The sequence below is a fragment of the Python bivittatus genome, unplaced genomic scaffold, assembly GCF_059951505.1.
Source record: "Python bivittatus isolate LINGU-HERP-01145 unplaced genomic scaffold, Pbiv_v1 ctg000020_np1212, whole genome shotgun sequence".
Classification (NCBI taxonomy): domain Eukaryota; kingdom Metazoa; phylum Chordata; class Lepidosauria; order Squamata; family Pythonidae; genus Python; species Python bivittatus.
This window is the reverse complement of record NW_028277030.1, coordinates 115,507,363-115,795,720: the sequence shown is the minus strand read 5'-3', so window position 1 is coordinate 115,795,720 and position 288,358 is coordinate 115,507,363. Positions and strand designations below refer to the sequence as shown.

The window sequence follows — 288,358 nt, the reverse complement described above, 5'->3', positions numbered from 1 at the left end:
GCCCATAAATATTTTCCTCTGGCTTTTAGCTTCAGATTCTGGGTAACTTAATGTTGTTCACTTTTTAGATTACATCTTCTTTATTGTATTTTTATACAGCCTTTAGATAAATATTATCTTTCAAGGAGCTCACATGTATAAAAAGAGATAGGCAGGGGGAAAAAAACTCCTATAAAGCTTACAGCATAAAAAGATAAGCCATACCAGGAAAGAGAAAAACAGAAAAAGAGGTTCAATTTTTTTTTTAAGTCTCGAAGGTAAGTCTTTGATGGTTAAAAATGTAGTAATATAAATGCAAAATGACAAAAAAGGGGAAAAAAACACAGTTCAACATCAAAAAGTTAAAGCAGCTTTTAATTTATATTGGGATAATATAGGCAGCAACCCACAGAAATCCAGCAGAGCAAGGCTTTCATCTGCTAATGGGAGACAAGCAGAGAAGAGTAGAAGAGGGAAAATTGGAGTCCCCCTCATAGTCACTGAAACTATCTTTTTTCCATGTTGCACCTGACATGCCTTAGATGTTAGTAAGATAAAGAAAAACATTCATACACTGAATGGAGCCATAATATATAGTTTGTTTAGTTCTGGCTTAGTGTGATATGTGAGCACAATTATTATGATTTGTAAACCCTCATTTATAGCTTACGTTTTACATGTCAGCCATGCCACTGTGATCAATTCAGCAAAACATGGTTAAAATAAATCCTAAAATGGTACAATGTGTGCAGCCAGCTTTGTTGTAGTCCAAAGACAATACTTTGGCTGGGACCATCAATAAAAAGAACTGGCTGTGCATACACACATACGCACATACTATAGAGCCTGGTTCCTCAACCTTGGCAACTTTAAGATGGGTGGACTTCAACTCCCAGAATTCCCCAGCCAGCAAGCAAGGCTGGCTGGGGAATTCTGGGAGTTGAAGTCCACCCGTCTTAAAGTTACCAAGGTTGAGGAACCCTGCTATAGAAAATCGGGGGGATGACCTTGAGGGAAATAGGCAAGAACTGTTATATGAGCAAGGAGGGCTGAAACACTCCTTAAGCTCTGGGAAACAAGATAGTATTCAGAAGAGACTCGGGTGGGCTCCTCCCTGATTCACTGGAATACAAGATGGAGGGGAGATAAAGCACAATCAGGCTTGCAAGATTCTGTTATTGTAAGCTATCTCAATAAAATATAGCTCTAGTCTTCCAATGGAGTCTGTTTTCTGATCTGGTCTTCCCTGAAGGGCTGACACAAATGCACAAATGTGGGGTTCAGTCTGCCTGAGCTTTGCCAAGGATGCACTTGGTTTAATGCACCTTGAAAAGATGTGCTCTGCTACCACTGATGTGCTTTGCATGGCCCTATTATTTATAGCCTCTAGGAATGGAATCCAACGACAAGCAGATTCTCTGTGAAGATTTTCCCCACTTGATGGCAAATCCTCTATGGATTTCCATAATGCAACTGGGTAGTCCCCTGAGGTTTCCTTTGCGCCCTAGAAAGTAAAACCAACATCTACCATTGCTTAAACCTGCTCTTATAATGCATAATATTGTTTTTACCACAATAAAAGCTGCATTCAAATCCATATACAGAAATCAGGAAAACTCCAAAAGCTGACCCTCTCCTCACCCCTTCCGCTAAATTCCCTCAAATGAAATCAGGCTCCATAAGGCATCCTTCAAGATGGCTGTCTGCTAGAGGAAAGCCTTCCTCATATTCAGCTGGTTGATGTCTGCAAAATGTTGCAGGGTGAGAAGGTGGGAGTGCTCCTATGCCTGAACTACAGCCTGCAGTCCTGATGCTCCTGAACCACAGCATCCTGATATTTTATGAACCCTTTTCACATCCAAAATCATTGCTTATTTTGCCAGCCTTTCTTTCCTAATGAAGTGTTCGTTTTTCTTCGTGGACTATTGTGAGTCAATTATGAGACATCAACACCAGGCATATATCTGATAACAGAAGATGCCATAGCATCATTATTAAAGAAATCCCAGCACAACTTAGCTAATTATAGTCTGACTGGTCTCAATTTGTTTTCTGCCATCTGGGAATACTGGTTGTTCTCTTTGTACTAATTTATTAGTTCAGGATTTCCTAAACATTAGACGATCCAGGAAGCAGCTGCTCCCATCTCATTTATTTGTTTGCAGATATCTGTTTAATGGTACTTCTGCACCATAAATAGATCCAAACAGCTGAGCTTGGTTCAGATGCTGTGCCTTGGCTTGGTTCAGGAACAGAGCAGAAAGGAAGCCCAGGAAATCATGTGGCTGCTCTAAAGTTTGCCAGGACATCATGGTAAATCTTAGTCACTCAGTCTGGAATTCAAATCCAGTAGGACTGCAGTTCTCAAATATAGAACAAGCCTTGTCCTTCCATATTTCTGTAAATCAAGGCAAGATGGATTACATCAATGTATATTTTCTGTGCCTGTGTTGTAGCCAGCATGATTGGCATCAAAGCATCCAAATGCCACCATTTGTGGACATCGTCTCTATAATTATTCGTCTGAAAGCCTGGTGAGCTGTTCCAAAATGGTAAACAGCTTGCAATTAGATTAGTTGTATTGGCAAAGGAGAGATTCCTGTGCAAGTGGGGCAGATATAAAAAAGGGAAGGGATTCCTGTTCCCTTTTTAGATCTTCAGAGAAATAATTTCAGCAATACTTACTGAAATTCCTTTTCTGTGTAACTGATAAAATGTGCAGGAATGGTTTCATGCTTCTGGTTACCCAGTTCCTCTACCTGGGACAGTTTGAAGCAAAGGTACAAGTCCTAGGGACCCCACATGCAAATATGCGACCTAGACTTGAAAAGTGTCTGGAAACTGCAGTGGGTATAACATCTGATTGGGACTGGGGAATTCTGGGAGTTGAAGTCCACACATCTTAAAGTTGCTGAGATTGAGAAACACTGAGTTATTTGGATCAACAAGAGAGGCCCTTCTGAAGGCCAGATGTTCAGCTATCTTGTAAGTAGGAGAGTGCCTCTCCTGCACAGCTCCCAAGCTATGGAATGCATTGTCCAAGGAGATGTGTTTGTCCCCCACTCTCCCAGCATTTAGAAAAAAGGCAAAGATGCATCTCTTGTGCCAGGTTTTTAATTGAACTGAATGACCTGGACCTATATAATGAACTATATTTTATATTTTTCTTTACTGTTGTAAGCTGCCTTGAATGCTTCTAAGACTACAAAAGTATAGGGTGGATTTTAGACTAAATAAAAACATGTATATGCTTTTTTAAAAAATGATTTTAGGTATTTTCAGTGTTTGTTCTAATCCATTCGGAGGACATAGAACAGCCTACATCTATCTTAATCCAATAAATGAAATGGACCTAATATATTTTTCTTTGTTTTTTTAAAAATAAAAGTGGGAATTTCTTATCTGAGTGCTCACTTCCAACCGTAAGGATGTATGAGCTAGGTGACTTTTTAAAGTGTAATTAAAGACCCTTCAAGTAGAATGAAGTTTTTAAGTTGCTCTCCTGAGACTGCCATTAGGAAAATGCATCCAATCTTGAAAAGGGCTTGGAGAGCTAGTGAATATTTTTCAGAACAAATAGGCCAGGTTTCTTCCATCAATGTTATTTCTGAGATGTTGTAAATGATAAGGCTTTTTAAAAGAACCATGTTTTCTTACTAGGATTGCTGTCATAATTAGATCTTCATTTTAAACAACCTGACATTATTTTTACCATTTACCTTCTCAAGTTGAAAAAGCAGTTTCTCATTGTAAATGTAACATAACATATTTGGAGAGAGAGTAATGTTGGATTTAATACTTTTGAGGATTCTTACATTCACAATATCTCTTAGGAAGGTGTTCAGCATTTTGTGATTAATATTCCATCTTACAATAATCTATAGCATTTCCTGATAATTTATAAAACTCTGTTCACTGTTTTTATAGAACTTTGTAAAAGTTCTGATGATCTACTTCAAGGCAACTTGAAGACTGGGGAGTTATTGAATCAAGAGCCAGAGTTGAAAGGCTAAAATGGGCAATGAGGAGAACTGCTCAAAGGCCTACAGCAGTGTTTTTCAACCTTGGCAACTTTAAGACTTCAGCTCCCAGAATTCCCCAGCCAGATATTTGCACATCTGATGTACAGAAAAAGGACAGAATCATAGAGTTGGAAGGGATCTTATTTTCCTCAGAAAGGAAAAAAAGAAACACTGTTAAGGCTATTTTATTCTATAATTTTTGTGCATTTTGTATCTTGAAATAGTGGGGAAATGTTGCTGATTTTTAGCAATTGTGGTGAAAGGGAACTCTGAAAAAAGGGTTAAAGAGCCAAATACTTGATTGCAGCTTTCTTCATCCTGAATATCCACCACTTTTGCAAACCAATTCTCAGAATTCTCAACAATGGCCAGGCTGGTTGAGGAATTCTGGGAGTTTAAATCCGCTCAGCCAGAAATTGGGAAGCCTGTTTTATTGGATATACAAATCTATCAGGTAGCTTGCAAGATTAGGCCTTGTTTCTGAAGCGGTGCAAAAGCAGAGCTGTGTTATGCCTCAGTCCATTCCTTGAGTCTGTGGCTGAGATCAGGAACACTCAGTTTAAAGAAGTTCATTCCAGTCCATCAGTGTTTCAGACTAAAAACCAACTGTCTTTTTGTTGGGAGCATAAATTAAGTCAAAAAAGATGGGCCAGCATACTTGGGTATGATAGAAACGGAACTGTGGCTCAGGGTTAGATTGTATGCTTTGATTAATTGCTGCCAATCAAAATACTGGCCAATAAGCCAATGTGCAGCTTCATGAATCCAAGAAGCATTAACTCTTAGGTCCTACACATAGGGCTCTTCTGCACAGCCACATTAAAGTGATTTCTTTCCTTCCTTGAGATGGAGGAAAGTATTTTGATATAAAAAGCAAACAGCCTACCTTTAACCATGCCTCAGTAATGAGCTGGTAATGTGGCTGCCTTCACACAATTTAATAAATGATAGTTTCAGCTGACCGGAAGACAGAGGGAACTTCATGTGTACACTCACTAATTTACCCTGAATCGGGGTTTGCTTTTGGAATACTCCCTTCTCTTCTTGGGAATGAGGGTGGAAATCACATACTTTGTTTTTCAGTTTTATCCCAAAACAATTACATGATTTCCAGCTCCGCCACCAAAAGAAGAAAAGTGATGTGATGAAAGTAAGAAGTACTTCCTCGCTAGACCAAGAATCAACTCCACAGAAAGGCAAAGACTCCTCTTATTGAGAGTGGCTATAATAACAGAAGCTTGCAAGAAGCCTGAAGCAGGCTTTTCCAGTCTAGAACACTGAAAGAACTTAGCACTGAGAAAGTCAACCTTGCAGAAGACCATCTTCCATGAGATCAGCATTCCCATACGTGAATAGAAAGAAACCAAGAAGAAGGAATAGGCTGTGTCTCTGGCAGCCATAGCAAAGCTGGTATTAGAGGCACTGTCCCTTCTAGCCAGAGGAGGAGGTCCTGCTGTGGGCCAGCTGGAGCTCAGCAGATTGCTGATCTCTGGAGCCTCTTCCTCCACATGCACTAAAATGTTTTCATGGGAGGTTTTTTTCCCCCATTTTTCTGGGGAAACGCTATTTTCAAGCTGGAACACCATGAACCAGCTTTACCCTGTCTCAGCACCAGACAGACAATGAGTGGAGGCCTACTGTGAGGATGTATTCTCAGTGAAGGGTAACAAGCATTTTTGAGCTGGGGCAAGGAGGCTGTGTGGATGAGCCAGGGTGAGTGGGCAACCATATAAATTGGATAGATAAATAAATAAAAATAAGGCTTTTTAAAAAAAGAATATTATTGTTCAACTACTTTTCATTATCATGTTTTAGTACAGTAAGAAAAATCCTCTGTAATAACACGTTAACAAACTAAGTAACAAATATTTCAACTTCTCGTGCAACTATCAGGAAAAAATATTTATATGACTCTTTGTAGCAACCATTTATCTCCTGTTACAGAAATTCTGGAAATAATTTCTGTAGAGTTTCTGTAGAATTCTGGAACTCCAAGTGGGAAAGAGTTTCCTCTCATTTTTCTCTTGTTAGCTCCCATTCACTGCCTCGCTAAATGGTTGGTCAGGACATCTAGTCCATCTTTCTAACAGTAAAGATTTTAAGTAACCTTGAAAAGAAGTGAGCACCAATAAAGGGTTTGTCCTGGGAAAGAAGAGACCAATGTTATGCCTAGTTTCCAGCAGTTACTAGGTCTGAAAAGCACAAACTCTGCACCAATGGATTTCCTCCCACCCCTTAAGTTCTATAGACAGGCTAGGAGAGGGTGTTTCAGAGGAAGGTGCATCAGGAAATCCAGTGAAGACTGGAACCTCCAAAACAAGGAATGGTGGCAGGCAGGCAGGCAGGCAAGCCTAGCGATTATCAAGTAGATCATTAGCTTACTATGAAGCTAATGAGATAATTCAATATGTCAGTTGTTTCTGTACCATTATAACAGGCGGGCAATCAGTGCTGTGCAGGATGTATGTGGTCCACAAGAGCTGCTGCCGGGGGCTCTGCTCCCACCATCACTCTTCCCTCCTGCCCCACTGCCTACCACCTGCAGGTCATCCTGTAGAGGAGAAGAGCTATTTAGGGATGGGAATGGTGATGCTACAGCCCTTTGCTTGAAAGTTTAAGCTCTGTGAACTAGCACTACCTGGGTTAAAGAGGTCCTCAGAGTGAGGCACTTTGACCAAGATGATGGCTAAATGCAGCAATCTCAGAGGCTTTAAATTGCTGGAAATGGGAAATTACATTTCTTCTTCCATTACCAACCATGCCTCTAAGACTGCTTGCTGAGGAAGTGGACCTGAGCTATCAAAGCTCCTGGGGTAATGCATTTGTTAATGTTTGAAAGTGCTTCGGGACTCTTGATTGTTTAGATTTGGAAAGATTGCCCATCTCTGTCTTACAGATCACAGGTGAGTGCTCACATGGGTGAGTGATTTCCTATTAGAAAACAATGATAGCCACAGAACAGGGTGCCACTAAGACAGAACCACAGTCTGGAATGATCCAAATTCAGGACGACCATCTCTCCCTCCCTCCCTTCCTTTTAGGAAAACTATACTCCAAAAAGAATTTTGGATATATTAAGCTTGGACTATCATGAAAAAGGTGATTATGTACCGTATTCCTAGAAGAATGCTTGTATCCCAGACTCTAAAAGTTGGCTTAATGAATCTGTTAGCTCTCAGTGTTTGAATTAGCTTTGTATAAAAGGAGAGGCAAGACCAATTCCATATGGTTTAGGTTTAATTCATTAGTTAAAAATATGATGAAATATGATGAAAAGTATTTAATTTCAACAGCTTAAGAATGCTTCTGTTTTTCTTAACGTTTTTATAGAGATAGATATAACTAGGGTTTTTTAAAAGTTTCCTTTGCTTTTTATTTTTTAAAGTTATTTTTTATCCTTTTTTTCTAGGATTTTTTTCTTTCCCTTTTTCTCCTCTCCCTCTTTTTCCCCCCCTAAAATAGTTTAGTATAAGGTTTTTTTCTTTTCTTTTCTTTTTTTCTCCAGATGATTTATGGTATATCAGATTAGGGTTTTTTCTTTAAATAGTCTTTTATACAATAGCAACATTTTACATAGTTATAATCAACCATATACCATATAGATATATATCATTACTCATGTTTTTAGTAGTGTTAATCATAATGTTTTTAAAGCTTAATATAACACCATAACAATTTAAAAGTCAGACTGGTTTCCTTCCTGCCCCCCCCCCGCCCCCACAAGAATCTTTTGAAGAAATGACAATGTGGGACAAGTTGGCGCCTTGTCAACAACTTGTCCCACATTCTCCCAATAACAGACAATATGACCAAAAGTCACTAGTTCCACTCTTGATCATTGGGGGGGCAGGGGGAGGAGAGGAGAAGTTGTGATCCAGCTGGAAACCCAGAAAATGAAGAGGAAGGGGGAATTGGGGTGGCGGGAGGTGCTAAAAGCAAGTATACAGAGCCTCAGAGGGCCTGATGCCCAAGGTTACTTCAGTTCTGGCATATCGCTGAACAGGAGAAAAAAATGACCTAGTAGCTTTCCTAACACTAATTCCTTTGTTCTGTAAAACACCTCATTTAGTGTTGGCTCTAAACCAGTGTTTCTCAACCTCAATGTCTTTAAGATGTGTGGCCTTTAACTCCCAGAATTCCCCCAGCCAATGCTGGCAGAGAGATTTCTGAGAGTTGAAGTCCACACAACTTTAATTTGCTGAGGTTGAGAAACGCTGCTCTGAATGAAAAGAGCAATCAAAATAGGAATTGCATTGATGAAGTGGTTAAGATATATTTGGTGTTTTATGTCCCCCTTACAGAGCAGCTTAAATTCTCTTTTAAGTTCAACTTCTGCCTGATAGATATTTCATGCAGATAAATGAAGAGGCTTTTTTTCTTTTACTGATAAAGGTGATGAAATTGTTAAGTTTGGAAGAAAGTCCCTTCCAAAACCAAAGTCCACTTACATCTTACATAAAGTACAACTGGCCCAAAGCTGGTGCTTATGAATTCTGTTCCTGTATTTTATTGACTAGTGTAGGCGTTTGTGTAGTAGCATCCCCCTGATAGCAGTGGAGTTATAGCCCAGGAGAACTGTAAATATTAAATACAACTTGAAGATTTATTTCTAGTGAGCAGGGAAATCCCACTGCATCAGCTCATGCTGATAAGTTTCTTTATTGGCAATTTGTAAACGTTGAACAGGAAGGTCAGAATGCCAACAAAGTCTCTGAGTAATTGAAAAGTAAAGACTGCCTTGGTTCCTTCTACTAAGGTCATCACAAACTGTATATTTAATTTATAACTATTAATATGATGTTAGTTTCATAATGGAAAGGAGAGTTAGGCAGTCATTAAAGCAATGCTATTCCCAGTGTGTAAGTGCTGGCAATCTAAGGGTGAGAGAGATTCTTTCAATTAAGACTACTTGTGTGAGAGTAAGCTTCTTTTGAAGTTCTCTCTGATAAGGCTTCCATGCCATTACTTGACTTGCTACCCCCAACATAAATTGTACCCAGTTGGCTCAGTGGTTGACCCCAGTATTCTGGTCAAGGCCATGAGGCCAAAACACAGTTTGCAGCAAGCAGCTTGCTTTTATAGAAAAAGTGCCATTTGATGGCCAATAGCTAGCTTGCTTGCTTGCTTATTTAAGGATATTGATTACAGCTGGCTGTCCATCGTGGAGTATTGACTCTTATATAAGGAAAGAAAAGCACTGACATTATGAGTATAACATTTATAGGAAAGTATTTGTGCAACTGGTGCTTGTTTGCAAGAAGGAAAAAAAAGCTTTATTTGTGAAATAACAAGGTGATGGGAAGGCCTGGGTTGCTTAAGTCGGTCTAGAGCTGAGAGCTTGTAGTTTGCTTTCCACCATTACTGAGGGGGAGCAAGTCAGATAAGGACCTGAACTTTACAAAGAGTCCAAGTCAGAAGAGAAAGAAAACTGAATTGAGAGAGGAAGAAAGTGATGAAGGTCCTGGGGATATCATCTAACCCAGTGTTTCTCAACCTTGGCAACTTTAAGATGTATGGACTTCAATTCCCAGAATTCCCCAGCCAGCATTATTTACAGCTATTATGTTATCACAGGTCAGCTTCTTTGTTTCACCAGTTATATCCCTATGTGGAAAGGTCAGTCTTAGGTCCCTTTTATGTCCATGTTATTTGCTTGTTATTCTCTGTTGCTACCAACATTTTGCTGAGCAAAAGGGGGAACATTGTAGAGGGTGCTAGAGGCTCTAGAGCCATGGCTGGCTGGGGAATTCTGGGAGTTGAAATCCATACATCTTAAAGTTGCCAAGGTTGAAAAAGGCTGGTCTAACCATTAGGAGATGTGTTACATCACATGGAGGCATACAAAGTAAGACATTTAGACAAGGAAAGGGGATTCAAGTGCAGAGCCCCTCTGTTGGCTGTCACTCCATCTATAGCCCCTACTGGTCATTAGGTTTATATTTGCACAGAGCTGCTGAATGCAAAGTTGGATTTCACCAGCTGGCCTCCTTATGCTGCAGAAACAAGCAAGTATGCAAGGTTTGAAGAGGCAGAAAACAGGGGTGCCTCTAGAGCCCTCTACAACGTTCCCCCTTTTGCTCACCACAATGGTGGTACCAACAGAGAATAACAAGCAAATAACATGGTCATAAAAGGGACCTAAGATTGACCTTTCCACATAAGGATATAACTGGTGAAACAAAGCAGCTGACCTGTGATAACAAAATAGCTGTAAATAAAAAATAAAACTAGTAAAACAAATAATAAATTTAATTTAATTTAATTTGATTTAATTTAATTTAATTTTAAAAATAATAAAATAAAATATAAAAGAATCCTATTAACTTCTTATCAGCTTCTTTGATAATCTTGTTCCAGCAGGAAACTTATTAAGCAGCCCAGACACTAAACTGTACTATGATATGACCTATTAACTTATTATTCACTTCATTAATTATTGTCTTCCATAATAACTTTAGCTTTTTACTCCTTTTAGTTCCTCCGCTAGCCTCTATAATATCAAAATCCAGTGGCTGCTGTATTAAACTATATTTCTTGGTCATTCTCTCCTTTGTCTTTTCCACTTTTTGGTAGTCACTCTAATCCTGTGGAAAGATGCTACAGCATCATTTCCAAATACCAGTTGGCCAACGCAGCGCAATGCTCTGTAGTTAATGGCTCAGTGGTAAACGTGTGTACAAAGTTGTAGATCCAGCCCAAACTTTCCAGTTAGAGTGCATGACCGTTATCCTGTTAAGGGCTGCATACCTTGGGGATATTCTGCTCCAAGTGGTAAAGTACTAGTGAAGGAGGAGCAGCCAAAGGTGGGTGAGGATAGCTGCCCATTTTTCTATGTCCTTTACTTCTACCTATTTTTCATTCTCCTCCTGTTGTTATTCCATCCAGTTTTCTTTCTTTTTTCTGCCATTCCATGTTATTTTATTTGCTCTCTTTCCCTTGTTTCTCTTGCTCCAAGGGATATTAGAACAGTTTTTTAAATTAGTTACAAAGGCTGCATGAAATTTATATAGAGAATTACATGTGGCCATAGCTGGTCCATTCTTGAGTTAAAATATCTTGCATTAAAGGGCTAATATATTCTGAAAGTCTGGAGAGTAATGAAAGGGAGGGTAGATAGTAAGGTGTACATAGTTCAATTATCTCATTCAATATAAAGAAGGCTTGTATGTTCACAGGTGTAAAATGCCTCCACGTTCACTTCTACAAAAATAGACCAGCACACTTTTTGCACTTTTTCTCCATCCTTTCTTCTTCTTTCTTCTTTGCTCTTTTTACTCAGTTAGTTTGTGTTAGTTTTTTAAGTTCTTTGTAAAACTTTTAATAAAATTTATTTTAAAAATTGACCAGCATATAGGCACATTTTACGCATACATAATTAACAAAACAACCTTTAAACTTAAAAAAAAATAGGAGACAACCCCAGGCGAACTAAAAATAGAAATTAAAAAAGAAAAGAAAAAAAGAAGAGAAAAAACTACCTTATAGTTTATACTTATCAATAGTCACTGGTTTACTAATGAATACACTATTATAATATGAACAGTACAAAATATTGTATAAAATATCCCACAATCTCTGCCATAGTAGCACATATTGCTGCATCTTTTGATTAGTAGAAAATATTCCCTTTTCAAAACAGATAGATGACACATTTCTGACCACCATTCCTTAACATCTGGAATAATAACACATTCCCAATTTCTCAATGTGATTCTTTTAGTCACCCTCCATGCTTGATTCAACCATAATTCCTGATAAAATTCCAAAGCTTTGGTATATAGTTCAACATTATATTAACAACTTTAACATTTAAAGATTTTCCCATAGATCTGTTTATATACATTAATGCACTATCTGAAAAATATACCAAATTATCACATAACCATATCACATGGCTCAGTGAACCCTCACATTCTTTACACATCCAACAAAGAAAATCTGATGTCCATCCTTTCAAATTTGTTCTCTGGGGAGTCCAATACACCTTAAATACAATTTTCTGATGAATCAACTTTAATCTCAGATCTGTTGATACAATTTTAACATTTTTAAGAACATGAATCCATTGATGGGGCTTTACCAGAGATTCTAGTTCTTTAGCCAATGTTTGCAATATCCCAGAAGTGTCCATTTTAAAAATATGCTTGAGCTTTTGATAGAGATATGTTATAGGTTTTAATTCTGTCATGGATTCCATCAAAGAAGAGAGCAACTCAGGTGCCTCTGAGATGGCCAAAGTGTCTGGTCCATATTGATCTGTTAGAACATGCTTAAGTTGAAGATAAAATAATTCCTACTACTTGAAGGAACCAGATTGAAAAAGGCTATTTTATCGAATTATACTGGGCTTGAGGGCAAGCAGGAAAAATTATGACTAGTGGCACTCAGAAGGATTGTACAGTGAAACAGGAAAATTTGGCAAGTGGACTGATTAAAGATAGCTTAAAGAAAAATAAATTATTGGAGAGGACAGGCATTTTTAGGCAGGAGATTTAAAACAATAGAACACCAGGTCTTTGAAAAAGTTCTTCTGTCTCTGTACTTGCCTAAAATATGAGTTAGCCCTATAAATGTGTCCACTCAAAAAATGTAAACAAGACTAATTTAGTTTTATAATTCAACTTTTGCCCTAATTAGTGGCAGACTGCTATATCTATGTTGTCATTCCCAAACTCATTAGACTATTGAAAACAGAAGCCTCAGAAAAGATTAAAAGTAAATGGGTCACATAGCTGTCAGATGAGTATTTCTCTTATTTTCAGCACCTAAGATACTTTAATCTATTTTGGGAAATGTTTATTCCCAAAGGGATTAGAGCACTACTTGAGGGGGGAATGTAGAACCTAATGAAGAAACATTTCTAATTAGTAAAGTTTAAATCTGATAGGAAGCAGACCAACTTAAAAACAGTAAAAGTGATGTCTTCATCATAACTTTTGATGACTTTGATGACTTCATGGATACATTCATGTAATTTTCATGATAACCACATGGAAATGGTTTGCCACTGCCACCTTCTGTTTCCCCACTCCACCCCACCCCATCCCACTTTACATTCAGGCACTTCTGGTGGCCTCCCACCCTAGTACAAACCAGGTCTGACCCTGCTTAGCTATTTGAGGTCAGCCAAGATCAGCTACAAATGTTATTCTGAAATCTAGCAGGATTCTAGACATGTGTATTCAGAAAAACCCTAGACCAGGATGTCAGATTTGGGCATGAAACCTAGATAAACACTCAGTTGATTAACTTGGCCCAGTTGTTGTTTATCAGCCTTCAGTTTTGTTTTTAAGATAAAATTAGGGAGAAGGAATGTCATTGGGGATTGTGAGGTTCTCAGGATTGAATAGACAAAACCACCACACCCAAGAATCTTCTTGTAAAATAATTAAAAATTTGTCAAAAGGGACAAAAGACCAGAAGATCGCCTCATCAGCAATCATCACCCAGATAAGCAAAGGTTACCACCAGGCACACAATCAAGCAGTAAACATATGCTAATCAAGGAACTACAGAGGAGCAAAACAAAACCCCCACCCCACCAGCACTGGCAAGGCAGGCCACAGTATATAAATAGAGAGCAAACCCCAATCCATTTTAACACTGAAGATGTTACCTAGCCGGGTAATGAAATGTTTGCAAGAAAAGAACCAAGCTCAGAGAACCCCAAGGACTCCACAATTAAGAATTTTCTTTATTCATAATATCTCAATATATAAAAGCATTGGTACAGTATCTAAAAGAGTTTGACACTTTCCATTAGATAGCTCTGCAAATAGCTATCAGTTAAAACAAACAGACAAATCCTACCTCCTTCCTGCTTCTGGTTTCAGAAGAGAGTGATTTATAGCCTAATTTCCTCTATGAAGCCGGGGTTAACTATATCACAAGAAATGCTTCTGCTAATATGTCAGTGTGTGTGTCAGCTGTTGTTAAGATATGTCACTCTTACTATGTTCCCCAAAGAGTTAATCAAGGGCTTAATTGAAACTTAGCTAGCAATCTCTCATGGCAAGCAATACTTTGATCTTCTTCTTTAGTCTTTGGATCCTCTTTCCCACCTCTGTAATCTCTACTGCGTAGACTGGTCCCTCAAAACCTGGTCCTCCTCCATCTTCAGTGATCTTCAGCTCACCCTGGAACCAACATTACTTCAGCAGCTAAAACAGCCTAAATGCCTCTTGGTTTGCCAATCATCATATTCCTCTCTGTTTCTCCAACTCCCACCTTTCCATAACAGACTCCATATACTGTATGTATGAAAACCTTTTCTGTTTCATTCCTGGATATTTTCCCAGGCTGAGTTTATCACCTCCAGGCACAGCCTGTATTTCAGGGAGATCATGTGACAGGATAGCAGTTTGTGTTTACCTATTTCCTTCTGTCACTTAGGCTCCTTGGAAGAAATGTAGGATATTAAGACTGATTAAGCTTATTAGTTAATAAAATCTGATAAACTCAATCAGGCTGAATCTTCATAGGCCTGTAGCCTAAAAAGTTATCCTTGCCTCTGTAGTCTGAGTAAAAGCAGGCATATTCCACCTGAGGGGAAACTTGGCCAGAGGGCTTATGTTGTCCATATGACTGAGTTGTTGCTGTGGTTCTCTTTTTATAACTTTTAATTATGTATTTATGGTTTTAATTTGATGTAAACCGCCCAGAGTCCCCCATTGTGGGGAGATGGGCGAGGACAAGTCTACTTAATTAATTAATTAATTAATTAATTAGGTACATGAATATTTAAAGGTACATTCATTTTGAATGTAACATTTTGAACGCAATGTGGTGAATTACACATACAGTACTTATTAATGTTTGTGGTTATTTTGTTTAGATTGATTTCTGTAACCAGAGATATTGGTTGGTCATTGTTATTCTAACATATACATTAATTGATTATGCAATCTAAATATATTAAAAAATGAACGATGAGTGAGAAAATTTTGCAGGATTCTGCAGGAGGCATAAGAATAAGCACAAGTGAGGCCAGAAAGTTGCAAACAAAGAAGCTGAATGGAGAAATGGGATCAGCTAGAAAGCTGAAAATCACAACAGATGGGAAGATTCTAATTGACAAGAAGGAGGTAACAAGAACACTGAGGTGTCTAAGCAAGTGGATTATTGTCTGTAAGCTAAAGAATTTAATAACTTATATTAGAGAAGACTTGTGATATAAAAAGCAGCTGGACAAGCCTCACAAGAGAGATAACTTGGCAACATTAAGGAAGACCTTTGAGGCCACAGATGCACCACCAAAACTCTGATCCCTAAAGAAGCCATCATATGCTCATGCTTTTGGATGATCTCTGGCATGGCAGGATGGTGGTTATACAATTATCCTTGCCTTACTTGACCTCTCTGTGGTTTTTGATTCTATCAACCATGGTACCCTTCTGGACCAACTCAGAGGATTGGCAGTGGGTGGCACGGTGTTGTGTTGGTTCACCTCCTTTCTTCAAGGTTGGTTCCAGTCAGTAGTGATTGGGAAGAAGAGATCCTGCCCTCAGCCCCTGCTATATGGAGTGCCACAAGGAGTTGGTGTTCTCTCCTCTCCTATTTAACATTTACATGAGACCTCTGGGTAAGCTCATCCATTGTCATGAGGTGAGGTATCATCAGTATGCTGCTGATTCTCAATTGTACATCTCAGCCCCTGGCGAATTAAGCAATGTTGTGTCTGTCCTATCCCTGTGTCTGGAGGCTGTGTGGGTCTGGAGGGGAACAACAGGCTTCAACTGAACCCTGGCAAGACTGAGTAGCTTTTATTTATATATTTTTTGTATTTATATATCAAATTTGTCACCACCCATCTTGTTGAAACCGCTTTGGGTTTTGAGCCTGGTTCTAAGACTTTACCATCTTTTGTACTGGATGGGGTCACACTGCCCCAAACAGACCCTATGTGCAATCTAGGGGTACTCCTGGACTCATGACTCCTGCTCAGTGAGCAGGTGGCAGTCGTGGCTAGGAGGGCCTTTGCACATCTTCGTATTGTGCACCAGTTGTGCCCATTCCTGGACCAGGGGGCCTACTCATGGTCACTCATGCCCTGGTCATCTCCCAGTTAGTTTACTGCAATGCACTCTACATGGGGCTCCCCTTGAAGAGTATCCAGAAACTTCAGCTAGTGCAAAGTGCTAGTAGAACACACGTTACACCTCTGCTTCACGAGCTGGATTGGTTACCAGTTTGTTTCCAGGTCCAATTCAGGTGCCGGTGTTGACTTTTAAAGCCCTTCATGGCAAGGGACCAGGTTATTTGAGGGACTGCCTCTCCCCGATTTCATCTGCCCATCCTACCAGATCCAGCAGAGAGGGCATGTTACAGGTTCCGTTGCCTAGGGAGCTACATCGGGCATATCCTAGGCAGTGGGCCTTTTCTGCTGTGGAATCTTCTTCCCCCTGAGGTGAGGTTGGCCTCATCACTGTTGAGCTTCCAGAGGTCCCTCAAGACCTGGTTATGCCAGCAGGCCTGGGGACCCCAGGGGACAGGTGAACTCGTGAGGTGGCTCCTTTTTTTTAACATCCCTTCGTCTGTTTTTTTGTTTGTTTGTTTTAGTTTTTATATCTTTTAATGTATTGATTGATATATTTTAGCCTTGTTGTACACCACCCAGAGTTGCTTGCTGGTGAGATGGGCGGCTATATAAATTGTACTAAATAAATAAATAAATAAATAAATAAGCAAGCTGACAGAAGACCTTCTCCACTATAGGAGAGAAGTGTGTGAGTATCAATAGGGAATACTATTAATAAAGCATAGTCTCTTGAATGAAATTAAGTTGTACTGAACTTTAGGATTAGTTTTGTCTTGAGTTGTTCAATATCCCACTTTAAAGATACTATAGTCCAAGACTGATTAGTATGGCCAGTGTGGGGTAGGTAAGGTAATTAAACAGAATTGTGCCTTAACTTTGCACAATTCTATGCAGAATAGGAAGAAATATTAAGCATGACATAATTGCAAGGTATCCTTCCTCTCAGACACATTACTTTTGAATTTCTCACATGGCTTTAACTAGCTTCAACAATGTTATCCAGATGTATAGAATCCTGTTAATCTCTGGATCTTTCCCTATTGCTGAATTAAAACATTAACTGCCCATATTTAAATTGTCAGAGAACTATACCAGTATGACGTCTGCTGCTCCAGTTGCTGATAGCTGCAGTATCCTGCCTCTATTATGTCTGTTCTGAATCACTGCCAAATGGTGCTGTCCTGATTTTCTTTGCTTGGAATGTAATAAGCAAAGCAATTGGCTTAATCCCCAAGTTTTGCTGTCTGCCTTCTTCATCACATATCCAGCTGGTAAGAAACCATTTGCCAACCATGGCACAGCAGTAATAGGGCAGGAATGTGTCCATCATCTCTACTGTAGACATTTTATAGGTAATAACTAGCACCTTGACTTGCACCCAGAAGCAAATTGGGAGCCAGTGCAGCTCGCAAAGCCAATTAAATGGGCATAGTATGACACACTATAATTGTGCATGCTAATGCATTCTGGTCCAGTTGAAGCTTCCCAATGTTTTTCAAGGGCAGTCACATGTGGAGTTCATTGCAATAATCCACTCAGGAGGTAACAAAAGCATGAGTGACCACATGCAGTGCCTTCTGAGTCAAGAAGGAGCACTATTGGTGCACAACACAAAGTTGTACAAAGGCCCCCCTGGCCACAGCTGCTGCCTGCTCTTTGAACAGGAGCCATGAGGCCAAGAGGACCTGCTAATTGCACACTGGTAGTGCAACCCTTCCAGAACCAAGGATGGAAAATCACCAAGTACAGGACACCCTGACCACCAAAGCCACTCTGTCTTGCTAGGGTTGAGTTGAAGGCTGTTCTTCCCCATCTAAATCTCCATAGCCTCTGGGCACTCAGGATCTCCACAGTATCATTTGGCCGGCTAGAGGTGGAGGCATGCAGCTGAGTACCATCAGCATATTGATGTTGCCTCATCCCATGCAGATGAATGATCTTCATGTAAGTTAAACAGGAGTGGGGAGAATCAAGCCTTGAAGCCCACGTCATAAAAGGGGCTATCGGGGAGACCTCTCCCCTCCATCAGAACTGATCAGAACTGGTGTCCAGTGGAAGGAGGAGAACTAATTACGATGTAGTAGGATACATGTCATTCATAGAACGTTTAAAAGTGAATGACATTAATCTTTCGTTCAGAATGTGACAATTCTACTTAAGAAATAAAGGGCACTAGGAAAATGACCGACAGATATAGTTGCAGAAGAGCCTCCTGAGAATCCACATTCCACCTTTGGGGGGTAGATACATCAATTTCTAAATTCCAGAAAGCTTAAAACCACTAATTTCTGGAAGAAATCAGCTATGAAAGGCGCTCACAGGTTATGCAAAGTGCCGATAAGCTGTCACAGCAATTCTGAAGACATTACTCATGTTCCCCGTCATAACTTTAAGGAGGACTTTGTCACAGAACCATTCACACATATTTTTCCCAAAAAATCAAACCAGAAGGAGATCAACAATATATCCCTTGTTAGATAACTAGATATCTAGTTCAGTCTTCTACCAACTGATTTCTTCTAGATGCAGAAGACTTCCACTTCCATTGTCATTTGTGATTCAATTCATTCTACTCTTCATTTATGCTTTTTATATTTTAGAAATATTCCATTCATGATTTAAAGCAGAACTGTAGTAAAATTACACATTGAATTAGCTAGTACTGTGTCCTGGAATGGAGACAGATTATGGAAATCAGGTACTTGTTCTTAGAACTTGAATGGAATGGTGTGAAAGAAGGAAATATTCAGATACCATGAGCATTGTTTATGGAACATATTGATGGTATCTAACAAGATAGATTTCTTACAGCGTAAAGGAATGCAAGGCCATCATGGTAAGGACACCCCCAATCTCTTATCAAAGACATTCCAGTGTAAGGTTCATACAGTGATTTACAATATCAAGTTTATTAAGATATATGCTGTTGGTTATGAGGACAAATTTGGACCAACATTGGAAAAGAGATGCTTTGCCAACAATATCAGAAAACCAAACTTGGGGAACTTGCAGCAATAGCAAAATTAACGGTATACATCCAGAATAGAAGTTGGGCTAAATTGAAACAAGAATGGCTTCCATATATATTACAGGTTACACCACAAGATAAACTCAGATACTTAGAGTACAGTTTTTAAGGGGAAAATATTTGATGTAAAGATAGAAACCAGAAGTAATCAAAATATTTATAAATATTTTGATGTACTCACCAGTAGGGCACAAGAGTGAATTTACAACTTAATATTGCTTTTACTATTTGTTTGTTTGTTTATTTTTCTTTTCTTTTCTTTTTTACAAGATCATGCACATTTATTTTAGGAATAATGATGAATAGTGGTGACCTCAATATAAATATTAATTTTAGAGTTTTGTAGTGATTTTCAAATATTTCTTAAGATGATATGAGTCAGTTTTATATATTCAATTTATTATTTAATCAGTGAAACAATGAAATTTAAAAGTTAAGACAACAAGGACATTACAGAACCCCAGATGAGAGGGGAGGGCAAATACCCCCCCCCCAATTCACATGTTATTTAAAAGAAGCAAGGGGGAGGCACATTCAGACATGCAAGATTCTGTTATTCTATTCAATCTTTTTTAAAAAGTAGTTTTGGCCCTACATGGCATCTGCTTCTTGGTTTGGTCTACACTGTAGAGCCAACAGGTTCTCACTGCAGAATTGATATCAGATTAAACAGCTGAAGTTAATATATCCAAAAAAAAAATTGCTCATTTTCATCAAAACAATATTATTCCCAACACACTAAAAATGAATTCACCTCAGGAACTATGATTTAAATGAATTTACAATACCACTAATAAATTAATATATAGAATAGGGATGTGCAAAATATTTAATTTTGAAAAAAATTAAGTGCAAAATTTCCTGAACATTTGTTTTTGAATATGAAACTGCTGTTTCAAATGGGAGTCAGGCTACCCCAAACATTTTAGAAGCATCTAATTTCAAAACAGAGGTGTTTTAAAGCCAACATGTTTTCAAAATGCTAAAAAAATGCCCATTTTGTACATGAGACAGCAGCTGTGCACTTAAAGACATTTCATGAAATTCCACACTTGAAATGTTTCCAAATAAAACATTGTGCACATCCCTAAAATAGGATATAGCTGCAAGGACTTAAGTTTTCTGCTGCCCCATTTTACTTTAAATTATTTTCAGATAGGTATATTTGCTCAGGTGAGTAGCATCACCAGTTGACCTTGGCTGATATAGAAAGCTAAGTAGACTAAGAAGAAAAAATGTCCTAGAAGAAGGTACCATGAGCCACCTTAGACTAGAAGACAGCTTTTCATGAGTGTTTATTCCTATTTACATTTAACATCTTATTTTTAATCACCTATCATATCTAATCAACTCTTATAGTATTCTTTCTGTCTGAGCGTATATTCAATTCACAGATTTAATCACCAAGAAAGATACAATCTATTACCAAGCTTTTTAATTAAAAACAATGCAAGTATTCTTTTCATTTTCTGTGATATGCAGTAAGTAGGAATGCTGCACTAAGAAAAGGGGAAGGCATTATAATTTAATTAATAACATTTGATAGCATGTCTAAACATTATAATTTCCTTTAAGTCAATTATATCATGCTCTAGGAGGCTAAAGAATACTATATAATGTAAAAGTCCATCAGATATAATTACAATACTGTATAATTGCAGCTATTATAAGAAATACATTTGTCTTCTTGGCTTTTTTTCAGAGCACAGATTCAAAGGATATGAATGACTAGAAAATAAAAGAATGCTAACAAGAAGGTAGGATTCAAGTAAATAAATGTTCACATAAATTGAATGCTGCTGTAAACTATGCTTTGGATGAAGAGGCAAAATAATCTAAGTCTTCCACTTCTCAGTTGAAGACTTTTCCTTCTGAACCCGATCAAGTGTCTATGTTTCATTTCTGATTAATGGTCACACTGATCCCAATACTAAAATCTTACTAAAAATTGAGAGATAGAGGAAAACCATACATATTCCAATATACTTAGGGCATTTCTATGCACAACAGCTAACTGCTTTTATTTTTTAAAAATACACTAAGTATAGATAGATGTGGACTTCCGGGGAAGCAATGGAAAACTGAAGATGACTCCACCGAGAGCAGGCTGATGACTGCAGCGGAATGAGAAGCCAGCAAAAAGACTGGCTTCTCAGAATTCCTCTCCAGATAAGAATATGAAAAGAAATCAAATTCTGGGACACTATTTACAGGGATTAAAGATCAAGATTATTAAAAGCAAAGGGAAGGAATATAAAGTTGGTTTATTTGATTAAGGTTAAAATATATGTTATTTCTGGTAACTCTTAATGGACTTTTTCTGATTAAGACTGAATGATGAGGTTTTAAGAATTTGTTTATAGAAAAGAGATGAGATACAGGAAGAAGAGATCTTTTGTTGTAGTATCAGAGAAGGTGATAAGTTACTGAAATTGTTTGTACTTATCATGATGAAGGGGGAAGTCATTTCTTTATACATCTCTTTTCTTTTTTCTTTACTATATTTTTTCTTTTTCTTTTTTCTCTGCACTTTTTTTCTTTTCACTTTTCTAATATTTTTCTTAGTTTGTATTAGTTCTTTATCTTTGTAACTCTAAACTTTAATAAAATTATTATATAAAAACATAAAGAGAAGTGTGGCCTTTTGAAATTAATAGGTCAGCCTACATTTGCTTCCTTCTATATGGCTTCTTAACTTCCTTCTAAAGTCACATCTTGATTTGACATTTCTCTCTGCTAGGCACCACATCTGTAAGATCCACTTGAATTTGGCATATAGAGGTCATGGTAATTTGCTAATGTCAGAACATCAAAAGACCAAACTAACACAGAGCGCTCAACTATTCCTCCACCATCCAACCCAGAGACACAGTAAGCTGTTTTGTTTTCACTGGGGAGAAGTGCCTTCTTTCCTATGGAATGATGTCAACCAAGAGTTAACAATTCAACATAGATTCCCCTCTCTTTTGCACATGACACCACAGGGATGGTGGTTCAGACACAGGGCTAATCACCCACAGAATCCTATGAGCCAGACATTATGCACTTCTGAAGAAAGCAAATATGAATCATACAGTATATCAAGGATTCTACTATTTTCTTTTGGATTTAAAGATTGCTATATATTTTTTAGAAGTGCTACTCTTACAAATTTGGAAATTGGAAGCTCTTAGACTGCAAATCATCAAGAAATCTCCCAGCCAGTCCACACTTTCTTCTGCTCAGTCACCTGATTCACAACATGCTATGTGGCATTTGCAACTTTCTCGCTTTCATGATAAAAAAAAGTTATTAAAAGCCCTATCCAGAATTGCTGAACAAATCAATTCCAGCATGTAGCTATCTCTTAGGAATAACTACACAAATAGATCTGGCCTGATAGGTCACAGATGCTGGAATGAGAGGTCACAAATAGCTCTCTAATTGCCTTTGCTAAGTGGACACACATAAATATATATATATATATATATATATATATCCCCAAGAAACCCACTTTAGCACATGGAAACGGGTTCTTTCAGCAATTTCAGCTAAGCCTTAAAGGAAAAGCTGACATGTTTTTAAAAATCTTATCTACCAGGCCAGGATGTCATACTAATGTCTCTCACAAAAGGAAATATATTAAATTCTTACAGAACAGGAGTTTACATTTGGAGACATCACCAGAAAAGATACAGCAAAGTTGTTGCTATAGGATAAAAAACACTGTTACTACTTTCCTAGTGACCTTGATCAAGTGAACACCCATTTTAATGGCACCCATGTGCTTGTTGGTACTGTTTTAAGTAACAGTGACAAAACAAAACTGACACCAATTCTGGATATCTTCAGGCCACAAATCTACTGGATGTGCTTCAATCAATGATGACACTGAGTCTGGTTTAAAAGCCTGGTACAGATCAAATGCACAGTAGCAATGTAAGCCATATTTATATATACTTTAAAATCAGTCAGAATTACAATTACGTGACAAAATATATGGCAAATGCAAGCAAAATAGTGTCATCAAACTTGTTCAGATTGCCTCCTCACTGTCAAGGAAAGCCACATGCTCAGAAATTCCAATTATCCATTACCAAGGTGGGAAATCATGAGAGCATGGCAAAGTAGGAGGGTTTTTTGGTCATTATGAAGCTGGGCTGAAGAAAAGGGATGCAGCATGTTGTGCAATTTATATCTTCTAAAACAGGCTTTCTGAAAAATTGTTGACTTCTTAGAACCAGTGTGCCTCTTCATATAGATTCAGTGAGGATCATAGGTGTATAATAGATGCATATTCTGGAACTCATGGACCACCTATACCCCCTAAGTTTCCTTTTGTGGCTTCCAGAGCATTCCTGGAGTGGGTGGGAACAAATTTAACAGCCCATTAAAAAAAAATTGGGAAGGTTGGTGGGATTAAGGGACAGAGTTTCAATTTTGTAATCCCTGTTGTTGCTCACCAAAGGGGGCAAAAAAGCATGATTCTACCTACTGCAATGATATCAAAAAGTTAGTGGCCACACCCCTTGCAGGCTTCTGAAGCTGTGGCTCCAATAAAATGACACATCAATATTATATATAGAAGTGGGTGACTTTGTATAACAGAAGCCGTTAAAATTCTTAAGGTACTGTCTTGGAGCAAAGGTTCATCGGAGGAATTGTGAGAAATAAAAATAGCATAATGCTGGAAAAAGGAAAGATGAGTCAAAAGATAATAAATGACATAATAACTGAAGCAAGAAACTGGAAATGCTCAACTTCAAAAGTGTGTTTGTTCAATGTCCCTTTATTATCTGTTTATTTTCCTTTAAACCTTTACTGCTTTGAACTTATTAAGATATGTTGAACTTATTAAAATATGTAAAGCAAAATGTGAGGATTTTGTAATTGCTGAATTCAATCACAAAAATATTGTAAATTATGTTAGGGCTTCTTTCAGATGTGGAATTGTTGACAAGCAGAAAGCAGAAAGAAATAGCAGCAGACTGCTCTTACACTAGAGAGATAATACAGATTGCCCATAAGATACATATTAAGATTGGTACTTTTTAACTTAAGAATGACCAGGCAATCTGGTTTGCAGAAGACACTAATTTATGCTGAAAGATAAAAACAAAAAGCAACAATGAATAATTCCAAAATAATGTCAGAAAATGTGGGGGGATGTTTGTTTATGCCATATCGAAATTTTTATTGTTGTCTGTTTGTACCATGCTAAGATTTAGGTGCATGCCAAATAAAAATACAAAATAGTAAAATACTGACCTAATGATGTATTATCCTAAGATAATGACTTAACTTTGATAACAAAGGCCAGGATCTCCTTGGTTCCTCAGGGACAAGAGCAATGATACCAATCTTGCCTACTCTTACAGCTCACCTTTTACAATGTTCAACCTTGAGAAATTAGCGGGGGAGGGGACAGGATTCTAAGACACATCCTTGGTTTGCTGAAAGGGACAGTGATGCCCAGTGCATCTTAGTGACCTGTGCAAACTAAGCACAGAGTCAGAAGCTTCCCAGGCAATGTTCACAGGTAGCAATTCTGACTAGCCATAACTAAATATCCTGCGTTTGGAGCCTTGTGGGAGAGCCTTGGGGTGGACTTCTCAAGTTGCAGCTTGCTCTGACCAACAGCTTTGAATGGCATATTATCTCATATTTGCAAACAAATTCCTCTACATAGGAGACATTAGGAAGAATCTACGCATTGAATCATGCATTGTTCCCTCTTCTCTCAGTTATGTTGTACTCAAAAGTGAGCTCTTGCAAGTTTTATTTATTTATTTATATGGCCACCTATGTCATATAATGATTCTAGGCAGCTCACAGCATACCAGGCACCAGACTAAACAGCCTCTCAGCTCAATGCCATCCTAGCCCAATATTTGGGGGAAGAGCCAGGTCTTCATGGCCCTCCAGAAGGCTTAAAGGTTAGGGATCCCTCAGATCTCAGGTGGGAGACTATTCCAAAGGGCTGGACAGGGCCTTTCTTTGATTGTCTCTACTTCATGGCTAGCCAGTGGAAGAAAATGGCAACCTGCTTCTAGAAGCAACAAAGAGGAATTGTCTTACCGTTTGGCAAAATAAGGCACTTGCCTCAAGTGCCAGGCACATCTGAGAGGCAAGCAGTTGAAGAAAGGTGTTGGGAAGACAAAACTGTGTATGTCATGAAGTCTTCTCCTACTTCTCTTAACATAGATTGATACTTTTTGATATTAAGGAGGATGCTGTCCTGTCCCCAGTATTCAACAGCCAGTCTGGAAGCTTTTGTACATGGAATGGGAGAGAAAGAGCCTTTCTTGTCCTCTGCCTTGAGCAACCAAATATCTTGGGTTGCCCTGACAGCAAGCTGATGAAAAGGAGGTCTGGATTCCCAAGTCAAACTTAGGTAGCTCTGTGGTCAACTTTGCAGAGGGCAGTCTTATTTGATAAACTCTTCTGCTTGAAGGGTGGCCCAGTCATAAGCTGGTCAAAAACAGACACCCCCCCCCACACACACACCCATACTGTACGCACACAGACAAAAAGTGACAACCAAGGGCCCTTGAAGCTTCTCAAGAGTCAGCCCTTGGATAGCAGATGGAGCAAGCAGAAACAAGGCAGCTGGTTGCAATCTTTCCCCATTGTGCATTCATTTATTTGTATATCAGTCTTCCTTCCAGAAGCCCAGGTTGCAATGCAAAAGTATTAAATAAAATTATCTAAATGAAATCAACAATGCTTAAAAACAATACAAAACATAAAGTCCATCTTGAGGGAAGAAAGAAAAGCAATACAACCAGTAAGCTCATTCGGGAGAAATGTCTTATCCTTCGGGACAAATTATAGTGATTATTTCTAAATTTGCACATATACCTATAAAGGAGTATGTGCAAGTTTTATGCAAATGAGCATTCTCTTTTGTCCTTGTTTTGTTTTGTTTTGTTTTGTTTTGGCATTGATGTTAGACCTCTGCTTCCACTTGCTCAGGACCTTCAGCAGGATCTGTCAGTGGATCTCCACAAATTTTCTCTGTACATGTAGAAAGCTACGAAATAAAAGAGACACCCTCACCAGAAACTGTCTCACTTCCATGCATTCTGAAGAGGAACCCTGCAGGTATAAGCAGGAGAAACCTGTAACCTATGTTTCTCTGCAAGACTGAACCAGGCCTGTTGCTTACATTGATATAAAAGGTACCATTCTCCATGTTCACTGATCACCAAATAAAGGAGGAAGCATTTCAAAGTTTTGTGGAAGATAACATGCAAAGCTTTCAGATGAACAATTACTAGTACCACCCACCTGTGTGTGTCTGTTACTTTCCATATTTGGATACTGCCACAAACAATGCAATTTTTTGCATATTAAAAATATGACATGAATATTAGGAAGGAGATTAGCTGAACATTTCTTCCCTGCTTATTATTTTTCAGCATGGAAGGAATGGGATCTCTGGGTGCCAGGAGAAAACACCCCAACAAGCACGTTTCCTATCAGCATCCTACAATGTTGCAGTCTCAGAAGACCACCACCGCTGACTCTGCTGTTTAAAGTTATTCTCAGAGGCAAGGCAGCACAATCCAAGAAAGATAATTTATGCTTTATGAGGATCTCCAGTTGCTGCTTTGCTGATGCAAAAATATAGGGAATGGTTCATAGCAGCAAAACAACGGGCAGATGGTGTGGTTAACTCAGTGCTTCTCAATATTTGTACAATTATGGACTGTTAAATAAACATTCAGAAAATATGGTGATCACTCAGTTAAACAAATGCCTATTTCTTACATTTTCATATTTAAGAGTATGGGAGTTCACATTTTTTTCACTGAATAAGATAATTATTATTCATTGTATATAGGAAGGCTGCAGCTGATCATCTAGTAGACTGCTATGAACAGGATTGGTCCATCTCTGAGAATAACTAGATTAACTCTTTACTTGTCCAACATTTCTCCTGTTATATCCTACAGCCTTTTCCATCATGCAGAAACCACAGATCTGCAGCCATCAACAGGGCTGTGGATTATAAGTGAAAGGCACACAGGCGGTTTCTTCTCTATGGCAAATTGTATTGAATGCTATTGTAGTACAATAGTGGAAGCAAAGCTACAAATCAGTTTATTAGCAAATGTATGATAAACCACCAAGAGAACTTACTAGTTGATGGTATACTAAATAATATCAATAATGTGGGGGCATCATAAAGGATCTAAGAATTGAGCTGCAACAATAACAACAATGGCAATAAAAAAGGGGGAGAAAAAGAAGACTTAGATGGAATTGAAGTATGGAATGGCACTCAAAGTATTGACAATGGAGAAAGTTATAAGCATTTGGATGTTTTAGGAGCAAACAGTATTTTGCATATATAAGTGAAAAAGAAAACCAATGCCAGATATGTAAAACCAATTATAAAAGTTTTAAAAATCAAAGCTGAATGGTGGTAATACAATCAAAGCCATTAATACTTGGGTTGCCCCTGTCTTAAGCCACACAGCAGGCATGGTTGACTGCTCAAGCAGAACTAGATGCTTTAGACCACAAGACCAGGAAGCCTCTGACAACACCATTATGCACTACACCCAGAACACAACACAGATCATTTGTATTTACCAAGGGAAATTGGTGGTCGCTGTTTGTTGCAAGTGAAACAAACAGCGGAAGATGAAATCGAGATCTTATTGATTATGTAAAAGCAAGCAAAGAGAGGATGCTAATAAATGTCTCTGAGGAAAACATTTTGAATGCAACAGAATAAAAGGTGGCATGCAAAACAGTTACAATAGGGAATGAAAAACTGGAAAGATAAGCCTCTACAGAAATTGAAGGCAAAGTGAATAGTAACAGAATTTGGCAGTGGTTTCAGATAGGATCCATCAAAAAGGAAACAGAAAACTTAAGATTTGCAGCATAGGAACAAGGACTAGCAACAAATGCCATAAAATGAACATTTAAAAAACTGGGAACAAAAGGAAATGTAAGCCATGCAAAGAGATAAACAAAACTGTTGACAACTTAAATCAGCAGCTGTAGCAAGATTGCCACACTGTTTTGTTTTATGATTCATTGGAATTTATGCAAAGAGTATTAATTTAATGCCCCAAAGTATTGGTATGACCATAATGTTGATAAGTGTTCCAGAATGACTATTTAAGAATGTTACGGGATTTCCAAATACTGACGGACCAACATCTGGAACACAACATGTTGGACATCATAATAGTTGAAGAAAAGCAAGTTTTACTTATAGATATGACAATACCAAACAACACTACAGTGGTGTTTTCAAAAAGAACAGGAAAATACTGGGACTTAATTGAAATACAGAGATTGTGGAATAAACCATCAAAAGTTTTCCTTATCATTACTGGAGTATTAAGAGCTATAACAGTAGAATTGTCAAATCAGCTGAAAAAAATAGTTATTTGACCTCAGAATAGTCAGCTTGCAAAAAACAACATTTCATGGTACTACATACATATTTCTATGATATTTGAACAATTCTTAGGCTTTTGGATAAAGCCTGAATTGATCCGAAACCACCAGCATTTGCTGAATCATCATCATTATCATCATCATCAATTTCAGAGTCGTTTTGTGTGAGATGGACGGCTATATAAATGTGATAGATAGATAGATAGATAGATAGATAGATAGATAGATAGATAGATAGATAGATAGATAGACAAAATTATTATCATCATAAATTCTCAGACTCCTTACACTGCCTCCCTCATACAGGCACTCATTGCAAGTAAATTCTAACATGCAGTAAGAGGCTCTGAGTAACTTCCTGTGACATTTTTATTTGACACAGAGAAAGTTTTATTTGACAAGTGATGCTTTAGAATGGGTGGGTTGAGGGATAAGCAAGTAGGAAAAACTTGAGCACCATCTGTGGTTTACTGACGCTAAAGTCATTTAAGTAGCTCAATCAGACTATTGTATTATTTTTGTCAGATCCATCTGTTCTGTGATAACACCAAGCATCATTTAAAGCAGTGAGGACTAAGAGGCAAGAAGACCTTGTTCCCCCCTTTCAATCTTCCCCTGGATATTTTCCCTTCAGAAAAAACAGTCTATAGTTTACATCCCAAACCTGTCAGCATCTCCTTTAATGCCCTGCTAACAAAATGCCATTGTGAAGTTCGATCTCTACTGAGATTAAGAAATCCTTTTGATTTAGTAACATATGGCTCTTGGCTCTTTTGACTGAATACAGGACTGTAACAGCATCTGGACAGCTATCATTAAAATAATAACATATAAATAGTGAATATAAGTAAGCCCATTTTTTAAAGGCCTTCCACCAACTTTCTGTTTTGGGGAAACAAATTTCCAAAGTTAAGATGGTTTGATCCCCTTCTCAGCATATCTCCATATATTTCAGATTTGGGGATTTTTATTTTATTTTTTAATTCTCATTTTCCTTTGGCTATTTCAAACTTTTTAGATAAGCTGCTGACACTGAACCATCACTGAGTCAAATCAAGTTGCATTTTTATGGTTCCTTGAGCACTTGGAAATACAGAGAAAACTCTTTAGCTAAGGGCCAAAATAGCTGAGTCACATGTTAAAGCAATTTCCAATTATGGAGCAGTGAGATTCTGTCTCCTAAGACATGTCACTCTCCCTAAATTCTTTTCTTAGCAATTGGTTGTACTTAGTAGGCATGCTGAAAATTATCATCACTGCATAATGATGGAAAACAAGACCACAGAAGGAACATACAGTGCACCTTAGCTATCCTTACGATCTAGACACTACTTTTTATATGACTGTGGTGAGAAATACCAGGATTACTCTTCAGTTTTCTACAGTAAAGCATGTAGGTATTATATTCATCTTGACATGTCTGTATGGAGATCGTGTAAACCTTGGTCCAGGTTTCTCAGATGCATGTACAGAGATTTTTATAAGTGTATACTAGAACTACATAGTAGAAGTTTATTCTTCAAAATGCTATTTCCTGCAGCAATCACGGGCATCTTTAGAAGAAAGAGTCATATACAAATAGAGACGATGATGATGACGATGATGATGATGATCTACAGTTCTCTCCCTAACAGAATAGAAAGGGTGAATTCATAAGCTCAACTCATACAACTATGCAATTCATTTTGACAAGCTCAGTCACGGTTGTAATGTCAGTTCCTTATCTGATTATACACTCTGAGCTACCTTTGAAGATACATGCATGGACAGCTGTCCAGGCTATTTCATTTCTATAAAGTCTTCCTTGTAGGTATAGCTGGATGTAGCAAATGCAGCTTGGCAAGAGGATGATTTTGAGAACTCAAAGGCATAAAAGTCTGAAAAGCAGAAAAGATCCAGTTGGAAAATAGATCAAGTGTGTCATCAAGCTGTCTCTTTCCAGTTCTAAACATCACAGCAGAATCCACTGTATTTAAAAGAAAGTTTGGTTATAAATGTAATAAATAAAATAATTATAATATGCTGTATCTCTCAAGACTACAGTAGTGTTTCATTTATTTTTATTTATTTAGTACATTTATATAGCTGCCCATCTCACATATGTGACTCTGCATGTCAGAATTCTATTTTTCAACATTTTCACTGTGCAAATTATCAGATATCAAATGACAGCTTATTGATAAAAACCCTAAAATTTGCACAAACACATGCATTCACATCACCCTCCATATAATGGGGACCAAAAGATTAAGATGTGCTGTGCTAGGACTGCAACTTCCAAATTCCCCAGCTATGGTTACACTAGCTGCATAGTATTGGAATTAGTCCAAAGTACCACATGGGGTGGCTGATATTTACAGAATACTAGTCTCAAAAAGTGTACTCAAAAAACCTACTCATTGTAGGCAATACCAGGAACTTCCACATAGCTATCATGTTCTCTCACAAATTCTCACTGTTGAATTCTCTCTGTCCTGCAAGGATCTTGGGGTCGGGTTATTTGAGGGACCATCTCTCCCTGATTATATCTGCCTGTCCCATCAGATCTGGCAGAAGAAGCATGCTATGGGTCCTGTCTGCTAGGGAGCTACATTTAATGGGTCCCAGGAGGCGGGCCTTCTCTGCCGTGGCACCTGCTTTATGGAACATTCCCCCCCCCCCCCGAAGTGAGGCTGGCTCCATCCCTCTTGATTGTCTGGAAGTCCCCCAAGCCCTGGTTATGCCATCAGTCCTGGGGGGCCCAGGGGACCAGTGAGGTACTGAGGTGGCCCCATTGTCATTAACATCTGCTGTTCTCTTTGTTATTTTTCAAAATTTTAAAATTATAATTGTTTTTATATATTAATTGTTTTATAGTCTTGTTGTATGGTGCCCAGAGTCACTTTTTCATGAGATGGGCAGCCATATAAATTTGATGAATGAATGAATGAATGAATGAATGAATGAATCAATCAATCAATCAATCAATCAATCAATCAATCAATCAATCTTATTGCCAAGGATCTCCTGAATCAGCCAGTGCTCCTTCCAGCTGGCCAATAGGAACATACCCAAATCAGCACTTCAGATGCTGCTCTGACCCCTTTCCTGCCCTTGCTATTGCCCTACCACATTTGTTTGCAGCGAGGAGAACAAGCCAGCCTGCAAGGGAGTGACAAAAGCACTTCATACAGCAACCAGGAAGCCTGGGGGAAGGATAACAAGATAAGCTGGTGTCTTGGTGCTGGGCAGGAGGGTTAAAAACTGAAGAATCAGGAGGCGGAACAAGGCAGGAGTTCTCACCAGTGAGGCACCATTCACCCCACAACTTCAGAGGTGATTTCCTATGGAACAATAAATAGCTGAGCGGGATATTAATAGCAGACATACTGTACTAAAGCAACATAGTGAGGGGTGCATTGCTAAGGCCACAATACGTATAGCCTTTGCATGTGTGAAAATGTCTATAATATACAACATGGTGAACGTGCTTATTGCTGGCTGACTTTCCATAAAGCTGAACTGAACCCTTTCAGTTCATAAAATGCACGTTTATGCAGATTAATACAGAACAAACTTTTCCTGATGGCAGTTTTCCACCATTTGGGGGAGAGGGAAAAAAGGGGCTTTTGTTGTTTTTTCTACAGGGTTGGTCCTGTTTTGGGAATAGGTCTAAAAGAGATTCATCGCTTGGCTTTGAGAAGCTCCCAAATTCCAATCACTGTTCATAGATTTGTTTGCAAAGTAATGCTAACCTTTGTGGAAGCATAACCTATGAATTTAAAAAAAGTTTTAGAAAAGATTAAGTACGGATTAGTTACACATTATTATAAAATATATGTAAATGCAAGCCCAATTTTATTAAAACTGCTGTATTTCTTAAAACTCTTAGACAAATATTCAGGTTAAGTTAGTCATCCTCTGTATTTTCTTTTCTGCCTTCACATACGCTATTCCATATAGGAGCATTTGCTGGTGCTCCTTCACCCTTTAATACTGTAACAAAATCTGATCTCCAACTTCCCAACAGTTTTCTTCCCTGCAGAAGAGGTTTCTGTTTTTCTACTTCATTTAGAGTTTCTTTTGTGGCGGCATTATTTTATTTTTGTTAGTTGCCTTTCTTAAGGCTATTGTCTTGCATACAAATGTATTGGAAGTCTGTTCTTTTAGTTGAGACAATGTTTCTAGATTTATATTTCAATGAAACATTATGTTTAATTTTCAGTTGACAGAGAGTGTATAATCAAAAATTGAGCTGAAATAGACTCCAGTTTAAGTCATGGTTGAAATTTGAGATCGGATAGGCTCCAAGAACTGAAAGACAGACCTTCCATTCTCTCACGCGTTGTATGATATAGTGCTGGAAACTACGCTTGGGATGGGGTGTGGTGGAAAACTCACCCCAAAATTACCAACAACTGGAGAGGATCTGATAATAATTTTATATTTTCCAAACTAGCAGATTACAGTGAATAATCTTGCAAGCCCAGAGCAAGATTCACACATTTATAGAGAACTTCTATAGAATATTGATCAAAGAACATTGATCAAAAAAGTTTAAGGATACATATGAACTATGCAGATCCCAAAGTCAATGACAAATTGTTTTACAGCTGAGAAGTGTACAAAATAACCAAAATGAAAACATGGTATCATTCAAAGTGTGAAGACACTATATATTCTCTGAAATGCAATATAACAGCTTTGATGTATAGAGGTACCAGGACTCTAATGGTTATTCTAGCTGACCTTGTATTTAGCTGTGGAAGGAGGAGAGAGAAGAAAGCAGTTACTACACATCCTTGAGTCTGCTGCATTTCATCTCACATCTGATGAAGTGAGCTACAGCAAACAAAAGCTTTTGCCTTATAATGTGTTAGTGTTAGTCTTAAAGATGTTATCAGAATCTTTCTAGTTTTGGTTACCATAGACTAACATGGCTCTCCTCCTACAATGTCTAAGTGTATTTGGGGTCTTTGGCAGAACATTGGCACAACTCTAAAAAATCCTGTAATTAAATGAATAATTAACAAATACACAGTACATTGCTGACAAACTATCAGGCTACCAGTTAAAGCATGAATAATATTCCACATGGGGAAATTGACAAAAATAACTCCTCTTTCAGCCAGCAAAGTTCTTTCTGTTGGGTCACTACTTCACATTGTTCTGGGGGATCCCAGTCTTCTAGGTATGTTACTTTATTTTTGTAGAATCTTGAAAGCCTAAGTTTCTCTCCATCCCATTATATACTAAAAAATGTCAAGGCTTTTATTTTAGTTTCTTACATTTCCTTCAGTCTCTGGATTGTATTATCCCTTGTCCAAATCCCTCCTCAATGGCTCTTTCATAGCTTCCCATAAGTCAGCTCTAAAATTGTTTATAAAAAGTTTACCATTTATTACACAGAAGTACAAATATAAAGAAGGTATCCGATGTTCATAATTATCTCAAAATGCATTTCTATTGGCTCTTTCCCTTTCCTTCATACTAAAGCATTCCGAAGCGATAAGGGTAATGAATTGTGGAAAAACAGTGCTGATTATTGATGTTCATTTTAAATCTATCAATAACATAGTAGCTCTTGTGGGGTGAAATTCATTTCATGATTTGCTTTTCTTCATTGTTATATTGTACCACTTTGTTGTCATTGTGGACCTCCAATAACTGGTGTGCACAATATTTCCATTTTTTGAATAACCAACCCAAATTCTCTTTTAGTGAAATAGTAATCATAGGAATAATGATAAGGGGAGATTGAAAGAGGAACTTACTCTTATTTGAAGAAGAATATATGGAATGGAAAATGACACAGCTGAAGAGAACAATTTTATATATATTTATAATACCCCTTGAGGTAGGTTAGGACCTAAAATGTGTAGGAGAACTAAATCAATAAGAAATGTAAAATATTTTTTTCTATTGGAAATGCTACATTAAAAAATTATTTGAATATTATTCTGCATATTAATCTTTCCTGAATTCCCCAAAGTTAGACTTTCAGATGAAGGGGGAAATATTATTAGGTTAAAATAGAAAGACAATACTTTTAACCAAAGGGATATTGTTGGGGTTTGTTTCTTCCAGTGGGGTTAGGGTTATGATGTCTTAATGGAAAGTTTTGTAAAACTCTCTTAACTTTTCTTCCATCATTCAGGCCTCCTCCTCTTTGCTTCTAACATTCAGGAATATATGAGTAACTACTGTAAACAAAACAAGTCCCCAGTAATTCAACTTATTTCAAACAAGAGGTAGGTAGACTGGAATAACTTCCAGGTACAACCCTTTGCCCAAAGACACTAAATGCTGCTTGTATTCCACTTACAAAATATCAGTCTTGCTCTGGAATATTGGAACCAACAAATCAGGATCAACATGTATTTTGCTCCAATAAAACATAATAGAAAGGGTCATTTTCTAGTGAGGACCAAAGGATACAAAGTATCTTTGTGAGCCAACTCACTGAAACTTGTGCCAGCTGTACAATTAACCAGATAAAGAACTCGATAAATCCCTTTCAGGATTGCTACCTGCCTTCTCCATTGTCCAGAAAGTCTGAATCTAGCACCAGCTCTATTGCCATCTGAACCAGTTTCCAGTTCACTTCCAGGAGCCAATGTTTAATTATAAAGACCTGAATGACTTGAAGCCAAGTTATTTTGGTGGAGGTTGGGCTGTTTGAAAGACAATTTCCCTCTAGGTGAGCCAACTCTTCCATCTACTCCTTCATCTGAGTTTGGTTCATGTCTTGAGTTACAGTTGGCTGTGGCACAAAGTTGAGCCTTTCCAACCCTAACTGTGGAACCTCTTCCCACGAAACTTCAGTTGTCACTTCCTAAAAGTTGAGCCATTTGAGTTTTGCCAAGCTCTTCATGTGATCTGAGTTTTAATTTCCTGTTCTTTTATATGATTTTATGTTTTTTCTCCTCCAGCTGTTGACATTTCATGTGGTAGATGATATATTACTTTATTCTAGAAAGTGGGTCCTGATCTGGAACTTACATTCCTGATGTTGCTTAAGAATAAACCAGGAACCTGCAGATTCACATGTCATCATTATCTGCCCATCTTTAGCTCCTTTCCTACTCATCCATGTATTTATTCTGCATACTGTATTTAATCAATTTTAATACAATTTTCTGCAACAAAACCTATTCCAGCAATATTTGATAGAGCTCTGCAGCACTTTGGATTCAATCTCCAATCAGTTGCATGCAGTTCTGGGAAAAGACACAGCTGATTTAAGATGCGGCAGAAACAGCTTTTGGGAATCAAACCCAAACTGTTGCACAGCCCTAACGTTTAACCTTTGTTGCTCCCAGTCCATAATGTTTGCTTCTTGGTTGAATTAGTAGGCAAGATACCAAGTGAAGGAGGACAGGCAGAGAACTTTCTGCATTCTATCACTGCCACTACTGGAGCAACATCCAAGTCAGACAGCTGGATCGAAGGATGTAAGCAGGTAGGTGATAGGAGATTTGGAGACTGACCATGTAATTGATCCCTATGGCACTGCTAGTGTCATAATCAGGTCAGAATTTTATTTAGAACTGGAGTTGGAAGAAGCACAATTATTCTCCTTGTTTGAGAAAAAAAAAAGGTTGTTGACAGAAATTCTGAGATAGATTATTGAGGTGGTCATTCTGCAAATGAGAATGATTAACATCTATTTCCCAAGCTACAGCTTCCCAGAAGGAAGAAAGCCATGATAGTTTATAAGGCTGTTTATAGCAGCATTCCCCAATTTAGTACCCTCCAGATATGTTGGGAGTTTGAGAAAGGCTGATTTATTGGGTGGGTGAGTCCATGTGCTAATTTCAGAAGACTTTTGCAGGCTATCAGTTTAGGTCTCTAGTAAGAATAATTTATTGATCTCCTGAAAATCTTGGACAGTACATGTGAGAGAAAAATTGGAAAAGGAGGAGAAGAGGAAAGAAATGGATAGCCCATCCATCTTTGGCTTAGCTGCAGTTCCAAACAACTTTACTCTGCATACAACTTACATCTGGTCCCTGACAGATTTCTTCTGAGAGACTACATTCATCAGCAAAATGTTCCTCACCGCTGGTCTTGGGAGAAAAGGAAAGTTTGAGTGTTGATTTCCCCATCTTTGCGCCTTCAAAGAATTATTGAATTATGTTCAAAGTAGCATGGCTGGTTCCTCACTTAAGAATTAAGAACAAGCTAATGGAGGCAAAGTATGGGAATTCATCCAATGATTTTTAGACAGTAATTTCCTCATGAATTTGAGGGAAAGAATACTCTTTCCCTGAGAATGGAAAAAATGTTATTCTCTGGCTTTATGTTTTATACTTTGCATGAATCCCAGCTGCCTTATTATTTGGTGCGCAGTTAAGGCCTTAGAAAAAGAAACAACGGTCATTCTATTTTTCCCCTGGTCAAAAATAAAACTCATGAAAACATTTATGTAAATTGACATGGATGCTCAACAATGGGCAGCTTAACTACTCCATTTCCACCACGACATCACCATGACTAGATAGGACCATCCGCTATGTATCTAACATAGCAGACTGATCTATGAAGGTTCAGTTTCCCCAGGATGTTTCAATGTTTTGCTGCAAATCCCTCTGGAAACTTAATTACTAGGATTAGTTTCAAGAAGGAGAATTGTTTGGAATGAGTCCCAAGCTTACTTAATGTAGGTGTGGAAAAAAAACTAAATTATGTCCCCTCCATTTGGTGATACACTTTTGAATTCTATAGAACAAAATTCTCTGTCATTCAGGAAGTCCCAGATGTTGAATCTACTTTTCCCCCTCTTTGCAATGCTTTTATTACTAAAAGAATCCTATCTGAAGACTTATCTGCTGGTGGAAATTTGCTTTTGCACACGAAGTGTCTGTAATGTCTCTGCTTTAATGGAGGAGTTGTTCAAAGTGACTGACAGTATCAGAGAAGCAAGAATAGCTTTACAGGAATATACACAAAATTGCTAAAAATAACATGATCCATATATAACCATAAAATTCTTATTTAAAAATGGATCTGCAGTTCCTAGTAAAAGGTGGTATACAAATAGACATTTCCCCTCATTTCTAGGGCATACAATCCTCCCTGAGGATTTGGTGGTATGAAACTATTTTCACTTAATACAGCAAAAATTATTTCCTGCTACAACTGAATAATTCATTTAGATATTCATGAATGCAACTTTGTATATCACCTTTGTCCATCAAAAAATCTAATGTTCAATATTGAAATAATTTAATTGCTATCAGAAACCATTAAAACAGCCAACAGTTTAAATAAGCTTAAATAGAAATCGAAAGTTTGGCAAAATATTTTTTCAAAGACTCAAGTGTTCCCTCCAAAATCATTTAAGAAGAAAGCAAATTAAATTCCTTTGGGTTATTATGATGCTACAATGATATCCCTGTTGAGTCACATCTGTTTTGGTGATGATGAAACACAGAGTGGAGCTAATGTTGAATAGAATTCAAGTTAACCCTTCTATTATCTTAATTCCAGGGCATTGTCTTATGCTAGACTTAAGGCCCAATGCTTGCATATTCTTTGGAGCCCTAGTTTTTACATTTTAAAAAACAAATATTTTCATTAAGACAAATGGAAAGCTGACATGGTAGTAAAGGGAAGTGCCAGCCTCTAGCATCATCTTTGTTTCCTCAAATAATGTTTTTGAGCTCTCAAGGACCCCCATGGCATATTTTTCCTTAGGAAATACCACATTTTTCAGGAAGGCAACACATGTGGGCAGAAAAAGGATAAAGATAAGCAAATAGTCTGGTAGAATGGGAGGCTAGAGGAGGTGGTAAATCAGTGCCTTTTAACAGGTAGTATCTCCTATGGCAACCATTTTATGCATGGGAATACTTCCCTTGCAGCCATACTGTGGTCGAACATGTTCTCAAAATTCAAATGTGTCCACCAACCCCAAAAACGTTAGGAAACTCTTTGGAAAACTATACAGTAGAGCTGTGGGTGTTTGCCACAGTCCTTTCTAAAAAAAACCCTTATGCTAGAAAATCTTAGGCACAGGATAGCTTCCAAACAGGGAGTTTAAATCTGTTCTGATTCTTTACAAGAGGTCATAGTGGTACTTCCTCCCCATTTGTTTTTATACTTCCTTATCCTATTGAAGGATCAGCTGAATTCAGTGAGGGTTTGTCAGCCTGCCATGCTCAGTAGTACCAATACTTTAGGTAATTTCCCCATGCAAGATGCAGAGATATTAGCAAAAGCAGGAAGTATGTGGCCTACTCATTGGGCTATGACTCCCATCCTTCCCTATCTATAGTGAACAGTGCTGCTAGGTTGTTCAGCAACATCTGTATGGTGACCAACCCTGCAATATAAAATTACCCAAGTACACATTGGCCAAACAATTCTGGAGAAATGTACAAAACAGCATTGAAGAGATTCTGATTAAAGCTTATCGATTTCCATGCCAAACTAAAAAAATAAAAATAAAGATCTCAATTCTACAAATTGAAGAAACAGAAAAAGTATGCAATGAAATACAATTAGTCCAGTAAACATGGAGGTCAGAACATCTATGCAAATAAATAAATATTTAGGATTGTTCTCTCATAATACATTGAACTTTGCAGTAGAATTCCATTTAACCTTCTTTATCTATTCCTACCATTTTCCAAAATTTCACATTTATCTAGTCCTTTGCAGCTATAATGGATACTTTTCTTTTTCACTGATTAAAAAAAGTGGCATTAAGAAAAATGTCAGGGATTTTTCCAGAAAAGGTTCAGCTCAGTCAGAACTGAACTGATGTTTCTTGAGTGAAAGTCTTACTCATCTATGTGAAGAATTTAATCAAAAGGTTGGTCAGCCTTCACTTTGAAGATACCCTTTTTGTGAGACCAATGAACAAAGCAGCTATTTCCTTTCATGCAACCATTTTAGGAAAAAGACAAAGCCCATCTCCTTCACCAAGCTTTCAACAGTTACTAATTCTAATTGCATTGACTTTAATGTTATGTTATGCATTTTGCATTATTAATTATTGCAAATTGTCTGAAGTATTTATAGAAACAGAGAAGCAGACGTACATGTAATAAATAAATAAATAAACACGTACATACATACAAGCCCCGTTTAAGATAAAAGTAAGGCTAATGAAGAGAGGTTATTCACATTTAACAACAATGCAATATAAAGTTTAGAAAACAGTGCTTCCCAGGAAATGATATTTACTATTGGGAGCAATATTTGCAGTTGCTTATTGCAATCCTAGACTTGCAGGAGCCTGAAGAACAGACTTTATGAGCCTCAGCAGTTTGTTATTGCTGTGCTAGTGGTTAAGTTTGGTCATCGAAATACCACAAGAAATTACAAAGAGCCGAGTGCCACAAATGAATAATTCATGCAGAATCAAAAATTAAATATTTATATTTTATATTGGATGTTCATTTATTAAAAGGATGTTTACCCTGTTTTTTAACTAAAGAGGTTTAGAAATATCAATAGTAAATAGAACCTGTCCTCAGGATTAGTGTCGAAGATGTAACAAACCAGGAAGAAATGGGGAAGGGGGGAAATGAGGGTAAGTGATGGATGGAAACAAAGTTGGACCCCAGCCCAAACCTCCCCATTTCTCATGTCCATCTGGGATGGCAACAATTCAGGCAGGATGGATTCACTGCTCGCTAGACAGCCACTGGGGAGCGCCTAAGACAACTGCCTTTTCAACCGGGTATGGGCTAGCCTTGTTTTAATGGGTGTATGTGTGTGCAGACAGCATATGAGGAGAGGGAGGGAGAGATTAACATCCTCCCTGAGCAATCTGAATGGATTAGGCTATAAACAGAATATTTAATACTGGAATATTTGGAAGCATTTTAAGGCATTATCCATAAGAATTTGACTTTGCCAAGCAAAGTATTTCATAGTTTCATCAAACAAGATGAGGATACCTTCAGGATATGATTTTAAAAAAATCAAGATAACAGCCACAATAATGGTGTTTATGTATGTTGCACATAAAAGCAAGTGATGCTGCTGAAAGTTGTTGTCCTGAATTTAGAAATAGGAATTCTCCTGCTCATAAATCTTCAGTATATTGTATTAATAATTAAGAGTGAAATTCAAGCAATGTCCCATTCCACTCCGTTTCTATATCTGTGTTGGGCTCCTCGAAACACGAAATACATAAATATCTAATGCATGTGAATCTGAATTGTAGATGTAGAAAATGAGTACCTAAATATTAAATGGAGAAAAAATGTGTCAGCCTGAAATAATAATTTTGCTTCCAGTACATAGTGTTTCTTGTAATCTGAAAGCTCATTTTTGGCTTCTCACCAATATTTGTAATCATATAAAACAAAACAGATGGAAAAAATGTGTCCCACCCACCAGTTATCTAAACTGTGGATTAGCAAAGACTCGATGGGAGATAATATTTGAGGTCCACTGAACACTTAAAATATGTGTTCTATGAAGTTGATCATTCATAATCATGAAGAACAAAGGTAGCAAATCATGTCTTCAAATCAGATAACATGTTTTATAGTCCAGTTTTTAATTCCAGCTTAAATTTAGCAGAGAACTTCCAAGAAGTAATAAAGTTGGGCTACCTCAGGAAATTGAATTCCCTTCTGATACAGAGGAAGCTGCCCCAAATTGTGTTTTGAACATCCTGATGATGATATGAATAAGAAATACTGGTGCTCTGTGCTTCCTGTTATTCTGCCATACTTTTATGTCTGAAGAAAAACTTCTTTTCCTCTCTCACCCCATCCAGAAGGCAGGGTGTCCCCAGGATCAAAAACATCAAGATGGTAGCTGCAATCATGTGATTGAAATTATACCCCTTTTTAACATGTGTTGCACATGTAATGCCTGTAAAAAAGGGGGGACTTTATTCAGGTGTGTGTAGTCATCATATTGACCTTTTGGACATCCCCCCTCAAATGCCTCTGCCAGAAGATATACATGCACTCAATGCTTGCCTTGCTCTGCAGTTCTGTGCTGTCATAAGCCATGGTTCATAGGATTCATTCTGCCTGTATGAATGAGCCACATAATGAAAAAATTCCATGCTACCTCGGATGGATTCTAATGTGACCAAATGCTCAGTAACAAAATTAAGGCTGCGGTACTATATACTTACTACCTGGGAATATATCCAATTGTACAAAATGTACAAAAGTACCCAGTGTACTTTTGGGTAGGCATATATACAGTTGCAATGTAAATAATACAAAGTCTGGGTGGTGAACAATTTCAAAATAAAAATAAAAACAAGTACAAGTACAAAAATTAAAATACATAGCAGATGAGAAAGTATCACAATCTTCAATCACTAATACAGCCAAGAGATGGGTCCCTTCACATACTTGGGGCCCCAGGCCTCGGCACAGAACCCGATCCTTAAGTGCCTTATGAAAGGCCAGCAGGGTCAGGCCATCCTGATCACCAGAGGAAGAATGTTCCATAGGGTGGGCCCTACGGCAGAAAAGGCAGGCCTTCTGGGCTCCACTAACCAGCATTCCTTTGCTGATGGGACCCGAAGCATGCCCATCCTGCCAGACCAGATTGGAGGGGTGTGCAAAGGCCCTCCTAACCATGACTATCACCTGCTCTTCCATCAGGAGCTGTAAGTTCAAGAGTAGTCCTAGATTGCACACCAGATATGTCTGAGGCACTTCCTCCTCATCCAGGATTAATGATGGAAAATCTCCAGCACCAGAAGGTCCAAGCACCCAAAGCTATTCAGTCTTGCTTAGGTTGAGCTGAAGCCTTGTGCCCCATTTAGGGGCAACCTCCAGACATGGGACAGGATGTCCATGGCATCACTCAGGCAACCTGGGATGGAGATGTAAAGCTGGGTATCATCAGCATACTGGTGATACCTTACCCTCAAACCATTGGATGACCTCACCCAGTAGTCTCATGTAGATGTTAAACAGGAGGGGAGAAAGGACCAAACTCTGCAGCACCCCACAAAGTAGGGGCCATGGGCTGGACCTCTCCCTTCCTATCAACAGCAACTGGAACCTGCCCTGGAGGAAGGAAGAAAATCAGCAAACACAGTGCCATCTACCCCCAACTCCCGAACTCTGTACATAAGGATACCATGAGCAATAGTATTGAAAGCCACTGAGAGGTCAAGAAGAACAAAGATGGATGTACTACCTCCATCCTGCTCCCACCAGTGGTCATCCAAGAGCATGTTCAATGCCATCTCAGTCCCATACTCTGGCCTGAATCCTGACTGAAAGGGGTCCAGATAATCTGTTTCATCCAGAGTTCTTTGAAGCTGCAGTGCAACCGCCTTCTCCACAACCTTTCCTAAAAAGAGAAGGTTAGAAGCTGAATAAAACCTGTCCAGACTAGTTGGGTCAAGTGATGGCCCCTTGCAAAAAGGGCACACCACCACCTCCTTAAAAGCTGGTGGGACCAGCCCCTCCCTCAAGGAGGAATTAACCACCACCCAAACCCAATCACATGCTTCCTCCCAGGCAGCCTTGATCAGCCAGGAGAGGCATAGATCTAATATGGAGGTGGGCAAACTGACAGCTACAAGAACTCTGTCCACTTCCTAAGGCTCAACAGGATCCAATTTTTCCCAAATAATCATTCAAGACCTAGTCCCCATAGCCTCCACTGACTCTGCTTCAAGGTTGGAGTCCAACACAGAGCAAGCCTGAGCAACTTTATCTGTCAGATGCTTAGCATATTCCTTGCAGTGGCCCTGAAAGTAAACTCCATAATTACTCCCTCCAAGCAGGTCCAGGTCACCTGAAACAGGGCCACCAGGTGATTTTTTGTGGATGCAATAATGGCACAGAAATAATTACATTTTGCTGCCTTTACTGCCATGAGGTAGGCTGTAGCCTGTGTTTGGTTAGGTTCACTCCTTGTTATCAGCCAACGGCACTCTAAGTGTTTCTTCACCCATTTCATCTCCCTCAACTCATCCGTAAACCACAGAGAATTCCAGGATCCACGGGTGCGGAGAGACCACTTAGGTGTGATCCAATCCAAAACTTCAGCCATCCTTTCATTCCAGGAGGCCACCAGGACTTCAGTTGGAGTGTGCAGCAGACCTTCTGGAACAACCCCAAGCTCCCTCTGTCACCCATCTGGGTCCATTAGTCATCTGGGGCAGACTGAACTAATTGGTCCACCCTCCCTGTGATGGGGGGCGATGCCAGAGAACTAATAACCAGAGAGTTGCCATATTGAATCCTAATCATTGGGATTTGTTCCTTCGTGGTCCCTGGAGTGTGGTTCACTTGTATACTGCACTATGTAGAAGGAATGTTCAGCTATATCACCACAATTACAGTAGGATTTAGCATAGCTCCAACAACAGCTTTGCAGATTTCATCTCCCCTCCCCCCCCAAATTATGACTCACTATGTCTAATTATCTGTTTAAAGCAGTCTTGAGAATCTTACAAATAATTTAGGGCTCAAGAGATTTGCAATAAGCTCTCACTTTAACTCCTATTCTTACAGGTTCACTGCCAGCACATTGATTTTATTCCACTCTCAGGATCATTAGCCTGTGATTCTGAAGTCATAAGAGTTAAAGGAGGGTTTGTCTTCCTTCCTTTTCTGCTGACAGATAAGAGCAGAAGAGAGTTTAAAACTGTGGGATCATTTAATATCAGCTACTATATAGAAACAGGTCTGTAATGCTTGCTGAGTATCAATTAACTATCAGCTTTTTGTTTTTATCATTTTTAGCATGATTACTCTGTGCTAGCCATCTGTAACCTAACGCCCTCCAAATGCATAGAAAGTTAACTCCCAGCATCCTGAGCTAGCACAATATATTCACTAGGAATTCTGGGAGTTGAAGTCCAAGACATAGAAGAACGTGGCTTTCTTGAAAAGCTAAGTAAGGTTAGACCAGGTTAGTACTTGGATGGATGATCACCAGGTAATCTCAGAGCAGTAGGCAACCCTGGGAATCTTAAAAAATCCAAGAAGACAACAGTGAGTCAGTTCCATATTGTTGTCAAGAAAACAAGCTTGACTTTAGGGAAACTTGTCTGGAGTGTGAGGGCATCACTGGGGATGGTGGTTGTCTGTTAATGGTTTGTTTCATTGAGAGCTTGACACCATTTTCTCTGACTTGAATTGTGGCAAGTCCTGCAAAGGCAGCAATTCTACCCATGGCATTCCTAACATGATGGCTTGCTCACAGAAGGCAAGATAACTTGTATTATTATTATTGTTGTTGTTGTTGTTCTTGTTGTTGGTTGCATAGTCAGCCAGATGTTTAGACTGGATTTGGCATTTTTATCCATCTATTGAATCCTTCCCAAGGATCTGGGATAGACAGATGTTGTTTGATGGTGTTAAAGGTATTGTCACAGGATGTAAGCTGTTCCATGTAAAGCTGCCTTTTGCAATTGACTGATGGTGATTTTGTCAATGTCGATGGTGTTCAAGTGGTGCTCCAGATGTCTTGGGATTGCACTATTACTACTGGTACTATCTTTGCTTTCTTTTGCCACAGTCATTCTATTTCTATTTGGAGGTCTTTGTGTTTTGTGATTTTCTCCAGTTCTTTCTCTTCTATTCTGCTGCCTCCAGGTATTACAGTGTCCACTATCCAGACTTTTTTGTCTTTCTTATCAACAATTGTTAAGTCTGGGGTGTTGTGTGGCAGGCGCTTGTCTGTTTGAATTCTGAAGTCCCAGAGCAATTTAGCCTCTTCATTTTTTATTACTTTGTCTGTTTCGTGGTCCCACCAGTTCTTGCTTGCAGGCAAATGGTATTTCTTGCAGATATTCCAATGCACCATTGTTGCTACTTTGTCAGGCCGTTGTTGTGTGCAGCTGCTGGCCCCGCTTGCTCAGCCAACAGTCCTGAGTCCTGTAGCCCACTTATTACCAGATGTCCAGGAACTAGAACACCTAGACCCAGTTGACGACCATTCTGGTATGGGTTTCTGTAAATTACATCTCACCATATTGTTTATGGGAGAGGCACTCTTCATCTGGCTCCTCTGAGGAGGCCTGTCCAGTATGGTTGAACCTCTGGCATAGGTCTCATCCTCCTCAGAACACACAACCCTCACAACCATGTCAAAGTAGTGCCTCACTGGGGATATTATTACTACTACTACTACTACTACTACTACTTCTACTACTACTACTACTACTACTACTATTATTATTATTATTATTATTATTATTATTATTATTATTATTATTCTTTCCCACTTTTTTTAGTATAACCCAAGACAGTGAACATACCTAACTTGTACTGTAAGAAGCAGGGAGAATCAGCTCTTTTGACTTTTCTGCAGACTAAACCCAAGCAGCCTAATATGCTTAATGCAATGGTAAAGCAATTGTAAAGCAACACTGAAAAAAGATTAAAATTAAGAACATGCTGTTTTATCTAGTATTTATTGCAGAGAAAATTTGCTTCTTAATAATTAGGTCCATCATCCTGTATGCTTTTTTTTCCCACCTCCACAGGTAAAGACAGTTTTGTTACTGTTCTTACATAAAACAAAATGTTAATTTTCTCTTAGTTAAGTAAAACATGTTTTCTTTGTTTCCTTGACACGTAGCAGTTCTGTGTTTTGTTTTGTTTTTAACATCTACATTGGTTTGTTGGGATGATAAAGGTGTAAGATGTCCTTCTAAGAAGAGAAATTTTTACAAAATTGGGTAATTTAAACCTAAAGGATTTCTTTTTTTTTCCCAAAAACCCCATACCCCACAACATCCATCACATAAGGATGTTCTCCCACATAAGGATTTTTTAATCTACAGTAAAAGATCTGTAGGGCAAATATATATCAGTGGTAATTTAAAATCCACTAGGAGGGCAGTAACTCTGATTAATAGATCTTCAGAACTTGTGGAACAAAAAAATAAGAAAAGTTTTTTTAAAAAAAAATGAATACTCAGATGTTTTGATAATAGGGTCATATTTATCAAATATTGTCATCCCTTTGAAGTACACCAGTTCAGGAAATAGACGCCACCAGAATTATTGGAATTCTACACTATTGTTATGAGGTAAGATAGATAGTAGACTTTTGAAAGCCTGACAGTAATTTTCTCCCTCCTTGCCTATCCCGCAACCCTAACAATATAAAGAGAATCAAAGCAAGGCAATCCTGAGTTTCTTTCTCATCCCCTCCTGTCTTTCTGGGCTAAACTGATGTTTACATAATGGCTGTGGCATACTTCTTCAAGTACGTCAATATTCTTCTACAATTATAATGGTTCAACAAAAGCCCAGCCAGATGTTTTACACAGATGTTATACTTACCTTTTAATTTTGCAGGTGGTTCAGGTAATTATGGCTGGCAATTTTAGTCAAGGTTTGGACTCTATGCTGGACTATAGTATTGTTCAAGTAAGCTAAATGCTATGATTAACAGAAAATGCTGTAAGCCTATTTATTGGAATTTAACTTGGTCAATATATGGCAAGTTCTGAATCCATCACAATGGGAATATACTTTCCTCATAAGACTTGCTTTTGACACGATTATTTACTTGGCTCTCAATGTTTAGTTGATAATTGTAGAATAGGTTCTATTTTGGTATATGATCATACTCCAGTAATATTTAAGGAAATTAATTTTATTGTTTCAAGATATATTTGAAAGTATGTTTATTAGAAGATTCAACTTTTATAAAGCAAGTCAAACACATGTTAAGGATTTTCATTTCTATAAATAGGCAATATGCAGATTGAAGAATTGTATAGGATGCTTTTAAGGCATTCTCTATTGGATAATTGCTTATACTTCATGGAAACAAAAATTGGCATGGGATAATCTGGAAAAACAAGTTAATGAACTTTTGATGAATTAAGGGAGATACCCCAGGCCAGAATCATATAATGCTTTTACATCTAAATGGAACTTAACTGTCTTTATGCTGCAGATGCTAAACATGTATTGAATCAAATTAAGCAATATTATTAGAAAACCTAGTAAATTATTGGCTTCTAGGCTGAAATAGTATCTACCAAAGGATATTATTCCTGCAACAAAGGATTCTCAGGATAATATATAATGATTTTTGTATCGTTATTGTTCTACCTGGATTTGTTTAACAGCCTTAGAAGAACATATTAAAGATTTTGGTGATAAAATAAACCTTCTGAAGATTATTCTTGCTAAGATGCTTATTTCACTACACCATTATCTCTTCAAGATAATGAGGAGATTATCATTCAATGGATTCTATTCAATGGATGCTATTCAGTAAATAAAAAGAGGCAAAGAGTCCAGCTGATGGTTTTCCATCAGAGTTTCCTAAGACAGACATTTATTTATTTATTTATTTATTTATTTACTCACTCACTCACTCACTCACTCACTCACTCACTCACTCACTCGCTTTTGAAGCCACCTGACTCCACAGATCTCTAGGCAGCTTATAGTTAAAAAAAATAATAAAAAGAAGACAACATATATCAAAGAAAAATAATACAGGTTTAGGGGACCTGTGGGTCCCAGTCTCTACTACTCTACATGCCGTATCAAGGCCTGTCCCTCCATTCAAGTCATATGCCATGGCAGTGTTAATCCAATTCCACCACTGTGCCCTGTTGATAATAAATGCTTATACGCCCCAAATGAGAGACAAACCCCAGATCAGAACCTTGTGGGCTGAACTGGAAACTTACGCTACTGACCGTATACTGTTGAATTCAAATGCATTTTTAGTCCTGGGAGGGGATCTCAATGCTAGATTGGGCCCCAATGATCACACCCTCTACATATAGCAAAAATGTCACCCTCCCAACCCTGAAGCTGACGGATTCCTCGTTATCCATTGCTCAAAAGATCAGAAAGCAAACTTTGCAGGTTAAATGGTGCCCTTGAAAGTGACCATCCAGCTGAATTCACCTACCTATCTGGCTCCTGAATGGGTGCTATTGACTATATAGTTGTCTCTAAGGCCCTTCTCCCTTATGCCAAGGCCCTAGAAGTTATGCTTAAGTTTGACAGTGATCATATCTTAATCCTGCTCCAGTTAAATGTATTCACTCAAGAAATACATACTGAGGACTGCTACCAACCTTTTCTAATGCCAGCAGGAAGAAGTTATTGTTGAGCCAAGTAGACCCTCCATCTAAATCAAATGATAATTGAGCTACTGGCCTCAGATCGCCTACAGTGCCTTCAGTCTGCCCTGACATCAGCTGAATCTCCTGATGTACTCTTGGAGAACTATAACACCCTTACCCAAGAGCTCCACCAGCATCTAACCCATAATAACAGTGCACCCTTGAGGCAACCACAGCACCACTCCAAGCCATGATTTGATGAGGAATTGTGTTAATGCCAAAAAAGCTCTTGCTACCACTTACCAGGCTTATCTATCCAATACTACACTGACAGCTGCACTGGACCTCCTCCAACAGAAGAGAAACTGCAAACAGCTGCTGGCATGTAAGAAAAAGGAAGCCATGAAAAACAACTGGACACAACTCATTCAAGCAGTCAAATCCAATGACTCAGCCTCGTTCTGGCATATCACATCAAGCTTCCAAAGCAATGGTCCATCCATGGTGGACTGTTATATCCCACCCAGGACCGGAGGCTTTCAGGAATTCTACACGGACACCTCTGCTGGAAGTGGATGCCCTAGCCAAACTATAGAAAATCTGCCAATGTGGGCACCAGTGTCAATGTCAGAGATCAAGAATCTTGTTGCTCAGCTAAGACCAGGGAAGGCCCCAGGAGAATAACTAATCCCTCCAGAGGCCATTAAAAACAACTTGGACTGCTGGCCCCCACTCTGGCCTCATTCTTTACCTGCATCAACACCTATGGCCTAAGGATTGGGGGCTTCCGATCACTGTCCGTATATATTAAAAAAAAGGGGGGAAAGGATGATCCTGCTAATTACAGACCAATCAGCCTCCTCAACACAATCAGCAGACTCTATGCTAGACACCTACAATAGAAATTCCAGGACCGGCTGGAACAAGAAAACATACTTGCAGAGGAGCAACCTGGCTTTAGATCCACTATTGATCAGTGCCTAATACTCCATTGTCTCATTGAAAAATACTCCTCCTGCAATGCAACCTCCCTTTATGCTGCTTTCATAGACTTCAAAGCAGCATTTGATGCCATATCCTGAGATAAATTGTGGGAAAAACTGAAGGCCTCCTTGATTGGCCATTACCTACTTCATTTAATATGTATGCTACATGAAGGAACCTATTGGCCTTAAAAGAGCACTGAGAGCACTAACACTGCAGGAATGTACTGCAGGGAAAACCAGCTAGAACTCAATGATCAGAAACTAAAATCATGGCATTTGCCAACAGGCCCAAGAACCACTCTTGGAGCGTAGTTGGTCACAAGATTGAGCAGGTCTTCTGTTTCAAATATCTGGGGGTAGTTCTTCATTCTGCTGGCAGTAAGAAAGCCCCCAGGGACTACTTTGCTGAAAAGGCACAGAGGAGCTCATCCTCTATCCATAAATTCCTTAAGACAAGAGGTGGCCGTTATATACCTGTAGCGCTCAAAATATTTGAGGCCAAGCCAAGCACAACTTTATGGCGCCCAGCTGGACACTTGCTGTAAGATGATCCAAGCATTGTAAAAATAATATGTCTACTTCTGTCTATTTGGAAAGCTTGTCAAAAACCACCACCACCACCACCACCACCACCCCTGGCCTGTACTTTATGGTGGACATATGTGTTCAGTTACAGAGGTGCTCTAGAGGTATGTAGACAAAGGACAAGTCACTTTCTGGGTATATAAGATTCTAATGTAATTCTCATACTGATATTAAAACATTTCAAAATGTCTTTTTAAATGGGAGGACAAGAACTCCTTAGCTTCCTCCACCTGTAGCCTTGGTTAAATCTATCTGGTGAGCAATCAGAAGATATGGGAACTTTGGCTCAGAGGTACTAGGTACAGTAGGGCCATGATGGCTGGGGATGCGATTTCAGCACCTACTCTGACTTAATAATGGTATTGGTAATGATAAGGATGATAAGGAGGAAGAGGAGATGGTTGGCATGTAGTGGAAGAAAGTGCCAACCTCTAGTAACAACTTTGTTTACAAGACTGCTTCTGAGCTCCTTAGATATTTAGAAAAAATGGAAATGTATCCATGAAGGGAGGTAAGCTGAGGTTTGGTAGAAGGCATCCTATCAGAGCTGGAAGGGGTGGGAGAAAATAATTTCACCAATAAGCCTTCAGGTAAATACCAGCAAGTCAATGATATGGTGAACAGACAATGCACCCCAATAGATGATCTGCGAAAGCACCCATTACATCCTCTCAACATTTCACATATAGCCATCAGCTCCACCTCTGAACTGTGTTATGTTCAGTTGAATTGTAGCCAGCGCCTGGGCATTTTGTGGATAAAAGCTCTCCAAGCTGTCCTGTCTCTTACCACATTATGCAATTCAAATATTTGTGGAAAGAGGCTTAGCATGAAAGGACAACAGATTGTCAACTCCTTGCTAAATGAGAGAAAGTAGGAATTTGAGACTGCCATAACAATACTGGCTTTCATCATTTACTATGGCGGTTTTACCATCTGAAAGGGAAAGGCAGAGAGGGAGCGTCCGTGTCCAAAGTATTAGACCTTTATTATTATTTCACATTTTTCACAGTTTTAGTGTTGACCGTGTTCTCCTCTATCTGACATCCAAGTTGTCCTATCCCACAACTGTTATCCTGATAAATGTTAAGCTTTCCTTTAAACTAGAATGAAGATAAAGTTGAAACTACTTACCTGGCAGGGGAGATACCTTGATCATAAAGTGAAAGGAACTTTCCATGCTTTTGTGGTGGAGATATCATTTTCTTGGCTGTGAAAAAGACAACAATACATCTATCCTCTTTTGCATGTTTTTGTGAGAACAGAAAACAGCAAAGGATGAACTTTACATTTGAATGTTCTACATCCCTAAAAAATGAGTAGATTAGTCTGCAATCATTTTATTAGCACCTGGGAGTTTGCTGATCAACACAAAACCAGGAAGCTGTGCCAAGGGAAATTAATTTGTCAAGAAATCAAATTCATTAAGTTGGAAAGATAGTTGATATATTTTCCGTGATTAATTCAGAATGATGCTGGTGTTTCAGAGCTGCTCCTGGGACAAAGAGAAACCAATGGTACTGAGCTCTGTTTTTTCCTCTTGCCGATTTGTATCATTAGAGCCGCCTTCTAGAAATGCCTGTGGGATCCCACCTTTTCACTTCTTTCAAATACATTCCTCAACCCCACTTTTTCATAACCTCTTGTTACTATCCCCAGTTCCTATGTGTACTGCAGGAATTGACACACTGCTGCTCTCTAGAAATTTGGGACTGCAGTTTCCATAATCGTTGCTAATTTGGGGCACTCAGATTCCTAGCACCCAAGATGTTTCCTTGTTCATCATTGGAAACGCCGATCAGTTTGCATCAGCTTCATTCATTTCCCTAGCATCTCACCAAAGTCCCCACTGCCAAAGTCCCTGCCGCTGTCCTTTCTGTCAGGTTGCCAATAATGAATCTGGTCCCTGAGTCCCCTGCAAGGTCCTCCATGTGACTGTAAGAATCTTCAAGAAGGCAGCAGACTGCAGCAGCCACCCCAGGATAAGGGGGTCCCTCATGGGAGAACATTCCAGGCGAGGGACAATCAGCTGCACCAGGAGGCTGCTGACTCCCCTCCTGGGGCTTATCCTACGTCTCAGCAGGTTGCATCACTCCTCTCCATTTCCAAACCATGATGTAACCCAAACAAAACCCAGTGGTATGCTACTCACCCCACACACTATAATCCCCCCACCCAGGCAAACACAGCAGAGACAACTAATTAACACCCCCCCCCAAAACACCTCCCTACCTTAGAGGCCACTAACTAGACAAAACTGTCCTGATTGCCATATGCTTGCATACTGATGTACCAACAGGGTTGATTGCCTGAGATTTCAGATGCCAAGCTCCTATTACACATGGCAAGCTATTATAACTTAAGTTATATTGACAGAACCCTTACACTCTCGACTGTTCTTTCTTCAGAGTTCATATCAGCTCTTTGAGGCTAGGAAACCAAAGTTATGAATACTACTACTACTTTTATTATAGGGTTACAATAACAGAATCTTGCAAATCTGAATGTGCCTCCTCCCTCCCTGCCTGTATCTATGAGAGAACTAGGGAGGGTCAAGTCTGAGATGCCTTCTGAAACTGCATTTCTGCATTGGACTCAGATTTTGTTTATCTCACCGTTGTCTTGGTTGCAGCCCTACCTCCTGTTCCTCAAGGTTATTCTCACAGCCCATTACAGTTCCAGCCAGCAGCATCACAGGCAAACATGTACTTTTCTCTGAGACCCTATTCCCCTTCTCCTCAGTTTTCTCTCCCCAGCTTACTATATACACACGTACACCCTTGCAGCAGCATTGCACGTCCACTGGAAGTGTTCACTGTGCTATTCTGGGCTCTACCCACCCACTCTGTGACTGTTCATGGTTTTGGTGGTGGTTGTTTGTCTGTTTTCTAATATTGTTTTCTCTGTGGGTTTCCCCCAGCTTGCTAACCCATCCCTCCTGTCCTTGGATGGTGCTTTCTTTTAACTTCATAATGGCTCATACTTAGAGAATGAGTTTACTATTTGAACACAGGTATAAATGTTCTATTACAGCATCTCACCATGGATTTAATTGTTCCTGAAACAGAATGCTACAGCACAGTCAGAAATATTTTGTGTCTGGATATAGCTGCTGGCTCAATTGCCAACCAACTTGGCAGGGGTGGGGGATGGCAACAAAAACAGGCTGCCTGTTTTATTGTTGCTTTCAGACCAATTCCCGGAAAAGCAGGCAGGGTGGCGGGGAGCAGGCCATTTTTCTCTCTTCAGCTCTGTGTGGGCATGATTAATGCTACATCAGTAAACCTTGCTTTATTACCATCTGACCTTGTATCTGCTACCAGCTACAGGCTACCCTCCCAAGTTCCATCCCAGTACTGAAACCTTTCCTCTCAAAAACGTTTTGTTTCCATGAGCATGCATTTACTTGACTCGTGGGAGTCTTCATGACAGGCAGAGTCTGTAGCTCAGTAGTAAGTTTCTATAGAAATTTTTCCAGGACCAATCACGGATGTTCCACGATTTTCTTTTTCTTTTGAGCATCAGGTAGAAACGGTTACGTACCGTGAGATCCCAAAGAACAACCAGGAGAAGACAATGCTAAGTTAAAAGGGCAGATGGTTTGATTGCGCATAAGGCAGTTTGTGTATTCTGTACATTGACAAAGACAAAGACAACCAGCAGATTAAACTTATTGGAGAAACATTTCATTTACTTTGGAAGCCATGTTTAGACTACAATTCAAGATATATGTAGATTTGTACCAAGCGGACCCCGCACATGCGGGAAAAATGCTAGGAAGAAAAAAAAATTGTACCACATCCAACATTTGGGTGACTTTGGGCCAGTCATTCTCTTTGCCAAAAATATCTCACAGGATTGTTGTTATGGGGAAAATTAGATTAACTGCTATGTATGCCCCCTTGTGCTTACCTAGGGACAAATCAGATTGAACCTAGATTTGGCCCAGTTTTGGATTCTCAAAAGTACTGTAGTGGCTTGAAGAAGTTTTTGCAACACTGGAAGACACTGCCAGATACATAAGGGCAGACAAATTGAAAGGTGTTTGATTTACAGTATACATTTCCAGTCCAAATCACCAAATGCAATTTAAAAATACAAGCAGGAGAAATTAGCATTTAGTTTATCCCAAGGAACCCATTCTATCCTCTGCCTACATGGCGTGTTCATCTTCTGCTGCTGTTACAAGAACTTGCTGCCAAGGAAGATCAAAGATTTTGGCACCAAAAAACATTCAAGGGGATAAGTGGATCAACAAGTACATTGTGAATCATGAAGATTTATGTTCAATGCATGTTTGTTTTTGCAAGCTATTAAGCAAATGAAAAATGATAGCAGGCCATGTACATCCATCACTGTATGGAACTGCACACAATGGTAAGCCCAGTGCTCTCAATAGCATTGATCACTGCAACTGGAGTATTCACAAAGCATGAATTAAGTTATCAAACTGGGCCCTTTCTTGTAACATTTCATTTGAAAGGATATGTTTTCCTTTATTTTATTCTTTTAAAAATTGATACATTCCTAGAGTTTTTTTTTTTAAATTAACACATTCCTACTCAGTATTAGAAACCAAGGTTCTTGATAAATGAGAATTGGCTGAAATTTATGAAATAAATCTGACTGCTTCTTCCAAATTTGATTTATTAATATTAGTATTTGCTACTGTGAGACACATCTTACTGTGTAAGATATCACTTACTGGTGAAGATGCCTTGGGCAAATAAGCAGAAACTGTAACAAAAGCTGAGTTCACACAACATGAAGCCAAAATCAACCAAGGCCATTTTATGGCTTAATGCTATATGAGGAACCCCACCATGGTGATTTGTAAACTATATCTTATGGATTAATAGGTTGTATAATTATTGTGCATTATTCAGTGAAACATGGTCAAGCAGACCACTGGCATTATATATAACATTAGATAAAACACTGCAGTTCAGGGATCCAGCCTGCCCTACCCCATCCTGATCAGTAGTTATTCCTTATGCAGAGTAGGTCTGGACCAGTTAATAAGCCTGTCAAAGAATCAGAGTCAGAAACAGAAAAGGGACAGATAGGGAGTGGAATAGTTCAAGAAGCAAGGCTGTATTCCAGCTGGGATCAGAACACAGTGCAACTTCTAAGCAATAAGATCTCTAGAAGTCAAAACAGTTGAATTAGACTTCAGGCAAGGCTACAAACACAAGTGATGTGTTTCTTGTGAACCATTGTGCTGAGGAATAAAGATTGACTAAGTAAGTAATCAACCCAACTACTTGAGGCTCCTCTTGTAAAATTAAGCCAGAATATTATGTGGAGTTGTGATCATAGTGAGATGCTTGAAAAGAGGAAGCAAATTACACAGAAGAGTTACAGACCAATTTAGAAAATGTAGTAGCTGAGTGAAATTGCACTGAGGGGAGAAGCCAACTGGTAATGAAGAAATGCTGACAAGGACGGAAACCTCATTCTTCCATGCCCAAATGTTCTAGGAGCAATGGACACTTGGAACCATCCATCACCACTAGGAAGTCTGGGAAATGTCGCTTTCTCACATGCAACAGGAACTGAAAACTTGAGTTTCCAGATTCTGAAATGTCTACAGCTGTCAGACTTATTCAGCAGCATTTCTCCCCTCCCCCTGACCTCATTGTAAGATTAAATATGGATAAAAGAAGACTTCTTGTGGCATATTGCTCGGAAAAAGTGTGTTTCAATTAGATATTGCCAAAAAAGAGGGAGGCATTTTGATCAAACTTCTAATACTGGAAGAATTAAAAAAGTGTGACAGCTATAGAAGTTGAGATGTAAATTGTAGTGGCATGCAAAACATATCAATTCAAGCTAATTCTGAATTTGAAACATCCTGTTCTGACTACAAAGCATCTCAATTTCTTTGAAACGGACCCTTTTAAAATGGAGTGCCTTGAGTTTAGAATGGTTGGAACCTTTCGCTCACCCAAGTAAATAGCATGATAATTTTTGCTGTCAAAAATTAGTCTTTATTTTAAGTTGCTGCCAATTTCTTTATTATCAAAAAAGGAAAGCCTTGGCTCTTGCTCCTCCCTAGCAGGATTCCTTTCTGCTTAGATTCTTGAACGGTAAAAAGATCTGCACAAGTTTAGGGGGTCTGTGTGCCACCCTTCATTGGTTCATATTGCACCCTCTCCTCAGGAGGGGTGTGGAAAAGACAGTTATGAATATTTTCTTAGCCTTTTATTTAAAACAGAGGTATATTTTCAAAAAGGAAATTATTTGTGAATGGACAGATGATTACTGAAGTTATAAAATTGATGCTCAATATAACATTAGTAAAAAACACTGCATGGTATTTTTTAATTCCAAGGAGAAAAAGGACGGGTGGAGACTTCTCTACCATAAGTGATTAGCTTATTATGGCAACTTGGATTTTAACTTCGGAAGGGACATCATTTGCTGCTGCTTCACCTCAGGAAACAGGCTCATCTTCTGTCCACAGCTTTATTAAATGCATATACAGGGAGGAAAACAATTGCCCATGTAGGAGTCACTATATAATAAAATATGGCATGGGCTGTCAACAGTGGAGGGAGCCAGAGAGAGTAGTGGTTAAGACCCCAGGTTAGATACTGGGAAACTGTGAGTTCTAGTCCCATCTTAGGCACAAAACCAGTTGGGTGACCTTGGGCCAGTCCCTCTCTCTCAGCCCTAGGAAGCCAGCAACGGCAAGCCACTTCTGAAATCTTGCCAAGAAAACTATAGGGGCTTGTCCAGGCTGTTGCCAGGAGTTAGCACTGACTCGAAAGCACCAAAAAAAAAAAAAAAAAAAAGGCAATAGTGGAGTACACCTTTCTCATCTAATGAGGCATTTCTCTTTTTTCCAAGTGTTTTTTCCAGCTACTTCCTACCTGAAAAATGGTCTATTTTTGCCAGCACACTTTTGCTAGTAAACAATGCCTAATTGTTGGTATTTAAAAAACTTTTCTTCTTCTGTACTCTGATCTACCTGGGGGGCTCTCTTTGGCATAGAGTCTTGTTCAAGACTTGAGAGACCTGTTTCTATAAACCAATGAGAAATTATTGCCTAAACAAACCTACTTTCAGCTAACAGAGTTTCCATTTAGGTATGAGTTTCCTCTTCAATGTTATTCTGATTTCTGTAGCTGCTATATGAAGCAATAAAATTTTATTTTTCCATCAGTTTGATAATAACATGAGTAAATGATAAACTGATAGGCTGCTTTAAATAGCAGTAAGGACATATTTACTTTTATTTATTTTACAAATTGAAATGCTCTTGAAATAGCTCTGGGCAGCTTAATATATATATATATATATATATATATATATATATATATATATATATATATATGCATTACAACCACATAGTCAGCAGTATAAAAACAGTTCAAAATCTCTAAAACTCATTGGCACTAAAATGAAACCACAAGTTCCAAAACTACACAAAGAAAGTGAACCTTCACTGAACATAGTATACGGATAACTTCATAGAGGAACATACCCTTCCTAGCCATTTCTTAGGGATGTCTGCAAACACACACACATCCCATTATCCTAGGTAGACTATCTTTAATGTATGTTTGGCATTTCTTCAACCCCGTTCATTGCATATATATGGTCTTCACTGACATGAACAAAACTGCAGGTCCACATTAAAAACTCAGCTCTAAGATGGGCTGTCAATCTAATCCAATCCAATCCGTTCAATCAATCAATCAATCAATCAATCAATCAATCAATCAATGTATGCCTCCTTCTGAACTAGAGCTCATACTGGACTTTTGTTTGGGGCATGATTGTTTGCAGGAATCACCTATTGCCATGGCCATTTTGGGAACAGGTGCCATGGCTGAGCAGCATCAGTAGGCAATGTTTTCCAAACTAGGATCTCTGAAAAAGGCTTGGCTTTATGTAGGATGATTGCACTCTGTACTTCTTTGTCTTGCTGCTAAGGTTATGCTTAATATTTCCTAATGAGTCCAAGAGAAGAGAAATATAGCCTACAGATAGAGCACATCCTTGCTCTGAAAGAGGCTCAGTATATAGTCAGGTCACTCACTGTCCTGAAGTTCTTTGTTCTTTTGTATCTACCTGGCTGAAAGACCAAAATACCAGCTTGACAAATGGGGGCAGAAGAAGGGCTGTCCCAGAACTCTGTTCAGCAACCTCTCCCATTGGAGATTCTTGGATTTTGCAAGTCCTCAAAGAGTGCACAATGTGGGCTCACCAGAAATTGCTGAACTGTATCTTCAAGTATCCCTCACTACTGGCCACACTTGCCTGGGAACAGGCAATGTTGGGAACAGAATTAATCCATGTTAGGAACACCTTCATCTTGGAGCATCTTGGAGAAGGGTGAGGCATCAGATGGAAGATTCAAAGAGAACTGAGAAAAGCACAACCTGTTGGTAGCAGGCGGTACTGGCAACCCCCATTATTCTGCTTGTAGGAATGAGAACAGGGATGTTTACTGGTGCAAGCATTGCTGCCAGAATTATGCATGGTGTACTTAAATGTGGGACACCACGAGTGACCTGGTGAGTCACATTCCTTCTTAACAGTGCAGATCTCTTTCAGTGCGAAGCATCAGCTCATCAGCTACCCAATCTCTGGGAAATCAAGTCTCAGTTAAAAGCTTCCTTTCAAAGTCTTCCCAAAGAAAAATGTGTCAATTTTTTACATGGAATGCTAGCATCCCCATATCCATCTTTAATGTTCTCCAAAACACTGTCCCAACCTAAATAAAGATGTGAAGCAAGAATGCAACCTAGATTGCAAGCAGAAACAACATTGTGAGATACATGATGCAATAAGAAACTGGTACTTGAATATTTCTTCCCTATCCTCCAGGAAGTTGTTCTAAGAGGCTGATGCTTTCAAATGCAAGAAGCAACCAATGAAATTCAATTCTATGGAATTATTCTATGTTCATGCGCAGTTTTCTCAGCTGTCCATGTTCAACACACAGACATCAGAACTCTTGGCTGCTCAGTCATGTGCTATTAGAACACGGCTAGCAGTGCAGTCTGCTCCTCTTTCTAGGTGACTTATGGCATCCATGCACATGAAGAGAGTAAATAATCCTGCATAAATCCCAGTCCTGCCACTACTCAATGCCTTTCTAGATCATTTGCCCTTTCCTCCATTGCTTACAAATTCATCTTTATTTTCATCTATATAGTCCAACTAAAGATAACACTTTATCCCTTTATAAAAAGCTTTTTCATAGATAAGAAAGATTCCACGATGTCATCATTTCACTCCCCAATCTCTAAAAACTGAGTACCAATAGCCTTCATCACTTCTGCCATCCTAAAAACATGAAGAACAGGCAACACCAGGAACTAATCAGTGTTCTCTGTAGCTGACCAATGGGAGGGTATAAAAACAACTTGAAAGCAATGCTAGGGGTGTTCGTAGGGGAGAGGTAAAGAGTCAATATGGTGGCTTCAACTGAGCAATGCCCTGATCAGTGTCCCACTCCCTGAGCTACCACAGCTGTCATGGTATGTGGGAATGACCTTGGGAGACAGGAGGGAGAGTTGGAGATGGGACAGCTGGCATGTGAAAGATGTCTCAGTCCACAGAAGTGGGGATAGCAAGGGAAACATTTCAGAAGGGACCCCCCCCCCCCAGTTTTCTGGAGAGTAAAAGGAAAGGAGGGGAGAAATACTGAAAGAGTCTCTTACAAAAAAGATAGAGCTAGTGCTCTTGGTTGTGCTTCTTGTCTGGACTACCTTGCAGGGCTAACAAGAGCTCCTAAAGTAACCCCAATCCCCTCCCCTCCATACAAAAGGGAAAGAAAGCAAATTTCAGGCTCCCAGTCCCCCAGTCAGTTTTTCAGTACTGTACACATTTTGTGCACTTGTCTGGCTGTTTGCAAACAAACAAACAAAAGTTGCTGTGACAGGAAATCTATCTAGCTGCAAAAGCACCATTCCTTCTGGTTGTTCTCTTTTAAAAGTCCCCGAAGTTGGGAAGCCAAAAGAATAGCATGTCAGGATTTTTGCAATCAGACATTTTTCATAACAGCTCTAACCATGTTCGGTGACAGGAGTGAAGGAACATGACCAGAATTGATCTGAGTTGTTTGGACTTTTTGCAGACTTTTGCAATTCTTCCCTGGCTCACAGCAAACCAAGAGAAGCAATTTCCTCTTTATCTCCATCAGGGGACCACTGAGCTGCAAAATGCCCCATGAGATTGTTTTTTCCACCCCCAAGCAACTGCCTTGAAATGGAAGCCTCCCAGAGGAGCTGTATGGAGGGATGAGGAAGAAAGATGAGGTAGCATAAGAAAAGAGTTGCCACCAATGTAGAACCTGGATCATCCCCAAGCCCAGGGTTGTCATTTCAAATACACCAGAGCTGACCCAGAAGGAAACTGGTGCAGCTGTCTAATACAGGAACCTTTGTGGGGCACCCTGGATGCCTGTAAGAAGACAAGTGATGTAGTGTATGTCACAACATCACACAAATGATATACATGTTATGGATTGTACGCTGACATCATGACACACATGGGCATCATCATGGCTTGTACCAAATACCTCTGTGTGGAAGTACCTTAAAGCTGCGTAAGAGAGTACAAGGGGTTTGTGTGCAGCCTTGTGAACTGATACTTCAAATAGAGAGAACTTTGGGAAAGAACTTTGTACACTGAATGATTTTAATAGAAATAGTGATAAAACATGTTTGGTAAGACTGGCATGGAAGTATATCAGCAAGACCTGATTGAAAGCATAATTCAGAGAATCAGCCTCTGAATTTTACAGAGGTTGACTTCATGGACTAGATTGTGCCACCCTTAGATTATAGCAGAGCTCCATCTAGTGCTTAGTTACCCTGGAAAGTTTAATTCAAGATTACCCCACTCATTTTTGTTAATTTAAAGCCTCTTTTTCCAGCTTATTTTTCTAGCTTGCATTTGCAGCATTTAAATACTCTATTCACAAAATGGTCCACAGAGGACACAATAACTATCTTCAGGCTCCAACCCAGGGATTACTATTCTCTAGTTTTGTCACGGTGACTGTGTTAAAAAAAAAAAAGTAAAAAAGCTGGCACAGTGCCAGCTGGTAGTACCTTGGCGATCTTGAGAAAGCCAAGCAGGATCCTCCAGATGCCTCTGCCTATTAGCACAGCTGTGACAGGTTTTCATTCTGGTTCACTGCTTTATCTGGGGAGAAGGAAAGGAAGAGACACAATGCCCTAAACCTGAGGGGTAGCGTTTGCTCCCCCACCAATCCCACAGAGAGAACAAACCTTAACAAAGGAAGAAGCATAAGGGGAAATGCTTTACATATCTGTGAAATGTTCCCTCATGCTTTTTTATACCAAAAAGATAACTGGAATGGTATCAGACTGTCTTTCAACCCTACATGTTAACAGTGTTGACTTGGGAGTAGGAAAGCAATTGACCAGTGGTTGGTTTGACACAGCCTTGGATGAGGGAAGGGGTGAGAAGATCCTTGGACAAAGAGAATAGGGTTATTCTGGAGTGCTGCCTGCTAGCTTAGATTATTGCATTTGAAATATTTAAACTTTCAGGCAAGACTGGGCTGCAAAGCATTCTTTTCTGGCAACTGCAATCTTGCTTCAAAAGCACATGTGAAATGCATTTCAGGGTAATCTTGGAGAATCATGGGCCAGATGGTAGCAGTTAAATGGGACCCATTTCTTCCTCTTCTTCTTAAAAAAACCCTGCATATTACAAATACTTGTTTTGTTTTTCTCATGTACGTGCCCAGCATAATTGTTTTCTTTTTCACTGAGACTGTAATATAGAAGGAAACACATGCATACACAAAAGTAACCCTCAGTTTCAATTACCTCTGAATTTTAAAGATCCAACAAATAATGCTGTGTGTGTGTGTGTGGGGGGGGGGGGGGTTGTGTGTGAAAAAAGTAAAAAAAGTCAGGACCCATGCTTTTTATACATGGGTCATGACACAAGAAACTGTCAGAAGATTGTTTCAGAGTTTTTCTGGGAAAAGTGAAGCAGGCATTTTTCTGGGGGAAAAATGAAGATTTTATAAAAGTGCATAGATGGTTAACAGGTTGAACCCCCACAAAAATGTGGGAATGTTTTCCCAGGAATCCACAAATCCCTCAATATGCATGTAGTGAAATAGTTTTAAATTTCAGGATGGGTGAAATTTCAGAATGGGGCTAGAGAAAGGATCTAATCCAAGTTTAAAACCTAGCCCTGTGATATAATTCACCCATGTAGTTTTCTTGGCATCAATGCAGAAGTGATCGGACATTGTCTTTTTCTAGGTTTTCATTTTTCAAAATTCCAGGTTTAGCCTATAGGCCAGGATTTCTGTGCTTAGCTTCCAATTTCAGACAAACTTGGTCAGATGCTGTTACTTACTTGAAGGAGCACCTGTCTTTCCATGCCATGGCCCATAGTTACAAATATTTATTAAACTTCCTTCTCCAGCTTTCCCTGTAATCTGTGAAGCAACAGGTGCTACCTTGAAATGGAGAAACCCAGAGAGGCTTCCTGGAGTGCATTCTAATACCTTTTGGATGCCAGCCCTCAATTTTATGTCCAGTTCATTTGGGCGGCGGTGGGGCGGGGCAGGGGGCTAGTGCATGCAACTGAACAGTATTTGGAAATAATCCAGTTTTTGAAAGTGGCAGAACAATACAGATGAGGAGCAGGCTAAAACACCAGGCCTCCATGTCACAGTTGGGTTGAATTACAGGTATCATAGCAAAACATTCTCTTTTGTTCTGTATCAGTTTTTCATATGGGCTTTATAATCTCATCCCACATTTATAGATCAATGCTGTTTTTAATTTATTGTAGCATGTTATTTTATTGGTTTTTAAAATTTATATTTTAAGGTGACTTGCACAAAAAGTGTTCTTTGTGGATGCGTATAATGAAGTGACAAATAAAGCCCAAGCTTTAAGCAATCAAGCTAGACCTCGGCAGGATTACATTTTGCTTCTCATTATTTTACTTACACTTATTTTTATATCGTGAGGTGAAGACATACCTTGTGGGAGAGTACAAAATGAATGAATGAATTCTCCAGCAATGCATGGATAGCGTGTTCCCTTAGCAGCATTCATTTATCACCATTCAGCTTCTGCATAATTAAGCTTTTGGACCAAACCCAAGCCTTGAATGGCCACCAGATTAAGTTTCAGCTGGGTATAAAAGAAACAGTAAGAAGTGAAGATTTCAGCTGGTGCTATGGTGGAGTGTTTTCTTCCTTCAGGAGCAGAGTTAGGGTTCCCTCCTAGGCAGAGGCTCTATGGCTTAGATCACCATGGCCTTCTGCTAACCCATCACTCTTGAACCTACATGGCACAGTAGCTAGGCCTAAAATATCCTTTCATTTGCCATGAAGAGTGGGGATTCAGGGGATTGCAGCTGGAGAAGGCAAGGCTGACTTTCCCTTGCGGCATCTACAGAGGGGGTCAAAAAAGTCAAGAAGTGGTTGCCACTGTGATTGAAATCTTGCCCTCTTCTACATGCATGTAACATTAATACAGATATAAAAGGAGTGGGGCTTTGCACCATTACAACAGACATCTTGGTTTTTTTGACTACTCCTACACCAACTGCTGGTCCCTTTTCTATATGCTGTGACTCTTCCAATATTCCCATCCTGCCATGGCAATTAGCTTTTTAAAAAAGAAAAAGCTTTTTTTTAAAGTTTCCACTGGCACTTCAAGGAAAGTGGTTCCCAACTTCCTCTATAATTCTCTGCCTAAGTCTGAATCCACTGGCCACACAGAAGTCTCAGAGAGCTTGCTTGGGATATGTCAACATCCCTGCTTCAAGTTATAGCCCTTGAACTTTGTGCAAGTTGCAGGCAGAGCAACAACAAATCACTTCAGGATTATGAAATGCCTACACCAAGTTGATGAAAAGGCTGCGGCAATTTTACCAAGCATCTGATTTTCATTCACATACTTTATTATACATTATAAAATATTACTTCACAAGACGACTTTCCATGGAACACTTGCAATGAAGTGTTAGCAATAGAGCTCAATCCAAGCACAACTTCCGTACAAAATTGTAAAGCAAAGAACATATTCCCAGGCCACCTGTCTACAAAGGTTTATAGGTTATGGATTCAGATCACATCTGAAGGGTACTGGATTTCTATAAAGTGGAGATTGCTCCTTAATCTTCTTGCATTAAATCAGATGACCTTTTGCCCATCCTACCAAATGTGCTTGGAATCCTGTCTGCCACCTTGTTGGTTTTGACACCTCTCCCCACCTGAATACGTGATTAGCACATGCATCTCCCACTCAGTTAAGCTGCCCCCTCCAAAAGGAGGAAAATATGAGAAATAGGCCACAACTTCATCTAACTTTGAGTAATTCAGCTCCAGAAAGGATTTCTCTATGAAAAAGTGATTGATAGCAGTGTTCCATGGGCTTTCCCTAGGTCTATTGGAATGTGTTCTATGCATTGAAGGGAAAGGGCTTAGGGATCTCCACCTGAGGAAGCCAGATGGGCAGCCCAACACACCCCAGGTATGCACGTAGCCAGTTACAGTATCATTTCTTCAACTCTGTGCATTCTTTTGTATTACCTTGGCTTTTGGGGTGTTGTATATTGAGATCCCTAGGGGTTTTTGTGATACATTTAACCCAAATGTTTGTTTTGTACATCTGCAAACTGCCTTCTTCTGTGCGTGTGAAATCATAGGTACCCCTCTGGCAGAATCAGGCACCATTTTTGTAGGTAGGACAATTTTTATGTAGAAAAGATTGAGAGGCCCAATTCTGTTTTAATGTGATCTCCCTGCTTTCCCTCTAATTTTTCTATCAAATGGCTGACACATCAGCCACTGATTTTTGATGATTTTCTGCTGAGTTCCTGAGAGGCACCAGAGGCTGGAAAAATGAGGTACTATGTATGATTTCCAGGTTGCCCACTGTTATCCTAGGCAATATGTTATATTTAAACAGATGTGAGTCTGATGAATTAAAAACAACATTCTATTCAACTCAAATCAAAATGACAGAAAGTGAAATAGAACAGAGTAGATGAGGAATATGGAGCAGTCTGATAGAAGAGGTGAAATTCCAACATTTTCTAAGTAATGGCCTAATGCTATATCCTCCCAGCTTCCTCTGATTCCAGCATTTTTTTTTCTTTTTAAAAAACAAACCTGGGAAAGAACTGGCAAAGAACACTGATTGCTAGAACCATCCTGCAATGTAATGCTACAACATTCCCTGTGATCACAACCATTGCACCACAATTACAATATTTATCCTTTTTCTCCTAAGGCATTTCCTCATAGGAAAGCTTGGGGAGAAAAAGTTCAGTATTTGCAGACACTGCTTGCCGTTATTTAATATTCCAAAACGCTCAATAAGCTCCTGGAGTGTTCAGATCTGGAGGTGAGACACTTTGAATGAAACCCCTAAATCTAATCAAATTAATCTGTTTGGATTAGGTAACCTAATTCAATGCTCATCTACACTAATTTTGTGGACAGAAAATTACCTTCTTGGAAACTGGCTCACCAGAAAATGTGAAATCTCCAAGCCAGAAAAATCAAGAAAAAAGCCCCCTGAAGCCACAACATTAATGTTTGCTGCAATGTTCATTTCACAGCCTTTTTGATGAATATTAGAAAATAGAAAGAGAAATTAGAATGCAATGGAAATGAAATTCACCAAATGGAATAAAAGCTGATAATGATTATCACAGCTTCTAAATCAATTATTCCTCACTTACAACTTAGAGAAATGAATTTAATCGAAATTTGAATACTACAAATGATTATATCATTTCTCTCTTTAGGACATTGAATGTACACACACCTGACAAAAACTTGGGTCATCTCAAGTTTTTACTACCATCCCTTACACTGGTTCCTTGATTAGTTCTCAGATACAAGTTCCTGTAAAGTCTCCTATGGCCTCAATCCACTATAGCCCCATGCTCAATACAGTTCCAGCTTCTTACACTCCTGAGCTTCACTGTCCTCCACCATTTGGAGGTGCTTGCTCTCCCAGTTGTTTCCACCTTTTCTCTATTGCCATTTCTGGGATCTAGAACACTGTCCTAGAACTGTGCAAGTTCACCTCCCCTCCAGCCTTTAGAACCCTATCTAGTCCTCTATTCTCAGAGGGAGTATAGGGCACAGTCCCCTGCTGTATGTTGGTTCCAATGAGCTTTCTCACAGCTAATTCACTCCAAAGACAGAAATAGGTTCCCCATCTTTACTTTGGTAAATGGATAGGAATTTGAAATAACAACTAGCCTATTATCTTCCAAATGTTTTTGACTTCTGTTTCTATAAGCCCCAGTTAGCACTGCCCGTGACAAGAGATTGTGGAAATATTTTGCAACATGTGGAGATATTATCTCCTTCTGCTCTAAAGTTTGTTGGACAATAAGCCCCAGCACCATTGGTGGGCACCTTTTTCTTAGAACAAGGCCAAATCTGAGCGTACTTCAAAGCAGTATATGGCAGCTGGGACAAAAGTTAGATTTAAATTATAGTTAATATGGTTGCTCTTTTGTCATTTAATTTCCCTTCTCTGTCATATTCAGAACTGAAATTTGGTAACAATTTGTGAATATTTGGGGGAATCCCTGTGACCCTGGGGACTTAGATTATGCATCTCTGCAATTCTGGGTAGGGTTGATAGGAGATGGGAGTCCCACACCTGGAAGCTTACATATTTCTTACCATTGCATAAGTCCATTTCTCCCACTATTCTCCAACCCAAACGCGTGTTTCTAAGCTGTTACCCTTCTGCATCTGTTTCCCTTCCAGTATATGTGAAAGAGGAGAGCAGACAGAAAGGCTAATAAAACACCTTGATCATTAGTTTGTAGCTGGAAAAGGGGAAACTAGAATAGTGGTTCATAACCTGTGGATTATCAAATACTTCTCTCTTCTGGGATAAACTGGATATAAACACTGCACTCCAGACAAAATAACTGAACTTTGATATACATATATATTTATGATATCTGTATACAAAACCAACCCAAGATATAATTCAATAAGACTTTAGTTCTTAATGGTCATCATTAACTAATCCTTAATGTGAGGTTTTATTGGAGCCCATTGGCACTTTTTTTGAGAAGAGCTGAAACTTCTCTTTCTTAAAGTTATTCACACATGTGAACTGTGCTCGTTGTGAACTGAACATATACAGTAATTTTTGTCTGTTTGCTTGTTTGGTTTCACAATTTCCTCCTCCTCCTATTTTTCAAAAAAGAAAACATTTCTTCAAGTACTAAGAATGTAATCATTTTCAAGGATGGGAAATACTGAGGTGAACAACTGGTTAACTCATGAGGTCACCCCTCTCAAGATACTTGAGGACAATGGATAGAGGTCTGACTGTAAGGGCACTCTGACTTGGACTTCCCTGAATCCTCATTGTCTTTCCCAGATACTGAGCACGGAGCTTCATCTTAAGTTTTGACACAGAATAGGATGAATTGGACTCATTTGCTCTGCCTCAAGACAGATCACATCTGCCTTGAATTCTCCAATCCACTGCAGATTAGTGAACTGGAACACAGTCTTGCTTTAGACTACTGAAATTCGAACACATGAGCAGAGACAAAGATACAAACAAGAAAAGATTGCTACATTATGTTGATTCTTTTATTTTTATTATTATTTTTAAATCTTCAGATTTTTCTGCCATGAGACAGGAATGCATGATAGACAGAATGGCTCAAACATCTTCACATGACACACTCAAATCATGTTTCATTCACAATTTTACCCTAAAACATTTATAGTTAACATAATCCCACCCATTTCTATTATCACAGATTTAATTATCTATTGAACAGTAGTTGCCAGCAATCAAAAGTTGTAAGGCTTTTTTTTTTCTTTCCCTTTTTTGGCGTATTAGAAAAAGATCCTTTAATCTACAACATGAGGAAAATCACAACTATTAATTCTCACTTTACATGGCAACCTCAAGGTAATAGTTATTTCCAAACAAAACGCACTGTTTTCATGGTATTCACTGAGGATGTTAAAGAGCTCTACAATCCATTAAATGTTAATTAAAATTACTAGGAGGACTATTTTACCTTACTGTGTTTTTAAAAGCTGTGTTATTCAGTTAATCTCTCTCTGTGGAATAGAATGGAACAATAAATGGGAGAGAATTTTCAATGAATCCCCTTCTTCCATCTTTCCCCCCATTGTTATTGATGGTTATAAGACCCACTGAAGCAGACCTGGAAGTTGTAAATCACTGAAAATGGCCCTCCTCCCTGGTAGATACTTCCTTTCCAAAGGAATCTGTTCTCTTGACACAGTATTGGTATTTGTGTTGCCCAGAGGCACTATTTAGCAAAGTGGCCAATCATGCACTGGAGCACTTCAATGTATTATTCAACAGTACAGCTTTTTAGATAAAGCAAAACAGATCAGTTGCTTGGAATTCACATCTGTATCTGAAGATAATTATTTTGAGGTTTTCCGGAATGGATGTAAACAAAGAGTATGCGCGCCTGTATGTATCTGTATGTGACAGTATTTATGACCTTTGGGAGTCTACATCAATTGTTAATGTTTCCACTGATGAATAGATTACATACCTGATCTGTAGCATTTACTCCTGAGAATATAATAGAAGGGAATGACAGTTCTGATGCACTTTGGAATGGCACATTCACGTAAACCCTTGCACACTTAAGACTTAACAAACTCATCCAAGGTTTCTAAACACAATTTCTAACCAAGATCTAAAATATCAGCAAAATTTTAAAAAATCCTATGTAATTAAAATATAAAGTAGGATGTTTTTCAACAAACGTTTAAACAGGAAAATCTAGGTATTTAAGAAAAAATGTAGCTGATGTGTTTTTTGAATTTTTTAAAAAAGATATTTTTTAACACATAATAAAATGCCATGATATCCCATAACTGGCCAAGTCCAGCTATCTCTGAGCTGCACGGCTTACAAAATTGGACAAGAGGAAAAAAAAAGAAAAAGAAAAAGAAAAACACACACAAAGAGAGAGAGGGAAAAAAAACCCAAAATAGCCAAAATTATCTAAGGAAATGGGACGTTTATATTACAGCTATTAAAAAGATGGCTGTAAAAAAGTCTACTTGAAAATTTCTTATTTTTAAGGTCATCCCTAATTTTTTTAAATAACTGAGTCAATCATTACATTACTCCCAAGCATCAGATTTCATAACTTAATGCTATTTCTCTAATATTTAAACTCTTATTGAACGAATTAATTGTATCTGAAAGTCAGGTTTGAACTTGAGAATTAGAACTTTTATCTTCATGCAGTTAAGTCAGTTTGCATCAAAGTCACAGTTGGTGTTCTTGAATTTCAATATGTCAAGGCAAGTAGTTCCTTGAAATTACATCATATAACAGTCATCAGATGGAAAACTAAGTAGAACTTGCTATCTTAATTTTGTTCTTTTAAGATCTACTATCATGGAACAATAAGAAGTATACTTTAATATGAGCTGTCTTAGGACAATCAGTATCCAAAGTAGCGGCTAGTAAGAATTGATAGTTTTAGAAAATTGCATAGGTATTAATCAAGAAGGCAATAAGCACAGCACTGTATGTGCCATTATGATGTTGTCTTATTCTCCCCTCCTTCTCTTTTTAATGTAAAAAAAGAAAGGAGAGCTTCCTGAAGAGCTTTCACCAGAGTTACATTACATAGCAGGCATTACCTAATGCTTCTGTTTAGTCTTAAAAGTTCTTTTCCAGAAGATTTCTCTACCTGCTGCTCTCAGAAAACTTATTCCTCCTTCCCTCTTCCCTAGTTATTTGCATCATGCATCTTTCTGACAGCAATATCCGAATTATATTTAACCTATGGTAACATTCGAGTTTCCTAACTAGCGCTTGACTGGAACTGTCAAAATGAGTCTTTACAATAATTCCATGCATTGAAAACAGAAGTAGATCAAACTAACAAGCCTTCCACAGAAACTTGAGTGCTCCATGTCAGAGCTGTCTCCCTTCCTTACTTGAACCCTCTTCTTTACAAAGCAATGTGCACTGAGAGAAAATATCTAAAGATCATCTTGAGTTTCAAGCTGGTAAGACACTGGACAGTTTTCCTGCTGATCTTCAATAAGAGTGGATTCACTCTGCTCCTCACTCATTTCGTTGGCTGGTTCTTCACAATTTGGCTCTCCTGGATCCAGACTACTTCCCTCACTTTGCTCCTCATTCTGCTCTTCACTGGTCTTTACAGCATGCTCCAAGTGACTCTCCAAAGATGGTGAAAAGCCATCCATTAAATTTTCACTGGCTGCCATTTCATCAAATGGTTGATTAAGGGACACAGGGATGGTTGGCTGTGTAAAGGTGTCACTGGCAGTTACAGACACTTTGTTTGTGCCTATTTCTACCGCAGTATCATTCTGCGGCAAAGCTGCTTTCTCAACAAGTCTCCACTGAATGATACTCATATCTTTGCCTCCGGTTGAAATCAAATGACTATCATTATGAGTGAAGCTGACATTTGTTACATGGCTACTATGGGCACTATATTTATGACTTGGAGCCTGTTGACACAAATACAAAAACACCAGCATTAGGATCAAACTATACATCAAACAGTGTTACCTCAATTTCTGCTTACATGTATTTATACAGGAAAAAATATATCTCATCATTCCAATGGACTGTAAATTTTACCTCACCACACATTTTCCAAAAATATGAATCACTGCAAACTCAAATATGAACTCTACATAAGTCTGATGTGCTACTGGTCACCTTGATATATATTCACTTTCAAGCAATAGATGGTTACTGGTAAAATAAATATGCAGGTCTCACAGAAATGGATTAGTCCCATTCTTCATGTAAATACTGCTGCCATAGTAGTGGGGAAGCTGCTTGGTTTGCATCTCCTAGCAATCCTAGTAAATTCAACATAATAAAATTTCTGTTCTGTCCTTTCATTGCAATCACTGTGCTGCTGACAGTTTAAAAATTCCAGATAAATATGAAATTAAAAAGAAAATGCAGTGAGAGACAAAGTAGTAACTTGATCATTATAGCTCCAGGGGACCAATCCAGTATGGCAAAGGGACATTTTTTTTCTAGATTATATCCACTAGATATAATTATATTGAAGATATAGATTATATTGAAGCCACACAACAATAACCATTCTGAGAAATTTGGTGCAGAGGAGAGGAAATTGATATTTCTGTAAGAGATTCCATCATTCTAGCATCTGAACCTGAGTACATGTCTCTTCTCACTCCTGCTCTAAAATATTGCCTCTAGACGTACCTTTGCTTTGGAGCAGGGATACTGAAATAGATGGACTTTACAAAAGTCATCAGCCACAGCTATCACCTTCCTATTATGGGACCTCACAAGGGCATTTATATCTGTTCCATCTGATCCTTCTGGCCAGACTCCTTCATTATATGAAAATAGAAAATAAGAATGTTACTAAAACAAGGTGCAGAAACCTATGGCCCTCAAGATGTTGGACTCCAACTCCTATCAGCCTAGCCAGCCAATAATTCTGGATGGTCACAAGTTCTCCATCTATGGCTCAGAAGAATCTTACGAGATTAGGCATGCATTTGTAACAGAGCAATCAAAACTAGATAATCCTAGGTACAATAAATTATCCTAGAAACACTGTTATTTCTGCTATGTGTATGAGAAAAGACAAATCTTTTATCTGATATGGTACAACCCCATTTAAAAATATTTTCTAAGTCCTTTTATTACTTTTAATAAACAACTAAAAAACTTACTATTGCCCAAATTTAAGAGGCATATTTTTAAGTAATTGAAATATATTAAGATACCAATCTACTGAATGAATTGCCACTAATGAAGCCTTAAAACAAATATAGATTTAATGACAAATGTTCAGTCCTTTCTTATCAGTGTTTCCCAACCTGGGCAACTTTAAGATTGTGGACTTCAACTTCCAGAATTCTTAGCCATGGCCATGCTGACTGGGGAATTTTGGGAGTTGAAGTCCATACATCTTAAAGTTGCCCAGGTTGGGAAACTCTGTTTCTTATGATAACATAAATATGAACAGACCCATAACCCCAGATCCCAGGTGACAAAATATGTATAATCAGATCCCAAGCAAAACCTGCAACTCATGTACTAGCATCCAACATCAGGTAACTGGTACTAAAGGCTGAGGTTTGTGTTGTGATACTGTGACACCAGTTTCATAATTATTTGCTAATAAGTTTGATTTGTAGTAGATGCCTATACAATCATAATAGCCTTCTACCAAAACAGTTGTACTTAATGAAAAAGAAAATGTTAGAATATGATTGATATTACAGTTCCATTTATAAAGTCAATTTAAAGAAACAACTCCAGAAATACCCTATGAATTGTATGATCTCTGTATTTTCCAAAGTAGTCTGATTTTAAACTTAAGAACAGTAATTAAACAGGAATATGTTACTCACCAAATACCTGAAATCCCAGCACACAAGTATATGTTGTCCAATCTATGTCCTTACAATCAGAGCGATTCCTTATCAGTTTACAGCCATTTGGAATGTCCCCTTAATAAAAATATATAACCAGTATTGGAATAGTTATAAATTATTATTTTCATTTGTATCCTACCTTTCCATCCTTAGGGTTCTCAAAGTAACTCTCAGAAGAAAAACATTCAGAAATATAAAGCAATTAAAACCCTGTTAAAAAAAGCAACTAATCATTATCATTCCAATTCAAAAGAGCTGGTTGAAAAGAAATGTCATGAGTTATTTCCTAAAGACAGAGAAACAGTAGTCTCTGGAAAAAATATGTTCCATATCTTGGGAACAACAGGAGAAGGTCCTCTCTTCTATGCCTAAAAATGGGCCTCTGAAATTGGTGGCATCTTTAAGAGAAGCTCTTCTGTCAACTTCTGTGTCTCAGCAGCCTCAAACACAGTAAAACTATATTAGAGTGAGATTTGTTTAAGCTACCTATATTATTATTTTTAAAAAATAAATAAAAATAACTGACAAATATTTTGAATAACTGTTGTTTAAACGTGCTTAGTAGCAGCAGTATGTTACAAACTGAAAATATTTTTTCACTGTGCTATCACCTGTTATTTAAATATCCCAATAATTCATGCTCCAAAGTAATGGAATGCCAAGCAGATTATTCTACATCGCATGCATTTTCAATGAAGGATTCAAAGATAAAATGGGAAAAAAAATCTAGGTACTGAACTATGTTTTAGCTATAGGAGAAATAAAAGTCTAAATAGCAGCTTTAATTTGAAAAAAAGAGAACATTTTGTTATAATTAATAGTGCTTACAGTTTGTACTGTAGATCAATAGCTTGCAAGCCCAAGAATTAGAGGTGACACAATCATGTTAATATGAAAAAGATGATTTCAGCAGACTGGCATTCATAACTGTTTGTGCATATGCTACTTTCCAGTGCAAATCCTATTTTAATATGACTGACATTTCTAAGCTGATATATCTCAAATATCATGAAAAAGCCTCACATATCTTGAAAATCTGGGTGACCAAAGACACTCTTCAGTGGAATCTATACATGAAGCTTTCTATCCTACCCTTACAGTCAAAGGGATCAGGATCAACATATGTGGAAATAATGTAAATTACTGTTAATAATAAGACAAGTCAACTTCAAATTGAATTTGACTCCTGCTGTCTTTCACAGATGCTCTCATAATTTCTTGGCAAGATAGAAAGAACCTTTGCCTTTTTTTGGAATTTTTTGGCTAAAACAATCAAGCAATCTTAATGGTTTCTAAATCTCCTTCAGTTTACATTCAAAAGCAGAAATGATTGGATGAAATAGGCACTGTGTTTTATAATTTATATGTGAATCCACCTTATGTTGGGACAGATCTGGGTTCATCTAACTCACATCTTGCCTATTTTTCATAAGCCACTATTCTTCACCACTACAGAGTAACAATTTATGAAAGACAGCAGACATGACTATAGATCCATGGTGGCTTTTCATATGAGTTTACTGTTACTTCATTATTATTCAGTCTTGTTCAGTTTTGTAATGTTCATATCTGGGATGTCTCCAAGCTCATTTCAAGCATACCATAATGGTTCAAAATATTTTAACTCAAACTTGATTTTCAGGTCAATAATAAGCATTATTTTGGTAATGTAAGGGAAAATCCTGCAAATGTGTGACCATTACACTGAATGCAGCCTGCCAGTTATGAATTTTCCTAGTTTAGGAATCCCAAACAAGCAACAAACCTGGGAGATTCTGCTAGACCACCTCGGGGCTAAGGAGAATAATTTGTTTTGTAGGTCTAATGCACATGGAACATTTTGAACTTCTAAAATAAAGATTACTAAAATACTAAAAGATTTCTAAAATTATTAAAATAATTCTCTTGTAACTATTATATCAATAAAGAAGGGATTTAATCAAGCAAACACACATAACACTTTCAAGCTACAACTTATACCCTGACATATCATATGCAAGCACCACTCTTGTAAAGTGTTAAATTAATTGATGCTCTTGCAGAGACAGGAACTATATTTGGAAGCAACATTAAGAACAAAATAGCTTTGAATAATATTGGAAGGTCAGGTTACAGAAGGTCATATCATTATCCTCTGTCAACAAGCGTTCCTTGTACTGCATCAGTTTTTCCCTTCGTATGATTGTTAGCACTTTTCTAGGTTGGAGGTAGTTACAATTTTGTACTCACAGTATAATATTTCATAGTCTCCTGAGTTGGACATTATGTATTTGTTTTCTGGGGACCAATCAAGGTGTGTAATATAGCTGGAATGTCCCTAAAACATACATACACATAAACAAACAAAAAGGAGATAAAGAAGCTATCAAAATTCCAGTTAAAAGACTTATTTCTCCTTCTTTCGCCTTTTATTCCGAGTTTAAAAAGTTCATATAAACAAAATGACACAATAATTTATAAAACTACCGAGTTCCGCTGTTGAAGTATGTCCATACATTTTGATAGGGCTGATCGAGAAGCCCATGAATGGACTACAATTACCATAAATCCCAGCCAGCTTTGAAATTTAAGCATATAACAGACAGATGTAGATCCCTGCTTTAATCATTTCATTGTGTGCTCTTCCACCTTTTCAAGTGCAGTGACTTCCCCATACATACCTGATTTAGTAGCAATAGCAAATCAACCTGCCATATGAACCTGGACAAAAAAAGGTTTGTGTGAAGATGGAGTGGAAGGCTACAATTCACTCTTAAACTGAAAGAGTGGACACACAACAACAGAAATGTTTGTTGTGAGCTGTTTTTGTTTAGAGCTTGTTTCATGCCAAGATTTCTTTATCGGATGCCAAATTCAACTGGCTTACATGAATGAATTTGCTTTTACAATGTTCCCAGTTTCTCAGGAAAGAAAACTCCATCTGTTTTTTTTCCCCCCCCTCTCTCTCCTGTTATCCTGAATCTTTAAGAAATGAGAAGCTAGCACTAACATAGGAGGGAAGGGGGGCAATCAATTGCTGGGCATTTGGCAGCTGTGAACATTTTGGAAAACAGAAAAAAAGCCAATTCAAAGAGAGTTTTTTGTGCAAGAATATCCCTTTGAGCAAATTAATGTGAGAGCTGTTGCAAGAGTCCAAATAGTTTACATTGAATGTATATTTCTATAAGCAACCACCATCTCTTCAGTGGCAGTCACAGCAAGAGAGTTATTTTACATTTCATTTCTGATATATCATATGCATAGGTGAGAACTACCGGAATCTCAGTTTAACAAAAACTACATGTACTATGTAGAAATTCTGAAACATGACAGATAGGAGAATGTCAAGTTTCTAAAGCGAATGCATAGAATACAGAGCTATCACAAAGTGAAATACTACTATGAGCCAATTAAAAGTTCACCAGTCACACCTCCTTTTATTATTAGATAAATTTGAATTTTTTATTCTTTATACTGCCAACTGTCAGAGTCGTAACAGCTTACACTAAAATATAACATTAGAGTTTAAAAAGGCAATTTAACAAAGACATGGGGGAGCTACAGGAAAAGCTTTACTGCTGCTGGATGAGCTCTCAGATGACCTCCCTGAGGGGTGGAAGATCATTCAGAAGATGGGATTCTCTCTATTAATCCAGACCTAAGATTTAAAATTAATAACCAGCTCTGTGTATTTTGCCTGAAAACAAATTTACATGCTAACACAAAGAGGGAAGAATATTCTAGAGTCCTCACTCCCCGAAACTTTTTGGAAGACATTATGTCTGGGTTAAGCTTGTGTTTAAAAATGAAAGGCACAATAAGCACATCAGTTTTTACTCTGATCTTCCAAACAAATATATTTTCTGTCCTTATTTCATGTGGGGCAATTGTTTACAATGGAAAAAGTTTCCAACCTCCCAATATTTGCATTCTGATAGAGAATTTGGAATGTCAAATTAGCATTCAAAACTGAAAGATACACATGCATTCAATTGATATACAAAATTACTTTCTAGCCTCCACATGTCCAGAATAATATAAATAACAAACAAAACAAGCACAGAATGGAGAACTATATACTAGGACTCATGACACTTGAACATACTGTAAGAAGCAATGTGGCAAAAATGGTCCCTGAAAACAAATTTTTGGACACAAAAATAATTCCAGAACTAACTTTAGAAATAATGAGAATGGAAATCATGGAACTCTACTGTATTTTACCACAGTTAAAAGCATATTTTGCCTACCTTTAAACTGGAAGGAATATATACAGTATACGTGTGTGTGTGTGTGTGTATTCATGCCCTAAAAGGGCAATCAAAAGGAATATAATGTAAAACTCATCATACAAATCAACAGTTTGGCCCTCTGGTATACTAATCCTGCAAGCTATAATTAGAATACCATTGTATCAAAAGCTGGTCTGCTCAACTTGCAGCCAACAAAGCTGAATCAAAAGTATAGTCAGAGATTTGTCAACACACTCTTTGTAGCCTACAATGTCTGCAAGTGATATGAAAAAAAACAGGATATAGCAGATATGTCAGGCAGCAGCAACAGGCTAGGAAGCAGGTATTGCTTTGGGAGAATTCATGGAAAATAATCTAACTGTGGGAAAAGCCTTGGGAATATATTAATGAAGGCACCAAGAAAAACCAATAAATATCTTCTATGGACAGTAAAATAATTCTAGATAAGATATTTTGGGTAACTTGCCAGCAACCTTCTCATGTGTATTTTATAGAAGCCTGAAATCAAGGAGGGAAAAAGAAGCATTATAATTCCATTTATACTTGTCTATGAAGTCAATAGGCTAATGAGCTAGATCTTTCAATAGTGATTAATCAAATTATTATTATATATTTCTTATATTCCTCCTTGAGTTTCCTACTGTCATCAGTCCCCATTCCCCAATTCTTCATACCTCACAGCTTAATATTAACTGCTGTTCTTGAGGCATAACAAGAACAACTTCATTTATATCGTCTACAGTTGTACAAAGCAACTTACATGATACAAGATGTCTAAAGGAAAAATGCTCCAAATAAAAACCAAAAAGCCTAATTTTAGTACCTGGAAAATCAATAATTATTCTTCAGGATAATATGTATGGGTGAAACTGAGACAAGAGAGTACTGAAAAAATGATTGGGTCATTCAGAAACCCAAAAAACAAAAAAATAAAAAGCTGGTGGGCACTTGCTTAAAAAAAGGTCCGTTTCTTTCAAGTGCACATTTTAGGTACATTTAGACAAAAGACTATTAATACATATCAATGGCAAAAAGAATGACTACGAATCTAAAAGCATGATTGATATGATTTTTACTACAAAACACAGAATTAGTGAAAGATACAAACCTTGTGGGAGCTTCTGAATGTGGGAAAGACCATTTTTTGGTTGTTTCAAGAATGGAACTTGGGAGAAAAGCAGATTAATCTCCCAAAAGATGAATGGAAAACGCATATAAGGATAGAGGAAGTAGAAGCTGAGAGAAGAATGATAAAGTGCCATATAAGTGTTTGGAATTAAACTATTATGTAATATGTACATAATGTTTTGAAAGTGAGCACAAAGAGCAAAATAAAGAGCCTTCAAGCAGAGTGAATGGCATTAAAAGTAAAAATGATTACATGATTTGGGATGAAACCGAAGAGAAGGGTTTGGACAGGAGTTATTTTAGAGATTTGTATGAGAATTATATTGAAGAAAGACAGTTGTGTTACGGTTGCACACAGCGGTTTCCTCGCAAGACCTGGGGAAGATGGTCTCACATGGCCAGCAGCTGCCTCGCAAAGAGCCAGGCCTGGCACGCCTCATCAGCAGCAGGAGCAAGAAGACAGTGCAAGTCAGCTGGGGCAATGGAGTGCAGGGTGGCAAGAGCAGCTGCGGCTGGGCCTGGGCTGGGGCAGCTGCGGCTTTGCTCTGTGCTGCTGGGCTGGGCCGGGCCTGGGCTTTGTGCTGCGCTGTGGCTCTGGGGCTGCATTCTCCAGCCCCACAGCTGTAGCCCTCCAAAAAGCTCCTTTGTGCTGTGCTCCTGGGCTGGGGCTGGGCTTTTCACAAAGGGGCTTTTTGGCATGCCGCAGTTCTGGGGCTGCAAAAAGCAGCCCCAGAGCTGCAGTGCAGCATGAATCCCAGCCCGGCCCAGCAGCCAGGCCAGACATGACTTGTAAGCAGTGGGAGCAAGAAGATGGCAAAGGTCAGCTGAGGTGGCGGAACGCAAAGCCGCAAGGGCAACTGGGGCTGGGACTGGGCTGGGGCGGCTGCAGCTTCCCAAGGTGTGCCAAACAGCCCCAGAGCCACATGGTTCTAGAGCTGCTTGCCACCCTGCACCCTGCCTTGCTCCACAATTCTGGAGCTGCTTGCTGTCTTGCAAGGCAGGGTGCAGGGTGGCCAAAAGGGCAGACATGGGGGGGGACATAGGCGGGGGGAGTATCTTATCTTACTGAGGCTCGGTGCTGGGAGAGACCAAGCCCAGAATGGCTTGGATTGGTGTGGGTCCTCAGCTAATGACTGGCAGAATTTGCTTAACAACTGCAACAGGGAGTGCCGGGATTGCCATTGCTAAGTAATGTGGTCACGTGACGTCTCGCTTTACAACCTCATTGCTTAGTGATGGAAATTCCAGTCCCAATTGTTGTAAATCAAAGACTACCTGCATGATTTTGAAAGTTGATTGCTCCATGTGATCAGAGCAACATATGATGAAATGGAATGATGCATGAGAATAAATTGAATGCTTAGCTAATCATTCAACATTGTGCAGGAAGTAAGATAATAAAGATGTACAATGTCCTCTGGTTATTTAATATATTAATGGATAAATGCATAAGGAATGCTTAGTGTATTGTGTATTGGTTGGAAATATGAACATATGTGTACTTTTGTATCCAGATGATGCTATCTTGTTGGCTGAGAACCAATCTTGTATGATTTATAGTGAATGCTAGACTGTGTAATACAATAAAGAATATGCAGTTGAAAATTAATGTATAAAATATCAGGGTACTTGAGTTTGACAGGGAAAATTGAATTAACAGTTGTAAATTAGACAAAAATAGTGTAAACTAAAGCAAGTAGATGAATCTGGGTACTCTGAAAGAATATTTACTAAAGATGGGGAAAATGAGTTGACAAATTTTAAAATGTGCAAATATTGGTAGAAAGGTAATATGTGGCCTGTGGCAGGGAATATATATTTGTTGAAGTAAACAAAAATATTGTGTGTATAAGAGTGTGCTTCTGTCCACTTTGTTATATGTCAGGAGAAACATAAAAGTAAGTTGAATGCAGTGGGAATGCAGCAGATACTTATGCCTGTGGCAAAATGAGAAAAGATACCATCAAGAATGAAAAAAATGATGAATGATTTGAATAAAAAAGTGAGCGACCAGTTCATAAAAATTATCTTGAAGTGGTTTGATTATATAGTTCAATGAATGAGGATCAAAATGCAAATCAAACACAGGTAGTCCATGTTTAGCAACTGACTTGTTTAGCAACCATTTGCAGTTACGACAGTGATGAAAAAGTAACTTTGTGGCCAGTCCTTGCATTTATGATCTTCAGCAAAGGAAAGCTGAAGTAAGATCATAAACACAGTCGCGGCTTCACTTAGCAACCACTTCACTTAACGACCGAGTTGCTGGTTCCAATTGTGGTCACTAAATGAGGACTACCTGTATGTGAAGGACGTGTGAATGGGTTAAGAGGAAGGGGAAGAAGAAGAAGAAGCTAGGTGAATGGAGTTGAAAAACTCCTCAAAAAAAGAGGTGAAAAGTTTACAGAAGAAACAGCAGTACATAAAATAGTGTATGGATGTAATAGAACAAAGATAGTTTGCAAGATAGAAAGATACGGAAAGGTATATTTAATGGTATTATTCTAAATTAGCTTTAGCTTTGTTCCCTTTTGTTTTTCTCATCTCATGCTTTTAATTTTTTGGTCTACTATTTCTTACTCATTTTTTGAGTTCTGTATAGTGTTGCTTATCTTGAAAAAAATAGCATGACAGATATACAAGTACATATATATGCATGTATTTTTAGATTTTAGCAGTTACTAAAGTTTTGTATTTGTTTGGCAAGTAATCATGTCAAACTGGACGTTCCCCACAAGAGGGCAATAGATACTATATTCTTAAGGCAGCCTTAAAAAGTGGCATATGAGGATAATGTTGTGGTCGAGTGATAAGATCACAATATTAGTTGGGAGTATTTTAAATAGAAATGTGCTATTCATTTCCTGTGTCATCAACCATCAGAAATTGAAGGCTCATCATGATATTACTTGCTGCAATTAAACAGTTCTGCATCTAAGCAGTACTTGGATGGGAAAGCAGCTAAATCTATATATATATTCTACCTTTATTTACAAAATAAAAAATGAATACTAATTTACAGTTCTTAAAACTTACAGTGCACTTTCCATATCTGCTGTACTTTCTTCCATTTTCTGTTACTATGTAGAGGTAAATGAAGTTGTCATGGGACCCCACTGCAAGAAAGGTACCATCTGTAATGCAAGTCAGATACAAACTATAATTGGACAGTGCAAAATTGACAAGCATACCATATCTGAAATATGTGAAGAAGAAAAGAAAATAAATAAATAAATAAATAATAACATTCATAATCCAGACCACATGCTATTTCTATTTTAACTATGGAAGAAAAATGATAAGCATTCAGAATATTTTAATTTTTATATAAGACAATTAACTAGTATGTTTTGAACTACTGGACTGGCTGTTGATAGATTATATACCATCAACTCAATGTTGACCACATAAATAGATTTTCTCCATGACAGAAAACCTGGTCCTGTCCCAAACCTGGTCCTTCAGGTGTCCCAATGGTACACCCATCAACGTTGTAACTGAGTTCATCCGCCCTGCTTATTGTCCTCTTCTTCTCTTTCCTTCCACTTTGCCCAGCAGTATAGACGTCTTCCGAGAGCTGTGTCTTTGCATGATGTATCTGAAGTATGATGATTTGAGCCTGACCATTTGTGCCTTGAGTGAGATTTTTCAATGGTATTCTCAAGAGTCTTCTCTAATACTGAAGTTCAAAAGTGTCCTGCTTCTTCAAAGTCCAGAATTGGCTCTAAAGAATGCCATATCAAAGGAAGCTCATATATAGAGACTAGCCCACTGTCTCTTCTCCAGTGAAGTCCTCTGAATTCCAAAAACCTGCTACTCAGGGTCAGAATTGCCAGGCATTATATAAATTGAGTTTCACTTACAGAATTATTTCTGCCTGATTTTTCAGGATCTCTTCTCCCTGGCCAGATTCCTTTTGTGCCATATCATTCAATTGTATACCAATTTGACAAAGGAGCTTTGGAGGGAGCAATGGGAGCTCCAGTGCGAAATCAACTGGCTTCTTCTGGTAGAGGCTCTCAGGATACAATCTGCAAACCCAGTCATTTGTAAATTAACAAAACCCTTCATGTCTTAAAACTAGAATAGGAACTACCCCACAAATTAAGTTTACAATGAGTCAGAATTGTCTACACAGCTACTGAATGGCTTTTAGCGGTAAATTAAGATTTGCTGCAGCCTAATTTGGGAATTTGCTTTCCACCAGTCAGAGATATATTTCAATGTTGGTTTCCCTTCAACTTGTATAAGACTGCTCATTCAATGGAAACTTCAACTCACAGACATATATGGGAGTGGGATATTTCAAGTATCATATTTTCCTATATAAAGCTGCTTGTCTGTTAAGATCATATAGCAGAACTTATTCTGATATCCTCTAAGACTGGGGAGGCAGGAAACAGAGAATGGGCCATTTCTGTGGCTACACCATGTTTCTTGAAAAAACTTTCCTAGTTTACATTTGACACATTTTGCAAGAAGTTGACCAGAGCCCTCTGAAGTGCCTGCAAATGATAATTAGTTCAAAAACAACATAACCTGATACATAGCTTAATTAAAATAACCCTCAGAGAGAATCCTACTCAGACACTGAGACTGCATTTCCCCTTATACAGGCAGAACATCTCACAAAGTTCTAGCATAACTGCTGTAGCAATGCTGCCTCCATGACATGACATATAATGTGTTTAAAAGGAACTGGTTGTGTTTAAGAGCAGACTTGCAGAAATTAAGAAAGTGAAGTTATTTATGACTAGAAGTGTATACAGAACTTAAATGTGTTTTGTTTTGTGCTTGGCTGGATTGATTCTGGATGGGTCATAGACTGGCCAAAATGAAATTGGGAATCTCTTGGTTGCTCCAGGTTTCAGCTGAGACAAATTCTAGATGGTCTTATGGGATTAGCAGAACAAGGGTTGGGCACCTCTTGCCTTCTCCTTTGCATGGCCAGTGTGCTAGCCCACCTGTCAATTGTCTCAATGTCCTTCTCCTTTTCTTTCACCTGCCTGCCTGCCTGCCTTCCTTCCTTCCTTTCCCTCCCAGCCAATGTATTCAAGCATGGCATAACACAATCAGACGATCCCCACTTGCCTTCTTCCTTCTTGCCATCAGCTATTATCTTTTTCCCATTTTCTCCCACCCTGGAGCATGTGTGTTCTGAGTCCACACCTTAACCAAACACGTGTGTTCTTGGTCTAGATGGATTATGTGTTATGGTTTGGACATAGACTGCCTGAACTTGGTTGGTCCATGCTTGGAATGTTTTACACATCTGGTGCCTGCCTTGGAGTAGCAAAAGCTTCCTGTCCACCCCTAGCATAAGATACTTTCCTAGAGCTGCACAAAACTTGGAATGAAACATTTCAAAACCAGGCATTAAAAGATCCTTGGCTGCAATGTCTCTCTTCATACTTAAGAAAACCATATTACACAGGGCCTGAAACTGCAAACAACACAGCAACATCTTCCTCTGATGCCTTCCCATCTCCACATAACTTCTCACATACTTCTCTAACAGTTTAGAACAAACATGGACCAGTAAAGATCAGGAACTATGGTTGTGCTTTATTAAGACCAACAATTTATTACAATAGCAGCAGAAAACATACCTTTCTCAAATTATTATTTAATGGATCAGGAATCTTAAAATATTAAGTGAATAAACAATCTGACATGTAGAGTATTCAACTGCCAACTGCAGATAAACGTCAACTTCAGTCAGAAAAATATCCAGTTTTTGTACTGTTGTCACCGCCTATACCTGCATATTATTTTCCACATGAATCTGCATCACTGGATCCTTTATTTAGCTACTATTTAGGAAGGTAAGCTGGCAAAAAATACTGTTGATTCAGGTGCAGTAAAACCAAAGCCAGACAAAAATGGATGTTCCCTATTGCTTTACTTACTTTATTAAGTAACCTTTTTTAATTCTGGAGTATAACTTGATACAGGGGTTAACATTATTTTGTTCTTACTTAAAACATGCCTTTAAGAAAAGTTAACAGACAGGTATGAGGAAGTAAACATATGGTTTAAATACATTACAATTCTGCATACCTACTGTGTAGCGCATCACAGAGAGCTGTTCATTGCCATCCGTATGGATTGAAACCAAATCTCTTGTTTCAGCATCCAAAACAAACCACCTGTGAAGGAGAAACAGAAATGTTCTTGCAAAGTTACTTTCTAAGGTAAAGTAAAGTTACTTTCTAATTTTCTAAAATGACATAACCGGTTTGACTACTGCTTAAAAGTTGCCCTAATAATGTACCGATAAATGCATTTTTACTCACAAACATTTCTAAGGCAATATGCATATCTCTAAATAGGGCATATAGTGCGCATCATTTAATAATAAAGTGGGCTCAAAAACTGTTTTTGTGGCCTGGGTCACACTTTCTATTTAAATGTTTATTATTATTTTGCCTCCAAAGGCTGCAAAAGGTATAATTGGCGATATATACAGATAAGGCCAAACACTTTTGGGGGATTAAACCGAACAACAGGTCCATTAACCAGCTATTAAAAAGCTACTCACTACAATGACAAGAGGTTGGTTTGCACCTGAATTTCAGTGGCTGCACTGGAATTGAAAAAATGGGCCTGAGGATTGCCCATCCCTGGCATATACAGATCTGTGATTTTAAACATATGCCTATATTTTATTTATGTATATTTCAAATTTGGTCAGTGTCCATCTCACTAAGGAACGACTCTGGGAGGTTAACAGTAAAAACAAGAATAAATATTAATTAAAATACAATACAATAAAATAAAAACCATATTCATACATAAATAATAATATCTTCCAAAGTATTGATGGTAAATAAGGTTATTAACCTACAGGAGCATCTTCAAGGTGCTAGCCACCCCCAGGGTTGGTTGCCCCTCTTCTCGCCCCATGCAAGTTGGCAGAGCCAGGTCTTCACCCCTTTCCAGAAGGTCGAGAGAGTAGGGGCCTGCCTCACCTCTGGAGGGAGGGTATTGCATGGGGTGGGGGAAACGGCAAAGAAGGGTCTCCTTCTGGGCCCCGCCAGTCAACATTCTTTCGTTGACGGGGCCCATAGCATACTCTGTCTGCTTGGCAGGGTGGGACAGGTTGAAATAATGGGGGTAAGATAGTCCCTCAGGTAACCTGGTCCCATGCCATGTAGGGCTTTAAAGGTGATAGCCAACACCTTGAATTTGACCCTGAAGCAGACTGCACCCAATGCAGCTTCTGCAGCAAAGGTGTAATGTGCCATCTTTGGGGCACCCAAGATTGCCCACATGGCTGTATTCTGAACCAGCTGTAGCTTCCAGATACTCTTCAAGGGTAACCCTATGTAGAGCGCATTGCAGTAATCCAAATGGGAGATGACTAGGGCATGAGTGACTGACCAGAGAGCCTCCCGATCCAGGAAAGGGCATAACTGGAGTATAGCACATAGTTGAGCAAAGGCTCTCCTGGTCACGACTGCCACCTGCTCCTCAAGCAGGAGTCGTGAGTCCAAGAGGATCCCCAGATTATGGACCGGGTCTGTCTGGGACAGTGCAGCCCCATCCAGAACCAAAGATGGTTAAGCTCCTGGATACAGAGGAGCCCCCAACCCACAGCCACTTTGTCTTACTAGGGTTCAGCTGAAGCCTGTTGTTCCCCATCCAGGCCCCAACAGCCTCCAGGCACCGTGAAAGGGTAGTCACAGCATCATTCAAATATGTATGTATATATTTAATGTCTGTACATAGACTGAATTAGCCTAATCAAATCAGGAGCTCTGATGCATATGTTGCCAACAGAGTACACACCAACACCAAGCAACATGAGCCCCACTGAGGTCTGGTAACTCAAAAGTATTATCCTAGGAATTAATAAGAACAAAGCCAAGGCATCACTGTCTTAAAGTTGCTCTTCTCCCTTATCTGTCTGCACTATAGACACAGTACTACAGATTAGCTTTGAAATCAGATCTTAGAAGCAGATTTAAAACATTACAACATAAACAATTATGTGGATTAAAAAAACGTTCCTACAATACCTCCTGAATCTCAGAACAATTTGAGTTACATCTCTTAGGAGCAGGAGATTACCACAATGACATGATGAGGGGGGTGTCATAATTTCAGTGACCTTAAGAGCGATGCTGGCATGAGTGTGAGTTCTCTGCAGGGCCACTTTTGCTAGTGTTACAGAAGTTTTATGTATCTTTTCTCTGTTACTTTTTGTTACGTTTTATGTAATAATAGCTTATGCTATTGTAGAAAAAGTGGAACCCCCAGGTGATTTCATGGACAGTTTAAGAACCATGATCCAGTAGCACTCTAGACTCTGATATAAACCAATTTACCCCTAAGTTAGTAACACTTTTTGTAGAGAGTCTGCAGCCAAAGATTCAGCAGCATTTAAAATCTATCTTGCTGAACTGGCATAGAAACCCTCTAATGAGATTGTTACCATGGCTACTCAAGCACCAACATTTCTAAATGAGAAAAGGGAAAAGCCTGAACTACAGCTTACGACTCTTCAAATGAGTTGACTGCAAGGTTCCTGCTCGCATTGGCAAAATAAATACATACATACTGTCTGGTGTGCACTATATTGTAGCTCCTAATAGATACAGCAGCTGGATATAGCAATAGGCAATAAAATCTGGGACAAACCTTTAACTCATCTTTTCCAGGTGAAACACCCTCTACTGTACCTCCAGAATTATGTTGTTTCTGTGGAAATCCTGGGCATTGGCAGAAAAATTGTGGATGTGTTTCAACAGGACAGCACAGATGTAACAGCATCTCAGCTACTCTTATCTCCCTTTCTGCCTCTGAATCTTTTGTGGACTGCACAACAGGAGGAAAAACTACCCCTTGTCTCTTAGATAGCGGTGCTTCTTATTCTACTGTCAGAACTTCAACATTCTCAAGTATTATGTTGGAATTTCTAATCACTGTTTCTGAGCCATTCACTGTCGTTATAGGATATATTTCTCAGCAGCATGCCTTTTTCTTTAGTCCCTCTTCTGTAGATCTCCTTTGGAAGGGATCTGCTGTGCAAATTAGGACCTACTATATATTGGACACCAGATGGAAGGTATTAGATACACCTTTCCAGCATGATGAAGCAGGAATGGTTGTATTGGCACTGCCTCTTAGGAGGAAAGCCAAACTGATATGATGATTCCATTTTGAAACAAGTTCCAGAGATTTTGTGAGCAAAGCATTCTAATGAAGGGAGACACACAGATTTAGCCTGGCCTGTGAGAATTCAAACTAACCCCACAAAACAACTGCTCAAAAAAATGCAATATCCCTTAAGCCCAGAAGGTAAGAAAGGAATTAAACCAGTAATTGAAACACTCTTGGAGTAGGACATAATAATCCCCACTAGAAATCCCTACAACACTCTAATCCTCCCCATTTAAAAAAATAAAATGGCCGGGGGAGTGGGCAATAAGCACTTTATGCAGGATCTAAAAATGGTAAATGAGAGTTGTGATTCCTTCCTTTCTCATGGTTCCAAACTCTAATGCTGTTAAGGACAGCATCCCCTCCCCCCCCCCACATGCTTCTCATTTTTTAGTTGTTGATCTCTTTTTTTCTGTTCATGTTCATCCTGATAGTTTCTTTTTCCTTTTACCTACAGGGATGCTAGAATACATGGTGCAGATTACCCCAGGGGTACACCAAATCTCCCTGTTTCTTCTCTCAAACTTGACCCTATCTTAAAGTTACCCTTGCCCACTCCTGTAGCAGAGGTACACACTTTCCTGGGAATAGATTTTGAACTTCACAGTTAACCAAACTCTTATATATCCTTCTGAAAATTTCTACTGCTGCTTTTCATTGGTTTGAAGTTGCAAACTCCTCTTTTTTGGCTTTAAAATGTGTTGTTTCTATTCATACTCTAGGAATTCCTAACTATTCTTTTATCTTCTGCCATGAAGTCCATGGCTTTGCTCAATCTGTCTTAACATAGAACTATGGAGAACAAGACAGACCATTGGCTTACTACAGCAAAGCATTAGATCCTGTGGCTGCTCCTTTCCCCCCATGCTTCTGCACAGTAGCGGCCGCTGTGTATTCTGAGGAAGTTTCAGCACCCCTTGCCTTGGGTCATTAGCTTTTTATTGCTGTACCACATGCTATTGCTTTTTTTTTTTTGCTTAAAAGCCAGACTTGAGTGCTTTCTTCTTCAAAAACATGTTGCTGTCCTGGAGTCTCCTTTGCTGTTCTCCTTCTCTGGTATCCGTCCTGCAAATTCTAAATTAAATGTCAACGCACAAATTACCAGAAACAGCCTCTATAGGTATTGTTAATTCTTACACCTAGCACTGTTCTTAATTGTTTTAATAGCTCAACTTCTTGACTACAAAAGCTCATCAGAAACTTCTCTCTGTCACCGTTTCTATGGACGATGGATTTCCTCTCTGTTATTAGCACTGTCATATTGATTTGAAGGATATGTAAAAAAGATGCATAAAAGCCTGCATCAAAATGCTGTAAGGGGAGGAGGATGTAACAAGGTAAAGAGAGAGGTGCCTGTTCTATGCTTCTCTCAATTACATAATTTAAAATAAAGTCTATTTGGCTTTCACCCTGTCTAATTAGCAAGTGCTGCAAATTTCTTTAACACCAGTAAGTCAAAAAGGGAGGAAAAAAAGAGTACAGGTGTAAGGGCAAGTAGGATTCCGCAGGCCTGAAGGAAGCCAAATTACCTGGAAAAAGGAACTCCAAAATCAAATCTGTATGGACAAGGCTGAAATATTTAGACAAATTTGGATGATAGGTGATGAGAACTCCCAATAAACACAAACCACTTTTCTAATTACTATGGAAGAATGCTGAAGATCTGGAGATGAGGGCATGGTCAGATAAAAACAGTAAGGAAGTGTAGTCACTGACAGTGCCAGTACTGAAAGAGGAGATCCTCAGTTTAAAAGGACCCATATGTTAGAATATGGATTATGAAAAGCATGAAATAGGGAAAACTGCTGAAGTGAAAATGAAGTAAAAATGGGTCAGTACAAAGCAGGGGTTCCCAACTTGTGGGGTGTGAGGTGGAATTTCAGGGAATGCAACAATTTTATGCACTGAGTTAAAAGCTTATTTTTTAAAGTTCAATTTGTTTACCTGCATTAGAAATTAGACTTTTTCATCTTCAAATGTGATACAGTGGGGCAAAAAAATATTTAGTCAGCCACCAATTGTGCAAGTTCTCCCACTTAAAAAGATGAGAGAGGCCTGTAATTTTCATCATAGGTATACCTCAACTATGAGAGACAAAATGGGGGAAAAAATCCAGAAAATCACATTGTCTGATTTTTAAAGAATTTATTTGCAAATCATGATGAAAATTACAAGCCTCTCTCATCTTTTTAAGTGGGAGAATTTGCACAATTCGTGGCTGATTAAATACTTTTTTGCCCCACTGTATTATTTTTGTAGGGGGTGCAAACTTTAATCAAACATTTCTTAGGGGTGCGGGGCATAGAAAAAGTTCGGAACGACTAGTATAAAGATTATTAACATATATATTATGCAATGCATGAGTTCATATGAATGAATGGAGAGGGAAAGATTCCCAAAAAGGATGTTGCTAAATATATGCTTGATTACAAAGAAATAAATGCAGGTTATTACAATTAATGGTTATCCAGTAAACCCCTAAACAATGGTGGAAAACACTGAATAATTCTATGGCAACTTGCAACAGGCTTTGAATGCAACAGCTTTGAAAGGGTGCAATACTAAGACAGTTGACTGGAATGCAAAAGTTGGAGAAATGTAGGAAGCTGGAATGACAGAAAGATTTAGTCAACTGCTGGGTATCAAATGCAAGTTATATTCACAGTGAAATAACAGTTCATATTTTTCCATTATTCATCCAGGCTGGTGGCCCCCTCTTTTGGATGGGAGGCTCAGGTTCAGTCTCTTTGTTTTGTAATAGGCACATATTATATCAGGTTGCTTTTTTCTGGTGGTGTAAGAACAATTCTCACAGATGTCATCAGATGGACAACATTGGACTCAACTACGTAATAAGAAAAAGAAAATGAAGAAGTGCAATCAAATCAGCAAGGATGCTTCCAGATGTTATTGTGAAACAGGCCATGAATTATGGCCTGTTTCACAATATTTATTGTGAATATTTATTTCTTAGATTTATATCCCACCTTTTATTCAGAAACTCAAGGCAGTATATGTAGTTCTCTCATTATTTTTTCCCAGCATAAAAACCTTGTGAGTTAAGTTAGGCTGAGAAAAAATGAGTGGCCTAAAGTCATCTATTGAGCTTCTCTGGTTGACTAGAACCTGGATCTCCTCATTCCTAGTCCAGCATTTTAAATGCTACACATTGAGTTAAATTTAGATAATTAAAATAATATGTGTGCCAGCAAGAATTGATCAAGAGGACATGCAATCAGAATTTAAGAATGATATATGGAATAGATTTGATATGCTTAATATGTGTGAAATAAAACCTAAGCTGCTATGGGAATAGATAAGAAACAGTGTGAAAACCAAAATGAAAAAATAATCCCAAAATTTCAAAGAGGACAAGACTGATGTGGCTTTTAGAACAAGTGAGCATGACAGCTAGGGAAAGATAGAGGATGAAAGTCTTGAGCAACAAGATGAACTAAGCACAGGCTTTCCACATCAAACAAGAAAGAGGAAGAAAAAATATCTCAATCAAGAATGTCCAAAAACAGAGACAAATTGCAAGAAAAGGGAGAGGTGCCTTTAAGATAAGAGAAATCATAAGAAAATTTATGCTGAAGTTGGAATACTCAAAAGTAAGCATATATCTGATAGAGCAGCAGCATCTGCAACAACCTACAATGCCAAAATCATGATAGTTACACGCACATGCAGAAACTTACGTACTTGCCTATCAGGCATGCCAGCATTTGCACATCACATATTCACCATTTACCTGTCCCCCCACGAATGCCCATTTGATAGAGGCAAATTAAGTTTAAAAAAAAGAGACTATATTAAAATCTTTTACAAATTGGATTATAGGTGACAGAAACATTTGCAGAAAGAGAATATATTTAAGAAATAGCTCCACTAGAAAGTGAGTTTCAGCAGGTAAATTGGCCAGCCATCAAACAGGAAAACACAAGGTGCAGTTGAAATGTCCTTTAAACTGCTTAAAGCTTCAGGAGAAGAGGCAATTAAAGTGTTAACAGTTCTACATCAAGCAATATAGAACAAGACTCTGTGACCTAGAGATTGGAAAGATTGGTATATATAGCCATACCAAAAAAGGAGATGCAAGAGTACGCATTCATTACCAAAGCATTGCATTAATTCCTCAGAGAAGACCTATACAGGGAGAGATAAATGCCAAATGAGCAGGCAAGTTTCAGAAAGAATAGAGAGCTGAGATCGCATAGCTAACATGAGATATGCATTACAGAGAGTAAGAAAATTTAAGGTTTATTTCTGCTCAATTGATTACAACAAGGACTTTGTACTGAATATGCCAGAATGTGAAATGTATTAAAGCTCATGGGTGTGTCAAAACACCTGATTATTCTTCTTAGGAATCTTTACAATGAACAAAAAATATGAAAAAAATTGAATTTGGAGAAACTGAGTGCTTCAGAATAGTGAAAGAAGTGAAACAAGGATACATATTTTCTCTATATCTTATAGAGCAAATATACTGAATATACTGAATGACAGGATTGGAAAAGATAACAGCTGGACTCAATAAGTACAGGCTGGAACACTATCAATCTGTGGGTGACAGGCAGATTATATCACTTCATTAACTTAAAACAGAACTCAGAAGAGTCCATTATGAACATAAAAATGGAAAAAGAAAAATCTGGGTTGATGTTAAAAATTAAGGCAACAAAAGTAATGGCAGCCAGCATGAATTCACAGCTGTTGGCAAAGAAATGAAAGTGGAAGATAATTTTGCTTAGGACAATGGGCTGCACAAATAAATGAGATTAATCCTAGGGAGGATGGCAATGATATACCTAGACAACATCATGAAAGATAAGGATATTTCTTTGACAGTGTTTCAGAACAGATGAAGTAATTGTCTTTTCAGTGGTAATATATGGCTGTGAAAGGTGCACACTGAGAAAGAGTGAGAGGAAACAAGACAGTCATCTTCATATTATGGATTTGGAGATGGCTACTAAAATTACCATGGACTGCAAGAAGAGCCAATCAGTCAGTCTTGGATCAAATAAAAATTGAATTGTTCCATTGGAGGAATTATCAGCATGCAGAAACCTCTGGAGAACTGATGGGAGTGGATGATGGACCAGAAAAATGATTATATTTAACAAGGTTGTGGAAAGCAGAAGGTGGTTGGATAAGTGCACTGGAATTTCCTTGGAATAGCTACAGATTATTCTTGGGTCAGAGTAATAGTTGAGTATCTGTCTATGCAATCACCAAGGGCTGAGCCCAATTCAATGGCACCTAACTAGCACATTCAGGAGCATATGCATGCATAACATATCAGCTTCCAAACTAAACAAACAGGCTCTGCAGAGATCCAGGTTTGAAGGGCAAAATGTGCATGGCTGTACATCTAGTAGTACTTACTGGTAACATTTAAAGCGTTTTCCTAGATTCTAGGAGTTCTCAGAATATGCCAGATAGGCTGCCACAAACATTCCAAATAAAATTTTGCCCTTCAAGCTGGATTACTACACAGCTGTAGTAACAAAAGGAATTAGTCTGCTACATTGTGAATATATGTTGGTACAAAAAAACAAACAGATGAAGAAAACACTTCATTTACATTCTTATGGATGAATTTCTTGTGTGTAGAAAATTACTGAATCTGTGACCGTAGCTCCTGTACATCAGCAGGCTGCCCCAAATGGGATAATTTTAAGTAACTGTGATGGGGGTCACTACGTTTTGTGCACTGGGAATTACAGAAGTTCACCCAAACAATTTCAGACAGTGCAATTCCACTTTTCTTAGGTCTATGAGATTATCTGCCAGTACTGTCAGCCAGACAGCACTGCCTATAAATATAATGTGCAATATCAAAAACACAGCAAAGCATTTTTTCTTGACAGTTAAAAAAATCCAATTAAGAACAAGAGTGGCCAGAGTTAAGCTCATCTTGTAGAAGTCACTTATTTTTTTAAAAAAGAAAAATCTGAAGTCTCAAAAACCAGATATCTGGAAAACGGCCTATTCAATTGGCTTAAAACCAATTTGTGGTTAAGGGACCAGATTAAAGGCATAAAACATGAAACAGCTCAACATACTACCACAACTAATGGATCTGCTGTGTGAAGATGGAAGGAAACAGTGGAAAAATGGCTGAAATGTTTTCATTAGAGAGCAATGAACATTATCACTTTAGGTGAGAAGAGAAGAGAAGAGAAGAGAAGAGAAGAGAAGAGAAGAGAAGAGAAGAGAAGAGAAGAGAAGAGAAGAGAAGAGAAGAGAAGAGAATTTCACCTCTGGATAACTCAGTACTGCAGCTGGAGAAATGATGATTTTCAGCTTACTGCTTCAATGTTAAATTACACTCAAATTATTTTCCTTCTCCTATTTTAAAATATTATCCAAATTACCAAAAACATTTTCTCTGCTATCTGTATTAAATTCTTGGTAACTCCAAGTAGGTATGATGCTGAATTGTTTTTGGAGCATACAAATGCTTTTTAACAAACATGCAAACCAGTTCACACACAACTGCCATTGATTTTGGATCCCCTGCTTCACTTGGAATAAAGTAACCCATACTAGAAATTGGGCTAATGAAAAAAAGAAGAAAATCAGAATTGTGTACCCTAACATTCTGAAATATACCCCAAACAAGTATCAGTATGCTACCTATACTCTCTTATTGATAGAATGTGAGTAATAGTATTCCCTTGCAAGTTAGTCTCTAGATTAGAGAGCCTAGCTTGCCTAGAATAGCATTAGCATGTTTACAATAAAACTGAGCTCTGGTTGCGTTTGTGATATAGTGACCAAGGGTGCCAAAATTGACCAGTATGGTCCTTACCATTAGTAGAGAAAGCTAATTATTGCATAGGTACAGAAAAAGCTAGTGTGGTATAGTGGTTTAAGTGTTACAGTGGAAGGGGGCTATCACCTTGGGGGAGGGTACACAAGAGTGTGTGAATGGCTAAGGAGGGTGCATGAATGGCTGGGGAGACACCAGCATGAGTGCAGTGAGGTTCAGGGAGGGTGCGCAACAATCCACAGGTGGCTGAGGTGCAGTGTGCGTGCAGCAAGGCTCAGTGAAGTTGCACGAATGGTGGGGAGGCACGGTGTGAATGCAGCAGAGCTTGGGGTGGCTGCTATCAGGTGGGGGAAGGTGCACGAGGGTGTGTGGGTAGCTGGGGAAGTGCAGCATGAGCAGGAAGGCGTTTGAGGGTGAGGTGCAGAAAGAGCACAGAGGGGCTGAGGGAGGGTGCGCAGGTGGGGGAGGCTTACCCACACAACTTGCAAACCTCCCCATTGATTTTGCTTGTGGGAAGCTGGCAAGGAAGGTTGCAAATTGCAATCACATGACCGTGGGACACTCTAACTATTATAAGAGTGAGCCAGTTGCCAAACACCTAGATTGTGATCACGTGACTGCAGGAGTGCTGAGACAGCCAGAACTTTGAAGACTGATTATAATCACCACTCATTCAGTATTGTCATAATTTTGAACGGTTGCTGAACGAATGGTCATTAACCAAGGACTACCTGTATGGATTGTTATCAGATCAACACTTTCACTATTGGGTTGTAGATTTGTAAGAACACTATAAGAGAGAAAACATTGTGACTGATATGCTGGATCATAGATTTGTCAAGTAATCAGGTAATAGTAACACTGGCTAAAGGTGATCCTAGAAGGATTAAGCAGAGAGGAAACCAAGAAGAGATATTTTGTAAATCATTTTTATGAATGATTACATTACAATACATCTTCTTAAATAACTGGGTGGATTAAATATATATAACAAATTAAATTCAACAAATTATTGCTTCATTTACAAAGAAATCCCTTCCCTCCAAAAAAAAAAAAAAAAACCAATTAGGAATCTGAGTTCTGCTGATATTTAAAAAACTCCAACTAGGTGTTGCACTGTTGTCATTTCAGACAAATCTACATTTGAGAGCCTTATGTTAAAAAAACCCTGCAGCTCTTTCATTCACATAGTACACACATAAAAGTCTGTTGCTAATAAGAGTATACATCTCCATGAAATGAATTTCCTATATAGTAAGTCCAGCTGTTCAAATGTAAACTCTGTACAGTCTTTATTACTACAACCGGGTTTCATTTTGGAGAATTATCCATTCCTCTCAGATCTTTCATTTCCAAATGAAAAAGCATGTATTGAGCAGATGGTAAACTAGCTTAGTAAATTTGTACAAAGCTGTGAAATGCTGCCTTAAAGCAATACTTTTCATTGATAGATAAATGAGAAGTGGGGGATAGGTTATGTGTTCAACTCTGTGTCCCCAAAGCAATAACAGAATAGCAGGTCTTTGGAATTTGCTGTTTTTCCCTGAAAAATCACTTGAACTTGCTTCTCGTATGACTGACCACTCAAAAGTTAAGCAACTGAAGTTTTGCTACCTGAATTCAGAACAACAGTGATATTTGGAATGCTGCACCTGAACAGTAGGTTGCATATTAAGTTTGATTAGGTCTTTCTGCTCCCTCTTCCTGAAATTTTAACAGAATTTCTTTGTAATATACAGAGTGTACCAAAATCAGGCCCCATAGACAATTTATTATATAAATTAAAATAAATGTTTGAATTGATTAGCATTTTCTTCTAAACACTTCCTACTCATTTGATGCATGACCTTTGAACATTCCTAAGTATAGTAGCATTTTCTCTGAATAAAACATATTGTGATTGGCCTGTGGCACCTGACTTTTGATACCCCCCGTATAGGAGATTTTTTCCTCACTATATTGTTTTCCTAACACCTTTAACAATCACATCCTTTACTCTACTGGAGTACTGGACTATTGAGTAACTGGATCTTCACAGAATCATGAACAGGTCTTCTTATTTTTATACTATAAAGTTTTGGAAGCCTTATAATTCCAAAACATATATGATTTAATTATCCCATCATAAAGAAAACATATGCACTACGAAGGTACATAGGAATGGACTTTGCTTGCATACTGATAAATATGAACACACTTGTTCATTTCTAGTATTTTTTTGAAAAAAAAAATCCTTTCTTCTGGATGCTCTTTCTCTCTCTTTCATGCAGGAATGAACAACCTGAAGCCCTTCAGAAGTAGCTGAATTCATTTTCAGGATATAAAACATTGAGTCTCTCTTGATTTTGGTGGGTATATACCTAATCAATCAATCGATCAATCAATCTCTTACCACTGACCATGCTGTTGAAGTTTCTAAAAATTGTCACTTACTGATATCAGAACAAGTCCTTTGCCTCATAACTTGAGGACATTATGATACAATCTACTTGTTCAAGCTAAGCAGGCTTGAATATGGCCAATGCTTGAATGGGAAATTACCCAGGAATCCCATATCCCACTTTGAACTCCATGATGGAAATAACTTGGTGGACAAATATGCTAACTAAATTAAAAACAACAACAACAGTAAATCACCATCAGACAGAGAACAATTTCCAAAGGAGGATTATCTTTGCTTTTGCCTGAAGAAAAGCATTACAACATTTTTACCTTCCTGAGTGTGTTCCTATTGCTACCACTGTACCACTTGGATGGAAGTCAGCACAATGTCCTGGTTCCTGCAAGACACATTTGATCTTATGATGCAAGTTGAAATTTAATAATATTTACACAGGCAGTTATTCACTGGGCTGCCTCACCTGAACTAAGAAAAGTAAATTGGAGTGAACTTCACAGTTCCAACTTATGAAGCCATATGCTTTGCAATTACTCCACACATGAGGAGCACATGTAGCCCATTATCCTATACTGATTTTGACCTCATGAGTTTAAATTAAATCTGTAACTGTGCAATCTGAAGATCACATCAAAATTTGCTAAAACTAATTTGGGGATCAATGCTAGGGTAACTAAGAACCAGACCATTTTAATGTCATGGGTTCTACTTATCTAATAACTTAGCAAAACATTCATCTCCAGCTTAAGTAACTGTAATTGATTACTCTAACAGACAAAGTTTTGCACCACTGTAGGAATATTGTCAGCAGGTTTTTCCATCTAGACCAGCATTATTCAACTCCTCTGTGGCTCTTCAGGTGTAAGTTGTGGTCATCTCTCACTGCTAAATATTTTTAATTTAAGATGTCAAAGAATGACCTTTCATGCAAAGCTTAAACTTTACTACTGACTTATAGACCAGAGATGGGCAACCTTTTTCAGCCTGGGGCTGCATTTTATATATATAAAAATATATATACTTCCAAAAGCTGCAGCGACATGGTAATAATGTAGTGATGTTACAGGATGGGTAAGAACAGTGTTTTTAGCTTCCTACTTTCTGTGTAAAATAAGGTGCATTAAATCAATCAGAGCCTTTAAAAAAAAAACTGGAAATCATGCTGCTGTAAAAAAAAAAAGTGGTTGCTATTGAAGTTTGAAAGAAAAAGCTTGCAAGGCTTTGGGGGCTGTGAAAAGGTTGAGGACCTTTTATAGCATATGGACTGATTTCTGCTACAGACCCTCTCTGCAAAGGAAAGAATTTTCTTTGAATGTCATGACCGAAAAAACTACTGTTCAATTTTCTCTTAAGGTGGAATCTCTACTTAAGAAACATCCCATAATTATCGCTAATATCTTCACAGAGGATAGGGCACGTACATCTAGTAGCCTGGTCCATTCAAGAGTGTGGTCCACTGAGTTCCACATACAAACTTGACGATCTTGAGCACATGTTAAGAACAGATCTTTGAACGGATGTGTTCCCAGGCCCCAGAGTTCATCTGTGTGGCCCTAAAAAACATAAGTTTAATGAAAGGACAGATATCCATAGCTATCAGCAAACAAAAGAGATCAAGTATCTGTAACTGAATTCAAAGAGAAGAAAGGGATGCACCTGAACTTCCACTTGGAAACCATCATTAAACGTTCCACGCAAAATAAAATTCCTTGATGTTCCAAGAATAAATTGATCAGCTTTGCCTTCTGCCACAGCTCTGATTGTCCCATACTGATCAGGAACCTATGAAAATCACACTTTCTTGAAATCCATTTTGTAGATTACAAAAAATAATATAATAATATTTTAAAATACTGAAGGTCACAATCATCTTTCTTGTGCAAACAAGTCTCAAGTACTTCCAACGAGATACAATGTTTCCTTTTTCACTTTGTTACTTCTCCTATTTTTATCTACCTCCTTCTCTCTTTAAAGATCTGGGTGGTATATATGACATAATTTGAGCGATAAATTTACATTTTAAAAAATAGTTTTTTGGCATTGCTGTTCTCTCCTTCTTACAATCACTGTTTCCTAATCCAGTCTTATTTCAGGGAAGACAAGGCAGCAAGTGGAATTTCTCAATATAAATCTGTTTTCTTGGGCGACAAATGATATACATACAGTATTTCATTTTCCTACCCACAGAAGATGGAACTTAGTTACAAGTTTCATTACTACAAGTACAAAATAAGGCTCATCCATCACTGCAGCTTATTGGAGCTATCTCAGTAGCTGACTACATATATCAAATTGGCATCTACTTGTTAATTTTATTGATTACTTTTTTAAAAAACCGTTTTGAATTTATTTCCTCTATTAACAAACTGCAGTTAAAAACACCCAGAGCTATCACTATAATAAAATAATTGCATTTTTGTTAAATTCAAACTAAAATGTCCTTAATGTATCTGACAGTTGTCAATGTCAGATGAAGGGATATTGCACAAGTTAGAAATTTAAGATGTGATTTTATTTCTCTTAACATGGCTACATTCTGTTTTACTATTTGTAAAATATGTCATACCTTGACCACACCAGTTTTACAATTTTTGGGTTTTACTGTGGTTTTTTGCTTGTTGTCTCACAATTTTTCTTTTTGATTTTTGAGTTGATCAATGACTGTAACAAAGCACTACTACTAGAATTTTAAGTCAAGAGTGACATTCAATTAGCTTCACTGAGGATACTTTAAATCAAAAGGAAGAATCAATTTGGAAGATCTCTGCATGATATTCATTTAAACCATCAGATATAGTTTTGGTGCAGTTCACTCCAGCAAAGCTAATGCAAAAAGAACACAACTCTATTAACTGTATTGTGTCCCATAGGTAAGATAGTACTGAAGGCTATAGCTTTTTCCTATGCCAATGTGATGGCAATTTATCCTAGATTCTTCCAGAACAGGGGAACAATAGCTTCTCACCTTCACCTACAGAGAGAACAAAGCAAGTGATATGGTTTTACTTGAGGTTTTGCAATCTGTATGGAAAGATCTATTGGGTGTACTCAGCTTATGGTCCAGAATTTATGATCTAGCATTTTAGGCAGATTTTTTGAGCAATTTTGTTTTGTGGGGCTAAATAATTTTACTTGCATTTAACCCCCCCCTCTTAATTTTGCTGTTCCTAATTTTTTTAAAGTTTTTAAAATTTATTTTCAAGTTTTGAATTGTAAGTTGACCTGGAATTCTTGTTGGCTGAAAGATAACTCAGAAATACTTGTGCAAATAAATACTGTGTTAATTGTGTGAAGCAGACTAAGAGTTAGAAGGGAAAGATACATGGACACAAAAGAAAAATAGTCACCATGATTCTTACTGTAACCTGAACTTTCAGCTTAACATACTTAATAAGATTACTGTGAAGCAAAATAGAAAGAAATCTAAGGTTTTTTGAGCTTCTCTGAAGGAGAGATAAAAATGCAATACTGTAGGTTAATCATGAAAAGGAGAGAAATTGATTGAACAGTACTTTTGAAATCTTAATTAGTGCCTCCCCTTCAACTCCCCTCATCTCAGCTCAAAAGTACAGTCTCCCATTATTTGTTCATCAGTTATCTTCCTTACCTCTATTTCCCTTTCAGCATTCAAGTCATGATCCCACAAAATGATTTTTCTATCTTTCCCACCTCCAGTTAGCAGCATCCCATTCCTCATTTGACAGAGTGTGAACACACTGCCATCGTGAGCTTTGATTTGTTTGCTGATTTGATACACACCTGTAATCATGTAAGAAACAGTACAATTCCAATACAGAGTATTTGCCAACCAGCTTAGAAGATTATTTCAAGAAACAAGAAATAACTAGTACTATACGTATCAATAAGGAGAAGATGTTTAAGGGAGGGGTAGAATCTTTTCCATCTACATAGTTGAACAAAAGCCGCATTTCTAAAGTCTGGTCAACCTGCATCTGAATAGTTTTAACTGCTTCATGATAGCTTCCTGTTTTGAACAATGGTTAATTCTTTAATAGAAGGAGGAAGAATCAGCTGGGTTCATGGATAGATGTGCATACCTAAATTTTTAAAAACAAGAAAATTGAGCCTCTGATACCTACTTTTTGTTAGTAAAAAGTCAGAAGAAAGTTAAAAAGTGTGAAGCTTTAATAGCCTTCTGGAATGGGTGGCTATAATAAATTTTAATAAATAATATTAATTTTCTGCAAACATGCTCAAATTGAATTAAGAAAAACATATAAACCATAGTTGGACTTTTCCGGTTACTGAAAGATGAACCTTAAGAAGAAAGGGGATTCCTTTCACCTTTTTTAGGTAAAAGACAGCCCCTGACTCTGCCCTGTAGAAGAAACCCCACTCTTCAGTTGCATGTGCTGATTAGTAAAGAGTGTAGGTCAACTTCTTCATTGTTAATTTACCTTAACAACAAAAAATTTCCAATGGCAAGAACACAGAGAAATGGAAGAACAATACATGATGATTAACAAACCACAGGAAACTTACTTAGAAAATTTACCCCTGGTCATTTGAATTCTCTCTGAACTGTTTTCCCCTCTTCCATATGGGGACTGTCAGGCCTACCTTTCTGTGACCACTCACCTCTTCCTGTCAGGAAGGGTGGCTCCCCTTGCTTAGTTTCTGCTATCTCTGGAGATCTTTGCTCCACAGCTCATCTAAAGACTGAAGGGAGGAACTTCCTCCACAGGATAGGAAGATGTTTTATGCCCTGCCCTCCAGATGGAAGAGGTAGAGTTAACCCCTTTTGCTGTCAGCTCCCTCTTTAATGCCTTCTCAAATATATTTCCTTTAGCCTATGTACTTGAAAAGAAAAGGAAATCAGATTTTATAGCTCAAATGAATACTTCACTTAACAGGCTATCCTTACGGAGAAGTTCATTTTTTTCTAGATATATGTAATGAGACATACTTTGAACTAAATCTTTATTAATCCTATTGTAAATTCAGCAAGAATCATCAGTCATAAAAAGGCCAACTCAACAAAACCTGGATCTATTTAAATAATGAAAATATTAAATATTTGCTGTATATAATAGTTATTTGCTTTAAAGGTTATTATAGTATTAAATGCACTATCTATGTTATAATTATGCTTTTACTTTATTATTTTCTTTAGAAACAAAGCTAACTGAAAACATATATTTGCAGTTAAAATGTCATGTACTGACACTGTTTTTTCTGGCATGCTTATTTACGCCCCAGCATTTTAATTAGCTGCCAAATAAAATAATTATCCTTGGATTTAAGAATTTCCTTAGGGCTCAGCAGTGCCAGACATGCATATTCCTAGTTGCTAATAATAATCCTTTTTTAAAAATTTAAATTGAAATGAAATGTAGCCATATTTAACTTAAAAGCCAGAACACTGAAAATAAAACAAGATCTAGTGCCAGTATTTGATGCTTGGCCAGATTAAGAGCAGCTAAAGTTCTACATTACATTTTTCTCTTTCTTTCATGTCTGTATTCATATGAAAATCAATATTATTATATTAAACACATTCTATAAAAACATTTTATCCAATGTTACAACTCATATGTTAAGTTAGAAACTCTGCATTGCTCATGCACATTTCTTGTTCTAATCCCTGATCAGCTGTAGTAACAAGTTATACAATCTGTTCATACATATTGTTCATCGGTTGATAATTATGAGTAGCCATATTGGAAAAGACTAATGATACATCTAGTCAAGTATCCTGTCTCTCACAGCAGTCAAAATAGGATGCTGCCAGGAAGTCCACAAGCAGGATAAGAAGGCAACAACTTGTTGCTGTATTACTTCCCAGCAACTTATATATGCAAACACAGCAATTCAGTGGCCAAAAACAGCTTCAGAACTTCTGGATTTGAAAGTAGCATATAAACACCATTAGAAATAGTTACTAATGTAATACCCAGTAATAGCCAGACCTTAGCCATAGTCTGTGGCAGCAAGTTTCATAAACTAATTACAGAATGTCCTTCCTTGTATCTATCCTGATTCTGAAATACTTATACTTCCGTTTGTTTTAAATATTTTGCTTAAAACCTGAACAGAACATAAAAGCTTGCTGAGAAGTTTGTAACTTGGAAGAAAATTAATCTAAAATGTTCACCAGAGTTTTAAAATTCTTTTTAGATTACTTTTCAAGTACGTTCAACTGATGTATTGTGTATTGCGTAAAGTCTGATAGAAGTTTGTACAGTATAGTATTATATGCATTAGTATAGTTTTGTTGAAAACATATGCCATCTACATTCTCAGGAACCTACAGAGATAATTTGATTTCCAATATTTCTTGCATTTTTATTAAACTTTAAATATATTTTCATAACATAAATCCATTGAATAAATATGATACCTTTTGCTCCTTTTCCTGATGTACCTTCTACAGTAGTTTTGCTCCATATAAGCAATATCCCACCTGAATCACCAGTGAGAACTTCTCCATTGCCTAAAAATGCTAAGCACTGAACAAATTTGGGTTTGTCATATTTCTGAAAAAGAACAAAATGCATTTAAGGCTTCTGCGTGAACAGCTTATATATGCAAACACAGGCAAGTAAGCTCAATTCAGACAATTTTACTGGGGTTGGGGTTTGGTATATTGCCTTATTAGAGCATATTAACATACATACAAACATACATATATTTGTCTATAATGTGTGATCAGATCTCCTAAATTCTGAGTAAGAATTATTATGGAGAACAGTCCCTAATCCTTTGATGAGAAGAAAATAATCTTATCAATATAATACTTTCAAACATTCTAATTTACAACTTCAGGAAACTTGCCTAACACAAAGCTTCTTACCCCAAATATTCCTTGTTTCCTTGTTAATGAATTTGTACTCCAAGTCCAGAAAAAGATATGAGATTTGCCAGATGTTATTATTGTATCTTTATCAGTTGGGTGGAATGCTACTGCCAGGACAACTTCATTTGTAGTCTTTTAAAAGAAAAAGGGAGTTGTCATTACTAAAGTGTTTGTTCTTATAAGTAATTGGAGAACTTATGTACACAGAAACACAAAACACAATACTGAAGCAGATTGCTTATTTCTTATTCATGATTCATTCTTAGTACTCAAGTATCTGTTAAGCAATTTTATTTTGGGGTATACCTCCTATTATTCTATAGAGAAAGCAACGTGATCTGGTGCCAAAGGGGTTCATTTTTCAAATACTTCCATGGCCTCACAGCCTTTTGGCTAACATCAATTGTGTGATACCTCCAAAGCTGTTGCAATAATGGGAAGTGCTGTGTGCATCCAGCTATATATAAGAAGGTTGCAGTTTACTTTGGTTGTTTTCTATATGAAGGAATATGAAGATTCTGGCTCAGAGACACCATTTCTTTGGGTATTTTAATAATGCACCAGAGATAGTTAGAATCAGATATTTAGAATGTAATAGTGATAAAATTGGAGAAAGGAGAAGGGAAAAGATTTACCTTGGAAATATAGTTTACCCATATTATTTATACCTAATACAAGAGTCCCTTTACCCTTATCTTTTCTTTCTATTTCTTTCACTTTACTATCTGTCTCAACTTGAGAAGTTTGGCTGTAGGATATAAGCCCAGTGTCCTTGACATAACTAAGGAGAGCTTCTTATTCACAGTATAACTCAACACTTTTTTAAAAAGTACTTTTTCTACATACTGTCCAAATTTCCATATAACTTTTCACTTAAGCATATAAATCAGGCTGGTTCTTAGAATAAGCAACATCTTTTCCATTCATTCTAATGTCATTCATAAAGGGTTAATAAAGGTTTTATGAAACATACTGTATACTTTGTTGAAAATTCAATAACCACACAAAACAATTCAAGAAACAACCCCAAGGAATGCATGCATGCATATTAAGGCTGTTCACAATTTGGAACAAGGGCTTTGGATTTTGCATGAGTGTGGTATCTCTTTGTTTCTGTGTGAGCCTGAAAGAAGAGTCTGCTATCAGTTTATCGATGCCAACCATTCCATAGCTTCCTCAGGTGAAAGATACAAGTTGCTTGATCAAGATGCTTTCCAACCACTCCCCTTTGACTATTTGTGGGGAGGAGTCTGGAAATTAGGCTGTGAGATCTGTTGATAACATCGCAAGGAAACTTTTCCTGTTGTCCCTTGGAAACCTGTAGAGATGCTGGCTGCTAGATTGTTTTGATCTATTCCAGATTGAACACCTTTCCTAAATTCATCACTAAAACAGGCCACTGCTGAACAGTCTCCAACAAAGAACTGCAAATTACATGAAATCAGAACATAAGGGCTGGCCTTCTTTCTGGTCCAAATCCATCAAGGAATAAATCTCAGATGAGGATTGTTCCTCACTTCCATGCAGACAATGAAATCTTCAGCATTATCTAGGGAGTCTGAGGCAGAGATCCTGAATGTGAAGTTGTATGTTTCCCCTTGCTCCTGCATCCTATGTCTATACCTGAAGAGGGTGTGCTGAATGGACTCTTGGAAGTGTGAGTAGTTGTCTTTCTATGAAAAAAAAAGGGGGGGGGATTCTCCTTCTCCTTAGGACTGCATATAATTCTGCTTCCCCAAAGGGAAAACTGGCCAGAGTTCCTATAACTTATAGACAGGACACAATGAAGGCTTATACTTTCTCTCTAGAGCCTATAGTGCCATGCCAAGCATCCCTAGGTCAACTCATGTTTCCTCTTGGCGATCAGCCCCCTGACATACTATCACATCGTGTCCTTCAGCTGCCTCACTGGGGAAGGTGTAGTGCTTCCTATTTTGAAGGAGGTAGCAGTTCATTCTCTTCTGAAGAAGGCCTCCAGGGATCTATCCATGTTTCACTGGGTGCAGTTTCCAAAATTTCTTTCTTAGAGAAGGTTGTTGGAAATGTGTACATCACCTATAAAGGATTCTAGAGAAAACAGATTATCTAGATCCTTTTCAATCAGGATTCAGGCACTGTCATGGCTCAGAATAGCATTGATTGCTATGGTAGATGATCTGCATCTGGACGAAATAGGAGGAATGTAACACTTCTTAGTCCTTTTAGACTTCTTGGTAACATTCAATTCCACTGACCATGATTTTCTTCTGGACAGCCTATAATAATTGAAATGACATTCTGTGGTGGTTTCACTCCTGCTTGGTGGGGTCATTAACTGAAACTTGGGACTCCAGTGCAGGGTTCTCCAGGGCTTGGTCCTTCTCCCATGTGGAATCTATGAAGAAGGCCATCTGTTGGTTTGGAGTGAGATGTCATCAATACACAGATGATTCCCAGTTATTTGTTGGCACTTTAGGCCAAATTGGAGATGCCCTGGAAATGCTGAATTAGTGTCTGCAGGCAATACAGATTTGAAGGCAGAAAAACAAGCTCAGATTAAATCCTTCCAAACCAGAACTGCTATTTGTCAGTAAGCCTTTGGGCAATCCAGTAACAATCCCAATATTTACTCTAGTGGGACTGTACTTTCTCCAAAAGTCTGACTCTTGTTTCCTGTTGAAGCAACATGTAGAAACCATGCCCAGCTCCAGCTGGCAAACCAGTTCTGACACTACATTAGCAAGAATGCCCTGGCTATAGTAACTCACATCCTGATCATCACATGATTAGACTACTGTAGCACACCTTATATGCAGCTGTCTTCAGAAATGATCTGGAAGCTGCAGCTGGTACAAAATTCTGCAGCAAGATTGTTGATGAGGCTGTAAAATGGCAATGATTTTGAAGTCACTGCACTGGTTACCAATAGGCTTGTGGGCCCAATTCAAAATGCTAGTTATCACATTTAAATCCCTTCATAATGCAGCATCAGGTCATATCAGGCAAACACCTCAACAAAACAGAACCTGGCTGTCTAGTATGGCATGTTTATGATCCCACCCTCCTCTTGAGGAACATGGGATGGGGACAAGATGACAAGCCTTCTAAGTGGCAGCTTCCATTCCATGGAAGACCTTATCCCAGAAGGTAGCTTCAAACGCCTTGCTTTCTGGAAGCAAGTTAAATCAGTGCTATTTCAACCCCTAGTTCTGTTTGGGTGGCCATCATAGACTACTATTGTTGATTGTTTTAATTTATTATGGACTGGAATTGTTGTCTGCCAACCAGAGTGCATATAGATTCATAGATTGGGGCAGCCTATGAATACTGTTAACACAACATACATGTATTAGATCCATCCTTAAGTTTATAGTAAATACAGAGATTATATGCAGTAAATACAGCGTTGACTGTAATATAAATATCCTGGCACTGATAAGCTAACCAAAAGTTGAATACATCCCATTGCTTTGATTCATGAATAGAAGTCAGTTTGTATTTTTTTCATTTCATTATAATATCCAACCTTCTCTCACAAACACTTTTTCCTGTTAACTTAGAAAACACTTCATGCATTTGATGAAATGAATTTTTTTTCCAAGAATGCTTATGCTATTATAAATAGTAGGTCACTGGGTGGTATCCAATAGGTGTCTGCTGATGGAAAGCTATTTGATTCAACTGACACTTCTGTTAGTGGAATGGAGATATGCTATAAGTCGGGTTATTGTATCACTGGAGTGACACCACCTGGAAGGTATTCTTTCTTGCTTCAGCCACAACACAGACCTTTACATTCCCCTCTGAAAAAGTGGTGAAATTATTAAGAGGGACAAACTGAACTTAATGTTACTCACATCGTAACTGTTTGTTTTGAAATGTTTCAAGTTTCCAGTAAGGTGGTACAAAGCAGATTTATGTTGTCATGCACTGATTCAACATAAACTTCATGACTTTGGTAATACAACTAAGTATTACTTGAGTCAAAATGAAATCTACTATTTACCTTTATCTCTGCTACTTTTGATTTCTTCTGCCAGTCCCAAACAGTCAGCATGTGTTCATTAGAATCATCAATCACACACAAATGGGTACCTGAATCCTTGCAAAAAAGATTTAAAAATAAAATTCATGTCATATAACTATAGGAAACAAGATCAAACATTCTTTCACTTAAATTCCCCAAACATTTTCTCTTGTCTTTAAGAATGTTATGATGTAATCTCAACTATGTTTTGTTTATATGTAAGGGTAATTTACATGTGCCAGATTAGGTCATTGTCCTTTATCACACTGGCCTAATTTAATGTGACCTGAGTGTGGAAGGGAAGTATTTATGTGTGACATTCTTCAAAGTCAGCTTTATTTTTAAATTGGGGTCTCACCTAAAAGTGAATGTTGCTGGGGCTGTTGTTTGAGTCACAGATCCTTGGAATATGAATGTTGTCAATATAGATAAGATAACAAAGTAATGCTCCAAGCATATGTACATACCTAAACCAAGCAGCTCTGCATTAAGATTGGGTGCTATATGGTCTTTAATATTAATTACTACTGATATGTTTCAGAGTCTCCTATCAGCAATTTCAGACAAATTACTGGTATGAGAAAATGGTATTTATATATTTTTGATTCTACTTTACATATTTTCTATGCAAAGTGGGTAAAGATGTATCAGAAAGCATTGTTCCATCATGGGTTAAACCAAACTTTCCCTGCTAGGCAATGATTTATGAAATTATTCAACTAGAAGTAGAAGTAATATGGCACAAGAAAAGTCATTCTTTTTTTACTCTAACCTCATAAATTAAGTCCCCTCTGCTCTTTATAAAATTCAGTTGACGATTTACATTTGAAATGCAAACTTAACAGTTGAATGGAATGAAGAATTAGAGAGTCCTAAGAAGCATTAAAGTGACTTAGATAATTGAGGCAGCCTACACATTAAGTGATAAATAAATAATAAAGCAACAGTACCAAAAACTTCCATAGATCTTAGCTTACATCCTATTCAATAAAACATAATTTTGGAATTATTGGCAATGTAGATTAGGAATGGATGATTATAAGAAGATATGGCTATCTTCACTGAAATGCTGCTATAGAAATGTTATTTAATTATTTATTAAATTTAATGCCACCCATCTCCCCCAGAGGGTGACTCTGGGCGGCTCACAATTAAAATCAAACATCAAAAACAGTAAAAAATATAAATATCGAGATTAAATTAGCTACAAAAAATCATACTATATAGAGAGACTCTTTATGCAAAAAGACTGTAAAATTCAAGATGATGGGGGGGACAGAATCAACTACCCCATGAGCCAATTCCAACAATGCGAGCCCCCATCAGGCCCCCAGGCCATCCGGCAAATCCAAGATTTCACACTCTTCCTGAAGGCTATGAGAGCAGGGGCGCACTGCACCTCAAGTGGTAAGTTGTTCCACAGAGTGGGGGCCACGGCAGAAAAGGCCCTCTTCTGTTAGGCTCTGTATGATTTTGTTTTTTCTTTATTTATTTGAATTGCTTATTTTTCTTTCCCTTTGGTATTCAACTAATAAAAGTAAAAACAAACAAACAAAAAAACCTCCCCTTCACCTCCTTCCTGGTAAATGGGAAAATGTATCTGTGGCAATAAATTCCAGCACAACATTTGAAAAATACATAATAGAAAATCACCAATTAAATGCTCTTTTTCACTTAATCAGTTTTCTCTTTCCCTATAAAAGGACTTATTATATTATATAAAGGGAACAAGAAAGACAAAATTAGTAACTGTAAACTAAATTAAGTGGCTTTCTTTCCTTAAAGCTAGTGTTCAACTTTTAAATACTATGATGATGGGTGGCATATCATTAATAAGAAAGAGGAAAAATTAAGCTTTGGGCATATGATATGAAATAGTGACAAAAATTGCCATAGCATATGAGAAGATTCAGCTCAAGTGCCTGCACATCAGTGTTTCAGCCTTCTGATCGTCTTCATTGCTCTTGACAATGCATTTTTTCTACCCAGGCTTTGAATAAAAAACATGTCTCATAGTTAGAAACCTTGGAAAAACCTCATTACACCTTCAAAACATTATTTTGCAAGGCTTCATACACTTACTAAAAAGTGGACAAATAAATAAATAGCAGCTATTTTTTGTTTCTGTTTCTCCTTAGAGAATACTATCCACTGCAGGAAATTCCTGCCATCACGTTGTAAGGACTACATGTGACACTCCACTGAAATGGCACTAAAATAAACCAAGATAATTACTCATGGCAGATAAATCAAGATAAATTTCAGAAAATTATATATATAATCAGCTTCAGAATGAAAATTAAACTTTTGTATCAGGGCTTGCTAAGAATAGATTTCATGAATGCTCTTATAAGAAAGAAAGTTTTCAATAATAAATAAGTTGTACAATAAATATATTGTATTAAGCTATATTTCCAGGTATTACTTTCAGTTATACTCCCATCTCTGCTAAGCAGTAAATAATAATCTATTCTCTAAAGAGGGGTAACCTATGACATTCCAAAAATTGTTGGATTTCAACTCTTTATCATTTCTGATTATAGATCATAAAGGCTAAAATTGAAGACCAATAATATTAGAATAACTACAGGTGGCCTACATTCTATTCTAGGCAGTCAGATTATATAGCATCATTTATTTATCCATCCACATTTATATGCCTTCTGCTCCTGCAACTATAAGTGGCTATTTATCCCTATCTCTATAGTTATCACTATAGTTTATTACTGATAAGTTATATAAAGGATCTAGCTAAATGTTTAAGTTGGAATGCCTCAATATACTGTATTTGCACACTGATCCATGACATTCTGTTATCATCAGATGATTTACTAGTTTTGCTACCAGGACTATGTAATACTTTGGATTCAGTTCCAAAAAGATGCCTCATAGCATGTAGGGATGGAATCAAGCACTTCTCTGCAGCTCTAATTGAAACACTACCTGTAACTGCTGGAGGCAGCTTTGTTCCACAAAACTACAATTTCTTGGAACAATCATTGTTAATCAGTAAATAAGGAAAATAATGGATACAAACCAGGAATAAAAAGAATGAGTTACACTGGGATTGGAAATGATGCAGTTAATCACCAGAAAATTGACTTCATGAAGAGAGTTCCTTGTATAAAAAAGGAAAGTAATCTTTCATAGCTTGAATAGATATCAGGTTGGGAACAGCTGTGATAGATGCAATGTTACAAACAGGTGAGCAGAATTCTCACAACTGTTTATATAGACACACTTACCCATGCACATAATTGGATACATCATTTGAGAAACAAAGACATGCAATTTTCCTTACTGCTTTTGAAAAGTCCAGACATCCCACTCCACGTTCAAAAGTCCCAAGGCCAATAACTTGTAGAGTCATCAGGCTCACTGAATCCCATACTCTAACATGGGGCTGCAAAGGCTGTAAGTAAAAACAATTTGAAAGGGATGATTACTGAAAAGATAAGAAGAGACCCAAGTAGAACTGTTATTACATTAAGCAGATATTGATTTGTATGGAAATAGTCATCAGTTGGTATTGACCTACAGAATAAATATTGACTTGAGTGATGTCCTTGCAAATAAAAAAAGGTATTTCAGTTCAATATTCTGAAAAAGATTTCAAGTATAACTTTATCCATATCTACTCTAAAATGTCTCAGGTAAATAGATATAAGACTGCAGCTTCCAACCATCACTGTGCCATAAACACCATCAATGTGTACTGAAATGTTTAAAATAATACAAGTAAGGAAAGATATAGTTGATCAGCAATATCTCAACATTTGGATTAAGAACATTTACTGGAAAAAAATGGGCAGAAATCCAGACTTGGGCAATGTGAAGTCCATTCATATCATAGGGCCTTCCCATTGCCCATCTTTCTTTAAAAAAATGCATAAGAGAAGAAGGTATAGCAGAAGTCTGGTTAAAATAAGCTTTTCAAGATTCATGTGGCCAACTGAAGATTTGAGAAATACACACTGCATCATGCAAGTTAAGATAACATGCACAAATTCATGCCTTTTGAATTATTCACCAGACAAATGCAGTAGTAAAAATGAAAAATCCCTAAGGGCCTTTCCAGAATCAGAAACCAATTATTGAGACAACATCTGTTAAAAACTTACTCTTCCATCTTTATCTACTCCAGCTATCTGTCCAGTTGCAATCCTGATTTTGTCTGGATGAACAGCAAGGCTAAAAGAAATAACGTATCTTGTTAGGAACAGTGCATGCTTTCACACTAATTACCTATCTAGAAGTGGAGAAAAAAGTATTTGACAGCTCCATGTAGTTTTTAGGGAAGGAGCAGGGAAGGAAGGTTTATGAACCCAGACCATTCTATTCAAAATGTTAAATAGGACCTGTTTTGTACCAGAGTAGAAGATCTGTATGGTCTTGTCTTGCTCATGTAATCCAGAATCATCACACAGGCACACCCAAGACTTCAAACACATTTTTCTCTTTCAAAACCAGAAATTTAATAACCGATAGAAACGTTAGCAAAAGTCCACAGTTAAATAGTTACCACACCAATATTTTGATCAAGTTTCTGAAAATATTATATTTACTATACCACAATTTTCTAAGGAACATACTAAGATGACAGATTGTTCAGATAATGAAAGAAGTGAGATAAAAATTAATTAGATATGTAAAGACACAATGTAGTCTCTTATTAATGTTGAGGTCATATGGGGAGAAAGCAGATTATGTCAGTTGAACTAGCTTTTATTAGGGAAGAGCTGAAATACTTCATTAATAATAAGGGATTGGTAAATCCCTTGATAAACTCAAGTATCAGAAAGAATGCCTACTGTCTCTCCCCACTAATAATTCTGGAAGAAACCACATGATTTTAATCCAGATACATGACAGTCTTCATCACTGTTCTTGGCACATTTGTATATTGGAAATCAAGCACTTGCAAATAGCATGAAAATATCAATCTGTTAACATTAGCCTGAAGCATGAATAATGGAAGCATATACTAACCATTTAACACAATCTGTATGACCCAAGTAATGACGTTGAGTCCGCTCTTCATAATTAAACAGTATTACCACGGATGCTATGAAATATACTATTTCTCCAGTAGGTAAGAGGTAAACATTAGCTCGACAGTCCCTGCCACGATAACCGTATCTTTTTTTTTTTTTGGTCAAGGTTTTTCAAAATGAATCAGCATTAGTGATGGAAGCTTGTGCTGTAAAGATCTGTGGTAACATGAAAACATGCTTCTCTCATATGTTGCCTATGGTCTTAAGAATCAAACATACCCCACCCCACCTCTTGGAATTTTGCCTACAAGAGACTTGCTTGGAGTCCATGTTGGTACCTTTTCAGAATCTGGCATTTTTTCACAGGTACTTTAAAGTCCTTTTGAAGCCTCTAATTGAAATTTATCATTTCATAAGAATGATATTGTATTTTTTCAAGCTTGACTGATAGTTGCACAGTTGTTAACTCTTCAGTTTTTAGCTTTTATGAAATTACTTTTGGATTCCTGCTGACGTAAATAATGTTGATATTCACCTTTTTAAGTTTTGTGCTGTTTGGACCTTATGTTTGGCATTTACATTTTATTATATGTACATGATATAATTTTATATATTGACCAAAAAAGCATGGAATGAGATTATTAATAAAGACGACACACTTTGTGGGGAACACTCTTCCTTCAGATGGAGAAAATATCTCTAACTCTATAGAAAGAGATAAGAAGACTATACATAAGTATGAAAATGTGTGTTCATTTGTAAACCCAAATTATGAACTTCTCATTATGTAACATAATCTATTTTGCAGCCCTAGAATCATATCAGTCAACAGGAATTCTGCTTTGCACTCTTTATAGAGACTACCTTACTTCTATATGGCCTTCTAAAAATAATGAGCAAAAATCCCAGAAACTTCTCATAAGGGGAAAGATGTCTAGAATACTGATAATCATCTTCAGGATTTCAGTGGAAGAAAGTTAGTTTTAAATTAAAATTTGAAATAGAATAATTCTTCAATAGACAAAACCTGAAAGACCAAACATGATTACAGTAGTTAGCCAGCAAGTACATTCTGCCCTGGTATTTTTACTAACTATGTTCAATGCTATGTCATGGTTTGTGATCATTATTTCTGAAAACAAAAGATATGACAAAATTGTATATGATGTGATAAAATTTATGAGCTTTCTTGTGATCCTATTCTCTTAACCAGCCTCTTTTATTTTCTAGGAATTAATTTCAAATCCTAATAGAAAAGTTGTGTTTTGCTATGAAATTTGATCCAAAGATAGGCTGCTATCCCTGTATTAGAACAGATTATAGAAGGTTAATGAGGTAGCAATTAGCTATTTTTATTCTACAAGAATAAATTTTTTTTACAATTTAACATTGAAATAGTGGGGGGGGGGTGAGTGGGAGGGAAAAGAGAAAAACATCCATTTAGTGTAAGTTCTACCAGATATCTAACAATAAATCAGCCAAACCTAGACCCAGACTCATGAACTAAAAGGATGTCAATCTTACAAGATAGGCCAGGTAAGGGAATAGACAATGCAAGGGCTATTGGAACTCTGTTGCTGTAGTGCATTACAGAATCTTGAAAGCTTGCCAGAGTTTTCCACTATACTGCCTTATACCACGCAGAATCAAATTGGGGTTATTTTGAGTCTCTTCCTTATGTTTTTCCCAGGGCTGAGATTTCATTTATTATTTTATTTGTTAACAGCTTTCACACTCCTTCACTACCTCTGCCTCCCTTTACAAAGGGAGAGGCATCCACAAATCTGAGGTTTTTTTTCAAAATAATGAAATTGGTGTTCCTCCATAAGCTCTGCCCCTTTCATGTAAGTGTGTTACACCACAATGCAAAAGAGGTGGAGCTTGCATTGTGGTAGTACTTCTGTCAATCCCTCCCCCCACTCCAGACATCCCTGTGGACACCCCTGCTGAAAGAGTAACTTACATAAACAGAAACTGGGTTTTTTATAATACTGTAGTGTTTGTTACCCAATTAAAAAGTGTATCAATGCTGCATTCACATCTTTGTGTTCACACACATGTGTATGCATATACTTATCTGAAAGGAAGACTAGTTTCCCCCTTTTCCCATTAAATGATTTGCCATTAAGATGGGATGGTTGTCTGAGATCCACTGAGAATATGGTAATAGTCTACTTTCTGTAACATTAAAAATTATGTCACAATCCAGCTTGCTACTCTGATCTTCCAAACTCATCTGGTGGTCCTCACATTAAGTCTTTTCTTCCTGCATGCTGCATCTTCTCTGAGACTATGTGGATAATGAAATGTTTGGATGAATGAATAGAAATGTGATTTGTATATGGCTTTGGCCTGACATTCTGGTGGGATGCAAAAATTACACACAAGGGAAGGCAGACCTCAAGATAACAAACAACAAAAAAAGTTCCCTAACTTGTAAAACATAGACACCACTCTGATCCAAGAGGGCAACTGCTGCCTTCTTAAGTGTCAGTAATCCAGTACTTAATAGCATGAAGAAATATAGGGCTCTAAAGTAACTGTGAGAAATGTCTGTGTGAAACTATAAAAATAATAATAATAATCAATAGGAGTAATAGAAAGTATTGGTGAGTGGCTGTAGGAAGGAAACTCACATCCTATGAGTTCCAGAAGACAGCAGTATTTTTTTTCCCTAGGATATATATTTTTAAATTTTATCAAATTAAGAAAACCTTAGCATAATAGGGCAAAATTGGAAGTTAGGTTTTAAAGGGAAGTGGGGGGGGGAGCAAAATACTGGAAACAGAAAGTGTTTTCCTTGAAGCATGCAGTAAGGATACACCCACTCCAGTTTTAATTTCTCAGGGGGCAGCTCTGTCTTGATTTCGTAATATTTGTCAACATCTGAAGGAAGAAACATTGTGATGGGCCGTCCCCGCATGAACATCTTGATATACTCGCCTTCTGTTAAAACAAAAAATGCGTACCAGAATGAGAATGTTTTGCAAACAAAGACATAATAGGCTTGGTAAAGAACTATAAAGTTGACAGTAAGCTCCATTTTAAGAGCACAAATCTGAGATCCAAAATTTTAGGCCAGAATACACAAGCAGAATTACAAAAGCAGAATCTCATTAATGGCAAAACACTCATAATGTTTGGTGGCTCCGAGTATTGGTGCGGGAGCAGTAGAACACATTTTTTATCCAGCCACCCAACTTTCCCATCCCCTCCTCTAAAAGTACATAACAAAATTCTTACTTGATTCTAAAGTGTCTGCATTTTCCCTACTGCTTATTTATTAGTTTTTGTCCCTACTGTGGTATGTTAGAAATTACAAGCAGAATGAGCCAAATAATTATTAAAAAATAGTGCTGGAGCCAGCATCTGAACTAAAAAGTAAAAAAAAAAAAAAAAAGCATCAGCAATATTTTACTTTAAAGGTCAAGAATATGCAGACTAAGTAGGACTTCACACTATTCCACTGGTTTTCAACTGCTCTGCAACAACACACTGGTGTGCTGCGAAAGGTCCGCAGCTGTGCTGCATCATCACCAGAGGTGGACTGCCTCCATTTCTCCCCTTGAGTCCCAGCAACCTGTGACATCACGGAAGTTCCACCTATGAGATGTGTGCCGTGAGATGAAAAAGGTTGAAAACCTCTGCACTATGCAAATAAATCTAGAGCAACTGCATCTCTCTCAAATGGACATCATTGAGATCAGCCTAAACCCCTCTCTCTTTGGGGACTAAATCATACAAAATAGCACTGATTATCAGGACTATCTTTGCCTCAAAACAAATACATGAAGTATGCTCTGTGTAGCTCATTTAGAACTACAGACTGGTCCCTGTGGGAATGTTGATAATTAGCAAAATCCTGGATTAAGACAGACTGAAAACGTGCCTTTAAGTAATAGCAGTACAAATAGATACCATCTAAAGTAAGAGAAGGAAAGGGAACAGAAATGGCAAATATAAAACTCATCAAGGAGACATTTTATTAAAAACAAAAATATGTGTGAGTAAACTTATATATAACATTTGAATTAAATTCCTTTATGAGGGATATTTCTCTTTCAAATGTAACAAGTGAAAAGTTCAAACACTCCTACTTCTCTCACACACCTTAACATTATACTTAATATGATAACAATCTAACTATGTTGAAATAGTTAAATCTACATAGCATAAATTAATCATTTATAAAGGCAGAAGGCACATTTTCATTATTTAGATGGCACATACACAAGTCTCAATAGTACTAAAATTAAGGGTAAGTTATGAGGAACATGCCTCCTTCAATAGTAAAACTTTGTTGTATTCTGCTATTGATATTTCATCAGTAACCCAGTTCCTCTAAATAACTAATTAAAATATATATATCTTTTACAAATTGTAGGGTACCTTGGACAGACCAAGGTGTTATAAGTGATTAACGATAGATTGCCTAGAATTTTTCTTGTTTGTGAAACAGCAACTATCCATGCTTTGCAAAGCTATTGTAAAGTACAAGAGAAACTCAAAAGTCAAAGCAAAATACGTTGTGTTATAGCATAAATTTGCACCTTTAGAAAATAATATGGGTCCAAAAGCACCCTTGGAAGAGCAGAAAATACTGCTGCCTTACTGCTTGCGCAAAGCACCTCCTTCCATTTGTGCTGATTCCTCTCTCCCATTATAATCTTCTGAAGAAAACCCCTCACCATTTCAGAGACTTTGATTACTCATGTTTTTGGATCCAAGCCATCAAAATGAAGTCTGAAAAGCTGAGACAAAGAAATGCTTCACTGCATATACAGCCAATGCCTTTGCCAGGATAGAGGCTTAGGGTTGAATCCAATGAAACACTAGCCAAAAGAACTTAGCTCAAGCATGGGGAATATGTGGCCCTCTGGAAGTTGCTCCATTAAAATTGTCAGGACCTTTTACTGACCATCATGACCAACAGTGAGGGTTGCTGAGAGTTGTTCAGATGTTAGTAGAACAGCTAACATTAGCAAAACCTAACAAAATGAATTGTAAAAGAAGTATGAAAATGCCTGTACAGATAGTCTTCAACTTATGACCACATGAACTTATGATCTCATGAATGGCCAGCAGCTTCCAATGCATGGAAGCCCACAGACTGGTTCTCCAGGGGTGCTTCCAGCATGCACTTTGCAGCTCATGCTGGAAGCTGCTGACCATTTGTGAGGCTTTGCAGGAGGAATGCTGAGCTCAAAGCGAGCAGAGGTCCTGCGGGTAGGGTTTGCTGATGCTGGGCTTGCCTCCACCCCTTGCTGAAACCCTCACACTGGTTTTCCAGAAGCACTTCCAACACAAGCTGCTGAGTGCGTGCTGTGTCTCCAGGAAGCCCGCGTCCCTCCTCTTCCTCCAGTTCTGCCGCCACCCTACATAGCACCTCTCACATACCCTCCACCTTCGCCCAGGGAGCTGCTGTCAGTTCTCCTGCCTTGTCTGGCGACGGAGAGCACCACACCTTCCTGTTCTGCTACCTCCTCCCTGGCCAGGTGTGGCAAATGAGGCTCTGCCATCCTGCTGCACTCACCATGTGCATCCCAGGTCTGCACTCTCACCCATTGCCTGGATCCCAGGCCACCAGCAGGAGGAAGAAGACGGCGGGCAGCTGGCAGAAGCGGTGGGCAGTAGGGGTAAGCAGCAGAGTGCAGGGCACTCAAAAGGGCAGAGATGGGGGAAGATAGGCGGGTGGGGGGAGCTGAAGTGCCCCTGTGGTCATAAGCGTGGGCAGGCTGCCAAGCACCTGAATTTTGATCACATGACTGCAGGGGCACTGCAATGACCATAACTTCAGGGACCGGTCATAAGTCCCTTCATTCAGCATGCTGTAACTTTGAACGGTTGCTGAACAAATGGTCGTAAGTCGAGAACTACTTGTATAATGGATTGTGTAAATGAAGGATTTTAACAGGATTTCCTTAAATAGTAGAAGTTTGCAGCATAACACACTTTGATTCAATATTCTTGGTAAAATGAGACATATAAAAGTAAAAACACCAAGAATGTGTTTTTATGATAAAACAGCTTCCTTCACATTTCAAAAATTCAGTATTGATCAAATTAATTATTGTTCAATACTTCAACAGTCAATGGACATTAAGTGCCTTTAGTTATCATTCCAAAATACACTATATGCAAATTGTACACAGGCAAGTTAGTACTGCTTCCTGGCAGGCATTTTGTCTATCCACCTATCGTGGGAAGCAAGTTAGCAGTGCTTCCTGGCAGACATTTTGTCTACCTGCCTAGCGTGGGAAGCAAGTGCTTTTGAATACTGCCTAATGAACTTTTGAAAACACAGAACTCCTAAGAGAACTCAATGACATCAGAAGAAAAACAGGAAGTTAAAGCAAGGAGCTTGTGGAGTTTAGATTAAAAATAACTCCCTAAAAAGATACTAAGCCACTCTTGTGTACTTCATGCATGGAAATAACAGGACAGAAAATACCAGTACTGTTTTGTTTGGGCGTATTATGCAAACTTCATAAAATGAATTCATTTCTCAGATAATTTGATTAAAATGTCTGCATAAACAACTTATCACTCACTAATCTATCTGGGGCAGCCTGGGTTTGCTTCTTACACTATCCTTCATTCTCTCTTTGAAAGCCAACACCATGAAATGGTCTCATCAGTATACAAACCTGCAGGGCAATTAAGGCATTAATGCAAAACTCTTTTGAAAACTGTACAGATAATGTCAGAAGATCAACAAAAGCATTTTCAAACAAAGAATCCTAGCTCTGGGCCAAATTCCTGCAAATACAGGCTAAAAGAAGAAACAGTTTGACTCCCTTTTAATTTATATTGCCTTAATTACCATGTTCCAGAACATTAGTTTGAATTTTACTGGATCTCTTCCAAACTATTTAACAGGTTTTTTTTAGGATATGACCAGAAGAGATAGTTCATGTGTATATCTAGCAAGCTTCCAGTATTCCTTTTTTATCCTCAGCGTTTCTGCAAATCTTTAAGATTGTATTAGCTATTTTAAAAAATAAATGTGTAATCTCTGATATATTTTAAAAGACAAAAATAATAGAAATTCAGCCCTAAACTGGTAACCTGTCGAATGGAAAAATACAGACTGTTAAAAATGGTTAAAAATATTATTTTTATAGGATAACTTCATTTAAAAGAAACATGTTTTACATACATGTTCAGAATATTCTTCCTCATATGAAAGCAACACTCTGACAGTGTATCTTGATCTTGCCTACAGAATAGGAGAACCAAAAAATGTTTGCTATAACACTGTAATTGGAGCAAGAAAAAGGAACGATTTGAATTTTTTTTAAAAAAAAAGCCTGACATTAAGATAACGGTTCAGTTATCAGACAGTGATAGTTTGAGATGGCCTGCTCATTTTGCTCTATTGTAGTTGTCCATCAAAAAGAATGCGTAAATGTCACTGCAACACTGGTGTGCTCAAGCACTTCACACAACCCTATGTTCAAAACAAGAATGTTTTTACATACTGCTCTTGCACTGAGATTAAGTCATCAAAGGGTAGGATGCAAACACCCTTTTCGGTCAAATCACTTCTGTTTCTACTTAAGGAAGAAAAACTGTAGCCTTAAATTATGATACACTGGTTTGCAGTTCCCTTTGCAAAAGGAAAAACAACGATTCTGTCATAATGCCATAATATTTGAGAGGGGTTTTGCACTAACCCTTTTAAAAGAATTAACATTTGTTTCCAAAATGTTTATGGTAAATACAAGTGGGAAAATAAATGCAACAAAGGAACCAAAAAATAGATGTATTTGTACAATTCTAAGTCACTATTTGTATGGCAAATTATTTAATGTAGTGGCAAGCTTGGTGCTCTTTAAATATGTTGGACTGCAATGCCTATCATTTTCAAATAGCATAGTTATTGATCAGTGATTACACAAACCTCCAAGGTACTCATCCCTGCTATTTCCACAGCTACATTTCATTTACATTTTTTCTTGAAAAACAGAATTGCAGAATAGTATCAACTTGAAGGAAGGAATTTCACATTTGCAGACAAATTAGGAAAAAAATACAAAATTACATATTGCCAGATATATCTCACAATATTTTTAAGCAAAAGCCCTTGTATCTACACAACAAATGCACTATTTATGAAGTAAATGAAGGGGTGGGTGGTACATCTATTCCAAATCAAGTATTCAGACAGGTAATCCTGTACTGCATTACCACCATTCTTGCTAAAGAAATCTGCAGGTAGAGACCTGCTGTCCCTGGCAGTAAGCTATCAAGGCTTTATTGCACATACAGCCATGTCAAAAGCTGAGTCCTTAAAATAGGCACTGGCACATAGTTGTACCCTTGATCTAAAGCCAAACATGGTAGAAAATTTATTAGAATCATTAGAACAGATTCTAAAAGTCCCGACACATTTTTGATATTTGTTTCAAGACTTTTGTATGCTCTTGAAAAAATGTATATACAGTTAGCCAATGCTGTTAATGCTATAATGAGTTAAAACACATTAAAAGGAGAAAAAAAATGAAGAAAAAGCATGTTCCTCTTTAAAATATCATGCCACAAACGTTTGAGATTCAGGTCTGCTTCATAAGATATGTGAAACATTATTCTTAACTGAAATGCACTGCATACACATGAACAAATGAGAAAACAGAACTATAAACAGTGGGGATAAATAATCATGAAGTATTCAAAAAGTATAATCTGTGATAAAGTAATCTTGAAAGTATGTAAAATGGTCCTAGGGACCATCACAACAGCAGTGATCAGTAATAAATAGGACAATCCTAACACTGATCAGTTAATTAATAATTATAGTAGGGCAAAACAAAATAAATCATTATCTAAAGTCATATCTATATGACAGAATCAAATAAATTGTAATACAATTTGTATAAATAAATTGTAATATAGTGATTTCTTCCCATGAAACTCCTTTTTAAGAATATAGTAATTTTTAGGTCGGCAGAAGAATGTCCCAGGAGACTGAAATGTTTTCCCACTGTTTTCTGAATGCTTCCTTTTCTTATGCCTGTAGGTCTTCATCCAGAATCAACAATAAACCACAGTTTATTATTCTTAGAACAAGTTTAATTAAGTCTTGGGCTTGTGCTTCCAGCTTTCCCTTTCTGTTTTGAGCAGAACAACTGGATACTGGATTTGGATAACTACCATTTAGATTTCTATGAAGTCTCAAACTAAGGTTATTATACACGGTTTAGTGAAACAAACCAATTTCAAACCTTGGTTTATAAAGCTATCTTGATTCAATAAACTTTAATTGAGATTAATCTTATTGTAAACTTGGACTGTGGTGAAATTTAAAGTGGAAGATTCAGATCCCTCCTCCCTGCTACTCTGGAAGAAGAGAGGGCAATGATGGATGCATAAAAGCTGGCTTTGACTCATAATGCCAGGTATTTATTTATTTAAATAATTTATATGATTGCCTGATCCCAGGTAGCTCACAACCACCGATAAAAATAAGAATAAATAACAATAAAACAGAACAAATCCTTCCCACCATGTGTCTATCTATACTATTAACCCCCTGACTCAACCTGACAATATATATATTTTATATATCCAGAAACAACTCATGCATCATGTAAAAAGATTCTAAACTAATAACGTTTATGCTGTAACCAGTATTATTTTTAGAGGATCATAAGCAGGAAGCATTTAACATCCAATTGTGACATTTGGAGGTCCAAAATCTTTTTTCAGAATAGTCTACATCTTGGTCCAATTTAGTGTGATAATTACTAATATGGATATGAAAAAGCCTTAAAGAAACTGAAAATCAGTAGGACTAAAAGAGAAAGATTGTGTCAGGATGAAAACCTTCAGATTTGAAAATTTTAGAAAAAAATTATACTCTTTCTTTCTGAGCGTATTACCTTTAGAAATATATCAATCATTATATAAAAAGGCCTTACAGTTGTGTGAAAAAGAAAGTACACCCTCTTTCAGTTCTATGGTTTTACGTAACAGGACATAATAAAAATCATCTGGTCCTTAGCGGTTCTCAAAAGTAGGTAAATACAATCTCAGATGAACAACAACACATGACATATTACACCATGTCATCAGTTATTTTACAAAAAGAAAGCCAAAAAGGAGAAGCCATGTGTAAAAAACTAAGTACACTCTTACTGCTTCCATAGGTATGAAGGGGCTAAGTAGCAGCCAGGTGCTGCTAATCAAATGCATTTGATCATCAGCAAGTATGACTACCTCTATAAAAGCCAAAGTTTTAGGAGTTTGCTGATCTTGAGCACTGATGTGTGTGTTAACACAATGCCAAAGAGTAAAGACATCAGCAATGATATTAGAGAAGCAATTGTTGCTGCCCATCAATCTGGGAAGGGTTATAAGGCCATTTCCAAACAATTTAAAGTCCATCATTCTACAGTGAGGAAGATTATTCACAAGTGGAAAACATTCAAGACACTTGCCAATCTTCCCAGGAGTGGATGTCCCAGCAAATTCACCCCAAGGTCAGACCGTGCAATGCTCAGAGAAACTGCAAAAAATCCAAGAGTTACATCTCAGACTCTACAGGCCTCAGTTAGCATGTTAAATGTTAAAGTTCATGACAGTACAATTAGAAAAAGACTGAACAAGTATGGTTTATTTGGAAGGGTTGCAAGGAGAAAGCCTCTTCTCTCTAAAAAGAACATGGCAGCATGGCTTAGGTTTGCAAAGCTGTATCTGAACAAATCACAAGACTTCTGGAACACTGTCCTTTGGACAGATGACACAATAGTGGAGATGTTTGGCCATAATGCACAGCGCCACATCTGGCGAAAACCAAACATAGCATATCAGCACAAACATCTCATGCCAACCATCAAGCATGGTAGTGGAGGGGTGATGATTTGGCCTTGTTTTGCAGCCACGGGACATGGGCACCTTGCAGTCATTGAGTCGACCATGAATTCCTCTGTATACCAAAGTATTCTAGAGTCAAATGTGAAGCCATCTGTCTGACAGCTAAAGCTTGGCCAACATTGGGTCATGCAACAGGACAATGATCCCAAACACACCAGCAAATCTACAACAGAATGGCTGAGAAAGAAAAGAATCAAGGTGTTGCAATGGCCCAGTCAAAGTCCGATTGAAATGCTGTGGCGGGACCTCAAGAGAGCTGTGCATAAACAAATGCCCGCAAACCTCAATGAACTGAAGCAATGTTCTAAAGAAGAATGGGCCAAAATTCCTCCACAACAGTGTGAGAGACTGATAGTCATACAGAAAACTTCAAGTTATTGCTGCTAAAGGTGGTTCTACAAGCTATTGAATCATAAGGCGTACTTAGTTTTTCACACGTCTTCTCCATTTTGGCTTTCTTTTTGTAAAATAAATGATGACATAGTATAATATATCATATGTTGTTGTTCATCTGAGGTTGTATTTACCTACTTTTGAGAACTGCTAAGGACCAGATGATTTTTGTTATGTCCTGATACGTAAAACCATAGAGCTCAAAGAAGGTGTACTTTCTTTTTCACACAACTGTATATATAGCCACTTTGCTTTCATAAACAACTATTTATTTAGTTTAAGGTTGACAAGATAGATAACCATATAGTACAATTCAAGTAACATTAAAATGCACGGTAATATAAAAAAGAAATTTGTATATTCATCAGAGTTTTCACCAGGATGGGTGAGGGGAGGATATGAAATGTTATCCCACCGTACAACTTCTGTTTGTTCAGATGGGCATACTGGATTCAAAGACAGTATTTGTTTACATCACAAATGTATAATTTATGGCCTACTTTTCTGAAGACCAAAGCCTGCACAAATTGTGCCACTGGATTTTGCCAACAAACTAAAAAGGAGAGAGAGAGAGGTTGCATGATTTCCTGCAATGTTTTGAGGCAAAACTACTAAAAATGGACAGGTAAGCATTTTGTAGTTCCTACATTTTGAAGGGCACCGGACTGGGAATGGTTGCCATATGTATCTGGAAGCAAGCTTTCTCAGATATGGCCCTGCTCCTTTTGTTCCTGATATTCCAAAAAGGTGTTGAGATACTGCTTTTTCACAGAGTCTTCAGGTACTAAAGTGGAAGGTAATATACTATGAGAATATCTTGCATGCTAAATAAGAGGAGGTCATTGTGCTATGAATGCAATACTACTGGATATTTATTGAGATACTGATTTTGTATTTTATTCTTTTTACACTTTGTTATATTTAGACTGTGTTACACCTTGTCATATTCTTATTGCATTGTATGGGACTGTATAAGCTTCTTAGCATTAAGTGGTAGAAGTGGCATTTAAGCCTTGTGTGGGATGGGCAGCCATATCAATTTGATTAAATAAATAAATAAAAGTCATAATAGAGAAATATCAATTTTCAGTAGCCTTTCCCAACCTGGCACACTCAATGTGTTGATACTGAAATTCCTATCCAGTAAGGTAGCTGGAAAATTTGGGGAATTGCAGCCCCAACAAATTTGGAAGAAATCAAGGAAGGAATGGTTGGTATATGCAACACCACAAAAGGAATACCAAATAAGTAAGGGACGTTTGCCCAGGTACAGGGATAGATAAGAAAGTCATCTGAACCATATAACAGAGGAGGAAGATAACCCCATATTTGCAGATAACTGTGCAGATTATGAATTTGTGCAAGTCATAAATACGAATATGTGTGTGCCTCTACAAAAGAAAAATTGCAGCCAGTATAGAATATGCCATTGCACCTAAATGAACTTGTTCCATATTTCAACCTTCATGCTTTAGTCACGTTTGCAAATCAAAGCAACTATCTTCTAATCCTCAATAAGAACTTTTCTCAACTAATGGTAAGGTAAATAATATAACTCAATGTTTTTTGTTTTCTTTTGATATGCCAGTTGCAGCCAGATAAACAACATTTCTGACACAAACAAGTTTATTCTTTTGTAAGTGTTGTCTTAAAATGATGTTTCAAAAGCTTTCAAGTTTATGTTTTCTGATTATATACTGTAAAAATGGTAATATAGAATATGGAGGGCAAGAAAGTATCTGTTAGTTAGCATTGCAGGATACTATTCGAAGGAGACTACCTGTGCAATATCTCAGCTTAGGTATATGTATTTTGTGTCCATTCTCCAATGAACATTTGGAATTTAGAGAGAAGTGCTATTATTTCTTAATTACAACGTTGAATTATTGAGGTTAAAAAATTCCAATAATTAATTTCAATTAAAAATTGCATAGACTGAACTCATGTGCTTCATGGAAGAGGAAAGAATAAAAAGTGAAATTAAAACAAAACCACATTTAACTAAAAAGAAACCAGCAGGAATAGTTTTAGTCCTTATCTTGATTATTTTTTTTCAGGGTTAACATTTTTCTAGTTATGAGTAGAAATAAAAGAACTTACAGGTGTTTCCTGTCCCAGGTGAAGCCTACCATTTCAAACTAAATCTAAGTTTACAAAAACGATAATATGCACATGGGAAAGAAATCAAGTACAGCAAATAAACCACAGAAACTCTATACTACATATGAAAGCCAAACAATATTCACAGCAGACAGAATTCTGTACAGGGGTATTTGTGCTGGATTTTAGTATGGAATTTCAGGCCATACCCAAATCCAAAATCCCATGTGACTACCTAGCAGCCTGCAATGTTTTTCTGCATGACAGAAACCTCAGTAGTTTAAAATGAAGGCAGCAGATCCAAACGCACAGAGGAGTGTGCACAAGGAACAGCTTCTACAAGAGATATGAATAATGACACAGGTTCTTCAGATACAAGGTTCTTCTAACTAATGTATGTAGTTTTCCACTGTATAGGTGTGCAAGCAAGAAAAACAAATCCACTGAATTGTAAATAGTAAAGCAAATTTTATCATGTTAACAATAGACTTTAACTAATTATTCTAAAAAACTGCTGCAAATGGTTATAACATACATTAATCTTAATTAATAAAAATAACAGCAAAAAGCAAGTATTTCCAATTACCTTGGCTGACGATGACATCTTTGTGTCTATGGAGAGAAATGCATGGTATTACTAATATATGAAAGTATGAATCTGAAAACTTATATTATTTATCTCTAAACTGGAGCCCTCCAGATGGGTTAGCATAATTCTATGGTGATAGGACCCATTGTATTTACTGCCTGGAGATAATGACTACTGTATTCCAACAGAATTGGAGGGTAATAGACAGGGGAAGACTGATTTTGATCTTAAAATACAGTGACATCGATACTTTGGAATATAAATCAAGTTACAGTGTTAAATCACTTACATGAAAGGTTATGGATAAAAATATGCATTTTTAAAATGGAATTTTCTACATGAATCTATTTTTAGAACTTCAATGTTTTTAAGTCCTTCAATATTTTTAAAAGTAATTTGGCTTTGTATGAAATCTGAATTAAAAAAGGGAAAACTCTAATTAAGTAATGGCACAAACAGAATAATTGACTTCAAAGCTACCCAGTTAAAGAAAACTAATGTGGTAAGATAAGAATGCAGGTGTATAGAAGCCTGCAACATACACCTGTAGCTTTTCTTGGTGTCTAGAACTACACCACCCAAAAAGCATGCAGGTTCATGACTTGCAGATCAAAACATTAACCAAATTTTGGAAAAGGGGTGAAAATCAATGCAACTGCTTAGGGCAATATCCAACATTTCATCATTTTGCTCAAGGAACATGATCTTCCCCATCCTTCCCCATCTTAATTCCCACATCTGCTCCTGATGCTTTTATTTAGAACAGATTGGGTGGTGGCAGTGATGAACTCAAGGGAAAGGGAAATCCATTCCACCAGTGAGAGTGATGGACAGCACTGGTCTTCAAAACTACTATACATTTTTACAAAACTTGATATACTAACAACTAGGATAACTTTTTTGATGCCAACAAGGAATCCAGTACTTACTTGTCTGCATTCTTGCCACTTTTGGGTATCAATTTTGATGCGGAAGTTGCCCTTACTAATTTATTACGACTATCTTCTGAACTTTCCCATGCACTATGTGATTTTTCAACTGTTGACAATCTCTTCAAGCTAGAAAGACAAGCACAGTGTATTTCTATATTTAGTATATATTAAACCAAGAACTAAATGAGATACTGCAAGCAATTGTACTGGAAACAAAACAGGTCAAGCAGCAGGAGATAAAAGAAATGCCAGGATAGGCCTTTCTCCAAGCAAATCCACAGGACCCTCAGAAATAAGGATTAGATAGTGCTCTAACTGGATCTTTAAAGACAGTCAAAAGGGCAACATTTTTTAAAGCCTCTTAGCACAGTTATCAAAGGTTGCTCTAAAACACTTGGTAAAAATAAAAAGATCACTTGACTGGCATGACATTCTTATTCACAAATGTTTAAAATCAAGAAACAACAACTTAACAACTTTACCCATCCCAAATCAGGGGAAAACCAGGGGAGGTTTTTAAGTAAAGGAGCTTATGAGTCCTAGCTGGACATGTGCTCAAAGCTCTTCTTTAAACTTTTATTTTCCATCTGGTTCTGGCTGGTGGACCACTTTAATAGGATTATAGAGAACGAATGATTGCTAATCTTTAGCACAGTAAAGTAAGCTGTCACTATGAGTGACTAAAAATGAGAAAGCTTCCCTCTGAAGCCACAGCTGCCCCTGGTCTTCAAACGGTCGCTGCAAGTCCAGGAAAAACCCCAAACTGTGCACCAGTTCCATTTGGGGAAGTACAATTCAGAGATAAGGACAGAAAATCACCGAAGCCAGATGGTCCATGAACCATTGCCATGCAGTCTTGCTAGGGTTGAACCTAAGCCTGTCCCTCCCCATTCAGACCATAACAGCCTCCAGGCACTGGACAAAACCTTGACAGCATCACTTGGCTGTCCAGGGACCGAGATGTACAATTGACTATCATCTGTGTACAGATGCTACTTGACCCCATGCTGACAGATGCTCCCAGTAGTTTTATTTAGAAGTTAAATAAAGGGTGAGAGCATAAGCAGAAAGAGTGAGAACATCAAACTTGGTGGCATCCTGCAAACTAGGAGCTTCCATACCAACTGGAAACAGCCATAGAGAAAGGAGGAGAATCAGTGCAACACTGTGTCTCCCACTTCCAGTCTCCTTAGTTGGTCCAGAAAGATACCATGATCGATAGTATTGAAACCTGCTGAAAGATAAGAAGAAGCAGGATGGTTGTACCATGACCACCCTGGTTCCACAAAAGTTTATGAGTAAATGTTGTCTGAATCCAATGCTCCAGAATGAAACCTGAAGCTCCAGCCCAACCACCTTCTCAAGAACCTTCTCTTATAAGGGGAGGCTGGAGATTGGACAAATTAGGTCTAGGATTGTTGGGTCCAATAATGACTTCTTGAGGGGTGTACCACCACCTCCTTCAAGGTGAACATGATTACTGCCTCACTCAAAAAGGAATTAATCACCACATGGATCCAGCCACATGTCATCTTTTGACAAACCTTCACCAACCAGAAGGGACATGGATTTAATGAACAAGTGGCTGGATTAAAAGACCCAAGAACCTTGTCCACTAACTTGGGAGATACAGGATAAACTTCTTCCAGATAATGAAGCAAGACTGTGACTCAGTCAACTTGATAGATAGCCTAGTTAGAGTCCAATTCAGAATGAATCTGAGCAACTCCATCTATCAGATGCCTTGTTTGGTAAGACAGTGACAATATATTTGGCAGGAAATATCCTATATTCCCTTCCCTGGTGCCAAGTGATACTGTGTCAGTAAACCAGGAATGACTTTAAAATGCAGAGTTAATGTAATGAATTTATTGTGTGTAGCAGGTTTCAAAAACATAGAGTTTTTCAAATTGATAAAAAACAATGCACAAATGATTTCAAAAGCTAGAAGCCTTATTTTACCTCTATTAATCTACCTTAAGAATGTATACAATGATAAAATATTTAACACAATAAGAATTTATGACTTGGAAAAGAACACAGAGTTATGTCAGATTAGCTCTCAAACATAGGAAATGAATGATCAAGTAAATAATCAGATTAGGCTTCAGTCATTTCAGCTTTCTGAAATAAAAGCTTATGGGCTCTTATTTCTCTAGATCTGGTAAGCAGTTATACTTATACGCCTTGATGTAGAAATGTGTTCCCTAGTTGAATACACTATGCTATGATAAACTATTTTTGCAACCTTTTGATAATATTTAATCCTATTGCGACCTGTAATAAATACACTTGTGTTTCAGTAAAAGAAAAGTGTACTTCCTCAAAGAATAACTAAGTATATGTTCTGAATATCTTGAGGCTATCAAGGAAGCCTGACACCACAAAAACCCTGAATGAAGCCAGTAACTAATAAACTATTGGTTGAACTAAAATTGTATCTCATTAGGATATTTTTGAATATAGATCAGTAGCTCACAATCTGCAGTATTACAAATCTTAAGAATGCTCTTGCAATAGTCTAGATGAAACACTGAGCCCCATACTTTGGAGTTCACATAAATATTAAGCATGACATACTAAAAGTAATAAGCCTTTTGTCTGGATATTAATCATTATAGTTAACAGTTAACAGCTTAAGAAAATGTGGTTCTATTTTTGCCTGGTTTAGCAAGAAGACAGGTACAAATGAGGCTGAAAGTTAGAATACCTCACAGTTCCTACAGTTGCCCAATTAACTGCCTTGCTATGCATCCAGTTAAAACAATTTTTAAAAGACAATTTGTGCAACAGTAAGTTAATTTCCACAAGAATTTCAAAAGCTAAAAGGAAAAAGAGAAAGTGACAAAAGTTACAAAGTCAAACATTAGAAAAAAAATGAGAGTACACATTTTCTCTTTTGCTCCGTCACAAATTAACATGCGGATTGCAGGAACAAATACCTTGTACAGCAAGATACCAGACATAACAGACCAAACTCCATGTTAAAGCTAAGTTTGTACTGGATAACAGAGTTCAATGAGAAACTGTTAAACATGCGTTGGTTAGAGCTGCATAAACATCATGATTTTGCTACATGGAAAACATCTGCTGTGTCTCCAAGTACTGGAAAACTAACCAGGTACAGCTTCCCAGCAGATGGGAACATGCAGAAAAAAACACGAGTGACATATATGAAAGTTTAGATTTAATCTTTGATTCCAAGTGCTCTTGCAGAAGCAAAAGGCATATTTGCGTACACATTTTTTGCTTTTTACAGCCTTCAATCTGCTATCCATCTGAGGTAGTAGAAGGTCATCAGATCTTAAACAATTATTTAATGGAATGTAACAGCTATACTTAGGACATAAGGGTCAGCAAAAAACAGTTGTGTGAATGAAACATGAAGTGCAGATCTAATGATCCAAGGCATATTTTCTATTTCACATGAATAGGAACATGAAACTCATGTTTCAACAATCTGAAGCAGCTTTAAACAGAAGTATTAGATTCCTCCCCTTTTGCAACAATATCTCTGTATGTTTGTGTTCCACAATGATTAAAATATATGGGGTTGAATCCACAGGAAGTTAGTTGTACTAGAGTTTCAGTGAAATTAATATAGCAAAATTAATCATGAATATTTGTGTTTGATTACAATGAAATTTAAGGTGAATGTAATATGCAACTAGCCCATACCTTGGGATAGGCAACCTAGTATACTACAAATGTTGTGGAGGAAAAATTCTGCAATTCCTGATTACTTTGGCTCAGCTGTTGGGAAGCTATACTCTTCTGAGGGATAACATGTCACCCATCCCTCAGCTACCCTTCAAAAACATACTTTTAAAAAGTCATTTTGATTGTGAAGCCTCCTCCATTGGAGAAAAATGCCACCAATAGCAACTGAAATGCATAACGCTATTTTATTTATTTATTTACTTAATACATTTATATGGCTGTCCATCTCATATACATGACTCTGGGCAGCTAACAATTTAAAAAAAATCTGCTGCTAATGTATTTGGGGGGAAAAAATCCGCACAAGAGATTTCAGCCTGATTCAGATCTGTAAGTGCTGTTATCTGCCAAGGTCTCAGTGACAAATTATACACTTTACATCTTCAGCCTCTCTGATTAATAGAATCAGGTAGAAGTCACCTTTAAAAGTCTCTGATTGGGATCATGGAGAACTGTTGCCTGCCATACACTGTTAGGACAGAATAATTTATTCAATTTTTCAAATTAACTGGATCCAGCTTTGGGATTATACAGTACTAATATGCAAAATAATTTGAAGATATGTTTTAGTTTTTGTGACCTGCCTAGAAGGTTGCATGCTCTCTCTCTGTTTTTTAATGTCAAAATCTAATTAGGGTAACTGTTTAGATCATTTCAGAAACAAGCCTCAAGGCTGCTACTTTTGCTTCAAAGAGTTCAGAGTTTTCATTGTGATTCTTTTTTTGATTTTATTCTTCAAAGATGTGGGCATTCTGGAACCAGAATGCCTGGGAAATTTTGCTGTCTATTTTTCTCCTCTACCCTAAATCAGAGAAGGTGCTACAGCTACTGTTTTGCATGCACAATGTCACAACTCCAATCTTTGGCATCTATAGCTAAATGGTGCTAGGAGATTAGAAAGACCTATTCTCTATTACCTGCAGAATAACAGATACAGTAGGTAGTCAGACATGATGGAAAACAGTTTTCTAACCTGGCACCAAAGCAAAAAAGATAATACAAAGCACCCAGCAGAAAAAGGAGGAATTGCAAACCACCCAACACATTGAACAGCAACCTAAGAAACAATGTGCCAAAAAGGGTTATAATACTAATGAGAAAAATTGAAGGCTATTAGTATGTATTCATCCAAATAGCTGAATACATTATGCTCATTGAGCTATGAAATGCACTGAGGATCCAATATAGTAACTGTAGATATGGACAGTGTGATCACTCATACTGTATTTACATTCATCTTTCCCTTGTTTCCAGGAAAATGCATGGGGTGGTCTGGTTGGTAGAAGCCAGAATGCATAGCTGATGTTTAAATGGATAGTCCTTGCTACCACACGTATCCTTCTCTCCTGCCTTCAGAATGCTTTTCCTCTTTGGTTGATGTTACTTCAGGGGAACCCTCCTTAGCCAGTAACTGTTCAATAGTAGCAATCCATTTATTTATTTATAATTATGCCTTTATTTGTTAGATTTATATTCTGCCTGTCCTTCAGGGGCTCATATAATGCTTCCTCTTCCCATTTTTCCTCACACTAACAATAACCCTGACAATGACTGGACCAATGTCACCCTGTAAGTGGACTTCTAGTCCAACACCTTGATCACAACCCCACACCTTACTGTACATAATTGCTACCGAAGGGAGGTCAGATTGCTATTGAGTTTCAGACAGGCAATAAAAGTTATACAATTTCATTAAGCCTTTGATAGCTCTTAATACTATTTGGGCTTCTTTTAAATAATGTTTTTAAATATTTTGTTCTTGCTTTGTATATTACAGTGCTATTTTAAATTGAACATCATTTTAAATGTTCCTAATAAACATTTTCTGGGGGAAAAGTGGCTCAGTGGAGAACTGTTACTCTCCAGCAACAAGCAGCATGAACTCCAAAAGGAGTTCAAAAGAAGGATGGAAATCTTTTGGGAAAAGATTTTAAAAGACATATGCATGCTTTTAATGGGGAGCAAAGCATAAGGTTAGTATCATCGCAATTGCTTCCTAGCTCTGTATTTGGGTACTTAGGAAACCTTTTGCCTGGAGCAGAGCTCTTGACTTCTGGGGTCTGCCTGTGTGTTGGGAGAATCTGTGCAGAGGGTTGGGGAGAAGGTGAAGGTGATGCTTGAGATTGTGGGTTTTGATCACTAGAATGAGGGTCCTCTTTTTTCTCTCTTTGTCCTTGATGTTTTTCCTTCTTTTTTTCTGTACCGCTGCAAAACAAAGTATAAAAAGGTGTGTGTGTGTATATATATATATATATATATATTTATTTATAAATATAAATAAAATATTTTTAAAAAGCAAACAAATAGGGAAAAAGCCATTAAAAGTTAATCAGGTTAATTACAGAAGAACCAGATATTTAAATAATTTTCTTCATCCCGCTTTTGCATTAAGAACTTTAATTTACCTATTAAACAAGATGGATACTTGGTCTAAGTATTTAGTGAACAATTATATATTACCTGATCCATGGAATTCATCACCACCCTGTCCCTGTCTATATCATACTGGTTATGATAAGCTATATTTTTTCCCCAGCAACATTCTGTAGATTTCAAAAAACAAACTACAAATTAACTTTCAGCATTTCTATAATCAATCTTAAGGCAATTTATCAGAAAATATTCTACCAATATAAAATATATGAATATTATTATAATAGCCGTATTAGCAGCATTTTCTTGCAGGGACTAGGTGCTTTCACAATATTTATCTACAGTGAATCAAATATTATTTGTTTAGTTTTCTTTTTACATCCAAGTTTCCTTTTTGTCCTAGATGTGGATACATTTGACAGACACTTAGGTTGTTAAGAAATGGAGTGGCATATAAACAAACAATGACTTCCTACAAATAGTACTCCTGGGTTTTTTATTTACTATTCTACAAATTAGCACAACTGTAGAATAATTTCTCTTAAAAGAAAGCATACCAAATCCGATTATTTTACACCAAGTCAATGAAAATAAATTCTTATCATTGACATAACTGAACAAGCTGGCCAAGATTAATGGGTTTGAGTTCTTATAATAATGAGAGGATTACTTATTGCCCATCCCTATGCTGTATAGTTCCTCCAGTAGGTACTAAATCAGAAAATATTGAGATAAAAATTATGCTACTAGCTTACACAACAGCAATGAAAAATATGTTCCCCATGGACTATGGGGAACTTGTGAAATCTCACTATCTCGCTCTGCTTCCTTTCTAAAATCAAATGGCCATGTGCCTGAGAATTGTAATTTTAAATAAACAGTCCTGTTGAATGAAGTCAGTGGCCCATCTAGCTCTGCATTCTATGTCCAAGAATAGCCAAACAGATGCATTCAGAAAACACAAATATGGAAACGAGCTTGATAGCCTTCTTCCACTGTTGTTCCCTAGCAAATGGTTTGCACTCTGTTGTTCTGAAAGAAATAAACAGCCATCAAGACTAGGAACTCCTGAGAGCTTGATTCCCCTGAATCTGTTCAGTCCCCTTTCAGAACAATCTAAACTGATGTTTCCTATATCTGACAGCAACAGAGTCTGCAATTTAACTACACATTGTATATGGTATTTTCTGTTATTGGTTCTGAATTTTTCCAGTTTTAATTTGAATACTGGACACTGAGTTCTAATCTGAGAGAGGAGTGAAATTTGCTATTTTCCATACCATGGATGATTTCATACCCTTTAAAATATTTTCCCCATACTCTTGTGGTACAATATACTAATACAGAATATGCAAATAACATCTTGGAAGAACAATAAAACACACAAACTGAACACAAATACACATTCTTATTTTTCTTTAATATATACGAGTACAGGTAGGCCTCAATTAACGACTGCCCTGTTTGGTGACCAAAATTATGACAGTGCTGAAAAAGTAACTTTAAGACGACTGGTCCTCAAACTTAGGACCACTGCAGCATCCCCATGATCATGTGATCGCCATTCAGGTGCTTTGCAACTGGAACACATTTACAGCCATTGCAGCGTCCCGCAGTCATGTGATCACCATCTGTGAGCTTCACAGCCGGCTTCCAACAAGCAAAGTCAATGGAGAAGCCAGTAGTAAAATTGCAAGTCACGGTCATGTGATGTCACACTTAATGACCATGAGTGATTTGCTTAACGACTGCAGTGAAATGACACTGTAAGTCTAGCATGGTCACGTGATGTTTCGCTTAATGACTGTCAGTGACAGACTTGCTGGTCCCAATTGTGTTCATTAAGTGAGGACTACCTGTATATAATACTATATAGTTGTATACAGGTGAAACTCGAAAAATTAGAATATCATGCAAATGTTCATTTATGTCAGTAAGGCAACTCAAAAGGTGAAACCAATATATGAGATAGACGCATTACATGCAAAGCGAGATATGTCAAGCCTTACTTTGGTATAATTGTGATGATTATGGCGTACAGCTTATGAAAACCCCAAATTCACAATCTCAGAAAATTAGAATATTACATGACATCAATAACACAAGGATTGGAAACAGAACAATATCGGACCTCTGCAAAGTATAAGCATGCATATGTACTCAGTACTTAGTTTGGGCCCCTTTTGCAGCAATGACTGCCGCAATGCGGCGTGGCATGGATGCGATCAGCCTGTGACACTGCTGAGGTGTTATGGAAGACCAGGATGCTTCAATAGCGGCCTTCAGCTCCGCTGCATTGTTCGGTCTCATGTCCCTCATCTTTCTCTTGGCAATGCCCCATAGATTCTCTATGGGGTTCAGGTCAGGCGAGTTTGCTGGCCAATCAAGCACAGTAATCCCATGGTCATTGAACCAGGTTTTGGTACTTTTGGCAGTGTGGGCAGGTGCCAAGTCCTGCTGGAAAATGAAGTCAGCATCCCCATAAAGCTCGTCTGCGGAAGGAAGCATGAAGTGCCCCAATATCTCCTGGTACACGGCTGCGTTGACCCTGGACTTAATGAAGCACAGTGGACCAATACTAGCAGATGACATGGCTCCCCAAATCAACACAGACTATGGAAACTTCACACTGGACTTCAAGCATCGTGCATTGTGTGCCTCTCCATTCTTCCTCCAGACTCTGGGCCCTTGGTTCCCAAATGAGATGCAAAAGTTGTTCTCATCAGAAAAGAGGATTTTGGACCACTGGGCAACAGACCAGTTCTTTTTTTCTGTAGCCCAGGTAAGATGCTTCTGACGTTGTTTGTTGTTCAGGAGCAGCTTGACAAGAGGAATATGACATTTGAAGCCCATGTCCAGGATCCGTCTGTGTGTGGTGGCTCTTGATGCACTAACTCCAGCCTCAGTCCACTCCTTGTGAAAGTCCCCAACACTTTTGAATGGCCTTTTCCTGACAATCCTCTCCAGGCTGCGGTCATCCTGCTGCTTGTGCACCTTTTTCTACCACACTTTTCCCTTCCACATAACCTTCTATTGATGTGGTTTGATACAGCACTTTGGGAACATCCAACTTCTTTTGCAATTACCTTTTGGGGCTCTCCCTCCTTATGGAGGGTGTCAATGATGGTTTTCTGCACAACTGTCAGGTCACCAGTCTTTCCCATGCTTGTGATTCCTACTGAACCAGCCTAAGAGACCATTTAAAGGCTCAGGAACTCTTTGCAGGTGTTATGGATTCATTAGCTGAGCCTAGAATATTGAACCTTTTCACACTATTCTAATTTTCTGAGATTGTGAATTTGGGGTTTTCATAAGCTGTACGCCATAATCATCACAATTATACCACAGTAAGGCTTGACATATCTCGCTTTGCATGTAATGCGTCTATCTCATATATTGGTTTCACCTTTTGAGTTGCCATACTGACATAAATGAACATTTGCACGATATTCTAATTTTTTGAGTTTCACCTGTATTTTTATTTGTGTACTGTATGTTTGTATATTGTTTTGAATCTGTTTTTAACACTATACATCTCCAAAGCTACAGTGGGGCAAAAAAGTATTTAGTCAGCCACCAATTGTGCAAGTTCTCCCACTTAAAAAGATGAGAGAGGCCTGTAATTTCCATCATAGGTATACCTCAACTATGAGAGACAAAGTGAGAAAAAAAATCCAGAAAATCACATTGTCTGATTTTTAAAGAATTTATTTGCAAATCATGGTGGAAAATAAGTATTTGGTCACCTACAAACAAGCAAGATGTCTGGCTCTCACAGACCTGTAACTACTTCTTTAAGAGGCTCCTCTGTCCTCCACTCGTTACCTGTAGTAATGGCACCTGTTTGACCTTGTTATCAGTATAAAAGACACCTGTCCACAACCTCAAGCAGTCACACTCCAAACTCCACTATGGCCAAAGTGGGATCAAAATGATCACAAGAACGGTGAGCAAAAATCCCAGAACCACACAGGGGGACCTAGTGAATGACCTGCAGAGAGCTGGGACCAAAGTAACAAAGGCTACCATCAGTAACACACTACGCTGCCAGGGACTCAAATCCTGCAGTGCCAGATGTGTCCCCCTGCTTAAGCCAGTACATGTCTGGGCCCATCTGGAATTTGTTAGAGAGCATTTGGATGATCCAGAAGAGGATTGGGAGAATGTCATATGGTCAGATGAAATAGAATGTTTTGGTCTAAACTCAACTCGTTGTGTTTGGAGGAGAGAGAATGCTGAGTTGCATCCAAAGAACACCATACCTACTGTGAAGCATGGGGGTGGAAACATCATGCTTTGGGGCTGTTTTTCTGCAAAGGGACCAGGACGACTGATCCGTGTAAAGAAAAGAATGAATGGGGCCATGTATCGTGAGATTTTGAGTGAACACCTCCTTCCATCAGCAAGGGCATTGAAGATGAAACGTGGCTGGGTCTTTCAGCATGACAATAATCCCAAACACACCACCCGGGCAATGAAGGAGTGGCTTCATAAGAAGCATTTCAAGGTCCTGGAGTGGCCTAGCCAGTCTCCAGATCTCAACCCCATGGAAAATCTTTGGAGGGAGTTGAAAGTCCGTGTTGCCCAGCGACAGCCCCAAAACATCACTGGTCTAGAGGAGATCTGCATGGAGGAATGGGCCAAAATACCAGCAACAGTGTGTGAAAACCTTGTGAAGACTTACAGAAAATGTTTGACCTCTGTCATTGCCAACAAAGGATATATAACAAAGTACTGAGATTAACTTTTGATATTGACCAAATACTTATTTTCCACCATGATTTGCAAATAAATTCTTTAAAAATCAGACAATGTGATTTTCTGGATTTTTCCCCCCATTTTGTCTCTCATAGTTGAGGTATACCTATGATGAAAATTACAGGCCTCTCTCATCTTTTTAAGTGGGAGAACTTGCACAATTGGTGGCTGACTAAATACTTTTTTGCCCCACTGTATATGGGGTCAGGCAGCCTTAGAAATTTGATAAATAACAAAGAAAATGCAGAAATATCTCTACATTTTCATGCAGACTACCCAAAGCTAGATTTAGTCTAAAGCAGAAATGGAATGAAATAAATGTCTGCCCACAATTAAACAATAAGCACACAGTGCCCTGGTGCAGCTCATTTGTAGACATTACTCCTTCTTTCATATACTTTCATACTTGCTGTTTTCCCATACCATATCTTTCTTCGTGTTTCTTTCCTTCAGTTTTACTTTTTACATAGCTTATCCTGTCTCATTCAGATGGGTATGGGTATGGGGAGACTATTTTTATCCTCAGATCACCGGAGGTAAGGCAGAATATTTATGTGATAAATGAAATATATTTTTAAACTTTACATACGTTATTTGAAATTAAAGCACACATACACAAAGCATTCAATTTTTCACTCTAAATTTAGCCTCCTATTTTGATTTTTCTAATCTAGAAATATGACCAAAAAAAGTAAATTGACTAGAATTATATAACTGTATCTGCTTACTTTGGATTTGGTTTTTAAAATGTTACTTTACTGTTTAAATTAACATTATTCCATGTTTTGACAAGAAAATTAAGTTGACACTACAATCACTATTTATATGAAGATGGGACTCATTCACAGATAATTTACCAGATGGCGAATCCCTAAGAATGCTACAGTCTTACGTCTTATTTTTTGGTGTCTTGAATAAAAAATCTCCTCCAAGAATCTCCCTTGAACAGGTTTCTGGAGACAAAAGGAAACTGACAGAAGTGGGGAAAATACATCCTACTTTACAGAGCAGTAGCATTAAACTTGCACAGTAACAGCTAATAGACTCAGAAAGTATAGAGGGCACCTGCTTAACTCTTCTCCATTATGATGAGATACACAGTAGTAAACCACACACGTTTCCCCCCTCCCCAATTATTGGGCTAACCAACATGTACCCATGTTGCATTGGAATGCCACCTTTCAATATAATGGATTCTTATTCTCTCTTGCATTTTTCCATAAACCCCCAAAATCTACTCTCAAGATTGGGAGACAATGGAGAAGATTTTAGGACTGTGGAAAATCGAAGTGGAAGTACACTGATGTAACACTGGTTTTAATCCTTACAATACTAAAGTAAATTTGCATCTTTGTTTACAAATTAGCAGATGCAAGTTTAATACAAATTTGAGTCTGCTTTTTGGCAATGTTTTTCCTCTCTAATAATGATATATAAAGTTGTTACCTTAGAACACCATATATCAGCCATTGGCTAGTCCAAGAGTTTCACATACCTTTCTTTATCTTGTGTATCCAATACTATAGAAGGAAAGCTGAGTTACTGTGTTTTTGTGATCCTTAAAGCCTCCCAAGATTATGATGCAGAAATTTACTATTAGTATCAAAATACTAATTTTTAGTAGCATGACATTTTATTTTTCAACTAAGGGCTAAAATATGAGCTGCTTCTAGGCTTACTACAACTATTTTGCGTAATGAACCTCACCTCTCAAAATAGGCCACAAATTTTGACTCACGTTCCTTCAAAGCCTGAAAAATACTATACAGGTAGACCTTGAGTTAGACGGTAACTGGGACTGGATTTTCCATCACTAAGCAATGTAGTTGTCAGTCAAAACATCACATGAGCGCATTGCTTAGCGACAGCAATCCCAGCACTCCCCATTGCTGTCCCTAACCAAATCCCACCAGTCGTTAGGCAAGGACCCACCCTGATCCAAGCCATTCCTGCTTGGTCTCTCCCTGCCCTGAGCCTCAGTAAAGAAAGGGGCTACCTCCCCCCACCCATCTCCCCGCCCGTCTCTGCCCTTTTGGCTGCCCTGTACAGCGGCGTTCCTCAGTGGCAGCAGCAGCGATGGCGGCACTGGGGCTGAAGTAGAGGCCTGGGGCCTTCAGCAGTTTCAGCTGGCTGCCACCATCCCAGGCCTCAACTTTACCTCTGCACCGCCAAGTGCCACCTCAAGCCCTGCGCCGCAGCCAGCCATCCCAGCCCCACATTGCAAAGCCCCTGCCACCCTGCACTCCGCAGGCCCTGCTGCGCCCAGCTAACCTTAGCCGTCTTCATCCTGCTGCAGGCGAGGCATGCCTGGCCTGGCCTTTTGTGAGGCAGCTGCTGGCTGCACCAGGCCTTCAAGCATGCCCTATTCTTGTGATGCTTCAGAAAGCCTTTGAAAAGCTTCTGAGGCCTTCCAAAGCATTGCAAGAATAGGGAGCACTATTTGGAGAATGGCACAAGTGGCCTTGGGAAGAAGGCCTGGCGCAGCCAGCAGCTGCCTCGCACAGGCCCATTCCAGGCATGCCTCATCAGCAGCAGGAGGAAGACGGCTAGGGTTAGCTGGGCACAGCAGGGCCTGTGGAGTGCAGGGCAGCAGGGGCTTTCTGCTGTGGTGGTTGGTGGGCCTTGAGGCAGCACTCCTCAATGGCATTGGTGCTGGGGCTGAAGTAGAGGCCTGGGGGCAATGGTGGCCACCTGGGACTGCTGAAGACCCCAGGCCTCTACTTCAGCCCCAGCACTGCTGCCGAGAAGTGCTGCTGGGCAGGGCAGCGAAAAGGGCAGAAATGGTGGGGATAGGGGGTGTGGGGAGTTGAAGCGCTCCTGCAGTCATAAGTATGGGCGGGCTGCCAAGCACCTGAATTTTGATCATGTGACCGCAGGGGCACTGCAACAGCAATAACTTTGGGGACCAGGTGTAAGTACCATTTGTTCAGCACCACCATAACTTTGAACAATTGTTGAACAAACAGTAACTCAAGGACTACCTGAACTATATCATCTCCTAGTCCTTGAAATTAAACACAAAAAGACAGCTGGGATGCGCAGGGTAGAGAGATTAAGAAGGGAAAAGTGGTGGCAGATTTTTGAATTAACCTGCTTACCAGACAATCTGTTTAATCGCTCGTATCAATGTATTCCATTGAAAAAGAGAGTGTAAACTATACCTTTTAGCAGCAGATGAGAGGGTTTTTTTCCCAGCAATAGGAATGGAGGGACTACGATTATTTTTTCTGTTTCCTGTGCTTCCATTGGTGATGCAGGACAAAGAGATAGCTTCACGGAGAGCAGGCTGACCTAAACAAATACAGTAAGAAAATAATTTGAAGTTTTCCAAATACTCATTTGAATTTTACATTGAGTTTTATTGCATTAAAGATGCAGTATGTTTTTGACAGAAACAAAACGTTTCAAAAATGTTTATGTTCTGTCAAAACACAGTATGTTTTGTTTTGACAGAACATAAAATTAAAAAAACCCTGCACGATTAGTATATACATAGCAGTTTATTAGTCAACAACTGCATGTGGGCAAAATTTAAATAAAAATTGTCTTTTCAAGATTGTTTGAATCAACAAAGTAGCACTTGGAATAACAGTTCTAATTTATTTTTTCCTCTTCATTTTTCAGGAACAAACACTTTTCTTAGTACAGTATAAAATGTGTTTGTTTTTGAACTATTAGTCTACATGGAAAATTCTATGAATTAGTTGACAAGATCTTGATATGTATTTGATAAGCAAATGGAAAACTCCAAAGATAGTATTAGGGGTAGAAAGAAACCAAATAGCATCAGATTATTTAGATGCCCTTCATTGTTATAATAAATAATGTACTTTAAAATAATGGAACATGATATATCTATTATGTCCAGAGAAAACACATAGTTGCAGTTAATTAACAGAGCATCATTTCATGGACTAGAACAATACCCTGTTGGATACCTGGAACTGGGAACCCTTTTTGGTTATCCTTTTAAATCTGCTTTAAAACAAGCTTTACAGAAAACTATAGAAGCAGGAAGATAGATGACTGGAATGCAAATAAAAAATTCAGTAACATAGCACACAGCTCATTTGAAGGCCTATATTATGGCAACACATGCAAGAAAGAAGCAATTTATTCCGCACATATTGCATTAGCAAGTTCACATCCAGCAGAGCTTTGCCAGGTTGTTAGGATTTAATTTAAGTCCTTCCAATTTAAATTTGCTCCCAGAAACTTTGTCTGTGATGCTTGTACAGAGGTATTTTCTAATAACTTTTTTTACATAGCCAGGCTGACCTGGACTGCAGAGTAAGACAATGGGGTGCTTTTAAGTCCTGAAGATATGGATAAGCTGCTTGGGGCAGCATGGTTCATCATCTATCCTTTGGACTTTTGCTCAATATTTCATCATGCATGGAAATTATGGAATATTGACAATTTATTTTATTAATGTCTCACTGAGGGACAGAAGGCATGTTTAAAGTAGGCAATGTTTGTTAAAAGGTCTACCCTGGGTCCTTTGGTGATAGACCAGTCTCCAAGATCCTGGGGTTGGGAATTGTGATAAAGAAAATTGTGCCAATTATCTTCAAAAATTCTGAGAGTATACAGATTAGCTGTGCCCATTTCAAACTGCCTCTAAGCAAGGTCTGGGGTTGAGATGGCCCAGCAGTTGGGCTGACAGATGGCATTAATCAAACACAATGTTTTTCTCTCAGTGACTTTCAATACTATTGACTACAGTCTCTTTTTGGACAGCCTGAGGTATTTGAGAATGGGGAACTGCATTGCAATGATATCAATGATAACTCCTCAAAACAGGAGCAGTTCCATGGAGTTCCTCAAGGCTCCATTCCATCATCTATACATCTGATACTGGATGTTACCAATATGCTGATGATACTCAAATCTATTTCTTCACTACATCATTCCCAGGTTATGGCATTATCTCTCTAAATGTATGCCTGCAGAGAGTAGTGGGTTCAATGAAAGTTAATAAACAGTTTTTTCATTAAAAGATTCTATCCCAACTTCTCTATGGGATCCCATATGGGTGGAAGGTATAACAGACAAACTGAAGATAATTCAATCCATCTTTTTATAGAGCTATTATTGATGTTCCCAGGTGTGTATTATATCCTATCTTGTGCTTAGAAACTGGGTCTCTCCCAGTGGTATGCAAAGCTTGGGCACTTGTTTTTCTCAGACAGATTTAACTGAGTTGTTATTATATAGGGTCCCCCCACCTCTCACTGTGAGATGCTTTCCCTACTTTCTGGTCGCAAAGTTGTTTTATACTGCTATCAATGAGCCCAGTTTTGTGTCAAGCTAATTTTATTTACCCAAAATCTGATCTTATCATGGATTTTACTGTATTGTTCACTTGCCAATGGTCATAAGATATGTTGTTGTAGCTCTAAACAAACAAACAAACAAAAAACACTGAAATCAGCAAGATAAAGGTGCTAATTGTGAACGTTTATATTCTGGAAGATGGGAAGGATTTTCTTGTTCTGGATGAGGTTAAACCTCCCCAGAAAGAGTAGTGTCCAATTTGAAAATATTCTTGGATCCTGGTCTCACCTAGTGCCTCAAGTCAAAGGCTATGGTTAGGAGTGCTTTTCACAAGCTGCAATCAATATAGTAGTTTTGCCCAATCTTTGAAAAGAATGATCTCAAACCAATGGTACGTTAGCTGGTAACCTGCAGAGGCATTACTGAAGTATATCTTATTTAGGACTGTTTTCGTATGTAGTTCAAAATTTCACTTAGCTTAAAATGTGGTAGCTAAATTAATCTCCAGGGATACTAATAGAGACCATACTATACTGTTCTTCAACAGTTGCACTGGCTGCCCTTTACTTGAACCCATAGGTTTTCAGGTGATATATTGTCTTTAAAACTCCTTTGGGCTTTAATTTAATTAACAAGAGTGTGGATATTTAGGCACAAGGACATTTTTCTCTCTGTGATCCTCAATCCTTATTAAGGTTATCAGGAGAGGTCTATCCTATGGTGCCCCTGTTTGTTTGGTGGGGACTTAGGACCAGACTGATTATGTGCCATCAATTCATTTTTAACACCTACTGACCACAAAGATAGATTGGGATCAGGCTTTCTCAATGATTGCCTCTTTTAGAACACACTGCCTTAGTGCAATGGTCTGTGGTAATGACCTTGGGAGATAGGAGGAAGAGCCACAGCCTAGATAACCATCATGCAAAAGGTATCTCAGCCCACAGAAGGAAAAGGGCTGTGAGAAGGATCTCAGAAGGGATTCTCCCTAGTTTCTGGGAAAGTAAAAATAAAGGAGGGGAGAAGTGCTTTCAGACTTGCAAGATTCTGTTACTGTAACCTTACAATAAAGGTAGTGGAGTCCTTGGGGTTCTCTGAGCTTGGCTGTTTTCTTGCAAATGTTTTGTTACCCGGCTAGGTAACATCTTCAATGCTAGAATGGAATGGGGTTTGCTGGCATGCCCTGCCAGTGTTGGTGGGGGAGTGGTTTTTTTTATTTTTTTTTATTTTATTATAGTTGAAACTATAGTTTCAACTGGGAAACTGTTAGCATCTTAGATCAAGCTAAATCCAAAAATGCGAGGGAATTCCTGGAAGCTTGGTATTCAGACAAGACAGCCATCAACAGGCACACAGAGATAAACAACATCTATACACTATTCAAAAGAGACAATAAAAAGCAAAACAAAAGACCAGAACACCTCCTCACCAGCAATCATCACCCGGATAAGCAGAGATTAGCATCAAGATTATCGCCAGACATACAATCAACAGTAAACAATACCCTAATCAAGGAACTACCAGAAGGAAAAAAAAATAAAACAAAACAAAACCCACTCCCCCACCAACACTGGCAAGGCAAGCTATTATATATAAACAGAGAGCAAACCCCATTCCATTCTAGCACTGAAGATGTTACCTAGTCGGGTAATGAAACATTTGCAAGAAAACAACCAAGCTCAGAGAACCCCAAGGACTCCACAGTTCAACCCTGAGCTACACATATTCACTTCTAATAAAGGTAGTGTTAGAACATGGTTTGTGCTTCTTGCCTGGACTCACTCAAAGAGCTGACACTTAGGTGCCTATCATAGAACTATAAAAGCCTATTTCTGGCTTTTAATAATATTTTGAATATATTAAATGTAAGTAACGTTTTAGGGGACGCGGTGGCACAGCAGCTTAATGACACTGAAAGCTGCCACCCAGCTCCGTGCGGCAGAGTGAGCTCCTGTCTCCTCCCTAGCTTCTGTCAACCCAGCAGCTCGAAAGCATCTGCGAGTAGATAAATGGGTACTCTCACCCCAGTGGGAGGAAAAAGGCTGGCAGCGCCTTGCATGGGAGACGGGACCAGTTGCCAGTAGTGCGGAGGCCGGATACGCCCGAAAAAGGCGCGAAGCAATGGAAACCCCGCCTCCTGCACTTGCCAGCTGGGCTCCGCTGTAGGAAGGAGGCAATGGCAAACCACTTCCGAAACACCTTGCCTTGAAAACTGCAGGACTCGTCCAGGCAGTTGCCGCAGAATCGGTCACGATTGAGTGCGGATTTAAAAAAAAAGTAACTTTAGATGGTTTTAATTGAGAATAATAGTGATAATAATAAATGTCTTGCCCAACGTTTGACAATTTGCTAAAGTCAAAAGGACTCAATTTGGGCCATTCATCTGAGTGGGTCAACTCCAAGTGCAATGAAATCTGGATGCTATTCATAATCTTTTATAGATGAAATGCAAAATCTCTGCCATCTCTCCTGAGAGCTTTGGCTTAGCAACTGTGATGGAATGGAATTATGAAGGCCAGGCTCAGGGAGATAAACATTTTCTTAGCTCGCCAGAACAGCGTGGGAGGAACAAGAGGATGAGACTGGCACCTCCCTGAGGAATTCACACTGTTGTGGCTGGCTGACTTGGGAGATGGGGTTTGAGTCTGGGAAGATTGATGTCAGGCCTAGCCCAAGGAACTCCAAGAGACAATGCCAATTCAGTCCAGCTATGTTTATTAGCTACAACCTCTAGCAAGAATCTTCCCAGACTGAAACCCCAGTTCCCAAAGTCCTCCAGCCACAACAGTGCGAATTCCTCAGGGAGGTGCCGGTCTCATCCTCTTGTTCCTCCCATGCTGTTCTGGCGAGCTAAGAAAATGTTTATCTCCCTGAGCCTGGCCTTCATAATTCCATTCCATCACAGCAACCTATTTTTAAAAGCAGTCAAAAGCTTGTAATTTTGGCAACCAGATGGCTATTATTTCATCAATGTATTTCTTATTACTGCTTCAACAGCATTTACCTCTTGTACCCAAAATGGATAAAATTTACCAACATATGTGTATGAGTATGCATGTTTATTTAAAGTGGGTTTATGATAATGATGATAAAGGAAGGTACATTATATGTAGCAGCTATTCTACTGCACTTAGTATGCATGTTCTTAACTTAGGGGATCCAGAAATACAGAGCATATATTGGGCGGCGGGGGGTGGGGGGGGATGCAAAAAAGCAAGTTTAAAAATTAAACAATGGACAAACTCTAGAGATATATCCTAAAGAAAAAAGTGTTCTCATGAAGATATTTCATGGGAACACTCTCAAATGTCAGAGAGATTCCTGTGAAATCAATTCAGCATCAAAGAATGCTTCTTTTTATGATGTGGATTAAGGACACTTTGGCTAAGTGCAACTGAACACTATTAACAATTTTTTGTAGATCCTTCCCAGAGATGGAAAAGCATGTGCTCTTGACTATAAAGAAAGTTTTTTCCATTCCCATTATCATAATAGATCAGTATCTCTACATTTCCAGTCAGACATTAAAAGGTTACCATGGTTAATTTCATTTATATCACATGTAGGCACTCTACATGAGGCACTCAGCAGCAGTTCTTTCTACAACCCCAAGAGCCCCTGGAACCAGGCCACTGTTTTCCCCAATCTAACAGTTGAAGAGAAATAATGAACTGAAGTAGGACTGCTGTAAAAGAGGATAGGGATAAAGCTCCTTCTCCATTCCAACAATCCATTTCAAGACTGCTCTTTCCCCAGAGACAACAATAGTCTACATTTATGGATTCTGCAGTAGGGTCCTTTGCATTCATAAGCTGAAGAAAAATGCATGCTGAAATGAAGCTCAGTAGGAGAAATTAATCTACATTTTACTCAATAGATGCATAAAAGTATATTGTACAGTAGCATGGTATGACTTGTAAAAAAGAACAATACACTTTTATGCATCTGTTAGATGCATAATATTAAAAGTAGATTAATTTTAATATTTATGGAAGCTTATAAAAATAATATAAAGCTGTTGCTAAAGAAATAGCAAAACAGAACACTAAAATATGAAACAAAATAACCATAGCATAACCATAAAACACTAGAAACAAGAAAAGTTAACAAATCAAGAATGCAAGTGCTAGTTTATCCTACTGAAAAAAATCAAATCTTATACGGTATATGCTTGCGGAACCTGGAACTTACTATGGTGAGGGAAAATATTTTAAATTAAAATGCCGCGTTTCATGAATTCATCTACTATATCTTAGACAACAGGACTTATCTAATGAATTCATTTAGAAGAATGTGGCCATTAAGGTATCCTGACTTTAAGACAGAGTCAAGTATTAAAAATTAAGACCTGCATGCTGAACCGGAAATGTACGGACTGCCATCAGCAACCTGATGGCAAAACACTGAAAAAAAAATCTGCCTGCCTGCACTGGATATGTGGACACAGATGTTATCATGTAGTGAGCTTGGTATGTTTAATAGTGCTTAAACAGATTGGTTTGTTTAAAGTGCTTAAAGGAAGGAACCAAATGTGCTCCACAAAATTTTGATAAAACACTGTAGTGTTTTACAATATTTTTGAAATAATAAATAGGTCAGAGTAGAATCTTAACAGATGGGCTACCAATAGTATATACATTCTCCTGAAACAAAGAATAACATTTTCTTTATTTGGAATAATAAGCATTTTCAGTATTTTGCTATACTATTTTTACATGCTGTCAAAAACACCAATATTAGTTTTTTAATGAGATTTTGAACCTTCCAGTAAGTGAACAGTCCTCCACCTGAACTGCCTGCCTCAATGTCACATTTGTCAGTCTAAACTGTGTAACTAATATGTGTTTGCTTAAGCCAGCTCTAAGCTCCCTTTCTGTACAAACACTGTGAACACTTGTGCACTGCAGGCAGAAGAAAGAGTTGTGCAAAGATCCAGTATCATTGCTCTTTCCAGAGCAAGTTGTCTCGGCTACCTATCTTAAAAATGTACTGGGCATTCAACAATATTTCCTATAAGCATTTTTAAATTTGTAAGTTAAATTTTAAAACTACTTTAAACTGTTACTGGATGAAGCAGAATCTACTCTAGGCTTTTCTCAACTTCTTTTATTTTCACATTGAAAACAAGACTGTTGAGCATTGTTTGCCACTAAATCTGCTTTAATTAAATGCCTGGTTTTATTGCAGTTTTCATTGTATTTTCAGAACTTGACCATTTTAAAATATATGCAACTCACCAAGCTTTTTTTTTTCAAAAGAAAGAAATCAAATTATTTGATACTAATCAATATATACTTGTGAATGCACTCAAAGTTCCTCTAACAACATGCAATATGATGCATTTCAATTTTTGCTCATTTCTTCCCCCAAAGAGTGATGAATTCCTTATTGCTTTTTTCTGCTATAAGCCACTGTTCCAAAGGTTCCCCAGTGAAGAAAAGCCACATCTCAGGGAAGCGAAGGGACAGTGAGACATGAAATTTCTGTATCATTCATGATCAAAAGTCTGACCCATAAGTGGAAAGAACATCGTTTTAAAAGGTCATTTCAGATGACCAAGGTTGATTATAAACAGATACTGGTTATAATCTCTACTCTGTGTCACTGACATCCACAAAGAGAAGCCAACCATCTTAAAGGCAGGCTATGTATTAAGGTCAACTTTATTTGCCCCAATGACACTCAATATTTCCATGAGTCACTACAAATAAATAGCTTCCTCTATGCATGTAGCTGCTACAGAGGGCATTCTAAGCAGCCAAATGGAGCTGAATTACCTGAAACCACCGTAACAGAAGAGCACTCTTGTGCATCCCATATACAGAACTAATTAATGGTATGATGCACATCAAATACAGGCATGAACTGCCTAAACAACAGCCGTTGTTATCATTTGACTCAGGACTGGAGCCAGATGAGACCTGAATATGAAATGGGTTCCTGTGTATGGGTGACAAAGATTAGAGTCAAACTGTAGGAGATCAAAGTGGTGAAAATGCCTTCCACAGATAATGAACTCCATTCTGATTGTGATAATTTTCCTAGAATAATATCTGCCAAATTCATGAGAGACCTTTCATTAAAGCTCTGCCAAATATCCAACTGTGTGAATAAAAGATAACTTAGATTAAGGTAAAGTCCTCCACAACCTTTTTTTCTTTTTACAGGCACATAATTGGAGAGCCAAAATGGTCTTTATTAATAAAGCTGGAGAATTTCAAAAGGAATTTTTTTGCAATAATCTATCAAACAAAATTATTGAACAAACAATTTTTAAAGGAAGCTAATTTTATTTTTTTAAAAACTGTAACAGTTCTAAACTAGAAATGATTAAAATAATGGCAGAAGAAACATGCCTGAAGTTGACTCTCTACATCAGAGCCCACTGCAATGCATGTCTCAAAGAAATACTAACTTAGTCCAAAGCATGGAAAAGAGAATTGCTTGGTAACCCACAGTGACTTACTTGATAGACACTTTTGGATAAAGTTATTCATATCTGTTCCAATATAAAAGTTGAAATTTTACAGAGTTACGTAAAGCAGTACTAAATAGCATACCTCTGCATCTGTGTATCCAGGTAGAGTAGATAAATTTTAATTTGTGTAGCCTGATGATGCACACGGGATTCTTGGAGAAGTGAAATGAAGATAACCAGATATATACTTAATCCAAGCCCTTCTTAATAAAGCCCAGACGTGGCTGGCTGAGTGGAAGCTGTTATATGTTTTGGCATGAGAGAGTGTGAATCCAACATAATTTGGAGTTCTGTATGGTAAGTTCCCCCTTCATGGATCACTGCCTTGTCATGGCGAAGGGGCTTGCGTAACTCAGTGAAGCCATGAGCTATACCATGCAGGGCCACCCAAGACGGACAGGTCATGACAGAGAGTTCTGACAAAATGTGGTCCACTGGAGAACGAAATGGCAACCCACTCCAGTATCCTTGCCAAGAAAACCCCATGGACAATGTTAAAAGGCTAAAAGATATGACGCCGGAAGATGAGCCCCTCAGGTCGGAAGGTGTCCAATATGCTACTGGGGAAGAGCGGAGGGCAATTCCAAGTAGCTCCAGAAAGAGTGAAGCAGCTGGGCCAAAGCCGAAAGGACGTTCAGCTGTGGATGTATCTGGAAGCGAAAAGAAGGTCCGATGCTGTAAAGAACAATATTGTATAGGTACCTGGAATGTAAGATCTATGAACCAAGGCAAGCTGGATGTGGTCAAACATGAGATGACAAGATTATAATGGAAAATCGTACTAAAAGAATGCACAAAAAGAAGAAGTAAAACAATATTGAAAGAAACTATTTCAGATGTTTAAAGAAAAAACGAGGGGAATACAACAATGATGGAACTGACAGAAGCTTCAAAAAGCAGAATGTTTGAAAGGACATTTATTATTGCTTTCTCTTATCTAATAATATAGAAAAAGGAATAAACAGCTAGATATTTTGGGATGTTGAATGAAAAGGGTGAACTCAAAATTATGCAAGCGCTGGAATAAAGTATAAATCTGAGATATATAGTTAAAAATTGTATTTGATTCTAAATATTTTAAGAGATTAGACATTTACATATGGTTGAATATAGTAACATATAGATTTTAAACTAGAGATATTTTTGTTGAAACATGTAGTGAAGAATCTGGTTAGAATTGTAACCCGGTTAGAACTGTAACTGATATTGTAACTGATACTGGTTAGAACTGTAACTTTTAAGAATTGGAAAAATTAAAAATTACTTATGCAGGAGGAGGTTATGGAAAATTATGAAATGTGCAGAGATGAGTTAAACTGAGATTTGAAATTAGAGTAAGAAGATAAGTAACTTGTTTTTATTAATGATTGGATGAGAAAATATAGTAATGTAATGGATTAGGAAACTTTATAATAGAAATTTGATATTAATTATTTTATATATATACACATATAATCGATAGATGAAATCCTATTGAATCCTATTGAAAGTTAAAATTTCTTGTAATAAATGATTTTATAGATTAGCTATGAATGATTAATAATTGTTAATTGATAAGTATACAAATATATTTTGAATAGATGATATGAGAATTTAAGATTATGAAAGGGGCACCAACGAGTTGGTAACTGGTTGACACACGCTATAAAATGGAAGATGCTTTTTTTTATGCCTTTTTGTGGTTTTGTTTGTCCATGTATGTTTTGTGTTTGTTGTAAAAATAAAAAAAATATATTAAAAAAAAAAAAAGATTGAACGTCGACATCTTGGGAATCAGCGAACTGAAATGGACGGGAATGGGTGAATTTAATTCGGGTGACCATTATATCTACTACTGTGGGCAAGAAACCCTTAGAAGAAATGGAGTTGCACTCATAGTGAATAAGAGAGTGGGAAAGGCAGTAATGGGGTACAACCTCAAAAACGACAGAATGATCTCAGTGCGTATCCAAGGCAAACCATTCAATATCACAGTCATCCAAGTCTATGCCCCAACCACTGATGCTGAAGAAGCTGAAGTTGACCGTTTCTATGAAGACCTACAACACCTTCTAGAACTAGCACCAAAAAAAGATGTCCTTTTCATCATAGGGGATTGGAATGCTAAAGTAGGAAGTCAAGGAGTAATCGGAATAACAGGCAAGTTTGGCCTTGGAGTACAAAATGAAGCAGGGCAAAGGCTAACAGAGTTCTGTCAAGAGAACAAGCTAGTCATAGCAAACACTCTTTTCCAACAACACAAGAGACGACTCTACACATGGACATCACCAGATGGTCAATACCGAAACCAGATTGATTATATACTTTGCAGCCAAAGATGGAGAAGCTCTATACAGACAGCAAAAACAAGACCAGGAGCTGACTGTGGCTCAGATCATGAGCTTCTTACCGCAAAGTTTAGGCTTAAATTGAAGAATGTAGGGAAAACCACTAGACCACTCAGGTATGACTTAGATCATATTCCTTGTGAGTACACAGTGAAGGTGATGAATAGATTTAGAGATTAGATTTGGTAGACAGAGTGCCTGAAGAACTATGGACGGAGGTCCATAACATTGTACAGGAGGCAGCAACTAAAACCATCCCAAAGAAAAAGAAATGCAAGAAAGCAAAATGGCTGTCTGATGAGGCTTTACAAATAGCTGTGGAAAGAAGGAATGCGAAAAGCAAGGGTGAAAGGGAAAGATATAAGCAACTGAATGCAGATTTCCAGAGAATAGCAAGGAGAGATAAGAAGGCCTTCTTAAATGAACAATGCAAAGAAATCGAGGAAAACAATAGAATGGGGAAGACTAGAGATCTCTACAAGAAAATTGGAGATATGAAAGGAACGTTTAGTGCAAAGATGGGCATGATAAAGGACAAAAAAGGCAGGGACCTAACAGAAGCAGAAGAGATTAAGAAGAGGTGGCAAGAATACACAGAAGAACTATACAAGAAAGATCTTAATGTCCCTGATGTCCACGCTGGTGTGATCACTGACCTTGAGCCAGACATCCTAGAGAGTGAAGTCAAGTGGGCCTTAGGAAGCATTGCTAACAACAAAGCTAGTGGAGATGACAGGATTCCAGCTGAGTTATTTAAAATACTAAAAGATGATGGTGTTAAAGTGCTGCACTCAATATGCCAGCAAGTTTGGAAAATGCAACAGTGGCCACGGGATTGGAAAAGGTCAGTTTATGTTCCAATTCCAAAGAAGGGCAATGCCAAAGAATGCTCAAACTATCGCACAATTGCACTCATTTCACATGCTAGCAAGGTTATGCTCAAAATCCTACAAGCTAGGCTTCAGCAATACATGAACTGAGAACTACCGGATGTACAAGCTGGGTTTCGAAGACGCAGAGGAACTAGAGATCAAATCGCCAACATTCGCTGGATCATGGAGAAAGCACGAGAGTTCCAGAAAAATATCTACTTCTGCTTCATTGACTATGCAAAAGCCTTTGATTGTGTGGATCACAACAAACTGTGGCAAATTCTTAAAGAGATGGGAGTACCAGACCACCTTACCTGTCTCCTGAGAAATCTGTATGCGGGCCAAGAAGCAACAGTTAGAACCGGTCATGGAACAACTGATTGGTTCAAAATAGGGAAAGGTGTACGACAAGGCTGTATACTGTCACCCTGCTTATTTAACCTATATGCAGAGTACATCATGAGAAATGCCAGGCTGGAAGAATCACAAGCCGGAATTAAGATTGCAGGGAGAATCATCAACAACCTCAGATATGCAGACGATACCACCCTAATGGCAGAAAGTGAAGAAGAACTAAAGAGCCTCTTGATGAGGGTGAAAGAGGAGAGTGCAAAAGCTGGCTTGAAACTCAACATTAAAAAAAGTAAGATCATGGCATCTGGACCCATCAATTCCTGGCCAATAGAAGGGGTAGAAATGGAAGCAGTAACAGACTTCATTTATTTGGGCTCCAATATCACCGCAGACGGAGACTGCAGCCATGAAATTAAAAAGACGCTTGCTCCTTGGGAGGAAAGCTATGGCAAGCCTAGATAGCATATTAAAAAGCAGAGACGTCACCTTGCCGACAAAGATCCGCATAGTCAAAGCTATGGTTTTTCCAGTAGTAATGTATGGCTGTGAGAGCTGGACCATAAAGAAGGCCGAGCGCCGAAGAATTGATGCCTTTGAACTGTGGTGCTGGAGAAGACTCTTGAGAGTCCCCTGGACTGCTCGGAGGTCAAACCAGTCAATCTTAAAGGAAATCAACCTGATTGCTCATTGGAAGGATCGATAATGAAGCTCAAGGTCAGATACTTTGGTCACCTAATGTGAAGAGAGATCTCTTTGGAGAAGACCCTGATGCTGGGAAAGATTGAAGGCAAAAGGAGAAGAGGACGGCAGAGGATGAGATGGTTAGATAGCATCACTGAAACAATGAGCATGAAACTGAGCAAACTCAGGGAGGCAGTGAAGGACAGGAAGGCCTGGCGCAATATGGTTCATGGGGTCACGAAGAGTCGGACATGACTTAACGACTAAACAACAACAACAAATGGTAAGTTCAGTGACAACCCTGGTGGAATTGTCTTCTTTGGATGCACATGCATCCATAGATAGTGAGTGATATGGTATCTTAATACTGCAAACGGCAGGTTCAGACTGATACTTCAATATCTCACACAGATCTATTATCCACCATGCATGTTTCTTTATGAAGGATACATAAAATGTGCTGAAGAAAGTATTTTAGAATATAGTAATTGCTCAACAATCCATTGCCAATGATAGAGGTTAATTCAGCCTAAGTTCTGCTGTCATAATTCCTGGAGAAAGTATTGTGAGAAAATATTCCTTCAGGATTCATGTTGATGCCCTGATCAAGAATTTAGTATTGTCCTTATGTTTTTTAACATATATTTGAAACCAGTGGGCAGATCATCTGGAAGTTTGAGAGTTTGCCATAATTGAAACATAGATGATAACAGGTAGTTCTCGCTTAACGACCATTCATTCAGCAACCATTCAAAGTTACAATGGTGCTGAACGAATGGTACATGTAGTCCCCAGTTTAAGGATGAGTTCTATTGCAAAGGTCTGTCCTTAAGTCGAATTTGTATGTAAGCTGGAACAGTATTACTGTATAATACTTGTATAATACTGTATAAGTAGTATTGTGTAATTAACTCAAATTGTTGTGTATTTAACTTGAATCATTGTGTATTTCACTCAAATTTTGCTACAATAGGCTCCATTCTTAACTATGGGTTGTCCTTAAACAGGGAGTTCTTAACCCAGGGATTACCTGTACTTATGCCCGGTCCTCGACATTATGACCACTGCAGCACCCCTGCAGTTATATGATCAAAATTCAGGTGCATGTCAGCCCACCATATTTATGACTGCAGGGGGCACTTCAATTTCCTCCCGCCTGATTAACTCCTCTCCATCTCTGTCCTTTTGACCACCCTGCAGTCCATCGCAGGGGGTGGCAGAGGCGGCGGAGTACAGAGTGGCCAAAAGGGCAGAGATGGGGGGTAGGTAGGTGGGTGGGGAAGGGGAATTGAAGTGGAGGTGACCATGGCAAGGCAGAAGTCTGAGGTCCTGGCTGTCAGATTCAGCCAGCACAGCATGGCCAACACCACTGTTCAGTTTCACCACCTCTAGTCAATTTTACCACCTCAGGCGGAGGCAGCAGAAAAGAGGAAGTAGGGCAAACCCCAAGTTAATTGCCGGCAGGTGGCGGCAGAAATGGATACTTTGTAACAAAGCCAGCTTTCCTCGAATGCCCCAGGCACCGCCAACCACAACAGCTCGGAAGCACAGCAATTCAGTAGCAATCCGCAAGCAATCAAGGAGCCCCAGCTTGGTCCACAGAAAAAAAGCCCAATGAACGCAACAATCACACAAACAAAGGGCAGCAATCAGGGAGACAAAGAAACCCAGCTGAATCTGCCACTAAGGCGAGGGGAAGAACCCCGTTGACGAACTGAGTAACCCAGGGAACCGGGGTAAAGGGCGGGAACGAGGGGTAACTCCTGGTCAAGGGGAGAAACCCTATAAAACCGCAGTATGTAACCGCACCAAGCCAATCCTGGCTTTGTCTGTAACCGCTACGCATTATACCTGAGTAAACTGCTTTTGTACAAGCCTGTGTCTCACAGAGTCTTTATTCAGCACTGAATGCAGCGATCTTTACACTGGCCTAATGACTGTAAGTGGGACTATCGAAACTGCAGTCACTAAGCAGTGCAGTCATGTTATGTTTTGCCTAATGACAGAAATTCTGGTTCCAATTAGGGTCGCTAAGCGAGGACCACCTGTATTCAATTCTATGTCTTCTTCCTGATTTCAAAAAGATTGCAAGAGTCTCATGTTGTTGCTTGCCTAGCAGCAGCAATGCACAAAATTTACTCAAACCTTAATTAAAATAAGACAGGAATGCTCCAGGAAATGGGGAACTGACCCATTGCTCCCAAATGGGCTGAATATCCAAGATCGTGATCTGAAGGATCTTTTGGACAGAACTCAATCCTGGATTGTTGTTTAGTCGTTAAGTTGTGTCCGACTCTTCGTGACCCCATGAACCATATTGCGCCAGGCCTTCCTGTCCTTCACTGCCTCCCTGAGTTTGCTCAGTTTCATGCTCATTGCTTCAGTGATGCTATCTAACCATCTCATCCTCTGCCGTCCTCTTCTCCTTTTGCCTTCAATCTTTCCCAGCATCAGGGTCTTCTCCAAAGAGATCTCTCTTCGCATTAGGTGGCCAAAATATCTGAGCTTGAGCTTCATTATCGATCCTTCCAATGAGCAGTCAGGGTTGATTTCCTTTAAGATTGACTGGTTTGACCTCCTAGCAGTCCAGGGAACTCTTAAGAGTCTTCTCCAGCACCACAGTTCAAAGGCATCAATTGTTCGGCGCTCGGCCTTTTTTATGGTCCAGCTCTCACAGCCATACATTACTACTGGAAAAACCATAGCTTTGACTATGCGGATCTTTGTCGGCAAGGTGACGTCTCTGCTTTTTAATATGCTATCTAGGCTTGCCATAGCTTTCCTCCCAAGGAGCAAGCGTCTTTTAATTTCATGGCTGCAGTCTCCGTCTGCGGTGATCTTGGAGCCCAAATAAATGAAGTCTGTTACTGCTTCCATTTCTACCCCTTCTATTGGCCAGGAATTGATGGGTCCAGATGCCATGATCTTAGTTTTTTTAATGTTGAGTTTCAAGCCAGCTTTTGCACTCTCCTCTTTCACCCTCATCAAGAGGCTCTTTAGTTCTTCTTCACTTTCTGCCATTAGGGTGGTATCGTCCGCATATCTGAGGTTGTTGATGATTCTCCCTGCAATCTTAATTCCGGCTTGTGATTCTTCCAGCCTGGCATTTCTCATGATGTACTCTGCATATAGGTTAAATAAGCAGGGTGACAGTATACAGCCTTGTCGTACACCTTTCCCTATTTTGAACCAATCGGTTGTTCCGTGACCGGTTCTAACTGTTGCTTCTTGGCCCGCATACAGATTTCTCAGGAGACAGGTAAGGTGGTCTGGTATTCCCATCTCTTTAAGAATTTGCCACAGTTTGTTGTGATCCACACAATCAAAGGCTTTTGCATAGTCAATGAAGCAGAAGTAGATATTTTTCTGGAACTCTCGTGCTTTCTCCATGATCCAGCGAATGTTGGCGATTTGATCTCTAGTTCCTCTGCCTCTTCGAAACCCAGCTTGTACATCCAGTAGTTCTCGGTTCATATATTGCTGAAGCCTAGCTTGTAGGATTTTGAGCATAACCTTGCTAGCATGTGAAATGAGTGCAATTGTGCGATAGTTTGAGCATTCTTTGGCGTTGCCCTTCTTTGGAATTGGAACGTAAACTGACCTTTTCCAATCCCGTGGCCACTGTTGCGTTTTCCAAACTTGCTGGCATATTGAGTGCAGCACTTTAACACCATCATCTTTTAGTATTTTAAATAACTCAGCTGGAATCCTGTCATCTCCACTAGCTTTGTTGTTAGCAATGCTTCCTAAGGCCCACTTGACTTCACTCTCTAGGATGTCTGGCTCAAGGTCAGTGATCACACCAGCGTGGACATCAGGGACATTAAGATCTTTCTTGTATAGTTCTTCTGTGTATTCTTGCCACCTCTTCTTAATCTCTTCTGCTTCTGTTAGGTCCCTGCCTTTTTTGTCCTTTATCATGCCCATCTTTGCACTAAACGTTCCTTTCATATCTCCAATTTTCTTGAAGAGATCTCTAGTCTTCCCCATTCTATTGTTTTCCTCAATTTCTTTGCATTGTTCATTTAAGAAGGCCTTCTTATCTCTCCTGGCTATTCTCTGGAAATCTGCATTCAGCTGCTTATATCTTTCCCTTTCACCCTTGCTTTTCGCATTCCTTCTTTCCACAGCTATTTGTAAAGCCTCATCAGACAGCCATTTTGCTTTCTTGCATTTCTTTTTCTTTGGGATGGTTTTAGTTGCTGCCTCCTGTACAATGTTACGGACCTCCGTCCATAGTTCTTCAGGCACTCTGTCTACCAAATCTAATCCTCTAAATCTATTCATCACCTTCACTGTGTACTCACAAGGAATATGATCTAAGTCATACCTGAGTGGTCTAGTGGTTTTCCCTACATTCTTCAATTTAAGCCTAAATTTTGCAGTAAGAAGCTCATGATCTGAGCCACAGTCAGCTCCTGGTCTTGTTTTTGCTGTCTGTATAGAGCTTCTCCATCTTTGGCTGCAAAGTATATAATCAATCTGGTTTCGGTATTGACCATCTGGTGATGTCCATGTGTAGAGTCGTCTCTTGTGTTGTTGGAAAAGAGTGTTTGCTATGACTAGCTTGTTCTCTTGACAGAACTCTATTAGCCTTTGCCCTGCTTCATTTTGTACTCCAAGGCCAAACTTGCCTGTTATTCCGATTACTCCTTGACTTCCTACTTTAGCATTCCAATCCCCTATGATGAAAAGGACATCTTTTTTTGGTGCTAGTTCTAGAAGGTGTTGTAGGTCTTCATAGAAGCGGTCAACTTCAGCTTCTTCAGCATCAGTGGTTGGGGCATAGACTTGGATGACTGTGATATTGAATGGTTTGCCTTGGATACGCACTGAGATCATTCTGTCGTTTTTGAGGTTGTACCCCATTACTGCCTTTCCCACTCTCTTATTCACTATGAGTGCAACTCCATTTCTTCTAAGGGTTTCTTGCCCACAGTAGTAGATATAATGGTCACCCGAATTAAATTCACCCATTCCCGTCCATTTCAGTTCGCTGATTCCCAAGATGTCGACGTTCAATCTTGTCATCTCATGTTTGACCACATCCAGCTTGCCTTGGTTCATAGATCTTACATTCCAGGTACCTATACAATATTGTTCTTTACAGCATCGGACCTTCTTTTCGCTTCCAGATACATCCACAGCTGAACGTCCTTTCGGCTTTGGCCCAGCCGCTTCACTCTTTCTGGAGCTACTTGGAAATGCCCTCCGCTCTTCCCCAGTAGCATATTGGACACCTTCCGACCTGAGGGGCTCATCTTCCGGCATCATATCTTTTAGCCTTTTAACATTGTCCATGGGGTTTTCTTGGCAAGGATACTGGAGTGGGTTGCCATTTCCTTCTCCAGTGGACCACATTTTGTCAGAACTCTCTGTCATGACCTGTCCGTCTTGGGTGGCCCTGCACGGTATAGCTCATGGCTTCACTGAGTTACGCAAGCCCCTTCGCCACGACAAGGCAGTGATCCATGAAGGGGAATCCTGGATATCCAATGTTTTTACTTAACTAAGATTATACTTGTTTCTCAAAAAAGCAAACCTGGCTAGATAACATCTGTGTCTATTACATCACAATAATTCAATTTAGCCTATATAATCCTGCCTTTGATGAATGGCATTGCACATTCATATTTGCAAAAAGATAAAATAAGTATTGTAATTTTATACACTGAATCAAAAACTCATTTAATCTTCAGTTTTGAAGAAATTAAAATCCTTTGCATCCTAAGGGAAATATTATTTATATAATGTATGCTCAAATTACAGGAAATCCTCTACGGGGGGTGGGGGTGGAGAATACAATATTACTGCCAAGCAGTTATCAAAATTGTGTATGCATTTCAGTGAAAATTGGGTACTGGCTTTATTTAAGACAATTCCATCCAGCTGTGGTATTTATTTGCAACTCCAAAAATTATGCTTTACAGGAGAAAGATAACATATACATTCCATATACACAGAATTTTTTTCCATTAGAAATTCCACCTGAACCAATTCTCATGTTCACCTCCATTCAGGCAAATGGCAAATACATTACTCAGACTTTCAGCTGAGAAGCTGCTTCTTCTAAGGTGGGGGTCTGGGTAGGTGAGGGAGGCAGTAGTCTTCATGCTGGATTTCAGATGCTGTTTAATCTAAGATGACTGCAATTAATGCCATTATATGCTGTGGATACAACTGGGACCAGGAAACTGTAGCTTTGCGTTACCCTCCATGAAGTCCTAATATACTTCCCAGGCACCACTACAGTGCAGTCTATCTTGCTGGCCTCTCACGTGTTAGGCAACATCTTTTACTTTTCTACTGCTTTCAAGTGTGTGTCTGCATATATCCACATATATATACTGATTCTCCATGACAATATCTCATAAACAAACAAAAAGGCATCACTACTTCTTGATTATGGAGGAGAAGAAGGAAGATTCCTTTAGCAATAAAAGATGCCCTTGATCTTCCTTTTGGTTCCATTCTTACTATAGCTATGTACCAATTTCAGTCTCTACAGTATATCCAAAGATCAAGTGACTTAACTATTCAAGAGCTGCTTATTTATATCAGGATATAAGATGGCTAAAATTACAACTCTAGATATAATTCTGTATTTGAGTCTTAAATGCCATCATGTCCTTACTGATCATTTGCTTGCTTGTTCATTAGTGATAGGGAGACAGACGTCTTGAATACCAAAACTTAATAGAATCGGAATTCACACATTTTTTCAAGCTTCATCTTGTAAAGCCAACTAGGTTGACACATTGTGTTAAACCACAGTTACTGAGAATGATACAGTTGGCTTGTCCAAACAACACGCTAAGCCAAAACCTGAAAACCCATAGCATTATGGCCATATCAGACATATCTGATATGGCTTCATCAGCAGGCCTATCTATTTACCCTGCTCCTGGAGAGGAAACCCTGCCACTGAAGGGAAACTCATCACTGTCAATAAACTAAGAAATTGCAAATATCATGTAAGGGTAGAAATTCACCATGATAAAATAGCCAAAATACATATCAAGTTAATATTCAGTCTAGCTCAGAGTATTAGTATTTTAGAATTCCTCTCAAGAATGAAGGTGCTGAAAGAAAAGGCTGGCTTGGCATGGAAAGGAGCATTTTTTAGCCTGTCCCTTGCCTATTGCTTTTAAATAACCCCACCGGCTTATGCCGATGGAGCTATATAGAAAGAAGCAGAAATTTATAGCCAATCTAGGGTGTACGAGAGTATACCTGAAGGGGACGGAGGAGGATGGGGTGAGAGAGAGATGTACAGTAAGTCTTTCAGACAGTCTGGAGCTGGCTCAAATGTTAACAAAGACATTTCTTATCAAGAGAACTGGAAAAACATTTTTCTCTGAACTACAGAGCTGGTTAAGCATCTAAAAGCCAGAGGGGAAACAGTTTGCTAAATGAGCCTGAAGCAGGTACAGATAAAGAAGACTGAGGCGTGGAAACGTCTCAGTGGATGAGACGAAGAATGGCTGCTGGCTATTAAACAGATTAAGACCAGCTTCATGGAAGAGGGTAGTGTATGGCAGTAGGGCCCTGAAAGAGAAAACCCCAGGGAAACATTAGTAAGTATGTAGAACGCTCCAATGTAAACTTTAGTACTTCCCAGAGGAACTATAGGTACCCCCATAGTTAATCAAGGCTGTTAATATAAAAAGACATGCATTTCAAAAGTGGGTGGGAGAGGAATATAAGCCTAGGTATTAAACATGCTCAGGAGTCTTCTCCAACATCAAAGTTCAATACAGTATCACGGGGAATACCACGGCTTGCATGATTCTAATCTTTGTAGGTATAGACACATCATGGCATTTGAATATCTTTTTCCAAGGCCTTCATGGCTGCTCTACCAAGTATTAGTGCAGCTTTGGGACTTCAATGACAGGAAATATTCATTGATAAAAAAAACAGTATTGTGTGATATCTGCATATGAGTGCTGATTGAATGCTGTAGAATGTTGTAGAATCTGATGTGGTCATAAGAGAGGATGCATAATTAATAAATTTAAACTTAATAAATGCATGCACATTCGTTACAATGAACAAAGGTAAGCCAAGAAAGCGACTATGTAGATATATAAAGCCATCCATGAACTATAGATGATTTTTTTTCTCAAGTTTGAAATATAAAATCTGTATGTAACAATACTAAAAAAATAAATAAATACAAAATAGCATATTGATACTCTAGATTTATTAGCTAAAATGACCAGACAATGCATACTGTACAAACAAAATATTAGACATCAGTATAAAATATTTCAGCACAAGAGAAATAACATAAATCTAACACTTATTTCTTATACTTAGGTTTCTCTGCCATTCCAACATTGACAATCGCTATTAAAAAATTGGGTTCTATGACTTCTACGCATGATGATGTATAATATAGAGCTTTGAAATAATCAGTGTCTGATTAATGTATTAATGTAATGTAAATAGGAAATAAAAACTTAATAGTGGATATGTATTTACTTTTTACCATATTAGTTTAATACTTCACACAGCACACTTATCTTTAAAAGCTACTTTTGAAAATGAAGAAATAAAAGAGGAAACATAGGTTTCTTGCTTATGCAAATTAATAAAGATCCACTGAAACTTATAAACAGATACTGCTAATAGTACATTGAAATTCAGTGTCTGCAAACAGCATTCTAAGCGCTGGTTGGTTTTTATCATGGTGTATTGAAGAGGCTAGAAGAAAGCAAAGTCTTTCTTGCAGATGAACAAATAATTATGGCTCATTTCTGATTTTTAGCTACTCCTGCCTGGCACCTCTGTGAATTAGGTAAACCATTAGAGTCTTAAAAACAAAGTAGGAATGAAATAGGAAACCCCAAACTATATTTTCCTATTCCATTAATTCACAGTTGCTAACAGACAAAATCCATGGTTTCAAGAACTGTCTTATTGTCCTAAAACAGCCCATATTTTACTGATCCTATTTACACATCAGTAATAGTAGTAGTTGTTGTATTAGTTGTATTGGTAACATTAAGATTAATGTCAGTAACCCACTGAAAAGTTTTCTTGAAGTTTCTCCAACTATGTGTTCTTTAACATTATACAAAATATTGCTGTCTTCTATTCTTTTCATTCTAAGCAGTTTGTGAAAACATTAGAACTTGTTCAGAATCTTCATGATTATTTTTTATTGTGGTACTCATGTCAGTAGCATTTTATACAGTACTGAAACATCTGCTCCAGTAACTAAACAGATATTTTTTGTTCAAATTATTTTTCCGGGACAATTATTTTTATCAAAGTTTAAACTGTCCTGTTTTAAAATTTTGTCAGCTAGATTTGTTTTCCAAATGTAAGAAGAATCAAACTCTACAATGTTTAATTTGTTGGAAAAGACTTCACTTTCTAAACGAGTTGAGCTACTTTGATGCAAAAAATAAATGTACCATGTACTGAATATTATGACATTTTTCAGAATTTATATCAAAATAGCAGGTGGATATACAGGTAGTCCTTGAGTTGCAATGGGGCTTGGAATTTTGATCGCTAAGCGATGTAGTCATAAAATGCGATGTCACATGACCACATTGCTCAGAGATGGCAATCCCTGCCATCCCCCATTGCCATTGCTAACCAAGTACCTCCTCTTAACTTTCTGCTGGCTTCCCACAACCAAAGTCAGTGGGGAAGCTGACAGGAAGTTGCAAGTCCCAGGTGGTTTGCAAGCAGGCCGGCAGGCAGGCAAGTGGCTGCTGCCAGGTGGGAGAGGGAGTGAAGGGGTGTGTGAGTGGCCAGGTAGATGCAGCATGAGTGTGGCAGGATCTGAGGTGGCTGCTGCTGAGTGGGGGAGGGTGCGCAAGTGGCCGGGGAGGCGTGGAATGACTGCAGCAAGGCCTGGGGAGGGTGCTGCCAAGTGGAGAGGGTACGCGAGTGGCCAAGGAGGCGTGAGCACAGCAAGGCTTGGGGAAGGTGCACAAGGGTGTGAGAGTGGCCAGCAAGGCACGAGTGCAGAGGGGCCAGGAGAGGGTATGCAGGTGGAGGAGACTTACCAGAGCAACTTGCAACCTTCACTGCCAGCTTCCCTGTTGGCTTTGCTTGTGGGAAGACAGCAGGGAAGGTCGCAAATTGCAATCATGTGACTGCAGGAAGCTGCAACCTCGTAAGTGCAAGCTGGTTGCCAAGTGCCCAGATTGCGATCATGTGATTGCAGGAGTGCTGGGATGGCCGGAACTTCAAGTACCAGTTATAACCACTACTCATTCAGAGCCATCACAACTTTGAACAGTCGCTAAAAGAGTGGTTGTTAACCAAGGACTACCTGTAACAGAATCAGAATGACAGTTCTGTCCCCTGGAATTCTTTTATTCTGAAAACATGTCATCCAGTTGGTCAAACAAGGTAAGTAGATTTTAAACCGTCTGTGAATAAATCTGTTTTTTTTTTCTTTTGGTGCATACTGCTATCAAGAAAAATTATCAGTTCTGAAAGACTAACTATAGATATAACTAAACTAGAGATCTGTCTCTAAGGTGCCACTCTCTCTTTAGACAGGTGAACTGAGTAACTGAATATATAAGACAGGCAGCTATAAACTGATTTGACAGATTAAAAACTGAAATAATGCTTTAATTTCCATCCTTTTCTTTATACAAACCATAATGGGATGTCTGAAGTGATCTCCTGTGATGTAAATGGAAGGACACAAATCAACCAACCCAATGGAGGACAAGCTCAGGAAAAGGCACAACTCTTTTAAGGAGCTGCAGGTAGGCAAAACAAGGGTGCCTACACTGGTTCTGAAGCACCTCTGACTGCTTCAAATCACATTTTGGCATACCTTTAATGTAAATATTGTTCACATTTTTAAAAAATAGCACTTGGTCTTGAATATGTTATCTACTATATCTATCAGGTCTACCTACTGCCCATCTCCCACATACTCACACTGTTGCTTGACATTAGCTCTACAATTCTAAAATTCCTGAAATAGTCTGGTGTTTCTTTAATTAATAACCCAAAAGACTTATTATACTTTTGTAGTTTGGAATGAGGATTTCACTGTAGTTGCTGCCAATAATAAAAGGCATTAAAATGCTGCTAATGGCTCTTAAAACAACAAAGCAGTTTTCATAAGAGCAATCTTGCTACGTGTCAAGTTCTCTTACAGTACCATCTTTCTTCTTCAAGCAACTCATTTTCATTTTTGCTTCCCCTGTATTAAACAATATGCAAATACTACCAAGTAGTCACACTTGTTTTATGACTCATTAATCATCAGAAGTTGTTCACCGATGTTCTACTAAATTAAAAATACCAGCCACTCTCAATCCAAATATTAATGTTGCAAACTAAACAGTAGCAGAGGTATAAAATAATATAAATGATACAGTTCATTTCCCCATATAAAATGGATTACAATATTATTGGAGCTGAAAAAAACAAGTTAGCCAGTAATGTTATCACCAGGAAAAAATTAGGCAGGCAAGCTTTGGAAATCAAACAGGCCAATTTATTAAACATATAGACTTGATGAATAATGGCTCACTTCTTTCCTCTATGTATATATGATCCTCATTATATGGAAATCTAAAAGTCTTACATATTGCAAGATTTTTTTAAACAGATAAACCAAGTATGTGTAAACGTCTAGAAGTACATCTCCCTCTCTCCTCCTCCATCTCTCTCTCTCACTCACAAACACATGGACACATCCAAACATGCATTTTTTTTCAGTAGTTTTCTTTCTTAGAAAATGTATTTTTTGGAAAAAGCACTCCTTACTAAGACTATAGAAAAGGGCTATTTACTTTCCTCTTACCACTGCTGACCATCAAGCTTAAAACATGCCATAAAAACAAACAGCACTCCATGCAAGTGGCTGAATGTTTGAAGTACTGACAAGGGAATTCAGAGATAATGTATCAGCCTTCCCCCACTTGATACTCATATTCCTACTCCACTCCAGCCTCAGATATATTAGACTTCAATTTAAGTACTCTCTGTAATATACTGTACTTTATATTTATACTTTTTGGGCTGTCAGATTGTTTCTTGGGTTTAAATTCATTTTAAAGCATTCCAATACTTTAGGAAAGGGTAGGGAAAAAACTACCTAATGGTGGTGTGCTAAGAGTTTTTAACACACACACACTTGCAAACTATTTCCTTGATTTGCTGTTTTGTGAGGCAGATTCATAAACCAAGCTAGCAGTAAAGAGGAACTAGCACCCCAGCAGTGGTATAATTTTCTTGGTAAACTCTTTCTGTGAAAAACTATTTTCTGCTTCCATAGATGATACTGGATACTAACTTTAGAATATGCTTAGTGAGAACTGGGGTGAGGATTCTTTTTTTAAAAAAAAGTCATTTTACAGGAAGCAGAATTTCTTGCCATTGCTAATAATATAAGGTGAAACATCTGCTCATTTATGGCAATCTTTGCAAAACACAGCTACTTTTAAATTTCTAGATAAAAGCAAATTGCCATTTAAAAGTGCTTTCTTAACTTTCTTCCCCTAATCCTATCCCCTGGTTACTTAATTGGAAATATTACTCAAGACATTAGGGAAAAGGTCATAGATTCTTAGCAAAACACATGCTCTGCTTGTTAATTATCCAAGGTTTAGTCTACATATACAATGGAGAAAAATCTCTGCCTAAGGGGTCGGAAAGGTGCCAGATTGCTAGATTGCAAAGACTTCTCTGTGACTCTTTACTGTCATGTTGCAAACTAACATCATCATCTGGTCATCTGGATTTTTGCAGTCCAGATCTAAAATCCCTAGGAAAGCCACTGACAGGATGCTGTCCATACTCCTATATTTTCAACAGCAACAGCAGCAATGTGGGAAGAATAGTTAGTTGTTAAAGAACCTCTCTCAATCGTTTTCACACTCCCTCTCTTGGGTGAACTTTCACATCTCTGCATACTGCTCAACTGCCACATTCTTATGCATTACAGATGACCCTGAATCAACTCCTTTCAACCTGATGTCCTTTCATTGTCCGTTATCCGCACACAACATTCTTATTCACCATGTGATGCTTAGGAGAGGACAAGATTTGCAGAAAGAAACCTGGAAAGCACCAAGTTGGGGTAGACTATCATACAGTGGTGTACCAAAGGTTGAGGGGAGGGCAGTCTGCCCCAAGTGCAGGGAATAAGGGGGTGCTACCAAAGACAAGGCAGCTGGCAGCAGCAACCCAACTCCAGCTTTAGCTTTATTGTTGCATCTGTGCCTCACTGCCAACTACTAAACAGCTAAGATTGTGCAGATCAGCTGTTCAGCAGAGCAGTGCAAGAACAGCCAGGGAGCTTGAGCCAGTGGCACATCAGCAACCTCTTGGTACAATGCTGGCTGTCGCAGGAGGGCAGATGGCAGATGGTTTTTTTTGGAGGGAGAGGAGGATTACAGGTTCCAGTGTTCTTCATGGTTTTATAAATCTTTACCAAATGGTGAAAAAGTATTAAGAACTTGAAAGGTTTATTCAAAACTAAAAAAAATGTTGTTCTTTCTGCAGATTGTCTGCTGATAACAAGGCAAAAGCTGGAACATCCAGCTTTATAACTAGATTTAAAACCTAGAGGAAATTAGATCCTAAATTCCGTGAACATGAGGTATCTGAATCATATCTCTCCTACTTGGAAAAATGGAAGACCTTGGCAATGGAATTAAAACTAAAAAGGAAAAAAAAAGATAAAATCCATCAAGTAGTAATGGATAATTAAAGAAAAAAATGGAGAAATGTTTTGCGTTATCTTTTGGATGTAATTATGTTGTGGGCTAAACAAAACCTTCCTTTCCATGGTCACAGAGAGGATATGTCATCATCAGGAAACAAAGGAAATTTTTCGGAGTTGGTAGAATTACTCCCAAATTGCGACCCAATTAGAAGGAGCGTGTTATAAAAATTAAACATGCTATTCCTTCTGAAGGAGATTGATTTTATACTTACCTCAAAAAATTCAAAATGAATTCATTTTCTCAAAAATTATGTCAAAGAAAAAACAGGTAGTTATTAAAAAAGCAAAAAATACTTTGGATTTTTTTTTTTTTTTTGAGAGCACTCCTGATGGTTCACACTCTGAGCAAACTTGTGAAATGATCAGATACGTCCATACTGAAGATGGTAAAGCCGAAAGAAAGTAATCATTCTTGGACTTATTTCCTATTTTTGGGAAGACTGCTGCTGCACTCATAGAAGAGATCTTGAAACAACTGGAAAGTGAAGGACTGGACAAAAGCCACTGTCCTGGTCGAAGATATGAAAATGCTGAATCTATGGCCAGTATTCAGGTAAAAATCAAATAAATCATTCCCAAGTCCTTATTTGTGTCTTCTGCAAAATTCCTTGAATGTTTGAGAAGTGTGAGCACACTAAAGACAAATTTTGAAATGTTAATGTCAACTTTTGAAATACTATGGGATCCAAAAGAAAACACAGACATAAGAGGATCAGTTCAAATTTTGCTCTCTGCTGTATGTGATATTTTTTCCTGAGTTATCCTTTTTTTCTGGTATGAAGTTTTAGATAAGATTATTCAGACACAAAATTATTTGCAAACATCTGGAATCAGCTTTGAACAATGTACAGTGAAACTCCAAAGTTTAAAATTGTTCCTTGAAGACTGCTGCATAGAAATTGTAGAGAAGCCCATTAACTACTATATGCAACAACATGTAAAGAAATGGACATTAACATAGGAAAAAGATCAAATTTTGAAGAATTTGCAATGAAGAATGCAAGGAGAAATGACAAAAGATTCTGGTCTTATATTGACAGAAGAAATCAAAAAGGCAATGTTTGAATGCCTCAATCATTTTCTCTAAGAACTGGACACTAGTTCTAAAGCAACGGATCAAATAGTGTCAATGTTTGCTATCATTCATCCATTTTCTCTAATTTTTCCAAAAGAATAAAAATTTTGGAAGTTTTTACCAAATGTAATAGAAATTTGTAATTACTTTTCTAGTGAAGATATTTTAGTGGAATTTTTTTGGCTAAGGAGACATTTGAAAGCTACTAGAATTGGGTAACTTATGGAAAGAAGGAAATTATTATGTAACCTTAGAGAGGGTAAAATATAAATGTATCTAAAACCACTGTCAAGAAGATTGAAAGCTGCTGCTTTAGAATCTTTCTTTTCTTTCTTCTCCATTTTTTTCAATATTTCTTTTTCACTTCCTTATTACTTTTCTTTATTCTTTTTTTAATTCAAAATGTGTATTGTTTTTAATTTTGTTGAAAAACTTCCTCAATAAAAATTATTTTTTTTAAAAAAGAAAGCCACTAGAGTCAATCCTGAAGAAACAAAGACGTGAACAGTATTGCAATTTCTGGAATTTATTGTGAAGTGGAATTTTTATGAATCTTTGCCAAATGTATCCTTATCTTTAAGATTTTTCCTAACTATTTTTGAGAATTTAATATTTAACTATTTAGAATTACTTAGAACAACCAAAGGGAATAATCTAAAAGATTTATAGGTTATACTTGCAGTTAGAAATAGGAGATTCACCCATGGTTTAAAGGAAGCTTGGCATACTGATCTTGGTAAATCCATACAGGAGACTAATTTATAGCAGTTATGGAAATTGGGTGGATTCACCTCAGCTTCAATGCAAGAACTGCAGTGGAAGATTGTACTTCGCTGACACTTGACTCCTGTTAGATCGGCACATATACATCAGAATTATTCTTCCAAAAATTGGAGAGGTTGTCCAAAAAATAAAAAAGGTATTTCTTTCATTTTTGGTGTTCATGCAATAAACCTATATCCTATTAGTGTAAAATTTGGGGGGAGATAAGTACCATTACTAAACAAAGAACTGAATGCTCCCCAGAGTTAGGCTTACTGCATTTATTTACAGGACCAAATCTCAAGATTAAAAATAAGGAACTTTCTACCTATTTAATTTTATCAGCTAAAACAATAATTGCCCAACATTGGAAAACTCTAGATAAGTGAAGAAAGATTGACTAATCTGGCTATTGAACATAAATAAGCAAAGAAAATAAATGTTGATGAAGTCATTGACAAATTTGCAGAAGTTAAGGCTCAAAAAAGAAACTGTAATATTAATATCAATTAGTATTATGACAGACCAATATGTAGTCATATTATTTTTCCCAATTTTTTACAAAAAATGCATTAAAGTAATTAAAAAGCATTAATTGATTGTTTTTTCCCAACTTCTTTATACTGTATTTTTTTTACTGGCATAATTATATATATGAAGTTCAATAAAACAAAAATTTCACTGTATGTGTCCCTTTTCTGGCCATTCTTCTTTTCATTTCATGATTATTACTGAAAATAATTTAGTCGTATAGAGGAAGGTCTTAAAAAATGATCCACCCAGGGTGTCAAAATTGCTAGATATGCCACTGATACAATAGATAACACACTCGGACTGCATGTGTTTTGCAAAAACATGTAACTCTGAAAGCGGCATATCATTGAACATTTAGTTGGTGAACCTAGTGAGCTTCAGTAATGAACAATATATAGATCACACAATCTTAAATGAAAACGATATGCAGAGGAGGTCTGTCTTACCTTTACTTGGTGCCGATTTTCTCACAGATGCAACGTGATCTTCTGATATGGCAAGTCGTCTCAATACGTCAGCCAGAGCTGCTTTCAGCACTGTGATTTCATCTTCTTGCTGCTGCACTCTCAGTTCAAGAGCCGAAAGGCGATCTTGGACATCAGAGGTACTTGCTGCAGAAATGCTATCATCTGTGGGAACAAAAGATATGGTGCTTTCAAGCTGTACCATAACATTCTAAAAGAGAACATTTTGTACATTTATATTGTGCCATCAAAATAAAAACTCATGATGACCAATACTAAAATACAAACAACAATCCATATAACAGAAATGGGAGAAACAGAATAAAACTGAGAGGTCTGTGAAAATATTTATTAAAAAAAAAATAAAGTCTCGAGTTCATTTCACGTGGATTGAACTTTGGACACATACCTGTATCTGTATCTATAGTATCATTATTATAGAGGCAGTTTGGCATTCTTCAAATGTGTTGGGACTGTAATTCCCAGAATTCCCAACTAAAGTGGCAACATTTGGAGAAACTCTGAAATAAATACCTTGACCGTAAACCTTTTCATTAGATGTGAGAAATTGTTAAAAGCCCCATCTTATAGCAAGCACCTGTATGCAACTGCTTCTACCCACACAACCCAAAATAGTGCTTATGGAAAATTAAGGTAAGGGGTACCAAAAAAGGAGACTTAACAGAGTGTGCAAACTGGTATACAACATCCCTAATTTTACTATCTGGTAGTAAAATAATGCTTAGAATCATCCAATACAGATTAGAGCACTGTATATACCATTTTACATGGTAAGAGAAATTTCAGATGTTTAAGGCAGTTTTAGAAAAGGTTGAGCAACAAGTGATATTGCTGATGCATGCTAGATAACTGAGAAAGCCAAAGAATACCAAAAAGAAGTCAATATGTACTTTATTGATTATAGAAAAACCTTCAATTGTGTCAATCATGTCAAACTGTAGAACATCCTTACAAAAATTGGAATCCCAGAATATCTCATTGTCCTCATGCAAAACCTATACAGAGGATAAGAAGCCACAATTCAGATGGAACATGGCAAAACAGACTAGTTCCAGGGTGGCAAAGGAGTGAGACAAGGCTGTATACTCTCTCCTTGTTATTCAACCTATACATGGAATATACATTGAGGGAAGCTGGTTTGGAAGAAAATGAATGTGGTTTTAAAATTGAAGGAAAAATCAACAATAACCTATGCTGATGACACTGACAGCCAAAGATGTAAATAATCTGCAAACTCTAATAATAAAATTCAAGGAGCACAATGAAAAAATGGGACTAAGATTAAACATAAAGAAAACCAAACAAATGACAACAGGTATGGCAATCTGCCCTAGAACTGCACTATAGCAGTAGATAGCTTCTGCCTTTTAGGATTGTCTATCAATAGTATGAAAACGAGCAATCAGGAGATATGCTGCAGAGTAGCAATGAAGGCACTGGAAAAGGTATTTCAATGTTTTGATAGTCTGCCTATACCTACAAAGATCAGAATCATGTAGGCAATGATTTTCCCTGTGATGCTCTATGTAAGTGAAAATTTGGCTTTGAAGAAGCAGGATAGAACGAATATTGGTATTTTGAACTTTGGTGTTGAGAATACCATGGACAGCCAAGAAAACAAACAAATGGATCACAGAACAAATCAATCCAGAATTCATACTCAAGGCACAAATGACCAGGCTCAAATTACTATAACCTGGACACATTAGCTCTCTTGAGCAATGATGGAAAAGACAGAAGAAAAGAGAAGAACAGAACGACCAACAGCAAAATGAATAGACTAAATTACAGCACCAATGAGTACACCATTGGAAGACCTGAAGCACTAGGTTGGGGACAGATAATCTTGGAGAGGGTCCATCTATGTGGTTGTTCAGATTTGACACATTTCATGGCACATAATCAATTAATCACAATAAAGGGACCTGCCTATGTTGTATTATGCTGGTATAATAATTATAGTCATATCAAGGCAGATAGAAAACAGTTTTAATGGTTTGGCTGTAAGGCACAATAAAACTAAAATGCTAGTACAAAACCAAATACTACTTATAAAACCGTAAGTAGGATTTAAAAAATAAAAATAAAAGAAGCATATGATGTGAATGTGACACTTTAGGAATAACTCCTCTTTACAGCAAGACCAAATAAATTAGTTGTCGGCAGTTGTTAGAATTTTTCTCTCTTTGAATTGCTGGCAAGAAACTATTCCAGATAGCTATTTTATTTGGCTGCAGTGGCACAACATAACAAGTTATGGGATACATGCTCATCTAATGAATCACTCAGTATATACAAAACCTTAAACTGGATGAAATATGACTATAATGACCATCAAAATCAGCATTACTGCATTAGAAAGGTGCTAATGAGCAACACTGAGATACAACTATTCCTATGATTATCAAAGGCATGCACAAACAGGGTATCAAAACAAGAAAATACTTAAAAAACAGTATCTCAAGCTCATATGGTATCTTACTGTAAAATATGATTCATATTTGCTACTGTTAATAAGAACAGAATATTTCAGTATTAGTATTATTTTTAAAATTCTCCATTACTAATTTACACTGTGAAGATTTTAAGTAATTAAATGTTACTTGCCCATTGCCCACATCAGCAACTAAATACAAACATCTGTTTTTCTCAGAACTGAATAAACCCTCAACCAGATTTATCCCTCAGAAAAGAAAGAATAAATGGGCAATAGTTTTGTTTGTTCAGCAGGAATCTAGAGATAACCTGCCATCAATGATTAAAACACTATATTCCTGCATGAAAAATGCTAATTTAAATTGTAACACAGCACAATAACAAAAATGTTATCTGCTGAATCATATTAGAGCCAGTTTTCAGCACCACATAGATTTAAACAGGATAACAAAGAAGCACAACAGTTGGGTAGTGAAACATACATGTCTGTAAGTTCTGGAAACATTTAAAGGTGTTAGTAACAGGATGAACATGTGGGAAATTTGAGCTCCAGATATTTGCAGGGCTGCCAGACTCTGCTACAAAAATCTAGATGACCACAGGGTGGCAGTAAAGAGATACATAACCCTTTGATGTCATCTAGTAATCATCCAGATTTTATTGCCCAGATCTGGTAGCCCTTACATTTGTAGATTCTCAATCTATTTAAATGTCACCTAATAGCTTGTACACACACAAAAATATCACATTGTTACTGACATTTCAGAACTGATTAACATTTTATTTTTCATATGCCAACAGCTACCTTTGATCCTGACAGCTGCGCTCTTGATGATTGAGATAGGTATATTTTGTAAGTGAAAGACAATCTTCAGTGAGTGGGTTTTGAAGAAGAAATGGTGAAGCGTTTTTAAAAGAATTATGGTAACATCTATTGCCCACAGAGAATTCACTATAATGCATCACAGTTAACCTTGATAACCATTTGAGAATTCTAGTAACATGTAAATAACTAAGCTCCAAGCACTGGGGAAGCCCCTGTAATTTACAAGCTAATTTGAAAATACAGAAAGAGGGGTAAATATTTTTTCCCCTTTCTGTGTAAGTTCACTGGCCACCATTACTGGATGGAAATGCACTCCAAAGCAGTCAAACTGGAATATGGGAGGTTTGCATCTGGACTTGCCCTGAGGAAGAGCTGTCTTGATTTACTTTGCTTGTTCAACAGAACATAAAAAGGAGCTACAGCTTACTAAAGCAAATAGTTGGAATATGCAGAACACCTGGGTTTCAAATCCTGACCTATCACCTAGAAAAATTTCATTTAATATTTCTCTGCCTGAAATTTTAAGAGCTGCTGCCAACCAAGAGGCAATAATGGTTTAAATGGAGCAAGGCAACTTCAAATGTTCAACATGCATATTCACTGACAAATGTATGAATATAAGAAAGTTTACTATATGTTTGTTGGTCTTGATAAAGTACAGTGGTACCTCGGGTCACGAACTTAATTCGTTCCGTTACTCTGGTCGCGACCCGAATTGGTTGCGACCTGAATCAAATTTTCCCATAAGGTTCAATGTAAATACTGTTAATCCGTTCTGACCCCTACGAATTTGGTTGCCGACTGATTTTGGTTGCGACCCGAATCAAATTTTCCCATAAGGTTCAATATAAATACGGTTAATCCGTTCTGAACCATATGTATATATTTTTTTAAATCACAAAAATATGACACAAAGTACAGTACAGTACACTATGAAGAGAGAGAACGCTAACCTTGCTTGAGGCGTGGAGGACAGGAAGGTGGGTGGGGAGACAGTTATTGTTTGGAGGGAGAGTCCCCCTCCCTACAGGAAGCCACGATCACGTGTGTCAGCAGGGAAAATGGCCGCGGATCCTGTTCGTCACCCGATGCGGAGTTTGCGAACAGAAGCAAAATTTTGCGAACGGTGCTGTTCATGACCCAAATTGGTCGTGAACAGAAGCGTTCATGATCCGAGGTACCACTGTATATGATAAACTATAAAATGTTTCCCATGACTATGGAGTTTAAGACTGGTTGCTGAATGCACATGGCTAGACTCGATTTTATGACCATTTTATTAGTCACTAAGTGAATCACATCGTTACATGACTCATATGGTCGTTAAGCGAATCACATGGTCATTAAGTGAATCCAGCTTCCCCAATGGACATTTTTTGCCAGAATTCACTTAACAACCACGTGATCTGCTTAACCATGGTGATTCACTTAACGACCATCGTAAAAATGGATGCAAATTGCAATCACATGACCGCAGGGGTGTGTGATGTTTGCAACAGTAGTAAGTGCAAGTACAGATTGTAAAGCACTTTTTCAGAGACTGTCATAACTTTGAACCATAGTTAAATAAATGGTCATTAAGTGACTACTACCTGTACTGAATAATTTAGTGTAAAAACCAAAACAAACAAACACACCACCCTTGTCTCTGGAAAGAATACATAGGAAACAGAAGAACAATGCGTAACCATTAGCAATCACAAGTACTTAATAATTGGACCCTTGGTTGCCTGAACTACATCTGAATCTAATAATGAGAAAGACACTTCACAATATTCCAAAAAGATGGAGTTGACAGTAAGGGCTAAGAACAATGCATTCCCTGAACCGCCTCTTCATGGTAGATCATGTAACTCATCTTCCCAGTTTTCCTGTTGTAGGAGACAAATAGACTTCTAACCCTCTAGGGTATTTTGGGGAATACAGGTAATCCTCGCTTACCGATTGCCTTGTTTAGCAACTGTTCAAAGTTACGACATTTGGGGAAAAAAACAGCTCTGTGACCAATCCTCACATTTACAGCTGCTGCAGTGTCCCATGGTCACAAAGAGAATCCTAATACCCAATTTTCCTAGCCAAGGGTAGGGCTACCAAAAAGGTTGACTTTCAAGTGACCATGTTAATGGGGATCTATCTGATGAATGCGAGCAGTCATCAGGACAGAGTTTCCAAACTTTCACAGTTCACGGCACCTCAAATGTCTCAGTATTTTTTTCACAGCAACTCCGGGCCAAAAGATATCTAACAGTTCTTTTTATTAAGCAGTTAGGTTCAATTGACTTAGTAAGTATTTAACAACTTAGTAGCCATTTGAAAAAATAACACATGTACATTAAAAAAAATTATTTCATTCTTAAATAACCAGAATTACTTACTAATGGGATGTGGGTGCCTCTTGAGCACCACACAACTTCTCAAAGCTTGAAATCAGATTAGACACCACTACCTTAATTTCCTGTTACACATTGATTTTTGTGGAGTACTTGCATTTTATCACAGCAACCGCTGAAACTCAAGCTTCACAATGATGTTGCAAATGGATGTCGCAAAACCCAGCTTCATAAATGAACATAGGAAAAATTTAAAATATCCCACAACAGCCCTGTAAGTTTGCTGTGGTATCCCGGGGTGCCACGGCACAGAGTTTGGGAACTAAGGCATTAATCACTTAAGTATTAAATTACATTAAATTGTTAAAATTTAATTTTAACAATTAAAATTACCCTGGCCATGAAATTGTCCCTTTGTGTTCCACCTTGGCTAGCATTAAGTATCAGTGAGAAAGCAGAGGAGAGCTTCTGCCCATAGTGCCATAAGGGCATTGATCTCTTCTGCTTTCTTGTCTTGAAATCAGGAGAAGAAGCAACTCACTAAATTTCTGTCCACTTTTGTGAACAGGATGATCAAGGGGGATCCTCATCTTGCTGGGATTTTGTAAAGAAGTCTTTGGATATAGGACAGTAATGGTGAACCTTTTGGGCTTGGCATGTCAAACATTTGGAAAATGCCTAACTTGACTCTGCTGGTGTGTCACACACACACACACACACACACACCCCTCAACAAAAGAGAACTAATTCTTTACATATTCATTTATTTTTTAAAAAATACAGTCCAATCATGTGTGGTGCTAGTTGTTGTCAGATCTTGGTGAACACTGGTGTGTCATAGGTTTACCATCACTGATACAGGACTTGTTTTTTCTAAGACAAGTGCTGACAGCTCAACCAGCTGGCTATGATATCCAGTTATTCTTTTATGTAATTCAACAAAGAGAATAGGTATTTCTCTATTTTGCTGTAAGGCATGTGGCACCTTGATCTGGATCTGCTCTGATTGTTTACAAAGGCTTTGGACATAACATTAAAGGTTACTCACTCAACAGGTGTGAAAGTTCCTTTAGAGCCAACTGTACTGAATTGGTTGATAGGCAGTATCAATTCATGCTGGGACCTTGAACAATATTCTGAACATAATAGGCTTGCCAGTCTATTATGCTGGTATTGGTGGTCACCTGATCCCTAATTAGCTGTCAGAGTAGCATTCCCTGTGTCAAATTGACTGGAATTAGCCCCCAATGCTATGATTGGGCTCTTATTTGGCACCCATATCCACCGGTGGGTTCTGTTGGCAATTTGGTCCTGGAGTGGGAGGAGGAGCCACTGATAGTAGAAGCAGGCCAATGGTATTGAGTTCTGGGCCCAATTATCGCCCCCTGTATTTTACCAGTGTTGTGAAAGTTGGCTTCCTAGATGCTAGGATGTCCCTTACAATCCTCAGAAGCTTGAAAGTGCACTCTTTACCCAGGAAGTTTCCTTTCCTTTGTTTTTGATGGCAACATCCAGATGAAGGATTATTTTGAGGGCACAAGTGTGCTTTTGGTAAAATTTACCATGAAACTGAGCTCCTGGAGGCAGAAAAGTGCTGTTTAGGCTGCTAACTCCATATAGGATGCTCTGATAAGCAGAGAAAATCCCAAATGAATCATCACCAATATCCATCTGTCCTTCCACTATGTTCCCAGGGGTGCCAAATATTTGCAGTTTTTCACTAAGGGGGCCTTTTTTCCTGGTTCTTGCCTAATCTGCTTAGCCAATTGAAGTGCGTTATTGTTTGTGGGCCTGAGAACTTCAATGGTTGTTTTCCTGTCTGTTGCTTATTGTAGTAGTCTCTGGAATGAAAATGCCAGTCTTCTTTATTTTCTCACCTCCCCCTTAGGACTGTGAGCAAGAATTTTTTATCCTTACTTTCTCTTAGGACTGAGTTGACAGACTCTCCAAATACTGTAGCTTTTCCCTTGGAAGGGGTTTACTGTTAGGCTGGCTCTTAAATGGGGTGGTACCTCCCAGTGTTTCCACAGGCCTTCTGAGTGAATATCAGGTGTCCAAATCATCAATATCCCTAGAGCTGCTGCTTTGTGAACTCACTTCACGTTCTGTCCATTCTACAATCTGTTGGGTCTGTAAGCACCTCTCCTTCATCTCTTAGTACTATATTTGTAGAGATCAGGTCTCACATTTCATGATCATCTTGGGTAAGAAATACAGCTTGCTGGCCAATGTTGCTGGTGCCCTAGCTTTGGCTAAATTGACTACCCTTTCTTATCTCTCCAAAAGGGTTTGGAAAGGTCTTTCTGTAGTCCACGCCAGAATCTGAAAAATTACTATGGCAGATCCTTGTATACCCCTGATGATAGGGTTATAAAGTTACTGGGGCCCAGATCCTGGTTGGGCATCTTTGCTCATTTACAAGGAGTGGGCCTCTGTTAAGTGACTCCTTCCTCTGTTTCCCCATGGGATATAGGGGTTTCTCATAATCACTTATGGCATTGATAAGTGAGGAATGTGTGGCAGCCCCAGTCTTCTTGATCTTTTAATATTTTCTCTGCAACTGCTGGAATGGAGGTCCACCTCCTTCCTGCCTCTCTGCAACCCTTTAGGTATTTCACCTGTTTCATTTTTCCACATCCATCTGAACATGAAGAGGATCAGAAATAGGTAGAGGACAGAGAAAAGTAGCATTTTTTTTATGGGTTCTGGATGTAAGGGTAATAGAACCCCTTTTCTTCCAGCTTGATTTAGAGTAGCCTCATTTCCCATGAGCTGATGTAATATTCCATATAACTCAGCTGTGGAAATAGCCTTGCTTGAGAGGTAGTAGATAGGATGAGGTTTCCAAGTTTTGTGTGAGCATACCTACTCCAATGGAGGCCTGTGTATACTCTGGTTCTTGATGCACCATTATGGGCCTTGATGGGTATTTCACACTGCCCTTGTTTTATTAGGGTTCACTCCAGTTTCTGGCATAATGTGTCATCCAGAGCTGCTCAGTCTTCCTGCTACCACTCTGCCAACAGAGAAAAGGGGACAGCTGACTCATGTGTTTTTGTCATAGCCTGAAGGATGTTTGTGCTGCTAAACTATCTTTCTTGGACTCTGTAATGATCTCAACACAGGAGGGACGCCACTGCTGGTATCACCTAGTGCTCCCTAAGATCACCAGAAGTTGCTACTTTTGGCACCACCCAGTGTTAAGTCCATCAGGAGGGTAGGCTGCATTGTAGAGGTGTTCATGGCCAAGACTGCTTGCCTCCTCTGTTATGCTGCCTCTGGAAGCTCCTCTGCCTCCTGGATTAGCCCAGTCCACGAGCTTGGGCAACTGTTCTAGTTTCAGTGCTCCCAGATTTTGATTTTCAGCAACCATGCATGTAGCCTCTTGGCTGTGGCCCATCTTTTGCACACCAATCAACCAAGCCTGTGGTTGCCCAAGTCCCCCTAAATTGCAAGTGCAGATATTCAAAAACACACAGCTCACGTTGCTTCTTGCTCTTTTACCTATTCCTTAGTCTTTTTAGTTCTCAGCCTTCAAGATAGAACCAAGAAAAAAGCCACTGCTTTTCTCTAGAAGGCAAAACCAAAGACTGAAGGAAGGGATCTTATCTTCTGTCTAGAAAAGAATTACTTGATTCATTTTATACTGGCATCATCTTCAGTAACAGAGAATACAGTACTTTGCAAGGTTCACAACCCCCCCAATATACCTCCCCCCAAAACCTCCCCCCTTCCCCATACTATACATTTTTATCTATGCTTCACAGCCAAATAATCACTTCTTCAATATTTCGGAAAACTTTTTGTCTGCATTGTGCCCAGTACTGACTTAGTCTAGGTTATCCTGGACATAGCTGGAAAAAGTAAGGTATTAATCAATTCATCCATCCATGAATGGTACTCAGCCTGCCTCAATCCCAAAGGATTCTGGGTGATATTCAGGAAAAGAGAAACATGAAATCAGAGGTCAAGAACATTTTGACAATAACATCTGGAACCAATTTCACTAGCAGGAAAAATGGCTTTTTTTTTTTTTTTTGGCGTCTTCTTTGTACAGTACAAACCCCAATGTAAAACATTTTTTTTTTAATATTCTCTCAGTTACAATGAACAAACCCACCTTGTCCCCCATATTGCTAGGGGAGATCATCTGGAATTTAGGTGCTCTATTACTCCTTATCATCCAATTCCAAGGAAACAGTTTGTATCCTTGAGCAATAATGGGATGCATGACTAATGGGAAGGGCAAGACAGAACAAACTGAAGATAAATCCAGAGAAGACAGACATATTTTAGAAAAAGGTATCTGACATATAGCCTGTTTTAGAAGGAAGAGAATCTCCCTAGAAAGAGCATCTTTACACTCTGTCCCTGGATTTGTAGGCAGCAGCTGTGGCAGTGAACACCTTTGTACAATTATATCTAGTGCACTAGCTGCGTCTCTTTCTGGTTGGATTCAGCAATGACTATCCATACATTAGTTATGCCATGTCTTGACTATCGCAACACCCTCTACATAGGGTTACCCTTGAAAAGTGTCCAGAAGTTGTAGTTGCTATAAAACGTGGCAGCTAGGCTGCTAAGCAGTACAAGGTACAGGGATCGTGTGTACATGAAATATCTGTACTTATTGCAAATCACCAGGCACAATCTCTGTTGCCATGCCTGCCCTCTGGAATAGTATTCCCCTTGAGGTCTATATGGTCACAGAAAGGTTTTTAAAATCTTGATCTTCTGGCCAGGTGATTTGTAAATCCACCCTGAAATGAGATGCAATTGAAGTTTCTGTCCTCCTTCCACATGGCTGTTTAATCTTTTTGTTTCTTCCTTTTATTATGTACATTTTAACCTGCTTTGTATGCTTCCTTGAGTGGTTTTGTAATTATAATTGGGTGGCTTTAGTTGGTACTGACCTTTAAAGTCCAAAACAGTTTTGTCTTACTACTTTATGGAATGCCTGTTACATTATAAATCTGTGTAAAGAAAGCAAGAAAGGTCCTCTTGAAGATACTCCCACTTTCAGAGGGTTATCTTTCTAGTAAGCAGGAGAGACTACTGAATGCATTGGTTCAAGAGTTGTACCGGCCCTCAATGTCTCAGTATTTAGAAAATCTGTGAAGATACACCTCTTTCATCAGCTCTTTGTTAAATGATTCTAGCATTTACTTAGTTTTTATCTGGATTTTTAATATTCAATATTTTCTTGTTTTTAAATTTGCAAGGTGCCATGAGTGCTTTCCAGAGTGAAGACAGAATATAAAGCCAACAAATAAATACATCTAGGAAAAATAAATTGCTGCATATTGTTTTGACAAAGCTGTCAAGAAAAAAAATCTTTCTCCTGCACTTGTGATGCCTCCCATTTATGGAACAGTGTTACAAGGATAGCTCATATGCTGCTTATGGTATATCATTTTTATTTCTTCTGTTTTATGCCACTTTTATTTGTCATGTATTTAAGACTGTTTAAAAATAAATTATACTGATCCTGAGGAAAACAATAATTTTACTAGGGGAGGCAGAAAATAAATGATTTGCTCAGACAATCCAGAATAACCTGTTGGGAATTAGCAGATTCGTTAACTTAACTTTGCCCCCAGTCCATACAAGTTCTCTCATGTTTTATCTATTACTGTATCCACAACTTGATGCTCTTGAAATATACCAAGACAACAACGCCTCCAAATTTCAAATCAGTATACCCAAAAGTATGGCATTCTGAAGTTGTAGTTCAAACACATTAGGAGGGCATCAGCTTGTGGACAGATGATCTCTAATATTCAGTTATACCTCCAATTTTCTTCTGCTGGCAATCTTATTATCTTGAATAGCTTGAGGCTGAGCAGATTTTCTGGCAGCTGAAAATGTTTTACCTTAAACTGCAAGAGAGTACAATGGTTCTCACAGAAAATGTTTCAAATCATTTGTTAAAATATCAAACAAGAACAAGAAAATGCATCCAAACATTTTGATTTTCCTCTGAGGAACTCAGTGTGGCTTCTACACTATCAGTTGTTCTCCATTCTTATAAGATCAGACTTGTTTTCCTACAATAGAAAAGCACCACATACTGATCACAATTTAAATTAGAAAAATGATTAGGCATTGCCCCTATACAGGACAACTCCAACATTGCACCTTTCAAGATAAGGTAAGCACCTGTAATTTTTTTTAAAAAAGCCTTTAACTTAAATGAAAGAAGTACAGATAATATTTAAATACACAACCATGTTAACAATAAGTAATATTATTCAGAGCCAGCAATACTGAATATTTGCCACAGGTTAGGACCCGATCTGAAAATAACATTACCACTGCTGTTTCTGCCACCATCATCCTTTCACTGTCTTATGATGATGGACATGTTTGCTTCTTAAACAGAGTGTGTACTGTAGCCAAACAATGGCCACATGATCTGAATGCTGATATTTCTATAACAGCTTTTATCAAGTTTGCTCCTGGAAACATCCCAGGAAGTGAAGTAATTACTTAATTGTGGAACATGGAGACTAGAGAAATTTGAAGTTTTCCAACTCTGTTCCAGGATCTGCCTAAACATGGTGGCAATGGCATCAGTAAGCAAAACTTTGTATGTTAATTCCTTTCTTCTAACACACACACACACACAGACAGATGGAGAGAGAGAGAGACAGAGAGAGATGGAGAGGGACAGACAGAAAGGCAGACATATACCCTAAAAGGCAGGCTCATATTGGAGCAGATTATCTTTACACCCGTTTACATGCAGTAGCTAAGCTGGAAGAAGCAATTATTTTTTTACTGAACACACTATTGGCATGGATTCACATATACTATAACACCAAAGCAGAAATCATGATTTACAAACTTCAATAGCTAGGTTCACGCAGTCAAAATTACATAATCTATGTGAAGATTTAGGGTGATACATGAAACTATTATCAATATTAGGGAAATCTGTTCATAGTTAGCTTATATAAGTGGATTATATTCATGTAGCATTTTCAATGTCACCAGTTTTATCTACAAATTCAGATACACTGCAAAGCCTTTTGACTGTCAATTACTATTGTTGTTTAGCCAAATTATATTTTTTGCACAAATATCAATCAACATATGACATTTCAGTGTTGATTAACTATTTGGTTAAATGAAAATATGTGTGAAAATAAAAAAGAAATGTTGTTGGTTATTTCCTAGAATCACTGTAGGATTTAAACTAATTCTAAAGCAACAAAAAATCTACAACAGAAACTCAATCTTATATGAATATTTGCTCACTCTGATCCTGAATAAAACCTTAAAATAAATCCAAACAATCAGTTTTTCATGTTTCAATTAAAAATGAACTGCCTCCAACAAGAATTAATCATGAAGCAATTTCACACATTTTACATTTGTCTAGGCTCCTGCACTAGGACAACTTGCAGTATTCAAAGTATGATAATAAATTACTCAAATTAAAAAAGACGTTTCAAGTTTACTATAAACTGGTTAAATTAATTTCACTAAAAGCATCATGTCTATGGCTTATTACAGTGGACTATATTTCTGTACCACTTACTTTTTTTATAAATGAAACTGAACCATTTACTAAACATTTATAGAGCTGAACCAGAACATAAAAAAGCAAAACATAAATACCAAAATACATGAAAATTTGTAAATAATAAACCAAACTGGGATCAAATTCCCTCTGGTACTTCTAAATGCTATCCACAACCATGCAGCATGCAATATTTAAGTTCATCTGACTTCAATTTACTGTATCCCCAACCTGCTCATTATGTTTGGGAATGGCAATTTATTATTATTTTTTAAGTTATAAACAAAGTCCACAAATGTAGCATTGTAATATTTATTTTCAATGGGATTTGTATCACATCCAAAGAAGACATTATACAAAAAGAAAGCATTAAGTACAGAATTGAATCCAACCTCCTTCAGCTCTCTTGCTGCCATGTATCTGTATGATCAAAAGAATAAATATTATTCTTAAAGGCAGCATTTAACAACCAAATTAACAGTCAATCTAATACATCTGGGTACCTCTTTGCCCCAATTTCCAACAAACCCTGCTCCTACTGTTCGGCACAAATGTTAATATCTCAGTACAACATTTTATACCATCTTATACTTAATATCTTTGTTTTGGTAGTGGAGGGAATGCTGAACATTACTTAACAATCTTCTTGTAAAGGAACATTTTTCTTCCAGATTAAACTATAGAAGGATATAAAAGTAGTGAAGCAGTTCCTATTTTAATATTTAATATCTTTCTCTATAAGTAACTTTCCATTCATCTTTAATCCCCTGAACACCCCCCCCCCTTCATATACATGTGTGTGTTCATTCCAAAACCGATTTGGGCAAATCAGCAGAATTAATAAAGGTTGCATTGTCTTGGGTGTGCTTGCAAAATAAGATTGAATTTGAACTCTCCCATATTTTGTTTATATGTTTTTGCTCCATAACCTTAGCATGCTTTATATAGACATATAGACATGCACAAATACAGGAGTCTAATGTGTCTACATGTATAGGTACATATATACATACACATGTTGAAGTGAGAGCTGGGTAGCTAACTTTCCCATAGCTATATGCATCAAACTAATGATATACGCAAGCAGATTAGTACAGGTAGTCCCTGAGTTAAGAACATCTGGGTTACAGATGACCCATAGTTAAGAACGAAGCCTATTGTAGCAAAATCCGAGTTAAATACACAATATTTCAAGTTAATTACATAACACTACTTATACAATAATACTGTGCCGGCTTACATACAAATTCGACTTAAGGACAGACCTTGGGAACGGAACTCATTCTTAAACTGGGGACTACCTATACTCCAATATTTTAGCATCTGTCAATTAAGAGAAAGCATAGTTGTTGTTGTTGTTGTTGTTTTGGATAATATAACATGCTAAAAGAAATACAAACTGTACTGTAAATGCTTCAGATTATAACATACATAATGAAGTATCCTGCACAGATATTTTATGGCATAGCTTCCTGCACATCTCCTGTTCATGAAAAAAAAATTATCCCAGGATTCGACTTTTAGCAAAAGCTAGTCTAACAAGTGTCTTACATATAAATGAGTGTCAAGTTTAAACTGAAATGAATTCAATTTCCATGTCACTATTCTTTAAAGAGACAGGAATTTTCATTCTGCCATACAGAATGAGTTGCAGCTTAGTCTCTATTTCATAACATCACAGGCATTAATTGATAAAAATAGATTTCATTTAAAGCTTCCATAAAAGTGATCTAGGAAAGGAATATATTCCAAGGGAACAGTGGAAGTTCATTTTTCCTGATATACGTTTGATTTGATAAATATTTTGTTGACAAGATAATGAAAAATTCAAATAAGAATAGAATTAACCCCTTGGAATAGTAAAATATAAGAGGTATTCATTGGCATTGGCATTTCACAAAAAAGTAAGCTATACTTTACCAGTGCAGAAGTTCATAAGTGCTGAGGAACTGCACACAGAAGCAAGACAAGGCAAGGCATCTTCCATTCTTGCCACCTATGTTACAAGAGCTGTAAACCAGTTCTGTCTACGTTTCCTGATGCCTTCCCAGAGTTTCAGAGCAATCCCCAGTTCTTCGAATCAGATAACATACTTTGAATTCTGAGGAAATCCTGACAGTCCAGATGGCCTACCAAAATGCACTTATGCACAGCACAAGTAAGAATTCTTTAAGAAAAACTTTTCTCCTTCTGAGCTCTGGAACTCTAACTTACTAAGGAGATATTCTTTCTTTTTCCTACTACTACTAAGGATAGTGTGTGTGCAGGGGGTGAGAAATAAAGAGAAAGAGGGCCAGGCAATCTGAAGAGGGGTGGGCTACATGGGGGAGAGAAATTTGAGACTGCTGTAAGGAGTGGCTAAACCTTAGTCGTCATAAGTACAGTAATAAAGGCATTTAGCAGAACAAACATTATGCAGTGATTTAGCATATAGGATAAACCAGAAATTAAAGAATTTACCAAACACTGCATGTTTTCTTTGTTGTATTTTTAAATGGAAGGATAATAAGATTTCTATAAGACTTTTATTAAGTGACATATCCAGTTAAAAAAAAATCCAGACTATCTTTTGTTTGAAAACAAAATCTATGGTTTGAATTTAGAGATCTGAATTTTAAGCTCCTTTTTGTCAGGTTGATACCAAAGCATGTAAAATAATGAGTAGCAATAATAATTTTTATGACACTGATAAAATGAAGTTACATTTTTCCCCTATAAGTCATGTCAAAGAACATTCATAATGTTGATTTATACAATGTAAAATATTCCACAATAATTGGAGGGGGAGGGAAAGACTGAAAAATTATGCAGAGAAATCTGTGAAAAAGACAAAGCTAGCAGTATACCCTCTGAATGCAATGAGAGAATAAAAATATGTGTTCCAAAGGAAGTACAAAAAAGACAAGATATGACAAACAAGTTCCACCTACACAGATTTGCTATAATGTACAAAATGAATCATAGAACTATTACATTTTTGTGATTTGAAAAATGGTAAGTATACAATTTGGCATCTTGTACGGATGAACAGAATATGCAACCAGAAACTATCACCAATTTAACATAATATATCAACTTTGGTCAGATATATATTGTCAGACTAATTTCTGCTGAAGCATCTTAGAAAAATGACAGAATACAAATATGAGATCTCTCCCCCCCCCCCATGGCTTAATTTTGAAGTTACATACTTGACCATTAAGAAGACATAGTATCGCCAACTGGGGAAAAATGCAGCTCTCTCCAGATTATTATTTCATTACAAATGTGAGAACTCATATTACAGCTGCACAACAGTCCATTTAATATGATAATGCTTTTGTCTGACTTGCAAAATTGAACAGAGCCAGAGGAAAGTTAATGAATGCAACATGTGTTCAGTCTTTTGGTAGCTGTGACTAAAGCCAACTGGCAGAATGATCACAGCAAGATAAAAGTCAAAACAAAGCAATCTTAGTATGTAGAGTGCTCTCCACCCCCAACAGGCCTTTCATGCATCTCTCCAAGGGCACAGCTTAAAAATATACAAAGGGAAAGGAGCACTACAATGAAAACACAAGTTGTGGTGGTAGCATAATAGTTACTTCCCTAAAAATTTGTCCAATGTTATCAGATTAGATTTATCCTGAGTCCTCTTCCCTGGGATTCTTCTCTTCAAGCACATCTTTGTACATAGAGAACAAATTCTTGCAATCTACATTTCAACTATCTGTGCTCATTCCCAAACTCAACTGGACTAATTTAAGTTCATGGATGGAAGGACTAACAATAATTTATTAATGAAGTGGACAATATAAAGAACCTATAAAAAATATAAGAACTAAAAACATTTTGTCTACCACATTCATAAATAAGTGCATTCTACAGCTCTGCTTTATTTTCTCAATGCACATGTAACGGTATGTGGGAATGAATTTGGGAGACTGGCCCCAGAGATGCTGCCTAGGGAACAGTGAGATAAGAGACAGCATAGTCTGCAGCTGGATAGTGGGTGGGGCAAGAGGCTCAGAAGAAACCCTCCCTAATTCCTCAGAGTGTAAAGGAAACGGGGAGAGAACTGTACTTTCAGATTTGCAAGATTCTGTTAATGTAGCCTTACAATAAAGTAGAATTAGCTCATCTGGTCATGTTTCCTGTCTGGTCTCCCTGGTAAGGCTGATAGCACACAACTTACTATGTATTATAGTAGTATAGTCATGGCAGATGGCAGCACCTAGTTGATCTTAGCTGATCTCGAACAAAGCCAAGAAACTCAGCCCTGGTTAGTAACTGGATAACCATCAGGATGTTCTGTTTTAGGTTGCAGGCACACAGACACACAGATGGAGTTGTTAAGGAGTTGAGGTTTTTACTACAGCTAAGCAGATAACAGCAAAAAAGATAATAAATCAAGGACTTTGCAAAGAGTGCTTGCCTGAATAATTCTGTTTAAAGTCCAAGTAGCAAGAGAGTGGTCTAAACAGTTCCAGGAGTCACAGAGAGAAGAGTCAGGGATTCAAGAGCAAGATACAGGAACAAGAGTCACGAGCTGGAATTCCGAACAATTGATTCCAACAAAGGCTGAAGGCAAAGTGGCTACATAAATCTATCTGCAGACAGGTGGCTGCAATTACCGAGGCCTTGCCCTTTGCCTAGCGCGGAGCCTCACTGAGTGGCATTGCTTTGCTCGTCGCTGTATGAGTCAAGATCTGGGGCTTGAGGTCATGCCTTATAATGAAGCTAATCGGGAGAAGCCTGTGGTTGATCAGCCTCAGATGTATCATGGCTTGATGATTTCTGAGGCTGGCATTCCTGAGGCTGACAATCCATAGGCTCAGCTGAAGCAACCTCATCAGAGTCACAGGCAGATACTGAATTGTGGCTCAAGACACAGGAAATCCTAGGACTGTAATCTAGACTGGGAAGTCAAAAAAAAAAAAAAAAAGCCAGTCTTCAGCTAATGCAACTGATCTTGTACATATCTTGGGTGACAATCCATTTAGACTCTGAAATTGCAGAGTATTTTGCACCATCCAACACTCACACTGCTTTTTAACTGTGGACCCTACTTTTGCATATCAGAACATTAGAAGGACCCTGCCCATCTAGATAAGCATTCTGTCATGCAAACTGGATGCTTTCGAAAACATAAACACTGGTGGAAGGGTAATATCCCCTACTACTGCTCCCTAGATATTCAAGGCATGCTGTTTGTGATTTTAGAGGTAGCAAAACACGATTAAAATTAGTAACAAAATAGCTACACAGAAAAGAAAGATCATGCATCTAGAATGAAGATTTTCACATCAGGAGTCTCAACAACAGTAGAAATGGAAGTAGATGCAAGCAGGCATTTAAGGACACACTAACTGTCAGCCCTATGAGGTAGACCAGATTCAAACACCAAAGACAAGGACATACTAATTGTCAGTCCTATGAGGTAGACCAGACTCAAACACCAAAGTCATGAATACTAATATTACTTTTATTATACTAACAGAATCTTGCAAATCTGAATGTGCCTCCCCCTCCCTGCCTTTATTCTAAAAAGAACTAGAGAGGGTCAAGTCTGAGATGCTTTCTCAAATTCCTTTCCTGCTTTGGGCTCAAGATTTCTCTTACCTAACCATTGTCTTGGCTGCAGTTCTTCCTCCTCTTCCTCAAGGTTATTCTCACAGCCCATTACATCAATATCCACCTTAGTAATACTCTTTGTTTAATACAAAATCTTGTAGCCTTAGAATCACCCAAATAAATAAAAAATACTGTAGACTCAGAGCCAACCAAAACACTGATAAATACCGATAATGATTCAGGACATTTAGACACTAATGCATCTAGACCAAAATGTGTAATTGATGTTTTAATTGAATCTATTTTACAACTTTAGGCAATCAAAACTCCTCTTACAATAACTCAAATGCTTTAAAAACTTGATTAGCAATAATCTGATCCAAAGTATTAATACCTCTACTTACTATCTCTCTCCTCCCCAACGAAAAGATTTACCTACAATTTTCAAACAGAAGCCTGTCCTGTGAATAAGGGTTGAAATTATGTTTCCGCCCCAACATCGTCTAAATGTGCCTTTAATGCAGGAAATATAATAGAGTTATGGCAAAAAAAAATGGCCAAGCATCTGCCATGATATCAGAAGGGCCACATAATAACTGTTTAATTAAGTATATAACAGTAGTTTGACTTGGTTGTTAGTGTTCCATAGAAAAACTGAATTCAAAGTACATAGTGATAAAACTGAAAATAAAGGCACTCCAAACTCATTATCATATGGTAGATGTAATTTAGATAACATCTAGGAAATTGTCCTTCCCATAGAAAACTTCTTAATATCTTATCAATCTCCTTAATTCAAGTGTATTATCATAGGAATTTGTCTAGGTAACTATTTCAATCTTGAAGTAATATTAATTTTTACAACATTCACAACATATGAAAAAAAGTAATGACAATCATCAACTCTAATCTACTTACAGCTTTCAACAGCAAACTTATCTTTTTTTCTTTCAAAGATTCATAATGAAAAATTTGCACAAAATCTTAATTCATGGTTATAAAAATACAATGGCATTCCAAAAGGGCATACAAAAGTGTAATTGCAAAAAAATGGCTTCATCTGTATTTTAGAAATTTCAGTGAGTTAGCTAATTGCCCTTGTTCTTCAAAGTAAATACTTGAAAAACTGTAGTCTACTTATGAAAACCTGTAAACAAATGACATCAGAATCAGGATACACAAAAATTAAGAAAAACTTTTAATTTTAAACCTAGCAATTAAAATACTTGGAAGGGTGAGAAAGGCTTTAGAAAGGCTAAACAACAAAACACAGTCACATTTATTTTCAATTACATGTGAAAGGGAATGGATCTTTTTTTAGAGGAGGGTACCTCATAGCACTATAAACAGGATGATCCACACTTATCTATAGGAAATGGCTATTTTGTTAAACGCCCTACAATAAACCTTCCTGTTGAAAAAATACCACCACCATCACCAAACTGATACACAGATGGCAGGGTGTGGGAAAGAAGGGAGGAAAAGAAGATATGTGAATAAGGTATTTGTTATTTTAGGATTAAGATTTTAAAAATACTTTTTCACATTCACTAAAAATAAAACAATCTTGAATAGTCACGTATGTGAAATGTGTCGATCTAGCCATTTGTCTCCAATAGAAGAGCCATTTAATTTTACTAAGTATAGTGGGGATGGGGTTCTTCTGGACTTAACAGGATGTGAGAAGGGAAGGTTGCTTACCAAATGTTATTTTCCCATTTCTTCCTCTCAAATGCATAATTTTGTGTCCTTCAGCACATCATAGTATTGGTTTTTTATATAGAATTGTTAATTGGTATTTTAATTGTGGATATTTATATTGTTACTGTTTTTATTGTCTAGATTTTAACTGTAAGCTGCCCAGAGTCACCCTCTGGGGGAAATGGGCAGCATATACATTTAATAATAAAATAAAAAATCAAATAAATAATAGTAGAGAGTTATGGGGCTTTTCAGAATAACATAGCCAATCTGCCAAAGGGCACTTTTCAGGCACATAGGTATCCCTGCGAAAGTTTTGGATTGCTCATACAATGCTGGATTTAAATTACAGTATTCTTATAATATTGCTAGCAGTTTTATTATTTCATTCTTTTTCCCACTTGAATACTGGAAAACTCTAAAAACCAAAGAGTTCTATCAGGGATATATAAGATCCAAAAAGTCTTTCCACTTTTTTGTTAATAGATCATCATTGCTACTGTCATCAGGTATCATATTGCTTTTGCAAATCCCTTTAGCACCAAAGATCTCAAGCTGTGAGGCTGGGAAGTGATTTAAGAGAGGAACACTTTTTGGGGGAGACAGGACTAGAGGAAAGCTCTGTCCTTTCAACATGATTACACTGACATCAACATAAGATATTTTCTCTTTAATTCAGTGACTATTTTTTTGCAGAATGTTTTTGTATTGTTAGGTGAGGAAAGTATATTTCATTGTTTCTTTCCTAATCATTGAAGAAACGATCTACATATCTCCCTCATTTTCTGTAAATATGTCCCATTTCTAGATATCCCCTATTCCACATCACAAAAGTATCCCTTTTTCCATTTGCATGAAGAGCTGTGATCTTCTGTCTACATCTTTTCTTTGAAACAGTTTCTTTTTCTATTTCCATTTATCAGCTACCCCCTGACCTCCCTTTGTGCACTGTAATACTTGCTTTTGTGTTTGTAATACTTTGCAGCCCAATTTTTTCTTTTTACCTCTCATTGTTTTTTCCTTTGCCTCTCACTATTCATTTCAGGTGCCAGTTTGCCCTTTTCTGCAGGTAACAAAATGTCTTGGAACAGCCTAACTGGAAAGTTGTTCCCTCCTCCTGAAAGTGTTTGGTAACATTGGATTTCGCTGCCACAATTTCTACAGGTGCAAGAGCCAGGAATGTATGTCAAATTTGCTTTGTTTTCAGACTGCAGTACTTAGCATATAGTTTAATTAACTGGACAAAAATAAAATGGGTGGCTGGCAATTCCATTTCTAAGGAATTAGCCTGAGGAGTCACTTTAAGTTAGCAATAAAACTAAATAATCAGACTTAGTTCACTGAAAAAGGCATTTAAGATGGAACAAGATTTTTTTTTTTTACCCTGACGTATTAGAGAATTAAGAAAATTAGTATATCGCAGAAAACTGATGTGAGTGAAAAGAAAGAAAATTATGAGTGCAACACGGACTCATTCTCTATAGATACTGAAATTAACATGCTGCATTTCTGCATGATCAACATTTATTTTGGAAAAATTGTTCCAGGCCTACTGCATCAGCATAAAGAATGAGGCATTTGCAGCACAGTTAAGGAACAATGAATAAATAAAATACATAAATGGTTCTGTACCTAAAATTATCTTGTTAATGAGCCTATCCAAAGTTTTGCATCAATAGAATAAACCCCTCTGGCTCTGGCAAGGATCCATTTCCTCATGCAACACTATCCGTTGAAAATAGCCACTGAAAGAGCTGAAGATATTCCAGCTAGTGCAAAAGCGTTTGTGGATTCAATCCAGTACTGCTCAAATTTGAAAGTGGGTGTTTGCTCAGCTTCAACCCAAAATGTATCCCAACACAGTAAAACAAGTCTACTTCACACTGAATAATGGCATGTGCTAGAAATGAGAGCCAGTCTGATGTAGTGGTAAAGGTGCTGGCTTAGAAACCAGGAGACTGAGAGTTCTAAGCCTGCCTTAGACATGAAAGCCAGCTGGGTGACTTTGGGTCAGTCATTCTCTCTCAGCTGAACCCACCTCACAGGGTTGTTGTTGTGGGGGAAATAGGAGGCAGGAATATTAGATATGTTCGCTGCCTTGAATTATACATAAAAAGGGTGAGATAAAATAATCATCATCATAATAAACATCATCATAATATACTTATAATTATGTACTGCAGTTACTTTCAACAAAAACATATATCAAAATATCAAAATAAGTTATTAGTACCAGCCTAAAATTATTACATTTGTATCTCATTCTTTTTTCATCTTTTCCAATATGAAGTTGCAGTTTTGTTTTGAATGGTCCCAAGTTACCTTATATTAATAATGAAACCATCAGGAGACTAGTGCCACTAGTGCCACATACTGGCCCACTAGTGCCACATACTGGCCCACTAGTGCCACATACGCAAAGACATATATGGGACAGAATGTTGCTGCAGCTCAATTTTCAGTCCTACACTTCAATCATCCTTTGGAGGAAAGTACAAAAATGTCCATTATATGAACATCTGGATGCAAAATGTCTTAGCCACTTATAAAACAAGCTAGTACAAGAAGAGTTATTTACTGCAAAATCAATTCCTCAAGAGTAGGGATGAGCAAAATTCATTGATTTGCAAAACACTGTTTGAGGAATTACCTTTTGAAATCACTGAACCACTCCCAGGACAGTCAAGTCTTAAACAGCTTCCACATTACTACTCAGGATAAAATAAACGTAAGTTTCACTTGCTTATAAGACAGATTTTTTTTCAGACTTTTTTTTGTTGTACCAAAACAACTACAACAATCGAAAGCCAAATCTGATTTTAAAAGATCTTGTCAAATGTAAAGGAAGTGTATAAAATAATGTGAAAATAGCCAAAAAGAGTTACCGTATTTTTCCGACTATAAGACGATACTTTTTTCTAAAATCCTTACCCTAAAAACTGAAGGGCATCTTATTCAAGGAAGTCAGCCAAGAATCGCGGTTGCAAAACTGCCAAACTTTGTTTCTGCAGAGAGGCTTCTTCCTATTGCTAGCCTCCAATCATGAGTGAAATAGCTTGTCTCCCAAACAGACTTCCTCCAATCACGAGCCTGATGTAACTGACGTCAGCTGATGCTGAACAAACCAATTGGAGGAAGGCTGTTTGCAGAGACAAGCTATCGGCAGTTTCACTCGTGCTTGAATGTAATCAGTTAAGCAAAAGAGCCTGGAAATAGAGCTGCAGAGAGACGGTTTGGACCTCCTCCCACCAAGTGTATCAGGTAAATGTTAACTAATTACTAAATAAAAATGTGTTCTGCACTATCTTTAAAATACTGATTTTTAAATTTTGGGCTAGAAAAGTGGGGGGCATCTTGTACATGGGGGCGTCTTATTGTTGGAAAAATACGGTAAATGTGAAACCATCAACATCAACCATCAAATGCAACATTTTCTTACATTCTTCAAACCAGTTTTGGAAAGGCTTTACAGTACTTATTGCATGGAATGTTTCAATTTCACCACTCAGAATCAAAATATTGCAACTTCCAAATAGTTCCTTGCCATCTGCCATGTGCTCACAAAACACTGCAAATATAACTGTCCTGGCTGTAAGTCTAAAATGAATGAGCATTTCTCATTGATTAGTACCACAGGTCTGCTAGGAAAAGTATACTTGTATCTCTCTCTTTTTTTAATAACCTAGTTCTGACAACAAAGGAGGACAGCTCAGGCTAATTATTCATACCCCTCTACAGATGGCTAAAAAGACAGCAATTTAGGAAATTTATTAATTACTTTGCAAGGTGGCTGCCAATGCAGTCATACATCTGCTTACTGTGGTTCAAACCAGTGAAAATTTAAAAAACAACATCCCCCCCATATATTCTCATAGACATTCTACAAGGATGCAAGACATCATTACAGTAATTCTACAGTCTGCCATGTAACTAATAATATAAAATTCTATTTGTTTTTATTAAAACAAAAAAATAAAAATAAAAATTTGTAGAAAATCAAGTGCCATTTCTAAGCAACTGTAATCAGTCGAAGCTGTGGACACTAAAATAGGAGGATTGTGAGGGTCTTGCACTCCTTGCTGCAAGTAACTTTTCATTGCTTTACTCTCTAACATCAAGATTTCAATCTAATCCTACCTTCTTGAAATAACATGCATTGTATCAAAAATGGTTATTACCAATTTTATTCAAACAACATGCTAGCTTGTCTGTTTTAAACAGATGGGAGGAAACTAAGTGCATTTTTAACTCAACTGCAAAATTTGAATAAGATAATTTTGTGCAGAAGTGATCCCTATAGTAATAGTTATAGGGGTTGTCTACAGACACATTATTATTATAGGAATGATTCCAAGAGGTAGCATAGGCTATCCCATTCACCTAGTCAGCTTTCAATAATAGAACATTGTATGCATATAGCAAAAGCTTTGCTGTCTTAATCACCTATCATTTCTTTGCACTTCTGAACTTTTTTTTTTTTTAATGGAGCTGCTCTGTTCTACAAGAATAACAAAGATAATATAAGCATGGGCAATTTTGCATACCATGCAGTTCTCTTATTATCAGTAAATACATGAGCATCTTTAGACAAATAGATGCTTATCTAGATAGCACAGCACAGTTATTAGTTGCTGAAACAAATAAATGTGAATACCACTGATGGCAGACCACAGGCGTTATAAGCCTAGTTACATCTGCAAATATACAAGTATAAGACACTTGATCATGAAAAACCAAGAAAAAAAGTGTTTCAAACCAGTAGATGTTAGCCTATTGAACCCACTGCCAAGATAACCGGGAAAAAAGAACAATTCTAAAGCGAGTGAAGAAGGTTGCTTTTGACACTGTGTTTGCTAATGAAGAAAAGGCAAAAGGGTCATGTTAAAAAATGTGCAGACAGAATGTCAAGAGCTAACACTACAAGTTTCTTTTTTGATGCTTATCTCTCAGCACAGTAAAGTCAACCTGTTTTATTGAAGCAGAAAAAGAACTTTACTAGATGAATAATTAAGAAATATGCTAGTTGGACAATTGCAAGAGATATCAAAACCACAAAGTCCTTTAAGGAATAGAAATATTGTTTATTCTAATTATCAAGAAACATAGAGCTTACTGTAAATAACAGCAAGAGCTCACAGTAAAAATCTCTGAAACAAATACAGTTTTGCTCTCAAAATACAAGCATTATACACCTCCCTTGATTATTCAATTTACATGCTGTACTGGGCCCAATTATGCTGACTTAGAATCATGTCCTCAATGGAAGAGGTCTACAACTGAATGAAATATGTTGGAGTGGCTAAAGTGTGACTGGCAAATGAACAGTCAGGAACATTTAGCATTCATGGTCTTAAAAAAATATTTTTCTACTCCTCTCCACTAAAATGTGGCTGAATACTGAATCTCGCTGACCTTGAATGGAATACAAATGAAATAACCTTCTCCTTTAATCCTGCCCTCATCCTCTCCAGAATCTCTAAGCAGGATGGTAATACAGGAAGAAAAACAAAATACTGCAACAGGAGGGAAATAAGAATAAAAGTGTATGTGTATGTGAGGAGGTGATAAAAGGGCCAAGCTGTTAACAGGAAGAAACTAAAGAATAATGCCAATTGCCTGGTCCAAGGATACATTAAAAATAAACAATTTTAATTAAATATAGCAAGGATAATATGAGGAAGAAAATGAAAGTAAAAAATTAGGAAGTGGAAAGACTGAACAATTTTTCATGATGTTTCATAAAAAATAGTGAAAAAATAAAAAAAGAATGAATGGCATTCACTGAGTATTAAAAGTAAAGCAAGTGTTCAGGTTTAGGTACAATTATTTCAAAATAAGTTTGTCCAAGTCAAGGAATCTGTTCATGGTCAAACACATAAGTCATTTTTTCATCAATAGTTTTTCTACCAATTTCAATGCATGAAGTAGTTACATGTACCTAAGTTTGATTTTCTTAGCTGCAATTCGTAAAGTACAAATATTAAGCCTTAGAATAACTCCTTGCATCTGACTCCTTGGGTGCCAAAGTAGATCACTAGGTAACATCAACATTACATGTCTTAAGATAGACATCTGTTACATTCTAGAATATGAAATACCTCCTACCTGCACAAATATTTGATCCAGAGCATTTTTGTAATTGTACAAAAACCACGAGCATGATGTAAACCAAAGCCCCTTGCAAGAATAAATCCTAAATCACTTTAAAACTTATTTTTTAAACATAATGTTGAATCCAAAAGGATATATTCCCTGTATTCAATGTTTGTACTGTACTGTACTGTATTGTATTGTAATATAATGTACACATTTGGTTGATCCCAAAAAAAGCGGACCCTGCACATGTGGGAAAAATTCTAGGAAGAAAAAGAAATGTATCCACAAAGACTTCTGCCCTAGGTTTTAATGGAATGCAAATTGTTTTAAAAAGCAAAGCCTTTATCTCAGCACATCAATGTGTTGTAAGAGATGAAGGATGTTTCTTATTTTAGAAAACCACAACTATTGACATCTAAAGAACAGATGCTTCATCCCTCTGATGTCATCTTTGATAAAGCATATATTTCCACTTCTGATTTTTAATAGAAACCCAATAGCCCTCTTGAGGGTTCTGACTTTTCTGAGAAGTAATAATTGTATTCTTCTTTAGGAAAAAAATATCCCCCAGGATAAATTTAGCTCTCCCATTGACATTTTATCAGATCCATGATGTGCTCCCTGCTGATACTCTATTCTTGTTCTTAGAACATACAAATCAAATGTTAACTGGATGTTAAACACAAGATGTTCAGTGACAGGTGGGCTGGACAGAGATATATGACAAGAATATCGTCAGTTTTCTGCATAATAACTAAATCAAAATCTTGTAAATGATGAAGCAAACAGAATGGAGAGCTATTTCTTTTCCTGCCTTCTTAAAAGCTTCTTCCACTATGCAGTGCAATAGTGAAAGACAAGTCTTTTGCTTCATAGGAGCAGTTTTTAAACAAACATGTATAGCACAAAGTATGCGGGAATGGGTTAAAGCTCAAGACGGATATTCCCCTTGATGCAGTCCCCTCTACTGAGGAAAAAAGTCCATAGAGACTTAAGCAAATCAATTCTTCACTTCATCTCTCATATTATATAAATTGGACAGGTACCAATGCTCTCAACGCTTCTTGGACCACTTTGGAGCATCACCAAGAATGTAAAAACCTGGTCTGATCCTATGTAATTGCTCAATAGGCATGGAATTTCAAGTTAAAAGAGTTTTACAATGGAACTGTTTAAAGCATTTTAGTTCAAAGATAGCAGACTTGGTTTTCCTATCTGTTTTGAGCTAGTTTTGAGCTGCATGTAACAAACAAGAAGAAAAAGAAGAAAAGCAGTAATAAAATAAAAATATTAAAACATTTTAAAGAAAGATTTATCTTCACCTTAAGACTGATGAACATATTACATTAGGTTTATTTCAAATTTAACTTCATGGATCTGAGATAAAACTTTCGCTCTGCTATAAAGAGGTGAAATGTTTTGGATGCTAAACTGTCAGCGCCACTAGGTAGATCAGACCAGAAAATCAATTCCACAGGAAGACCAGAACTATATTTTATCGAGATAGGCTATAAAACAAAATTTTGCAAATTCGATTTGCTGACCTGCCCTCCTTCTTATATCAGGAAGGTGTTTGCCTTAGTATTAGGCAAGCACCTTCTGAATATTATCTTGTTTCCCAGGACTTAAAGAATGCTTCAGCCCCCTTTGCCTAGGTCAGTATTTCTCAACCCTAACAACTTGAAGATTGGGACTTTTGACTTCAACTCCCAAGGATGGCTGGGGAATTCTGGGAGTTACGTCCACACATCTTCAAGCTGTCATGATTGAGAAACACTGGTCTAGGTAATGGTTCTTACATATTTCTGTCAAGGTCATTTCTCTTACTCTCCATAATAAAAAAAAAAATTCTAATCTACATTTAACTACAAACATATTTAAAATTAACTGGTATTAAAATGAGGTGATTTGAAGCCTATGAAAAAATCATTTAGTAGCCTATAATTTGTCCAGGCCTTCATATTTAAAGTAAAATATATATCTAAATTAGGGGGACATGGTGGTGCAGCGGTTTAATGACGCTGAAAGTTGCTGGCCAGAAATGGTCGACACTTCAGCGGTTCAAGCCCAGCTCTGTGCAGCAGAATGAGCTCCTGCTTCCTCTCCAGCACCTCCCAACCCAGCAGCTCGAAAACTTATGTGAGTAGATAAATGGGTACTCTCACCCCGGTGGGACGAAAAATCTGGCGGCACCTTGCAAAGGAGATGGGACCAGTTGCTGGTAACGCAGAAGCCGCGCACACCTGAAAAAGGCGTGAAGCAACGGAAACCCCACCTCCTACGCTTGCCAGCTGGGCTCTGCTCTAGGAAGGAGGCAATAGCAAACCACTTCCGAAACACCTTGTCTTGAAAACTGCAGGGACTCGTCACTCAACGACTGAGTGTGGATAAAAGTATTTAGTCAGCCACCAATTGTGCAAGTTCTCCCACTTAAAAAGATGAGAGAGGCCTGTAATTTTCATCATAGGTATACCTCAACTATGAGAGACAAAATGGGGGAAAAAATCCAGAAAATCACATTGTCTGATTTTTAAAGAATTTATTTGCAAATCATGGTGGAAAATAAGTATTTGGTCACCTACAAACAAGCAAGATGTCTGGCTCTCACAGACCTGTAACTACTTCTTTAAGAGGCTCCTCTGTCCTCCACTTGTTACCTGTAGTAATGGCACCTGTTTGACCTTGTTATCAGTATAAAAGACACCTGTCCACAACCTCAAACAGTCACACTCCATACTCCACTATGGCCAAGACCAAAGAGCTGTCGAAGGACACCAGAAACAAAATTGTAGACCTGTACCAGGCTGGGAAGACTGAATCTGCAATAGGCAAGCAGCTTGGTGTGAAGAAATCAACTGTGGGAGCAATAATTAGAAAATGGAAGACATACAAGACCACTGATAATCTCCCTTGATCTGGGGTTCCGTGCAAGATCTCACCCCGTGGGGTCAAAATGATCACAAGAATGGTGAGCAAAAATCCCAGAACCACACGGGGGGACCTAGTGAATGACCTGCAGAGAGCTGGGACCAAAGTAACAAAGGCTACCATCAGTAACACACTACGCCACCAGGGACTCAAATCCTGCAGTGCCAGATGTGTTCCCCTGCTTAAGCCAGTACATGTCCGGGCCCGTCTGAAGTTTGCTAGAGAGCATTTGGATGATCCAGAAGAGGATTGGGAGAATGTCATATGGTCAGATGAAACCAAAGTAGAACGTTTTGGTCTAAACTCAACTCGTTGTGTTTGGAGGAGAGAGAATGCTGAGTTGCATCCAAAGAAGACCATACCTACTGTGAAGCATGGGGGTGGAAACATCATGCTTTGGGGCTGTTTTTCTGCAAAGGGACCAGGACGACTGATCCGTGTAAAGGAAAGAATGAGTGGGGCCATGTATCGTGAGATTTTGAGTGAACACCACCTTCCATCAGCAAGGGCATTGAAGATGAAACGTGGCTGGGTCTTTCAGCATGACAATGATCCCAAACACACCGCCCAGGCAACGAAGGAGTGGCTTCGTAAGAAGCATTTCAAGGTCCTGGAGTGGCCTAGCCAGTCTCCAGATCTCAACCCCATGGAAAACCTTTGGAGGGAGTTGAAAGTCCGTGTTGCCCAGCGACAGCCCCAAAACATCACTGCTCTAGAGGAGATCTGCATGGAGGAATGGGCCAAAATACCAGCAACAGTGTGTGAAAACCTTGTGAAGACTTACAGAAAATGTTTGACCTCTGTCATTGCCAACAAAGGATATATAACTAAGTATTGAGATGAACTTTTGATATTGACCAAGTACTTATTTTCCACCATGATTTGCAAATAAATTCTTTAAAAATCAGACAATGTGATTTTCTGGATTTTTTTCCCCATTTTGTCTCTCATAGCTGAGGTATACCTATGATGAAAATTACAGGCCTCTCTCATCTTTTTAAGTGGGAGAACTTGCACAACTGGTGGCTGACTAAATACTTTTTTGCCCCATTGTATATAAATAAATATAAAAATTACATATTTATTATGTATGATTGATATCTGAATAAACATAATGTTGATACATGGGTTGTACCAAGGTATAATTTGCTCCTTAATAAGTAGCTTAGCCCTCCCAAGGGATTAATGCCTTGATGCTGTTGGACTGCTCAACAGGTCCAGTGACCCTTAGAGATCCTGGTAGAAGCACGAACTCCTTATAGAATCAGCCTTGCCAGTAAAGTAAAAAGGAAAGAGTAAGAATAATCCACAATAGGAGTGAGGACAGGTGGCTTTCTGCAGGAGTGAGGAAAGCCACATTGCCTCAAAGAAGGAAAACCAGGAAGAAGGCAATAGCAAATCACTTCTATATTACAGGTAGTCCTTGTTTAACTATCACAATTGAGACTGGAATCTCAATTATTGAGTGAAGTGGTCGTTAAGTGAGACCCCCCCACGTGACTGCTTTGCTCAATGACTGCAATCCAGGCACTCCTGGTTGTGATCGTTAAGCTATCTCCCGGGTCATTAAGCGGACAAAGAGAAAGAGCTGTCTGCTGAAGGATGTCAATTCCCTGCAGCATGGCATTGAAATCCTCCGGACAGGCAGCTCTTTGAGAGTGAAAGGGCTGCCTGTCCCACAGTTTCAGTTCAGCTCTGCATGGAGCTGAAATCCTCCCAGCAGGCAGCCCTTTCACTCTCAGACATTCCTGCAGCCTGCTGAAGGGTCTGCCTTCCCCTCCATGGATGGAAGGGAAATCCTTCTTTGGGCTGGAGGAACCCTCTGTTCTTGCACACCGCTGAGAGGTTTCCCCTCCCCTCTCCAGACGGAGGGGAAATCCTTTAGGGGGTTAAAGGAACGGAGCTCAGAGCTCAAATCTTCAGGATTTGAGCTCCATTCTTGCACACGACCGAGGTGTTTCCCTCCGTCCCCTCCACTTGCAACCTTCCCTGCACTGACTTTCTAAGGAAGCCAGCAGAGAAGATTGCAAATGGCGATCTCATGATTGTGGGGCGCCTGGCAACCAATCGTAAATGCGAACTGGTTGCCAAGCATTCGAAATGCAGCCATGTGACTGCGGGGATGGGGGTGGTGTGACATTTTACGATGGCCGGAAACAAGGACTACCTGTATTGCTAACAGAACTGTATGGGCATGGCTGAAACATTTAGGGAAGTACCAGATGATGAGGTATCTATTCACCCATCCCCAATCAAAAGGCACTTTTCTAGCTACTGGGAACAAACACTGAATAGATCTGAAGGCAATGACGTGCCAGTATTGAAACAGGGGTTCCTCATTTCAGAAGGGCACATATAATTAAGACATGGAATATAGGAACTATGAATCAAGGAAAACTTGAAAATGGCAACATGGAAATGAAATGAATGAAATGAAATATTGGATATTTTAGTAGGAAGGGAACATAGGTAGACCACATGAGGCACTTTAAATCTGATGACTACAAGATATACAATACACTGCATGAAACCATATGAAGAAATAGAATGGCAATAATACCCCAAAAGGACATTGCTAAATAATGCTCAGCTATTATACAGTAAGCCCAAAATTCATATCTCTAAGAATTAGTGGGTAACAGTGTTATAGAAGTGTCCTACAAATTGTTGGAAGAACAAAAACTGACCTCAAAAATGAGGAAGGACTTCTAAGGAAAATGACAAAATTTGAAATATGCATAGAGAATCAAGACCATCTATTAGGGAGTGTATACACACTGTTACTTAGATATGACATGTAGATAAATAAAAAATTGTACGACAAAATGGATGCAAAACTTTAAAGCAGTGTCACAACACAACAATAAATCAAATATAACAATAGAAAGAGCTAAGGAACAAGTCAATAAAATTCAACCCACGTTACAATTTATGAGAAAACTGGTCAAAATGTTTATAGGCAGTATACAAGTTCATCAATAATTGTCAAGATGGACAAATCATATAGTAATAAATGTTGGAAATGCCATGATACAGAAGGAACATTTTATCAAATGTGGTTGACATGTAAACAAATACTGGAAAGGAATATGCAGCACTATACAGAGAATTTTAGAAATCAAATTTGAATTGAAACCATGTTTTTTAAAATGAGCATAATTCCAGGACATATTAACAAAAAATATCACAATTTATTCATGTTCATGGCTGGAAGAATAAACTTAGTACAACATTGGAAAAGAGATACATTATCAATGATACCAGATTGGGAACTTAAACTTGGAGTATATACAGCAATGACAAAATTAACAGCATATATTCACATTAGAGTTTAACTAAATTCAATCAAGAATGGCTCCCATATACATTATATATTATGCAGCAAGACAAATTTAAACTTTTAGAGTATGGTTTTTAAGGGGAAAAAGAATTGATTGAAGAACTGAAGTTAGAAATAGATGGAAATTTTAAATGTTTATAAATATTGTATATCACTTGGAATACAACAAAGGAGGAATTAAAAACTAAATATCTATTCAATTAATGCTTTATTTAAACATTTCTTTCTTTTTTTTCTGTTAGGTGTTTTATTTTAAAATAATAAAATAGTGGAGATATGGCATCAAGCTCAGGAGTTTAAAAAGACCTTTAAAATTGTTTTACTTCTTGTTAAAAATAACTCAGTGCATTGGTTTTTATGATTAAACCTTCATCAACAATATACTTAGCAGTAACTATACAACTTTTGCTATTTTTCTGTCCCCTTATTGATATTATATATTTGTATTTATTTATTTTTGCTTCTCTTTTTTTTAAATGATTAATTAAAAAAAAGTATGTTATACAAGTGTATGTTCTCTACAATCAACACAGTGGTGGAAGACACCAAAGAATTCTATGGCAATTTGTAAGATGATAAATCCAACATCCATTTAGGTAACTGTAATAATGTAGGAGAGAGGGCAGTAGAGGATTCTTGGATTATTTCCCCACACCTGTTTTAAGCAACATAAACAGAGATTCTACCCATGGATTGTCAGATGCACAACACTAGAGTCAGATCTACTAGGTTAGAAAAAACAAAAAATGAAGAACTGCAATTCTGACATCCAGATGCTTCCAAGTACAGATTGTAGAACAGTCAATATATTAGTGGTCTGTGAGTAAAGACTTGTTCTGGAGGACCTACATTCAGAATATAGGATCAATATAAATTACAAATACTTATAACTTATAAGAAATAAAGCCTGAGAAATTATGGGAAGGGGTAAGAGACAGCATGAAAACCAAAATGGAAAAAAGGTATTCCCAAATTTCCAAGTGGCTTTCAGAACAAGTTAACATTGTAGTCAGGGAAAGACAGGTTGAATATCATGGCCAACCTTGTCGATGGATGATGACTGAATGCAGACTTTCAAATCAATCAAGAACAGACAAGAAATATATGTCAATCAAGAATGTCCACAAATATAGAAAAATAACCAAAAAGGGGGAGACCTTTTTTAAGATCAGAGAAATCACACAAAAAATTAAAGCTAAGGTAAAAATAATTATTTGAGATCTGATATAAGCAAACAAAGTTAGAAAGACTATACTGTCCTTCATTACAAATAGGATTAGAGAACATCAGAAACATTTCCAGAAGGAGAATATGTCTAGGAAATGGCTCCAGAAAAAGTGCAAGTCAACAGGCAACAGTGCTGCTATGGACTAGAAAAGCAGCAGGCACAGATGAAATGCCTACTGGGCCGATTAAAGTTTCAGGAGAAGAGGCAGTTAAAGTGCTAACAAATCTACAATATGTCAACAAATATGAAACAAGAGTGTGCGACTAAGAGATTGGAAAAGATTGGTCTATATATCCCTGCCAAAGAAGGCAGAGGAAGAATATACACTCACACAAGCAAGGTTTTGTTTAACTTACAAAGAAAAATAGACCTATTTATGTAGGGAGAAATACCAAATCAAGAGTTATAAAAAGTACAGAAACATGAGATCAGACATCTAATGCAAGATACATTAGTTTAAAATAAGGAAGAATCAGAAGAATTCATTATGTACGTAAAAATGGAACATGAAAAATCTGGGTTAGAGATATTAAGTGCACAAAGTAATATCAACTAGCATGCCTTGCAAATTCCCAGTAAGGGTGGTAGTTAATTGTTTTCTTGGGCTGAAAAATAGATAAAGATGGACAGTGTGCTGGAGAATAGATTAGTCCTAGGGAAGAAGGCAATAACAAACTTAGTCAAACTCATAAAGGATGAAGATATTTCTATGACAAAAAATATCAGACTATTTAATTGTAACATATCACGGTGAAAGCTGGATACTGAGAAAGAGCACGAGAAAGAAGACAGATACCTTTGAATTATGGATCTGGAAAACTAAATGATACATGCTGGTTCAAAGACTGGCTGTCCCTTGGGACAATGATCAGCATGCAGAAACTCTCACAATCGGGATATGTATCATAAACAGATAGCAAACTAAAAAATAAAACTGGGCTTGACAATGTTGTGAGTAATAGAAGAAGACAACCAATAAGGTGGGTAGATGAGATCAAAAAGCCTGTGCTTGGAAGAGCTACAAATTATTAATAAAAATAGGTCAAGGTGGCAAGCACTTGAATCACCAGAAGTGGAGCCTGACTTGATACCACTTTATCTAAAGTGTAGGATACTTTCTTTAGTTTTCAAACAGAACTGTATTATTCTTCATAACACAGCAAAGAATGACAAAACTATGAAAAAAATTACACTGTTCTGGGGGGGGGAAAACACTAAGGCTTGAGAAATTCTCAGTAGGATTTATAGAGTAGAATAGAATAGAATAGAATAGAATAGCTTAGCTTAGCTTTATGGCCAAGTAACATACAAGGAATTTGACTTTGGTGCAAAAAACTCTCAGTGTGTTTGCACAGCATCAGGAAATAAAGAATAATAAAAAGTAATAACATTATATACTAAAACTATGCAGTCAGAAGAGAAGAATTGGAGGAAGAATAATACTACGGCTACTGACTAACATATATTCATTTTTAAAAGGAGAAGCTATTGCCTAGCATATATTCACATTTAACAGAGCATTATCATTTTAAGATGATTTTGTTAGGATCTTATTAAGTAAAATTGTGTACAGTTGTTCTTAAATAAAGATATATGTATAAATTTACCATATGATTGGTTTTCAGCAAGACACAACCAAATTTTACTACCTAAACAGAGATAACCAGCTACGTTATTGCTACAACTAGATGCATGAAACATCTAAAAACTAGGTACAGATTTACCAGTTGTCTTTTATTTAAACAAAAGACGTTTCCCCTCCCAAATATATTGTACAATTTGGGAGCATTCATGGTAGTTACTGAAGCAGATTCTACTATATAAGTTTGCTAACTGAAAACAGACACATTGATATCAAGAGTTTTCCAATACTCTGGACAGAAGGCATCACGAGTATGAGTCATGTGCTGTGAATATCACATAACTCTGACTTGAAGACAGAGTTATCTCTCCTACACAGAGCAAATTTAAGCACTTAATTATCAACATATTTAAGTTTACATGGATTTAGCTTAAGTGTGAAAAAAACACAACTTATTCTAAACTATTTTTAAATATGCAATGTATAATTCTAGCTATCCTAGGTATATTAGTCATAAAAATTCAGCCTAGCTCCTGAATTATTACAGTTCTTCCAGGTTCAAGTTTCCATTTGACTATGAAGTTAACCGGGCAACTTTGTGTCAGTCACTATCTCTCAGCCTAACCTATGTTATAAGTGGTGTTGTGGGGATAAAATTAAAAAAAACACAACTGCCCTTTATACTACCATTTATTCCTGGAGGAAAGAGAGAATATAAATATAATGTATTAATATAACACTGCATAGTAGCATAATTCCAAACTAGTTCCCAAAATTACCAATCTGAGGATAATAATATACATTAATAAAATAGGCAGATTGTTTTCTAGTATGGATATGGATTCCCTTTCCATACAAACCAAGAACACATCAATTCTAGGGCCTGCCTCAAATAACCCAAACCAACAAGGACTAAAATACAGAGACTTGAATTTTCTTTTTAAAAACCAAGTTCATCTACACAAATAGTTGCTAGTATAAAATGGGTTGTTCGCAAAACTGGGAAGATTGTGTTTTGGCAGAAGCAGGGCAAACCTGCTTTGGAGAGGTTTCAACTAAATCCTACACAGACTGGAGATAAAACACACAAGTAAGGACTTTACATAAAGATTTGTACTGTACAGGAAAAAAGAATAGTTGTATCAGGACCTATTAAACCACTCAATAAAAAATCAGGAAGCATACTGATTCATAAAATTCATGAACATTTTTGTTTGTGCACTGTTTAGAGAATGAATACAAAATAAAATTAACCTAAATTTCTGAAGGCAAACCTAACATAAGTATAAAATTCCTGGAATATAGCAACTGAAGGACACAATTTGTTAAAAACAGCAGAAATAACTCAAAGGAAAGAGGAATTGCACTTAATATTAAAAATATCCAAACCTGCTCCGAAATCCAAGTGAATGACTTGGTGATTCTGTAAAGGCTATATAAACTTATCCAAACACTTACAATGCACTAGCATCAACTACCAGCCATTGCAATTAATATATAGTTAAAATATATGCGTTGCATCCAAATTAATGTTTTGTGGTCGTTGCTGTTATTTTTCTGAAGTCAATTTCACTACTCCAATAAAAACTTCATCTGCAAAGGAATAGCATCCCACTGAGACTTTATACAGTGCTTTGAACTATCATCTATCAAATCCTGCTGCTACCCTACTGTAACTGAATGCAACAGTAAATAAAGCCTACAAACAAATTTGTGCTCACTTCAAGGAGTTTTATGACTTCCAGTACAATTCCAAATCAGTATGTTAATATGCTTCAACTGTTGCCTAATTCCAGCAGAGACAAGCATAGCAGGTATTACTGCAGGAAAAGAAACAAAGGTTACAAGGAATAACAGAAATAACTTTGAAAAGGTATGACTACAAAACCTAACATGGTCAAATCAGAAGAAAACCAATTTTGGGCAAATCCTGCTTCATCATTCCAAAGAGAGCTACTGCGGTTACCCTTTTTTCCCTCAAGATTATCCAGTTATTAATTATTTACATGGAGATCGCTGAGAAAAATGGTACTACAAAAATAATACCTATAAAGTATAATATATTTTCACTTTTTCAAAAACCAGACTTTTATTAAACAAAAAAGGAAAAGGGATTCATATTGTATGCAGCCAGACACAATACTTCCAGGTTCAAAGCAGTATCTCCTACAGTGCGTGAAACATGCAGAGTTACAAGAAATCCAGGAAAAGAAACAAACTAAGGAATGCAAAAATCCTTTGAAGCTTAAACTGAAGTGACAAATTATTCAAATGTAAAGGTCTGGACTTGATGCTTCAGTCACTAAAAGATGCTACAATAAATGTGTTGATAGTGAATCCTATTGGACATATCAGTACCCTGATTAATACCCATGTTTATCTTTCAGTTTATCTTTCAACCACAGGCTGGACAAACGAGGCTGTTGAGATTCTAACACAGTGCTCAGAGGCTATGTGGACCTGGATAGGGAGGAACAAGTCCAACTCAATCCTACCAAGATCTGTGGATATTAGGCTCACCTGGATCTGGGAATATTTCACCTTTAACTTTGGATGGGATTACACTTCCTCAATCAAGAGTGGGTGCAATCTGGGGATCTTACTAGACTCATAGCTCCTGCTCAGTAAGCAGGTAGCAGTTGTGGCCAGGAAGGCATTTGTACAACTCCATCTGGTGCACCAGTTGTGACCTTTTACTGGATCAGCAGGCCCTTCAGATAAGTCACTCATGCTCTAGTCAACTCATAGCTTGACTTTGCAATATACTCTGCATGGGGCTGTCCTTGAAGGCCACTCAGAAACTTCAACTGGTGCAGAATGCAATGCAACAGGCGAAGATGAGCACGCCCAAGTATGCTCATCTGACATCCTTGCTTTGTGACCCGACAGGATTGACACACCCAGATCCCTTCGATTAAACCTTATCATCTATCGGGATCCAGGAGGTATGCCTTCTTTGTCATGGCACCTGCCCTCTGGAATGAGGTTCCCCCAGAGATCCAGCTTGATGGCATTACAGAAAGCCTTAAAGATCTGGCTGTTCTCCCAGGCCTTGGGCAAAAGTGGTTAGGGCCCCTCTTGGATAAGTCTGTATGTGTGAGTGTTGTTGGCCAGATTTGCCATCTTGTTCACTATTTTTTTCTCTATTTTTCTCTATATTGTAATTTTTACTTTGTCTTGTTTTACCTAGAGTCAGTCTGGAGTCAGGCAGTCCCTAAACTGAATGAAATAAATAAAATAAAAATCACGCAAGGTTCCTACTGCTTGCAGAAATGTTTTTTCATTTCTGTGTAATGGTCAAATCAAACATTTTTGAATCCATATGAACAAGTGATTACTACTTCATTATTCTAGATATTGTTTGCATTAGGTATACTAATTGTTCCACAAGCACAGGAATCAACAATACATATAGGCAATTCAGCTAAGATCCTATTAAAATTTGAAAACTGAAGGCAACAAAATTCAATTCACTACAATATAATACAAAATTCAACCACAGGCTATAATGAAGAAGCATTCAAACTACTGTACCTACAATTGCTTCTTCTTCTTTTTCTGTTGCTGTTGTTACTGTTGTGGTTGTTATGAGATGAAAATACCAAGGATAATAGGCAAGTAATGCACCAATTTTCTTTAAAAAAACAACAACCGAGATGTAAGAAGAGTTTCAAAACTTTCAAAGAGTCTCCATCATAATTAACTTATTAATAAATTAGGGATGGAAGCTCCTATATGCAGTTTTCAAGACTCTGTACCTTACCCAATCCTTGCATTAAAAAAGCATATTAATGTCAGCATAATTCTTGCCTCCTAGATTATGCTGTGAGAGGCTTTAAGATTTATAAAGGAACAGTCACTACTCATTCAATACAAGAAAAACAAAGTTTGACAAGTGGCAGAAAGGAAACAGGATTTTTTTGGTTTTGTGTCTTTGAACTGGGGAGGACAGAATGGGAAGATAAAAAGGGAGTGAAATGGGAGAATCGAAAGAACAGAAGAATTGCAAAGAGTCTAGACATGGAAAAATTGGGATTAAACTACAGGTAGTCCTCGCTTAATGACCACAATAGGGACTGGAAAATTCATGGTTAAGCAGGGCGGTCATTAAGCAAGGCATCATGTGACCGCACCCAATTTTATGACATTTTTACAACGGTCATTAAGCAAATCACCATGGTCGCTAAATGAATCACAAGGTTGTTAAGCACATCACATGGTTCCCCATTGATTTTGCTTGCCAGAAGCTGGCTGAGAAGGTCACAAATGGCAATCACATGACCCCAGGATGCTGCAACAGTCATAAATGCAAGCTGGTTGCCAAGTGCCCAGATTGGGATCATATGACCATGGGGGTGCTGTGATGGTCATAAGTGTGAAGACTGGTCATAAGTAGCTTTTTTCAGTGCCATTGTAACTTCAAACGGTCACTAAATGAATGGTTATTAAGTGAGGACTACCTGTACAGGTAAAATGAATTAAGGAAAGAGGAGGAAAAGCAGCAAACTAGATTAAAAAAAAAAAAGCAGCAGAATAAAGTTCATCTGTCTCACTCTCCAAGCAAACTTGCCTAAACAAATTCTAACAGAAAAATGAAACAAACAGCAGAACAGCACTCCCCCTGTCTGACAGTCAGGATTTGCAGAGGTAATCAAATGTATTGGCCAATTACTCATATCAGTATCAGAAAGTCCCACAAACTAGAATTTTCTGGGGATTTCCACGGAGAGCTTATATAGTGAAAATAAGAAAAGGCTCCAAATGGGGCACTTTTTTTACAAACTAAAAGACATCAATAAGCTTAGTTAAGCTTCATGTCTTTGGTTTGCAAATGGCATTATTCCACATTATTACTACACACATTCTTTAGACAATCAGACTACCATATAGGCATTTTAAGAAGGAAAAAAGATTAACTGTAAATACATTTAAAGCATCAATATGCTGCCTTTGTAACATACAGATTTGTTATAAAGTCTTGCAGAATCAATTAAATAAGCATGTGGTCGAACTTGGTTGAAATAAGAATTTATAGCAATACTGGTTTCCCACTATAGATTGGCATATGGAGGGCCAACAGTACTTTGCCTAGACTGCAGGTTGATTACCCTCACATCATATGTAGGCTTTAAAGATAGTATGGGATTTAATTCTAGAATGACAGCGTTATTTTTCAATTTTAATATCTGCTACCATTTACCATTTACAACTAACAGACTTACCCAACCCTTCATCTTCCAGATGTCTTGGAACTGTAATTCCCATAATTTTTACTATGGCCTTTTGGACTGAGAATTCTAAGAGTTGCAACCTTAACATATCTGATGTATTTACTAGTCATAAATACCATTCGTTCAGCACCATCGTAACTTCAAACGGTACTGAACGAATGGTGTTAAGTGAGGACTACCTATATTTTTTTTATAGTGTGAGAGTCTCACCCATCTGCTTTTATGTTAGTGACAGGAAAAACTTTATAGGTATAATTTTGAAAGGGAAGCTGTTAAATAACATTCTGTTATAATAGGAGGGGGAATTTTATTAAATTTGTATAAGCAGTATTAATACAATCAAAATTAATCCAGATAAGAAGAAATTATCCTAGTTAGGAAGATCAGCAGTTTTGGATCTGTGGTACAAATGGACTTCCACATAGCATCATGGCTAGGACTGTCCACTACCAGTTTGGGCTGATTCACCAGCTGAAATCATACTCGAAGAAGGCAACCATACGTCTCAAACAAATTGGACTAATGTAATGCTCTCTCAATAAAGCTATTTGTACAGTTTGAAAAGCTCAGCTGTATAAGGACTGAAGTTGGTAAGATGGGAACCAATGCTCCTCAGTCCAGATATAATCATTGTGTAGACAAGGAGCCAGTGTATTCCAGCCTCAAGGCTGGGAAAAGTAAAGCAAAGAATCTGTTGACTTGAAAGAGTGGGAGAAAAAGGCTTTAAATCCCTGAATGGTTCAGGATAGGGCCCTAAAACTACCCTCTGAACTGTCACTAAGATCTGTCAAGCTAACAGATATCATGAATAAGCAATTTCAATAGTAGACTCACATTAGTGAATCTGCTCTAAAATATTCATGTGCATTCATTCCCTATGAGGACCTACTCTAAAAAACAGGTTAAACTCAAATAGATCTATCATGTGGAATTCAAAATTCAAATCTCACCTCTGTCTTAAACTTCCTAGATGAATGCTTATGTATTATATAGTTTTATCCAAGTGAATAAGGATGTGTAATGATCAAAAATTGGAATGGAATATCTAATTCAGAACAGCGCTGAGAAAATAGTTGGAGCCACTAGCAATGACAATTTTCTTGAATGCTAAGAGTCTGATTTATCAGATTTGTTATCAGAAAGGAATGACCATGCATAGCAGGCTGACTCACAAAAGTATTTACATAACTTGATAGTTTTCAGACCAAACTTTAAACTGAATTCACTGAAAAGCATTATGATTCATAAAACTGCTGCTGGTGATCAAAGATGACTCATTTCTGCTTGCATATCAGCCTTCAATGCAACAATTAATAGAACAAAAGAATGCTTAACAGAACCCTCCCTAGTCTTTGGTAGGCCTTACAATGCAGCTTCTGATTTTTTTAAGAAAAAATTCTTGTCTTATATGATGCTTCTTCAAATTATTTTAAACAAATATTCTAAGGCAGACGTTTGTAAAGTTTCTTGGTTAATAGCACCCAGGGGCACCACAGCAAACTCACCTGTTCTGTTTATTAAGTAGTAAAATATCCCATGGTATCCCGGGGAGCTGCAGTACATAGTTTGGGAACCATGGTTCTAAGGTGTTTTCACCATTCAGTTCTTGACAACACTTTTCCTACAACTTTTTGAGAGAAAGAAAAAGAATAAAACCCATTTCAGTGAAAGAAAAATGGACAAGAACATTAAAAAAAAGTTTTTAATAACTGTATAGGCCAGGACATTGTTCACAGTGAGAAATACTAAAAAAAAATCTGTAATATGGCAATGATTGTGAAGCTAGTGAAATCAGCAGTTGTTACTAAGCATTAATCTACTGGAATGAAAAGTAAATAGATCTTGGCACAGTCTAATCCTTTAGCAAATGTGCATGAAATGGAAAAAAATTACATTCTAGAAAAAAATACTAGAAGCTGGAACTAAGATCGCAGGGAGAAACATCAACAACCTCAGATATGCAGACAATACCACCTTAATGGCAGAAAGTGAAGAAGAATTAAAGAGCCTCTTGATCAGGGTGAAAGAGGAGAGTGCAAAAGCTGGCTTGAAACTCAACATTAAAAAAACTAAGATCATGGCATCTGGACCCATTAATTCCTGGCAAATAGAAGGGGTAGAAATGGAAGCAGTAACAGACTTCATTTATTTGGGCTCCAAGATCACCGCAGACGGAGACTGCAGCCATGAAATTAAAAGACGCTTGCTCCTTGGGAGGAAAGCTATGGCAAACCTAGACAGCATATTAAAAAGCAGAGACATCACCTTGATGACAAAGATCCGCATAATCAAAGCTATGGTTTTTCTAGTAGTAATGTATGGCTGTGAGAGCTGGACCATAAAGAAGGCTGAGCGCTGAAGAATTGATGCTTTTGAACTGTGGTGTTGGAGGAGACTCTTAAGAGTCTCCTGGACTGCTAGGAGGTCAAACCAGTCAATCTTAAAGGAAATCAACCCTGACTGCTCATTAGAAGGACTGATAATGAAGCTCAAGCTCAGATACTCTGGTCACCTAATGCGAAGAGAGGACTCTTTGGAAAAGACCCTGATGCTGGGAAAGATTGAAGGCAAAAGGAAAAGAGGACAGCAGAGGATGAGATGGTTCGATAGCATCACTGAAGCAATGAGCATGAAACTGAGCAAACTCAGGGAGGCAGTGAAGGACAGGAAGGCCTGGCGCAATATGGTTCATGGGATCATGAAGAGTTGGACACGACTTAACGACTGAACAACAACAACAATACCCGTTATATTTTGATATATCTCATTTACTTTCTTAGGAATCATTCTTTATAATATCTTCAGAGTCTGCAATAAGATAAAAGTCATTTGTTTTAGTGAATATGAATATACAAGAAATATTACAGTTTCTACAGAGATCAAATTGTATTCAGAAATATATGGGATTTTAAAAGGGCAAAAAAAAGTATTTGCTGTGTTATTCTTTAAATGAAAAGTCACATTATTCTTTATATCTAAAGTGACTGTGTCACCATCAGTAGGTTCAGACACATCAAAAACAGAGAAATCTGGATGCACCAACAGACTTACTATTTCTTACTTTTTATCTTCAATATCACTGCAGATAATTTATGAAAACAAGACTAGAGCAGGACCTAACTCAAAGTAGAGCACGACAGCTGCTTGAAAATACACTAGGAATGTCTCATTCCAATACTTTTCATCATTTGGTAACAAAGAAAAAAAAGAGGGTAAAACAACATGGTGAAAATTTCTGGAATAACAATCTGCTATAGCTATATTTTGCAGTCAAAAGCTACACCATTAGCAATGATTCTTAAATAGCAACTAAAGTCATCCACTAAAATAAGTTTAAAAAAACCCTTTTCCTTTACACATTCAACTGATAACATAAAATCTAATGCAAATTATTCAACATAAGCTTGTAGATACTACAATTATAAACCAACCCAATCCATTAGTTTTAAATTTAAAGCTTATTTAAAGCATTTTCTTTCTCTACTATTCCTTTCTTTCTTTCTATTCCTTTTCTTGATTATTCGTTTGTATTAGTTTTTATCTTTCTGCTTTTTAAAATGTAATAAAGCTATTATAAAAAATAAAGTTTATTTAAAACAATTTATCCTAGAATATATTAATTTTGCAGTCTAAATTGAGATATTCTCCTGAAATCCATAGAACAAATGCCATATTTGCACAACTTATCTTCTTTCATAAATGTATCAGCTAATACTAATATGCAGATTAAATAGTGTGATTATCTGCTCTCATATATTTAGAGATTAGTGACTTTCAGTGACCTTGATTGTAACATTTTAAATCTTTTTTTTTTTGGCCTTCAAGTCAGTCTTGACTCCTGGACAAGTCCCTGCAGTTTTCTTGGCAAGATTTCGGAAGTGGTTTGCCATTGGTGCTTCCTAAGGCTGAGAAAGAGTGACTGGCCCAATGTCACCCTGCTGGCTTTGTGCCTAAAATGGGAATAGAACTCACAATCTTCCAGTTTCTAGTCTGATGCCTTAACCACTACACCAAACTGGTATAATCTAGCTCTAGGCATATCAACATGATGTTTGACAGATTTTTATTTATTTAGAAATTTTATATGGCTGCCCATCTTGCATATATAATTTGCACACATACATAGCTAACAACTCAAAAGAAATCATAAAACCTCTACAGATAAAACAAAAACACAATTTAAATAATCATAATACATAAACCAAGGCACTGCATAACAAACTCACAATACAAATCACATCTATATTAGGCTCAAGAAATATCTTAACCCAATGTCTGAGGGAAAACCCATGTCTTCACAGCCTTCCAAATGCCAAGAGGGTTGGGACCCACCCAGTATTTATTAATCAGATTTATATCCTGCCACAATAATAAAATACTCTTGGTGACTTTTTAAAATTTAAAAAAAAAAAAGGATATTTTGGGCCATGTTCCATTATCATTCCCTAGATTAAGTAGATCGCTTGTTCCTAACAGATTAAAATATATAAATATTTTCATTATATATTTCTTACATCACATATTGTTACTCTTCCACTTTTTCCCAAAGAATCCCAATTTGCCATGAAGTAAGTTGAAATTGACACAAGTAAATAGCATCCACCATTCTTTATTCCACAGTCCATAGAACAGACACTTTGCTTTTGAGGTATGACCCAACATATTCTTGTAAATAATAAAACAAAGCACAGTACTACAATGTAACCAAGGCACCTAGAAACTATCACACAATCATAATCCCCTACATGCCAGGGTCAGTTAACAACCTGACCTCAACCTCTGTGGGAAAAGCCAGTTCTTCAAAGTTTTCTGTAAGGATAAGAAGATGGGGGCATCCAGAGCTCATGGGGAATGTTATCCCATAGGGGAGGTGCTGTGACAGAGAAAGCATATTTTTCTATCTTGCCCAGTTTAAACATGACAGACAATGTCATTCTGGTATCTTAAACAGGGATCTTCCATACAACCTACTATTTAATCCTTTAATGTGTAATTCCAAAGATGCCACACAAGACTTTCTGCATGCAAAATTTGAGTTCTGCCACTGATCTATGATCCCTGTATAAATTAGAAGAACTCTACTGAATGGGCCAGAAGACCATCTTATGCAGAAATAGGCTACCTGATTAAGAACCTTAATAAATTTTTTCATAACTGTTATCCGTTCTGCTTGAGGAAAAGGGATACATTATAACATGAGTGTGTTTGACAATCATTCCTCTATTTCCCTGTTGCAAATGATCACTTTCTCCAGACAGCCAAACACTGAAGCTTTATATAAAACTAATATATTAGACCCAAACTGCCCAATAAATATACATTTTAGCAAATGAACAAGTATTAGGGGGAGGGAAATAAAGAGATGATGCAAAAACTGGTAAATTACCTATAATATAGAACCAAAATGATTCAGCAGAATCTTCCCAATAGGGAACACCAAATTATAGTTGCACTCTATCTGTTGCAACAATTTGTGAATTTAATATTAAAAGGGGATTGCATTAGGAGACGATATAGATTCAGAAGGTTATTTGCTTGCTTATTTATTATTTTACAATACTCACAGCTTGCCCCAGTGCCAAAGAACTCTGGGTGGCAACAACATCAAACAAAAAGAAAACAAACAAAAAAGCAAATAATACCTAATTCAGAACAGTATCAAAAACAAAAAAATAATCACAGAAAGCAAAGATAAAACCCTAAATAAGGTCCAGGATAGATGCCCAGAATTAGTTGTCTTGAACTAAAAGTGGACTTAATTAAAACAACTTTAACCTGTAACAGACTTGCAATAGGGTAAGAGCTGCATGTTCTTCTGGGGGAAGAGTATTCCATAAAGTGGGGGTTATTTCAGAGAAGTCCTTCCTCTAATCCCCACTCCACAAACCTCATGAAGAGAGGAATCTTTTAGCAGGCCCTCTCCCAATGATCAGACTGGATGGGCAGATTCTGACAAGTTTGTATCCTGGTACTGCATCATTTAGAGCTTTAAAGTAAATGACCAGTACTTTAGATTAGGCCCCAAAGCAACTTCAGTATAGATTTGATATTAAAAAACAGGCCTGTTTTGTGATTGAATCTATGACAGTTTCATGTGGAATATGTATCATGTGCACAGCATGCAAAATATTCTGTAGTTGGAGCGCCAGTAACAACATTTTGTTATTGAGCTCTCTTAATTATTCATAACTTTGACAAATTACATCCATATGGTTTGAAAATCTGAGCATTTGATTTTTATGCTTAGAAACAATTTTAGTGCTTCAAATCTTAATTATTTATTATTTGGGAAGTTTCTGTGTTTGAGAAAGATGATATGACACTCTCCTACAAAAACTGAATTAGCAGAAGAAATGATGAATTGTTAATCTTTTTTTTTTACTCCACAATATTTTCACTGAAGTTACAAGAACTATAAGAGCAATTATAAATGGTTAATGGCCACAATGCTCACATCCCAAAACTGTAATTCAGTCAGAGAAATCCTAGTTACAGGGATCACTGCAAAAGTCTTAAATTGAATCCCATTCCTACAAGAGTGGACTTTAATTGGACTTTCTACAAAAATGTTCTGTATAAGCAGGAGAGTATTTTGAAACATGTACAGGTCCTCATACAAACATATACTATTTGGATTGAACCTTGATCTCCCAAGAGTTTTTATGGAGCAAGGATATGCAAAGATAAAGATGAGGAAGAAGTCCTGTTCAGTAAAAAAAGCAAAAATGAGGGTCAAAGATATTGCCCTCCACCATGTTTTTTTCATATTCACACTGCAGCCAAATTCATTTTACTTGGTAAATGTCATCTTGTCCAATGCTGTCAACAGATGGGAACACAGATTAGATCAGAAGCCTATCTAGTTCATTATTCTGTTCCCACAATAGCATCTGATTAATCATGTTCTCTAGAAACTGATATGCAAAGTCAGGGTGTCCAATTTTTAGCAAATTATCCAAAGAACTAAGTCTTTAAAAAATCTGCTTCAGTTCTCAAGTCAGCATTTCTGTCTTACTTCAAAGATGAGACATAGAGATACTTGGAAAGTGGATTGCTTATGATTAATCTTTAAGAGGAGGGAAGATCCTCTTATTCAGGCACATGTTATTTAAAGAACAACAACTTAGGTACTGAAATATAAATGTGGCTCAAATTAAAAGATAAGAAGACAAAGATCTAAATGTACAAAGATCTGTAGTTTTATTGGTGTTGTTTTGAGAACTTCCTTTAGTTTGAATGTAGGAAGGAGACAGGAATATAAGAAGGCAGCTGTAGCTTTGTTTTTTGTTCACATCTGAACTTAGCTTAAGTTTTTAAAAGTTTTAAACTCTCAAGTATTTTCTCTTTGCAGAAGTATGTTTTAAAAAAACATTTTTAATACTGAACTCAGTTTATAAAAGAGGCTGGAAGCCCTTTTGACATTTTTCTATGTCAGAAATGGCAGCTGAAGATTGACAGATAATTTCCCTTGATAACTTTAGTTGTACAGACTTGTTTGCCATTGCCCTCCAAATAATTTGGACCCCAACTCCCATCCCTCTAGGGATTCTGAAGATTTAAGCAACAAATCACTTTAAACTTTTATACATGAGTATTTTTACACACACACAATTTGAAAAGTGTATGATTTGTAAGTCACATATTCTTATCCATGGAATGTTGTGTATAATGCTATGTAATTTCAGCAAACCATAATATCAGAAATCTTCCATAACAGAAATTATGGAAGTTTGGTTATAAAGATGGACATTTTCCTTGAAAATATAATCAGGACTAGATATTTAGAGCATAACCTTGCATTCCTTACTGCATCACAGAGGCTCCAAAAGTATGGAGAGAAATGCCAAAAGATAACTAGAACATATCTATATATAATAAAACTCTTGTGTCTGTAACCTTCAACTGGGAGAAACGGTGTGTCATAGGGCAACACTTTTCTGAACCAAGGTACCTCAAACAGGTTAACTTACAGAATGCGTCCAAAATCCAGGACCCATTACTCCTGTGGGATTGAAATTTGGGGAAATTTGTGGTTGCTTCAGCATTGTTGCACCGCCGTGGTTAGCCCAGCTCATTAATCATCATGGGCATATCCCCACCACTTTCCTGCCTCCCTCTGCTCCCTGAGCCCAATTGGCTGGTGGCAAGGCCTGGCGGGCGAGCAGCAATCGGCTGCTTTGGAAACAAAATAAAAATTTGAAATCTCTTAACAGCGGTGGGTACTGAGAGAAGGATGAGGGAGCGACTTGGATGCCTGCTGGCAGGTAGGGCTGGCTGGGGGGCACTAGTGATTAATGGGTGAGCCTTCTTCCTCCCTCGAGGGGGTCCTTGAAGAAATGTCAGAATGGAGAGGAGGAGTGCAGTTTTCCTCATGGTCCATGTTTCCCTTTATTCCACCTCCCCCCAGCAAAGTGGCAGGCAATTCTGTGAGTCGGAGGAGGAGGAGGAGGAGGAGGAGGAGGAGAAGGAGGAGGATTCACCAGAACTCTCCTGAGGGTTGTGAGGGGAGGGCAAACGGCATAAGCCTATATTATATGTGGGAAGGAAGGAAGGAAGGAAGGAAGGAAGGAAGGAAGGAAGGAAGGGAGGGAGGGAGGGAGGGAGGGAGGGAGGGAGGGAGGGAGGGAGGGAGGGAGGGAGATTTGACGCTCCCTGCCAGCTTCCCACAAGCAAAGTCAATGGGGATGCTGGCAGCAAGTCATAAGTTGCTCACACTCCCATTGTTTTTTTGCCCTTGGTCATTCTGTTTCTCTGTTTAGGTACGAAAATATCTCTGAAACTATGACCCAATGGGTCACGCGTTGTCTAGTACATTATTAATCGCCACTCCCACCAAGTTTATACAGTAAATGCTCAATTCATTGGACAAATGTGGGGAAAGGGTGTTACAGAAAAATAACTTCAGATAATACTCTGGAAAGGACTGGGAAGAGAGATATATTGGCATATTACTCAACATCTATCCAGAGACAACCAGATAACCAGAAAGGCTGAGTGTTAATACTACAGCTACACCACAACCCACCTTTGTACTCATAAGTAGGCAAAATGAAAGGCAGCACTGTGATCAGCGTACTTTACCCATTGTAACACATTGTTGATGGTGAGCACCGAAACATGATATATTCACTGGCAGCTTCCAAGTTAAACTACTATAATGGGATATGCAGAAAGCTGAAAGCCCCCAAATATTGAAAAAATCATAAAGAATTGAGACCGCATTCTACTCTTGGAGTCTTGCTATGTCTACCTGTGTCAAGACTACTATTTGGAAATGCTACTAAGCATCAGGCATCTGAACTTTCACTTTGATCATTCTGTTTCGATAAAGAATACTATGAGAAGATAACATTTTAAAAATTGCTTCAATATAAAGAGGGAAAGGAGCTACTGATTGCTCCATTGAGCTTTTTTCCCCTTACATTTTAAAATATTTTTTCATGGAAAATATATTTCAGTGAGGTTCTAGTATTATTGCCAATACAGTTAATGGAATAATAATTTTCTTGTTTTTGTTGAACCTTTAAGTCCACTTTCCCCAATTTTTGTGCATGCAGTGGCTCTACTGGGTGGGAAATATAGCAAAGCATTGTATTCAAAATAATGCTTTAGATTCTAAAACAAAAAGGTGCTTTAGGGCACATTGCTTTAAAGTATTGCAGATAGGTGCAAACAAGTCTTTTCGTGGAATCACACTCCAACTGTAGAAAAGGCATAGCTGCTTTAAAGAGTATCAGTCAGATACTACATTTAGGGCCCCACACATTCTAAAGTACCTTTTTGCTTTCCAAACCAAACTGCTGCCCAGACTTATTATGGAAGTCTGTCCTAAATCTTGTAAACCTCCTCCTCTTTCTCTGTGGGATTTTCAATGTTTATTTCTATCACACAAGTTATGAAATTAAAGATACCTTTCACATGCTACCTGTTAAGAAATAATTAACTTTATAATGTCACCAGTTGATTATAATCAAGGAAGATATGAGAAATGTACAATCTTCAGTGCTCTTATTTTCTACTTCCTTGCAGCTTTCTATTGTAAACTGAAGTGAAGTCCTTGAAAAATGAGTCATCTCAAACAAACTTTAACCACCAAGATAATAATTAACTAAGAACTGATACAAATAATACAGTGGAATACACAGTGGTGCTTAAAAGTTTGTGAACTCTTTTGAATTTTCAGTATTTCTGCATAAATATGACCGAAATTGTAATCTGCTCTCCACACAAGTCCTAAAACTAGATAAAGAGAACCCAATTAAACAAATGAGTCACAAACACTATACTTGTTCATTTATTTACTGAGGAAAATGATCCAAAGCTACATATTTGTGTGTGGGCAAAAGTATACGGACCTCTGCTTTCAGTGAGTGGTGTGCCCCCCTTGGGCAGCAATAAGTGCAACTAAATGTTTCCAATAACTGTTCATCAGTCCTGCACATCAGCTTGGAGACCTGTACAGGTTACATCTTCCTATTTTATTCCTAATGGTTCTGTTGGTCAGTCAGTGGAGGGATTCTAATGTATTCCAATATCATCTACCAACCTTGTTCAGGATTAAACCCAGTCCATAGCCAGTATTTTGTCAGCTACTTTACATTAACTCTTGTAGCCAATTAAAGTGCCTGAATGCATTTTTAAATTTTCTTTTTTAAATCTTACAGCTTTGGAACATGAATCAAGTATGTGCTATCTTGCAGCATAGTTCAGGCCATTGCAAATTTTGAAGATTTAAATTTTCTCCTTCACTTCTCCTTATCTTCTCTTATAATCTTTCTCTTATTTCCATCTGTAATGTAATTGTAAAAAAATACTCTAGATTATACAAAAGTGGTTATTTAGCAGCAAAGTAACACATTTTTATGAATAATTTTTTTCTGCAACCTGTTCTATAGCCTATAGTTCTCTCTGAAACTATACTGCAGGATGCATAATTCCTTGTTAGCTGTTGCACTTATATGCTATCACTACTAACATAAAATAGTCTTCAAAGCTCCTTTTCCAATTGCACATGCAGAAGGTAGGGAGTAACTGCTTTGTGCCTTCTCTTACGTGCAAAAAGTGTACATCTGGCTTAATATAATTGAAATTATCCATTGGCTTATAAACAATTATGGTCTAGTACGTTGCATGAACTCAGCTAATTACAGTTTATTTGCCAGACTATATCAAGCAAACAATGCCTAATATGTTGCATAAATCCAAGGTTCTTATTTATCTGAGCAGAAGAAAAAACATACTAAAGGCAACAGGAAAGCGGCTTCTGGTCTGTACCTTACCCCTGTATCCCTGTTTGTACCCAAAATAACTGCACCCTACTCATTCTTCCCATTCCAAGCTTCTCTTGAAGTGTGTTTTGAAGGCCCCCTCCTTTCCTTGGTAGAAAAGCCAAGGGAGATTCTTAATTTAGCGTATCTTGGGCTTGCCAGGCGCTGGAACTGCCAAACCATTACAGCTAGAGGAGGCTGGGAAGCTGTGCTGTTTGAGACAGGAAGAGAGGCTGAAGGAGTAGCAGAACCAGAATCATGAGAAAAGAGAATACAATCCATCCGCTCAACAGAAGGAATGAGTGAAGTAAGGGCTACATAGAAGAGGCATAATTGCAGCTGAAGGAGCACTTTCCTGTTTTTTGAAGAAGATATATATGATTACCCTTAAGCTACCTAGAAAGATTGTCTTGTTCATAGTAAAAATATCATTCTGACAGCCCCCTCATGAGACCTCCAGAATTTTAGGGAATACTGTCTAGTAGCAATAGGAATAGAACAACAAAAAATGCTTCCAAAGAAACCAATAGTATAAGATTACAAGAGAGTAAACCAACTAATTTGGAGGCTGGCTTCCACCAATTCCTAGTTACTTGATGCCTTTCACTTACATGAAAGTAAGTACTGCAATAGGGAGCTTATATTTCGTGTACACTTGCTGACACCTAATAATTAAAATTAATAAAAGTTCATCTACTTTTGGGAATTGGTTGTGTTCTGGCACAGCATGGAACAAGTAATGAGGAGTTTGATATCCCACTCCCAATGGAAAGAAACAACAGTGACATCTATGGATCCTGTTTGGAGTATATGTGGAGTTCTCAGTGGATCTACAATGGGGCATCTAGTGCTATTTTTAAATGTCTGTCTATAATATGACAATCTCCATCTGTCAACTGATTACAGGTAGTCCTCAACTTACGGCCACAATTGGGACCGGAACTTCTGTTGCTAAGCAATGCGGTTAAGTGAGTTGCACCCGATTTTTTGCCATGGTCATTAAGCGAATCATGCAGTCATTAAGCGAATCCTGCTTCCCAATGGCAATCACATGACCCCAGGACGCTGCAACTCTCATAAATACAAGCTGGTTGCCAAGCACCCAAATTTTGATCACATGACCGCAGAGACTTTGCGACGGTTGTAAGTGCAAGGATCAGTAAGTCACTTTTTCCAGTGCCACTGTAACTTTGAACAGTCATTAAACCAATGGTTGTAAGTTGAGGACTACCTGCACAGATGATAGAATTGACCCACCATATATTAACAAGACTTGGTTGGACTTGGCGGAATTCTTCTCACCCAGCTCTGCCCACCTGGTTACTTGGTATAGCACAATCTAGGATGGAGGATAAAGGGGGACGTTGCTGTCATCTAGAGATTTCTCACTGCCTTTGTAGATTTGAGGGCAGATACCTGGTGTTAAGCCAGAGATAGATAGTAACATTGCTGGTATATTATTCTCTCTGTTCTCCAGTAATTTATCTGGCAAGCTGCCTATGGGGTTCTCAGAGCTGGTTTTGGAGTACCCCAGATCAGTATTCCCCAAAGATTTTAATGTCACGCTGAGGCCTTCATGACAGGGCCAGCTCAGGACTTCATGATGACTCTGACAACTATAGACTCTCAATTCATTGATGGCAGCACATAAAAGAGGTCATATTTGTATGATGTAGATACAGTGGCTATACTGACTGTTATGGATGGATGTGCTCACCACAACTGTGAATTTTGAATTTTGTGATATGATTTTATGGTTCATATTGTTTTTTTAATTTTGTTTTAAATTGTACTGTTTTTGCTGTTTTTATATTGTTTTTAACTGTCAGTAGCTCAGAGTCTGATGAGCAGCTATATAAATTGGTAGACAGACAGACAGAATAAAATAAGCTATTATGTAGCTTTCCCTACAGGCTGCCCTATTTTCTTGATAAGCTTCAGCCAAGTGCAAGACTGTTTAGGAGATACTCTAACAAATGGCACTGAACCCCATTATTATTGATCCATAAGCTGAAGCTGTGCCCATTATCATGTTAGAACCTTATTTAGATCAATGTTGTATGGATAAAAATAATCTATTATATATTTTGTTGCCCTGAGTTGTACAAAGTAAAGGCAAGATAAAAATCAAATAACTAAATAAATATTATTTTTCTTGATTTGGGAGTCATACTGGGGAAATATATTAAGATATTGATCAAACAAATGTAGTAATAATTTTTAAAAGTCCTACCTAACACAGTCCTACCCTGCTATTTCACATGATCTGGGCATGATGTTTACCTAATTACCTTCCTTTTCCCAGCCCAGAATATAGTATATCTTATTATACTAAATAGGGATTGTGTCTGAATGATGAGCAGGCTATAAATGTGTTAAATAAATAAATACATGCAGACATACATGTGTGTCTTTGGAGAAAAAGCAGAGGGTAGTTCATTTATGCGCCCAGAGTAATAGTTAATTATCATGTATTTCTAAACACTGGATAAGCTATGCGTGCTTCATTTTGGCCAGTATTTATCATAGTCTCAATGCTATATGTCTTACTTGTTTTGTGATGGTTAATGGCATAAGGTTTCATGCTAGGAAAAAAAAAAAAACAAAGGAAGTGATTATGCAACATTAGCTATTTATAGCATAATTTCCTTTTTTATGTCCTCTGAAAACAAGCATCTTTGTTAAACTTCAACTAAAGCTAATCTGTAAATTGTTTCTGATATTGTTATCACATGAATGGAGAAAAAGAAAGCCAATACGTTGACAGCCATCTCATCGGTAAATATAATTATGATGATAATGTCAAAAAAGTACTTCCTAATTGTCATCTTATTTTAGCACAGCACACTGTGTCCAAAGTTATCTTTGCTAAGTAGAATAAGCAGGTGATCTGTCCCAATTATTGACAAAGATTATAAGCACTGGGTCACTGAGTACCTGGCACTACAATATTAAGTGAACAAGACATCTGGCTACTGATAAAGACTGTAGCTTTAATTTGAGGAATACAGATGGCTAACAAAACCTGTTTTAAAGCTAAAAATAAATAGTGAAAGGGCAAATATCTACAAAAATGGGTATACTAAAAAGTGAAAAGGATTTTTTTTTTACAATTTCCATATATGTTTTCAACATCAGCATATATCAAAGCTAAATGATTACATATACAAGCAATTCTGTCAAGGGACATCAGTCTGTAGGGAGACAAAATTAAAATCTCCTATGAACATAAAATAGCTATCAACAAAAGAAGACTTATTTAGTATCACCTAGCTACTTCTTCCCCTCTAAATAAAAATTAATTCAACTGCATTAGCCTCAGAGAGGACCGACTCATTCAAACACCAGTAAATAAGCATGAGATAATTACCTGGCATTAAAGCAACATACACAGAGGAATGATTTATACAGAAAGACAGATTTAAAAAATACCTATAGTATATCAACACTTCTAGCTTACATCCTGTTCTCTACAGTAAACAAACCAGGGTGCCTCCAGAAAATAGAACTTCTTATAAGATTATCTAAGTGAATGACCATCCCATATCTAATAGCAGACACTTCCATAAATCAACTGCATATGTACAAAGAACTTCATTTCTTTCCCAGCCAGCTTCAACTACACTGAACTTCAAGCATTATGAAAGGCTCTTTTAGATGGGTGGCTTTTGTTCTTTTGTACTCTAGAATTAAGCCTTTTTAGGGTATACAGGAATAGAGTAGATTTATGTGCCTCAACTATCAAGAGTTTAGGAAATTCATGTATAAAATCACTGCAAAATTATCAACTCATATTATTTAGCACACAAATCAAACATAGAAAGCAAGCAAGCACACACAGAATTAACAAAAGTGAAAACAATATTTGAGGAAAAGTTCTGTGTGATATATAGGAACAGCCAAATAGTGTTGAGTCCTGGTTTTGTCCTGTCAGCACTGTAAGGTTTGAGGTTAAGCTGTCAAGGAAAGCAAGGCAGAAAACAAGAGCCAAATTAGCAATCTAGGGCCAAATATAAGCAAACTGTATCTATGGGATGCTGTTCAAAAGAATATATCAAAATCTGTCACAAACCTTCTCCTCCTTCTCCTCATCTTTACACTAAACAAAAAAAGACGGTTCCCCTTTCTATTTTAATTGGTAATACTGCCATGCCTCCCAAAGGACAGAGCTATTTTCCAAGCTAAAACTACTCCAACTTGCTCAAGATTCAAGCAAAATATGATACCAGAAAGGATACCAGAGTTCTAAGGTGAAAGTGGTAATAGATGGTACTTAATTTTCAACTGTTTTGGGAGCAAATCCTACCCAATACCTGTTATGACTGCAGCATTTAGCACTGATTTCTTCCCTTCAATCCCCAGAGTTTAGGTATAGTGATTAAGGTTTAGGTATAGCAACTAGGACTGAGGAAATCAAGGCCCAAGTCCACCCTCACTGGGTAGGCTCATTGGGTGTCTTTAGACCAATTATTCTCTCAGCTTAGCCTTCCACTGGATAGGTGTTGTGAGAAAAATTGATAAATTGGAGGAAGTGCTGTGTATGCCACTTTGAGCACCAGAGGAAAGGTGGGAAAGAAACCTAACAGTAAAAAGCAAAAGCTGAGGCCTGGTTTACCCATACAGCATGGAAGGCGGAGATGAGATGAGTTTTGAAAGCCCTGTATCATTTCAGAAGTCAGGAAGGGTGAAACAAAATACTTCTAGTTTAAAAAAAAAAAAAACCAGGCGAAGCAAAGTAAGTTCTCCTTACAGCTCACAAATGTAACTTTCCCACCTGCTGCCTGAAAGGAAAATCTACTCTACCTCTGTAAGTAGATTAATGGGGGGGAAAAAATTTACAGGGGAAAAAAAATCTGAGGAACGCACTGATGAAAAAGTACTCTTACTATAGTAATAGCTGCGGAAAAAATACTGCATTTGCAAAGGGCCTGTTATTCCCAAGTTGTGGCATGTATTCCTTTAGAAGCTAAGACTGCCTCTTGCATTCGTGCTGTGGCATTTAATTTTTTTTTAATTAGCTCTTTAAAATTACTTTCAGCATTATGTTGTTTTACTATTTTAAAATAGTGTTTTAGTGGTGGCACTTATGTTTGTATCTTTAAAAAAAAATTACTTCGTACATCCTTGCAGCCTCCTTGCAGCATAGAATTATTAATAAAATAAACAACTGCCTGCCAAATCTCCTTTTACGTTTCAGTGTTAAATACAGGTGGTCCTTGCTTAACAACAACACTCATTCAGTGAGCATTCAAGCTTACAATGGCACTGAACAAGTGGTACTTATGACCAGTCCTCATGCTTACAATGGTCACAGCGTCCCTGTGGTCACATGACTGTGATCTGGGTGCTTGGCGACCAGCTCTCAATTACAATGTCACAGCATCCCGCAATCACAATCATGTGACCACGGGGACACTGTGACCATTGTAAGCACAAGGACCACCATTTGTGACCTTCACTGCTGGCTTCCAAAAAGCAAAATCTATGAGGAAGCCAGCAGGAGGTCACAAATGGCTACCACACAATGTCACACTTAATGACGGCATGCGATTCACTTAACGATGGCAACTGGGAGTGCCGGAACTGCCGTCACTAAGTGGCGTGATCACACGATATCATGCTTTACAACTGCGACACTTAACGATGGAAATTCCGGCCCCAATTACTATCATTAAGTGAGGACTACCTGTATTCCCTTTTCAAGTTGTATTTTTGCTTGTTTTGTCTGAGGCAAATCACTGTGATGTAACAAGTAGCCATGCATTTTACTAACAAGTGTTTCCTTTAATGAAAGATAAGCTATCTATTCAAGCTTTTCAACTATCCTTCCTTTCTCACCAGATTCTTAAAACTCTTATAGTAACAGATATAATCATTCAACTTTTGCACCATCTCAATAATTCTTCATGAATGGACCACTAATTATCTTGTTTTCTCTTCTACTTTTAAAACATAATTGTATTTCATATTTCTCCATCAATGCTAATCCATCCATTAATACTCATTCCTGGTTTACCTCTTTTTTTAAACATTTTCCCATTTGTAATCCTACTTTTTTCCTCATCTTGATGGCATCTTATTAGTAACTCAGACTCTGCATTTCTTTTTTCTCTATTGCTTTTTAGAGCCTATTCTACAAATCAATTTTCTTCTTTCAAACTATAAGTCATATTATAATTAAAAAGGGAAGCCTCAATTATTTCTTGTTTCCCTTCAATTTGGTTTTGGGGATTTAAATTAAAATAAAATCATCTTGAATTTATTGGGACTGTAGTACTGTATAAAATAATTAATTTACAAACTTGAAATTGATACAAATTATTGCATCTCTTTGGGCTATTATTTTTCTATGTTCCAAAGAAATATTATGAACTATGTCTAATGAAAAAATACCTTTCTATCTTATCCCTCTCCCCTAAGTAAATTAAAAACCACATCAGCAATATTAGTTGTTTCTGATTCATAAATCTTTGATAATTGTAATATCTTTTGGAAGTTTCACATTTAATAAATTTCTGATGCTTGGTTGAATTTTGCTACATTTTTTTAAAACGAATCTCATCCTTTACCATATGATTTATGATTTGTTTTTGCTTACTCACTTTATCCTTTTCAACACTCCTTCTTTTAGCATTTAAAGTTCTGAATTTCAGAGAGAGAGATGCTTTGTAGGATCAGGTGTTTGAATCAGCATTTCCCAAAACTCACTAGCTTGTGTCAACTTCCAGAAGTTCCTATATAAAAGAACTGTTGCAGAGCAGGAGGGCCTGTCTGCAGAGTCAAAATCAAAGATGGTCACAGGAGAGGGTAGAAGAGGGAGGAAGAAAGAAAGAGGAAAAGGAAATAACATCACAGTCCACCTGAATGTAGGTTTTTCTGCTCTGCATATTTTATCACCCATTTTGGGAAGATTATTTCCTGTTGGCAGGGAGAGGACAAGAGAACACTTTCAGAGTAGTATAGGGGATTGGTATGCAACATGATGTTGATTGCTTCCAGACTCTCTCCTATAATAACCTAAAATAGCATTGATGACATTTACTATACATTTGACTTTCAGTATAATAGTCGGAGAAAGACCTAGGATTTGCAAAAAAAAGACATTCAAGGAGTGTTAGATGTTCAGTAGTGCTAAATCCAAGGACCCTGTTCAAGTCTTAAATCAATGTTTGATGTCAGAAATTAACTGGATAAAGTGAAACTTAATCCAAAAAATACATAAAAACTCCTGAAAGTTTGAAAGTAAATCACGGAATAGGGTTTCAATCAGTGTTGAACAGGGTATAACTCCTTTGAAGGTTCAAGTATATTGTTCTTGACAAGTTCTCCTTGTCTCAGCTTAGTTTTCAGCTGTGGCTAAACTGTACAATGAGTCTGGTGATGGGAAGAATGTAGTTTATTTTTTAAGAAACTCCATTGATTGCTGATCAGTTTCCAGGTATAATTCAAAATGGTATTCATAACATCCTCCATGACTTGAATCCAGGGTATCTTTAAAAAATACTTATCTTCCCTTATAAGGGAGTTGAAGTATTAAGAAACACCATTCTCCAGTTACCACAATTAAGAGGGACGTTTGGTGTGGTCAACAGAGGTCAGACTGTTCTTCTGTCGCCCTACTGTCAGCAGGCAAAAATAGTTTTATTTATGCAGACTTCTGGCATATACAGTGGGGCAAAAAAGTATTTAGTCAGCCATCAATTGTGCAAGTTCTCCCACTTAAAAAAATGAGAGAGGCCTGTAATTTTCATCATAGGTATATGATGGGGCTGTCGCTGGGCAACACGGACTTTCAACTCCCTCCAAAGATTTTCCATGGGGTTGAGATCTGGAGACTAGCTAGGCCACTCCAGGACCTTGAAATGCTTCTTACAAAGCCACTCCTTCGTTGCCCGGGCGGTGTGTTTGGGATCATTGTCATGCTGAAAGACCCAGCCACGGTTCATCTTCAGTGCCCTTGCTGATGGAAGGAGGTGTTCACTCAAAATCTCACGATACATGGCCCCATTCATCCTTTCCTTTACACGGATCAGTCGTCCTGGTCCCTTTGCAGAAAAACAGCCCCAAAGCATGATGTTTCCACCCCCATGCTTCACAGTAGGTATGGTCTTCTTTGGATGCAACTCAGCATTTTCTCTCCTCCAAACACAACAAGTTGAGTTTAGACCAAAACGTTCTACTTTGGTTTCATCTGACCATATGACATTCTCCCAATCCTCTTCTGGATCATCCAAATGCTCTCTAGCAAACTTCAGACAGGCCCAGACATGTACTGGCTTAAGCAGGGGGACACGTCTGGCACTGCAGGATTTGAGTCCCTGGCAGCGTAGTGTGTTACTGATGGTAGCCTTTGTTACTTTGGTCCCAGTTCTCTGCAGGTCATTCACTAGGTCCCCCCATGTGGTTCTGGGATTTTTGCTCACTGTTCTTGTGATCATTTTGACCCCACAGGGTGAGATCTTGCATGGAGCCCCAGATCAAGGGAGATTATCAGTGGTCTTATATGTCTTCCATTTTCTAATTATTGCTCCCACAGTTGATTTCTTCACACCAAGCTGCTTGCCTATTGCAGATTCAGTCTTCCCAACCCAGTGCAGGTCTACAATTTTGTTTCTGGTGTCCTTCAACAGCTCTTTGGTCTTGGCCATAGTGGAGTTTGGAGTGTGACTGTTTGAGATTGTGGACAGGTGTCTTTTATACTGATAACAAGGTCAAACAGGTGCCATTACTACAGGTAATGAGTGGAGAACAGAGAAGCCTCTTAAAGAAGTAGTTACAGGTCTGTGAGAGCCAGACATCTTGCTTGTTTGTAGGTGACCAAATACTTATTTTCCACCATGATTTGCAAATAAATTCTTTAAAAATCAGACAATGTGATTTTCTGGATTTTTTTTCTCATTTTGTCTCTCATAGTTGAGGTATAGCTATGATGAAAATTACAGGCCTCTCTCATCTTTTTAAGTGGGAGAACTTGCACAATCGGTGGCTGACTAAATACTTTTTTGCCCCACTGTAAGCAGGGTTTTAGTTGAAAGACAGTAATATGTATGTGTTTTTGTTCTTTTTAATTGTGTTTTAATTATATTATTTTTTATTAGAGTCCTAGATCCATTGATGGAAATGAAGATTATAAATCCAATAAATGCAATACTAATGTTACCATATCACCAAGTTTTATTCTATTTTAGCCAGCCACCCAATCCTCCATTATCTAATCTGAATTTTCTGTTTTGTTTTCTTGAAAAGCAAACCATGAAAGCACTACTGTGCCTAATACTCTTGGGTTAAATAAATTCTCAGATATCCAATCTATAAGGCAGACTAAAATAAAAATAAAAATATTGGTGGGTGGGAGAGAGAAGAAAGAAGGAATTCAAGCAGCAGGTACTATAGTACCACTATCCCAAATATCTTCTATAATTTCATTATTTCAAGTTTACCTCTTAAAACAATGAAAAGAACAATTTAATACATGGCTAGGATATGTGTAAGGATACAGTGTGCTTACATGCAAGAACTCTGCATAAATATGCAGCAAAGATTTTAGTGTCAACTTATTACAACAGAAACAGAGGCTCTAGTAATTACCAGGTTCATTTTCCAAATAATAAAGGTTGAACAACTAATCGACTTTCCAATTACTACGTGTAGACAAAAAGGTAACATTAACCTAATTAGGATCTTCCTAACATTTATTGTAATAGTTTGCCAAGCTGTACTGTTTTAATTGTTTTTGCCCCTTAATAATACTGGACCTTTACTGGTGTTTTTCCTAAAGAACTCAAAAACATGAAAACCTCCTATGAATCAATTTATATAGCTTATACAAGGCTGATAAAAATATACGTAACTGAACTGCGAGTCCACTATGGAAGTTTATTTACATTTTAACTATATATAAATTATTCTGTCTCCAGGCTATTAAACCAAAAGAAAAGTTTTCCTATTCTGCACACAAACCTGCATCAAGATCCAAACGGCTGCTTTTTTGCCCATTCTTTAAAAAATCAAGTATGTTAAATGTAAAAGTATTAAAAGCTTGAAACAAACATTTGGGGAAATACTCTTCCAAGGCTAAGGAGGGAAAAGAATGTAAAAGACAGGAATGAAGAAAGCATCAGCATTTGAAACAGTTTAATCCGTGTTTTAAGGAAAGAAAGCAGCAGAAAGCATTGCTCACACGCAATAGAAAAAAGATTGCATCAACTTCCATTATTAGTTAATCTTTACACATCCATGCAGCTCCTTCAGATCAAATAGAACACACTTAGTAGTTTAATGCCCACCATGTAAATCTCATTTCAAAATGTTCCAAGAAACTAATCACCACTAAAGACAAAAGAAATAAAACAACCAAGTTCAATCTCAACTTTCAGCTTCAGTATCAACTCTTTCTGGCACACACATACCAAAATCTCAACTGAAAAGTCATATCATTAAGAAAAAAAATAACAATCACTGATGGCACTCTTATACAGACCATATTAAATAAATTTCATTAACAAGTTTGCATATTATTCATAATAATTACAAGCTATCCTTCTAGCTAGAGCATGGGAAAAACAGAAAACTTGAAGCATTTTACATGAAATATTAATGAATTATTGTATAATGCAAAAAAATAAAATCACACTCATTCTTTTGTTTACCAATTTCTTTAATTGCAGTGTCATAATCACAATATCATAACCTAAAGTCATAATAGGGACAATATAATGATGAACACATGTCTCCTATTGTAGGAAACATCAAAATCTGATCTCATATTTTATTCCCAATAAACTCACTAAGCTTCCCAGTCTTTGTGAAACGATTTATACTGTTCAGTTATATCTCTGTAAATTCAAAAGCTTTAAAAGTAGTCCTGGTCTTAAAAGCAGTCATGAACTTACAGGCAATTAAAAAATCTTTCCCAAAAGTTTCACCACAAGCAATAGGAAAAGCTTTTATAAAGTGCAAGGTGTGTCTTCACAGCCTGAAGCAGACACATTAATTTAAGGTGTGGAAACTACAAAGATTCTTATTTACATAAGACGTATCGTCAAGTCTAAACAAGATAAGTAGTTACATTACACATATGAATTAATGTGAAGAAAATTAAGTTAAAGTTTTAAACAAATTAAATTGCATTCAAATACATGTATACATCTGCTATTAGCAACTTGAAGAGAGATGTTTCTTTAAAAATTGAAGATATATTCACACATTAACATAAAAACTTTGTAACTCGGGTTACAGGGAGTACTGTGTTTCAGACTTCATTTTTTTACATATATATTGTGCTATAATTTATTGTAAGCCACAAACATAATTTTTATATTTTGGATCTGTTTACACAGTTTTCTATCAAATAAATCAAATGCTACACAGTGACTTTTTAAAACAATTTTTAGTTTTGCAACTAAATCCGTTTCGCCCAGAAAAATACATGCGTTAGCCGTATTTTACTTGCCACATGACCATTGGTGACAGGAGCTCCATGCAGCAAAGAATCAGTCTGTCCCACTTCCACCAACTTTTTGTAGATTTTTTTTTCAGCCAGGTCAACAGCCATAGAGGTAGTCCTTGCTTACCGACCATTTGTTCAGCGACCATCCAAAGTTACAACAGTGCTGAAAAAATAACTTTACAGCCCAATTACAACCATTTATGATCTTCGCAGCGTCCCTCAGTCATGTGATCACCATTACAATCAGTACGTGTTATCCTGTGCCTGACCTGTGTTTTTTTCCTTTCTTTCCCCACTTGCAAAGCAGAAAGATTGGAGAGGGATTTCAAGAGAATAAGGTGTCTGCTCTTCTGCACATCGAAAGCAATGTGATTGGGCCAGCAGCTCAGGGCTGGGAGCCGCAGGCACACTATGCAAACAGTTTACAGTACAGGTAATCCTCAATTTACAACTACAATTGGGACTGGAACTTCCATTGCTAAGCAATGTGGTTGTTAAGTAAGTCATGCCTGATTTTTACAACTGTTTTTGCCAGGGTCATTAAGCAAATCACTGTAGTCATTAAGCAAATCATGTGGTCATTAAGTGAATCCAGCTTCCCCCATTGACTTTGCTTGTCAGAAGCCCCCTGGGAAGATTGCAAATGGCAATCACATGACCCCAGGATGCTGCAACCAGTGTAAATACGTGTCAGCTGTCAAGCACCTGAATTTTCATCATGTGATCATGCGGACACTGCGATGGTCATAAGTGCAAGGACTGGTTTAAGTCACTTTTTTCAGTGCTGTCCTAACTTTGAACGGTCATTAAACAAATGGTCATAAGTTGCAGAGTACCTGTACTCTCTTGAAATCTCTTTCTAATCTCTCTGCTCTGCAAGGGAGGGAAAGAAAAAAAGCAAGCGATTTCTGTAGGCAATCTCTCCTTTGCCTGACCATTCCCCCCATCTCGCAGAGCAGAGATTGGAAAGAGAGAGATTTCAAGAGAGTAAGCTGTTTGCTCTTCTACACATTGAGAGCAATGTGATTGCACTGGCACGAGAAAGGGTCAGGCAAAGGAGACTGCCTGCAGAAATCACTTGCTTTTTTCCTCCTCCCACTTGCAGACCAGAGAGATTGGAGAGGAAGGGATTTCAAGAGAGTAAGCTGTTTGCATAGCGCATTCATAGCTCCTAGCCCTGGGTTGCCAGTGCGATTGCACTGCTTTTGATGTGTACAAGATAGTAAGCAGGCACTCAAGCATTCCAAAGGGTGGGGGAGTGGTTGAGAGGCAAACAAAAGCCAAAGGTGGGAAAATGAGTAGTCTTGCCTCTTTCCAGCAAGAAAGCACAGTTGTGGTCACGTGATTTCCCACTTAGCGACTGCTTCACTTAGCAGCAGAGTTTCCACTTCCAATAAGGGTCATTAAGCAAGAACTACCTGTACCATTCTATTTGAGATGGAGGGAATTTCCCTCCACTGCAACTAGCACCAAAATGCAAAACATTAGCTTTTAGCAGTCTAATTTTAAAAAGTGCAAATAAATAGCTTACCTTTATTTATTATACCTTTATTAATATACCTATATTAAGGTATTTATTATACCTTTATTAATATACCTATATTAACTTTAGTTAATATATTTAACTAAATAAATATATTCCATGTATATTTGACCTGTTTGGAACTATATTTATCTCAATGTTGGAATAAGTAATTGCAGATTTAAAGTTATTTGAAATACAAGGTTCCGAGTGATAAGAGCATCTTATTTTACTTGTATAGCACTGTCAGCAGCACTGAATATTTATTTGTGCAAGGAAATGAGAGGGATTTGGTAAAAACCTGAATCTTCCTAATTTTTTTTTTTTAATGAGCACTTTTCAATTGGAATTTTGGTACTAGAAAATGTCATTATAAAAATGGGCAAAGATGCATATTTTATATTACATACATTATAGTATCTCCTTAATAGAGTTATAAAAAGAATATAAGATTAATTAAACTAAAGTAGCAGTGAGTTTATTGTTGGAGTAGCTACGTTGCGTTCAACATGCTAAAGAAAAACAGGAAGCAATTATAACTCTCTTTCCTTTAGAGCCTTCCATATCCAAAGCTTATTGCCTTAAGATCTTTTCTAGGCTTTGACTTCTATGTTTGTTTTGTTTGTTTACTTAATTTTTAATGTACTTTATCCTCAGATATCAGGGACCACATGAATGTTATAATCCATAATATATTAGCTCATCACAACAAGATACCTTAGTTTAGCACCTGCAATCTCATCTGACTCAGATAGTATGAAAAAATAATGCTTATAAAGAAAATGACAAGACACTTACCTTGTAGAAATCCAGCTATTCTACCTATTTGATAATCACATAAATAATCACTTTCTTATAATCCCATGCACTCACTGAAGAAGTCACCCTTCAAGGTCAATCATATTTTTGTGCTTAATGCTTCTGAAAATGTTTCTTCAATCAAATGGGCCTTCAAGTTCCCGTTTTCCCAGGACATAGCTGAATAGCTGCCAATTTAGTTGGATGCACTAGAAAAGCTCATACAATTCCAAATTGTTAAAATAATATAGTAGGCAATACTTTAAAAAGAAAGAAAAAAACAGTAGGTGGAGCAAGCAGAAAGTTCTTTTAGGTTCTGTGGAAATAATGACTACTCCAAGAAATTAAAGAGGACTAATTCATTCCCCCATCTGATGCAAGAAATCTTTGACCAGCTTTAATCCTAAATATATTCCCTGTTCCTTAGCAAAAGATGGGAGCCATGAGCAAATCAGATGTCACTGATGAAAATTATCCTATCACCAGTATATCAGCAATAACATGTTCCCCAATTAGCCATTCACCTGAAAGTTACTTGCAAAACAAAAGTTATGGCAGTTTGTTATCATTTCTGGATCTGGATAGGAAAAAAATAGTAAATCCTTATCAAGTCAAAATGTCAACTAAAAATTCCAATTGTATATTATGAGAGCCATTTTGTGATTTAAAACTCCAGTAAAGTTGAACAGGATTATGGATTAACCAGGAATAGTTGTCTACAAAAATCAGTATCAGCATTCATAAAAGTTAAGGAGTGTCCAAATAAGCATTCTTCTGAAATTTTACAGTATCTATTTAAACCAAATAGATGTGGCATGTCAAATATGAAGCATCTAATTTTAGCCCTGTTTGTCCTTTAAATACAAGTGCAAGAAATAATCTATATATGTTAAGGAGTAAAGAGACTAAAAATACACACTTGTGCCCCATATTTGAAATGCCATGTGTGTTATCATGTATACCACTATTCATAATCTAATGCCAAGGAGTCCCATATGACAAAAGAAAAAAAGAAAAAGGCAGAACAATACATTTTACCAATAGAAGGATTATTGCATGTAGCTAAGCAAGAATTATTAGAGTGGGAAGGAACACAGTGAAATTCACTAAGTGTCTATAAATGTAGATAACAGTTCCAATCAAAACTTCAGTATTAAAGAAGGACAAATGCAATTACCCAGAATTAGATTCAATGCAAATTATCAATGTCTGTTTTGCTTTTTCTGTTCAGAAATAACAAAATGAGAAAGAATGTGGGCTGTGAGCAACAGCACATACCTCATACAAATGTAACTTAACAAATCAGTGATTCAAGCTTATTTTTACATAAAATGTCAACCACTAAGTCAGCCACAAAAGGCTTCTAGAAAGGTAGAATATACAAATTTTCAAGAAGAGAGTAAAATACCTACTGAACACGAAGGTTGCCTAATAACAATAGATTCAATTAAATTTTGAAGCACTATTCAACACTTACAAAAATACATAAATGTATGAATGAATTATTCTGATGTAAGCCCAAAGATTACACAAAATTTTCACAGAGAAAATGGGACAAAGCCTAGATTGTTCATATCCAAGTACAGTTTTCCAATACTGATCCATAAGACCAAAGTTAAAAATATCTGTTGGTGACATAAATGCGTGGACTCTGCACATTTCATGTATTTACATTTTGGCATTTTCCCATGGCATATGTACAGTCTTGTATAGCTTCTAATTTCAAACATAATTTTTCAGAAATTATGGAAACAAATTTGTTCTATCTTACACTGTTCCACTAGAAAGTTCCAATTCAAAGGACAGTTGTGTCAAATATTTCAAACTGCAAGAGCCATCTGGGGAAGGATATTTCTGCCTAGGCTATACGGGCACCATCTGCAATAATGTTTTGGGCATTCAGATAACAATGAGAGGAGGAAGTATTTATGAGACAACTGTGTAAAAAGCTTTTTTTGTTAAATCACATGCTCATATCTTTGTCAACTTTCTCATATACTGTAAATGAAGAATTTGCAATCTTAACCAATTACAAACAGTTCCTATATATTTATTATTTTGTAAACAGCATGTTAAATCTTCTAAGGTCAGAGGGGGCTAAGACATTGTTAGTCAGCACTTTTCAGCAAATGAAACTTGTGCTGAAACACCTTGAAAAACAACACCTCATCTAAACATATTAATTTATCTACTGTAACCAAATTAATAGCTTGCAGAAAAGTAAAATTAATATTCACTCTATTCAACAAAAGGACTGCCTTCTTATTTTCAACAGTGCATTCCTCCATAATGTTAATTCAGCATGCTAATGAGGATAAAAAGAAAACTGGCATGCTATTGCACACCATGCCGTCCCAGTAGATAGCAAACTAAAACAGACATGTTAGAGAAAAGGGGGGAGAAAAGGAAAGGAGAAAGCTATTGTAGGTAATCAAGAGTTATAGACAGAAAAATATTTTCTCTTGTGCTTCTTTTTTCTCCCTCTGGAATGTCTGTTTTCATCTTTGAGTGTAAAATTAAATAAAAGTAGATAATACAGTAGAAGGGGAAATACAATAGATTCCAAGTTAGTTGCATCCTATCACTGTTCAACTAATAAGGGGTATCAAATATACTGATAGCCCACAAGGGTAAATTTCAAGTAGGCAAAAACTTCCATTCATTATCCTGAGAAAGAAGATATACTTCATAGTATAAAGTTAAATCTGGAAAATTAAAGCCTCCTTCTGAAAACTAGAGCTTCCTGAGTGGGGAGAATTTCCTCAGATAAGTCTCCAAATAGTACATTAAAGTCTTAATTTTTACTTTTAGTTTTTGTTTTAGTGTCTCTGAGTCAGTGTTGACTCCTGGTGACTGCCCGGACAAGCCCCCGCAGTTTTCTTGGCAAGATTTCGGAAGTGGTTTGCCAGCTCCTTCCTAGGGCTGAGAGAGAGTGACTGTCCAAGGTCACTCACCCTACTGGCTTTGTGCCTATGGGGGGACTAGAACTCACAGTCTCCCAGTTTTTAGCCTGGTGCCTTAACCACTACACCAAACTGGCTCTCTAGTTTTTGTTTTAGCTCTTTTGTTTTTACGTTTAGGACATATGGCATAGATTATCCATGGCCAAATTTTAATTTTTGAAGTATTGGTTTTAACCCATATGCTCAGTTTAAATGAAGCCCAGCTATTCAAATCTGTTGCTATTTTTTTAAAAATAAAGTTTAATCATATGATATATATCTCTAAATATTCTCAACCAAGTTAGCATTTCTGGACACCAGGAAAATTATGCCAAGAGAACTGATGTTTACAGTTTAGTAGCACCCAAATTCAGATTTAGACAAAAAAAAAAAACCTTCCAAAACTACTAGTTAATTTTTGTACTCAAGTTTCTCAATAAAAACCAACATATTATCTGCATAGAGGACCACATCAGACTCCTTATTTGCATATACCAAATTCCAATCCTACTAATTACCTAATAGTCCATGCTAGTATAAATCAAGCAATAAAGGAAAGAGTTAGATAAAATTCCATTGGTCCTTATTTGTTTTCATTTGTCTAAAACGGATTTTAAAAATTCTTCAGAAAAAGAAAAAAATGAAATAAAAAATACTACTACCAATTAAATGTAATGCGTTTAGAAAAGAAGACACAAATATCTGCCACTTTTAGATTTCAACCAAGAATATTTGGGGTAAAGGGAGTCTGGGTTTTTTTTGTTTTGTTTTCTGCAAGACTAAGCCAGATTAACTTTAAATTTGGTTCTTAAGAAGATATTCCTTTTGGGCGTTTATTCATCTCAGCACTCAATGTAAGGTAACAATATACCTGTACTTCATTATCAACTAACATCGGAAAGAACAAAGGAAATATGGCTCAGCTTCCAATTTAGATTCCTGATTACATCGTGATATTACAAAGCTAAACTGATGAGATGCCATGCTCTCTCATCTACTATGGTGCAGCCAAAAGAAAATAGAAACAGTGCTGAACAACACAGAGAAATGCAATTACTACTTCTACCAGCATAGGTGATAAAGAAGCTGGAGAAATACTGTATATGCATTTACAAAATCTTTTACCCTTATCTCTAAAAGCACCTTTTTTGACAGAAACTATATATTTTATAATATGCATCTCTAAAGCACCTTTTTTGACAGAAACTATATGTTTTATAATATGTGGTCATTTAAAAGAGATGCTAAGAGAACATTAAGAAATGAGCACACAGAACAATGCTCTGCCTTAATTGCTACCACAACTCAAGATCTCTCATACTTCCTTTACAGTGAAAAGCACTAGAATGTGCTAATCAGCCAAATTCTAAGTCAAGATGAAAATTCAATAAAAGTGTTTGAGTCCATCAAATCTTTTAATCAATTTAAAGCTACTTAACCTAACGTATCAAATTCATTCAGGAATCTGAATCATCTTCAAACCAAAGTTTCCCACTGTGCTAAGAAGCGCTTTAGTTATTACTAAAGCCAATAGCAAATAGCAGACATTTTCACACATGTAATGCAATCAAGTCCATTCAAGATGCAAGTTACAGCAAGGTTTTACCATCTTGAACAACCATATTGTATCCTGCCAGTTTATTTTCAAAAGAGACACATACACATGTATTCTTTAGGCAATCTAGAAAAGTAGGAATGTAATATTTAATGCACTTTGATATGGTGATCAGTCTCAATGCTGAAATATACTCATAAATAGTAAGTGTAATCTTTCCATGAGTCACCCATGTTTAGTTAAGAAAAACAAATAGAGCATTATAAGTTTATCTCCTGTGCCTCTTTGATCACAAGTTTCAAAATGTCCAGGAAAAATTATTTGACAGAATACAGAATAACAGGCAGATCACCAGGTTCGATAGCATGTTGTTAATTATAGTTCACCAATTTGGTTCTGGGAGATGCTTGAACTGCCAAACATTCTAAAACTTAAAGAATGAGGCCCACATTTAAGATAATTTAAATAAATAATATGTTGTGATGTTAAATATTTTTCAGATCAGGAACAAACTATTTAAAATATTTATATGTGTGATTATGCTGGTTATTTTGGTTTTATATTATTTTTGTTTGCTTTTCATTATTACTGATATATGCATCTCAGAGTTATAAATTAAGTTGACCGGCCTTATAAATTCCTTAAATAATTCTTATCAACAGAATTTTGTTCATATGTAATTATGGACCAATTTATAATTTCAGTTACAATTAGTTCATTACTTTTTCTATTTTAAAAATCCTTATGAAAAGTCATACATTTTCATGTACATATAATACTTTCCTAATATACACATTATCGTGAACAATTTTTCTTAATGTGACATTTGTAAAGTTCACTAAAATGCCTATTTTAGCACATTTTCTTCTTATGTGTGCTTTTGTATGTGTTGTTTGGAGAAATGCATTACAAAACTCATAAAAATGTAAATTTTAAAATACAACTGCACTGTGGCTTAAAAAAGGTAAATTGGGTAAATAATAATTTACCAATTGCTTCCTTCGGACAGTTCTTTTTTTAGAAGAAAATCATATTTATTAACAATACTACTTATATGATACTTTTATATTATTTAATTTGAAAACAGTTATATCCTACCTTTCCTCAGAAATATTTAAGGCTGCAAATAAAAAAGACAAATCTCAATACATTTACAAAATTTAAGTAGTACAAAATTAACCCAATAATTAAAAAAAACTGATAAAACCAGCAGAACTATAAAGCTCAACCAAAAGCCAGCTTAAAAAATTGTGGCTGCAATCTCGTTAAAGAAGACAATGTTCTAGAAAATCTTTTCTCATAATTCACACCACCCATACATAGTACTCTGACATAATGTATCTCTGCAAGTAGTCCCCGCTTAATGACGGTAATTGAGACTGGAATTTCCATTGTTAAATGATGCAGTCATAAAGCGTGATGTCACGTGACCTCATAGCTTAGCGACAGCAATCCTGGCAGTCCCTGTTGCTGTTGTTAAGCAAGAATTGTGGGTTGTTAAGCGAGGACCTCACGACTGCGACTTGTGACTTCCTATTGGCTTCCAACAAGCAAAAGTCAATGGGAAAACTGCCAAGAAATTGCAAGTCCCAGTCAGGACAAGCCTTTCCTTAGGCAGTTCACAAGCAGGCCAGCAGGCAGGTGAGTGCTATGGAATGCAGGGGGGTGCTACAGCTGGGTGCGAGTGCAGTCTGGTGGGGGGGGTATTGCAGCCTGGCATGAGTGCCCCTGGTCAGAGGGGGTGCTGCAGTGCAGTGCAAGTGAGGATAGGTGGGTGCTGCAGCCCAGCACAAGTGAGGGCAGGCACGCAAGGCATGCTGCAGTGAGGGGGAGCCTCAGAGTGGCATGACTGGGTGCTGTGACATGGCACAAGTGCAGCCAGGCATGAGGGTGAATGCAGGTGGGTGGTGGGTGCTGCAGCTCAATGTAAGTGTAGCCAGGAGGGTGCTACAGCCCAGTGTGAGTGCAGCCAGGTGGGAGCAACTTACTGGAGCAACTTGCGACCTCCTGCCAGCTTTCCCATTGACTTCGCTTATGGGAAGTCGGCAGGGAAAGTTGCAAATGGCCATCACGTGACTGTGGGATGCTGCAACTGTTCTAAGTGCGAGCCAGTTGCCAAACACCTGAATCGCAATCACATGACCACAGGGATACTACGACAGCCACAACTTCAAGAACTAGTCATAAGCCCCCTTGTTCAGCACCACTATAACTTTGAATGGTCAATGAATGAGTGGTCATAACCCAAAGATTACCTGTGCTGAGGTCTTATTTTGTGGCACTGCTAAATGGCACAGGATTTAAAGCTGGCTTCCAATTCTTCATACAGTGGGAGTGGTAGGACAGGAATAACTACCTCAATACAAGGTTAAGTTTTCTCTTGATGGCAAATCCCTCTTAGTCTACCATGTGAATAAACCAGAATTCTTAAATATCCTGTTTTTTATTTTGTACAAATATGACCAGTTGGCAATTAAAGAGACAGTCATGTGAATTTCTATAAACAGAGTACAAAATTCCTGAAAAGCCTTTGATTAGATTCAAAGATAAACTTCAGAAGCTGTTGGAATATACAAAATAGTACTAGGAAGAACTAGGCAGCTTTTCAGATATCCTGTGCCCAAACTTCAAGTGCTTTTAAAAAATAAACGATTTAAATTTGGTTGGAAAACTAGTCAAATGTCAATATAGGTGGGAGCCATACATTCCAAATAGGAAACTTCAGTCAACACCCTGGCTATCACATTTTAGATCCAATGAAGTTAGGTGCAATGAATCACATGCTTTAGTCAGGCTTTTGAAATATGCTGAGCTTATGACTGCTTTTGAAAAATCCCTGGATCCTATAAAGTTTCCAGGCACTTTTCAAAGAAAGCCACTAACAAAGCATATTTCTTCAGCGTGACGTTAGCATCAGGTACACGACTACATCTAAAGTCTCCAAAATAAACACACCCAGCACAACAGCCTAAAGCAGGCAAAGTTATACTGGCCACCTTCTGGAAGAAGTCAGTCTCCCCTTGACTTTGAGCTTATATTTTCACAACAGACACTATCTTATACAGCATACCTTTTGGTCTGGTGTTCTGCTAATCAGAAGTCCCTCTGTCTGCTTTAAGAAAGCATTAATGGGTTATCTGACATCCAGTGATTTATCCCCTCAAGCACCGGCTCAGGATTTGTACAACCTTAAATTGTGGTATCACAAAGGTAAATGTGATATGTTACACTCCAAATCGCTGAACCACCACAGAGGCTATATAAACATATTAAATTGGAGTGGGGTGGGGGGTTGTGTGCTAATATGAGAGAGACAGTAAGCTAAATCTCAAATCATAGAAATGGAATCCAAATTCATATCATCTAGAGCAACATGTAGCAGGGAGGCCACATGTCCTGTAGGCCTCAAAACAGAACCCTGGGAACAGGTAGGAAATCTTCCAGTACACAGGATTTTTAATTATACTATTTTGAAGCCTGGAAATATGCTCAAAAATGACACAAGCAAAAATGCAACTGATAAAATATAATCCTTTCAAAACACCAGTTAGGTAAGCCAGTATTATTACTTTCATAAGATAATAATGTACAGCAGATTAAAGAGATAGTTTGCATGATCCCACTGAGAGTGTTTAAGGCTGAGCTTGGGGTTTCAATAGGGAAGAGGAACTTTTCTGGATTCTACCTTACACTTCATTAGAAGCAACCTAACCATTGTTTCTACATTCTTAGTTCAGGTTTCACTTTCTGGATTAGGATTTCATGTAAATATAGTGATTTTTTATGAAATTCCTTACCTTTGTAATTTAACTTTTCAGCTATTGAAACAGCAATTACAGACAAATAGTTTAGAAAATTTGGAAAGGGACAACTGGTTCTACAATGGGACACTGACTCAGTTTTCCAACCACTGATTCATCAAATGATTTTGACCTACTGAATCTTTAACCCTTTTCTAATTTCACTCCACAAACTCATATAAAAATATTCCATGAATGATAAAAAGAAAAAAATATAATAAATTGGAATGTTTTATACTGTATTCTGCTAAGTCTGCTACCTTAAAACATTAAAACAAATTTCACTAAATGCAATAGCAACAACTTTTAATGAAATATGGTTATTTGTATTCCACACCTGTTATGGGGCAGAAGCCAAAATCTTACTTATGGTATAAATTTGTTTCATGGTCATACCACTTATAACTACAAGTGCGAGCTTACAGTAAAAAATCATCATGACAACCTAGCTTCTCCTCAGTTTTTTTTTTTTAATCTGCAATGATAATTTTTTTTCAGGGAGAACTTACAGTACACACTGATCAAATTATACTATTAATTCCATGCAGTTAGCAAAACCTGGAATTATTCAACTACATAGGTTTCTGATTCCAACAGGACTAAATGCCAAGTTTTAGTATAATTGCAACCCAAGTAACTAAAGATCAACAGTTGGACAGCGTTATCTGTGAATTCTCAATGGCAAAATATGAATTTCTATTCTTTGTGTCCTTCCGAATGAACTAAATCAAACTATATTTGAGACTTAAGCTGACATGAAAAGTTGATTTATGAAATACATCTCCATGAAAATTAAAATGATTGCATGGATAAAAAAGACAGAAAGGACAGATGAACAAGGTGTTGCTTAAGCATTCCAAGACTGTGCAGAAAATATTTTCCCAAGAACAATAGAACCAGCTTTTCATTAATGCCACTGTGGTATTAGTCCTACGTGAGCATTTTAACTTATCTTTACTGCTATACAAAACAGATGTTTGGAAGTGAAAGTTGAAGGCAATCAGCAGTCTGCTGGAGTCAAGGATGTAAAGGAAAAAAAACTGTATTGCTCTATAGTCAGGCTTCAATTAAAAAAAACTGGAAAGGACATAAGAACGGATTCCCATTTAGAAAAATAGATTCCTATTTGTAAACAGAAAACCTACTACTCTGGTTGCAAGAGATTAAATGAAATAAGCATCAAGCTTTTTTCAAACCACTTTCAAATCAGTTACAAGGAAAAAAGAGATATATTCTACCTCCAATCTTAGATCTAATTCTTCACTCAGGTTCCAGTTCCACTCAAGTCATTGCAATGGAGAAATGTATGGTAACATTACTCCACTCACTTTCACTCCTAAGTATTCTTGAATAACAGGCTTAAGATCCTCCATTATTTTCCACCTACAACCTATACATTAATGTGGCTTTGTAACTCCAGTCTGTTCATTTTTAAATGTTCCAAAACAGTTCAGAGGTATAATTAGAGATCACAAAACTAATTATATGCACTGTACTGACGATTCCCAGATTATATACGGCCTGACTTACATAAACTTAATTGTACGCATGTTTCCATTCCCTGCCCTCCACTGGCTAGAACCACCACTGCCACCTGTTCTTAGGACCAGGCCCTGGCCTCTTAGTAACTACTTCCTTCTTATTCCATTCTTATTACCCACTCACCTCCCCTAAAGCCACATAGCCCTATGTGCCCATTGCTGCAACAAACCAAAGCAAATTCAGTCAAACTTATGATTGTCCTCGTCCTTGCTTTTCTGTAAGTGTTGTTCGCTGGTGGGAAGATTCTCTCATGGGAGAGAGCAGCTTTTCATTACTTCCTTTTTCAGGGATTTCTCCCTCTCTTCTCCTCTCCTCTCATTTCTTGCAAATAGATAAGCACAAGACCTAACATAAGTCCACGTACGCAGCCTATTTTATAGGGCATCAATCCAACAGAGGAAAGGTCAGGCCACACCAGGATCATATCTCAAAGCAATGCTAAAGAAGCTATCTTGTGCAAAGATGTAACATTTCCAGAAATTTTGAAGCCATTACAAAAGAAACATTTTTTTCTGTTCTTAGGGGAAAAAAACCAGAAATTTTTGGAAAATTGAAATAAATGCAACGCTCACTTTCATACCACTCTTTACTGACCTACGTTCATTTTGCTATTTAAAAAACATAATGCAACGTATACAAATTGATTTACTCTTTCCAATATTGTTTGGTTCTATTTATTAAGTGTAATTCAATTACATAATTATGCCTACCAATTAGGCATATTTTAAAATACCATTTTATTTTAAAATGTGTTAATTTTTGTACAAATGGAATGAATAAGCTGCAGAACCTTAAAAAATCTATTATCTTAATTCTGTCAGTTTGACAAGTTAGAAAAACATTACAAGTCAGAAGAAGCTATCAATAGGCAATAAAACAGTGTAACATCTTTTGAGACCTAGAGCTCAAGAATCCAGGTGGAGCTGATCCATCGGCCTCTAGAGTAAAAGTCAGCAATAGAAAAGCACACAAGCAAACAAGGCACTGAGTCCTCATTCCTTCTTTGGTGAAAATAGCAATACAGTACCACAGGATGAGCAGAAATATATCTTGCATATGAGAGTTGTACTGCACTGTTTGTCCTCCTCACACTATTTGAGTACAGGAACAGTAGTACTCTGCTAGTTTAGATAAAAATCTTCCTATTACATGATAATAAAAGACATTTTAAGGACATATAGCAAATATGAGTACTTGTTTTATTGGATTCATTACCATAAAAGAAAATATTTCATTGGAGGATTTTTTGTACTGTTTCTGAAATTTAAGGGGGGGGGCAAAAATGTCCTTTTTCCCCCTTTGTCCCCTATCCCCCCCCCCCCCATGTAATCTGGGCATAAAAGGAAGAGAGAAGAAAAAAAGGAAGGTGCTCTGGAAGCAAGCAGAAATGTTATTTGGGATTCATTGCCTAAGGGCAAATAACAGGTTCACCTACAATAACTTCAATGCAATCATCTCCTGTTACGTATACAGACACCCACCAAACCTTGCAGTAAATTTAGAGGAGAAAAGCTGGTACAGCAACTCCCAAGAGAGAAAAAACCCAAACACACATGGAGAGAGAGACTTCAGTCAAGATAGCAAAGGTATCAGCTTCCTCTCCATAGATTTTAATGCATCTACTCATGATTTTATCAGCGCCATGAGCACCGCTGGAGAGGTCAGAACAAAAAGTGCCCGCTTTCCTCCTTGAAAAGAGTGTTAGCAATTGAACGATAAAGCCATGTATATATTATTTTGCGTACTTTCCTCCAGGGAAACAGGACTGAATTCGTGCGGACCAGATTTATATACCATGCCACGGTATCTTAGTTAATGTCCTGAAGTCACCCCACTCATTTCAATTTGTGATCGTTTCCAAAAATGCATCAATGCCTTTCTCTCAGCGTTCACCAACATCTCATTTTCTCCCCGCCCCCCCGGCACGCATTTTTCAGACGAAAGACTTCGCCAGACAGCCTGTAGGTAGGAAGGTCAGGGAAAGGGGTCGTCGCCGCTACACTTTACCGCGAAAACATTCACCTTGAGGATCAAGGAGGAGTCTGAGGCGTTTTCGCGTCGCCCAAAAGTCCCCAGCCCGCCCCTCCGCGCCAAAGAATCCGGGGGAAGAAGCGGAGCTGGCCTGGGCTAAGGCACACACACACTCATGGCAACGCTGCCCCGACCGGCCGCCACCGGCTTGGCTCCCGGCCGCCCCGAGCCATTGCCAGGCGCCGCAACTTACCCAAACTGCCGGCGAAACCGTCCATTTTGGGCGCCGCGGCGTCAGCGTCCGAGCTCGAGCCCGAGCCGCCGGCGCTGTCTGAGAAGGCAGGAGGAAGAGGTGGCGGGCGGGGGGCGGCTCATTCACTCGCGCCGCGGCTGTGGCTGCCCACTCCGCGCCAGGAGCAACGCGATGCCCGCGCTGGCCGCCCGCGCTCCCTTCCTCCTTGCCGCTGCTGTTGCCGCTCCACGCGCCCCCGGCGCAGCTCAGCGAAGGACCGCTTTTTCCTCTCGCCCACCCGCCCCGACCACCGCTCGCAAGAGCAGCAGCCGCTGCCACTCTCTAGCCCCCTCCCCCAGCCGCTCTCGGGCCCGCCCTGCGGCGCCCGCGTTGCTTTCGCGCTTCCGACTCCGCCCTCCCCTGGCAGCCGGGGCTTCCCCTCCAGCGGCAGTTGCGGAGGGCCAGAAGGGTCTGGGGGCGAGGCGAGCCTGCAGCGGGGTGGCTGGCGGCTGTGGCGGCACCCTCAGTTTGGTACGCCTGCGGCCCGGCGCATGTGGAGTCGGAAGTCGCCGAGTAACAGGGAGGCTTGACTCCAAGTAAGGCTGCCCTGGAGCCTGGGCGGTTTTTTGACCGTATCGTGTCTCGGGGTAAGGTGTTAGTTCAGTGGCTTTTCTCGGGAATAACAACATCCCAGTAAACTCAGGACTGACTTCTGATTCTTAGCGGAGAGTTGTCACCTGCAATTAGAGAAAGACTTATTCGAGAGGAGCCCCATTTAATTTAATGGGGAATTGCCAGCTAGAATGGATTTGGGATTGGAGTTTACCATTCACCGATATCTTGATTCGGCAGAAAACTATACCAGCATAAACCTTGCTGTCCGAACTGCCAAATCTTAATTCTGCTTAGTCTGTTGCAAGTCACTGCCAAATTGTGTTTGTTTCTTATTTATATATATACAGACATTTATATACTGACCTACTTGTGTAGTGGCCTAGATTATTTGTCTTCAGCCCATGTTAGGCAAAAGAAGGGGTTGAATCTTCCAGTTTTGTAGCCTTGCTTCTTAAGCATGTCACTAGTCAACATTTGCCAATCGTGACTGCAGCAGGAGCTGGGGGGGCCAACACTTGGATTCTGTCAAGGGTCTTTATGTATCCCCCTCCCATACCCCCATTTTATCCAACACAGGCTTAACAAAGTGTGTAACTTCTAGAGTTCCAGAGAGCAGTTCTTAGGCCTGTCATTTCACTGTCACACTTCTATATCCGTGTGCAAAGCCAGCAAAAACAATTGAGGAAGTACATATAACAATACGACTTGTACAATCCAGCTCCGTAGCACAGATCTGCTCAAGTGATGGCACAGCAGCTGCCTTCATATCTGCTCAAGTATATTCAAAAGTTACATGAAGCTTCCTTTAGATTGAGTTTTCTTTGCAATAGCACAAAAGCAAGACAATGATTAAAGTATCTCCACCCAGCATCTGACAGAAGCACCGGTGTCTCTCTGAACACATCCACTGCTGCTTTTCTAATGTCCTGGGCAGCAAAGTATTACAGATTTTACATATCATAAGGCTGCTGCTGCTGCTGCTGCTGCTGCTGCTGCTGCTGCTGCTGCTGAACATACTGGATTAAAGGGGAAAGCACCTTAATACAATACAATGTACCATAATACCAGTACAACTGAGAATGATTGTCTCACAGATTGGAGCCAAGATAAATGCAACTTCAGGGGGACAAGGGGGAAGTTGCAGTTGACAGTGCCTGTGCCATGATTTAAGTGCAAGTGCTAGCCTAAATTTGATAAGAACCAGTGTAGCATACTGGTTGAGGTATTCAATCTGAATCTGGGAAATCCAGATTGTAATTTTTGTACCATTCTTACTCTCAGAAAAACCCAGCTGTTAAGGTTAAAAAAAAAAAAAGGCAAGAGAACAGATAATCTAACATATAGTCTGGTCCTGGAATAATTATGGTCCTACAAATGGTTGGATGAACAATTGTTTTCTGAAAGGTAACAATGTGGGGACCAGTGAAACTTTCGTTGGGAGAGTTTTGTAAGGTTCAAATCCTCACTAAAACATGGAAACTCATTAATGACAGGGTCAGTTACTGTTTTCTCAGCTCAATCTACTTTGCAAAGTCATCGTTGAGATAAAATTAAAGGAGATCTCACTTTGAACTCTCAGAGAAGAGGCAGTACATTCAAAACTACAGCATTAAAACAATAATAAAAGCAGGTGCAAACATCTAATTTAAAATACAGGATTACACTAGTTGTACAGCCAACTGCAAAAATGAGTCTGCTAATATGTTATTTGGTAGCCCATACTGATATACTGTATATATTTAAATGAGATGGGGATCTGTTTAGTAGCCAAAAGCCTGCAGTGAATGTTTTTGAAGGGGGCAATGACTATAGTTAGATTGAGCGAAAATTTTCTGTTTTCCCTTATGGGTGGCTTTGGACTGTGTGTTTTGTATTGACAGGTATTTTAGGGTTACATTTCAATGATTGTGTGTCTTCTGCCTCAAAAAGGCAGAAAACCATGTTACTGCTTTTCAGTCATTTAGGTTAGGGAGACTATGGGGCCTCCAATTTTCATCCAATCCCAGATTTAAATGGTGCCAATGTTTGCCTCTTTGCAGAGTGTTAGGGTACTTTGCAAGGAGCTTGAGAACAGGTTTCTCGTTGAAATATGCAAAATTACTAAATCTGCTTCAAGGGCCAGATCTGAACCTCTGTAAATAATCTAATCAACAGTTGTTCAGTCCAATTCAGAAAAACAGAAATTCACTTCCCTTAGTCTAATATACAAAAAACTGAAAAGCTGTAACTTTTGCTTTTAACCATAATTTTTTGAAATTTTCAGGGAAATTAGTTCTAGTAATAAATTAATATTAATAATATTAATAAAACATGATGAAACATATTTGAACTATTCTTCCTTTAAATTCTTATTTTGAAAGTGTCCATACCATTTTTAGTTTTCACCAGAATGGAATGGGAATTTCTAGGAAAACTGTAAGGTAGAAAATAATAAGGGGACAAAGTGTGCCAGAATTCATAGAATTTGGAACAGAGGTTTCAAATTTGCATAACTTTAATATTTGATTTTTTAAAAAAGAAAGATGCCTATAATTTTGTAATGAAATTTAAAATGGACAGACCCTTTCTGGTGAGCAATATCTATTCCAAATATCAGATGCATTGGTAGGTTGTAGGAAAGGAAGGGTGTTTGTAAGAAATTATAGTGTTCCTTCTAAATGCAGAAGAGCTGATTGTCAGAAATTAGAGCAAAAGTAAAAACAGATTAAAATCACAGTTTAATGACAGATTTTGCATTAGAAAAGTTTTGATTACCATGGTTCTCCTGAGTAAAATAGGATCTATTCCAGATTACCTGATCTGCCCCAGAGTCTTTGTCTTAAATTTTAGATCCAGGAACTTACAATCTAAAAAATAGAGAAATAGATAAAATATGTGATTATTTCAATTACATACAAATAACACACTTGTTAATCTAGATATCATTCAAAGTAGAATACTAAATTTCTTTTTAACAACTCTATCTTGGTTATAATTAGAAATGTTACTGAGATCACTGTAGTATAGAAATTCCTTGCATGTCAGTACATTCTAGGAAATACTCCATGACATTTTATGGATTCTTGAAAATTGTTTCTTGAACATGATTTCCAGAATTTGTTATGTGTTGCAGTATAATTATACAGTTGGGATTTTATGATGGACAGCAGTGTAGTTATAAAGTAGACACATTTACAGATGAATGTTCATAGCTATTAATCAATTTTTTTTCTGCACAGTCAAAATGCGCTTCGTGCTTTTGGGTGTTTCTGGCTGGAAATTCTGGGTGCAGTAGACCAACTCACCTGAAGGGTACCCAGTTGGGAAAGCTGCTATAGAGGAATAGTCCTAATGTTGCCATCTTCCTTTTAGGAAAAAAAAAAAAATAATTAGACTACATCACTTCTTGTGACCTTCATTCCTCATCTCACTCCTCTACTCTCAGCATTTAAAAGGGCTTCTGCTCTCTGAAATAATTCTGCTTATTATCTCTTGCTGCGTTTGGAACTGCTTCTAAAAATTCCTCTGTGAAGGAACATACCGTATGTACATTGCTGGCCCTCATAAAATCTCTACTGTACAATTACCACAGAACAAATTCTGGAAAGCATTTTCAAGAAACCATTTTCAAGAATCCATAAAATGTCATGGAACATTTCCTAGAAGCCACTGACATGCAAGAAGTCTTTTTTTTAAATTCACCATTTCCAGGAAACATTTGAATTATCTCCTTACTGCCTGCATATCAGATTGCATATCAGATTGTGACTGTGCCAGTAGCTCTATAAGTTCATTGTGTCTGTTTTATACTGTTCACTCCTTCAGTTCAGAGGCATCAAGTATTCTTTATAAAGCACCAGGTAGACAGATGATTGTAGATATATTAATACACAAACACACACATCCTAGTGTATGCATATTTCAACACAGAGAGAAAAGTGCCCATCAACAGTAGCATACCGGATGTTACTGATACAAGTGATACATTCCTGTAATACTTCGAAAGCAAAAATTTATATAAGCGTATAAGAGAGGAAGATCAAATATATACAAATCCTACCAAAGTAACTTAAAAGCATTATCAACAATCATAAATGATACAAAAACAAACTATTTTAATAGTAGCAGCTACAGTACCACTGCTCCTGGAAGCTTTCCCACAGATGCCAGTGTGAGAGAGATCAGTGGAAAATTCTTGTGGTGTGTCTTTGTCTACCTTGCTTTTTTTCAGGGATTTATCTTGTTAGACTGTTTTTACTGTCAGTAATAAGAGAAAGCTCCAAAAAGGGTGGTTGCTGGTTTGGGGAGCAACAATAATCTTTACCAAAGTGGGTTTTAAAAAAAGTTATATGAGGGAACATTCAGAAAAGCAATCCTCTACCTGATTTTTAAAGTGGTATAGTCCTGAAAGTATTCTACTGTCTCAAAAAATGTATGAAGATCAGTTTAAAAGATCTTCAGGAGTCTTACTGAGTGCGAATCTACATAGCCTACACTGTGTTAACAAGTATCCTGGGAAATTAAATGAAACAGAACTGAACTCAAACTTGCCCAGGGAAGATATTAGACAGAATGTAATAGTGGAGTCCTTGGCGTTCTCTGAGCTTGGTTCTTTTCTTGCAAATGTTTCATTACCCAGCTAGGTAACATCTTCAGTGCTGTCAGTATGTAATAGTGATGCAGCTGTTTTGTGATGGTTAGCTTTTTTCCTAGTAAAACCATGGTAAGTCTGCCAGCATCAGACTGCTACCTCACAAGAACATTCTCCAATGTTTCTAGTTAATGTAGCAGGTATCTAGGAGTTTTGCAAGGAAATAAACTGCATATTGTTCATATGACAATATGAACAACATGACATATGACAAATAATGCAGAACTCTTAGTTCTGGTCAGCCTCCGTGATATTTCTCCTATTAACAAATACTCTTTGCCAGTGGAAGCTGTGATTTAAAAAAACACTTAAGAAATTTATATTTCTTTCTTCCAATAGCGGAGTTATAAAAGCAGCAGGCTGATGAAATTAATGGAACACATTGCTGTACTAGTAAAATGTGTTTTCAGATAGCAAGTACTGCAGAAATCCTGACTCTGGGCAACTCAGGAAATTAAGTAAAGAAGCCATCTGTGTCAGCAAAAGATTTTGGCAGAGTTAACTGAATGAGACCATTTTCTTCATGGAAGTATCAATATACTGTAGCTCTGTGACATGATGAGTACAGACTGCCGTAAGTGACTACTACCCCCACTGAATTTCTGCATCATTTAATTTCTGAAGCAATGCAGCCTTGAGGAAATGTGTGAGGCCCATTGGCCATTTAGCCCAAAACCCATTCAGTGGAGGTTATTTATTCAGTTTATATGGCCACCCATCTTGCAATAGTGACTCTACTGATAAAATATAAAAACTCAAAATAAACAAAAATATAATATCTAGAGCAAGAGAGAGCTCCTCATTGCCTTTCAGAAAAGGAAGGATGGGAAGTAGGAAAAAGCATAAAATAAGAGCTCATTGTCCTTTTCAAAGAAAGAGCAATGCATAAGCCTCCTTGGTGCCAGTTTCTGGTTGGTCTGCTGGTTATGTTTCTCTTATCATGTGGGCTCAGAAGGTCCATCTGCCTCAAACAGCCATTCCTAGAGTTCTTTGCTTCTGCAATTAAATGCAAATGCTATACAGCTCCCATCTGGTATTTTACTGGAATCTTTTCCTCTTGAGCAGGAATAAAACATGAAATGTGAAATAATTTTATTGCGGTCATTAACCAGCACAAGGGAATTGGTATTCAAGTATCCAAACTAAATTGACAATATGAGGATAATTAGGAAAGGTACATACAAACAAACAAAAGACAACATTAAATCAAAATATGCTAAGGGGCTTGCTCAGGCTACACATATGCAACAAGGAGAAAAGAGAGTAAAATTAGCAATCTGGGTAATATAGACTTTGAAATAGCAATAAAACCTACATTGGCAATTTCCCCCTAAATATTGCAAAAGAATCCTGCAACAAAATGATTGCTCTGTCCAGGATTCCAGACATTGCAAACTTTGACATTCTCCCTCCAGCTTCTATTGTTCCACTCCCCCCCCCCATAATGAAATTGCCTTTCTATGTCTGCTGAGTATCTTAGTGGGCCATTATTGAAAAGAGGATCCTTATTAAAGGATTCTTTTTTCCCTATTTCTGTACTTTTGCAAACCATAGAGTATGTGCCTCCTTTGCATAGTAGCAGTAGGAAAATTTAAATTGTTCTTAGTATATCCTAGTAGGGCTCAAAATAAAATATTTGTGTCAGGGAAAGAGGGTTTCCATTGGGGACTTTCAATATCTTCCTACTCACACAGCAGGCTACTCAGAGAAAGGGAGTGCAAAGCAAGTGAAAAAGAAGGCTGTCATTACAGTTGTGTTCCTTTTCCTCTATCCTTTTTTCTGTCTACAGTCTCCTGTCCTTTTCCCCATATTTTTGGGAGGATTTTGAAGTTCTCAACAGTCAATCAGCATTCTGTGACCACTAGACAGGCTCCATCTTCATAAAGCTGTTTGAGATTTCTCCATTTAGGTGCTGCTGTTGTTACTGCAAACTTTGGGATAACCCTGCATCTGCCATATAACCCTCTTGTATGAATGTTGTTGCCTGGCTATATAACTAATGGAACCTAGAGAAAATGGCCACCATTAAAATATGAACCAATTTCCAAGCCTTTGGGACTGAAGCTATACTGTATATCAATTTCCTGAATGAACCATGCTCTCCCAAAGAAGGTACCATATTTTTCCGACTATAAGAAGATACTTTTTTCTAAAATCCTTACCCTAAAAACTGAAGGGCGTCTTATTCAAGGAAGTCAGCTGAGAATCGCGCGGTTGCAAAACTGCCCATGCTTTGTCTCTGCAGACAGGCTTCCTCCTATTGCTAGCCTCCAATCACGAGTGAAATAGCTTGTCTCCCAAACAGACTTCCTCCAATCACGAGCCTGATGTAACTGACATCAGCTGATGCTGAACAAACCAATTAGAGGAAGGCTGATTGCAGAGACAAGCTATCTGCAGTTTCCCTCGTGCTTGAATGTAATCAGTTATGCAAAAGAGCCTGGAAATAGAGCTGCAGAGAGACGGTTTGGATCTCCTCCCACCGAGTGTATCAGGTAAATGTTAACTAATTACTAAATAAAAATGTGTTCTGCACTATCTTTAAAATATTGATTTTTTGGGTTGGAAAAGTGGGGGTCGTCTTGTACATGGGGGCGTCTTATTATCGGAAAAATACGGTACATCTCATTTCATTTCAGCTTGTCTTTTAAATGAGGATACTGCTTTGTGAACACCGTTGATACAGGGAATTATTATGTTGTAGAACTCTGCAATCTGGTCTTCTCCAAGATGGCATTCTAAAATTCCCACCAATATGTTTCCTGGAGATAAGGGAGGAAATGTCTTTTCTAAGTCAGCATGATAACCAAATTAGCTTTGAAAGCATGGAAAATGTTTAGCCATCATAATATGCATAATGTATTCTTAAACTTCTCACCTAGGTTTTACAATCTCTTTAAATATTGTCAGTACCTCATGGGAAGCATACTCATTTTTCTTCCTTCATTTATCATAACTGCAACTTCATGTCAAAGGACTGTGGCTATTCCATGTAAATATTTCAACCACTTCCCTGCTTTATCAAGAGTAAATGTACATTTAAGGGTAATTTATAGCCATAATCCCAGAAGGAGTTCATATAAATTTCCCAAGCAAAAAGTTTACAAATTATACATTTGAGCATTTCAAACATTCTCTCTAGCAATAAATGGATACATTCACAGAGATATTTCTTTCATAGCAGGACTGGACAAGACAATTTTTGCACCTTACCTGAAGCATTTACCTTACCAGCTAACCCTGTTCCCTTGTAATGAAAGCATGTCAGGCTACTTGCAGCCAAGGTAATAACCAAGGAAAAGTATGGGGAGTGCTTGCTTCTTAGCTTGGTATTAACAATCAAGAAACTCAGTTACTTTTGAGAATGTAGGCTGGCTTAGGTGCATGGGTGGCTGACCTCATCTGTTTTTAGCAGGGGAACATCTATTTGAAGACCTAAAGGGCACTGGAAAGCTCCCAAGCAGCTGAGCAAAGGAGGAAACAAGCAGGAGATATACCTAAGGGACAATATGGCTTGGGGTAATGATCCAAAATTTAGTGTACAGTTTTGAGCCCACAGTAAGTCCTCATGTAGAAAAGTTTGCTTCACGCTGCTTCGCACTTTCTAATTTTAGCTCTTTTTTTTTTTTACTTCAACTACTTAAAAGTATTTTAACGAGAAAGCAATTCATCTTGATTACTACATTGATCAAGGGACCAATAGACACTGGGAGGCATGGGTGAAGCCTTTCCTCCTAGAAAATACATCATAGCTAGGCTTCATCCATTGTCCAGAGAAAAAGTAGTTGCTTCCCAACCACCATTTAAAAGTATTTTGTAAGTAAAGGCTCTTCCATGCAACACTTCTTTCAACACAGTAACTGTGTTACTGTGCATGTTTCCATGTAACTGGCAGAAAAATATACTGGCATAGTTTGCACTGTCCTGCAGTGCCCTCCATCTTCACTTAAGAAGGTGATAGTCTTCCCACTCATCAAGAAGCCATCATTGGAGCCCACATATTGGATAATTTACCAGCAGTCTACAACCTTCCCTTTCAGGGGAAGATTGTTAACAAGGTGGCCAGCTTTCAGCTTCAGAGAACTGTGGAAGAAGTGGATTATCTGGACCCCTCTCAGTTGAGTTGAAGGCCTGGACACAGTATTGAAATGGCCTTCATCGCATTATTGTGAGATTAGGATGTGGGTAGTGCATGGATCCTGGCCTTTCTTGATCTCTTGGTGGACTGGCTCAAAGGATTGGGAGTGGAAGACACAATCCGGTGGTTCTCCTTCATCCTCCATGATCAGTTCCAGTTGGAGTTGATGGGGGGATAAGTCCAGCCATCAGCCCAGGTTTCATGGGGTACCTTAAGGCTTGATTCCCTCGTTCCTGTTTAATGAAGCCACTGAATGAGATCATCCTTCAGCATCTCAACCATGGCTTTTTAAGTGATGCCACTGAAATACTGTCTCAGTGACCGAAGGCTGTGTGTTAAATCCTTTGAAGCTGGCAAACTGTCAGCCCTGTGAGGTAGGTAAGGGCAAAAAACAGGCAGAGCAGGGATTCCAGGAATACTATTTCTTGTAGGATAGAATAACAGGTTCTTGAAAGCCACTTCTGGGGAAGCTATGGCAGATTGAAGACAGCTCTGTGGAGAGTGGAGCTGATGGCCACGGTGGAAAGAGGAGCTGGTGAATGGATCGGCTACTTGGAACTTCTCTCCAGATCAAGGAGAGGACTAGGATCACCCACAAGTTTGCTCCATACAGAGGCTCCCCGCAAAGAGATCATAAAGTAGCCGTCTCCAGTGGATTTTAGAGCTCTGGGAGCTGGGGGGGGGATCATTTTGTCTAAGCTGTGGTTTGACACCTTCGAAAGGACACTGGGTTCACCCACTTCCTCTTTCAGTCACCTTAGGAAATTGCTTGTTATTGACTTTTTGGATGTTAAGAACCTTCAGAAAGGCAACTTTCACTACACCAGGAGAGTTTCCTTCTGTCCTTAATGAAAGAAGTTTCATGTAAGTTTATGTGATGGAATGGAATTATGAAGGCCAAGCTCAGGGAGATAAGCATTTTCTTAGCTCTCCAGAACCACATGAGAGGAACAAAAGGATGAGACTAACACCTCCCTGAGGAATTCACACTGTTGTGGCTGGAGGACTTTGGGAACTGGGGTTTTAGTCTGGGAAGATTCTTGCTAGAGGTTGTAGCTAATAAACATAGCTGGACTGAATTTGCATGGTCTCTTGGAGTTCCTTGGGCTAGGCCTGACAGTTTAAGGATTAAAAAGAAAAAAAAATTTTTTTTGAAAAACAGCAAAAGGAAGACTAGAATGTTGATTTTGGAAAGTTAAGGGGCCAAATTGATTTGAAAGAATGCTGCCTTTGGGCTGTTTAAAATTTTATAAAAATATATATGAAGATTTTGAAATTAACTGTAAGAAATCCTCCCATGGGAAAGGTTTGTTGATTGGAAGATAAACATATGATAAGAGAGGGCTTTGAAGATTGTCTAGAGGGAACCAGAGAGAACTAAAGATTACAATTGAAGGAGAAGAGACCTATTAATACAATGGAGCAATATTATTTGATTATGGAAGAAATCAAGGATACTTGGAAACAATGTACCCAGAAGTTACTCTTAAGACTGTCTGCCACTATAAAAATGGATTTAATTGAGGCTACAGAAGAGGAACAGATTTTACTGGACAAAATAGAGACTGAGGCTGATCTGAATGTGGATCTGAAAATGGATTTAAAAATGCCAGACTACAAGAGTGATATAGAAAAAGATGCCATACTGGATTTACAAATGAAACCAGCTGATATCTTAATAATTAAAGGGGATATATAAATAATAAATCAGAAGAGTGACTTATAAATTTTTTATCTTGGACTTACAAAAGAGACATGTTAAACTAGTGAAGGAGTTTCTGAGAGGAGACAAAGAGAAAATGATAAGAAATCAACTTGTGGGACAATATTTGAAGGGATTAAAAATCAAGCTTTTTAAAAGTAAACAGAAGGAATATAAAGTGAATTTATTTGACCAGGGTTAAAATATACATGTTGTGGTTTCTGGTAGCTCTTAATGGAACTTTTTTTTTTTAACCAGGACTGAATGAGGAGGCTTTAAAGATTTGTTTAGGGATAACAGATAAGAAAGATATGGGGAGAGATTTCTTTTGCCTTATTTTTTTTGGAGAAAGTGATAAGTTGGAATATAAAATGAATTTAATTAAAATTTGTGTGTGTGTGTTATTTCTGGTAGCTCTTAATGGACTTTTGCTGATTAGGACTGAATGACAATTTGTTTATTGATAAGAGATAAGTTATGAGAAGAAAAGGTTTTTTTATTGAAATATTAGAGAAGGTGTTAAGTTACTGAAGTTGTTTATGCTTGTCTGGAGGGAAGAGGGAGTCATTTCTTTATATACCTTTTTTATTATTTTCTTTGCCTTTTTATTTTTTTTTTCTACACCTTTTCTTTTGTCTTTTTATATATATTTTTAGTTTGTATCAGTCTTGTATCTTTGCATTTGTAAACTTTAATAAAATTATTATTTTAAAAAAAGTCTATCAGAGTTTCTCTCTGCCCCTTCTTATAACAAAGAAAACCAAGACAGAGTTATTTTGAGGTTCTTTCTCATGATTTCCTCTTTCTCAGGTGTGAGAAATCTTTTCTGAAAGTCTCCCCCTTACTACTTCCCCATTCCCAAGACCTGGTCTAGGTTCCTTCACACCACAACTCTCAAAATTGCTCCTCCCTCATGTGCATGAAGACAGACCAGGGAATGTATGAAGAGCAATGGACATAGAATCACTCCCCACCCCCTTGCCTGCAGATGCAACTGGCAGCTTGCCAAGGTCAACAAACAAACCTGGCAGAGAAGAGCTAGAAAATATCCCCTTCCCTCCTGTTGTATGGCAACTACCACTGGAGGTTTCAAGATGGCATGAAACAGAGTCTCCATCTTGTGAGTCATTGTCAATACTGGTGCCAGCTCATGAGAATGGGGCTTGTATGGGAATTTCAGATGGAACTGGTAGACAAGTTGTGCATGGACATCCTTCTCTGATTGCCTGCAAATGCAATGATCTCTCCAATTCAATGTTGCCCTTCCAGTAAATGAGATATTCTAAATGTCCTCTCCCATGTCTAAAATTCAGAATATGTTACACCTTGTATTCCTTTTTTCCATCCAATAGAAGAGAATATGTGTAGCTCAGGGTTGAATTGTGGAGTCCTTCAGGTTCTCTGAGCTTGATTGTTTTCTTGCAAACGTTTCGTTACCTGGCTAGGTAACATCTTCAGTGCTAGAATGGAATGGGGTTTGCTCTCTGTTTATATGCAGCGGCATATAACAGTGACAGTGTTGGTGGGGGTGGGGGTTTGGTTTTGTTTTTTCCTCTGGTAGTTCTTCGATTACGGTATTGTTTACTACTTGAGTGTATGTCTGGTGATAATCTTGGTGTTAACCTCTGCTTATCTGGGTGATGATTGCTGGTGAGGAGATGTTCTGGTCTTTTGCTTCCTTTTTATTGTCTCTTGAATAGTGTGTAGATGTTGTTTATCTCTATGTGCCTGTTGATGGCTGCCTTGTCAAAATACCAAGCTTCCAGGAATTCCCTCGCATTTTTGGATTTAGCTTGGTCTAAGATGCTGACAGTTTCCCAGTTGAAACTATGGTTAGGTCTCTCCATGTGTTAACTGGGAAACTGTCAGCATCTTAGAGCAGACATACAATCAAGCAGTAAACAATACCCTAATCAAGGAACTAACAGGAAAAAACAAAACCCACACCCCCATCAACACTGGCAGGCATGCCACTGTATATAAACAGACAGCAAACCCCATTCCATTCTAGCACTGAAGATGTTACCCAGGTGGGTAACGAAATGTTTGCAAGAAAACAACCAAGCTCAAAGAACCCCAAGGACTCCACAGTTTTTTCTATCCACCAGAACCCAGGGGGAAGAACAGGGATTGTCGTTACTGTTCCACTCTTCAAATCATTTTGGCTAAAAGTGGAATAAAAATAAAATCTTAATTACTGTTTTGGTCAGCTTTCGCAATTATTTATGCATTACATTTAAAATTGTATAGATTCCCATAGAGATGGATTTAGAATAGTAAGTCCAACCCTCTGCTCGATGCAGGAATTCACATTGAAGTATTCCTGACAGATGGCTATCTAGCCTCCACTTGGACACATCCATTGAATACCACCTCTTTATATAATTGGTTCCACTGTTGTATGTCCTATACCACTATGTCTGGAGGCTGTCAGGGTCTGGAGGAGACCAAACAGACTGAAACTGAACCCAAGCAACATGGAGTTGCATCAGGGTTTTCTGTCAACCCCAGTGTTGTCTCAGTGGAGAAGTACTATCCTGAAGAAGCAGATCTGTGATTTGGGGTTCTCCTAGACTTAAAATTTACTGCTAGTTGAGCAAGTGGAGGCCGTGGCCAGGGAGGCCTTTGCCCAACTTTGGCTGATACATCAGTTACAGCCATATTTGGAGTAGGAGGTTCTTGCCACAATAACTCACGCTATCACCAACACACATCTGGACCACTGCAGTGTGCTCTGCATGGAGTTGCCTTGAAGATTGCCCCCAAACCTGCAGTTGGTACAAAATGCAGTTGCCATTTGTTAACTGGTTCCTTGAACTGAGAATACTTTATACCTGTGCTTCAGGCCCAAAATTGGGTTCTGATAGACATGTGGGTACAATTCAGAGTTTTAGTTTTGACCTATAAAGCCAATAACAATCAACCTCGATGATACAGTTATCCTGGGAAAAGCTGCTAGTTCTACATTACCTCCATGAAGTGAGAAGGTCTGGGTCCTACATGATTGAACAGTTCAAGTTAAATAAATACAGTAAATACCTGCTCAATTCTGTATTTGATTCTTATTTTAAGGTAATTATCTGCACTTTTCATCCTAAACTTCAACAAATTTCAACTCATGGATCAGAATCCCATAATGCCTCTATTCAAGGGTGTGTTCTTTGTGAATACTCAGTCTGTTGCGGTGTATTCTATTCAAATTTAAGACAATAGCTCCAGTACTTTATCCTATGTTCTTATTTAGATATTATGTTAAAACAATAAGCCTTTCAGATAGCTGATGCTGCACTTAATATTTTATTAGTAAAGCAGAATAAGAAGTCATCTTTAATTCTCCTAAATTGTTTACTTGCCTGTATATGCAAATAAAATTGAGGAACTCTGAAACTGATTCTCAGTTTATTGTCACTAGGAATATATATCATAATATACAACAATATTAGGAGTACTGTATTGTATAGGAGTGGGACATAGTATATTGGGTTATTGTTATTATTGATTGAATATGCAAGCCTTAATCTTGAGCATTCTCAGCTGTTACTGTATTACTTTGGCCTGCCCTATATGTTGTAATTCTTGCAAAGTCTTTGGATCTTTTTTCTAGCAATTTCAGTAGAGCAGAAAAAGCTGTTTCTGACCAGTGTCTTTTGTTTGATCAGGGTTACAATATCCTCAGTCTGTAACCCTTTACCCTCCCCCACTCTAATCTGCTGTCTATTGTTTGAAATGGTCTGTGTTGTGTGCTGGCAACAGTGAAAGAGCACGATTACATTTCTTTCCTCATTGCTCTATGTAAGATACTCTTTTTACTGTTTACTTATTATATAAGAATGCTTCAATCTATTAAGTAAACTTTCAGTTAAACTTTTAACCAGATATTGCTTCATTATAACTTGAAAAGAGTAACACAAAAAGAAATTAAAATTGCAGGAACAGGAGTCCTGCCAGATCAGAACAAAAAAAATCTAATCCATCACTATGTTATTACATCCAGAAGCCTCTGAAACCCATATGCAGGTCAGGAGTGCGATAGTAGCTTCCCATCTTTGTTTCCAGCAACTGCCATTAAGAGAAATGCTACAGCATTGTTTCTCAACCTTGGCGGCTTTCAGAGGTGTGGACTTCAACTCCCAGAATTCCCCAGCCAGGCACATATTATGCAGACAGTAGCTCCATGATGCAGCACATATTCTGCATGTAAGTGCTTCAGAGATCAATCTGATATCCACTGAAAAAAAATAAGATTAAACAGGCTGAGGAAGGCCACTTCCTGAGGACTTTGCTGCCAGTTAGAATAAAGTAGACAATTCCAGGACTAGGGAACAGATAATCTGATTTGATATAAAGTTGCTTTTTCTGTCAGGAACAAGCTCCATGTGTTATTATTAATGATGTACAGTACTGTAGTTTGTGCACTGAATCCAATAAGGTGTATCCATTAAACCCCTAGGCAGAAGCATGGCTTCTGTAAATTCAATAGGGAACCTCACATGGATTTGTTGTTGTTTAGTCGTTAAGTCGTGTCCGACTCTTCGTGACCCCATGAACCATATTGCGCCAGGCCTTCCTGTCCTTCACTGCCTCCCTGAGTTTGCTCAGTTTCATGCTCATTGCTTCAGTGATGCTATCTAACCATCTCATCCTCTGCCGTCCTCTTCTCCTTTTGCCTTCAATCTTTCCCATCATCAGGGTCTTCTCCAAAGAGATCTCTCTTCGCATTAGGTGACCAAAATATCTGAACTTGAGCTTCATTATCGATCCTTCCAATGAGCAATCAGGGTTGATTTCCTTTAAGATTGACTGGTTTGACCTCCTAGCAGTCCAGGGGACTCTCAAGAGTCTTCTCCAGCACCACAGTTCAAAGGCATCAATTCTTCGGCGCTCGGCCTTTTTTATGGTCCAGCTCTCACAGCCATACATTACTACTGGAAAAACCATAGCTTTGACTATGCGGATCTTTGTCGGCAAGGTGACGTCTCTGCTTTTTAATATGCTATCTAGGCTTGCCATAGCTTTCCTCCCAAGGAGCAAGCGTCTTTTAATTTCATGGCTGCAGTCTCCGTCTGCGGTGATCTTGGAGCCCAAATAAATGAAGTCTGTTACTGCTTCCATTTCTACCCCTTCTATTGGCCAGGAATTGATGGGTCCAGATGCCATGATCTTACTTTTTTTAATGTTGAGTTTCAAGCCAGCTTTTGCACTCTCCTCTTTCACCCTCATCAAGAGGCTCTTTAGTTCTTCTTCACTTTCTGCCATTAGGGTGGTATCGTCCGCATATCTGAGGTTGTTGATGATTCTCCCTGCAATCTTAATTCCGGCTTGTGATTCTTCCAGCCTGGCATTTCTCATGATGTACTCTGCATATAGGTTAAATAAGCAGGGTGACAGTATACAGCCTTGTCGTACACCTTTCCCTATTTGGAACCAATCGGTTGTTCCATGACCGGTTCTAACTGTTGCTTCTTGGCCCGCATACAGATTTCTCAGGAGACAGGTAAGGTGGTCTGGTACTCCCATCTCTTTAAGAATTTGCCACAGTTTGTTGTGATCCACACAATCGAAAGCTTTTGCATAGTCAATGAAGCAGAAGTAGATATTTTTCTGGAACTCTCGTGCTTTCTCCATGATCCAGCGAATGTTGGCGATTTGATCTCTAGTTCCTCTGCCTCTTCGAAACCCAGCTTGTACATCCGGTAGTTCTCGGTTCATGTATTGCTGAAGCCTAGCTTGTAGGATTTTGAGCATAACCTTGCTAGCATGTGAAATGAGTGCAATTGTGCGATAGTTTGAGCATTCTTTGGCGTTGCCCTTCTTTGGAATTGGAACATAAACTGACCTTTTCCAATCCCGTGGCCACTGTTGCGTTTTCCAAACTTGCTGGCATATTGAGTGCAGCACTTTAACAGCATCATCTTTTAGTATTTTAAATAACTCAGCTGGAATACTGTCATCTCCACTAGCTTTGTTGTTAGCAATGCTTCCTAAGGCCCACTTGACTTCACTCTCTAGGATGTCTGGCTCAAGGTCAGTGATCACACCAGCGTGGACATCAGGGACATTAAGATCTTTCTTGTATAGTTCTTCTGTGTATTCTTGCTACCTCTTCTTAATCTCTTCTGCTTCTGTTAGATCCCTGCCTTTTTTGTCCTTTATCATGCCCATCTTTGCACTAAACGTTCCTTTCATATCTCCAGTTTTCTTGTAGAGATCTCTAGTCTTCCCCATTCTATTGTTTTCCTCAATTTCTTTGCATTGTTCATTTAAGAAGGCCTTCTTATCTCTCCTTGCTATTCTCTGGAAATCTACATTCAGTTGCTTATATCTTTCCCTTTCACCCTTGCTTTTCGCATTCCTTCTTTCCACAGCTATTTGTAAAGCCTCATCAGACAGCCATTTTGCTTTCTTGCATTTCTTTTTCTTTGGGATGGTTTTAGTTGCTGCCTCCTGTACAATGTAGAGGCCATATTTAAACAGTTCATTTTCTTTTCCTTCAGCGGCCATTAGGCCTGAACAAAATGGTGTTTCTATTAATATAAAGGTGGGAAAATGCTAATATATTTCAGTTCAATAATAAACTTCCCCAGAATGATAAAAAAAATACTTCCTAATCTATATTAAATACTTTAAACTTAAAAATTATATTTTTAAAATCCCACAGTGCTGCAGTATACTTATCATAAGCCGTGTACTACATGGAGGGACACCTTCTCATCTCTAGTTTGGTGCTGAGGTGATACCGTTAGCTGCATCTGCATCTGAGGAGAATACAGGTAGTCCTCAGGTTACAATGGCAATTGGGACCAGGATTGCTGTTGCTAAGTGATGCAGTCATAAAGTGCAATGTCACGTGGCAACATAGCTTAGTGATGGCAATCCTGGCAGTCCTGCTTGCCATTGTAACCCTAGATGCATGGGAAGCATTGGGAGTTCCAAATAGGGAGTTGGGGGTGCTGTAGGGGGGTGCCATTGAGGAGGCTGAGGAAAGGCTTGGGAGGCTTGGCACAAGCTGCATGTGAGTTGGGGAAGGCCAAGGGAGAGCTTGGGAAGCATAGTGGAGGCTGTGCCTGGACAGTGAGGGTGTTGCGGGTGGGAGCAACTTACCACAGTGACTTGTGACCTTCCCTGCTGACTTCCCCATGACTTTGTTTGTGGGAAGCCAGCAGGGAAGATTGCAAATGACAGTCACGTAACTGCCAGGGTGCTGCAATGGCCGGAACTTCGAGGACTGGTTGTATGTCCATTTTTTCAGCGCTGCCGTCACTGAACAATCACTGAACAAATGGATGTAAGCTGAGGGCTTCCTGTAATAAAAATGGACCATCATACAGATTTATTTTAAGGATTGCTGAAAAAATAGTTTGAAGTATTTGAAATATTAGCGTTCTGAAAATTGTATCATTCCAAGAATAGAATATTTCATTATCCTCTGGACCATATGTGAAACACTACAAACCCCTTTCCAGTTCAGTTCCAGATGATTTATTTTCCTGTAGATGCTGGATCATCCCCTGAACGGTACATTTTACACAGCCCTATGAAATATGTTTTATCATTACTGCACTGTTTATTTTGGGCTGAGGGCTATACTTGGTTTTGGTGTGTTGAGATCCAACAACTAAAAAATGAATGGAACTAGGACACAAATTTGATTTGATTTAAATACAATAAAGTTACTCCCCATATATTTAATCATTTCTAAGGGTGTACAGAGCCTCCTGCCCCATCCAATACAGAGACCCAGATTGGAGCTCCAGAATTGACCCAATCTGATGCAGATCACTTGGATGACCAGAATCAGCATGAGATGTGGAAAAAGAGAGTTCCATTCTTTATAGTTTGGCACTGAAAAAGATAAATGGTATACATTTTAGTTTTTTTCAACAGCAATTTGCAGTCAAGCCAGAATCTTATGAAGGGATTAAGTGTGTTAGATTTCATGGAAACCAGTCCAGTATAGTCAAGCTATTGTTCTTTAAAATAATGTTTAAGTGTCCATAATGTTATTGTTTGGGAACAAACTATGATGACATTTTCAGCAATAGGTCCTATGTCAAATTTCAGACAGTTACATTGAGATGAATAATGCTGAACACTGAGGAATAATTGTTGAGTATTAAAGGGGAAATATAAGGGAATAACCCATCTGTCTGTAACATAATCATTTGCTCTAGACCATGTCAGCTGGTTAATGCATCTCACAATTTCAACACACCAATGTTCAGGATGAATGACTGGATGAAAGAGAAAAACAAATAATGGAACTAGGGATCTCATCCAAACCTTTCCCCCAGGATCTCTATAACTGAGTCAAAATGCTAGGAAATGACCAAAACTGTCCTAGTCACAGCGATCAGTTTTATTTGAAAGCAAACTTGTAGATCACCAGATCAAATAATTCCTCCCTTTTCAATCGTGGAATTTTATATAAGCAACAAAAGACACTTTGTGCTCCTTCATGCCACAAAAGCTATGGAGAAACAGACAAGGATGGAGTTTCACGGAGGCCCAACATCTGGATGAACCCAGTTCAGTACTGTTTGCTCCAGACTTGAAATAAATAAAAATATGTTCTGTTCGCCTTGCAGTCCAGGCTTCACCCAAAGATGATGCACATTCTTAATATTTCCTGTTTTCTTTTAAAATTTGGCAACAACTTCTAGAAAGCGCTGTGGGCCACATCTAAAAATTGGGGGAGGGGGGCATGAGCATATGACCTTGTAAAGTAGTGCCACATAAGTGCCCTATGTAAAACATTTTTTATTTTCATATTTGTATCCTACCAGGATATCCACAAGTGTATATGGGCATCTCCTCTCATTTTCATCTTCCCAACAACTCTGTGTAGGTTGAAGAAATAAAATTGACTGGACCTATGTCTTTTAGTAAGCTTTGTGATTAAATGAGGAAGTGAACCTTGGTTTCCCCAGAACTAGCCTAACTTCTTAACCACAAAACCAAATACAGCTATTTTGTAAAAAAAAAAATTGCCATCAAAGAGATAGCCAGTCCATTAGAACCATTATCTTCAATGCAATGCTTTGGGCCCTCTATTGGTTGCCAGTAGGTTTCTGAGTGCAGTTCAAAGTGTTGGTTTTGACCTAGGGAGCTTGGCACCCAGGTACCTGCAGGACTGCTTTCTCTTGCCTGAATCAGTATGTTCTGCCTGGAGAAGCTCCTAGTTATAACCTACTTCTGTGAAATAAGGGGAATGGAGGCCAGGAGGCACTATTTGTCACTTGTTCTCCTGGCCCTGTGGAATAGTTTTCCCTTAGAATGAAACCTTGCTACATCTCTTTTCTCAGAAGCATCTGGAGACAGAGCTTTTCCAGACAGTGTTTGGTGGGTGGTTTGTCATTGCCATCTTTATTGTATTCTATTTTGTCGTTACTGTTAGGAGAAGTATTATCATTGTGACACAGACTGTTGCTTGATCCATTTACTTTTTAAATTTACATTCTTAACATGGATGTTTTAAACTTTAACTGTATATTATGAATGTTCTATTGTTGGCTGTTCCTGTAAACTGCTGTGAGTCTGTGATTAATTTGGCAGCATACAAATGGAATAAATAAATACATTTACTTCAAAACATCATCACCCAGAAGTTTTGGTGCTATCAGGGGGCAGGATTTTGGACCCAAAGTGCAGGAGAGCCAGAGATGCAGGAGGGGCAGTATACAATACAATACAATACTTTGAAGTAGATGAAGTAACAGAAGGAGAATCTCTTTAAGATTCTGAAGCCCAGAATCTAGAATTAACCTGCTGCAGCAGTGCTCATAAGTATTTTTGTTCACAAGTTGCTTATAAAAACCTAGAATAAAACCTCAGACTCAAAACATATATGGCAATTATATTCCTGTGAAGCAGAATTATTGGGGCAGGAAGAAGGAAGAACCTTTGGGTGCTTTAAAAATTGTTTACATTAGAACAACCAGCCTCCAGGGAATTGTGTTCTGGTATCTTTCATCTCTTTCTCAATTCTACAAAACATCAGTTGCATGTTTTTACAGCAAATGATTATTTTTTAAAAAAAAAGAGGGGTGGAGCCAAGCTGAGAGACAAGTTTGGCTTTTAATTTTTTGGCTGTAGGGTGAGAAATGTTCCTTTCAACATCTTATATTTGAAAGGCACATCCCATTGTTAATCAAGGCTTTGATATTTACAACCATGGAAATCAGCTTGTCACCAGTCCTTAAAACAGTATGAATTCCCAGTAGATGGAATTTCACAATAAGTGAAAAAGAAGAGAGTAAACTCATATTAACCAACGTGAATACTGTCTTCTGTCAAGATCAGTCAGTAATTTAGCCAGATTCCCAAGTCTTTCCATCTGATTGCATGGCTTTTATCCCTTAAAAAGAAAGCCAGTATCTTCTCCATAAGCCTGAGTCATAATTGTCAGGATTCAAACTTTGAAGTTGGGACTTAAGGCCAAAGATGGCAAAATCAATCTATTTCTGACTTGCAATGACAACACATCGGAGAGACCAGAAACTACTGCTGAAAGTACTGCAGTTCAAGCTATCCCTCCTGGAAAGACAAATGCTGGGTGAGGTTTGTTGGTTGGTTTTTTAGATTTTTTTTTAATCCTGCCTTTATTATTTTTATAAATAACTCAAGGCGGCAAACATACCTAACCTTCCTCCTCCTATTTTCCCCACAACAACCCTGTGGTTGCTGAAGTTATAGCTTTTCTACTGTCATCTTCCTTTCCTCCAAGAAGATACAGAGATATCTCCACCTCTTGTGTTATAGTTGCTTCTGAATATAATTGGGATATTTTGAATGATTTGTACCTTGTAATTGGATGTACTTTCATTTTCTAATCCAGGACTACAAAAGATACAGCCTGGGGCCAGATGCATCCCACCAGCATCACTTTTGTGGCAGTCAGAACCCATAAAGTGTATGGGGCAAAATAATTAGTTTTTTTTTAATGGGAAGTTTAATTGGCACCCCCCCCCCCCCAAGAAAAAAAAACCCCACAGATCTTGCTCCTGTCCACTTTGGGAGTAACTTTTGACATACTACACAAACCCTGGACCACTTCTCCATCATGGATCAGTAATATTTCTTGGAAGAGTGGGACAGAAATCAATGGAACATATACATGATAGAAATAGGAACACATCTGGAAAAGGAAGAAACCAGCATCAGCCAAGAGTCCTCTCCACATCTCCATGCTTCATCATGCTGGCTCCAAATGCCAGGCTTGACTTTATGCTATGATTAAGCTAACTAGATTCTGGATGGCTCCTGGTTTCAGAGGTGGCTTTGGTAGAAAGACCAGATACCTTGAGACTTCCCAGCAGAGAAACAAGAGTACAGAAAGCTTTTCTGTGGCTGGTTCCCTCCCTACAGAATGCATTCTTCCCCTAAAGCCCTCAGGAAACAAATCAGCTACACCTTATCTGAGAATTGTGCTGTGTCCTTGAGGCAACCTTGCATGGGTTTATATTCCAGCCTCTGAATTTGCTAACAACAGATCAAAGTATCTTGCTGCTCCTGCTAAATAAGATTATTTTTCTTCCTTCCAATTGATGACTGCCTATCCAATAGGAAAATACAGAAATACTGGCACCATCTCCTAAGTGGCATCCACTGGAGCCTGCTATATAAAGCAGGAAGAGCTCCCTGTCTCTTTGTGTGTCTAAGAAAATTATAGCTGTCCCCACTTAAGAGCTTCTGAAGTAGCTGAGCCAAATCTGTTCAGCAGGCAGGAGAGTGAAGAAAAGATGGCACTGCTTCCTTTTATCTTCTCCACACAGAGGCAAGCTTAGTTTTGAGTGTAGAGCATGACAGACAGCTGTGAAATAAATGCTAAATGGAAATTACAGCCACTGGGAAGTTTAAAAAAATACTGCCACATCTTAATTCTCTTTCCAATTTTTACTAAAGTTCAGTTTGTTTTCCTTTTCCATTTTATTTTTAAAACCAGCAGGAACAATGCATACATTATGAACACATTTCTCCAGACTAATCATTTGTGGCTGTTTTATTCTAATGTACACACTTTTTACAAGCTATTCTCCTGACATAATGTGTTATGAAAGGTTATTTAATATGCAGTTTTACTGTGGCCTTTTCTCTAATACTGTATAGCTCCTGAAATCAAGTTAAGTGTGGGTGAAAGATTATTTAATGCAAAATGCATGTTTTCTGGGTTCAAATACACACAGTGATAGAATTTTAAAGATTAATCTTCAACTGAAACCAAAACTTTTCTTGCTGTGACTAATGGACAGATAACTGAAAAAGATGTATGGGCAATTGTTTTTGTACATGGTAACTGCAGCGAGATTATTATACACACAAAGATGGAAAGACTCTGAAATATCCACAATGAAAGAATGGTTGGTGAAGATAACAGAATTTGCAGAGATGACAAAATTGACTAGTTTAATTAGAGAAAAGAAATATCTATGTTTATTGCTGACTGGAAACCCTTTATGGACTTTTGCGGAAAACAGAAAAAAATGAACTTGCGATTTATGGGTTTAATGATTTGATAGGGTAAAATATGGAAAGAAGGGAACGATGAGGTAGTCTTAGAAAGATAAATGCATTTATAACTGCTGTAAAGACTGGAAGCCACTTCTTTATATCTTTTTTTCTTTGTCTTTTTCTTTCATTTCTATTCACTTATCACTTTACTTTCTTTTTTCTTTAAATTTGTATTGTTTTTATCTTGTAAAAAACTTCTCTAATAAAAATTAATTTAAAAAAAACACGAAATATATGTTTTCATTTCCATTATGTTCTCCCATTCCTATCTTAACAGTTCCTGTTTAATAGCATCAACTACTAATCTGGAGCTTTTAAACTACCAGGCTTGACTCTAGCATATTTACATTCCATTAATACAAGGTTGTTCATTTTTTTCCATAAAAATGGATTTTATGGATTTTTTTCCATAAAATGAACACATAAATGCCCTTTATAAGTACATATATAGTGTCCTAAATATTGCTTCTTAGATGTGGTTAAATAATGTTAATATTTTTAGTTTCTAATTCTGAAAAGCAACCTCAGTTGCTGCAGAGATCAATAGAAGCACCCACAATCAAAGTAATCTTGTGATCATGAATGTTTGAAAAAAAGCCTATGTGACATCTTAAATACTAATCTAACAACACCCTAAATAATCTGTTTCTGATCTGAAACACATCATTTTGAACAGAGGAGTTTCTGAGGCTACTTACTGAAATTCAACTTACCAAGGCTGAATAGAGATTCAGTTTATAATATCCAAGATACGTTTACTAATGTTCAGAGGAGGAAAGGATGAATCAGTTTCAGCTTTGCTATGCTCCTCTTTTCTCAAATGTAAATTTGTTTTAATGGAGTCTGTCCAAAATTTTGTATATTTATTTGTATACACATACACAGAGCACACATTTTATCTCACTTTTGTCCATGTACACATTTTTCCAATGTTTTCCTAAATCGAATCCAGTTTGTGGTTTAAGATATATATTAATGCCAATGTCCTTAATAGAGACATTTTTATATATATCTTTTTGAACTATGAGTTCTCTTGTACAATTTAGAAGGGAGCTGATTTTGCTATGAAATTGCATTCTACTTTGCATATATATTCTGAAAAGATATTTGTGGTATGTTTGAATAAGGTATATTTGAATAAAGACTTGGACAAACCAAATTCTTCCTCTATCCCCACTTCAAAAACAGGTGAAAGGGGAGTGGCAGGTCTGTGTATCAGCCCTATCTCAAAAGCCCTGGCCTTGGGCCTTCCACTTCTACCTGCATGCATTGAGAGGTATGTTTAATCTAATATACTTATTATCTCCCTTTGGAACCTCAGACTAAAAGTGTGAAGGCCAAGGAGTTGGGTATATAGCCCTGCTGCTGTCTTTGCAGTAAACAGCTTAAGGAGGCTTGTGCAACCATAAATTACTATTTTAAATGGTCATGGCAAGGCTTATTTTCCATAGATTTCAATATATTTGACTTACCACACGATGTAGACTTTTTGCATTTCATGTCATTCGACTCTACAGTTTACATTTTTCTCTCAGGATTCCATATGTTTATTTATCTGCCAACTAAGGATTACATTTTATTCTTTTGACCAAGTATACTATTGTTCACAAAAGCTTATATCCATATTGATTTTTAAGCTTTAACTTCAGACAAGACTTTTCTTGATTAGCTGCCCAGCTTAAAATACAGATGTGAGGGGTGGTGTGAGTAACCCAGACTCATTAGTTCCCATTTGTAACTTTCTCTTTCCCTTCAAGTATTGCTTCATATTTTTTGCCATTACAGGTAACATCTACTATCAACTTTTGACTGATAGTGCTAATCTAGAGCTGAGCATATGGAAGAACCCCGGGACCCTTGCTTGTTCCTGGTGTGAAAAATTAACAAAACAATCCCTCTGGAAATTGTGAATAGATTTTTGTCAAACAGCTGTATTCTAAAATTAAATGTAAATGGTGATTTTTCAAAATAAAAGCAAAGATGTTGGAAATGAAATAAATACCCAAATACCTCAACCTGTTTTGCTGTGGAAAACAGTAAATATCTGGCAGTCAGTTAAAAAAAAAAAGTAATATCTTACCTAAATTCTAAAGACAACAAAAGGATGCCTTCTGTTATCTACTGCGGTGGTCAGCTGTGCTCTGAAAGTTCAGAGGATATTCAATCTATTGAGCATGACAAGATCAATACTTTTTATCTCCTTTGTCCTGTCTGCTTTGTGAAATATAAACACTCATAGATTTCCACTACAGCTAGAAATCTTTCCTTACTAAAGATATGCTGCAAATAATTGTTTAGCCTTGACCATGTCAGCTTTTTGTATCCTTGTGCCTTCCAGATGTTTTAGTGTATAGTATCATCAGCACCAATGATCAAGGTTAGGTGCCAGCTTGGAGAAAGGCATTCATGATATTGGCAGTATCTCAAAATCAAATCCAAAATAGCTTGCTGCAGATATACCGGAAAACTATGATATCAAGCACTATAGTATTGAATGAAGTAGGGAACTAAAAGGTCAATGGATTCTTGCAGCAAGGAGTCAATTGGAGCTTATTTTATGCATTATCCATTTCTTGAGTCCCGGCCAGGCCTTTGGTAGGCCTTTAGCCAAAGCCTTCATTAAGGGAAGCTGCTTGCTGGACTGTTCTTCTGGCCATTTTCTGCCCGTCTCACTTTTTTTGCTCCCTGGCCTGGTTTCTGCTTTGTAATGAACTGTGACCTTTGGTATGGCCTGTGTCTTACAAACTTCACCCATTGCCCATCTCTGCTTCAAATCATCTGCATCCTTCTTAACATGCATGACCTAGAACAACACCATTGTTGTGCATTGCTTACAGATCATTATTTCAGTCAAAAGTTGAATGATTTATGTGACTAGTCTGAAGAAAGCTCGCATACTTTTTAACTTACATAATAAAGGCAGTTCACAAGAAGTAAGCATGGTGGTGTACCAAAATCATGCTTAACTGCTGTTTAAGTGGCTGCCTATATGGTGGATCAAAAATTGTATGAAAAGTGTCCATAATATTTGTCCATAATACAGATTTTGTTAAACATATTCCTTCATCTTTGTAATTCCTTTCCTTCTGCTAGCTTCAAACTTCCCCTTATGTGTGCAAAATCTTGATTTTGAATATTCTGTACATGGAATGATTGATCTTATGGAAGTGACCTGAGGCATAAAAAGAAGTGCATTTTGAAAGAAACAGGACAAGCCATGTGAATAGAATGACTTTGGTGCTCTTTCAATTGGCTGTGCTATATTTTTTTCCATACAAAATCATATTGCCTGTAATTTTCCATATCAACTTACCTTTTATTTAAACGAATTCAGCTTGACTTTTTGGCTGAAATAAAATGAGAAAGAATATGTAAGTATATGAGTCAGGAGAGGGAAAATCACATGCCTCTATTTAGTAGTCTATTGCTCATTAAATGATTATAAAGACAGTTTATCCTCTTTTAAGTTCATTTCAGTTGGAGAATTTGAATTGCCACTGGAATGACTGTGGTAACAAAGGAAATTCTACCAGCATTCAATTGCCTAATCAAAAAGAGAAACAAATAATTTCAAGACTTCTGCTGGCTTGGCTTGGCTTGGCTTTTGTGGCAATTCTAGTTTCTTTGCATCACTTCCAGAACATTCAGAGATCCAACAGGGGGGAAAAGTCACACTGATTGGCTGAGGTTTGATCAAATATGAGGTATCTACCAGTGCAGCTAACTTTTTACAGATGATTTGCTTTACATTAAAATGAGAGATTCATATAAATAGGCCTGTTCAAGAACTAGAAGCAGCTGCAGATAGTTTGAAAACAATTTGGTTGCATTGTGAATGATTTCCCTACAGAGCTATCAGATATATACATGGCATATATGTAGGCACATGGAAAAGGAGTATGTCTCATTTGCTGCCTGTTTCTACAGTGGGAGCGATAGCTAATAAGTGCATAAGAAACCCAGAATCAGATTTAATATTCAGAAAAAACTACACATAGAATTTGTAATTTGTCAAACATTACAATTCACAGTATGGATTATTTTACTAAATTCAGATCAATTAATTAAGCTTTTATGCTGCTCCAGTCAGATAACTTACAAGATTTCAATATAATATTAAGTTTAAAAACATACAGTACAAACACATACACCAGGACATTTCCCATACATACAGTGGGGCAAAAAAGTATTTAGTCAGCCACCAATTGTGCAAGTTCTCCCACTTAAAAAGATGAGAGAGGCCTGTAATTTTCATCATAGCTATACCTCAACTATGAGAGACAAAATGAGAAAAAAAAATCCAGAAAATCACATTGTCTGATTTTTAAAGAATTTATTTGCAAATCATGGTGGAAAATAAGTACTTGGTCACCTACAAACAAGCAAGATGTCTGGCTCTCACAGACCTGTAACTACTTCTTTAAGAGGCTCCTCTGTCCTCCACTCGTTACCTGTAGTAATGGCACCTGTTTGACCTTGTTATCAGTATAAAAGACACCTGTCCACAACCTCAAAGAGTCACACTTCAAACTCCACTATGGCTAGGACCAAAGAGCTGTTGAAGGACACCAGAAACAAAATTGTAGACCTGCACCAGGCTGGGAAGACTGGATCTGCAATAGGCAAGCAGCTTGGTGTGAAGAAATCAACTGTGGGAGCAATAATTAGAAAATGGAAGACATACAAGACCACTGATAATCTCCCTCGATCTGGGGCTCCAAGCAAAATCTTACCCCGTGGGGTCAAAATGATCACAAGAACAGTGAGCAAAAATCCCAGAACCACATGGGGGGACCTAGTGAATGACCTGCAGAGAACTGGGACCAAAGTAACAAAGGCTACCATCAGTAACACACTATGCCGCCAGGGACTCAAATCCTGCAGTGCCAGATGTGTCCCCCTGCTTAAGCCAGTACATGTCTGGGCCCATCTGAAGTTTGCTAGAGAGCATTTGGATGATCCAGAAGAGGATTGGGAGAATGTCATATGGTCAGATGAAACCAAAGTAGAACGTTTTGGTCTAAACTCAACTCGTTGTGTTTGGAGGAGAGAGAATGCTGAGTTGCATCCAAAGAACACCATACCTACTGTGAAGCATGGGGGTGGAAACATCATGCTTTGGGGCTGTTTTTCTGCAAAGGGACCAGGACAACTGATCTGTGTAAAGGAAAGAATGAATGGGGCCATGTATCGTGAGATTTTGAGTGAACACCTCCTTCCATCAGCAAGGGCATTGAAGATGAAACGTGGCTGGGTCTTTCAGCATGACAATGATCCCAAACACACTGCCCGGGCAACGAAGGAGTGGCTTCGTAAGAAGCATTTCAAGGTCCTAGAGTGGCCTAGCCAGTCTCCAGATCTCAACCCCATGGAAAACCTTGGAGGGAGTTGAAAGTCCGTGTTGCCCAGCGACAGCCCCAAAACATCACTGCTCTAGAGGAGATCTGCATGGAGGAATGGGCCAAAATACCAGCAACAGTGTGTGAAAACCTTGTGAAGACTTACAGAAATCGTTTGACCTCTGTCATTGCCAACAAAGGATATATAACAAAGCATTGAGATGAACTTTTGATATTGACCAAATACTTATTTTCCACCATGATTTGCAAATAAATTCTTTAAAAATCAGACAATTTGATTTTCTGGATTTTTTTTCCCCATTTTGTCTCTCATAATTGAGGTATACCTATGATGAAAATTACAGGCCTCTCTCATCTTTTTAAGTGGGAGAACTTGCACAATTGGTGGCTGACTAATACTTTTTTGCCCCACTGTATGTCTCCTAACAAAGTATGCCATCAGTTCTTCAGGAGTCTGTTGCATGTCAGTAGGCCCTCCAGATGAGCCAAGTCTTCACAACCCCTCAGAATGCTAACAGGGATGGGAACATCCTTATCTTCTAGGGTAAGCTATTCTAGAGGAGGTGTTAGGGATCTGTCTGAGTCTTCAGATTCAGACTAAGCCTCAGCCTGCACTGCAGGAGTTAGCTGAAAGGAGTGCACATCCTTTCAGACTGGTGATCCAGAACCTGAGCTAAGCAAGGTCTCAAGCCTAGAAACATAAATTAAGAAGACCACAGGAAGTAAAGTGCTTTGCTTGAAAAAAAAAAGTGACTCAGTCAATCAGTCAAACTAATAGTAAGGATTGTATAAAGAAAATGGCAGCTTGATTAGCTGTATGTGGCAGTGTTCCATCCTATCTATGACCCTATCTATATGCTGGTTTGACTTTCTTGGATTATCTGGTTGAACTTTGGAGTGGAACCTGACCACTCTTGGTTCATTTCTGAACTGCTGTTCTGTCTCTCTGGGCTTTCAGAAAAGTATTTCGTTGTTGTTGTTTTCATTCTCTAAGCAGAAAGTTTGCAATTTGTTTATGTTAAGTACAGATAAGGATTTACAATCAATAAATATGTTGAGTTTATTATCGAAAGCTGGCCCTGCATTGATATGTGTGTGTTTGTCATAGGCAGCAATAAATGGGAGGGGAGCCATAACTGAGAAGGCTTGCTTCTGAAGTCACTGATGGTGACATTCCTCAGCATAGGGAGCCCCAGCAAGCCTTCTGTCTTGGATCTCACTGGACAGTCAGATTCAGTACGGAATATGGCACCTTGCAGATACCCAGCTCCTAAACCATAAAGGACTTTAAAGATAGCAAGCCCAACTTTGAATTGCACTTGGAAATTAATTGATAACCAATGCAGTTTGTGCAGTAGAAATGTTACATGCACAAAATAAGCCAATACTACCTGGTTTGTTAAATTCTAGACCAGCTGAGGCTTCTAGATGATCTTCAAAAATAGCTCCACATAGAACAAATTGCAGCAGTCCAAATCTAAGATGACAAGGACATGAGTGACCATCAAAGAAGCCTCTTAATCTAGAAATAGTCACAAGTAGCTTACAAGGTGGAGTTGTGCAAAGGCCCTGGACATAGTCTCCACTTGTCATTTGAACAGGAGCTATGTGTCCTAGATGACCCTCAGTTTGCAAAAAAAGCCTCCACAAGGGGGAGTGCAATCCTGTCCAGAGCCAATGCAACAACTTCTGAATCCAAAGCAGCTCCATCTTGCTGGGATTAAGTCTGAATCTATTTTTCCCCATCCAGATTCCATCAGCTGCCAAGCCTCAAGGCAGAATCTTGATGGCACTTTCTGTTTGGTGCAGGGTGAACATATAGAATAGGTTATTGTCTGCATATTGATGATACCTTATCCCTTGCCCCCAGAAGCTTTATGTAGATAGGGAAAAGAGTTGAGCCTTGAGGCACCTGACAACTTAGTTTTCACGGACTTTCTGAGGCACTACTCCCCTTGAAATTGCCCACTCAGAAAGGAGAACCACTGTAAAACAGTGTCCCCATTCCTAATCCTTGAAGACAGTCCCAAAAGATACCATGATTGAATGCCACTGAGAGATCCAGCAAAATTCAGGAGGGTTAGGGTCTAGGGCTCCACAGATTGGCCCCCCGCCCCCCGCCTCCAGATTTTGCACATTTATTAATGGGTGATGACTTAACAATAACATGGGCTTGAATTACCCCTAGCAACACATGCTTTGATGTTATTTTTTATTATTTTCTTTCCTTTCATAAGAGACATGATTTTGTTCATCAGGAGCAAAGTCAGGATGCCTCTAAATATCAGTTATAGGGGAAATAGCAAGAAAGCCTCTGTGGTTTTTTTGTAGAATAGGTTACTGGATCAGATAGGCCTACTACTTCGTACTACTTTGAATGGTGTGTAAATATGGTTTATCTCTATATAGAGGTAAACCACATTTAAACACTATTCAAAAGAGACAGTAAAAAAAGCTAAGAAGGAAACAAAAAGAACAGAACACATCCTTTCCAGCAACCAACACTCAGATAAGTAGGGATTAACATCAGACCAACAATCAAGCAGAAAACAATAACCTAATCAAGGAACTGTCAAGAAGAACCACCCCCCTCCAAAAAAAAAAAAAAAAAACTGGCAGGGCAAGCTACTGTATATAAACTGGGAGTAAACCCCAATCTTACTCACATTGATGATGTTACCGAGTTGGGTAATGAAACATCTGCAAGCGAACAACCAAGCTCAGAGAGCACCAAGGACTTCACAGTTCAATCCTGAGCTACAGATATTCTTTTCTATTGGTCCCACAGATTTTTTTGCTTGATACTTCTCAAGTCCACAAACAGGGCATTCATATACTTAGAAGGTAAGTAACAACAGAAAAGACCAAGGCATACCAAACATTTTGTGAGAGCACTATATTGTTTTCCTGAGCCCTGTTTCATAAGCAATCTTTGGGCCAAAACAGAATTCTGTGGGAGATATAGATAGTGACACAAGAATGCCAGCAAGACTTACAGAGCAAAAGTGTCCCAATCTGTGCTCCATTCAATGTGGGAAAACAGATTCCCCACCACCACAAAACCCATACATACAAAACTTGGTGGAGGTTAGAAGATATGATAGAAGGAAGAAAAGAGCCAATTTGGAGAGAAGGAATTCCTCCCAGAAAATGCAGCTTAAAAGATAGACTTACATTACCTTCCGGGGCCATCTAGCATATAACTATAACAAGGATTATTTAAAGGAAGCGGGAGGGCAGCATTTTAGGGTAAGTTAGAACAATCAAAGGGCAATTTAGATGGGTTACCTAATGTACTGCACATAGTGAAAAAAGTATCTTCCATACCATCTTTTGGTTAACAAAACTTCATTGTTGGGCTGCGCCCTGTATCCGAGAGACTCTTCCCCATGCAGCTAAGCTCGTTTCATCACTTTGCAAAGAGTCTTCATCTCCAGACTGAAGTACATTGACCATTGAGTAGTTGACAGATAATAATTAAAATATTTATTCCATTTTTCAGCTGGAAAGGTTCCCAGAACTGCTTACAGAGCAATATCTCACGATTCTCAGCTTAGCAGTTAAGGAAAGGGAATGACACAGATGGAAAATGGATTTGGAGTGGAAAAAGAATACAAGAATACAGGAACATTCAGGCACCAGTTCTTAAAGTTTTCAGGGTTATAGAATTATAAGTTATATAGGCAAAGCTACTGAAATGGCTTTAATGCAGCTGCACATTTTTCATATTAAGATTCTTAATGAAAGAGTTCAGAGATTCTTTGTATGACATAAAATCTCCTGATTTATTAGCTGAATTTCTATAGGTGGGCCTGCTTTTTTTCTATCTTTCTGTTACTGACTGAGGTCCTTTATGGGTTGACAGTTGGGACAAAGGTAGAAACAGTCTTTAAAAATGGCTGTCTCATATTTGTTTAATCCCTAGTGCCTGTGGAGCATAAGCATTCAAGAATAACTTGTTCTGACAAAACATATAGATGTCTTTGTTTTTAATCCACTTTTACTTGCAGCCATCCTTTATGGTCATGAGTTAACAATTAGTGGAAGTTTCCCCATTCAGCACTCTCAGAATATGTTGTACTACAGCTTCTATTACTTCGATTGTAGTATGTGACTGTGCTAAGTGTACATACACATGCACACAGACACATACATGGCCACATGTATGTATATGCATGCACACTGATTTATTTAACAGGGAGAGGAAAGAGGAAGGAAGCAATAGGAAATTTGAGGTGAATAATTTACTTAATGTTTCTACAGAACAAAATACAGGAAAGTTAAGTCCACAGTGCAATGATTCATAGATGAGGGATTTATTTTTAAAACCTGTCTAGGCTTAAAAGGTAGCTATAGATCTGAGCCTCACTTGCTTGTGAAACAATTTGGGAATTATAATTGTGAGAGGACAGAAGGTGATGGTATCTCTCTCTCTTAGTCTTCTTGGTCTCTTTCATCAATCCCTTTTTAATCTCAAAGTCTCTTTTCCAACCCTTTGTATCTCATTTTTCTTCCTTTCAGGCAGGTTCACAGAAATAGTTCAGAATCAGGGCTAAACCCCAGTGTTCCTACAATATTGTCAATATTTGTCGGCTGAATCTGCTCCCCTGACCTCCACTCTGTTGCAGTTTATTATAGTTTACTTGAAACCAGAGCATAGCTGGCATTTTCTTGTAACTTTGCAGTGTCTGTGTGGTCTGTTGTCCCTTTGGCAGAAACTCTTGCCTTTACCCCCTCTCTGAGTAAAAAATCCTGATATACTCTTTTTCACTATCATAGCTTGCTAGAGCCATGAGATGCAGCAGAGGAGATATGTTTTGGTTCTTTGTAGTTCTTATTTTCAGCAACTATTTAGATTTTCTGGCCAACAGACAAATGAAGACAAAATGCACTAAAACATGGATAGGGGAGCCAAGTGATGCAACTTTGGCATAGAATGGGGGTGAGGGGATTATGGTGGCTCCAGGGACTGTGGCAGCAGATGGACATTGTTTGAAATCTGTTGTTTTTCACTCTCCTGTAGGTTAGGGCAGGGTTCCCCAACCTTGGCGACTTGAAGATGTGTGGACTTCAATTCCCAGCATTCCCCATGCTGGCTGGGGAATTATGGGAGTTGAAGTCCACACATCTTCAAGTCGCCAAGGTTGAGGAACCCTGGGTTAGGGCATGGTGTTCCACTCTCCTTTTGGTCAACTGTAACATGATATTCTATGCCTGTTTGTTGTGTTCCAAGGTTGGCAGAAGTAAATGAAGATAGGTGGGTTTTGAAATGGCTTGGAGAGATTGGAGTAGTAATGTGAAAATGCCTTCAGATTCTCTAGAAACTCTCCTTGTATTCTTCCCAGTCAGCTTCTCCATATTCTCCTCAGAACTGCCAAACTCTGCCCTGTCTCTAAAACATATTATATCAGCATAAAACCTCTGTGTAGGGTTTCTGTATGTATATGGGGGGGTAGGGAAGAGGGGTTATTATAAGCATGTTCATCAAAATGTACAAACAAACTTCTCTCCAACCTTCATACTGAAGGTGAAGTTGCTAGCAAAGAAGTCCATGGGGACACTGGGTGTAGAGTGTTTTGTATGTAACACAACTCTTCCTTAATTTAATCCTATTTGATTTGTGTTCCAGGCAAACTCTATAAAAAGCAGCTATAAGCATTCACCCAATCATCCTCTGCTCTCCTTTTCTGCACCCATTCCTCTTCAGTCTTAGTTTTACCAATTCTTTGACAATGTTTTCGTATCCAATATATATTATAAATTCTTTAGTAGGTCACTCCTAAGATTCTTGGCCTGCCTGCTGATGGAGCGTGCCAGAATATATATTCCCATTGTTGTTTTTCCTCTTTCACTGTTTGGATAACCTTTACATCTCAAAAAATATTACTTTAGTATTGTTGTTTATGTATTATTTCTTCTCTTAAGAAATTTACTTCATCTTATCTTGAGAGGCTCTTTCCTTGTTTTACTTCCTTTTGGGTTTCATTGAGTTTCTTTGATCCAAATGTACTTTGAAGCAGATTATTGTATTTATTTTTTGATGTGCCTGTGTTTGTGAGGTTTGTGCCTAATCAACAGGCCCTTCTAGGATCTCTGAAAGACTTTAATATAAGTTAGAGATTTGTCCCAAGGCTATAGCAGTTGCCTCTTTTATTACAATTCAGGATTAATATTTTTATTTTAATTCTACCATATGCATAACACTAAAGAACTGCACAATATCCATGGTATAAAAAATGAGAGGCATTTTTTATGTGGCACTGGAAATGTGGGATAATCGAGTCAATCAAATTTCTCTATGTTTGGACCTGTAATTTTTATCTGAGGAAGAGGTTCTTGAACACATTTAAGGAAAAAAACAGGTGGAAGAATTCATAACTTGGGAAAAATGTACTAATACTGTACATAGTTAATGTAGGCAGCTGCAGGAAGAATTTCAGTGATCTAGTGCCATATAGCTTTTGTTATGTGATTACATTCTTTTCCAATAGACAGCTGTTACTCATCTTATGTGCCTAAAATCATCATGCCATACAATGCAGAATTCAATGTAAATTGATATTATCAGGGCATTGTATGGTGATCATACCAGTTGAAAGTCAATATATATTCTCTCATAAATGAAACACAGTCTTGCTTTTCCAGGACAAGTACTCTATGAAACAGTAAAAATGTAAAGACAGATCTGCTCCAAACTTTTAATCAACTTTAATACATGTTTACCTTTCATGGGGCAACTTTAACAATGCAAACTTTCAGGTTGCCTCAGGAGAAGAGACTACTAGTGATTGTCATTTAATTTTTCGAGGTTATACATGTTATGCATGCAAGGGGGGAATTGCATGTATGTACATTCCTTAAGTTCCATTTCAACTGATGATCTCTTACAGGGGTAAGGCAACTGTTACTGTCATGACAAGATAGAAGAAGAGTATTATTAGTGATTAAAAGAAGCTGTTGTGATATGTCTATATGCATGAGAAAGACTGCTTATCATCTTTGTGGCTTCCCAGATGCTACTGTGGTAACAGAATACTGGATTAGATAAGCCTGTGGTCTGATCCAGCAGGATTCTGCCTAAAACAAAAAGAAAGCTCTTTGGTATGTGTTTGTGTGTGTTTGTGTAATGCTGTAATAGAGCAAGAATGGAGAAATGCACAGGTAAGAGATTTTATGTATTACAAGAGAAAGATTGGACAATTCAATTTGAAAGGGTGAACCAATGAGAATTACGTTACATTTTCCTGAAGTTGAGGAAATGGCATTCCAGAATTGGTTACTGACTAAAAGTTTTAAACAGATTTATCAGACCACTAGTAAAAAGAGCTGCCACTTTGAAGAATTACTAGTTTAGATGACTACATGTAGGTTTCATCACAAAAATTCACATAAGAAAATTAAGATGGGAGACTTGCTGCTTTAGAGCACAGGCAACAATTCTTAATCATAATGACACAAAAATGATGAAACATTTGATGTTCTGACACAAACTCCACCCTTTCATACATGTGTCACATGCAAGGGCATAAAAGATGGGGTTTGCATCATGACATTGCAATGCGTACTTTGTAGGTTGCCCTCTTTGCCCTCTCCTATGGATACTAATAGATTTAAGGCCACCCATGGAGCTAAGGTGTCACAGAATGCTAACCTAATGCAATTTGGTAGTTCATAACTAGGATGTAATGCTTCCTAGAAACTTGGATTTTACCTTTATATACTACCTTTGATTTAGGAAATATGGAATACTGTCAAGAGTAGGAACTGTTGTTAGCCGCATTCTCTATGAATTATAAAGCCATCTAAACTAGAACCAACACAAAATCTGAAGGCAATACATCCAGTAGTTTACTATGAGTTGCTGTGCAAAGATGTACTTCTTATAAGTCCTGAATCTCTCTGCATTTTTTTTAAGTTGACTTCTTGTTTTAATATGGTAAGAGAAGAGAAGAGAAGGGAAGGGAAGAGAAGAGAAGAGAAGAGAAGAGAAGAGAAGAGAAGAGAAGAGAAAAAGTTTTCTCTGCCCTTATCTTTCATTCCAGCATAATTTTATATAGTTTAATTCTTATCCACCTTCCTTTTAAGCTAAAACACCTCAACAATCTAGCTTTGAGCTTTTTCTCAAAGAAGAACTGTTCTAAGCTACTTCCAAGTCAGAAGTCAGAACTACATTAATTAAGAGACAAGCAACAACATGGATTCAATGTAAGCTTTGTATTCAAGGCCATTTCAGTAATTCTAGAGATGTCTGCTCTGTGAGAAAAAAGGTTATGCAAACAATCAAAATACCAATTCTGTGCGCAAGTAACAATGTAATAGTTGAAATGCATTTGAAAGCCAACAAAGCATACATTTTGAATAAGCAACATTCCAAGAGTTGCTGAAAATAATGTCATGTCCTTAGGTTACAATCTACCAAATATGGATTATGGTGACAACATAATTGTCCTTGATTAATTAAATGAATCACTTGAGACCCTTAAATATTTTTGGGTGTGGAACATAGTTGATTATCAAAACTTTCTATTATAGAGGTAGGTTAAGCTAATCTTTTAATATATTTAATGTTTCCTTCTGTCTCCTGTAGTCATCTTAATCATTCCATTCAGAAGACAACATGGTGGCATTTGTCTAGACTTTTCATTTGAAAAGGCAGGTCTTTGCTTGAAAATGATTGGCATTTTCAACTTCTTACTGCAATACAAATCTCAAAATCAAGCAAACCTCCTTTTTAAGTTGGTAAGAGACTAGATTATAAGATATACACTGTAGCTTAATGCAGAGAGAAGTTGCCCTGCATATTGTAGAGATTCAAATGCCATGAAAGCCTAGTAACTCCATTTCTTAAGATAAAAGAAATTAGCAAGTGAAGCCAACTGAGACATCAAAACATTTACTAAGAGAAACTTGAAGATGTTCCCAATGCATCTTCAGCCTTTCCCACAAGGAATAGCAAAGGGGAAATGCATCAATTTCAGGAACTGGTCTCTTTATGCAGCTTCTCCCTTCACTGAGATGATGTGTTCAGGTCTCAGAAGAAGCTTGATGGCCAGAATTTGGCCTCTGGGCTCCATGAAACTTTAATCATTACCTCACCTTTTCTCAGGTGTTGGCAGAACATCATCTGTTAATATCTCATGTGTGTACACACATATGCACAATTTGTTTTTCAACTGCATTGTATTTTCTCTTACTTCTAGCTACAGAATAAGAAAATGAACAGGCTGAATGATATTTATTGTATTCTCAGGCAGTCTATCTCCCTTGACTTTTCAGTGTAAGAAGCTCAAAGTTCTGAACCATTTTAGTCACTTTCTCCTAAATAAAGACCTTCAGGCCAAAGTACTTTCTTGTTCATCGCTTGATTTTCTTCCCTCCCCAATTTTGGAAGACTACTTTTTTAGAACTCCCTTATCAAGAATGCAGCAGCACAAGAAAATGTTACAGGGCCACAAGTCTTCCAATGGTAAGGATCTGTGATCCTGAGCTGAAATATACCTGACTAATGTACACATTTTACAATAGTCACAGATTTTGAATAGAACAAAGCATAAGTGAAAGGAGCATTTAAATGTTCCTGCCACTCTAATTTTATTGATAAAATTAGTTTTTAAAAAACCCATTCTTTAAAAAAAAACCCTACAAGAAATATAATACCTTCTAACCACATTTTCCTTTTGTGAATAATACTGGGCCTTGTCCATCTCTTGGATTTTCTCTCTTCTTTTGATTAAGCAGAAATGTACATCCAGCCAGCAGCAAGATTATAGACAGGGCTTTTTGTTTGCAAATCCATTTATTTAGGATAGACTCAGTGTCTCAACATTTGCAAACATTACATTTTATAGGCTAAAAAGAATGAGTTCAACATGTGAAAAATAAACTGACATCTCTGAATTCAGAGAACTTTAAAGATTAAAATAAAATAATATTTTATTTACGAACACAGATTCTAGTCCACTGACTGCTCTTTTTACTGAAACCTGTGTTCATGCTCTTGTCTGCACGTCAGAGTTTCCATCATAAAATGTCAGAGGAAATGTTGGCGTTTCCATCATATCCCAGCATTAGGATATTGTATAATTAAATACAATTGCTTCTACACAATCCTGGGTTTGTTGAAGGACCTCAGGACAAGGGTTCTAGACTTGCAGCCCAGAAGTTTCCACCAAGTGACCTTTCAGAGTATCAGATGATGGTGGGAACAAGGTAAACAAATCCAGAACTTGGATTAGACATCTGCAGGATTACAAATTGCTCATTTTATTATTTTTACTATATTTTATTCTTTTTTAATGTTACATCTTGTCCTTCAACGCCAGATTTTTCCAGATGTCTTTACTGTATTGACTTACGATACAATAAAATCTCTCTCACACATTATACATATATAATTAAAAACATGATTAAACACAGTAATTCCAATATATAATAATTTTAAAAAATAAAGCAATAAAATGCATTTAAGCAGCATACATGTTTCAAATTAGAATGTTACTTGATGCTGAACCAGCAGCTGGTCCCCTGCTCCATCAATTCCTGCCCTTGAAGGTCAAATGTGTTCAGACAAGGTAAAATTTGTGGAAACTTAGAGCAACTAAAAAATATTTTTTTATTATTTATTTAATTTATATTCTGCTTTTCATTCCATTCTATTTTTCCCACAACAATAATTTTATTGAGTGTTATAAATACAAATAATAGCAATTGAGAAGAACACTTATTTATTTCATTCCAAACTAGTCAACAAAAACTCTGTATTTGCAAAGAAAAATAATACCTACTAAAAAGAAAAGGGAAAGAAAAAACTTTAAAACAAAACAAACGTAGCAGTCCAGTAACGTTTCTCTCCTTTTCTATTGTAATAAAAAAAAAAGTAATGTCATGATTATACAAATTGTATGGAGTTCAGGTAGAATGGTTGTTTCCAAGGGAGTCCTGTCAGTTAATGGTGGTTCTTAAATAGAGCCTCTGCCAGGTGGGAGCCAATCAAGGCTGGGTACACCCTCACCAAGTGAAAAGGCACATAGAGTGCTTTTGCTCTGCTTGGTACAGAACACGTTGTGCTCAAAGGCTGAGCATCCTGATCCTCACCATGGGTGCAGCTGCTCTTGAGGATTGCTGGCAGCTTCAGTCTTAGATGCTAGCTTGCTTACTGACTCCTGAGGCTGACACTGAGGAGTCAGTACATTCAGAGCAGAATCCTCAGCAACAGAGTCCTCTGGGTCTGAGATAGGCATGACAACTGGATTTTATTTTTAAACA

General features: G+C 37.8%; 1 protein-coding gene and 1 long non-coding RNA gene across 4 annotated transcripts; one reads left to right on the top strand and one right to left on the bottom strand.

Annotated features, from left to right (window-relative positions):
* Positions 1-67,614: 67,614 nt before the first annotated feature.
* On the bottom strand, positions 67,615-248,505 carry EML4 (EMAP like 4). Of its 3 annotated transcripts, none has more exons than XM_088147466.1 (23): positions 248,163-248,505; positions 170,249-170,431; positions 140,881-141,010; positions 132,614-132,793; positions 126,866-126,994; positions 125,934-125,959; positions 114,802-114,925; positions 111,975-112,124; positions 111,107-111,176; positions 110,287-110,397; positions 106,965-107,060; positions 102,977-103,111; positions 102,524-102,659; positions 99,770-99,921; positions 97,819-97,944; positions 97,584-97,715; positions 96,477-96,544; positions 83,879-83,967; positions 80,855-80,952; positions 74,688-74,775; positions 72,435-72,533; positions 71,272-71,402; positions 67,615-70,532 (listed from the first exon to the last, which is right to left on the bottom strand). In XM_088147466.1, the coding sequence occupies exons 1-23, from the start codon at positions 248,185-248,187 to the stop codon at positions 70,035-70,037; spliced, it is 2,976 nt and encodes a 991-aa protein (XP_088003592.1). In that variant the 5' UTR covers positions 248,188-248,505; the 3' UTR covers positions 67,615-70,034. The 3 variants fall into 3 exon arrangements, with proteins under 3 accessions (XP_088003592.1, XP_088003588.1, XP_088003597.1); XM_088147462.1 differs by lacking the exon at positions 248,163-248,505 and adding an exon at positions 185,325-185,523; XM_088147471.1 differs by lacking the exons at positions 132,614-132,793; positions 248,163-248,505 and adding an exon at positions 185,325-185,521.
* Positions 248,506-248,539: 34 nt separating this feature from the next.
* Positions 248,540-275,948, top strand: LOC148217158 (uncharacterized). The gene is made up of 3 exons (XR_015797354.1): positions 248,540-248,788; positions 272,922-273,009; positions 273,519-275,948. It is a non-coding gene; the product is annotated as an uncharacterized LOC148217158 (long non-coding RNA).
* The last annotated feature ends 12,410 nt before the right edge of the window (positions 275,949-288,358 follow it).

Excerpts from the sequence above, each read along its gene's own strand:
- EML4 (XM_088147462.1), bottom strand. The coding sequence starts at position 185,391 with ATGGAAGATGCCTTGCCTTGTCTTGCTTCTGTGTGCAGTTCCTCAGCA. Across the intron at positions 126,995-132,613 it reads AGCTCTGCTCCAGGCAAAAG|CTTGAAGAGATTGTCAACAG; the intron begins GTTTCCTAAGTA and ends TTGTCTTTCTAG. Across the intron at positions 97,716-97,818 it reads GTTTCCAAGTGGAAGTTCAG|GGCCACACAGATGAACTCTG; the intron begins GTGCATCCCTTT and ends TATGTTTTTTAG.